General features: G+C 39.6%; 7 protein-coding genes and 1 long non-coding RNA gene across 19 annotated transcripts; 6 read left to right on the forward strand and 2 right to left on the reverse strand.

Annotated features, from left to right (window-relative positions):
- Positions 1-18,929: 18,929 nt before the first annotated feature.
- On the forward strand, positions 18,930-32,055 carry LOC140493358 (galanin peptides-like). 2 transcript variants are annotated; one of them, XM_072591756.1, is made up of 6 exons: positions 18,930-19,055; positions 19,304-19,384; positions 21,963-22,020; positions 25,649-25,735; positions 26,155-26,232; positions 31,788-32,055. In XM_072591756.1, exons 2-6 carry the CDS (start codon positions 19,304-19,306, stop codon positions 31,844-31,846), a joined length of 363 nt encoding a protein of 120 aa, XP_072447857.1. In that variant the 5' UTR covers positions 18,930-19,055; the 3' UTR covers positions 31,847-32,055. The 2 variants fall into 2 exon arrangements, with proteins under 2 accessions (XP_072447857.1, XP_072447858.1); XM_072591757.1 differs by having other exon boundaries at positions 21,966-22,020.
- Positions 32,056-37,237: 5,182 nt separating this feature from the next.
- Positions 37,238-44,920, forward strand: LOC140493359 (cytochrome c oxidase subunit 6A2, mitochondrial-like). The gene is made up of 3 exons (XM_072591758.1): positions 37,238-37,322; positions 41,366-41,499; positions 44,746-44,920. The coding sequence occupies exons 1-3, from the start codon at positions 37,238-37,240 to the stop codon at positions 44,824-44,826; spliced, it is 300 nt and encodes a 99-aa protein (XP_072447859.1). The 3' UTR covers positions 44,827-44,920.
- Positions 44,921-67,439: 22,519 nt separating this feature from the next.
- On the reverse strand, positions 67,440-154,082 carry ddb1 (damage-specific DNA binding protein 1). Of its 3 annotated transcripts, none has more exons than XM_072592096.1 (27): positions 154,064-154,082; positions 144,955-145,103; positions 132,388-132,504; positions 130,932-131,153; positions 126,922-127,036; positions 124,402-124,499; positions 122,052-122,210; positions 121,432-121,515; positions 120,398-120,514; positions 119,282-119,384; positions 118,078-118,153; positions 114,912-115,020; positions 112,388-112,566; positions 109,471-109,634; positions 108,444-108,551; positions 105,166-105,373; positions 104,923-105,018; positions 98,312-98,423; positions 95,188-95,311; positions 91,420-91,584; positions 90,699-90,793; positions 89,398-89,568; positions 85,512-85,621; positions 82,553-82,722; positions 78,427-78,529; positions 74,479-74,602; positions 67,440-69,738 (listed from the first exon to the last, which is right to left on the reverse strand). In XM_072592096.1, the coding sequence occupies exons 2-27, from the start codon at positions 144,994-144,996 to the stop codon at positions 69,655-69,657; spliced, it is 3,255 nt and encodes a 1,084-aa protein (XP_072448197.1). In that variant the 5' UTR covers positions 144,997-145,103; positions 154,064-154,082; the 3' UTR covers positions 67,440-69,654. The 3 variants fall into 3 exon arrangements, with proteins under 3 accessions (XP_072448197.1, XP_072448194.1, XP_072448195.1); XM_072592093.1 differs by lacking the exon at positions 154,064-154,082 and adding an exon at positions 153,886-154,054; XM_072592094.1 differs by lacking the exon at positions 154,064-154,082 and adding an exon at positions 153,722-153,835.
- On the forward strand, positions 153,818-182,648 carry LOC140493548 (uncharacterized). Of its 2 annotated transcripts, none has more exons than XR_011963709.1 (3): positions 153,818-153,887; positions 160,773-160,818; positions 182,516-182,648. It is a non-coding gene; the product is annotated as an uncharacterized lncRNA (long non-coding RNA). The 2 variants fall into 2 exon arrangements; XR_011963708.1 differs by lacking the exon at positions 153,818-153,887 and adding an exon at positions 153,959-154,186.
- On the reverse strand, positions 160,743-182,756 carry cyb561a3a (cytochrome b561 family, member A3a). The gene is made up of 6 exons (XM_072592097.1): positions 182,643-182,756; positions 179,718-179,911; positions 175,568-175,776; positions 170,360-170,514; positions 167,896-168,067; positions 160,743-166,700 (listed from the first exon to the last, which is right to left on the reverse strand). The coding sequence occupies exons 2-6, from the start codon at positions 179,902-179,904 to the stop codon at positions 166,680-166,682; spliced, it is 744 nt and encodes a 247-aa protein (XP_072448198.1). The 5' UTR covers positions 179,905-179,911; positions 182,643-182,756; the 3' UTR covers positions 160,743-166,679.
- Positions 182,757-206,351: 23,595 nt separating this feature from the next.
- Positions 206,352-228,097, forward strand: armc7 (armadillo repeat containing 7). 2 transcript variants are annotated; one of them, XM_072592098.1, is made up of 5 exons: positions 206,352-206,437; positions 211,450-211,559; positions 221,043-221,159; positions 221,546-221,689; positions 223,283-228,097. In XM_072592098.1, the coding sequence occupies exons 3-5, from the start codon at positions 221,063-221,065 to the stop codon at positions 223,618-223,620; spliced, it is 579 nt and encodes a 192-aa protein (XP_072448199.1). In that variant the 5' UTR covers positions 206,352-206,437; positions 211,450-211,559; positions 221,043-221,062; the 3' UTR covers positions 223,621-228,097. The 2 variants fall into 2 exon arrangements, with proteins under 2 accessions (XP_072448199.1, XP_072448200.1); XM_072592099.1 differs by having other exon boundaries at positions 206,380-206,437; positions 211,455-211,559.
- A 5,624-nt stretch (positions 228,098-233,721) lies between these two features.
- On the forward strand, positions 233,722-254,923 carry tmem138 (transmembrane protein 138). 2 transcript variants are annotated; one of them, XM_072592101.1, is made up of 5 exons: positions 233,722-233,895; positions 238,008-238,210; positions 245,923-246,094; positions 248,620-248,695; positions 249,921-254,923. In XM_072592101.1, exons 2-5 carry the CDS (start codon positions 238,083-238,085, stop codon positions 249,923-249,925), a joined length of 381 nt encoding a protein of 126 aa, XP_072448202.1. In that variant the 5' UTR covers positions 233,722-233,895; positions 238,008-238,082; the 3' UTR covers positions 249,926-254,923. The 2 variants fall into 2 exon arrangements, with proteins under 2 accessions (XP_072448202.1, XP_072448201.1); XM_072592100.1 differs by having other exon boundaries at positions 252,356-254,923.
- A 6,904-nt stretch (positions 254,924-261,827) lies between these two features.
- Positions 261,828-280,076, forward strand: LOC140493551 (transmembrane protein 216-like). Of its 6 annotated transcripts, none has more exons than XM_072592103.1 (6): positions 261,828-261,908; positions 263,860-263,876; positions 264,284-264,377; positions 269,281-269,373; positions 276,816-277,017; positions 278,828-280,076. In XM_072592103.1, the coding sequence occupies exons 1-6, from the start codon at positions 261,899-261,901 to the stop codon at positions 278,844-278,846; spliced, it is 435 nt and encodes a 144-aa protein (XP_072448204.1). In that variant the 5' UTR covers positions 261,828-261,898; the 3' UTR covers positions 278,847-280,076. The 6 variants fall into 6 exon arrangements, with proteins under 6 accessions (XP_072448204.1, XP_072448207.1, XP_072448208.1 ...); XM_072592104.1 differs by lacking the exon at positions 261,828-261,908 and adding an exon at positions 266,992-267,173 and having other exon boundaries at positions 263,858-263,876; XM_072592107.1 differs by lacking the exon at positions 263,860-263,876 and having other exon boundaries at positions 261,899-261,908.
- Positions 280,077-286,048: the final 5,972 nt, after the last annotated feature.

Below are 286,048 nucleotides of genomic sequence, written 5' to 3' on the forward strand. Positions count from 1 at the left end.
GAGTGAATCCTTAGAATATAAAGGCAGTAGGAGTACTTAAGAGAATACTTAAGAAACATCAGGAAGGCAAAGAGGCATGAGATAGTTTTAGCAAATAAGGTTAAGGAGAATCCAAAATGGATTTTATAAATACATTAAGAACAAAGAGTAACCAGAGAAAGAATAGGGCCTCTCAAAGATCAGCAAGGCAGCCTGTCTGTGGAGCCACAGAAGATAGGGGAAGATACTAAACAAGTGTTTTGCATCAATATTTACAATGGAGAAGGACATGGAAGATAGAGAATGTGGGGAAATAGGTGGTGACATCTTGGAAAATGTCCATATTACCAAGGAGGTGGTGCTGGATGTCTTAAAATGCATAAAAGTGGATAAGTCTCCAGGACATTACCATGTGTATCCTAGAACTCTGTGGGAAGCTACGGAAGTGTTTGCTGGGCCCTTTGCTGAGATATTTGGATCATCAATAGTCACAGGTGAAGTGTCAGAAGATTAGAGGTTGGCTAACGAGGTGCCACGATTTGAAAAGGTGGTAAGGAAATGCCAGGGAATTATAAACTGGTGAGCCTGACATCAGTGTTGGGCAAATTGTTGGAGGGATTCCTGAGGGACAGGATTTACATATGTTTGGAAAAGCAAAGGCTGATTAGGGATAGTCAGCATGGCGTTTTGCGTGGGAAATCACGCCTCACAAACTTGATTGAGTTTTTAGAAGAATTAACAAAGAGGATTGATGAGCGCAGTACGGAAGACGTGATCTATATGGACTTCAGTTAGGTGTTCGACAAGGTTCCTCATGGGAGACTGGTTAGCAAGGTTAGATCTCATGGAATACAAGGAAAACTCACCATTTGGATACAGAACTGACTCAAAAGGTAGAAGACAGAGGGTAGTGGTGGAGGGTTGCTTTTCAGATTGGAGGCCTGTGACCAGCGGAGTGCCACAAGGATCGGTGCTGGGTCTATTACTTTTCAGCATTTATATAAATAATTTGGACGTAAACATAGGAGGCATAGCTAATAAGTTTGCAGTTGACACCAAAATAGTAGTAGATAGCGAAGAAGGTTACTTCAGATTACAATGGGATCTTGATCAGATGGGCCAGTGGGGTGAGGAGTGGCAGATGGAGTTTAATTTAGATAAATGGGAGGTCCTGCATTTTGGAAAAGCAAATCAGAGCAGGACTTATGTACTTAATGGTAAGGTCCTAGGTAGTGTTGTTGACAAAGAGACTTTGGAGTGCAAGTTCGTAATTCCTTGCAAGTATAGTCGCAGGTAGACAGATAGTGAAGAAAGCATTTGGTATGCTTTCCTTTATTGGTCAGAGTATTGAGGATAGGAGTTCAAAGGTCATTTGTGGCTGTATAGCACATTGGTTCGGCCACTTTTGGAATACTGCGTACAATTCTCATCTCCTTCCTATCGGAAGGATGTTGAGAAACCTCAAAGGGTTCAGAAAAGATTTACAAGGGATGTTGCCAGAGTTGGAGGAATAGGCTGTGGTTGTTTTCCCTGGAGTGTCAGAGGGTTATGGGTGAGTTATAAAGGTTTATAAAATCATAAGGGTCTTGGATAGGGTAAATAGACAAGATCTTTCCTCCTGGTGTGGGCAAGTCCAGAAGTAGAGGGCATAGGTTTAGGGTGAGAGGGGATAGATATAATGGGACCTAAGGGGCAACATTTTCACACAGAGGGTGGTGAGTGTATGGAATGCGCTGCCAATGGAAGTGGTGGAGGCTGGTACAATTACAGCATTTAAAAGGCATCTGGATGGGTACATCAATAAGAAGGGTTTAATATGGACCAAGTGCTGGCAAATGGGACTAGATTAGGTTAGGATATCTGGTCGGCATGGACTAGTTGGACCGAAGGGTCTGTTTCTGTACTGTACATCTCTGACTATGACTTGTAAATTCATGAGTGCAACCTCTAAAACCCATCAGCATTTGAAGGAATAGCTGCAATTAATGGATCATTTCACAGATGTCCTGAAAAATAATTCAGGAAGAATCCTCCTTCAAAATATACTACTTAGAACAAGACCTTGGTCATCTGCCGTAAGGTATAGTGCTGTGTAAAATTGGTAAGACTCCTCTGAAACACCATGGGACATTTCACTACTTTAAGGAGGCTATATAAATACCAGTTGTTGTCATCATAAGATCCTCTTCAACTCTATCCAATTCAGCTGAAAACCTAAAGTGCAGCCCAAGAGTTCAGCAGCCTAAACTTTATGACAGATAGTAAGAAAGGCAAACAAAGCCACTGCAGTTAGAGGCTGCATGGGCAATGGGCTTGAATTTTCCATCTGTTCCAAGAATGTTTACAATGTGGAAGTAGGCCATTTGGCCCATCGAGTCCACATCATCCTTCCAAAGGACAAATCACCCAGATCGCCCCAACCCCTCAACCTCCCTATCCCTGTCACCCTGCATTTTCCATGACTAATCCACCCAACCTGCACAACCCTGGACACTACGGGCAATTTAGCATTATCATTCCATCTAACCTGCACATCTTTGGACTGTGGGAGGAAACCAGAGCACTCGGAGGAAACCCATGCAAACACTGGGAGAATGTACAATTCTCATAGTCAACTTTGGCTAGATCCAAATCCAGGTTCCTGGTGCACTAAGGCAGCAGTGCTAACCACTAACTCACCATCCTGCCCGTTTTTTTTTCTTCCTTGCAAAAGAACTCAAAGTATACAGGGCAATAATTATTTGCATGTTGAGGAAGGTACGACCAGTGAGTGCAACTGTCTATCAGACTGACAGAACATCCTACCTTTGAAAGGATGCTATTAATCTAGTGTACAGCTCTTGCATCACTCCTCCTCTTAGGAGTCTCTTCTCCTTGCTGCTGCAGCTTTTGCTCATCTTCTCATGTTCAGGAAGTCCACCTCTGCGCTCATCCCATACCTGCCACTCATGGGCTTTTTTCAAAATACGATCATAGGATTTAAGCTTCACTGGCAAGGCCAGTATTTATTACTCATCCCGAATACCACTGATGAGGTGACTACGAGCCACTATTTTTTAACTATATCAATTTGGAGCTGCACTGTTAGGAAAGGAGCTCTGGGACTTTAAACTCACCAATAGCAAGGGAGTGATAATATTAGGACAAATCAGGATGTCATATGCTTAGATGCTAACTTGCAGGTAATGGTGTTCCCTTGCATCTACTGGCCTAGTCCTTGTAGGATTCAGATGTCGTAGGTTGGAAGGTGTTGTCACAGGGACATTTGGGAAGTTACTGCAATGCTTGTAGCTGACACTCACTGCTGTCACTGTGCCAGTGGTGGAGGGAGTGATGTTTAAAATGGGAATGGTGTGCCAATCAAGCTGACTACTTTGTCCTGAACAGTATAGAGTTTCTTGATTATTGCTGGAACTGCAGTATTCAGGCAAGCAAAGGGTATTCCAATACATCCCAACGTGACTTGTATAGGTTTTTTGGAACCAGGAGGAATTACTAGCCTTCAAACAACTGTTCTTGAACACTGCCTCAATATTGATATGGCTGGTCCAGTTAAGATTCCAGTCAATGGCATCAGCAAAGATACTTACAACAAAAAATATTCTATGATGATAATGCTGTTGAAAGTAGATTGAGATGGTTAGTGTCTCTAATGTATGAGACGGTCATTGCCTAATGCCTGTGTAATGCAAATTTTACTCACCATATATCAGCCCTGGCATTAATGCTGTTTGAGTCTTGCTACACATGGGCAAGGAGTAGTTCAGTATTTGAGCAGCTACAATAGCATTAAACATGGCAATGGTCAATAAACATCCCAATTTTGACATTCTGGGAGAGGAAAGGCCATTGGACAGCTGAAAATGGTAGGGCCTATGACATTTCCCTGAAGACCTCCTGCAACAATGTCCTCGAGTTGAGATGGCTGTCCACCTTTCCTTGTGTGAGATATGACTAAAATCAATGGAGAGGTTTCTATTTAATTCCCATTGGCTTCAACTATAATCAGGTTCCTTGATGCCATACTCAGGCAAATGCTACCTTTGTATCAAAAGCAAAAACTGATAGTATCGTCAGCTGAGGAATTTGGCATTTTGACCAAGGCTGTATTGAAGTCAAATGTCCCTAGTCAAGACTTACCTGCGATAATGATTTCAAAAATATATGAGATTCAATTTCAAAAGCACTGCTGAATATCAGCACTGGCATGAATGCATGAATAAGCAATAATGGATTGATGTTTGCCAAAGTCTCACTGTATTGGCGAACCTAAAAATATCAGAAAGAAACATTATCTAGTCATCTATTATATATTTAAGTCAAAATAATAGATGTAATACAACAGTGGCAGACTATTCTACAGAACAATCTCAAACTCCAAGTAGAGAGTATCAAATTAGCAAAAATATCATTACAAACAATGTTAATTTGTAAACAGCATATATGACACAACATCTACTTTTTTAATTCACTCAAGGGATGTGGGTGGCTTGCCAGTACTTATTGCCCATCCCTAGTTGCCTTTGAAAACATGATGGGGAGCTGCCTTCTTGAACCACTGCAGTCCATGTCTACGTAGATCCACAATGCCTTTAGGTAGGGAATTCTAGGATTTTAACCCAGTGATAGTGAAGATAGTTCAAATTGGGAAATCTCCTAGCTTGTGCACAGACCTAGGGAGGAAGTACATTGTGCAGAGCAATTGTTGCCCCTGGACAGGGCTCAGGAAGGGATACAATCAGGTCTGCTATCAGTGTGGAGGCATGCTGGTTAAAAGGCCTCCCTCAATCATCAAGGACTTCAGGTCAGTTGTTTAAATTAAATATTAGGCTTTCTAGCCATGACACTACAATCCCTCTGAAGCCCTCATGCATGCCAACTCATGTGAACACAAGACTGTCACCCATCCTACTTCCATTCACAGTTGTCAGAGTAACTCATGACAAATCATGACCCCTCCCCACGCATTACATTTTGTCTTTACTCCCTCCACATCAACTCAACGATTTGTTCACAGGTGGGCCCTCCTGAAACTATGAGAAAATATGTTCTAGACATGGATCACAGAGATCATATTATGAAAACAAATCTATTTAATGAAAGCCCATTCAATTCATTTCAATCTCCACAAATATCTAATGTGTTTCAAAACAAACATTTATACTTATAACCCCATATTGAAGATGACTAATCTTTTAACAGCCTGAGCTGTCAATCAAGTTGTGAACTTTCAGCCTCCCCGCTGTAGTGATAGGTGGAGCAAATCAGTCAAATCATAATTATGCCATATATAGAGCACTTAGGGTTATCAAACTGTTGCAGAAATTCATAAAATAACTTCTTACTTTACAGACAAGGCAGCTGTTTTGTTTTATTTTTGAAAGGGCAAGGGATTTAAAAAGTTTAAGTTTCACAGTTCCACATAACGCACCCAACTTTTATGTACGTCTACATTTCCAACATAAATTTATTAACACACAATGCAGATTGAGGCCTTTCCTGGAGAATCTACTTGTCTTGTGCACTGAGTTTAAATGATGCAGACAATTTGTAATTCATACTTCTGCACTTCCAAATTTGTCCTTTCTCCTTTATCACTGACAACAAGATCGACCAGGAGACAGTGGAGTAAGGCTCCGTAGCTTAGCAAAAATCCAGGCCTTTAACTCTGCTCTTTTCTCCATAGATGATACTTGATCAGTTTAATATTTTCAGCTTTGCCCGATTTGATTTCATTTCATTTAAGTAATTTCAACCAATGCTGAATTTGGGTTCTGCTACGGTTACTCAGGTCCCCACTTTATCTTGGTCCAAACATGGATAAAAGAGCCCAACTCAAGGCATTTGACATCAAATGAACATTTGGCCAAGAATGATATAAAGGAACCCTAACAAATTTAAATTAATAAAAATCTCTCTCCTGGTTGGAATCATATCTAGCAAGTGTTCTGCTTTTTGGAGGTCAACCATTTCTGTATCAGAATATCATCACAGGAGTTTCTCAGTGTAGGTACTTTTAAACAACCTGCTCGGAGATGTTATGACACGTCTCTGGAACAGGTGAGAGTTGAACCGAGCCTCCTGGCTGAGAGTTAGGGATTCTACCATTGTGCCACAACAGTCCTTCAAAACTAATGTTCATATTTTCTAATTAACCTATTCAGAGATATTACATACTCCTAACTGGTGGCTGCTGAATCCTCCATTAGGAAGTTGAACAGTTCATCGACTTCATGAAAACCTTCCATCCTGACCTCAAATTCATCAGACATCTTGATCATCTGGACCATCTCAGACACTTTGCTCCCCTTCCTGGACCTGTCCATCTCTATTTCTGGAGACCGAATCAGAACAAACATCTACTTCAAACCCACAGACTCCCACAGCTACCTGGACAACACCTCCTCCTATCCTCCCTCCTGTAAAAACATTATTCCTTACTACTAATTCCTCTGCCTCTACCACATCTGCTCCCAGGAGGAGCAACTCCACTCCAGAACATCCCAGATGGCCTCCTACTTCAAGGACTGCAATTTCCCCTCCCACATGGTCAACAATGCCCTTCAGTGCATCTCCTACACTTCCCACAATTCCAACTTTGAACCGCACACCTCTAACAGCAACAAAGGTAAACCTTCCACTCCACCAATATCTGGATACAACACATCATCCTCCACCATTTCCATCACCTACAGTCAGAACCAACCACCTCAGACATATTTCCCTCCCCACTCCTATCAGCACTCCGCACAGAACATTCCCTCTGTGACTCCCTCGTTAGGTCCGCACACGCACACCAACCCATCCTCCACCTTCCCCTGCCACCGCAAGAGGTGTAAAACCTGTGCGTACACCTCCCCCCTCACCTCCATTCAAGGCCCCAAAGGATCCTTCCACATCCAGTAAAGATTTTCGTGCATATCCAAACACTTCATCTACTATGTCCATTGCTCTTGAAGTGATCTCCTCTACATTGGGGAGACAGGACACCAACTTGTGGAACATTTCAGAGAACATCTCCAGGTTACGTGCAACAAACAAACCCAAAGCCCTATGGCCAACCACTTCAACTTCCCTTCCCACTCCGCCAAAGACATGCAAGTCCTGTGCATCCTCCGCTGAAAAATCCAAGCCACCCAATACCTGGAGGAAGAACACCTCACCTTCCACCTTGGGAACCTCCAACCACTCAGCATCAATGTCGATTTCACTAGTTTCCTCATCTGCTCTCCCCCCACCTTGTCCCAGATCCAACCCTCCAACTTGGCACCGCCCTCTTGAACTGTCCTACCTGTCCATCTTCCTTCCTACCTATCCGCTCCACCCCTACCACCATCACGACTCGATCTTCATCGACCTGCCTTCAAAGCTATCTTCCCCCCCACTCCTATTTATCTCTCGGCCCCCTTCACATTCCTGATGAAGGGCTTATGCCAGAGGCGTTGACTCTCCTGCCGCTCGAATGCTACCTGACCTGCTGTGCTTTTCCTGCACCACACTTTTTGACTCGGATCTCCAGCATCTGCAGTCCTCACTTACTCCTTGACAGCTGAAACCAAGTCTCCTGTCTCAAGGATAGGGGCCCTATTACTGTGTCACAAATGCCCTTGGTTTCTCAATGTAATATCCCACACCAAAATAATTTTCTCCTGCTCCAATGTCTTTTTCTCCATCATACAGGTTAGATGTAAGGATTTTCAATAATGATTACGCCATGTTCAGTACCATTCAGACCTCTTATAACTGAAGACAACAGTGCCCATATGTTATAAGATCTGAACGAAAGGCACAGGTTGACATAAGCAAGTAACATTGACTCCACCTTAGTGCCATGTAGGACTACATGCCAAAGGACTAAATCATAATCTATTGTTGTTTAACGATATTGCCATTACTGAATCCTCCATTTCCAACATCCAATCTGGCCAATTATCACCTCATCAGTCAACTCTTGATTATCAGTTAATGTTGGAAGGTGTCATTCAACAGTGCTATTAAGCAACACCTGCTTAGCAACAATCTGCTCACTTACACGCAGTACAGGTTCCACCAGGACCACTCAGTTGCTGACCTCATTTCATCCTTTAGTTCAAATATGAATGTAACTGCCAAATTTCAGAAGTGACAGCCTCTGACATCAAGATACATCTGACTGAGTGTGGCATCAAGGATTCTCAGCAAAACTGAAATCAATGGGAATCATTGGCAAAAACTCCCCACCATCTTCAAGGCACAAGTCAGGATTGAGATGGAATACTTGCCACTTGCCTGGAAAAGTGCAATTCTAACAGCACCTCAAGCAGCTTGACACCATCCTAGACAAAGCAGTCAACTTGATTGGCACAACATCAACAAGCATCCACGCCACAAGATGCACTGCAGAAATTTTCCAAAGATTCTTGGATAATACCTTCCAAACCCATGACCACTTCTATCTAGAAGGACAAGGGCAACATATAGGGTGTATTGCTAAACAAAGAGACCATGGAGTGCAGGTTCATAACTCTTTGAAAGTAGAGTCACAGGTAGTTAGGACAGTGAAGAAGGGGTTTGCTATGCTTTCCTTTATTGATCAGAGCATTCAGTAGGTCATTGCAGCTGTACAGGACATTGGTTAGGCCACTCTTGGAATATTGTGTGCAATTCTGGTCTCCTTATCAGAAGGATGTTCTGAAACTTGAAAGGGTTCAGAAAATATCTAAAAGGCATGTTGCCAGGGTTGGAGGATTTGAGTTATAGGCAAAGGCTGAATAGGCTGGGACCATTTTCCCTGGAGCATTGGAGGCTGAGGGGTGACCTTATAGAGGTTATTAAAATCATGAGAGGCATGGATAGAATGAACAGACAAGATCTTTTCCCTGGGGGTGGGGGCATTCAGAGCTAGATGGCATAGGTTTAGGTTGAGAGGGGAAAGATATAAAAGAGACCCAAGTGGCAATGTTTTCACACAGAGGGGGGTGCATGTGTGGAATGGATACCAGCGGAAGTGGTGGAGGCTGGTACAATTGCAATGTTTAAATGACATCTGGATGGGTATATGAATAGGAAGGGTTTAGAGGGATATGGGCTAAGTGCTGGCAAATGGGACTCGATTAGGTTAAGATATCTGGTCAGCATGGACGAGTTGGACCGAAGGGTCTGTTTCCATGCTGTATATCTTTATGATTCTATATACATAGGAACACCATCACCTGTATGTTCCCCTCCAAGGCGCTCACCATCCTCACTGGGAAATATATTGCTGTTCTTTAATTGTTGCTGAGTTAAATTCCTAGAATTTCCTCCCTAACAGTATTGTGGGTCTACTGACAGCACATGAAATACAGCAGTCAAGAAGGCAGCTCATCATCTTCTTCTCAAACGCAACTTGGGACGGCCAATAAATTTGCCCAGCTACTGAAGCCCACTGCAGCATAGTAGGAGCTGCAACAGGCTGATTACTAGCATTGTGAAACTGATGCATCGAACATATATTTATCTCTCAGAAGAAATATAAAGAAACCAAGAAATTCTCAAAAGACTGCAAAATGTCTGGCTAGAAATAATTCAGGTCTCTTAATTGGCTTTTATCTGACCATTTTGATGTTTATTTAACAACAATTAGAATTTGCAGCCTTAAATAGAGAACTAAACATGCTCAACCAAATTGTTCCTCATGTTACAAAAAAGCACAGCTTTGAACTTATTGCAAGCAGCACAATAGGGCATTTGCTAGGTATTAGAGAAATGGCCACACAAAATATTTTCTATAATATGGTTGGTTGTTTTTGAATTTTGTTGTAGGACGCATACTCAGCTTCAAACTCTATATTCTACTCATCAACAAGAGTGAATATTTGCATCTCCATATCATCACTCTCCTATATATAACCATTCAAACCTATTCCACATCACTGCCATAAAGGCACATATTTCTGTAAAGCTCTCAATATTCTCAACCTCTACTATAGCGACACAGTTGTCTGCATCTTATTCTTCACCAAATTCTGTTTTCAACAACAATTCCTATTTGCATAGCACCTTTAAAAGAACAAACATTTCCAAGGTCAACAGACACACTGCTGATATTCTCATCCCAAAGTTGACTGCCTTTCCATATCTTTCACTACCTTAAGGATCCCCAGCCCATTCATCAACTCCTATTACTGCCAGAGCTCTTATTCTTAAGCATGCTTTATGTTCATCAACCATTTATCAAGCAAAGAATTTTCTAAATAAAAATCTCTAAGATAAATGATAAGTATCGTACAATCAACCAGAAGAAAACCTTTTAATTACTCTGGAGATGTAATCGGTTCCCAAGTCCAGAATTTCATTTCTCGAAAAGACCAATGAGCTACTAGCCAAAGATGTGAAAACTGATTTGTTTCCACAATTATCAAAGGAACTTTCAAATATAACAGTATGACACTCACAAGACAAGACTATTTTAAAACTTGAAACAAAATGAACTGACTATCTTTTTTAAAAAGATGGTATTTCAGTAAGCCTAAGATGCATACCTGTGGATACTTAACACTTAATGCTCCAAAAGCAATACCAGCCATGCAAACAATTACAGTGTATGGAAGCTTTATTCTCTTTAGCAAAGTTCTGGTCACAGCTGAAAAATAAAGCCCAAATGGATTTTTAGTTTTCTTAATACAAGAGCTAAGAAAATTAAAACACATTAACTTGATACAAGAAAACAACGTAAATCAGATGCAACTTTTAAAAATTAATTACATAAAACATTTCCTGTCTTGTAGTTATTCTAACCAAATCAATACCAGAACTATAAAAGTTAAATTTTAAAATTTACTATAAAAGTTTCTTAAGGAAGGAACTAAAGCATATTAAATTAAGTAATTTGCACGTTCCACCCCACAATGGCTAAAATGAAGGAGTAGCAGATGGCTGATGAAACTGTATGGCAGCTCATTTCAATTCTCTGATACTACAATTTCAGGATGCATGACCAGATAGCACTGTTTTAAATTTGATTAATCTAAATCTCTAAATCTTCCAAAGAAATTTTAACAGCACTCATATTTTTCTCCATCACCACTATCAGCACCCCTGCACACCTGGCTTTTTGTTCGTGACTCTGAAGGCTCCTCAGCCTCAAGTATTTGCTGAATTTCCCTTCAAAATTATTTTTAGCATTAGTTTCCAATACTTTTTCAGTTAGTGTACTCCTATTCATGATAATTATGCAAAAAGATGATTTCTCTAGTACAACTCCATTTTAATCTTTTGCTACTGATTGGAATTTATGACTCTGCCTGTTGACCCCATCTTTAGATTTTTTCCACATACTCTATCAAAACATCTCATCTTCTTATTAGTTCACCTCCTAATCTTCTCTGTTCCAAGGAAAATAACTTAACATTTTCAACCTCGCTATAACTGAATTTCTCATATTTATTAATAGCTGAAAAACCTTTTCTGTGCGCTTTGTCTTTATATCTTCTCTGAAGTGAAGACTCTGAAGCTTTCCAGTTAAACCCAGCTAAGCCCTAATCTGCTTGAATTGATAGAAAAGATCTCATGATATTAGTTTGAAGTAAGGAGTTACTCCAGTGCTCTAATTCTTACAATGCTCCAGTAACTACACTTCAGGAAGTGCTTAAATTGGCTGTAAAGCACTTTGAGCAATCCAAGGTTCATGAAACTTGCTATAAAAATGCAAGTCTTCTCTTTTAAGATACATTCCTCTATATATGAACCCAAGTGCCCACTTTTTAAACTTACAGCTATTCGGAAAGTTGAAGCTCTTTATGTTTATTTACAAAATCATGCAATTTATTGTATACTGTACCAGAACTACCAAGATGATTAAGTGACACTCTGCAAATAACTCCACCTTCCAGGATTCCAACTACTTTACCAACCTGAAACATATAGTTATCATCACTGTCTAATACATTGCCAAGTTTCACATCCTTTGCAATCTGAGGAACAATGCAATTGACAGACAGGTCGAGGTCAAGAGTCCGCACCCGCAACTCCAAAGCTTTACATGGTGGGCCAAAGTGCCTGTTCCTTTGCTGCACTGTTTTATGTTCTATGACATTCTAGCTCTGACCCTCTTCCAGTCAGACAATCAGACCCCAGGTGAAGTTCCTCAATATACACCCATTCCAGGCAGGATACCTCAAACAGTTAATTTTCCAGAGAAGGTCAAACTCCCCTTCCTTATTCATCCATCCTCACCTTCAGTAAGTTACAACAACGTTCATTTAAAAGGGAATAAAACAGAGAACTGTGGATGCTGGAAACAAAAACACAAATTGCTTGAGTATTTCAGCAGATTAGCACGATTTTCTCTCCAAAGATGCTAAAACCTCACTGAGTTTCTACAGTAATTTTATTTTTGTTAATTTATAAAAGCATTCCTTTCCTATTGGATGCTGCTCACCCAAACCACATGAAACCTATGTTTCAGAAGAAGCTATTTTAAAACAGACTTTCTTGAGTTAACAAGAGAGAGTTTATTACTAAACTTGAGCAGAATTAGTAACACAAAGACAGATCTAAAACAAAGAAGAAATTAATTCTCTTAAATAGTTGTGAATTGTGGAATTCACTAACCCACAATGTAGTGGACAACAGGACACTGAATAAATTTGAAAGGAAAAGATAGACAGATTTTTAGTTAGCAACAGGAGTTGAGGTCAAGATGAGTTGAGCCACAGTCATATTAAATAAGGTATAGATAGACGGCTGAATTGCCTGTTCCTGCACCTAATTTTAATATTTGTACTTCTAGTGTGTGTGCGAGAGGAAGGGATGGAGAGAGAGAGAGAGAGAGAGAGAGAGACACAGACAGACAGACAAAGAAAAAGATAGAGGGAAAGGGGGAGAGAGAGAGAGAGAGAGAGAGAGAGAGAAAGGGAGGGGGGGAAGAGAGAGAGAGAGAAAGGGGGATAAAGAAAGAAAAAAAGAGAGGGAAAAGGAGAGAGAGAGAAAGGGAGAGAGAGGGAGAGCAAGAGAGAGGGGGAGAGAGAGAGAGAGAGAGGAAGAGAAAGAGGGAGAGAAAGGATAGAGACAGGGAGAAAGAGGTGGAGAGAGAGAGAGAGAAAGAGAGGGAGAAAGAGAGATGGGGAGAAAGAGAGGGAGGGTGGAGAGAGGGAGCGAAAGAAAGAGACGGAGAGAAAGAAGGGGGAGGGGGGGAAGAGAGAGAGACAGAGAGAAAAAGAGGGAGAGAGAGAGAGAAAGAGGGAAAGAGAGAGAGAGGAAAAGAAAAAGAAAAAGAAAAAGAGAGAGATAGAGAGAAAGAGGTGGGAGAGAGAAGGGGGAGAGGGAGAGAGGATGAGCGAGAGAAAGGGAGAGGGGGAGAGAGAGAGAGAGGGAGAGAAAGGGTGAGAAAAGGAGAAAAACAGAGCACGAGAAAGGAAAAGAGAAAAAAAAGAGATAGAAAGAGAGAGAAAGAGAAAGACAGAAAGAGAGAGAGAGAAAGAAAGAGTAAAAGAAAGAGAGAGAAAAAGAGAGCAAGTAAGAGAGAAAGAAAGAGGGAAAGAACGAAAGAAAGAATGGAAGAGAAAAAAGAAAGAATTGTAAGAGGCAAGTCCAAAAGGTTAAAAAAACACATCAATCAACCAAGAGTGGATTGTGACTGTTTCAGTGGAGTTTCCTGATAGCACTGACATTTATATTTGAACAGTCAATTTCACAATCCTTAGTTTTGCAGATTGGTTGAAATTCTACCATTCCTATTCCCTTCAAATGTAATTGAATTACAACATTCACGAACATAGAGAGAGTTGGCTTGTAGTCCTATCTCCTTTATAACTAGTTTTCAGCACACCGAGTGAAGTACAGTCTTTATCTGTAACACAAGGATAACTGGGAGTTAATTCTTTAGCTGTGACCTCACAGCACACTAATGTGCAAATTCAGGCTGGCACGTGTACCTACATGAACTTTCAGTCCAATTAGCACGCTATAGTTGAGTTGAAACTGATTTTGTTAATCTCTTGTATTCTTCAAAAGGGAAAAACACAATGTGTCTGCAGTTTGGCATATAATCTATTGGGGAGTCGCCCCCTCATCATCTTTACAGTCACAAGAAATCACCATCCAGACTTTATTTGCTTGTCTCTCCTCTCTCATTTTTTTTGAAATTTAATTTGCATCCATCAGTGTGATCTTCAATGGGTATTCTCTCCAAACAGCCACTTAATTTACATTGCAGTCATTTTTTGGCTGCACCAGCTTTCTTCTAATAAGTACATTTGAGAATCTGAAGTTAAGTAAGTCCACAATAGTTCTCAGCAGTCCAGGGTAATGACTGCTGACAAGGTCTACGCATTATGATGCACTTTACATTTTCAAATTATTTTAAACAAAAAATACCATCATGCTTGAAATAATTCTGTTTGAATTTATATACATACAAATAGCGAGTTTTGAGATGATTTGTAGCTCAGGTTGAGGTTCTGTATGTAGGTTTGCTCACTGAGCTGGAAGGTTCATTCCCAGATGTTTCGTTACCCTACTAGGTAACATCTTCAGTGGGACTCCACGCGAAGCACTGTTGATAATTCCTGCTTTCTATTTATATGTTTGGGTTTCTTTAGATTGGTGATGGCATTTCCCATGGTGATGTCATTTCCTGTTCTTTTTCTCAGGGGGTGGTAGATGGAGTCTAACTCAATGTGTTTGTTGATAGAGTTCCAGTTGAAATGCCATGCTTCTAGGAATTCTCGTGCGTGTCTCTGTTTGGCTTGTCCTAGGATGGATGTGTTGTCCTAGTCGAAGTGGTGTCCTTCCTCATCTATATGTAAGGATACTAGGGAGAGAGGGTCATATTGTTTTGTGGCTAGTTGATGTTCATGTATCCTGGTGGCTAGTTTTCTGCCTGCTTGTCCACTGTAGTGTTTGTTACAGTCCTTGCACGGTATTTTGTAAATGACATTAGTTTTGCTTGTTGTCTGTATAGGGTCTTTCAAGTTCATTAGCTGCTGTTTTAGTGTGTTGGTGGGTTTGTGGGCTACCCTGATGCCAAGGGGTCTGAGTAGTCTGGCAGTCATTTCCACGATGTCTGATGTAGGGGATTTCTCAGCAACAAACCCAAACAAGATGACAAAACGCGTCCAGAAACTCTAGCCACTCCCCCCTACACCAAAGACATCTCGGAAATGACTGCCAGGCTAATCATACCCCTTAACATCAGGTAGTCCACAAACCCAGCTAATGAACTTGAAAGACTCTATACAGACAACATGCAAAACTAATGTTATTTACAAAATACCGTGCAAGGACTGTAACAAACTTAGAAACTGACTTAGAAATGAATCTTAAGAAATACTTATGGAAACCATGTGCCAGTCTCAAAAGCATCAATCTGGTACTCTTCGCAACCTGTCAATGAGCCAACCGCAAATCCATACCGCCAAACTGCCTTTAATTCCAGGAGTTTCAAACTTCTCGGTAAGCCTTTAGCAAATGCCTTCCTGAGGTCCACCTATATCAGCACGATGAAACCCTTCATGACTTTTCTGGATAAATCAACCCAAAACAGATGGGTGTACCCTCTCAGCTCTGATATCATCCTTGTATATGCATGTTTAGAATTTTTTCAAACTTCTTTTCCTTTTGTACAACAGAGATTAAACTTGGCACAGTATTTTAAGTATGATGCTACTAAGGGCCTACATCACAATTTAATGTAACTCGACAATTTCAAGTTCTATTATTCTAGAAATGAAGTCAACAGTTCTTGCATTTTTGATTTGATCTAATAACCTGTAACATTATTTCATGATTTGCTATTGTGTACCCCCAGATCCCTTTACTCTTTTGCACATTTAATTTCTTATTTTCTAAGTAATAGTCAGCGTCCTTATTTTTCCTACCAAAATGCACCCTCATACTTATAAGGATGTTAATTATATAAACTTATAAACCTGTCCTTGGATTTTGTCATAGTACTTCAGATTCTGGAATCCAAATTATTTCTTTTAAAATTATGAATGTCGTTCCAACAATGATCCCTATACAGTACCACATCCCACCTCCCGCCAGTCTCGTCAACCAATCTTTAAACCTACTCCTTTCTGTTTCATAGCCAGGTTTACAGCCATTCTGTGCTCAGCTCTTAACTCAATATACATTAATTTATCTAAAAGTCTACTGGGTACAATATAGAAGATCTAAAAGTACATATATATCAGCCATTTCTTCAAATTCCATTATCGAACTTTTCCAATCAGATTTCCACCCTTGACGCGGCACTGAATCATCCTCTACCAAAATTACCGTGACTATGGTGCACAAACTCGACTCATCCATCTCCATCTCTCGTTGATGTAAATTGTGGCCTACAAAACGATCGTGACTTTACCTCCGAATAGAAAGGTTCCAAAGATGAACAGAATGACATGCGGAAGATTTTCACCCAAGATTTTGGCGACGTCTCTTCTGAAATGCATATTCTTCTTCAAACTGTTTCTTCCAAATTCTTCAAAGTCCCAGCTGGTCATGTTCAACAGGTCGTCGCCTTTACTAACAACGCGCCACGATAAGTCCCACGTTCCGTTGAGCGCCACCCCCATGACTACCGCCGCCCCACCCCCCCGTTAAGGGCTTCCGTGCCGGCAGTTCACTTAAAGCCACGCGCTCCGAATACCAACTACGTTTGAACGAAGTGCGGGACTGCACGTGCGGCTCGGCTGCAGAACGCGCGCTCGCCTCGCTGTCACATGGCCTCGAACATCACATGGGATCTTCTTTAAGGTTTAGACTCATAGAGTTCATCGAGATATACATCACGGAAACACACCCTTCGGTCCAACTCGTCCATGCCAACCGGATATCCCACCCCAATCTAGTTCCCCTGAATATCTGAAATAATTTCAGAAAATATTGGAAGTAAACATTCAGCACTTATGAAGAGAAACGTCGTTATGTTAACTCTTGCGCAGTCCGACCTCCCCCGCCCCGAAACAACTTGTGCAGATATATAATTACACACCTCTCTAGCAGGTGGGACTTGAACTCGGGTCTCATTCTCGGGATACGACACCCGGTGAGAAGGGATGATCTGCTTCTCTGTATTCTTTAAAAAATGTTGTGGCTAACCAAGAAGAGAATAAACTGAGAGAAGCAGATCAGCCCTCCTCACCTGACCATCCTCTTGGATGGTGAGAACACTTTTTTTAAAGAACACAGCCATTATCCTTTAAGCAAAAGGTAATTAATTAGATCAAAATTAGGGAGTCAAATTGCAGGATTTTCTTGAGCGGAAGAATGAGCGAAAGAAAACGATTAAAAAGAGGTGACATCAAACACACAGGCACAGATAATAAGTTTAAAAAGAAGGATTTTGTGCAACCAGGAAACTAAAGATAGTTTAAGTACCGCACAATTTATCTCCAAGAAGTTCCCATGAAGAGCTACAGAGCCACATGCTGTTTCAAGCTGTTTTAAGAATAATGGAGGTCAGGTCACTGGGAGAAATCTTCGGATGCAAAGCTGCATTCTCTGTCTATATTCAGTGTCACGCAATTCTCCCTTTCTGTCCCTTTATTAAAATTGCGCCAGGATATGTATGGTTAAACTGTTGTAGCCGAAGAAGAATATTCCTTCACTCAAGAAAACCTTGCATTTTACTCCTTAATTTTGATCTAATTAATTACACTGTATTCTTTTAAAAATGTTGTGGCTAACCAAGAAGAGAATAAACTGAGAGAAGCAGATCAGCCCTCCTCACCTGACCATAACACAATTGAATTGGATGTAAATGACTTCAAGACATTCTGAGGACATGAACAACTATACCAAAACAAATTCTTACTGTAATATGGATGAATTCTGTACAGCTGTTTTAAGCTTTACATTTTTAATACGACTGGATCCCTAGTGGAAGCTTTGTGGTACAATGGACAGGGTCTCTGCCATTGAGTCAGAGTTCCATTTGATGGTCAAAATCCAGCCAAATAAGTTGTTGTCAACCTCCGAATCTTTCCAATACAAGAGTGGGAGTGATTCCTCCTCAGCCGTGTGGTGGAAAGGAGTTGGAGCTACTGTCATCATTATCTATAACTACAATAAACAACGTGCAGCAAGGTGAACTCCCTGAGTGATCTTCAACACACAAACTCCTACTATGCTGAACTCCAGGATGATTGCACATTCCTTTTTTTCAGAACCTTAAGAGTGAAGTTTCACATCTTCTTCAGTAGTTCCTTTTACCTAAAACTTTCAAAAGTTTTGAGTCCATAAATTTGGTGTCATCTAAATACTACTGCTTTGTAGACCTAATTTACTGTGGACTATGAGCCTGGGTTGTACATGGCCATCATTCAAATTTTAAAATTGCCCAACCCCGCAAACGAATGAAAAGATGTTTCTGAGGCCTGTAAACCTTGATTACAACAGAAATTGTGACCAGTTTAAGATAACGGCCTGTATTTACAACTCTGGAAATAAGTAATGACGTGGAACAACGTGCTTTTATATCCAATTATATCCAAGGGTTAAAAGAATTGAAATCACATATTTTGAGCTGCAATGTCGGTTCACCCGTCATGGGGAAGAGAAAAAAATTTCTGATAATCTAATTCTGAGAAAGGAGAGTTAACATTTTTGTAATATTTAGAAAGTGTACATGTCACGCGCGGCAAATATAAAGTTCTGAAGACGATAGAAAATAATTTTAATACTCGTGGAAACAAAGTGTTTGATTCAAAGTCAGATGTGGTAATTCGTAGCTAACGGATACCAGGCAATTTACGCGTTGGGCAGCCAGCCTTTGGGACAGTGCACTCGTCAAATGTAATTATCTGCTTCGTGTCTATCTGCAGCCAAATTACCTAAAAGTATATTTCATTTAATTGGTGTAATTTTGGATCTAATGGGGGTGACATACAGAGAAAATAGAGCTCGTGACGCTGAAGAAAGATTGATGATCCGATTGGTTTCGTATATAAATACACAGCCCGCTGCAGTCTCTGCAATAACTTCTGCGATGATAGACATTGCTCTCGTCAAGAGACAAAATTGTTATTTCAGCAATACTCGGGGCTTCAACCAATAGAAGCAGTAACATCACATCGTCGAATTTAGAAGAAAACACTCAGAGGAAAAACAGGGTAAGATCACAATAGCTGAAAAATGTGTTGCTGGAAAAGCGCAGCAGGTTAGGCAGCATCCAAGAAGCAGGAGAATCGACGTTTCGGGCATAAGCCCTTTTTCATCTGCAGTCCTCACTTTCTCCTAAGATCACAATAGTCAGACCTATAATTTTCTATTTACGCTGTTGTCTTAAAATGATGTTCTCTTTTTCTCTGGGATATGTCTGTAGAAATTGTGCTGTTTTTTTCTTCCCCCCTGCTTTCAGATGCCGCGATTCGCCAGTGTCCTCTGTCTGTCTCTCGTCTTGTGTGCCGCCGTCTCCCATTCTTTCGGGCTCGTCCTTTCGGTGAGTTCTTTATGAAGTTCCTGCTTTCTTATTTCGGATGCTTCAGGTATCATTTAATTCAACGTTTTTCTGTGTAAGTTCGGACCTAACGCTGCCCATTTAGCGGCATTTCCCTTTTCTACTTAAATGCAGGATTGGCTTTTAAAAATTGTTGAAGAGTGTGCTGCTGGAAAAGCACAGCCTGTCAGGCAACATCCGAGGAGCAGAGAGTCGACTTTTCAGGCATAACGCCCTTCTGCCCCAAAACGTCGCCTCTTCTACTCCTCGGATGCTGCCTGACCGGCTGTGCTTTTCCAGCACCATACTCTTGGACGCTGATCTCCAGTATCTGCAGTCCTCACTCCCTCCTTAAAAATGTAACTGAGTATAATCATACTGACGACAATGTTAATACTGATTGAATACCAGTAAATGCGAAACGAAAGTAGTGTTTTAAACGCATACCAGATGTTATTTTAACACATAAAAAGGGAAAAATACTCAAAATTAGGAAGAACAGGATTACAGTAGGTTGCAGACAGCTGCTTATTAAATAAGAATAAGTTGAAACGTTACTATTCAAAATGTCATACTGCGTATCTATCTATGATTTGGAAACTATACGATAATTATGAAAGTCGGATCTTTGACTTTACCGTGCAATAAGCGTCACTGAAACATGTGCATTTGAGAGAGCGTTCAGGGAATATTCGGAGAAGGTGAAGGCGGAAAGAGAACGAGAGAGGCATGATAGTTCGGTAAGAACTGTTCAGAACAAACCTACCGTGTAGGTTCGATTCTCCTAAAAGGTGATTTTTTTTACTTATCCAAAGGATTTGTGCCGGTGTCAGATAACAATCAAAAGTGTATATCTCAACGCTTTAACTCCACAGACTTTAGCAGCTGCTTGCCCAAAGTGGACAAAAGGTGACAGCGGGCAAATATACGCGGGTGCAGGTAAACAGGAAGACACTATTGGCCTCCGTGAAGAAAAGGTTCTTAAGCAAGATACGTCATAAGCAAGCATTTTTGGGAGGGTCCTGTGAGGGAAGAGATCAACTCCAACCCCAGAACAGAGGTGACCTAAACATTCTCCCAGGCCTGGAAAAGCACCTCTTCTGGCTTGATAAGGAGGATAAAGAAAAGTGGCTTCCTTTAGTCCCAGATCATATTCTCATTGCCTTTTTATATGCCAAGAAAGCTGTGGCAGTTATTCATTCAAGTTAAGGTTAAACAATACAGTTGAGACCTCATTGCAACCAGTTGGCTTTGGACTGGTGTCTTTGCCACCTGCTCAGAAGAGCACATTCAAATCAGAATTTTCACAAAACAGATCAATATATCACCAGGCTATTTTTAACTAACTGTAAGATGTGTGTTTAAAATTGCTCACCAGGTCCTATTGTTTTGGGTCAGTTTTCCCATCAGGACCACTGATGGAATATTGTTATGAGTGCTAGCTATCCTGCAGTTGTTTTGATCATGTTTTTCTTTTATTTTTGCAAATATTATTTTATTCAATGTACATCTACTGCTTTTTATCCAATCAGTCATAAAGTCATAGAGATGTACAGCATGGAAACAGACCCTTCGGTCCAACCAGATATCCCAAACAAACCTGCCAGCACCTGGCCCATATCCCTCCAAACCCTTCCTATTCATATACCCATCCAAATGCCTCTTAAATATTGCAATTGTACCAGCCTCCACCACATCCTCTGGCAGCTCATTCCATACACGTACCACCCTCTGCGTGAAAAAATTGCCCCGCATATCTTTCCCCTCTCACCTTAAACCTATGCCCTCTAGTTCTGGACTCCCCAACCCCAGGGAAAACACTTTGCCTATTTACCCTATCCATGCCCCTCAATTTTGTAAACCTCTATAAGGACACCCCTCAGTCTCTGACACTCCAGGGAAAACAGCCCCAGCCTGTTCAGCCTCTCCCAGTAACTCAAATCCTCCAACCCTGGCAACATCTTTGTAAATCTTTTCTGAACCCTTTCAAGTTTCACAACATCTTTCTGATAGGAAGGAGACCAGAATTGCACGCAATATTCCAACAGTGGCCTAACCAATGTCCTGTACAGCCGCAACATGACCTCCCAACTCCTGTACTCAATACTCTGACCAATAAAGGAAAGCATACCAAACGCCTTCTTCACTATCCTATCTACCTGTGACTCCACTTTCAAGTTGTCAAACCCATGTTTTTACAAATTATGTCAGTTTGAAATTTCCAATGCATCTTGCTGAATATCTCACCAACTATTCTTTTCTTTTATTCAAAGTTGTATTTTGAAATTCTCAGTCCTCAAATTATAAATAAAACATTTTGTATGGCAGTTTTTTTCTTTTATTAGTTGTAAATGAAGACCAGAAAACTATTGATATGTCAATTCACAGAAGATGACATATCATTAAATAAATTGTAGCTTGTTTCTATATTGTTCTATTTTATTCACCATTTTAAATGGGAACTAGTACAATGTAAGCTTTCCTGCTGGTAATAGTTGCTAAATTTTAAAATAACATGGATGTTTTGTTATTCTAGTAGATTGCAGGGTACCGAAAAGGTAATAATAAAATATTTGTGTAGCAGGCAAAGGATAAACGGGGGTGGACATTAAACAGTGCAGGATACCTACTAGGACCACGTGAGTACTCTTTCAGCAAGTGCTAATTAATATTGTACATGTGTAATACATTGAAGATATGTCAATCTTTTATCTCAATTCCGAAGCTGTAATGTTCCCTGTCAATTAAATATCTTAACAGTATTTCAGTTGGTGACATACTGCACTTATCAGCATTGTGGGAATATCTTTTACCATAATGATGGTAGTTCCAGTAAATAGCCCATTATCATCTTTGCCATAAATGTTCGCCTTCCAAGAAATGTCCATATCCTTAATTTTATTTTTTAGGAAACTGTTCTCTGGCTATATCTTAGTGTAATATGTGTGGCATAACAGATTATTGGTGGAATCCTATCTACAGGAAAAAATCTGAACTATCTCAATCATTATCTTTTTTTAAAGACTTTGACCTTTTATGAATTATTTTGTGATAAGTCAGCTCTACAAGTGATCTGCCCTAGTATCTTCCTTAGTTTTATGCACTTTCCATCAGGAAACAGTAATTAATAATCAGTTGTGAATGTGCCAAACATTATTATCTATACGTGACCAAGGTAATTGTTCATACACTTGTCTTAGCTGAAATCAGCTCAGGCTGCATGAAATGTAGGTCTAACTTGGGTGTTTGCTGCACTATAAGATCATACAGTGCAGAAACAGACCCTTCAGCCCAACTTACCCATGTTGATTAGGTTTCCTAAACTGAATTAGTCCCATTTGTCCGCATTTGGCTCGTATCCTTCTAAACCCTCCTATTCATATATCCATTCTCTTAAATGTTGTAATTGTACCAGCCTCCACCACTTCCTCTGGCAGTTCATTCCATACATGCACCACTCTCTGCAGGAAAAAAAATTACTCCTCAGCTCCCTTTAAATCTTTCCCTTTTCATCCTAAACCTATGCCCATGACTTTTGAACTCCCCTACTCTAGGGAAAGGGTCATGGCTATACATCTTATCTTTGCCCCACATGGTTTTATAAAACTCTACAAGGCCTCCTATGCTGTCATTTTTGGCAGTGTATTTACCAATTGAGTTGTTAAAGCAGCTAGATGTTTTTTTACAGGTAAGATACAACAGTGGTTATACTGATGGAATAAGCACTGGCTAAAAAGCCAAGGATAATAAACCACTTTCCTCCAATATAAAAAGATAAAACATTGCAAATGCTGAGCATTCTAAATGAACAGCAGATGTTGGTGGTCATGCAGCATCCATGGAGTGAGAAACAAAGTTAAATATTTGGGTCAAAGCTAGAAAACATTAGAAGTAATGAGCTTCAAACAAGTATTGAGGTGAGGAGGAAGAAAAGAACAGAACCCTAGTTCTTTGGTGGGTGGGAGAGATGAGTAGAGTCATAGCGATGTACAGCACGGAAACCAACCCTTTGGTCCAACTTGTCCATGCTGACCAGATTTCCTCACTTCATCTAATCCCATTTGCCAGCACTTGGCCAATATCCTTTTAAACCCTTCCTATTCATATACCCATTCAGAGTCCTCTTACATGTTGTTGTTGTACTAGCCTCCATCACTTCCTCTGGCAGCTCATTTCATACATGCACCACCCTTTGTGTGAAAAATTTGCCCCTTAGGTCCCTTTTATATCTTTCCCTTCTCACCCTAACCCTATGCCCTCTAGTTCTGAACTCCCCCAAATCAGGGAAAAGACCTTGTCTATTTACCCTATCCATGCCCCTCATGATTTGATAAATCTCTATCAGGTCACCCCTCAGTCTCCAACACTCCAGGAAAAACAGTCCCAGCCTATTCAGCCTTTCCCATTAGCACAAATCATCCAACTCTGGCAACAAGCCTGTAAATCTTTTCTGAACCCTTTCAAGTTTCACAATATCCTTCCAATATGAGGGAGACCAGAAATACACACAATACTCCAAAAAATGGTCTAACCAATGACCTGTACAGCCGCAACATGACCTCCCAACTCTGATACTCAATGCTCTGACCAATACAGAAAAGCATTGTAAACTCCTTCTTCACTATCCTACCTGAGATTCCACTTTCAAGGAACTATGAAGCTGCACTCCAAGGTCTCTTTGTTCAGCAACACTCCCCAGGGCCTTACCATTAAGTGTATAAGTCCTGACCTGATTTGCCTTTCCACCTCACATTTATCTAAACTAAACTCCATCTGCAACTCCTCAGCCCATTGGCCCATCTGATCAAGATCCCATTGTACTCTGTTTTAACCTTCTTCACGTCCACCACACCTCCACTTTTAGTGTCATCTGCAAACTTACAAACTATACATCCTATGTTAACATTCAAACCATTTATATAAAAGATGAAAAGCAGGGGACCCAGCACTGAACCTTGTGGCACACCACTGGTCAATTAAATGACAATATCTCATTGCAGTGCATGTACAAATTCTTTTTGATCTGTTATAGTGATATTTGTTTGACCTAGTAGTTCTCAACAATTCCTGATTTCCTACTGTGAACTTAACACAGCATGTGCAGATATCTCTCATTACAAAATAGTTCCAATTTTTCTATGTTCATAGAATAAATCTAAAATGGATTAAGGAGTGGACAAAATAGCTATGATTCATGTCACTCTTTGGTATCCAGACTACTGCTGGAAATTTTACATTGTTCATTGATGCCAAGGTCAGAAATGTATCGAAGTGTATGACCTATCATTTAAAAAAGCATTTAAATGAGGTTCTGAAATGCTTGAAGAAGTATGTATACTCAAATCCTCTTGGTGAAGGTGGAAATGCCACTTGCCTTCGCCACCTGAAGCACCTGCATGCAAATTTTCAGAGACAAGTGTACAAGGTCATGCAGGTCTCATTGCACCTTGCCCCTTTCCCAACCTATCTCCATTTCAGCTAATAATCTGGCTTTTTTTTTGCTTCCAAAGTGAATGATTTCACATTTATTCCCATTATGCTGCATATGTCATGTATTTGTCCACTCACTTTACTTGTCCAAATCACACTGTAGCATCTTTGTATCTTCCTTATAGTTCACACTCTTACCTGGCTTTGTTGTCTGCGGACATGGAGATGCTGCATTTAATTTCTTCATTTAAATTGTAATGTATGGTATTAATAGCTGCGGTCAAGCACTGATTCCTGCAGTATCTCACTAATCACTGCCTGCCATTTGGAAAAAGACCTGTTTATTATTCCTTTGTTTACTGTCTGCAAACAGTTTTCTATTCATGGCCATACAATACCCTCAAACCCATGCACTTTAACTTTATACAAAGATGCTACAGTGTGATTTGGACAAGTAAAGTGAGTGGACAAATACATGACATATGCAGCATAATGTGAATAAATGTGAAATCATTCACTTTGGAAGCAAACAAAAGCCAGATTATTCGCTGAAATGGTCATAGGTTGGGAAAGGGGCAAGGCGCAATGAGACCTGCATGACCTTGTACACTTGTCTCTATAAAATATGCTAATATGTTGTGTAAGAACCTATCGAAAATGGATAGATATTGAACTATTAAGTTTCATCAAGCAATATGAAATTAAATTTAAACACTAAATTATTCTGAAAAATCATTTGCCATAAACATTACATTTTTGCAATTTAGTTGAACAGTTTTGGTATTGCAGATTAATAAAAGTTCTTAATGTTGTTTTTGGTAACTGTCCTAATCACAGATGCAGTGGACAATCACCGATCCTTAAGTGACAAGAATGGCCTGGCTGGCAAACGTGAACTGCAGCTTGAAGATGAAATTAAGCGTGGTAAGAGAAAGTAGTTAATTAGTTCATCCCTACATTGCAGACCAAAACAAATGCCACAAATTAGTTTTACAATCTGTGAATGTACTTCCTAAATCAGAAGGAACAAATAAACAGATAGATGATCTCTCAATCAAAACAGAATAATATATTCAATTGCAATGAAAAGCATATATGTAGGATGAGTTAGATAGGGCAAAAGTGTCTGACTTTCTGATAATTAAGAATTATAGAAATGGTTGGTGTAACAAATTGATTACATATCAGTTGTCCTTTGTGAACTATTGTTGGGATTTTATTTACACTATCTGATTCATCAATCTAGCTTGGAAATGTTTTATGATAGAATGTTAGCAATCTTTATTGAACAAAAAAAATTTTTCTAGATTAAATATGATAAACCTTAATTTGCAATTTTTCAGGTAACTTGCTACAAAATCTTGCTGATGAAAGTGCTGCTCGCATAGCCATTGAATTTCTTATATACTTGCATCTAAAAGGTAGGACTAATTGATACCGAAAGCAGATTCTATACTAAGTGTAAAAGGAGAATTTGGAACCAAAGGAAGTGAAGTAACATTCTCGTCTGCCATAATCTAATTAAAATGTGAGCGGTATGCTCTCCTCCTTTTATGTTCCTATTTATTTTGCATCAACTGTTCACTGACTCTTTTGGACTCTTCATTTCCAAGCTTGTACTCAATAAACATCATCCATTCATGGAAGTGTGATAAAATAAATGACTGAAAGGTCAGGAAACGTTTCGATTAAATAAAAGATAGTCAAGATTGGCAGATTTGAGATAAATGAATTAATGAATGTTTTAGGTAGCAGTAGCATTAAAGTTTTTTTTGTTAGATTTTGCATATGTAAGATAACTATGGTAATTGTGGATAAAATTAAAATGTGATTTATGTTAAATTAGGAAATTTTGTAATTATCATTGAATTGGACAAAGGCAAGTGAAAGGTATTTGAATAGAAACATGGCCATAGCATAGAATAGTTGGTGACTAAAAAAGGTTAATCTAGTTGATCATGGATATCAGTAGGTGGGATGGGTTTCCAATTGGGTACAAATTGGTTGAAAAAAGTTGAATGTAAAATTTTATATTTGCGATTCGCTACACATAATTAAAATCAAAAACTCCTTTGGGTGATAAACTTTAAACTAGATGCAAAGTAAGTGAAATAAGAACTATAAGATAGTAAGATTGACCAGGTTGGATGTTGATATCTTTAATCAATCTGTTCAGATTTCTTATGATACATATTTAGACCAGGTGGGACAATGAGGCAGGGAGACCAGTTCTGTGCCACAAGAGCCCCAACTTAACCTGGACATAAAATTAGGAATATTTGCATACATGATAACTAATTATACTATAAGGACTTTTCATAACTTCCCTACTGTGTTTGAATTAAACACTGACAACTTTGTCTGGTGAAGTAACTTGACCATTTTGAGCAAAAGTTTTTATTTTAAATTACACTTTCTGTTTTTGAATTATAGTCCTACTAGCCTTCTGTATATATTGAACATTACATGTAATGCGTTTACAAATATCGGATCATTAAATCCAAATGGTCTGAGGCAATCACATCACCTTTGCTTTGACAATTGCAGAAATTACCAAACTTCGGTTTGTTTTTAGACTTTTTTAAAAAATCTGCCAATAAACATGTTACTGTTGATCACACCTGCAGCTAAAATTACACCAAATATCCCACTGTACATTCTTTCTAACTCATTTTTCATGTGACAGCCAATATTCAGGACTTTTTTAAAAAAACAGTTGGTCCACATGATATTTTGGAGGCATGCTGTCAGATCAGCAAAAGAACTGCATTGCAATCATTCACCCACTTTTGATGCATGATGTTGAAATGTGCACTGGATTGGTTTTGAGCTTGTGATTGAATCCATGATAATCCAACAATTTTTTTTTATTCAAAGGTGAATTGTGACTTGATAAGGTTTGCTGAAGTTGAAAGAATATGATGTGCTTCACATTGGAGGTTTGGATAAGAGTGACTTTGAAATGAAAGAATAACATCAAATTAGCATGTAATTCAGATGGATGTGATCGACAATTGAATGCAAGATTTCCAAAATAGCATTGAAACTATTAAATAAATTTACCAAAAGGGTTGGATTCGAGTTGAGTAAAATAAGTAACCGCTGACTCAGAGACTAAAAGATAAGCTTAGTCACACAGAATATACTTCAAAAGCAGATTGATGACAAAGACAAATCTTAAGGGAACAATACCTTGAATGCATGCGTCACTCTCACAGCTGATGATCTGAAGGCACAAATACAGATACCTGGGTATAATCTAATTGCTATTACAGATATATGACTGCATGGTGACCAGAACAAGGAAATGAATGTTGAAGGCTATTTAACATTTTAGGAAGAATGATGAAAAGGAGGTGGAGATGTGCCAGTGATAAGAGATGGGATCACTACGTTAGTAAGGTAGGCTCTCTGATTCGAAGAACAAAGAACTCCTGTTGTTGGGGATCTGAAAGAAAGAAAAAATTGAAAGAAAGAAACAGAGGCTTCCACCAGCGCTTCACCGGAGACTCTCACTGATGATATTACCTAGTATGGTGACGTAAAATCTGAAAACAAGCCTTCAAGCTCAGCTTACATACTTAGAAACAAATTCTCTGTAGAGAGTCCAGGAAGTCAGAAAAGACAGGCAGACAAAGGAATTATCGATAGCAAGCAAGGGAAGAAAACTAGAGAGGTGAAAATGGGTTGGCTTTGCTAAAAAGAACCTGGATGTGGTGTGGGTAACAGGCATGGAAGGAGGTAATCATGCTCTAAAATTGTTAAACTTTTAAGTCCTGAAGGCTCTAAGATTCCCTGTATGAAATCTTTTTGGGTACAGCTAAGACACAGCAGATATTAGTTGAAATTATTTATAGGCATCAAAGGAAATGGTAGTTTGGCGCTTCAATATTTATCATGAGAAGAGAGAAACATGTGGCATGGGCAACATAATTATCAAAGGTGACTTTTGTGTGCACTAAGACTGGGCAAACCAACTGTGCACAAACTACAGAAAATGAATTTCTGGAGTATGAGGAAGGGATTTTCAAAGCAGTATGTTGAGGGCTAGAGGACACACTCTTTTACATCTCAGGTTATGTAAAGGGTTAACTAACAGTGACCACAGCAAAATTTTACATTATGTTTGAAAGTGAATTATTTCACTCTGAAGCAAAGGTATTAAATTTGAATAAAGAAAACTATGAAGGCATGAGGCACAAATTGGCAGAGGTGGATTTGAAAAACACATTAACATGTATGACTGTAATAGCCAATGGTAGTCTTTAAAGAACTATTGTGACTTGTAGCAACTCTGTATCCCTTTGAAGTGCAAAAACTCAAGGTCAGTCATCCGTGGCTAACAAAGGAAATTTGGGATTATATAACATGAAAAGAAAAATAGAGAAAGAGGACTGCAGATGCTAGAGAGTCAGAGTCAATAAGGTGTGGCGCCAGAAAAAGCACAGCAAGTCAGGCAGCATCCGAGGAGCAGAAGAGTTGATGTTTCGGTCAGGACTCTTCATCAGGATTAGGGAGGAGGAAGGGTACTGAGAAATAAATAGGGGTGTGGGGTTGGAGAAACGGTAGGTGGAATGGTGATAGGTGGATGCAGGAAGGTTATTGTGATAGGAGAAAGTGAGGACTGCAGATGCTGGAGATCAGAGCTGAAAATGTGTTGCTGGAAAAGCGCAGCAGGTCAGACAGATTAGATTAGATTACCTACAGTGTGGAAACAGGCCCTTCGGCCCAACAAGTCCACACCGCCCCGCCGAAGCGTAACCCACCCATACCCCTCCATCTACATCTACCCTTTACCTAACACTATGGGCAATTTAGCATGGCCAATTCACCTGACCTGCACATCTTTGGACTGTGGGAGGAAACCGGAGCACCCGGAGGAAACCCACGCAGACACGGGGAGAACGTGCAAACTCCACACAGTCAGTCACCTGAGGCGGGAATTGAACCCGGGTCTCCGGCGCTGTGAGGCAGCAGTGCCACCGTGCCACCCCAATAAATCAATGAAGGTTAATATGGAAAAACAGCAATTATCTGGAAGACTAATGGAATGTTAGCCTGTATTGCAAGAGTATTTGATTATGGGCATAGTGAAGTCTCACTGCAGTTGCATAGGAGCTGGATTCAACTGCACCTGAAGTACTATGCCCAATTTTGGTGTCTTTGTCTCAGGAAAGATAATATTGCTGTGGATTGAGTGTAATAAAGTTTCACCAGACTTGTTCGCAGGATGGCTGGGTTCTTTTGAGGAAAGATTGGCAAACTGTCCTGTATTCCCTAGAGTTTATAAGAATGAGAGGTTATATTTTCGAATCCTACAAAATGTCAAAGGATAGACAGGCTAAATGCAGATAATATGTTTTCCCTTGGTTGAGGTCTAGAAGCAGGGGACACAATTTAAAAATAAGTGGATGCCACTTAAGTCCAGGATGAGAATTTTGTTTTGAACTGTGAACATTTGTAATTCTCCACCAAAGGGCTGTTGAAGCTCAGTCTGAGTATGCCTAAGGAAATGATTGATGTATTTTCTAATTAACAACAGCCTACAGATTTATAGGGATGGGATGGGTAGAAGGCATTGAAGTATTTGATCAGTCATGATCATGGCTGAATGGCAAGGCAGACTCTGTTGAATGCCCTTCTCATGTTGCAGTTCCAATGTTCATTGTACGTTGTACATTGGAGATCTCAGACACTTTTTTTTTCAAAATGCTTGTACTTACAAACACAAACCGTATAAGGATGTAACTTTAAAGACCCAACATTCAAACATTTCCTGTACTTACCAACAACTGCTTTGCATTGTCCGGCATTGTATTACAACTTCTGTACAAAGACTCGCAAAGAGACTCCAGAACAAAATCCATTCGCAACCCAGGGACTAACTATCTCTTGTTTATAAATGATGATGGATTAGACAATTGACTAGTATCAATTATAGTTAATACAATTGGATGTTTTACATCGTGTCCAACATAAATAATTAAGGTACATGATTAGAAATTACGAAATGTAGGAAAGTGAGATGAAAACAATACTGGATGCAAGTTGTGGTGTGATTCAGGCTTGAATTGATTGAGCAAAGTCTAATTAGAAGTGGGGTTGGTAAGTGGCAACCTAAAATTTGTGAAAGACTGAGGATGAATTAATAGGGTTAATACCTTGAAAATATACATTTTTTTCTGGGATTACAGTTATTGTTTTTGCCATCGAATAGTTAGAGTCAATGTTACAAGCTAAATTAGAGATGCTACAATTTTTTTCTTTAGACTTTGTATCATTTAAAAATCTGTTGAATTTTGACAGTAATCTCATCACCACAAGGTGGTCACATGTAAACAGGATGGGTAAGAAGGTGTTTAGCATGCTTGCCCTCATATAGGAGTTGGGACATCATGTTGATATTGTACCAGACATTGGTGAGGCATTTTCTGGATTACCATGACCAGTTCTGGTTGCCCAGCTATGGGAAGGATATAATTAAGCTGGAGAAGGGAGAAGGCTCAGAAAAGGTTTACCAAGATTTTACCAAGGATGAAGGGTTTGAAATGGGATTTAGAATAAGGGGCAACGTTTTTACACAGTGGTTCACGTGTGGAATGAACTTCCAGAGGAAGTGGTGGACGAGGGTACAGTTACAACATTTAAAAGTTTTGATGAGTACATGAATAAGTAATGTTTGGAGGGATATGGACCAAGTGCACATGGGACTAGTTTAATTTAGGATTATGGTTGGTATGGATTGATTGGACCAGAGGGTCTGTTTCTATGCTTATGGCTTAAAATATCTTTTTAAAGATTGGCCTCTGGTCTCTGGCTTTCGTGTGAAATATTTAAAGATAATTATGTTCCCAGAACAATATTACAATTTTACACAATGGAAACTGCAAAAAAGTTTAAGATTGTATTCAACTTTGCTTCACCAATAAATTTTTTCCATGTTATGAATTTGATTGTACTGAACATTTTGTTTCAGAGATTGGGGCCCTTGACAATCTGCCATCACTGTTATCATCTGAAATTCCCCAACCGTAGTTGGAGCAACTCGTCTGGAATGTGAACTATGGAATCAGTGACTGCAGCCCAATCTCTGCAGTGAACAAATCAAATATAACTGATATCAGAAATCTCAATCGACTTCCAGTACCTTTGACTTAGTATTAAGATCAATACTTTGTGAAACTAATTGCATTCCCAAACTGAAAAGGTGAAAACTAATAAAATTAGCAGCTGCAACAACTGTATTTCACAGCTTAGAATTTATTTTCTCAATTAATTTTCCTCTGCAAAACAGCACTAAAGTAACTGAGAGGTCCATAAGTTTCTAACTATTGCTGTTATTCTCTTAGCCCATCAGTATACCTTCAACTACAACAAGAAATGCTAACAGGTCCCTTCATGCCTCAGTAAGAAGGACTTGCTGTAGCAACTAACCTATATTCCCATATTAAATGGGCCTTTCATTACAACAGTTACATAAATTCAAAGGGTTACATGTGGAGTAGCATAATAGAAACATTAGTCAGAGACATGGTACAATCCCTTTATATTGACACATTACCCCTCCAGTGAAAGATTGAATAATCAAATGTCTTTCAGAATAATATTGTGCTTTTAATGTACGGGCAAAATGTACAGTTGATCTCAACACAGTCCTTTTGGTCAATTTTCCCAAGTTTTTGTCTCCTCCCACCTTGTGACCACCCAACAACCAATCACAACAAAATGAACGTTCCTTCAGTTGAGTGAAAAAACATTTCTGAAGACAAGACTAAATTAATGCATTGTTTAATCTTCTAATGTGCTCTTAATTATCTGAAGCTACTAAATCCAATAATTAATAATCTCCATTGCTCTCAGCATAGTGGGTGATTTATGTCTTTTTTTAATTCTTCGCCGCTTCCTAATTTGCCTTACCTATGTAATATTAATATAACATACCCATATAATTGTGGGAAAAGATCTGCTAACCCACAAAAGCAAAATTGGCCAAACTGTACCAAAAAGACCCAGAATTCCCAAGCAGGCTCACAAGCCAAATCAGACAGTCCATGCAGTCAAGAGGACGCATATTAAGCCCGTTAGCAATGACTGAGCACCACAGATATCTCAAAGACCCAAAGGCAGTTTCACAACCCAGCAACACCAATGCCACACAAAGAGCAGGTCAGACAGAGAGGCGCCATGCAAGAACATGCTCTAGAAACAGGACAATGGAATCAGTTCCCCAATTCAGAGGAGACATTATCACCTGTGAAGAGGAATGGAACCATTGATACTGTCAGGATGTTGCATTGTGTGAAGGAACAAGACATTCATCCGATAACTGTTTTCCAATTAGCATCCTCGTAATTAGATTACTCCATTTCCAGATACATTGTTGTTTCCCATTTCTTAATCAGCCTCATTGTGCACATTACTATAAAACTGGTCTCATCCTCAGCTCTGGGAAGAGAAATATGATCTACCTGTACTGACTGTCAGTTCTGCGTCAGCCTAGTCAATTTCTCTTCCAGCCATATGGCTTGCATAAACTGTTTGTCAATTTCACTTCAAGCTATGTTTTGTGATCTCTAACCTATTGGGCAAATTTCCCTCACAGTCCATTACGAGGTCCTCGAGGCACTCTAGATATACTAAAGCATTTTTTAGAGACAAGCTTTAAAGCTTGAACAATCCAACCTGCAACAAGGGAATAACTTGAACATAACTCTTAGTAGTTGAATATTTCAGTGTGCGTCATTAAAGTGTAATGTTCTACTCATTGTATAACAGTACATGTCATGGTAAAGATTTTCTTTCCTTTCTGGCAGACTTAACAAACTATCAAGTGATGTCATACACATAATTAACTCCAAAGTGCTGGCTCATCACAATTGCCTGAGTGCTACCAGATCTGAACCTTGCCCCAAATCTTCCACCAGGTTTCCTTCTATACAACAGTTAAACCCCACATACCCTCCCCACAATGCTCCAATAGTTAATACCCACATCACCATACCAGTGTTGCAAAGCTTCTGGATGCTACTCTAGTGCTAAATGCCTCTCCCATATGTTGCCAAATGCCAAGTGACAAGCAATTCACTCCTTGAAAAAAATGATGAATCTATTAGAATAGTTTCAGAGAATAGTAGTCAGAATAATTTCAACTTTCAGGGAATTCATGGATCTAATTACTTGAGGCTTGCTTAAATACAAACATTTCTAACAAACAGGACAGATCTTTTAACATTATTGTCGGAGAAATTTGCCCAATAGGTTAGAGATCACAAAACACAGCTCAAAGTGAAATTGACAAACAGTTTATTGCAAGCAATTGCTGGAAGAGAAATTGACTAGGCTGACACAGAACTGACAGTCTGTACAGATAGATTAGATTTCTCTTCCCAGAGCTGAGGATGAGACCAGTTTTATAGTAATGCACACAATGAGGCTGATTGAGAAACTACAATGTATCTGGAAATGAAATAATCTAAATTACAAGAATGCTAATTGGAAAACAGTTATCGGATGAATGTCCTTTTCCTTCACACAATGCAACATCCTGACAGTGTCATTGGTTCCATTCCTCTTCACAGGTAGGTGTTAATGTCTCCTCTGAAGTGGTGAGGTGCTTCCAATGTCCTGTTCCTGGATCATGTCCTTGCTGGTGCCTCGCTGTCTGACCTGCTCTTTGTGTGGCTTTGGTATTGCTGGGTTGTGAAACTGCCCTTGGGGCTTTGAGATATCTGTGGTGCTCTGTCATTGTTAACGAGCTTAAAGTGTATCCTCTTATCTGCGTGGGCTGTCTGATTTGGCTTGTGAGCTTCTGGTGTTTTTGGTACAGTTTGGCCAATTTTGCTTTTGTGGGCCTATTGTGGGTGAGCAGATCTTTTCCCACAATGGACATTAGTGTCTCATATATCTCTAGTTGCCAATACTAGTAGATCATGTGATCCAGTTTCTTAATAATTAATGATACTATAAATAAGGTGCCTTACATGTCCAGGCCTACAAAATTCAAACCAAACAAGCTCTTTAAATAAGAATCTATGTATAACTGTGTCTCCATGCTTTGAAGGACCGGTTTTTTAAGAAGATGGGTAATTTTATGAATCTTATTTTAAGTTAAAAATCTAATAGTAAAAGTAAACATTCTGAGTTTAATGGGTATGTGATTAGAAAACCTTATTCATTAGAATAATTGGCTAGTTTTAGGTTGTGGGAGAAAAATCTGCTAGCCTGCCCACCCACGGCATAAAAAACACAGAAGCAGGTCAGCGAAACACAGAAATCAAGCCTGCCAACACACACAGAACACACCCACAATGCCCCAGTCGTGGCCAAATGGGCTAACCAGACATGGCCAAGCTATTCCTAGACCACAGAATACACTTCCCAAATAACCTCCACAGTAGGCTCCTAACCCTGGATAAAAGCAAATTACTGTGGATGCTGGAATCTGAAACCCAAAAGAGAAAATGCTGGGAAATCTCAGCAGACAAAGGGTCAGTTAGACTCTTTTCTCAGCTCTTTTCTCTCCATACAGATGCTGCCAGACCTGCTGAGATTTTCCAGCATTTTCTCTTTTGGTTTCAGGCTTCCAACCCTGATTAGTACTTCAGTCCCAATGCCCTAAAGGCAGGCTCATTTCCCATTGAAACCGATACCACATGAACAAAGAGGCAGACCGAGAGACTCCAAAAGATTTTGCTCGCAGGAGGAACACAATGGATAGACCCAGATGCCAGGAGAAGGAACATTTACGCATATTCATGCGAACGGGAAATACAATTAAGAATTCTCGAGAAGACATTCTCACTACTCATAAAGATGGCAGGAATCTCCTGTGTAAATTACAAATGAATTGCTGCCGCTGGACGCTTGATTAATTTCCATTCAGTTTATTCTTGTTTTAATCAATTTACAATTTTCACCATTGTACTGTAACTGCTTTACAATTATTACCTTTATGTTGTAACCCTATAAAGCATGCCTGCACCTTCTGTTCTGGGAAGAGCAATCTGGCCACCTGTGCAGAGAATCAATTCTGTGTCAGCCTGGCCAATTTCTCTTCCGTGATATCGCCTTGTTTAGTAAGCTGCTTGTCAATTTCACCGCGACCCTCATTTGTGGTCTCTGATTCATTAGGCTGAATTTCTCCAACATAGGTTACAATTCAGAAGAACCCAACATTTAAGATTCTTAATTCTGCAAAAAAAAACATAATTAGGTGTATTTAAATGTGTAATTTATAAATATTAAAAGAGAAATGAATGTGTATATACAGGGATGTTATAATAGATGCTACTATTATAATATCCTGTATCAAATTCAACTAGTAAAATAGAGATATTCTGACTAGATCAATTATATAGTATCATGTCCAGGATCATCTTAAGGTGATTGTAATTTTTACACAAGTTTAAAAATATCAAATGATCTTTTTGACTTTAAGTTGCTAACTCTGGCCAGTAATTTGGGGCCATTGGGAATTAACAAAGCAATCTATACCCACATATCCTCTATTCGTGATGAGGAGAGCAAATTGACATAACACACTGAATAGTTCAGGACCTGGCAATGCATCTTAAAGGTAACCATCAACTCTGGGGCAATAATGAGAATTTTAAAGTATCTTCCTGTTTCATATTCACTACACAGTATTCCATTCATTCCCTACATTCCCTTCTCCAATAACTTTCTCCATCTTCCACTTTGCCCTCTCCTCTTTTCGCTACACATGTTCCATGCTCTTGCTAGGAGAAAGGGAGGACTGCAGATGCTGGAGATCAGAGTCCAGAGTGTGGTGCTGGAAAAGAGGTCAGGCAGCAAGAGGAGCAAGAGAATCGACCATGCTTTTGCTGTCAATAATGGCTCCGTTTGTAACACTTGTCTCTAAATCACAAGATTCTAGATTCAAGACTGCAGGGATTGAACTTGGATACATCTCAGGACAGTATTTTGAAGAACAACACAACCAACTCTACAAAGTCCTGGCCAATGTTCACCCTTCACAACATTACAATAACAGATTATCTAACTATTGCTGTTTGTGAGCGTGTGCTCTGTGCAAAATTGGCCTCCATGTTTCTTACATCACATCAATGTGGACATTTTAAAAGGACAATTGGCTGGAGTGGTTTGTGACGTGATGCAGCCGTAAAAAGTGCGATATAAATGCAAATTTCAACTGAATGGCTCTAACCAAACTTCTGTCTGGTCGCCTGCGCTACTTCATGGCATTCTTCTCGGTGCGGCGTTTCTTATTTTCCTCCACCTCACCTCTATCATCCTTTCAATTGTCATTTCTGTGACTCCAGAGACCATTCCTCACTAGCCGTCTGCCCCATTTTCTTGCACGCTCCAAATGACGTTGTTTGTGACGTCATCGACGGTGCAGCTCGTGGCATTTGTGAAGAGTGTCGAAGTTCACTCAGGTCGAAAATGGCGCAAAGGTTAGCAGCAAGTGCAGTGAAGGTCAGCAGAAGTTTGGCGTCAGCCAGTCAAGCACATGGACACGCAACAGCAAGTAAAACAAAACCCCGTAGTAATATGTGATCAGTAATCACCACATTAAAGCTGAAATGTTCTGGTTCGTTGATATGAAATATGAAAAGCTGACACTGGGTCAGAGAGGTAGTTATGTGCTGTGATAGTATTTGAAAAGCAACCGTTAGCGGTAGCAGCTCGTGCTCCAGTGACGGGCGCCAAGGCGCCAATGAAACAAATGGTGGCTGGGGAAGAAGCAGAGACATACTGATTGAATGAGGAAAGTGTTACGGTGACACCCGAGACTAGGAAATTATGACTTTAAACTTCATTTATGTGCTTCAGAGCTGTATTTGATTGATCCTAATGAAAATTATTTCCATCCCACTAATCACGTACGCCTAAAATTTGCAAGCTCTGGACACTGTCAAGAGGAAAGATCACACATGCAAGAGATGCAGCAAGGGTGCTCAATGAGTGGGAATAGATGGCGAGATTGTAACTAGCATGTAGCAAAATTTTGCTTTTGTTCCTTTCAGATTGAATTTTTAAGATTTCTCGCTTGTACTATAATATAAATGGCGATAAGCGCTCTCTATCCTTCCATTGATCTTGCGTCGAGTCAAAAGGTTGCGTCCCAGGCACAATCCAAATAAAAATTCATCCTGACCAATATTTATATCTCAACGAATATCATTAATTTTTTTTTTTGCTTTAAGGAGTTTGATGTTCCTCAATTTAATCAACTCCAAATCCACAACCACTACAATCTAGAAGAACAAGGGCAGCAGGCAATAAAACACCAGCATCTGAAGTTTCCCTCCAAGCGGAGATGATTTGGAAATATATTGCTGTTCCATCGCTGTCAGTGAAGCAAAGTCCTGTAACACTCTAACGACCTAAGGGTGTAGCACAAGAAATGGACTGTGGAGATTCAAGAAAGCAACAAGAAATGGGCAATAAATGCTGACCTAGCCAGCGAAGCCCATATCCTATGATTTCTTTAAAAAATATACTTGCAACATTTTCTTCCATTTCTTTTCATGTTTACACCTTTCCTCTGCACCTAATATCATTCGATTTATCTTCTACTGTAGTTTTGTCTCCATTTCTCTTTTGTAATCTCCAAGATTTAAAATGTTTTATTCCCGTCTTAAAAATATTTTAAAATCTGCTTCTTTGACCAAGCACCTTATCTAATATGTCCATTTGTGACTTGTCTTACTTCATTTCATAATGCTTTTGTGCACATTTCATTATATTAAAAGTGTTGTGTTAGTTGTTGATAGTGCCTAGTCAACAGAGGGCAGATATGAAATTTGTTTTGCAAAAAACAGCTATCATGTTTTGGAAGAAAGCTTGCTTTATTATTTCTACATGAGTGGGTTAATAAAATAACCATGCAAATTTGTGAAGTTCTGTGTTATTATATGCTATTATGTAGCAAGGTCACTATTTATTATCAGTTGATGATGTACTGCAGTTAGATTTTAGCTAGTATCTGGTTAATAATGCTGTCTAAAGTTGAGGCTGCAACTAAGAAAGTACTTAGATGGCAGTCTACTTTTTTAAGCAAAATATTCTAACAAGTTAAACAATACTACAGAGTACAATATAGAAATTGGAAGTTTTCCCCTCACAGATTAAATAAAAGGGGGAAATGATGGTAAATAAGTTTCAATGTTGGCACTTGTGAGGCTATCTTCTTTGGAAGGATTTGGCTTTTGGTCTCTGGACAAAGACCATTAAAATGTCATAGAGGTATGAAATGATGAAAAAAAAAGCCAGTGCAACAGTGGTGTTTATAGAAGATGAGAATACAAGGTGTTTGAAATTATTCTGCAGCTATCCTCAGACTACTGCATTCAGTTCTAGAAGGTACACTCTAGGATGAATATATTGACTTGGGAGTGCAATGATTTAAATTGCAAAAGAGATTGCACAAACTAGGATTCCCCAAAATTGAGAAGATTAAAGGAATAATTTTAGTTGAAGTTTTCAAGATATCAAAGAGAGGACATTGATTGAAAATTAGAACCAGACCTTTCAATCAGGGTGTAAGTTTGCTCGCTGAGCTGGTGAATTTGTTCTCAAACATTTTGTCACCATCATCAGTGAGTCACCAGTGAAGCGTTGGTGTTCCGTCCTGCTTGCTACCTATCTATCTCAGTTTGTTGTGGTAGCTGGTATCGTTTCTGGTTCTGTTTCTGAGAGGTTAGTAAATGGGGTTCAAATCTATATGTTTGTTAATGGACTTCCACTTTGAATGCCAGGCCTCTAGGAATTGCTGTGCATGTGTTTGCTTGACCGGAGGCTCACTGATGATGTTACCTAGCATGGTGACAAAACATCTGAGAGCAAATCCACCAGCTTGGCGAGCAAACTTACAACCTAAGCTACAAATTTTCACCAAAATCTCAGACTTCTTAATATTGAAGTTAGAACACAATTATATGTTGAGTGTGGTAGAAATATGAAATTTTTCCAACTAAAGCTATTGATAATGAGTCATTTATATTGATTGTAAATAGGTGAGGCATGTGGCATCCCACTTGTCACCCCTACCAACCTGAAAATGATCCATTTTTGCTCAACCTCTGCTTACTATCAGCCAACCAGATTTCTATACGTGCTTATATGCAATTTCCACACCACGAGCCCATATTTTGCATATTAACCTTTGATGCAGCACTTTGTCGAAAGCCTTTTGGAAGTCTAAATAGAGTACATGCATTGGTTCCTTTTATCTCCACTGCTTGCTATTTCATCAAAGAATTTGTCAAACAAAATTTCCCTTTCAGAAAATCATGTTGACTGATTGCATTAAGATTTTCTAAATGTGCTGTTATAACCTCCTCAATTATAGATTTTAGCATTTTGTCTATGACAGATGACTGACTGTATTTTCCGACTTTCTGACTATCTGATTTCTTCAGTGGATGAGTTAAGTTTGATATTTTCCAATCTGATAGAACTTTTCCAGATTACAGGTCTGTGTCAAAGTATCAAGTCCAAACCAAGCTTCAGCTGAGCTAACTTTAGCATTGGAATTTTCTGAAAATATGTTGATATACTAAGTTTTAATGACATATCAATTAGTGTAAGAATTTTAAAATGTTATACATATTAATGGATTTCTTGTTTGTGATAAGGAAGATTTTACTTCGCTTTTTGTAGTGTTTGGAATATACCACAGAATGCATTTGGCTAAAGATAGTGAGGTTCACAGGTTTGAAATACTATGCTTCATATGACGTATAGTCAGTTATTTTATAGCATGGTGGTAGTTCCATTCTCTTGCAATCCCGTGTTATAGGAAAATCATGCACTAGCAGCACCATTTAAGCTAATAGGGCTTAGATCATGTTATAACCAATACATACTTTAAAACTTAGCACTTTAGAAATAGTGGCCCCAATTGTCAATCGTGTTATAGCAAGTTTGTGTTAACAAAATGTGCATTATAGCAGAACAATCTGTATATGTATATTGTTAATAGCAAATAGTCACTGACTTTTAAAAGTTTAGCTTATGCTTCTTTAAAAAAACAAAACTGTTTGTGACCAATTTTATGATGAACACTTCTGTTGGACATGTCAGTTCCAATGTTAGTAACTTTCTGTTCAACTCAATGCTTATCAGATAATATTAGGAGCCCATTCTCACTCAATCCTGCAGTGACTGTGTATTAAAGTTACATGATGCCATACCAACTGCATTTGTGCAGAGATCCAAACATGAAGCATATTAGATGTTTGCATCACTTAGAATGATGGAAATCCAAGCTATGTTTAAATATTAGCAAATTCAGTTGAGCACAACTACTTTAAGATTTTTGGCGATTAAAAAATCTGTTGTAAAACTAATGATTAAGTTGACAACCTGAATATAGCTTGGTTAAAAAATAAGTTCAAAAGCAGGTTGCCAACTACACTGGTCTGTAGTGAATATGTCTTTGTTTTATTTGATTCATACCATGCAGCAGTAAATACAAAATACATTTAGCTAAATGGTCATTATTGTATATTGCTAGTGCTACACATGGATTCTATTTAATCTACATCTGAATTTTCTGTTCTTTAGCTCGTACATGGAAGTTAATGAGTTTTATAGTCGCTTTACCAGCAGTTGCTGTTCTCATGCTGAATGCTTTTCTGAAGCCAAGTCATGAACCTCCTGAATTTGTGCCTTATGAACATCTCCGCATCCGCAACAAGGTACAAGATTAAGTAAATGACCTATAAGAGATATTCTAGTAATTACTAAAACAATAACATAATGATAAACCAATTTTGTCTTCACAAATAATGAAAGTATACCGAGCTTTGAATTTTGCATTGACAAACATTTTAACAATTTTAGAAACATTAAAAATTTAGTCAAGAAGTTTCAAGTACCACACCGTGAACTTTCATAATTTTCAACAGTAGAAATATAACTTTTGACTATTCAACAGAATGCCTCCCCATCCCATTTCATCTTTTGTATTTCCATGCATTCCAACAGCATGTCTATTTTCTTTAAAAGCATATTACTGTCTTCAGTATTTTATGTCATCTGTAAATTTTGAAATTTTACCCTGCACTTTCTCTTCCCAAGTCAAAGTCATTGATGTACATTAAACAGCAGTGAACATTGGAGAATTCAAAGGTATACATCCCTCCATCCTAAAAACAGGCTTTCCTCAATGTAACCTTTTTTTTAATCCAATAACCAACCCTGTATTTGCTTGTATCCCAATTTTGTCAACAAATCTAAAATGTAATACTTTATGGAACAGCTTTTAAAAGTCAGTGTACAAAATATCACTATTCTGCCTTAGTCCACCTTCTGTTACTGAATCACAAACCTGTTTAAAGATAATTAAACACAATTCTCCTGAACAAATTGGTGTTGGCTCTCTTGTATTCGTACATACTTTTGCACAAGCAACTGTTAATATTATTCCATGTCATGGTTTCTAAAATTTGTCACCAATATTAAACTGATTGACTTGTAATTGAGGTTTATGTTTCCCCCCTCAAAAACGTATCATTTTCAATCCTCAATATCTTCAGTTCAAGGGCAAAGTGAAAGCTGTGGCCTGAATTTGGAGTGTCAGAGGCTGAGGGGTGACCTTATAGAAGTTTACAAAATTATGAGGGGCATGGATAGGATAAATAGACAAAGTCTTTTCCCTGGGGTCAGGGAGTCCAGAACTAGAGGGCATAGGTTTAGGGTTTTGAGGGGAAAGATATAAAAGAGACCTAAGGGGCAACATTTTCACGCAGAGGGTGGTACGTGTATGGAATGAGCTGCCAGAGGGTGTGTTGGAGGGTGGTACAATTGCAACATTTAAGAGGCATTTGGATGGGTATATGAATAGGAAGGGTTTGGAGGGATATGGGCTGGGTGCTGGCAGGTGGGACTAGATTGTGTTGGGATATCTGGTCGGCATGGACAGGTTGGACCGAAGGGTCTGTTTCCATGCTGTACATCTCTGACTCTATAATGCCGCAATTTCTTATTTAATTCCTATGCAGAGCTAGGACACAGCGGTGCTCAGTATTCCGGTATAGAGGGCCCTTTGATCTCACAAATTTAATTCTTTTTATTCATTTGTGTGAGTGGGTATTGCTGACTAGACATTTATTTCCTGTCCCTAACTGCCCTGGAGAAGGTGGTGGTGAGCTACCTCCTTGAACCCTGCTGTCCTTGGAATGCAAGGACACTGTCAGTACTGTGAGGTAGGAAATTCCAAGATTTTAACCTTGTGATAGTGAAGGACCAGAGATAAAGTTCCAAGTCAGGATGATGTGGTTTGTAGCGGACCATGCAGATGGTGCCTTTGTCCTTCTAGTCGAGCTTATAGATTTGGAAGCTTTCAGAGGAGCTTTTCTCAATTACTGTAGTGTGTCTTAAATATGGATACACTGCTGCCTCTATATGTCACTCATGAAGGGAATGAATATTGAAGGTAGTCTAGTTGGTCGTGGATGTCAAACTTTGAAATTGTCACCTGTAAACCAAGATCCAGGTCATTTACCTATATCAGGAAAAACAAGGATTACAATATCAACTCCTGCAGAACTACCTTCCAATCTGATAAATATCTATGAACCATTAATGTATAACAAAACAGAGAATGTTGGAGAAACTCTGCACGTCTTGTCAGCATCTGTGGAAAGAGAAATATTTCAAGTCTGGTATAATTTCTTTGGAACCATTAGTCTGTTTCCTATCCCCCAACATCTGCATTTTATTCCATAACTTGTATCTTCCTTTGCAAGTCTGTTATGTAGTGCAGTATTGAATGACATTAAGAAGTTCATGACCTTTCCCTCATTAACCTTTCTCTTACCTTTCCAAAAAATAAGTTAGACAGACAAGATTTTCCTTTCACAGATCCATGCTGACTCATCTGAATCAATCCACATTTTTCTATATGATTATTCATTTTATCCCAAATGAGGCAATACAGTGGCTCAGTGGCTAGCACTGCTGCCTCATAGTGCCAGGAACCCAAGTTTGATTCCAGCCTCTGGTGACTGGCTGTATAAAGTTGGCACATTCTTTGTGTGGGTTTCTTCTTGGTGCTCTGGTTTTCTTCCACAACCCAAAGACGTGCAGGGTAGGTGGATTAGCCATTGGAAATGGAGGGTTACAGGTATAGGGTAGGGGGATGGCTCTGGGTGGGATACTCTGCAGATGGTCAGTGTTGATTCAATGGGCTGAATGGCCTGCTTTCACACTGTAGGGATCCTGTCATTGTTTCTAGAAGATCCTCCACCACTCAGGCTAAAATACTAGACTATAATTGCCAACCACCTTGACTATCTTTTTTTAAAAAAAGGGCATGATTACAATTCTCCAGTCCTTTGGCACTAACCCAAATCCAGAGAACCATTTGAAAGATAATTGCCAATGCTGCTTCAATTTCAACTCTTTTCTTCAGTGGTCTTGGATGCATCTCGTGCATTAGTGGTATCTTATTAATTTTACTTGCTTACAGCTTAATTTAACTGTTCTAGTGATCAAGTTTCCTCCTCATTTACCATGGGCTTGACAGATGCAATGTCTTCATTTAACAACTCAACCATGCTTCTTGCCTCTAAACATAAACATAAAATCGATAAGGCATCAGGACTGAGAAACATGCATCCAAGAATACCAAAAGGAAGTGAGAGTGGAAATTGCAGAGAAGACCTGGGTTCAAATCTCACCTGCTTCAGAGGTATTTCTTAATAGATCTGAACAGGTTAGTTAAAAACAAAATCTAAGTCCCCATTCAATATGATGCATTTTTAACTGGTGTGTATAAATTAAGGAAAATAGATTTGTGTGCTGGTCCTTTACTCATAGATTATGCCATACCTATTCCACACAGGATCCTTGCAGCAAATTGATATATAAAGAATACAATCATTTTGGATTATTTTGCTATGGTACTGCAATTTAAATGCAATTTTCTTTCTCTTCTACAGCCTTTTCCTTGGGGAGATGGAAATCATACCTTATTCCACAACTCACATGTGAACCCATTACCCACTGGCTATGAGAAATAATACATTAATTAGTAGGAATTATATCCTCACAATGGATTCATCATTATGGTGCACATAATTCATATTTACTGTTATAATTTTTATGTTATACTGAAAAAACAATAAAAGACCTTGGATGATGATTAAACACACAATATTGAGCCATTTAATTCTTGAGAAAAGCACTTCTTTGAACACGAAAACAAAACTTCAGTTTAAGATTAGTCAGCTTGCAATTGGTTGTGTAACATTCAAGAATAGGGTGGAATAGAGAAAAAACCCATAACCCTACAGTTACTTTGATTTATGAATTCAAACTATCCAAATAATGTGAACATAGTTTAAGCAGTTACACAGGAAGCAATATAATAAATTACTTTGCACCATGTTTGGATATTGAGCAGTGACATTGTGCCACATATTACTTGCACAATAATGACTTAAAACTTTTATTGAGATAAGTAAACTGGCAACCATAACTTTGCAGCAGGTATTTAATATACAAGAAAGGTCTTATACTACATGAAGGGTTAATAGCAACAGACCTGAACCCAATTTGCACAGACAGATGGAAAGAAAGAGTGTCATAACCACCTCCTACATGTGTATTCAACCTGCTCAACTTCATCATTAAAAGTGTAATTTAACTGTGTGACTGTAACTTTGGTATAATATTAGGACCACTTGAAGGTCAAAGACATATGTGTTTAAAGAATAGTAATCTTTCAATTGGGATTATATGAACCATACATTTTACAGTTAACATTAGGGCGTATCACAATTTATAAGGACACTGATATACAACAGAAAATTAATCCATCTTGTAAACTCACTTGATACTTTTCATACAAAAATAAAGAGCAAATCATCAAAAGAACATGAGATTTGCTGCAAGAATTTTGCTGTACAATGTATTCTTCCACAGGAAAGTTTTTACGACACATGAGGAAATTAGAGCTGCTAAAACTATGGAATACGGATAATGAAAGACTTATTATTCCAGTGTACAGTAGGACAAGAGAGGAAGAAAAGCATGAACAGAGAAGTTTTAAAGAACATGATTTCATTCCAATGAGGAAGGAGACATTAACAGTTATGTTTCTGGGGAATGAGGTGGATTAAATGATGTGAAAATTTAGGGAATGGTGATCCTAGTAAGATTTAAATTTAGCTGTGGAGGAAAATGAGCAGCATGATTTAAAAGTACTTAATGGACCAATTCATTTAGTAGAAAGAGATATGACCACGATAAATTCTAACTAAAAAATTGGGAAACAAAACAATCAAACAATGAACTGCCTTTGAAAAGATATTGTGGGAATAGTCAAATACATTCTTACAATGAAAAAGACTTGACAATCAAAGCCATACCTCTCTGGATGATGGAAAGAGAGTCAGATGCAGGGAAAGACACATGTGACATTTGTGAGGCTACTCAGTGAGAACCACGCTCAAAATAGGAAGTTCAGAGAGAAATTTGAAAAATAAATATGAGCAATTAATAGATTGAGAAGAGATTGGCAGTTAACATAAATAAGAATCCAGGGTTCATCTAGAGGTATAAAAATGGTAAAAGAGTAGCAAGAGGAGGGTTGGGAACTAATTATATACTAAAAAGGGGTCCTACTATGGATAGGTGATAGTGAGTTTTGAGAAGATTTGTAGCTCAGGTTGAGGTTCTGGATGTAGGTTTGCTCGCTGAGCTAGAAGGTTCATTTTCAGACGTTTCATCATCATACTAGGTAACATCATCAGTGAGCCTCTGGATGAAGCACTGCTGATGCTTCCTGCTTTCGATTTATATGTTTGGGTTTCTTTGGGTGGGTGATAGCATGACTAAACGTATGAATGGTGATGTCAAACCCAAACATATAAATAGAAAGCAGGAATCATCAGCAGTGCTTCATCCAGAGGCTCACTGAAGATGTTACCTAGTATGGTGATGAAATGTCTGAAAATGAACCTTCCAGCTCAGCAAGCAAACTTACATCCATGGATAGGGTGAGGATGGCTGAGTTACTAAATGAGGTCTATGGCAGCAACTCCTATCTTGGCAAGGACAGATGCAAAGTCATAGCTAAAGAGGAGATAGTGTGATGTTGGATGAGCTAAAAATTGATAAAGTGTTTGGAGTTGACTAATGCTGAATATCTCAGACCTAAGACTTTCCAGGTTAGTCTCTTAAGTTAAGTCATCTTCAGATTCTTCTGAAATGACCTTCCCTCCATCATCATGTCATGAAGAGGGTATGTTTGTCAATAATTGTAGAGTGTTCGGCCATGTTCATGATTCCTCAGATTCTGAAGCAGTCTGTGTTCACATCCAGGAAGATGTGGACAATGCAAAATACTAGACAATGGCCATTGTTATAAACTGATGCACAGAGAAGCTCACCTCGCACCACAATCTGTTGAATTTCGAGAGGCAAAAGATATCCCAGAGGTCACTATTTAAAGTAAAAATTAACAATTTTATTCTTTAAGTCCAACAGTTTACAACTCCTTTCTCTTACATCTATCTTTTTCCTCACACTCTACAATACTGGTCTGATAAATTCCCTCTTAAATTTACAGCAAAATCAATTTCAAAGCCAGCTATAGTCTTCAGATGTCGAACTTTCTCTGTAGATTCCTCTAGGTTGACTTTGGTGTTCTGCTGCACAAACCTCTTATAGACTGGTCCTTTCAGAGCGCTATTCGACTAGCAGTCTGTTTGTTGGTGCTCATTGCTGTTCTCCCCCAACTGTTCAAAATATCCGGTTTTATACCCCAAACCATGGGATCATTTCATTGGTTTGATGTCATCCCAAGAGTAAAATTCAAATTTGATTGGTTTTGGTGTCTGCGACATAATTTAAACTGATTTGCTAAATTTGAATTTGTTTTTGTACCATGGCAACACATCACCAGCTATTTTTTGTCAACTAAATGTTACATTTTTAAAATCTTTTAGCACCCTCTGTGCCTCTTTAAGTTTGTGCCAACTTCCAGTCTCTCTTAAAGGTACAGTATGCATCTACACCATCTCCAACAAAAGAGAATCTAACCATCTACCTATGGCATTTAATGGTATTGACAGCACTGAATTCTTCACCTTAAATATCCTGGGAGTTATTTAACTGCACCAGCCATATGAATACTTAGCTACAAGAGCAAGTCGAGGTTGGTAATGTGTAGTGAGTAATTCACAAGGCACAAGTCAGGAGTTTTATGTAAGCCTGTCCCAGGTGTATGGATGAGCTCCAACAACACTTAAGAAGTTCAACATTATCCATGACATGCAAACCACTCAATTCATTTATTTATTGTCATGTGTACCTGAGTACAGTGAAAAGCTTTATTTATGAGCAGGACAGGCAGATCAGAGTAAGCAAGGACATAACAGGTGAAAAAAAAATTAAGAGAAATACAGGTTACATTGCACAGGATGTGTGCTAGGCAAGATCAACATTAGCAAGATCAGCATTATTTGAATTCAGAGAGTCCATTCATCGGTCTAATAATGGCCGGGAAGAAGCTATTCCTGAATTTGCTGGTGCGTGAGTTCAAGCTTTTGTATATTCTGCCTGAAAGAAGAGGTTGTAGGAGAGCATTACTGGGGTGTGATTGGTCTTTGATGATGTTGGCAGCCTTTTTCATGGCAATACGCCATGAAATGGAGTCCATGGATGGAAGGTTGGCTTCTGTGATGGTCTGGGCTGTGCACACAAACTTCTGTAGTTTCCTACAGTCCTGGGCAGAGCAATTGCCATACCAGCCCACTATGCACCCAGACAGCAGACTTTCAATGGTGTATCTGTAAAGGCTGGTGAGGGTCCTTACGGATATGCTGAATTTTCTGAGCACCCGAGGAAAAAGGGATGTTGTTGTGCCTTCTGGACGGTTGCATATACAGGAAATCCAGGACAGGTTGTTGGTTATCATCACTCTTAGGAACTTGATGTTCTCTACCTTCTCAACCTCAGTTCTGTTTATGTAGATAAGGGTGTGTTCTCCTTTCTTTCTGAAGTCAATGATCTTTAGGTTTGCTGACATTGAGAGAGCTACTCTATCCACCACCCTAAGTATTGACTTCTTCCACCACTGCGACACAGTGGTGGCAGTACACACCATCTACAAGATTCACTGCTGCAACTCATCAAAGCACTTTCCAAACTCTCAAACTACCACCAAGAACAAGAGCAGAATGAAATTACCCCCTTGGCCACACAATCTTGATATGTCATTATATCATTGATGTTTCACTGTCACTAGGTCAAAAATCTGGAAATCCCTTCCTAACACCACTGCAGGAGTACCTACACCAGAAGGAATGCAAAGTTTCAAAAAGGCAGTTAAATACTAGTTTCTCAAGGGAAATTAAAATGGACAATAAATGCCAACCTTACTGTCAATGCTCATATCCCATTAAATAATTTTAAAATCCAGAAAGGCTAGCTGTGCTTAAAATTGAAAAGTCACCATAATTGGAATGGTTGCATTGAAGTATGCCAAGTGAAATGAGGGTGAAAATTGTGGCTGTACTGAGCATCCTCCTAAGATATGGGGAGCTGATGCCAGAACATTGAAAATTACAGATATTACACCCTTGCTCGGGGTGTGCAAGGATAAAGCAGCAATTACAGGTCAACCTTTTAACTTTAGCAGTGGAAAAACTTTTAGATATTGTTGGTTGGGATGAAATTACAAAATAAAACGTACTGTTAAATGTGATTCTCTGATTGTTCTGCAAGCGCTGCCTAATCTTGTACACAAACAGCTACAATAATAACCAATTTAAGATTATCAGTAAAGCTCCTAACTTAGCTCATTTATACTTGCTAAAAATGATAGGGAATAAAATTATGTCTTGTGCCTTCTTGAAGTACCAAGAAACTTAGGAACCCCATAATTCCTTGTTGTTTTCTTCATGGCAATGTTTTGGCCAATCAGCACCCCTTTCTCCTATTGTAAATCTTGTGACCTTTTTAGGATTTTAAAATTAAGTTACATTTGAATAAATGTGGAAAAGTTAAAGAATGCTAAATTTGACTTGTTAAAAACAAATTGTGCTTAACATCCAATTTAGATTTTTTTGATGAGGTCACAGAGTGCTTTGATGTGTACATGGACTTCAAAGACACTTGATAAAGTTGCACATTGTAGGCTTATGACAAAATTAAATATCCTAGTGACAGTAAACAGTATCGATGAAAGGCCATTTATTCAGATTAGACCAGAGCTAAGTATATATTGGTGACCTTTGGGATATGCTTTTCTTGATGCTTATTAGTGACTAGAACGATTGAAAAATTTGATGGAGACATATATCTGGCAGAATTGTGAACTGGAAGGACAGAGAAAGACTGATAGAAGCCATCAATACATGCCAGGTTAAATAGAACACAGAATTGAGAATTCATAAATAGACCAGAGAGGATACATAAACAAATTATTGGAGAATGGGAGGTTGTGAAAATAGAAGGTATATGGAACTGCAACTTTTATACGAGAAGGCATGGAGTATGTGGCAAAGAAGCTATGGAAGTTGCGATGAACCTTGGTCCTTCCTCAGCAGCAATACTGCTTCCAATTCTGGGCACTATACTTTAGTTTGTAAGTGATTTAGAGAGAAGCAATGAAGATTAATAAAAATTGTTCTAGGTAGGGGATAACTTTAGTTAGATTTAGATTTTATTGTCACGTAGCTGAGTACAGGAATACAAGATACAGTGAAAAGTACACGGTTGCCATTCTCCAGTGCCATCTTAGTATACAAAAGACAGAATTAGAACAGAAGCAGAAATTAAAGAAACAGCCAAAAGAAATGCCCAGATCACTCCCATGCCTCTGCCATGAGTCCTCACCACCAGAAAAACAAAGCCACAAAGTCCATCCCTCAGCCTGCGAATACTCAGGAGCCCCAGGTCCACGCATGCTGCCTCCATGCCACCGCCTTTGCCATCAGATACCTGGGCCCAGCCATGTCCTGGAGCCATGCTGCCGCTACTGGAACCATGTCACCATTCTTCAGCACTATCTTGCCTCCACTGACATTGCCACCATAAGCCTGTGCTGGGCTGACCTCGGTAATGCAACCACTGCTGAAGCTGCTGGGTCCCAGACTGGGCTCAAATTTGACGCTGGGCCCATTCCTGAAGAAGGGCTTATGCCCGAAACGTCTATTCTCCTGTTCCTTGGATGCTGCCTGACCTGCTGCGCTTTCCAGCAACACATTTTCAGCGCTGGGCCCATCACGCCAAAGCAGACTGTGCCTCATTCTGGCTTATGTTGCTCCCACTGCCACCTCCTGGGACTGCCATTTCAGCAAAGGAACCTGCCACTGTAGAACTGTGGTGGTTAACCTCCCTACAAAAGAGAAGATTATGCGAAGATTTGACATGTTTTCAAGCATAATAAATCAAGAGAGTAGGGAAAAACTGCTCCAATTTGTGGAAAGGTCGAAAACCAGAGAATACAGATGTAAGATGATTGAAATGAAAACCACCATGAGGAAAATATTTTACACAACAAGTGTTTAGGGTCTGAATCTACCAAATCCATTTAATCATGTCTTTAAAAAGAGAATTGGACACAAAGAAAGGAACTGGATAAGTACTTGAAGGAAAAATAATTGCATGGCTACACAGAAAAAGGGTTACACTCGAAACGTCAACTCCTCCATCTCCTGATGCTGCCTGGCTTGCTGTGTTTTACACAGAAAAAGCTGCAAGACTGACTAAATTGCTCTTGCATGGAGCCAGCATGGGTTTAAAAGGCTAAGTGATATTCATTATCTAATGCTAACTAAACCAGTAGTACCAATTAATGGGAGTCACTCAGGATATTATGGACTCACTTATTAGTTTTCATGACATGGGAAATTCTCTATTTCTATTCCCTCGATGAAATAATTTCAAGAATGCCTGAGGGAAAAGTTTGACTGCATAATAAAATTATCAGTCAGATTAAATAAAGTATATGTCAGGTCATGATATAACCACTTACCCTTATGATCCAGGCTAAATCGAAGAAAACAATTTTGTATTGAGATTAACAAACTGTTTTACTCCGTTACAGATCTCCTTCATAATATTGTTAGAAGGGCCATGCTGTTGCACTGTCGATATGGAGTTGGTCTGATTCTTCAATTTTCAATTTAAAACTTGATGTCTATCAGAAAAAGTGCATGCCACTCCACAAATACAATATTTTCATAAACCGTACTGGCCATTGCTTATAATGCTGTTCCAGTATATGATAAATTAATCCATCAGCAACCAAAGAAAAAACTGATTAATTTAAATAGCATTAGTTACAGGAACAGCTCATTCTCTCCATCTGTGCTGGATTTAAACTTTAATTTTAGATGCTTGAGATGCACATTAATACATATTCTGTTGTAAGTCTTGGGTATATTAACACCAAATGGAAGTCCAAAACAGAAAGAAAAAGTCACATGAATACCGATTTTAATAGGAGAAAGTTAAAGATGTTTCACATTTCATTAATTAAACTTACTTCAAGAGAAATTTTCAGACCTGCAAATGAGAGTCAGCAATCCACAAATACTTACAAACATCAATCTGGTTCGAAAAACATAAATAATTAATTGTGTGTGTATTTTTATGAACAGGCAAACATATAAATTAGGAAAAAAAGTAGGCCATTCGGCCCTACAAGTTTGCTACGTCCCTTAATAAGATCTCTGCTAATCTGTTTGAGTTTTGAATTCGATATTTGTATCTGCCCAGATAACCTCTGAGTCCCTTGCCTAACACGCATCTGTCTATTTCCATCTTATAAATATTCAATAATCCCGCTTCCGTCAGCTTGAGGCGGAGTTCTAACGTTGCATTAGCAGCGAGGGAAACAATTTCTCTTCATCGCTGCCCTAAAATGTCAACCCCTATTTTCTAAATATCGTCTCATAGTTTTGAATTTAACCACAAGATGGAACATAGTTACCACACATCCACCTTGTCAAGACCACAAAGGATCTGACAAAATTCAATCAAATCACCTTCACTCTTGTAAAGATTAGAGTGGTACTCGAAAAGCACAGTAGGCCAGGCAGCATCTGAGAAGCAGGAAAATCAATGTTTCTGGCAAAAGCCCTTCATCAGAAATTCCTGAAGAGCTTTTGCCTGAAACATCGATTTTCCTGCTCCTCGGATGCTGCCTGACCTGCTGTGCTTTTCCAGCATCTGCAGTACCCACTTTTGCCTAGTTCACTCTTGTAAACTCCAGTGGGAATTAAGACCAGTATATTCAACCTTTCCTTGTAAGACAACCCACTCAATTCAACCAATTTAGTATACCTGAACAAGCTTCAATGCATTTATTCTTTTTTCCTTAAATAAGGAGACCAAAACTCCACGCTGATCTCGATATGGTCTCTCTAATGTCCTATATAATTGAAGAATTAGATCCTTACTTTTATTCTCATCTCTTCTTATAATAAAGGATATCATTCCAGTAGTCTTATTAATTAATTTCTCTACCTGCATACTAATGTCTTAAGTCTCATACCAGAACACCTAGATCTCTCTGTACCTTAAAACTTTGCAGTCATTCTCCATTTAAGTAATATGCCGATTTTTGAATAACTTTACATTATACTTAATCTGCCATGTTTTTGCCCACTCAGTCAACCAATCTGTTTGCAACCCACATATCCTCTTTCACAATGTGCTTTCCTATCTATCTATGTGTCATCTACAAATTTAGCTGCCATGTTTTTGATCCACTCATCTAAGTCATTGATATGAATTGTAGAAAACCATGGCCGCAGAACAGATCCTTGAAGATCCCACTTGTTACAACCTGTCAGTCAGGAAAAGACACATTTAAGCATATTATGTTTTCTGCCAGCTAGCCAATCCTTTATCGTTAATTCCTAATGTTATTTCTTGTCCTGTAATTCCTATAAACTCTGACTTTGAACAATAATGTTTTATTTGGCACCTTGTCAGATGTCTTTTGGAAATCCAAGTACATCTATTGGTCCCAATTTGGCAACAGTATTTGGTAGTCATTCAAAGAACTCAAATAAATTTGTTAAAGATATTGTTCTTCCACATAACCATGCTGACTCTTCCTAATTACCTTGAGTGTTTCTAGATACCCAGCTATATTTCTCAATGACTGATTCAAACACTTTGCCCACACCTGGCATTAGGCGGCTGGTTTCCTGTTTTCTGTCTCTCTCCTTTCTTGATTAAAGCTACTTTTCAGTCTGGTTGAACCTTTCTAGTATCCAGCGAATTTTGGAAAATTAATACCAATGTATCCACCAAATCATTAGCCATCTCTTTTAATACTGAAGGATGAGTCCATCATAATCCAGGGGTTTAATCATTGCACCTCCAACACATAATACCACTTCCTTACTACTGAAATTTTACCAAACATCTCTTCTTTCACCTCTTCATTTTCAGCTATTATTAGAATCTTGCAATCTATATAAAGCCCTGTATAGTTGACATTTAGAAATAAAATTGGGAATTATGCATCTCATGGTAAGTAAAATCATAGTGTTCTAGTTAATTCAAATAATCCAGAACCTTCCCACATTAAGCATATTTTTTCCTGCCTGTGCCACCATTTGTATGATAGATGAAAACTGAGGTAAGGCACTGAAATGTGTTCTACTATATTTACCTTATTGTCTATTATTTTATATCTTTAAAAACAAATCTATGAACAGAAAAATTAACTCTTGATAAAGCACAAAAGGTGCACAATGAAAAAAAGTAAAGGAAATGGCATGAAACAATTACGATTTTCAAATAAACATATTGTACAAAGGGATGGTCAGAAATCAAACTAGTAGCACAATTGTAATTGTGGAGCTGGGGAACAGTGAAGGAAGAAGAAATCTCCTTCTCAAGCTCTTTCCTTGCCTAAGGCATGGTGACCCTCAGGTTAAACCACTAGTAGTCATCTCTCTTTAATGACAGTGAAACCTTATGGCCTTCTGGGTCTGTGGCAACTTTACATGTACGTAAATAAGTATTAAAGGAAATATTCTAGCCATAATTTTACTTTAGATTAGCACCACGAGATAGTGTTCGTTATGACATGGAGATGGAGAGCCAAATCAATTTCGCCTCCCTATCCCTCCATTCGCAACACAATAAAATTAAAATACTCACTGACCCTCAAAGATGCCCCATTGTTCCTGAACAGACTTTTCAAATAACCAAGATCAGACTTTGTGAACAACCTCCACCAGACACTGAGTTTATAGTTTAAACAAAATAATGTATTAATTACACAGCAGCTTTAGAAAGTAAAGTCAAACAACTAGGTAATCTAATGTCTATGATTTAAAGCCAATCTTCTTTGATTCTACACTCCACTCACACAAAAACAGACAAACATAGTTAAGGGATAACTCAAAAATAAATAAATTGGTCAGTTTACTTAAGCAGTCTTCCCAATCCATAGTATCATGGGCACTTAGGATTGTATCTTGCCTGGTTTCTGAAGACATAGTCAATGCAAATAGCTTTCAGTCAGCTCCAAGGAAAGTTCACTTAGTTCATATTACAGATTTGATTCTCCAAACATTCAATAAGTTGACAAAGAGAGGATAATCGGTGAGCACTTAAATCTCCATCTTGTAACTTTGGTAGCCATAATCTTGCCATCTTCTCACAGTTCAAAACCTGTGCTAATTTTGGTTTGTCAATCTTTTTTTTCCCAACATTCTCTTGGCAGTAACCTGCTTGTGAGGGCCTTGCTAACATTCAATCATCTGTCACCTGCCTGAGCATGATGCCTCTCCTGAGTCAAAACTTCAACCAGCAATCAACTTCCTAGCCTCATTAACCAGTATCAGTTTGTTTGTTCTCTCTGTTTGAAAAAAATATAAGCTACTGCTCACAGTCCAAAACACACTTTCAACTCCTAGCTTATCATTCACAGCTTCAAACCAAAATTAATTTTAAGAAGTAATAAAGGGGCAACAGATGCACAACAGAAGTATAGAGATTGTTTAGGAAGCACCTGCTGATAGTGCTGGGCAAGTTTGTCCCACTGAAACAACGAAGGGATGGTAGGTTGAAAGAACCTTGGATGACAAGGAATATGTAACATCTCGTTAAGAGGAAGAAGGAAGCTTACTTAAGATTGATGAGGCAAGGATCAGACAGGGCTTTAGAAGGTTACATGATAGCCTGAAAGGTACTGAAGAATGGACTTATGAGAGCTAGAAGAGGGCATGAGAATGCTTTAGCGTGTAGGATTAAAGAAAATCTTAAGGCATTCTACACATTTGTGAGGAACAAGAGGATAGCCAGAGTGAGGGTAGGGCCAATCAGGGACAGTGAAGGGAACTTGTGCCTGGAATCAGAGGAAGTACGGGAGGTCCTTAATGAATACTTTGCTTTAGTATTCGCTCTTGAGAGGGACCTTGGCATTTCTGAGGACAATGTGAAACAGACTGATATGCTAGAGCAGTTTGATGTTAAGAAGGAGGTTGTGTTGGAAATTTTGAAAAAGATAAGGATAGTTAAATCCCCTGGACCAGATGGGATATATCCTAGATTACCACAGGAAGCAAGGGAAAAGATTGCTGCGCCTTTGCTGATGATATTTGCATCCTCACTATCCACTGGAGAAGTGCCAGATGAATGGAGAGTGGCAAATGTCATTCCCTTATTCAAGAAAGGGAATTACAGACCAGTTAGTCTTACGTCAGTAGTGGACAAAGTATTGGAGAGGATTCTGAGAGACAGGATGTATGATTACTGGAAAACCATAGGTTCTTTAGAGATAGTCAGCATGGCTTTGTGAGGGGCAGGGCATGCCTCACAAACATTACTGAATTCTTTGAGGATATGACAAAACACATTGATGAAGGTAGAGCAGTGGATGTGGTGTACGTGGGTTTTAGCAAGGCGTTTGGTGAGGTTTCCCCATGGAAACCTTATTCAGAAAGTAAGGAGGCATAGGATACAGGGAAACCTGTCTGTCTGGATACAGAATTGGCTGGCCCACAGAAGACAGAGGGTGGTGGTAGATGGAAAGTATTCAACTTGGAGCTCGGTGACTAGTGGTGTTCCACAGGGATTGGTTCTGGGACCTCTGCTGTTTGCAATTTTTTATAAATGACTTGGATGAGGAATGGAAGAGTGGCTTAGTAAGTTTGCTGATGCCATGAAGGTTGGTGGAGTTGCAGATAGTTGGAGGGCTGTTGCAGCTTGCAATGGGACATCGACAGGATGCAGAACTGGGCTGATAAGTGGCAGATAGCGTTCAACCTGGAAAAGTGTAAAGTGATTCATTTTGGAAGGTCGAATTTGAATGCAGAATACAGGGTTAAAGGCAGGATTCTTGGCAGTGTGGAGGAACAGAGGGATGTTGGGGTCCACATCCATAGATCACTCAAAGTTGCCACCCAAGTTGATAGGGTTGTTAAAAAGGCATATGGTGTGTTGGCTTTCATTAGCAGGGTAATTGAGCTTAAGAGCAGTGAGGTTAAGCTGCAGCTCTATAGAGACATGGTCAGATCATATTTGGAATATTGTGTTTAGTTCTGGTCGCCTCATTGTAGGAAAGATACATTTAGAGAGGTACAGAGGAAATTTACCAGTATGCTGCCTGGACTGTTGTTATGAATGTTGAAGGTGTGTACTGTACCTTTAACAGGGAGGGAATATTGTTTTGCACCAAGTTGACAAGCACCTGTCATATGAATAACTAGCAGTCCTAGAGAATGCTGGAAAATTGAAAATATGTAACATTTGGCTGTGAAATTGATACCTGAGTTGGTTGTTGTTTTGACAACAGTTTGAATTTAACCAATTTAAATTATGTCCAAGGATACTAAAACCCAATTGAGTTTGAATTTATTGTGCTGCCAGCATCAAACCAATGAGACGATCCAATGTTGGACGTGTAAAAAAGGTAGGCAGTTTGAAAGTCAGACAGAGCAACTGCCATTTGAAACACTCTATCAAAGGTATCCTTCTATATGAAACATCTTCAAAGTAAAAAGAAAGATGACCCCAGGAGAGCTTCAGCTGGAAGAAGAAAGACACCAGAGACAACAGCCACTGTGTGGGTTTTGAAATTAAGTTGATGTAATCTTAGTAAGGGTTTTATTGGAACAGTATATTGTTATAGAGTTGGGGGCAGGTAATAAGCAGTTAAGAGAAAGAGGGGTCTTAGAGTTGTGAATAGTTGTTGTTTAATGTTCACTTTTAAAGAATAAATTGATATTATTTTCTTTAGATACTGGAATTTGTGACTTCTCTGTCACTCATACATTAGCAGATTACGAGGTGAGGTGAGCTTTTCTGGGTGTTTGGTTTAATTAACTGTGGGGTTCACTGCTATGTCGTAACAGTTTGGGAACTCATCATGACATGGCTGTGAACCCTTCTGTTAATTAAACCAAACACCCAGAAACGTTCACCTCGTCTTATAATCTGTTAAAATGTAAGTGACAGAGAACTCTCAAATTCTGCCATAGTCTGGGCAACTGATTTTTAATACAGCGACTTGACCACTATGTCATCACAGCTTTGATTCCTTTTCTTACCTGTGATGGAGATCATGGTGCTGTAGGTCAAGCTCTTGCCTGAAGGAAGGTCCAAAGCAAATCACTGTTGTATTAAAGGAAACATGGCAGACATAATGCAGACAGCAATGTGACAAATAGCCCAATGATCTATTTCAGTGGTACTGGACCTGAATTCTCTTTGAAATAGCCCTATCACATTTTATACTTTTAAAAAAATGAATTGTAACAATTTAATTTGAGGGCTTTGGTAAAGACAGATAGCAAAAGTTTCTATAAAATATTAAATTAAAGAGTAAACATTGTAACATGTCTAAATAAACATTGATCCTTTACAGGATGAGAAGGGGGATTTACTAATGGGATATGAGGAAATGGCTGAGGCATTGAACAGATATTTTGTGTTGATCTTCACAGTGGAGGACACTAATAACATGCTAGTAATTGACAAAGGTAGGTGAGGACCTGGAAACAATCATTATCACAAAAGAGGTAATGTTGGACAAATTAATGGTAGACAAGTCTCCTGGCCCTGATGGAATGCATCCCAGGTTACTAAAACATATTAAGGGTGTTGGCTTATGAGGAGAGACTGAGTAGATTGGGATTATACTCAATGGAATTTAGAAGAATGAGGGAGGATCTTATAGAAACATCTAAAATGATGAAGGATGACCACATTGAAAGCTGTAGAAAACGTAAGCTCTTGGAATAGTCCACGTCAACTTGGAATTAAAACAAAACAGTACTTAAAGGCAGAAAACAGCAACAGCTTTTCAGAGGAGAGGATAGTAGATAGTCTCAGTACTAGCCCCACTCAATATATAAATAACTTGCTCTTGGAATACAGAGTTATATTTCAAAATGTGCAGATAATACCAAACTTGGAAATGTTACCAATTACCAGTAACAAGACATAGACTATCAGAATAGTGATGGAACTTCATAACAGAGAAATATGGGGTGAAATATTTTGGCATAAGAGATTATGATTAGTGATATATATTTAATGGCATGATCCTAATGAATGAGCGAAGGGATCTGGGAGCTTATGTGCACCACTTTGACAAGCATCCACTCTCCACCACCAACACTCAATAGCAACAGTGTTTGCTATCTACAATATATACTGCAGAAATTCATCACAGATCCTTTGGCAGCATTTTCCAAATCCATGACCACTTATATCTAGAAGGATAAGGGAAGCAGATACATGGGAACACCATCACCTGTAAATTCTCCTCTAAGCCACTCACAATACAGACTTGGAAATGTATCATCATTCCTTCATTGTTGCTAGGTCAAAATCATGGAATTCCCTCTAACTGCATTGTGGGTCTACCTACAACACATGGACTGCAACAGTTCAAGGTAGCTTCTCAACAGCAAGTAAGGATGTACAATAAATGCTGGCCAGCAAGCAATACATGCATCCTGCAAGAGAACAAAAACATTTAAAAGAAGCATCCAAGATATAGGGTTTCATAAAAATATTAAGTACAAAAGCAAGGAATATTTTCTGAAGCTTGATATAGACTTCGGAGCAAAGCACAACCCTCCACCCCCTCCAACTCCAGCATCACTATCAAACCAGCAGAGAATGGGGTCGCTGTGATAGTTTGGCACACCGACCGCTATACTGCTGAAGCCAGGCGCCAACTTGCTGATACCTCCTCCAATTGCACCTCAACCATGACCTCACCTTCCATTACAAAACCGTTATCTCCCAGACCATCCACAACCTCATCACCTCAGGGGATCTCCCAGCCAAAGCCTCCAACCTCATAGTCTAGGAACTTCGCACCCCACATTCCACCTCCCCAAAATTCACAAACCTGACTGCCTCAGTTGACCTAATGTCTCAGCTTGCTCCTGCCCCACCCAAACGTATCTCTCCATACCTTCACATTGTCCTGCCCCCTTTAGTCCAGGTACTCCTCACCTATGTACAGGACACCACTCACACCCTCCACTTCCTTCCATGACTTTTGTTTCCCCAGTCCCAAACGTCTTCACCATGGACATCCAGTCCCCTGTATACATCTATCTGCCATGATGAAGGCCTCCCATCCCTCTGTTTCTTCCTCTCACATTGACCCAACCAGTCACTGACACTGTCATTCGACTGGCTGAACTGGTCCTCACCCTCAACAATTTCTCTTTCCAATCTTCCCACTTCCTCTAGACCAAAGGGGTAGCCATGGGCACCCGCATGGGCCCCAGCTATGCCTGCCTGTTCATTGGGTATGTGGAACAATTTGTCTTCTGCAACTACACTGGAATCATTCCCCACTTTTCCTCTGCTACATGACTGCATTGGCGCAACCTCATGCTCCCGCAAGGAAGTTGAACAGTTCCTCAACCTCACTAACACCTTACAACCTCAAGTTTTCCTGGATCATCTTGGACACTTCCCTCCTCTTACCTGATCCTCTCCATCTCTGTTTCCAGTGATTGACTCAATACAGACATTTACTACAAACCCACCGACTCCCACAGCTATCTGGACTATACCTCCTCTCACTCTGCGTCTTGTAAAAACGCTATCCCTTATTCCCAATTCCTCTGCCCCGGCCGCATCTGCTCCAGGAAGACAAATTCCACCTCCTTCTTCAAAGACCGCAATGTCCCCTCCCCTCAATGATGCTCTCCAGCACATCTCATCCACTTCCCACACCTCCGCCCTTAAACTCTATCCCTCCAAACACAAGAAGGACAGAACCCTCCTGGTCCTTATCTTTCACCCCACCAATATATCACATCTGGATATATCACATCATCCTCTGCCATTTCTGCCGTCTACAAACAGACCCCACCACCAGAGATATATTTCCCTCCAACCCTATCAGCATTCCAGAGAGACAATTCCCTCCGCGACTCCCTTGTCAGGTCCAGCTCCCACTTCAACCCACCCTCCACCTTCCCCTGCCACCGTAAGAAGTGCAAAAACCTGTGCCCAGACCTCCCCCCTCACCTCTGTCCAAAGCCCCAAAGGATTCTTCCATGTCTAACAGATTTACTGTACTTCCATACACATCATCTACTGGTGTAGGATCCGTTGCACCTGATGTGGTCTCCTCTACATTGAGAGACTGGACACCAACTTGCGGATCATTTCAGAGAACATCTCTGGAACACCCGCACTAAACAACCCCACCACCCAGTGGTTGAACACTTTAACTCCCCCTCCCATTCCACCAAGGACATGCACCTACTAGGTTTTCTCCACCACCAAACCCTAACCCCCCGATACCTGGAGGATGAAAGCTTCATCTTCCACCTTGGGACCCTCCAACCACATGGGATCAATGTGGATTTCCTTATTTCCCCTCCCCCCCATCTTATCCAAGTTCCAACCTTTCAACTCTGCACCACCCCCTTGAACTGTCCTAACTGCCCATCTTCCTTCCTGCCTATCTGCTCCACCCTCCTCTCTGACCTATTACTTTCACCCCACCTTCATCCACCTCCGCATAACAGCTACCTTCACCCCACCCCCTCCCATTTATCTCTCAGCTCCCTTGGCCCACAAGCCTCATTCCTGATGAAGGGCTTCTGCCCGAAATGTTGATTCATCTGGTCCTCTAATACTTCCTGACCAGCTATGCTTTTCCAACACCACACTCTTCGACTCTGATCTCCAGCATCTACAGTCCTCACTTTCTCCTATAGACTTCAGAATCTTTGTAAAGGCTACAACTAGGGTACTGTATCCAGTTCTGATCACTATACTTCCCTAAGAACATATGAGTTCTTGAGAGGATACAAAAAAAATTACCAGAATCATTCCTGGGATGAGAGATTTCATACAGAAGATTAGTTTGGAGGAATGGGTTTTCTTCTTGAGCACAGGAAGTTGACATATGGATGTATATTATTGACAGGTTTAAACATGTTAGGCAAAGAAAATATGTTGTTCTTAGCTTGTGATATAAACCAAGGACACAGATTTAAGGTTTGGGTAAGAGATGCAAGGAAAGAATGTGAGAAAGAATCTTCTTCATAGTGAATCTTAAATAATTTGGAATGCTCATTCCACCACTCTTGTAGGCAAAGACAACAATGACTTCAAAGGGAACATGAATGGATGCTTGTGCAAAAATAAATCTGCAGACTGTGGGGAGAGAATCGGACTACTCTACAGAGTCCACATGGACTCCACCAGCTATATAGACTTTGTTTGTCTTCTAATGGGTCTATGAATAGACAGACAATCATTATCAACTGGGCTTTCTCAATTTTATCATATAACACAATCACAGTAGGTATGGGGCGGCATTGGCATAGTGCTAATATAAAAGCTGGTAATATAGAAGCCCAGATTAATGCTCTGATTCAGATCTCACCATAGCAGATGCTGAAATGGAACTCAAAAACAAAACCCCATCGATTGTTTTAAAAACTTATCTAGTTACTGATGTCCTTCAGGGAAACAGATATGTCATACGGATCTCATCTAGATTTGGCTCCACAACCACAACAACATGGTTGACCCAACTGCCTCAGATACTGCCTAACAAACCACACAGTGGTATACAGCTGGTATAAAGTCTAAGAAAACAAATCAAACCAAATGAACTACCCAGCATTAACCCAGGCATCAGACACAATGGCAGATCCAGGCCCTCTGATTCTACAAAGACTTTCTGACTGATATCTGGGGAGCTGTGGTCATACCTTACACATATACAGTCCCAAACAACATCATTAGCATCACTGGTATGTCCTGTTCCACCAGAAGGACTCACCCACTTGAAGTAGTGACAGAGTGGTATACAGAAGGGATGAAGTTACTCTGGGAATGTTCAACATTAACTCAATACCCCAAGGAGACATCATGTTGCAGCTGTACAGGACATTGGTGAGGCCATTTTTAGAATACTGCATTCAATTTGGTTCAATGGTAGAATTCTCGGCTGCCACATGGGAGGCCCAGGTTCAATTCCTGTATAGCGTGGGCAGCGTGGTGGCACAGTGGTTAGCACTACTGCATCACAGCGCCAGAGACCCGGATTCAATTCCCGCCTCAGGCGACTGGCTATGTGGAGTTTGCACATTCTCCCTGTGTCTACGTGGGTTTCCTCCCACAGTCCAAGAACATGCAGGTTAGGTGAATTGGTCATGCTAAATTGCCCGTAATGTTAGGCGAAGGGATAAATGTAGGGGAATGGGTCTGGGTGGGTTGCACGTCGGTGTGGACTTGTTGGGCCGAAGGGCCTGTTTCCACACTGTAAGTAATCTAAAATTCTGGTCTCTCTACGCTGAGAAAGATGTGCTTAAACTTGAAAGGATGCAGAAAAGATTTAGCTAGTTTTGAGAAGATTTGTAGCTCAGGTTAGGTTCTAGATGTAGGTTTGCTTACTGAATTGGAAGGTTCATTTTCAGACATTTTTTCACTATATTAGGTAACATCATCAGTGAGCCACTGATGGCATGGCCCACTTTTTATTTGTGTGTTTAGATTTCCTTGGGTTGGTGATGTAATTTTCTGTTCTTTTTCTCAGGAAAGGCTTGAGTAGGGCTTAGTAGAAGACTCACGCCACTCCATTCAAGAATTCCTGAAGACCAAAGGACACCAAGCTAGAATGGGACAACACATCCTTCCTGGGACAAGCCAAACAGAGACATGCATGACACTTCCTAGAAGCATGGCATTCCAACCGGAACTCTATCAACAAACATATTGACTTGGATCCCATTTACCACCCCTGAGAAAAAGAACAGGAAATGACATCACCAACCCAAGGAAACTTAAACACAAATAGAAAGCAGGCTATGCCACCTGTCCTCATTGATGATGTTACCTAGTATGGTGATGAAAGGTCTGAAAACAAACCTTCCAGCTCAGTGAGCAAAAATACATCCATATTTATAAGGATGTTGCTGAGATTGCAGAGTTTGAGCAATAGAAAGAGGTTGATTAGGATGTGATTTATTTTCCCTTGGAGCATTGGAAACAGAGGGGTGACTTTAGAGGTTTATACAATCATGACTGGCATGGATAGGGTGAATAGCCAAGGTATTTTCCCCCAGGGTAGGAGTGTCCAAAACTAGACAGCATATGTCTAAAGTAGGGGAAAAGATCTAAAAGGAACTTGAAGGGCAACATTTTCTTGCAGAATGCCTATCTGGAATGAGCTGCCAGAGGGTGTGGTAGGGGTGGGTACAATTACACCATTTAAAAGGCATCTGCTTGGGTACATGAATAGGAAGGGTTTGGAGGGATATGGGCCAGGTGTTGACAAATGGGACTAGGTAAGTTTAGGATAGATGGTTGGCATGGGTGAGTGGGACCATATTATATGACTATGAGTCTTGTGGATAGAGACTTGAGCAAAGCTTCCTGTTGATGACCATTTCCCATCTATTCCTGATGGATGAATCAGCTCTCCATGATTGAAGGAAGCATTGAGTATATATTAGATTTGGGACTTCAAATATCTATCACCAAGATTGGCTCAGTGGCACGAGTACTGACCATGCTGCCAGATCCAAAAGAATACAACTGCTAGACTCATCGGCAGGTGACGAGGGAACAAACAAGGAAAGATGCACTTGACCTCATCATCACCGATCTACATTTTGCAGTTGCATCGGTTTACAATAATTTTGATATGTCTGACCAGCACAGTCCTTGTGCTGTCTTCACTTTGAGGATACCCTCCACTTCTGCTACAGCATTATTCCACTGTGCAAAGTGGAAGAGGTTTCAAAATAGTCTCGCAGCTCAAGAAACAATATGCTAATGACACTCTGGCCCTGGCAGAACCTGTACTCTCAGCTCCCATTAAAGCCTTCTATGAAAATGGGCAGAAGAGCTGATAGGAAGTGATAGTGACAACCCTCGACATTAAGGCAGCATTTGAGTGAATATGGTATTAAGGAGTCAGAGCAAAACTGGAGCCAATGGGAATCAGGAGAAAGCTCTGGCTGGAGTCAAAACTAGCAAAAAGGAAGATAGTTAAGGTCGAGGAAGGTCAATCATTCACGGATGTAAATGTTTTTCTGGTATGGCCTATGCATAACTCTCCTCAGCTGCTTCAGTAACAACTTTTCCTCCAAATTTTCTGAAATCAAATTCCAGCATTTGCTATAAGAGATTTGAATCTAAGACCCCAGAGTATTGATGGGATCACTGGATTACTCACCCAGAAAATACCACTACATACTGTCTCCCCTCACAAGGTCAGAAGTGTGGATGTTCACTGATGATCACATTGTTCAGTTCCATTTACAACTCTTCAAACACTAAAGTATCCCACATCCAAATGCAGCAAACCCTCGACAACACTCAGGCTTGGTCTGATAAGTCGTAGATAAACTTGTGCCACACAAGTTTTATCCAATAACCATCTCAAACAGAAGAGAATCTAATCAACTCCCCTTAATATTAAGTGGCATCATCTTCACTGCAGCCCCTGTATCAACATTCTGGGAGTTAGCAAACATGGACCACCCACGTAAATACTTTGATTGCAAGAACAAGTCATAGGATTGGAATTTTGTGGCAAGCAACTCATACCCTGACTCCTCAAACTCTGCCTATCTCCTACGAGGCACAAGTCAGGAGTATGATGGGATACTGTCCACATGCCAAGAGAAGTGCAGTTGTCACAATACTCATCAACATTCAGATAAAGCAGTCTCTTTGATGATCATTCCATCTAGTAACGTCAATATTCACTTTCCCCAATGCACAGTTGCAGAAGTGTACGATCTAAAAGATGCATTGTAGCAATGTAGACAGGTTTGTATGAATATTACCTTCTAAATCTGTAACCTCTATCACCTGGAAAGTCAAGCGTGTCAGATGAATGGGCACACCATCACCTGCAGGTTCTCCTCTTAAGCACATCCTGATTTGTAACTATATCATATAATTGGCCACATGGTGGCACAGTGGTTGGCACAGTGGTTGGCACTGCTGCCTCACAGCGCCAGAGACCTGGGTTCAATTCCCACCTCAGGCAACTGTGTGTGGAGTTTGCACATTCTCCCAGTGTCTGCATGGGTTTCCTCCCACAGTCCAAAAATGTGCAGGTTAGGTGAATTGGCTATGCTAAATTGCCTGTACTGTTAGGTGAAGGGGTAAATGTAGGGGAATGGGTCTGGGTGGGTTGCTCTTCGGAGGGTCGGTGTGGACTAGTTGAGCCAAAGGGCCTGTTTCCACACTAGTAGTCTAAATCTAAAGAAATTGTCACGCATCCAAAATTCTGGAACTTTTGTAGCAACACGGAGTGCTCCTCAGCTACTGTATTTCAAGGCTACAGCTCATGAGCACCGTCTAAAGGGAAATTCAGAATGGGCAATAAATAATGGCCTAACCAGTGATACCCACATCTCCCAAATGACTAGAAAAAGACAACAATGAGAATATTGCTGCGATAAATGTGAATTTCCTCAAGGAGAGCAGTCTAAGGAGTGCAAACAAAATAAAAGAATAGCAGCTCTTTCATTCCAGTTAGTGTACAACTACTGTGTGTTTTCAAAACTAAAACTGGAGGCAGTTTTAAGATTGGAAGTTTTCAAGATTTGGGACATTCGCAAGCTTGAAAACTTCCTATCAAACTGTTAGGAATCTCTCCCCCGGGCATCAAAAACAATGCCCATTTAGGAAAACTCTCCCAATTATCCCCTAGCATACATGCAGAATGTGCTGAAATGTGATATACTAATTAATCAAATCTGAGTAATAGTGTTTTAGCTCCATTATCGTATTCAATGGCAATTTAGAAACAAATTCTGTGCCTATAAAGATAGCAAGCATAAAGTTTTAGGGTATTGAACAAATTCCATTCTGGGCACCTAGGTTCATTTGACATGGTTAGAAGTTACAGTTTCCTCAATTCAATCTCAAAGTGTTCTTCATGCATCAGTGACATCTTTTCATCTCCCACAGTACTGAACCCAGTGCTACTCTGGTGTCAATTTAGTGCTATTAAGAGCAGTTTGTGATGCACATCCATTCCTATTAACATGATTAAGATCAACGCTGCTGCACAGGATCTTCGATGCGAGATCCTTTCGATCCTTTCATCCCATTTGAGTCAGCATTGAACCCATAACTCTCGCATCTACCAATTCAGATGTATCAAGTCCCCCTTGGAGACAAAATAAAAATGCACTTTATACACTTTTAAACTGAAATTTATTGAAGAAAATAACAAATATTCATTAAAACATTCGAGCACTTTGCACATCTGTTCATTATTTATAAAGCAGTTTTATTTTCAGCCTACAAAACGACACGTTTCTTTTTCAACAGCCACAATGGAAAGAATTAAAATTTTCTTCCAAGTAATAAGGGGACTCTTCCTATAAACCAAAGTAAATAGGTACCTAACACTATACCACTGCCCACATTCTATCTTCACAGTGATTCCCTTTCAAGAGATGAAGCCCAGTTCACGTTAAGCCTGAGAAACAGCTGCAAATAAGAGCAACCATTAGATCATCTCCCAGTTGAATGTACCACAGTTCTTTTCATATTAACCAAAATATTAACCCACATGAAATGATATGCCCTTGTCAGTGCTGTCATATTAAACAGTGTTTTTATTCAATGGGGAAGAGAGTATATTTCAACTTAACATTCTACAATGTTTGGAAACCAATTAAATCCTAAAACATACTCTGTTAAATACAACCTCTTGGATGAAGGGAGATCAAAATTAAAAGTACCAGAATATGGCCTAAAAGAGAATTCAATTTGTGTTTATTAACTTTTGTTTCCCAAGATATTGAAATACCTGTGTATATCTCCAGCATTAATATTTTCCTCAGGTTTGGAGTACGAAGTTGGGGTTTTTTTGACCATAAAGGAAATACATGCAGAATAGTTGATACTAGTCAACCGTATAAATCTAAATTCTGAAATTCAACTGTAGCAACAAATCTCTGAATGCCAATACTGTCAAAGACTAATACAGCAATGCAAAAGGTATCCCTCACAATGCAGAATTCATTTATATAAATGTAGAAAATTGACCAAGCCTATTTTCAGATATTCAATGGAGACTGCACATCACCAGTGACTAAGCTTAGTCCACCAGATCTTTTTGGGGGAGGGGGGGGGGGGAGAATCGTTATTGAGGCCTATAATTACACTGTCATATTAAGGCATATGTGATAGCTCTTGCATTCACCACAATTCTTTACGAAATACTTTCACACTATCTAGTGCTCAGAAATATCATAAATAGGTCTTTGATAACCCCAGGAGTGCTAACATTTTGTTTTCCAACAGCTGTCTTGGATCTCCACATGCTCAGCATTAAAGCACCAAAAGTGACCTGCCAATGTCCAGTGCTGGGCACGTGTAGCAAAATAGGCCAACTAGAGCACTGCGTGCAAATAACTTATTTATATTTTTATCTATTATGTTGGTTAATGCACAGGAACTATTTTCCATTTTTAGCAGTGTCCACATCAGATACACTTTGACTAGGTATAGCACAGGTTAAATTCAAAGAAAATATATTCTATACTTTCCCAAACATGTGTCAGAACAATACCTCCCATTGCACTGTACTTTAATTTCCCATTTCAGTTATCTCAATGAGACTGCCATCTTAATGAATTCACAGTATTAAGCAGCCCACGGTTTAACAAGAACAGCACTAAGCATTGACTGCAGACCTGCTCAAATCGATATCTAGTCTGAAATTTACAGCCAACAGCAAGAACCACCTTCAGTGTAAAATGAATTCAAACTCAAGTACAAGAAGTGAAAACTCAGCGAGTGCTAAACTTAATATCCCATTTCTTTCTACATTAAACTGCAAGATTTCCCCACAGAAACTTTTTTTTTACATTTTTTTCATCACAAAGTTTAAGAGAACAGTCACTGGGAGCACAGCAGACTCTTAACATAAATTTATTTGCACTGTGAGCACTTAGCTAAGGGTTAAAGTTGAAAAGCCTTTGACTGAATGCCCAACAGCCCCACATCATTACTTGTCATTTCTGCCTACTCCATCACTCCAAAAAGTAGAATGCATTACACTCATCCTGTTAAATAGGACAACAGTCAGTGAATTATTATTATATTTTCAGTAGGCAATTTTACATTTAATATTTGGCCATTTTAAAAAAACCAGACTAGGGAGAAAATGTCATTTTTGTCAGTCTTCCCTGGAATTCCCTTCCACATAAACGAAGTATCCTAACTCAACAGCTCAGAATATAGTGATGAAACAGCTGAAAGTGAAAAGACTTCCAGGCATCATTGGTTCATTTCATGGATGCTCTGTAGTTGTTTTACTGTTTATAAAGGATTCAGTGCAACCCTCTGATAATACCAGCAATCCCACTGTTGAATTCATAGTACTGCCCCAGTACTCAATGTATTCTGGTCAATTCTTCAACAATTTTTATCAGATCATCTACAGTTGCTTCTCTCTTCATTCCACTGCCATCATCAATCTGAAAATAAAACAAAATCACGTGAGTGTCTGCAACAAACAATCCAAGCAGCATTCAAGGTTCTTCCCTGATAAGATGCAACTGTAGGATAATTAAGAAAGTAGTGCCGACTGCAAGGCAAGGGATACTACAGAGCAAGAGATCCTAATCAAACAGAGCAAATCCTCAGTAAACTGTAATGTCATCTTGCTGAAACTTCTTCAAAAGGGATTAGCTAACTATTTGGCTGCAGATGAGATCATATTGCAATTGTGTAACTGCAGGCTGCAAATGCATCCAAATAAAACAAAGTGAATGCATAATCTTATATTGAAATGATAGATGTGTCATTTTTCATTTTTAATTTTCATTTTATATTTACATTGGGAGTTTGACAAATGTGAACTTATGTTGCAATTTCACTCTCCCCCTAGTGATTGCACTACAGTACTTTTTCCAATAAAAGTGTTATATCATGAGATTATATAATAATTTTGCATTATAAATGTGCACTAAGAGCATTTTGCTGTTCTGGGAAACTGCAAGATAAACACACCATTTCAGAGGTGGCCAGAATAAGTCTATTATCCTCAGAAACCTGGTGTCTAATAAATGTGTTCCTTTATGTACCAGAAGTGATGGGAAACACAAGGTTTAGTGAGGGGAAGGAACTGAAGTAAATCTGTACAAATTGAGAAAAGGTGTGGGGAAAAAATTGATGGATTTAAAGACTGGTAAATCCGCAGGGCTTGATAATCTAATACCTAAAATACTTATGGAAGTGCCTCCAGAAATAGTGGCTGCATTAGTGGTCACCTTCCAAGATTCGAGAACAGTTCCTGTAGCTTGGAGGTTAGCTAATGTAATCCCATTACTTAAAAAGAGAGGGTGGACAGAAAACAAGGAATTGTAGACCAATGAGTGACATTTGTACTGGGCAAGATGCTAAAGTCCATTCTCAACAATTTTATAACACAGCACTTAAAATGGTAGAATGAGAGACAGTCAGTAGGGAGTTACAAAAGGGAGATCATGCTCGATAAATCTACTGGAATTTGAGGATGTAACTGGTAGAGTTGATTGGGGAGCCAGTAGATGTGGACTTGCAACAAATGTAAGAGATTAATGTGTAAAATTAAAGCATGTGGGATTGGGAGTAGTTTATACAGATGAATAGAAACAAAGTGGGAATAAATGGGTCTTTTTCTGAGTGGCAAGCAATGATTAGTAGGGTACATAACAGGGATTGGTACTCAGACCCCAGCTATCCACAATAGATGTTAATGATTTAGATGAGGAAGCTGGAGAAGGGTGAGCTGTAAGGATGCAGCAGACAGGTTTGGATGTGTGACTTGGATAGGCTGAGTGAGAAGGGAAATGTGTGGCAGATGCAGTATATTGTGAAAAAATGTGAGGTCATCCACTTTAATAGCAAAAATAGGGGGCAGATTATTGTTTGGATGGATGTAAATTGAGAGGAGGAAATATTCAATGATACCTGGGTGTTCTTGTGCACGAGTTGCTGAAAGTAATATAGATGCAGCAAGCAATGAAGACAAACCGTACGTTAGCCTTCATAGTGAAAAAATTTGAGTACAGGAGCAAGGATGTTTTGCTGCAATTATACTGGGCACTGGTAACGCCAAACCTTGAATCTTGTGTCAGTTTTGGTCTCCTTATTTAAGGAAGAATACAGAAGGAATGTAGCAAAAGTTTACCAAATGGATTCATGGGATGCCAGAACTGATGTATCAGGAGAGATTGAATTGGTTTGGATAATATTCACTCGAGTTTAAAGTATGAGGGATGGAATCGCATAAAAAAAGCATAAAATTCTAACAAGACCAGACAGGGTAAATGCAAGGAGAATGTTCTTCATGGTGGGAGTGTCCAGAACCAGGGGTCATAGTTTAATGATAAGCGTAAGCCTTGTAGAACTGAATGAATAAATGAACTGAATGAAAAGAATTCTCATCTAGGAATGGTGAAGTTCACCACCACAAAAGGTGGTTAAGGCCAAATCATTACATTTCCAGGGAGGCAGATATAGCTCTTGGGGCTAAAAGGATTTGGTGGTATTGGGGATTAGGATAATGAGTTGAATCATCAGCCATGATCATACATAATGGCAGAGCAGATTCAATCGGTTGAATGGCCTACTCCTGCTCCTATGTTTTGGTTCTTGCTTTCTATGTGGCACTAGTGTTTATGCTATCATATAGAAAAGGCATTCACAGTAATATTCTGCACAGACCCAGTAATTTTTCTTGTATGTTCGTATACTGTGGACTAATCGTGCAATAGCTGAAAAGTGAAATATAATGAAAATCTAAACCAAATTGCTGGAAATTAAAAATAAAAGCAAAATGTTGTAAACGCTCAACAGGTCAGACAGCATCTGCAGGGAGAATCTGTTCTTAACGAAAGGACATGAACCAGCAACATTTTGTTGCCCGATATATCCTCCCCAGGATAGTGCCTTAAGCTCAACCATCTTCAGCTGCTTCAATAACCTTCCCTTTAAAGGTCAGAAGTAGGGATGTTTGGCAATGACAGACAATGTTTAGCACCATTTGCAACTTTTCAGATACTGAAGCAGTATTTGCAAATGCAGCTACACCTGGACAATATCCAGGCCTGGGCTGAAAAGTGACAAGTAACATTCACACCACAACCATCTCCAATAAGAGATCATCTAACCACCATCCTTTGTCATTCACTGGCTTTACCATCAGTGAATCCCCAACTAATAGCATCCCGGGGCTTACCATTAACCAGAAACTTAACCAATTCTCAAGGACAATGAATGGCAAACAATAAACTATGATCCAGACAGCGATGCCCAGGTACTATGAGTGAATTTTTAAAAATGTACAAACAGTCATTGCAATAATGGCAGCAAATAACACCACCTGACTCCCCAACTTGTCCACCATTCACATAGCACGAGTCAGGTGTGTAATGGAATACTCCCCACGTACAGCCACAGAGTCAGAGAGATGTTCAGCGTGAAACAGACCCTATGGTCCAATTGGTCCAACTTGTCCAGGCTTACCAAATATCCTATTTGCCAGCATTTGATCCATACCCCTCTGAACCTTTCCAATTCATGAACCCATCAAGATGACTGTTAAGTGTTGTAATTTTACCAGCCTTCACCACTTCCTCTGGTAGCTCATTACATACACACACCACACTCTGCTTGAAAAAGGTGCCCCTTAGGTCCCTTTTAAATCTTTCCTCTTTCCCTGTAGATTTAGACTCCCCTACCCCAGGAAAAACACCTTGGATATTTACCATATCCACACCCCTTATGATTTTGTAAACCTCGATAAGATTACCCCTCAGTTTTTGACACTCCAGGAAAAACAGACCCAACCTATTCAATCTCTCCCTGTAGCTCAAACCCTCCACCATGGCCATGATTTAGAGCTGCCAGTGTTGGACTGTGGTGGGCAAAGTTAAAAATCACAACACCAGGTTACAGTCCACCAAATTTATTTGGAACACTAGCTTTCGGAGCACTGCTCCCCAATCACCTGATGGAGCAGCACTCTGAATGCCAGTGCTTCCAAATGAACCTGTTGGACTATAACCTGCTGTTGAGAGATTTTTTAAAAACTTTGTCCAATCCTGGCAACATCCTTGTAAATGGATATTGGTTTGCTCACCAAGCTGGAAGTTTTGGTTTTGGTTCCAGCTCAGCGAGCAGACCTACATCCAGAACCTCAACCTGAGCTAAAAATCTTGTCAAAACTTGCTTATCCTTGTAAATCCTTTCTGAATCCTTTCAAGTTTCACAACATTTTCTGACAGCAGGAAGACCAGAATTGAAAGCAGTATTCTAGAAGTAGCCGAACTAACATTTTGTACAGCTACAACATGACCTCCTAACTCCTATACTTAATGACTTGCCTGGATAAGGGCAGTTCCAGTAACACATGCTTGACACCATCCAATACAAAGCAGCCCATATGACTGGAACCACATCCGCAAAAATCCACCATCAACACTCAGTAGCAACAATGTATATTACATACAAGTTGCATTGTAGAAAGTCAAAGACTTTTAGACAGCACCTTCCAAGCCAATACCATTTCCATCTAGAAGGACAGGCAGCAGGTATATGGAAATACCACCACTTGCAAGTTCAACTCCAAGCCATTTATCACCCTGATTTGGCAAGGTATCACCATTCCTTCACTTCTGTTGAGTCAATACCCTGGAATTACCTCATGAGTGACATCTTGGGTCGACCCACAGTACATGGACTGCAGTGGTTCAAAGAGGTCATCATCACCACTTCTCAAAAGCAATTAACTAGTGGTGAGCAACAAATACTGGCCAAGACAGCAATGCCCACATCCCATGAGTGAATTAAAAAGAAACAATCCTACCCAACCTGTTGAGCATTTCCCATTCTGAATAGTGATACTTCCTTTGTGCATGTGTGGGGAACTTCACGTTACATGCAGGCACTTTTGAAGACTGGATTGTTGAGAAGTTTCTATTTGATATTTTCTAATCACCCTCTTTAGAGATGCTATTCATACCTGTAGAGCAGATGGGACTTGCATCCAGGTCTCCTTGCTCAGAGGTGTACTTCTATTGTAACACTAAAGCCATTAAGTTTCTATTTGATGACTGGCTTTTCGAGCAGATTAAATTGTTACGATGACATTATATTTAGGCTGAAAAGCTTTTTAATCATTTGTTGTTCACAAAGTGATATTTACAATTAATTACAAAGTCATTCATTACCTGTAAGCCTGCAGCCACTTCCTGCATTTTAGGTCGACTGAGATCTAAGAAGCTCTCGATAAGGTCTCCATCTATGAAACCTGCAGCAGGTTCAGTTTTTCTCTCTGAGTGAAATGATCTCCAGGTACAGAGAAGTTATGGAAGAGTTCTTTAAAACAGCAGTTTGTTAACGTAAAACAGCAAAGGCACTCCATATTAGAACTGCTTTACACAAACAACATAGATTGGATTAGAGTCAGAGTCAATGAGGTGTACAGTGTGGAAACAGACCCTTCGGTCCAACTTGCCCATGCCGACCAGACATCCCCACCCAATCTAGTCCCACCTGCCAGCACCTGGCCCATATCCCTCCAAACCCTTCCTATTTATACACCCATTCAGATGCCTTTTAAATGTTACAATTGTACCAGCCTCCACCACTTCCTCTGGTAGCTCATTCCACACACGTACCACCCTCTGCGTGAAGTTGCTGCTCCTTAAGGTTTCTTTTACATCTTTCCCCTCTCACCCTAAACCTATGCCCTCGAGTTCTGGACTCCCCCCACACCATGGAAAAGACTATTTATCCTATCCATGCCCCTCTTGATTTTGTAAACCTCTGTAAGGTCACCCCTCAGCCTCCTACACTCCAGGGAAAACCAGCCCCAGCCTATTCAACCTTCCCCCATAGCTCAAATCCTCCAACTGTGGCAACATCCTTGTAAATCTTTTCTGAACCCTTTCAAGTTTCACAACATCTTTTTGATAGGAAGGAGACCAGAATTGCACGCAATATTCCAACAGTGGCCTAACCAATGTCCTGTACAGCCGCAACATGACCTTCCAACTCCTGTATTCAATACTCTGATCAACAAAGGAAAGCATACCAAATGCCTTCTTCACTATCCTTCCTCTTCCATCTCACACGCTGCCAGATTCCTCAATCCTGATAGCCCCTAGTGCACAATTTGATACAGGCTCTTAAAGAGCAATAAAAGTGCAAAAACTGTTTGAGTTTGCAAACACCACAGAATAATTTAATGGGAAATTAACAGGTTAGGTGAATTAGCCATGCTAAATTGCCTGTAGTGTTAGGTGGATTAGTCAGGGGTAAATCTAGGGGGGTGGGTTTCTCTTCGGAGGGTCAGTGTGGACTTGTTGGGCCGAAGGGCCTGTTTCCACAATATAGGTAATCTAATCTAATCTAACATTTATGAGATGCTCACAAGGGGTGTTGGTAGAGGTACAACATTATGTTCAGACTGTTTTGTTGGACAGGCTGTGGAATTTCTCTATCAAATCTGTCTAAAGCTTTGGTGGAATTGAAAAATCCTTAGTAAAAGCACATGCCAGCCACTGTAAATTAGATTTGTAATTAATGGACTTTTTAAAAACATTTTGTAATTAATATCCAACTCTATGATTTCACAAATAATTAGATAAAAATCTCTCTCTCAGTCTTAAATACATTTAATGAGCCAGCCTCAATAGCCCGTTCTGGTAAAGAATTCCACAGAATCACAACCCTCAAAAAAAAAACTCACCCCTGTCTTAAGTGGGTGGTGCCCTTTTGGAGATTTTGCCACTGATATTAGACTCAAGGGACAAACCACTTGTCCACACCTATCCTCTCAAGTCCCCTAAAAACCTAACTTGCAATATGGCTGCTCCTCATTCTTCTAAATTCTAATCGTCACAGGCCTAACTTCCTCAACCTCTCCTCATACTCAATATCAACCTAGTGAACCTTCTCTGGACTGCCTCCAATGCCAATATATCTTTTCTTACTTAAAGGGCCCAAAACTGTACATAATATTCCAACTGTTGCCTAACTAGTGCCATGTACAGTTTTAGCAAGTTCTCCCTATTTTTATACTCCATTTCCTTTAAAATAAAGGCCAACATTCCACTTCTCATCCTTATTACCTGCTGAATTTGGATGCTCGCCTGGTGATTTCTGCATTCCTCCACGCTGTAGTTATTTTTTGGAATCTTTCTCCATTTAAAGATTATGCAGCTCCTCTATTCTTCTTGCCAAAATGCACAATCTTAAACTAATTTTCCCCACACTATATTCCATTTGCCAATTTTTGCCCCATTCCCTTTATCAGCAGACTAAATCATCCGCACCAGTTACCTTCTCACCTAGTTGCGTTATCAGCATACTTGCATATAGTCATTCACCTTCCTCATCCAAATCAGTAAGGCACATGATAAATAAATTGTGCCCTCAGCTCTGATCCTTGTGGTACTCCACAAGTTAAAATATTTCCTTACCTCAACTCTGTCTATCAGTTAGCCAATCCTCCAACCATTTTTAATATACTACCTCCAACACCATGCATTCTTATCTTAAATGGCCCAACCTGTGGTATCTTACCAAACGCCAACCTTATGAAATCCAAATTATATCATACCCATTGCTTGCCTGTCTTCAATTCTACTTATCACAGTACTTTCAGGAAGTAGCAAGTTTGTCAGGCATGACTTCCTCTTTGTGAAGCAATGCTGACTCTGCTTGATCATTACCTATTTCTAAATGTTCCATTATGTAATCCTTTATAATAGATTCTAACATTTTCTCAATAACAAGACACGTGAGGCATTATTAGGACAAAATGTTTGCACTAGAGGTTGGTAGGTATTGGGAAGTTGCTGCCTACAGGATAGTAGATTCAGGAACGACTATAATATTTTAGAAGTATGTACAGAAATACTAGAAGCACCACAGCATAAAAGGCTACAGACCAAATGCTGGAAAATGGAACCTGAGTAGATAAGTACTTGATGACTCGGAATGGACATGATGGGCTGAAGGCAAAAGTGAGCACTGCAGATGCTGGAGATCAGAGTCAAGATTAGTGGGGGTGCTGGAAAAGCAAAGCAGGTGAGGCAGCATCTGAGGAGCAGGAAAATCAATGTTTCGCCTCAAGGATGGAAAGATAAATGGGAGTAGGAGGGGTAGGTAGCTGAAGGTGCAATTGGTAGATGGAGGTAGGGGTGAAGGTGATAGATCAGAGAGAAGGGTGGATCGGATAGACGAGAAGGACGATTGACCGATGGGACAGATCACGAGGACGGTGCTGAGCTGGAAGACTGGAACTGGGGTAAGGTGGGGGAGGGGAAAATGAGGAAAGTGGTGAAGTCCACCTTGATGCCATGGGGTTGGAGGGGCCCAAGGTGGAAGATGAGGCGTTCTTCCTCCAGGTGTCAGGTGGTAATGGAGGCAGCCCAGGACCTGCATGTCCTCAGCAAAGTGGGAGGAGTTGAAATGTTCAGCTACGGGGCGGTGGGGTTGATTGGTGCGGGTGATCCAGAGATGTTCTCGGAAGCACTCTTCGAGTAGGGCTAAAGTACAACTCTATCATAAAGTCTAGAAAAAGTGCCTTTGATGGGTGTCAGGCAATGTACCTGCTCCATGGTTCCATGTATGGCAACTTCCCCTGAGCTTTGGGTGGTGTCAGAGGACTGCAGAATTGCAGGTGTAACACTCATGTTCAAAAGAAGGGCTGCATGGATAAACCCAGAAATTAGTCAAATTCAGTGGTGGGGAAACCTTTAGGATAGAATTAAACAGTCATATGGAAATATGTGGGTTAACAAGTAACAGCTAACAGTGAGAGCTGATGAGGGTAATGTTGTTTATGTGGTAGATGTGGACTTCCAAATTGAATACCATGCAACAGACAGCCTAGGGGTACTTAGACAGAACAATCTGCAATTGTTCAAGAAAGCTCAACGGCAATGAATGATGCAGAATAAATACTGACCTTGTTAACAATATCAACATCCTGAGAAAGAATAAATTCAAGCACCCTGGGAATCCTGAATCGCTGAGTTGGAACAGTTTCCACTACAGTGAATGCGTGAAACAGATTCTGGAGACAAATGGGGAGCTGAGTATCCATTCTTGACCATTTGATAACATCAACAATCTAAAATGACCAACTGACTTCATGGAAAGGATATAATGAATGTTCGATCTTGCCCACACTTTTGATAACTTTATTCAGTCGATTTTGAACTTCCAAAAGGAAGTTGTACCAGCTCTCAGACAAGGAGGTAACCAGGCCTGTAAAACAATTAAGAAGATAACCAAACTTGTGAAATAACATTGCATACATTTGAAGTTTGGTTTTAAAAAATGAGATTGTTATATTGAACTTACTCAAACAAAGTGGGATTATTTTTCACTGTTTCTGACTCTTCTGTCCGTTTCCACTTAGATTTTTAAAAATACTTTCTCAGTTTATATACTTTTGGCCCCCTGATCTTGAGTCTGGCAGAGTGACTTTCCATTTTGGAAATGACTTATATCCAGCTATTACTAAGCACGTCAGGCAATTTTAAATTCTTTTGTAGAAAAGGACTGCTGACATATCCTTGGTTGTCAATAGTACTGTAACCATAGGAATCATTGATGATATTCTAAAGTTACATATCCAGACAGTGCCTCTTCTCTCCATAAAAAAAGCACTAGATTGCTTCAAGACCCTGCTTGTGGGCATATTAATTACATATTATAAGTGAATACCTGTACACTAAACTTTCTTTTTATATGCGCAGGATTTGTCACTGAGTTTGTACTGCAGATAGAAACTTTGATAAATCCTATTTCAGAACTAGCCAACTTGTTACACCAGATGGAGGGCCATTTTTAAACAAATTGTTCTGCATTTAATTAAGACTTCCAATAGTGATTTGGAAAGAAGAGAAAATATTTTCTAGGTTATGGGAAAAAACAGAAGAGGTTCAAACTGAGTTGCTCTCAAAATGAGCCCTGCCAAACACTACGTGGCTTCCTTCTCTGCTCTAACTTTACCATTCTGTAGCCATCCCAAGAACAGGAGAAGGGACTCACTTAGCTAGAAACTGAGTGGTTAGGTTTGTCACATCAGCACTGATGCTGCCTGTTGCGATCTAATCAGTATCCACACAAAACAAAATTATAGAAGTAAAAGATCTGTACAAATATTACAAGTTATATCCCACAAAATATTACAACTCATATCCCACAATGCACTATTATCAACATATCACTGACCTGGGAACTCTTTGCTAACAAGGATAGCTGGAACAGAAATGATCAATGATTTCAAAAAGAAATTAAGAGAAACAAACTTCAAGAGTACAAGGATAAAGCAATGAGATGAATGCTATTGGACTGTTCAACAGAAAACCATGCGAACTCAGATCAAATGGCCTACTTCTCTGACAATGAGTCTATGACCCTATAGCATTCAATTGCATACTATCTTCAGTACTTCTATTAGAATATAGAATCCCTTATCCAATGTGTCCAAACAACCATGTTTCAGAAGCAAAAGTAGTATTAATCCTTTTTAGTTTCCTTAGCTGCCCAAGATAAAGAACATATACCTTCCATCATTATCCATAGGAAGTATTATTAAACTAACTGCACATCAATATCCACCAGGAACGTAAGCAGGTAAATCATTGCTAAAAATGAACTAGCTTTCATGTTCTTTGGGAAACTTAAAAATAAGAGTTTAAGTAAGCATTTCTGCACTTTTCATTCATTCAACGTTTCATATGCACTTAAATTGGCTACTTCAGTGGATAACATTTACTATCAATTGCTACAAGACAAAGGAAACAAGACTTGTTTGACAAGAATGGCCACATCATCCATGACTTAATTGGAAATAAGGCAAAAGCTCTTTGCACCTGGCATCACCAATGAGGCAAAGAGGACAACTCAAACAGAAGTGGAGTTGCAAAGAACAACAAGGTAAATAAAGAACCAATGGCGAATTGAGAAAACTAAGGAGCTGAAATTCCTTGCTGATGAGCACAACATCCAGGATTTCTTCGGTGCCACAGAGGCAATGTACAAGCCCAACACTTTTGGTCTTAGACTGCAGAGTAAAGTTGTCACCCTTGTGAGTGATAGATAATACATCTATTTCTGATGGAGACAATATTTCAAAAACTAAGTGATAACACAATTATCAACAAGGATGTGTATGTGTATGTGTATGATGCAATTCTCTAACCCCAAAGATGATCTTTGGCAGATGTTGAAACCTCATCCATTAGGAACAGGAAGAATAAAAAGGCTGCAAAAGTAGATTGGGTTCCAGCAGATATTTTCAAACAGAGCAGCAGAAATTATCTGACATCCACATCAATTGTGCCTTAAAATCTAGGATGAAGAAATTCCTGTCGATCTCAGGAATGCTAAAAGTGCCTTCACAAAAGACGACAAGGTGGGAACTACTGAAATCTTCCTACAGTTCCAACACTGGGAAGACCATCAACCAAATCCTCACTAGGCACCTTCTTCCAGTCTTGGAGGAAATCGTCCTAAAAGCCAGTATGGCTTCTGAACAAACCATGGAATTATGGACATGATTTTCATTGCTCAGCAACGCTAAGAGAAATGCAGGGAGACATCAACCACTACATGGCCTTCATCAACCTGACCAAGGCTTTTGACCGAGTCAATTGGGAAATAGTCAAAGGTCAGCTGACCGGTGAAATTCAAGGATTGCAGCACGGTTGAAAGCAAGTAATTTAATGCTCATTGTTTGCAGAGCTGTGGGTTACAGCTTTTGTGCAGAATAACTGCAGCCTGTTATGTCCAAATGGAACTTTAGTTAGTAACAAGAAACAGACTGCCATTGGTTATTGACTATTAGTCTATAAATCAAAGATGTGACTCTTAAGTAATAAGTCAGAGACCTTTTATAAGTGTACTAGCTACTATACCTCATGCAAGCTAGAATTGTCCAGAGTCATGACAATATAATACAAATATACATCACCTAACCAAACAACCACAGTTTCAGTCTGTATCTAATTATAGGGAATCAAGTGAATTGCAAGTTAACGTCCATTATTTGCATGCAATTGATTTAACTAAGAGTCAACATTTCTCTGCATTTCAATAAAATTGCAACTTTCCAATCACATTGCTAGTTACTTCTTTGCAAATATTCAAATCAGTATTCGAAGCAGTGAATGACTATGCAAAACATTTCCTCCAAGAAAATGGAAACAGCACCGACTCTTCTTCATTTTCTACATCAACTCTTAACCATTCAGAATTAAATTATGACACGAGGTGACATCAATTGTAAAAGGTTCATACTGTAAAGTTCATCCTGTGTCATCCCTCAAAATCTAAGTAAAAGGCACTATTCTATCAGACTTTCACTTTGTTAGGAAGTAAAAGTTATTTTCTACTCGAATACTCCAAGTCTGATTTCCTGTGTATTTTGTTTTACCATTGTTACGACATGGTTAAACCCTTCTGCTAATTTAAACCCAACACACAGAGAAGCTCACCTCGCGCCACAATCTATTAAATTTTGCGAGGCCAAGAACTATCCCAAAGGTCACTATTTAAAGTAAAATTTAACTATTTTATTCTTTAAGTCCAACAGAGAACATTAGAACCACTATTTACAACTCCTTTCTCTCAAACCTATCTTTTACCTCCCACTTGACAATATTAGTCCAATAGTATTACAGATAAGTACCTTTCAGAGGGCTATTTGTTGAGCAGTCTATACTTAAGTGTTTTTGGCAGTCTTCCCCGAACTGTTCAAAATGTTTGGTCTTATACCCCAAAAGATCTGATATTTAATTGGTTTGATGTCATCAAAACACTAAATTCAAATTAGATTGGATTTTGGTAATTTGGGGCATAATTTAAACTGATTGGCCAAATTTGAATTTGTCGTGTACCATGGCATCTCGGCTGCACTATTGGTTTTAGTCAAATGTTACATTTTAAATTCTTTCAGCATACTGTGCCTCTCTACATCCATGCCAGCTTCCAGTCTCTCAAAAGGTACAGTCCACACCTACACCTTCACAACAACCAATGGTCATACGTCAAATACCTTGGCCTAAACTCTTGATGCTGCTTTAACAAGCCTCTATTTGTTCTATTAACTTCATATTTTGCTCAAATGATTTGCTAAATCATTTGTGAAGCACTTTGGAATATTTAATTCCCTGAAACAAGTTACATAAGTGCAAGCTTTTGTTGCTGTTGCTGGATTAAGCACTCTGTGCCAGAGTTTGATCTTTTCAAGCAGCCTTCAATATTCCTGTGTAAACTCACCAATCATGCCGTTGACTGTACCAAACAATACCGAACCCAGTGTAGGTGTGGAAGTCTCACCAAGATTCTGCATTACCAGAGATCCATGACAGAACACATTAACAAACTCGCCAAGATGGAACAACCCCACTTCTTGGAGGTGTTGCCTTTCTTCATCTGTTGTAGCCGCACTGAAAACAGAAACAAAGAACTATTTCTGCATGTACAATTGTATTAGCTCTCGCTTTGTGGTTGAAGGTGGCAGAACTCACTGCAGATTCAGTATTCAATTGGTATTTCTGCTCTGCCCCTCAGAGAAAACATTCTCTCAGAACACTCTACATGGCGAGGAAAACATTCAACATTCATCTGGAAGAAAAATAGGAAAGGGAAGTGACTGATGAGTACTTGTAGGTTAGAAGCAAAACAGGCAATCGAATAAAGGAATTTTATTGAAGGCTAGGATATAGTGGCAAGTGGAATAGTTATTAATATGTAATTGAGGCAGAAGGGAATATAACCTGGCTGAAACACTTAACTCAGGTGAACCAGAAAAAGTAACTGAGCTAAATCATCCAACTATGAGAAGCCAGTGGAAAATACTGTGACAGAGGCAAGGGGAAGCAAGAATATGGGAGATGGTATAAATGTTCTTAATTTGAGGAAGGTAAAAGTTAGGATGACTGGCTAGAAAAAGCAGATTGAAAGGTTTAATCCCATAATGGTACAGTACAAGCTCACATTAGAGTATTATGCAGAAATAGTACAAACTGTTAAATTTCTGACAGCCAATTGGAGAACGCCATAATTCAACCTTGACTTAGTTTTAGATTTCTTCCACAAAATAAAACCGAACACATATGTAACTAACTTGACAAGCCAAGTGTCAATAAGTGGCCTGTCATTATATTTCCATCCTGAATCAAATGGGAGGCGGGGTGGGGAGGGTGTCCCTCATTCTTAATTTGATAGGAAGGCGGATGTTTCTATTATAATTGATCTCAGTTCCCCAAAGCATGTAAGATAGAAACATGTTTTTCAGGTTTATTGTCAGCTTGAGGTCAGCTGAGTACAAAGAAGCATACAAGAACGTACACTATTTTGTGGAAAGAACCTATGTGAAACTATGTTTATAATTCTCAAATTAAAATTTCATTCTGTTCCTATGTGGCAATGTAAAAATACAAAAATGTAACAAACTTATGCAAAATAGATAATTTAGAATAAAACTAAAAAGTATAATCAAGAAATTAACACACAAAATAGATGAATGCTTTCAAGAACTGAAAAAAATTTATAGTCTTAATGAATGACAGTCTCTTGATTAGTCTTTGGTCCCAAAGCTAAATATCAGATGTAGGTTCTACTACCAACTGCTAACCCTTTCAAATTCCAATCAAACAGTTGAAGTTGAATGAGGGTCGAGTTGGAAATTCTGCCAGGTATTGGTGGAATTTCAGTGCTGGTTATAATTGCAATAAAGTGAGGACTGGAGAAGCTGGAGATCAGAGTTGAGAGTGTGGTGCTGGAAAACACAGGTCAGGCAGCATCCGAGGAGCAGGAGAATCGGCGTTTCGAGCATAAGCCCTTCACCATGAATAATGCCTGATGAAGGGCTTATGCCCGAAATGTCGATTCTCCTGTTCCTTGGCTACTGCCTGACCTGCTGTGCTTTTCCAGCACTACACTCTTTACTCTGGTTATAATTGTGCACATGTCCAAGCAGCCAGCTCTTGCACCTGAACATGAAACAAGCCTGAATAACCTTTCTAAATGGAGCGGCCAAAACTACATGTTTAAACTTAACTTCCAAATTTGCCAAAAACACATCTTCAAATGGGTCTGAACGTTTTAAAGCTGGTTGGGGATTCATCCTGCAATTGTTTACAATCTATCATAATGATTTAGATGAGGAAAATGAATGTACTACAGCCAGGTTTGTGGATGACAAAAATAGGTGGGAAGGCAAATGGTGAGGATTAGTCTCCAGGAGGATAAAACAGGTTAAGTGAGCGGGCAAAAAACTTGACAAATTGGAAAACATGAGGAATACGTTTTGACAGCAAGAGGAGGATCAAACTATTTAAATGGTTAAAAGACTGTATAGGGGTTTAGGTGTTCTTGTTACATGAATCACAAAACGCTAGCATCCAAGTTCAGCAGTTAATTGAGAAAGTGAATGGAATTTGGCCTTTATTGAAAAGGGAATGGAATATAAAAGTAGGGAGGGTTTGCTAAAATTGTACAAGGCACTAGGTCAGATTACATCTGGAATACCAAGAACAGTTCTGGGTCCCTTCTTGAAGATAAACTGACCCTGGAGGCAGTCCAAAGAAGGTTCGTTAGACCAATACCAAGATTTGAAGGAGTGTCTTATGAGGAAAGGTGGAGTGAATTGGGCATGTACTCATTGAAAGAACAGAGGATGAGGGGTGACCTACTTGACAATTCTAACAGGACTTGACAGGGTAGATGTGGAAAAGTCATATCCCCTTTGTGGGATAGTCTAAGACCAGAGAGTATAATCTCAGAATAATGGTTTGCATATTTAAGACAGAGAAGAGGGGGAATTTAATCTCCTCAAAGGTTGTGAATCTGTGGAATACTTTACCACAGAGGGTTGTTGAGGCTGGATTAGTGTATACAAGGCTGAGACAAAGTTTTTAAAACCAGTGAGGGAATTAATGGTTATGGGGAAAGGCAGGAAAGTGGAGGAGGATTATCAGGTCAGGTATGATCTCATTGAATCTGCCAAGTATTGTTGGAATTTCAGTGCTGATTATAATTGAGAGAAAGTGAGAACTGCAGATGCTGACTTAAGTGGGCTGAATGGCCTATTTCTATCAGTGTCTTCTCATCTTAAGGGTACTCATACTTGCTGTGATCATACACCCCTTGCCTGAGATTTGATCATACTCAGCATACAACAGGCTGAATACATGCAACGATATATGGACGGTCTCTCTCAGAACCTGCTCACCTGTCTTTCTGACACACAAATAAGTTGAAAGAGTTTTCAGCACCCAGGAAGTTGTCATCATCCAGTATTTCAACAGCACTCATCCAGTTAGGGTTGAAATCTCGGGCAATCTTATATAGAAAAAGCAAAATACATTTTAACATGTCTTTTATTAATATACTAATACCAAAAGGCAGACAGATACTTGTGCTGTACAATGAGATGCTAAACTCAGCCAATGCTTATTTGATGCAATCCACTATTTAATCTACTTCCAATACCACGGACAAGATTTTAGATTAAAACAAACAATTTCACCAACTAAGACATATATACTGGTGGTTTAACTTCCTGCTACTTCTGGAAATTCCTTATGTACAAACTGGTCATCATATTTCCATAGAAACCACAAAGTGCTTTAAGTTCGCAGAAGTATGTTTGAATATCTTAGAAACACGCTATAAAAATCCTTTGCAATGGTGAAGGCATGTTTTGGACATTTTTTTTGTTGAAAGAGAAAAAGACATTCAGAACAATATCAGTTCAATATCTATGATCCTCTTGTATAGGAGTCACATTTTTCAAAACAATATTTTGTTTTACACTTGGGAGGACGAAAGGGAAAGGGTACAAATGATAAATATCTACGCAGATACAAAACGCTTATTTGGGTCAAGTCAAAACTTCATGAACATGAAGGTTCAGTCAGTCATAAATAATGATGGGCAATTATGGGTTCAAAGTTTCAAATATAACACAAGGGAAGGGACCCACTTACAGCTGACCACAAAAAATTTCATTGGAAATGGGACCTTCCTATCCTCTCTGGTGTAGGCACCTCAAATTTTATATTTCAATTATATCTCCCAAACGTCCTTGGTTGCAAATTAAAACAGTCTCAACCTACTTCTTCCTTGAAGCTGAAGTTTCCTACTCCTAGCAATATCCTGAAGAATCTCCTCTGCACTCAATCTAGTGTGATCACATTGTTCCTGTAAATGTGGTAACAGAACTAAACTGCAGCACGTTATAGAGGCACTGTATTGTAACATCCCTATTCTAACCTAGCCTTGATCAATATAGTACACTTATGTTTTTGTAAACATCTCTATCTGTCCTGCTACCTTCAGGAATCTGTAGGCATGCACACCCAGATTCATACTGTTCCCTTGCACTATTATTGCATTCACTCTGTACACTAGACCTTTTTTTTGGCCAAAAAAATCTGGAATTTACCAAATGTCTCATGCAAAAGTTCACCCTAGTTCTTCTCAGATAACAGATCAACATTTGTGTATCAAGGCATCATCCTGTACATAAATATTACACTGAGAAAGTTTTTTTTTTCCATGCTATTGTGTTCTGATGTACAATTCACACCAAATGTTTAAGATGATTCAGGTCAGAGTCAGGTAATAACCTCTGTGTGCAGCTCAGCTGCCCTCGTGCACTCATGGAACAGTCATATACCTTGTTAAACAGTGCAATTTTTCAGGATTTTAATGAACTTTTGTATTTAACATGTTTAAGATGTACCATGTAATTTAAAGGAGAAAGTGAGGACTGCAGATGCTGGAGAGTTACAGTCAAAAAGTGTAGTGCTGGAAAAGCACAGCAGGTCAGGCAGCATCAAAGGAGCAAGACAGTCAACATTTCAGACATAAACCCTTCATCAGTGATGTGATGTAAATTGTAATTTAAAGCAATATTATATTTCTACTTCACTTTTTCTATGTATAAATAAAAGCTTATTAATTCATTTTTGTTTCTATTGACTTTGCTTGCTCTCTCTAAATACATTACCTCAGGCTTTGCTTGGCTAGTTGTTATGTTCAGCCTTATTTCTTATCAAGCACATGGCCTATTTTTGTTTCATGTGCAAACTTGCACATCATTCCCCTAGATCTAGGGCAAATTTTGTTACATATAGTATAATGCAAAAAGCAAAGGATCTAATGTTGAATCTCAAAGAAAGAAAGTAACCTTGCCACCAAAACCCTTACCCTTTAGCGACCTGACAACCCAACTTTGGATGTAACCTGCTGCCACTACTACTTATATCCTATGAGTTTGCACCTTAACAGCCTGCCAGTGTGATCTTGCTAGTCAGCAATGGCGGTGTCCCACAAGTGAAAAAGAAAAAGCTAAATCATGTGGGCTACCTCAGCCAGAGAGTGGTGAATCTATGGAATTCAATGCCACAGAAGGCTGTGGAGGCCAAATCACTGAGTACAGGGCGATCCCCGTAACCACGGAATCGTTTTCTGATGTTTCAGTTAACCACGGTTTACCCTGGGCTGAACATATTATAGAGAACCTTCCAGAACCAGGGACCAGCAGGCAGCCGGAAAGATCAATTTACTATTTAAACGAATGGGTTTGTCCCAATTCACTGTATCGGGCTTCCGGGATAGGTCTTAGAACATATCCCATCCAGGTATGGGAGGACTACCGTATATTTAAGACGGAGATAGATAGGTTCTTGAGTATCAAGGGGATCAAGGGTTACAGGGAGAAAGCAGGAGAATGGGGTTAAGAAACATATCAATCATGATTGAATGGGCAGAGCAGACTCGATGGGCTGAACGGCCTCATTTCTGCTCCTATGTCTAATCAAAAGCACTACCTTCACTCAGCAATCTTGACACTTTCTCAGAAATGTCAAACATTATTCAGGCATGATGTTCCCTTAAATTCATGTCAGGTCATCTTAATTATCCTAAATTGATGATATCGTACTGTTGAGTTTTTTTGGCAGTAATTCACCCTGCATTGAAATTAGGCTGATTGCTTAGACTATCCATTAACCAATTAATAAAAAAGGTACAAAATCAGCAGTCATCTTACAACACACCTGTGGTCAAAAAGGACAATCAGAGCTTCTTTTATACCCTAAGGTAATTTAATCTGGGCACGGTAATGTACCAATACTCAAATCAGATGACTGCACATAAGACTTCTGAGGGGCGTCCAGTTAGTTAGTTACAATGAAATCAAATCAAACCTAGAAAGGGTTCAGAAAGATTTATAAGAATGTTGTCAGGGTTGGAGGGTTTGAGCGACAGAGGGGGGCTGGGGCTATTCTCCCTGGAGCATCAGTGTTTTACAAAATCATGAGGGGCATGGATAGGGTGAATAGTCAAAATCTTTTCCCCAGAGTAGGGGAGCCCAAAACTAGACAGGATAGATTTAAAGTGAGGCGAAAGTCTTAAAAGGAATCGAAGGTGCAACTTTTTCCTTGCAGAGCGTGGTGCGTATACAGAATGAGCTGCCAGAGGAAGTGGAGGAAGCTGTTACAATTATATTTAAAAGGCATCTGGATAGGCATATGAATAGGAAAAAGTGAGCACTGCAGATGCTGGAGATCAGAGTCGAAGACTGTAGTGTTGGAAAAGCACAGCCAGTCAGGCAGCATCCGAGGAGCAGGAGAATCGACGTCGACTCTCCTGCTCCTCAGATGCTGCTGGACCGGATGTACCTTTCCAGCACCACACTCTTCAACTGGGTATGTGAATAGGAAGGGTTGAGGGGGATATGGGCCAAATGGTGGGAAGTGGGGCTTAGATAAGTCAGCATAGATGAGTTGGACAGGAGGATTTGTTTCCATGCCGTACATCTCTATAGATCTATAACAGCTAGGGAATCAAAAGTGGTTTTAGCATCCTTGGATTAGGGAAGGTGGGCAAAAATAATTTTCGCAAATCATCCCACCTTTTATCAATGACCTTTCATTCAAAAGTGTGAATACAGACTTTAAGTGAGGATAAGTCCATTTGCTAATAGAGGAGTGTACACCACAATATTTCTGCACCTGTACATTATTGACCAACATGTGCTAGCTCTTTCTGAGCAGAAAACTGGGAAAAAAAAAACAAAAAATGTAATATAAACTCAAGCTGCACTATACCTCTTCAAAATTCCCTTCCATTGGTTTATAGGCAAGCAGCAGCACTGAACGCATTAAGTCTCCTACTAAGATAAAGTCTCCCTTTGTTTTCAGATAGAGGGCCATGATATTATTGTAGTGATTGCACTCTGTGCGTAGCTCTTTTTCAGCTGTCCATTCATATAATCGCACCTATAGTGAAAATAATCTTGTTACTTTTTCATATCTTGCATACAACTCAGTGTGAATACATCAAGATTTGGTCCCATCTACCTGATACAAAAAAAGCATTGAGACAAATGTTGAGAAAAAGCAGTTACTAGGATTTTAGTACGTGATAACGAATGTGAATTTTTAACTCAACATCTACTTGTATTAAAAACATCCATCTAATCTGTGAAGAACATTAATTACATGAAGTACATAAAGTTACTATCAGCACTGACCTTTCTCATTATATTGGTACTGTCAAAAAGTTACGGTTCAATACTTTCAGTTTTCATGCAGGATTTAAAAATTTTTGCCACCACTTCGAGGTAAAAAATTCTGTCAAGGTCCTGCACTACATTTTTCAGTCAGCCAATTGCAACAACAGGTCATTCATCCACTGCTGTTTGGTAAGTGCTATTGGTGCAGATACTTGTCGCATTTACCTAGTCATTGCACTCAATTGTACAGAAGGAACTACGGAACAATGCCCCTGCCAATGACTAGAGTTGTTTCAGCATACAGCAAGTGATAAATGCAAGAACGTATTTTTATTTACTCAGGTGCACTGAGCTGCATAATTCCAACCTATATATGTGCAAGTGTTATGAACTTTGAGAGATACATATCAATTTTAGAAAACCAATTTCGAATAGTTGCACACTTAGACTCAATAGGTTAAATTATTGACTCCATTCTCATATTGTGAAATGTAAGTGGGGTGGCAGAATTGGCTGTGACTGGTTAGTATGCAGTCAGAAACCAAGTGGAACTGAGGTTTTAAATCTTCCTCCAGCCCAAGGAGAGAGATTTTTAAAAATATTTAAAAATACAGACAAGCAACGCAAAGTTGTAGACCTTCCTGCATCAAAGAAAAATGGTTACTGAGAGATTACGTGAAGCTCCAGAAGCTCCATTTGAAGCTGAAGAACAAAGAAAGAAATTTTGAACCAATTTACATGCCAATTTTTAACAGGGAAAAAAGTCTGTTTTTCCACTAGAACAACAGCCTGCATCACTGACCAATTCACATTCAACGAGAGACCATTTTGAACAGTCAGACTTCATGCTACCCCAGCAAAGAAATATTCTGAAAATCTTATGGACTCAAGTACCGTGCTATTGATGCTTGCTAGCAACTTGCCATTGAACTCCACCATAGAATACACGGCACCTTTTACTTCTTTCTCTGCTATTGTCTGAAGTTTGCCTGTTGAATGAAACAATATGTTAGCTAAAATATCATCTCTGGTCTTTTAAAATGAAGTGCATTCATAAGGGTGTAGGGTATCCTGGAAATGTCGTGATTGGTAAATACCCTGAACTAATCGGCTGAACAAATAATCTTCTAATTGCTCCAGCTGTATCACATCTATTCTAATTGTATTTGAGAAAGGATGGAAGAGACAGGCAATAATATAAAATCTACTGCTACGTCAAAAATAGGGATTAAAAAAATACAGTTCCACAAAAACCTGGAAACAGATCCAGATTAGTTCTGCATTATTCCTAAATTTGCATAGTTGAAAGCATGGGGAGGTAATTATGGGCCATTATTTCTCAGGAACAGGTCAGGAAGGAGAATAAGTCAGTATTAATTAATAATATTACTACAGGAACTCTACGGATTTCATTGCCATAGAATTTGATAGTTCAGGAAGACTTAGTCATGATGTAGGAAGAATACTTAGGTCAGAAGCAATCACATTGCTTCTCACAGACTAATGCCATAATCTTCATGTTTCGGAGATAAGGGGCTTGGAAACCTGAAGAAAAATACAAGTAGTTGGACTTGTCAGAAACAACACAAGAGAAAGAAATCAATACTTGACTTACCATCAGAGTACTGGAATACTATAATACGTCCTTGTTTTGGTTCTGCTTCTTCAGGATATACCATCGCTGTACCTACAATGAAGTAAGTATTGGGATCTTTGCCCAACTTGCAGGACACAATACTTAGTGCATATTCATTCTGCAGGAACTGATGAGCATGAAGAACTGGAAAGGGGAACAAAGTAAGTGTCATAATCTCAACGGCAATCTGAACACAACCTGGCTAAACAAAAGTCTATGCAGATTAAAACACCTGAGATTTTTTTAAAAAGCTTGTGCAAGACAGGATAAGGAGTCTTGGTACTATAATTGGCATAAATTGCTGGTGTACAGAGAAAATAAAATTCATGTTTCCAATGACTATGCACTGATGCCTGCTGAAAAGTCTAAATGTAGCTCAGTGGCAACTGGAGCAACATTTGCTACCAACAGTCTTCCACAGTGCCGTTTAACTAACATGTCTAGAATAAAAATAGCAGGACAATGTGCACAATTCTTTTATTTTGTCTTTGTCTCCCCATGCTACGTTTTCAGAGTAAAGCATGACTTTGACGTTGTAGACTCTCAGTCACAGAAGTCTACTGCACAGAAAAGTCATTCAGCCCATTGAGTCTGTGGCAATCAAAACACCTACTGAACTATTCTAATTCCACTTTGTACTTGGCCCTTGGACTTGAATGCGCATCTAAATAAACAAACATTGAGGGTTTCTGCCTCAACCACTCTTACTATCCATCAGTTCCAGATTCCTGCTTCCCTCAGTGAAAACAACAATGTTTCCTTGTAACCCCTCTAACCTTCTGTCACACACTGAAACCTATGCTCCCTGGTCACCATGGAGAGAAGTTCTTTCCTGTTTACAATATCTATGTCGTTAAATTTTGTATACATCTCAATCGTGTCCCACCTCAGTCTTCTCTGTTCGAAGGAAACAACCCTATCCAATCTCTCTTCATAATTAAAACTCTCCAGCCAACCAGTTGTCACTGTGCAATAAATTCACCTGACCACAATATCTCCATGAGACATACTTGTATAAAATTCCAAGCAAACAAACCGTACATTAACAAGTCAATGTGCGAAAATAAATTCTACATGAAACATTAAGACCGAATGAGTTTCACCTTGACACACCTGTACACCATTATTATTAGAGGTTAGGCAAGTAAGGTGTTCGACAAGGTTCCCCATGGGACACTGGTAAGCAAGGTTAGATCTCATGGAATACAGGGAGAACTAGCTATTTGGATACAGAACAAGTTCAAAGATAGAAGACAGAGGGTGGTGGTGGAGGGTTGTTTTTCAGACTAGAGGCCTGTGACCAGTGGAGTGCCACAAGGATCAGCGCTGGGTCCTCTACGTTTCGTCATTTATATAAGTGATTTGGATGTGAGCATAAAAAGGTACAGTTAGCAAGTTTGCAGATGAAACCAAAATTGGAGGTGTAGTGGACCGCAAAGAAGGCTACCTCAGATTATAACAGGATCTTGATCAGATGGGCCAATGGGCTGAGAAGTGGCAGATGGAGTATAATTCAGATAAATGCGAGGTGCTGCATTTTGGGAAAGCAAATCTCAGGACTTATTTACTTAATGGTAAGGTCCTCGGGAGTGTTGCTGAACAAAGAGACCTTGGAGTGCAGGTTCATAGCTCCTTGAAAGTGGACTCACAGGTAGATAGGATAATGAAGGCGGTGTGCTTTCCTTTATTGGTCAGAGTATTGAGTACAGGAGTTGGGAGGTCATGTTGCAGCTGTACAGAAAATTGGTTAGGCAACTGTTGGAATATTGCGCGCAATTCTGGTCTCCTTCCTATCAGAAAGATGTTGTGAAACTTGAAAGGGTTCAGAAAAGATTTACAAGGATGTTGCCAGTGTTGGAGGATTTCAGCTATAGAGAGAGACTGAACAGGCTGGGGCTGTTTTCCCTAGAGCGTCTGAGGCTGAGGGGTGACCTTATAGAGGTTTACAAAATTATGAGTGGCATGGATAGGATAAATAGACAAAGTCTCTTTCCTGGGGTGGGGAGTCCAGAACTAGAAGGCATAGGTTTAGGGTGAGAGGGAAAAGATATAAAAGGGACCTAAGGGGCAACTTTTTCACGCAGAAGGTGATAAGGTGTATGGAATGAGCTGCCGGAGGAAGTGCTGGAGGCTGGTATGGTACAATTGCAACATTTAAAAGGCATTTGGATGGGTATATGATAGGAAGGGTTTGGAGGGATATGGGCCGGGTAATTCTCGATTGGGTTGGGATATCTGGTTGGCATGGACCGAAGGATCTGTTTCCATGCTGTACATCTCTATGACTCGAAGTAATTTTCTATCTATTGCGTTATCTATGGCAAAGTAGGATTTTCTCAGGTTTTCTGCCATCCTGCAAGAAAGCAGCAATTCTTTACTGTGGTTCCCAAATAGCTGTAGAAAGATAGTTTTCAAAAAACATGACCAAAACAATTTTCCAAACTTGAACATTCTAGAATTAATGGACTAAACTAAATGGAATATTGGCCAGCAGGCTAATAAGTCATAGACTTAGCCGTACAAATGCAAAATGTATTTCTCTGATCAATGGCACTCCAGAATGCCTAGCAAGTATCAACTCCCTGAAATAAATCTACCAAAGTTTCATTACTAAGGTTCTAGACAAAGAAATATAGAAAAAAACCAGCAAAACAAAGACCTTTGGTGGGTAACAGATAAGTTCTAGACACATTCAAAATTAATAAAGAGAAGCAATATGTCATAATAAAATTCAATGAAGTTATGTTACAGTTGGATAGATACCTACACCCAAGCAATCATTTGCCATTTTTGGGAAAGGGGTAACCTAGGTTGTTAGTGTCCTTTAGCATTAAATGTTACTGCATTACAACAGTGATAACACTGAAAATAAGCTAACCGGTTATGAACTGACAATATCAGGTCATCTGAAAGTAAGACTGCTATAGAAATTTTCTTTTGGTGACCACATTAACAGAGCAGCAAGACAAGGTTAATTCAACTATCTTGGCTGATATCTGAGCAGTGGTTAGCACAGCTGCCTTACAGCCACTAGGGTTCAATTCCACCGTCGTGCGACTGTGGGGAGCTTGCACATTCTCATGCTTGCTCCAGGTGCTCCAGTTCAAAAATGCGCAGGTTAGCTGGATTGGCTATGCTAAATTGCCACAGTGCCCAGGGACTTGTAGGTTTAGTGGATTAGCCATAGTAAACGTAGGATTACATGGGTCTGGGTGGGATGCTCTTTGAAAGGCCAATGTAGACTTGATGGTTCAAATGGCCTGCTTCCACATTATGATCCATTCATTAACACTAACATTTTTTTTTGATCAGCTAGTTCATATTTAAACTGAGTGCAAATACAAAATAAATACTCTGCTAGAAATCTAAAACAAAAAAAAACTAGAAATACTTGATAAGTTACTCAACATGTGAAAAGTAGTAAAGTTAAGAAATTTTACAGTTGAAACAGCAAATCAGTTTTCCTCACATTTTATTTCAAATCCAATTTCTTAAAAATACTTTTTATTCCTAACAACTGCCAAATCATGAAACACAATAAATAACTGGCTCTATAAGATGTTACAGTAAACTTAATGAAGAAATAGTCCATTGGAATTGCCAGTAATTTATGCTTGTATCAGCAGCTTGAAATGAAGCTAAAGACAACAGGAGTGGTAAAGCATTTGCTGGCTGGTGGAAAGATGCTTGGTGAAACCTGGTGAATCTCTTGATAATTGCTAACACTATTTGAGAACTAATTTTTACCTTCAAATGTATGTTGATCTATGATTAGTAGATTGTGGACCTCCACTTCATCCCCAAATGAGCTCTCATGCTGTGAAGTACTACTTGGGAAAAGCTTACTGGAGCTAACACTGGTAGAAAGAGCCTAAGAGAACAAGGAAGAGTTCAATAAAACAATGAAGCAGCAACACAGGGCATAGCAGCATAGAGATCTTTGCTATCTGTAACATAATCATTACACATTTATATGAGTGCTTTTTAATGGTGGCATTCATTATACCCCTATGACGACTATGGCTTACGACTCACTTGGCATCTTTGAGTATTAAACATGCCTTCATATTACTCTTTTCCTTGCTCTACAGTTAATGGAAGTAAGAAAAGTTAATTAACAGGTGATGGCTACCTCAGTTTCTATTAAGTAAGGCTACTTAAACATGAACATGTAATGCATCCATTGGTCCAACATTTTTATTTTTCACATTCCTCCAGGGATATCACCTGACAGTGGTTCAATGATATACAATAGGTGTTCTTCTTTGGAGAGCCATGGGATTACACCTGTTTCAGGTTTGATCTCCTTGCAACTATGTTTTCATAACGGCTATGAGATTACTAATTTACCTTGACTTGCACTGTCCGTTGTCTACCTTATTCCGAATGCTTCATGCATTAAGATGCAAAAGTTTGTTCTATCATCAAATTCCCCTACATTTTTAATAGATTCTTGGTACAATATGGCATAGATACATTCTATCTCTTTCTATTTTATGATAACAATCAACCCATCACGAACCTACAACAGTACCTTATCCTTTAGCTTAATTTTCTAAGGGTACATTGAATCCAGCACCCTACAATTTAGTTTGAAGCATAATGTACAGCCCTAGTTAGGCAATTTGCCTGGACCCTGGTCCAACTATGATTCAAATGGGGCCTGTCTCATTAGAATAGTTCTCTCTTTTACTGAGAACTGGTGCCAACATCCTATCAATTTGTACTAGTTTCTCCCATCAATCTTTTACCAAATTTCTTTTAATTTTTGTTGACAATTAACTCATGGCTCACTAAAATAGAGATCATCTTTTGGGTTTTGCTTTATAATTCAACCCCCATATGCTCATATTTCCTCAGCAGAACCTCCTTCCTTGTTCTTTCGATATCACTGATAGCTATGTGAGCACAACAAATGGATTTTTCCCTTCCTATTCCTTTGCAATCCAGATGAAATATCCTGAAACTATGCACCAAACAGGAAACAGGAAACTCACACTCCAGCTCAACAAATCTGAGCCAAACTTCTACAAGTAACTAACACTTGATACAGATGTAGTCACTGTGAGCTGCAATGGGATCCACCAGCACCCACATAATGCAGCGACAACAGATTTCCTAGCCTGCACCTCTACTTAGTCCTTCATTTTTTAAAAAGAATTTCTTACTGCTCTTTAAGTTTGTAACCTGTAATATTTCTATTTACATTCAATCTGAAAGTTTGCCTATAATTGACGATCATATTCACAGCGATTACCAATGAACTTACGGTTTTCCTGTGACATCACTCTTGGCTTTGTGTTGGGCCCCTGATACTGGCCTTCAAATTATCCTGTTCAAAAGACCTTACAAACTATGAACCAAAAAAAACCCAAAGCATCTGTTCCTCTCTGCACTGAATTCCCACATTGCTCCAAAATCTCCGAATGGTTTAGAATGGTGAAAAATGTTTAGGTTCAGCTTCTAGCTGTCACAACACAGCTAACATATTCCCAGAAATGTTGTCGTCTTGCAATATTTGAGTCCTTTCTCTTCCTCAAATACATAATTTCATGCATATACAATTCAATATAAATATGCAGATACAAAACTCAAAGATCAGTGGCACAGACAGAGATTGCAAGTAAATTACATCGCTCCCTTAAACCATTTCCATGCTCTTTGATTGCCACTTCGACACCAACTTGTGGATGGGACATAATGTTCACAGTTCGAACACTGGGAAGATCACAGCCTTTGTCAGAAAGCATCTTACTTCTGCAGTTAGAATCATAGAAACCCGACAGTGTAGAATCGAATATACACCAACCCTCCAAAGAGCATCCCACCCAGACCCATTGTCCTCCCACCCCCACTTCATCCTTATTCCCTGTTATTCTGCATTTCCCAAGACTAATCTATGCAATCTACACATCTCTGAACACTATAGACAATTTAGCATGGCCATTCCGCCTAATCTACACATCTTTGGACTGTGGGAGAAACCACAGCACCCAAAGGAAACCTATGCAGACACGGGGAGAACGTGCAAACTCCATGTAGACAGTCACCCAAGAGTGGAATCAAACCCATGTCACTGGTGCTTTCAGGCTAACCACTGAGCCACCGTGCTGCCCATCATTGTTGCCTCCATCATTTTTCCTGGGTGTTCATCTGGCTAAACCAAATGCACACAAATTGTAGCATTCACTTTGTTCCAGTGTCTTGTGTCAAAGCCTGTGCCATTTCAAATACTTAGAATCCTTATTTCCAGCTCCGCAACATTCTATTGCCCCATAACCCCCATGTTACTTCCTTTAAACATAGAAACTTTTACCAATATTGTTCAAATTCATGCCTTTATCCCTCCAGTGTTCTGTCAATCTTTATACAAATTGCTAATCAAATTTGTGTTGCCCACATCATACCCTATACTAAACACGAATCAACCATCTTCTGGTAAGGTTGCGCTTCGGTGGGTCAGTGTGGACATGCTGGGCCGAAGGGCCTGTTTCCACACTGTAAAGTAATGTAATCTAATCTTCCTAACCTTAATTGATTGAGAATACACCTTGGTCTTGTCCAATAGAAACCTCTGAGCACAAGTGCATAAATTTGTACATATTTCATTTTCTAGCAATGCAACTCTAACTGCTTGCATGTCTTCCACTCCTGCTTTAGTGAATAACCTTCATGTTTTGATTCTCTTCTTTGGGATCCCATCTGCAGTTTTAATTTAGTAGAACTTAACCTTGATTTTGCCAGACCCTTTTCTAAAAGCATGATATCTCTTTGCTCCTTGACTCGTTTCCATCTCTGAACAACAGATTCATTTCTTTGCATTAAATATTTCAATGCATATCTGTTTTGCAAAGGATGAACATGATATTACCTGAGTGCTAGCACTTGGTCTCAGGACAGTGGTACCTCCACTGGGGTCCAACACTTCTATTCTGCTGCTAACCAGACCAAAGCACTGAGAGGCCTCTTGGTAACAAATTCTTCTGCAGAACAAGAAAATAAAATATAAAGACAAAGCACCAAATAAACATCAAAGAAAATTTCAGTGCAAACCTTATTTAAATGCCTCTTTCCACCTCTGCTCATGACATCCCTTAAATACACTTAATACATAACAGCAATATAATGCTATTTCCATCTTTTTGGTCAATTTTATTTTTACAATATTTTCTTTGACAACACCTTCACCACCATGCTCAATATAAGCAAAGCAGAACAAAATTATAACCAATTCTTTTTCTTTTAAAATTAAAGTAACCATAATCATAGACCAGACATGGGTAAGCAAAACAAAGTTGCCAGTGTCAAAGTTCCCCTTATTTGGCGTAAGCAGGTTACAAGAGGCCACAGCTTGGACAACCAGACTGTTTGAGCACAGTACAGAAAGCTAAATGCCTCTTACCCAGGCATGACAGTCAGACTTGAACTAAAAATATTCCACTTCACAGCACAAAAGACCCCACCACTACTCAGTAATGAGCACAAAAATTCACACTCAAATCACAAAAATAGTAAATGAATTCCAGTAATTAGTTAATGACTATGATAAGACCATAAGACATAGGAGTGGAAGTAAGGCCATTTGGCCCATTGAGTCCACTCCATCATTCAATCATGGCTGATGGACGTTTCAACTCCACTTACCCGCATTCTCCCCGTAGCCCTTAATTCCTTGTGACATCAAGAATTTATCAATCTCTGCTTTGAAGACATTTAGCGTCCCGACATCCACTGCACTCTACGGTAATGAATTCCACAGGCCCACCACACTCTGGCTGAAGAAATGTCTCCGCATTTCTGTTCTGAATTTAGCCCCTCTAATTCTAAGGCTGTGTCCACAGGTCCTAGTCTCCTCGCCTAACGGAAACAACTTCCTAGCGTCCACCCTTTCCAAGCCATGTATTATCTTGTAAGTTTCTATTAGATCTCCCCTTAATCTTCTAAACTCCAATGAATACAATCCCAGGATCCTCAGCCGTTCCTTGTATGTTAGACCTACCATTCCAGGGATCATCCGTGTGAATCTCCGCTGGACACGCTCCAGTGCCAGTATGTCCTTCCTGAGATGTGGGGACCAAAACTGGACACAGTACTCCAAATGGGGCCTAACCAGAGCTTTATAAAGTCTTAGTAGTACATCTCTGCTTTTATATTCCAACCCTCTTGAGATAAATGACAACATTGCATTCGCTTTCTTAATCATGGACTCAACCTGCATGTTACCTTTAGAGAATCCTCGACTAGCACTCCCATATCCCTTTGTACTTTGATATCTGGTACTGCATCATAAATACTCAATTTTTGTTCTGATAAATTAAATTACATTACATTACAGGTGTTTAACTGAATTGCTTTGTAACTTATCAGTTGTGATCCTGCATCAACAAGTTACAAACTTGATTATTCTTTTAGTACACAGGCTATTCTCAAGTACATAAAATAAAATACTGTGGATGCTGGAAATCTGAAATGATGGCAAAAAATGCTGGAGAAATTCAGCTGGGCTGGTTGTGGTGTCAAGAGAAACAGAGTTTACATTTCAAGTCCATGATCTCTCTTCTTCCGAACTATCCACAATCATAGCCTACTAGGCTGGCACTTGTGCTGCAGTGGTGGTGGCCCTACTCTGGGTGAGAGGGTCAGCATCAAGTTTCATCTTGTTCAGAAATTTATAACAACATTTCTGAACAGGTTAATTACAAAAATTTCCACTAGATAAAAAAAATATGAAATGAGACTGAGAAAAAAATCTGAAAACATCAGAAGTATTTAGCAGAAGTGTAAACCTCCTTTTTTCTGAAGTGCTGGTGCATTTTTAATCTTTTGTCTTTATTCTGCAAATGTGCACTGTGCATCAAAATGGTTTGAATACATATTGCTAGAGTAAAGATCTTCCTATTCCCATTAATCCGGAAAACGTTCTATTGAATCTGTAGATTTTGTTTCTACTTGCCAAGGGTATGAATCCAGACAGTATGTTGCCTGGATTTGACTTGTTAGGATCATTTTATTTAACTGAAACCTAAGTATATATTTGCTGCAAATTTGGCCTTAACAACAAAACAAAAGCTGATTACGCAACAGAAACAAAGATAAAATAGAATAAATCAAACTATTTACATATAATATAATGATTATAAATTTTAAATCACATGGTAAAATGCAAAATTGCATCTGTTCCATCAGTAGCACGGTGGCACAGTGGTTAGCACTGCTGCCTCACAGTGCCAGAGACCCGGGTTCAATTCCCGCCTCAGGCGACTGACTGTGTGGAGTTTGCACATTCTCCCCGTGTCTGCGTGGGTTTCCTCCGGGTGCTCCGGTTTCCTCCCACACTCCAAAGATGTGCAGGTCAGGTGAATTGGCTATGCTAAATTGCCCGTAGTGTTAGGTAAGGGGTAGATGTAGGGGTATGGGTGGGTTGCGCTTCGGCGGGGCGGTGTGGACTTGTTGGGCCGAAGGGCCTGTTTCCACACTGTAAGTAATCTAATCTAATCTAATCTAATCTAATCTAATCTAAGTACCCTTCACAGCACTCAACTCCAGAGAGAATTCTCTTCTCAATCACTTCGACAGATCAGTTTAACTGTTGCTTAACAGCACAAATCAAACCTGTCCCACTTTTTCACAGAAGCCACTAAATAGCAAAAACAAAATCAGATTCTGGGTGAATTTTATCTCCCTAGCCGGAGATGTTGAAATCAACTGTCACAGACTGCGCCTAAATGCAATACTCCAAGTACTGTTCAAGTACAGTGAGGTAAAGGCAAAGAAATTGGGCAAGCAAACAGAAAAAAAAATTAGCTGCAAAGATGAAGGCAAATGCCAAATACCAAAACATTAAGAACATGAGGATGACGTGTAGATACAGATGATGTAGCCAGTGTTCTGAATGAATATCTTATCTCTGACTTTACAAAGGAGAATTTAAACATTCCAGTTCAAGACGAATGTGGAATATTGGATAAAACAAGCACAATGACAATGAATTTACTTGGGGAATGAACTTTCAGGAATGAGGCTGTTAAAACAAATCCAGGAAGAAATAAAGGGTGCTTTATTAATAAAGGCAAGGTACCAGAGGACTAAAGGTTTATGACTGTTGTACCACTACTCAGAAGGATGCAAGGAATCATCGAACTAACTATACCTTAGTCAGTTTGACCTCAGTAGTCAGAAAATTACAAGAATCAAAGTTAACTGCTAATTGGAAAGACGTGGATTAATGGAAGTATGGTTTTACCAAAGGGCGATCACATATTACTAACTTAAATGAATTTTTTGAGACAGTAATGAGCATTGATCAGAGTAGAACAGTGATGTTTTCTATTTTCATCTTTCTAGGACATTTCACAAGGTCCTGCATGACTGAATTTACATTTCAAATCCGGTGCCTCTTCATCAGAACTGGACTCAAAATGTGAAAAGAACGCAGATGCTGCCAGACCTAAACTTCACAGAAATTTCTGTTTTTGTTTCAGATCTTGTTTTTAAAAATCCTATACGACAGATTGTTCAAAAAAAAGTAAAACCCATGGGTTACAGAGCCATGTGGCAAGTTGGCTTCAAAATTGGCTCAGGTGACAGGAGACAAAGGACCCTGGTAGAACAATGTTTTTGCAAAAACAACAGTTTTCAACAGTATCACACAGAGATGAGAGTCTTCTTTTGTTGTTTGAGGCATACATTACTGATTGATACTTAAAAATAGGAAGCAGGATTGGGGAATATATTGACAATACAAAACTTGGTCTTATCACTGATGGTGAAGAGGATGGCTGTCAACTGCATGATAATATCAATGGTTTGGTGTTCTTGCTGGAAAAATAGCAAAAGAGAATTCAACTTAAGAGTAGTGCAAGTAGTGGACTTGGGGACGGCAAACAACGCAAGGAAATATATAACAGGAAAATATTGAGAGAAAAAGGGAGCAAATGAGAGACATTAGAATGCATGATCGAAGTTCCCTACAACTGGCAAGACAAATAGATAAAGAAAAGAAGAAACTTGGTTCATTGAATGACACATTTTTTAAAAAAAGCATGCAATCCTGGAATTAAACAAGAAACTGGCTACACCACAGCTGGTGTTGCATACAAATTTGTGATCCCTACATAACATAAAAAGCACATAATTGTACAAAGATGTGAGGAAAGATTGCATAGCCACTGAATTGGCATTAAAAATCGGTGGCTAGTTTATTCAGCCATTGCACATGGTTTGAATGCCTTCTGTGTTTAACATTTATCGCGTCTTTTGTTTACAATGAGTAAAAATGAATCTGGCTTACTGAACTGCTGCCAAGAGCAGTCCTGGACATAGATGGGAGCCCTGGTACCATCTCCAAATGACTGATCACCCACCCTCCCACTCTTGCTCCTCACACTTTCCCTGGAGTTCTACACAGGGGTGTATCCTAAATACCCCCTTCCTCAGATAGTCACTCCAATGTTGTCCTGTACAGGGCAAGGGGAAAACTGGTCAAAAAGTTGCAGTAAAAAGTTGTGTGCACGCTGCATGCGTTATTTGGAGACTCACCCCACAAAGACAGCAGCAGTCTTACGGTTGGTGTCCAGTTTGGCTGCCAGAGGGGGGGTGGGGGCAGATGGGGACTCACGGGGGCTGGGGGACTGGCCGGTTTGAACAGGGAGCAGGTGCAGGGTTGGTGGGATGGACGGGAGGACGGGGTTGGAGGGCAGACAGGGGAGGGGGAAAAAAAAAAAATCGGGGGCTCACACGCAGTGTGCTGCTGCCTCGTCTCCTGAATGGGGACCAGACTTAACAGAAAACTCCAAGCACCAGGGGAGGGGCATTGAATCAATTGACCAAATAATCAATTATCCGAAATAAATAGTACCCACCCATCTCATTCAGATAATCGAGGTTCCTCTGTATATAGTGTTTGCATGTATATAATGATTAGAGAAAACATTTTAGCTACTATATTCTTCGAAAAACTTTGTCAAAACTGAGGTCAGGTGAAGGAATTAACCTTACCTGTAGGCATTGGTTGAGATTTCCATTCTAAATACAGCTGTACACAGCACTATGCAGTTTATTTCTCCAAAAGAGAAAATATCAACCTCAATGCTTCTACACTTTACTACTTTATGAAAGCCTTTTTATCTCTTCAAATCTAGGTCAACATCTTTATGTAGATCATTCAAAGCAAAGGTCTTCCCATGAATTGTGTAGATAAAACAATGGTCACTTTCAAATACACTTTGTAACTGACTTGTTCATTGAAACAATACAGATACATAATTACTGTTAAAAAGGATATATAAAAAACAAACTGAGTGACATACAGATTTATAACACTTAAGACTACAACTAACTAAACAATTTATAACAATGTTGAGAGTGGATAGTAGCCGATAACACAAATAGGAGCCATTTCTTGTGAACGGTTTGATTATGAGTAATAGAATGACATACTCACATTCAGTTGGAAACCAACATAGCCATAGGTATTAATCATACCATGGCTTGATTAGTGGCTTCTGACTTTTTACTCCAGCCACACCAGTACAATTTATAAAAGGTGTTACAAACAGCACCTGGATTAGATACTTCAGACAAATCTTCTGAACAACAGAGACTGGTAGAATTCCCTGTAACATTCGGACTTTGGACCAAAAAATGTAGTTTGGGATCCTGTTGAGCCGAGTTGGGAGTTACAACATAACTGAAGCAAAGATCAGAGATCTCCAAGTATATATGCCAAAGGCCCTCAACAAAATGAATAGTTGGCCCTTTTGTGCAACAGCCTAAATTGGTTTGAGTGCCATTAGTAACTATGACCAGAGGAAACCAGGTGATGTAACTGCCATTTGCCAACCAAAATGCTTTAACTGAAACAATCTGCAACCATCCAATTTGTACATCACTTGACAATTTGCACCAATATTTTGAGTATCAAAAACAAATAGCTAAAACAAAGGATAAATCACAAACAATTTGAAATTTTTGCATAATATTCCACTAATGTGCACAGATGTCAAAGAAAAGGGAAACCAAAGTTATGTGCACAAAGATGCGCCACAGTTACGATTGAACTCCTGACACATAACCCAAAGTTTAATTTAAAAAAAGGTATAAATGCTGGAAATCCAAGCATTAAAGAATCAAGCTCTCAAACTGACTCCATGGTATAAAAATTGTATGAGTTGGGAGAATGTGTTTTATCCACTCACCCCAAATTAAATTGAGGGATTTTCAAGACTTAATTTAACATCAATTAAGACAGAGAATCTATTCATGCAGTTGAGTACTCAGCATGGTCTTAGTGGATCCACTCCACTAAGAGACACAACTGGTTTGTAAGTTAGCTTAGTGCTAAAACAGGATTTTTCAGTTATGCCCTGCAGCGCAAACTGCACAATTGCATACACATAATATTTGATACAAGACACAGGCAACATCTTGGAACGCTTTCATATATGACTCCAATGACAAAAATTGTAAATGAGGAACACTTACTTTGGAGATTCATTAAGGGGAACTGTTCGGATGTGTAGTTTCTGAATTTCATCAATAGTTCCTATGGTTAAAGTGCTGTTGTTGGCCAAGGCCAAGCTGTTAGATAGAGCAACAAAACAAAAACCGACAGCAGTTAGTGTTTGAATGAAAATGAAAAAGATCATAATTTGTAAAGTGATGCAAGGAAAGGAATCAATCTTTTTAGTGTCTCTAACCTCTGGAGACTGTAAAGTCACCACCAACCTGTCAGGGTATCCCTCAGAGTTAAGAGGACACATGTAGTTCACTTCCTTGAGGTTAACATTTGAGAACACAAGCTTGTGATTGCTGCTATAAATGACAGTTGGGCGGTCTGAACAAGCAAAAACATTCGTGGTAGACAAAGATCTGAAGGTTCGTAAGACTGTTGGCTGAGTCCCCAGTGTAACTTTCTTACGGTCACTCAGCAAACCTAATTTAAAAATACAAGGGAAAACAATTAGGTTATTGCCATCAGTTATAGATATATAATTAAAATAAATTGTACTCTTAGTTCTCCCTCTTCCAATTTTCTTCCTCTGCTGAATTCAGTTTATGATTGAGTAAAGTTGCTGAGGCTTATGATGCTCTTTGGCATTATTCAAATAATCATTCTTAAGTGCTATGTTATGAAGATGCGGGTGTACTTTGAGAGTTAAAAGCAGCAGAACTACCGGACACTACCAAGTGTTCTCAATAAGGCAACAATGTAACACTTGGTTGGACAACTCGATTAGCTTGTTGCTCGGAGACAAAAACAAATTTGAATTCAGCCAATCAGTTTAAATTATACTCAAAAATATCAAACTCCAAAATCAGTTTGAATTGAGTATATTGACATCTCAAAAGCCAATGACATAATCCAATGCTTTGGGGGGTAAGACTGAGGAAAATTGAACCGTTGAGAGGGGATCTGTCAAGCCCAGCATGTAAACAGACTTCCTGAAAAATGGCTCTCTTAAAAGGTACCTTTTCGACCAGTAACCCGTGAGAAAGAAATTCCTAAGATGATGAAAAGGTGACACAGGAAGATCAGAATAGAAGAACGAAAGCTGCCTGGCTTTGAGATAAGTGTGGCTTTGTAAACCTGAATTGGGAGTTTTATCAGACTACTATAATAGAAGGGAAGGTAACAGATACGTTAGAGTAAGGAATGGTAAACAGTTGTTAATTATTCTCGATTGTACTTTAAGAAATAAAGTTGTTAATTTTTACTTTGAATACACCTTGGCCATTCTAATTTTTACAGATTACTGCACGGAATAAATCTGTTCTGTGTTGCTGGTTTTAAATTAAGCAGTAGGGTTTACCCTGTGTCAGAACAGCTAGCAGACTACTCGGTCGTGGAATGGTTGCTATCAAATCTGATCACATCTGTGCTTTTTAGCAGAGATCCGAACAGTGTGATCAGAAATCACTCTGAGGAAGGGTCACTGGATCCAAAACCATTTCTCTCCTTAGATGCTGCCAGGCCTGCCGAGCTTACACAGCAATTTGTTTTTTCATCAAAAACCAGACTTTTTTCCTCAGTTGTCCATTCTGAGTAACTTAATTTAGCATACCTATTTTGCTATGGAGCTCAGTTCAGCCAAGTCAGAGATCAGAAGTAAAACCAGAGACTTTCCAAATGTGCATCAGAAGTTCCAACATTTAGTTATGGGTCCAAGCATTGGGTCTGTGGTATTTTGACTAGTTTATGTGACACATACTCAAATGAAGATGATGATCACTGCAGGGAACAGACCACTTAGAAACTTCTTCCATTATAAAAACAGAAATCGCTGAAGAAATTTTGCATATCTGGCAGCATTTGTGCAAAGAGAAACAGCTCTCACTGATTGCAACATGGTTCCTGTATTTTGTTTGGCAGCTGTCAAGGAGGAGAAAGGCACAAGAGAGGAGAAGGTGCAAGAGGAATAAAGATAATTGCATCTCAATATGTTAGCAAAATAGGATTTTAAATGTGCACATGAACAGAAACTCACCTACATTGTTTAATTTGGCTGCTACCAGGAAAATGGGATAAATAATATTGTGACTGCTGCATTACAAAAACTGAGGTGATTTGAAAATGCCGCAAATAATGACCATAAATACTAGGTAAGTGCCTAGGCAGAGAACCAGGACAAGCAGCAGGTTGTGACCATGATGTTCCCTGAAAGGTGAAATTAAACATTTGAAGACACAAAGACTTGCTGTGAGAGGCAAGTTAATGAACAAGTGACAAGTCTCAGAGTCATCAGATACCATTCAGGATGGGTAACAAAAGTTGGTGCATCAGTGATAAAATTTAGGTGGGAGTCAGTCATCAGCTCTAGGGTGGATGGGCAAATAAAATTCAAAAACAACTTCAAAACTACAAATATCTGAGACCTACCTAATCCACACAGCTGTTGTCAAAAGCAAAGTGAGGACACTTTGCAATGTTGCTCATGAAATAGAGCCAATATAAAAGAAACAAATAAAAAGGTTGATTTTGAATTATATTGATAACTTACCATTTGTTTGATGTATTAAACAGTAACACAGATGTTAAACAATGGATAAAACAATTGCAACTCTAATTACAGACACAAGTACACTCGAGGCGAACTTTGACACTTTTTTTCTCTGAGGAGCCCAACACCAAAATTTTCAATGCATTTTGAAATGGGTACATGATAGCTGGTGAAATGAAAGTTGAGCATGCATGCATCAATGAGGCAAGTACAACTTAATCTTGGGTTGTTTTTCAATTTTCATTCCTCAGAGTTGCACAGCCCATTTTGCCCATTGTACCCAGGGATACCTTGAACACTGGGGTAGTAATCCAATCAGTCTTGCACTTCTGCTTCTCCCACCACTTCCCCCAAATCCTGAAATCTTTATTTCTACCCTCCTCAAATCTGTTACTTAGGCAGGCCCATAGGATCAAGGATTGCATTCTCTCACTCCATTTCAAAGGCTCTAAGCTGTTTGGCAAGTTCAATAAATGTTTTACTCTGATCCTCCTCACTGTTTAGATACTTAAAAATAACTTGCCAACTTTGAAGTTAAGTCCTATATACCCAAATCCAGGTAATATAAGTTTACCAAAAGTAGTAATGATTCCTCCACTGATGCCTCTTGGCAAGCAGCTTTTTTCCAGTCTGAAAATAAACCATTTTATCATTATTCTCCCTTAGCTAGCCTATTGCCAAACTCGTGTATATGCAGTCACAGCAGACCATATTTAAGACGGAGATAGATAGGTTTTGATTGTAAAGGGGATCAAGGATTTGGAGGCAAAAGCAATGGAGAACAGGGCTGAGGAACTTATCGGCCATTACTGAATGACAGAACAGACTTTATGGGCTGAATGGCCTAATTTCTGTTTCAATGTCTGATGGCCTTCACCCAACTCAGGTCAAGTTTGCTAAAGAATGCTTCAACTCAAGTAGACACTTCACTCTGAACAATACTATCACACCTTGGCAAAACAAGATTAGGATCCCAAGATATAACAAAACCTATTATTACTATACCTGTTTCGATTTCAAGTCCAAAATAAAAGAGAGCACCATCACCGAGAGCGCACAGCAAGTAATGGCTGCCTTCAAATGTTGTCATTAAAATGGAACGTGGAATTATCTCTGCAAAAATGATCATGACAGAAAATTGAGAAGGAGGGTGTGACATTTTAAAAGACAACCAACAGTAGATGACAACCATTTATAAGTAGACCAAGCAGAAAAACATACATTTTAACATTAAACCAAAAATGAAGTTCAACATACAGTTCTCGCACACCACTCTACTCTACTCCCCAAAGTCAGGACTTTGTTTACTACTTCACTTATTTTCAATACTATAACAGCAATGAACAAATGAAATGAAAGGCCGATGAACAATAGAGACATTACTTGTATTCTTGAATGGAAAGACAGGATATTTCTGCATGTACAAAAGCCAAATCAATAATACAAAGTTTTATTTTGACCTTTCTCATAGGCAGAAATCAAAGAATAAAAATGCATTCAAAGATAATATACAAGATTATCCAAGACGTTATAGCTACAATCATATTTTAGAAATAGACTACATAGAGTTCCCTCAAGAAACAATTTCTATTAAGCATGAGACTATTATCACTATCCACTCAGCAAAACTCAATAATGGGCACTTAATTTTCTGAGTAGTTATAAATCTCTTATGGCATTCTTCCCACCCATGGGAGTTAGAAGTTTTGTTGATGTCTCTCTTCCCAAACCTTCTCACAACTAGGCACGTGAATCAGCATGTATGATTAAAATAAACATTTCCACTCAACTAAAGCACTGGTTTCATAAAGATTGACCTTGCCAAATAGTAAGGTAGTCTTAATTTAAAAGACAGCAAAGTTTCAAATATTGCCACTTCCCCTTGATTTCTTCACGAGGTATCAAAATGCAACAATTCATTTCAATGAATTTTGACTTAGAATGAATAACAAATAATTAAGTCTTTAAGACCATAGACTATTAAAAGCTCAACAATCCAGCTGTACTGCAAACTATACTGCCGCTCTCTTACCTCCACCAAGCATTTCTTTATGCAGGGTTTCAAATGATGGTAGCTTGAGGATCCGAGCTGAAATATCTGTCCAAAGCCCAACAGAGCATAGGGGTGACATACTAGTACCCTCAGCCAATGGAGTGATGTCTAGGCAAGCAACCTCATGCTCCATCTCTATAAAGCTAGGTGGGATTTCAAAATGGCAGTTAGTCAATTTCTACTGTCGTCTCTCAAAGAGTGCTCTAAACTTAAGATAAGTCAGAAAAATTATATATTTTTTAAAATGGAGATAAATTGTATTGGTTTAGGTTTTTTGACAAATTGAGCTCTCATTTTAAGAGCCCCTTTGTTCTTCCACACAGATTTACCTTGACACTAACGAGGATCACCAGAACACATGAAACTGCAAATTCCAAAACAAAGCAGACCACCCATCTCACCCAAATGAGCTCCATTAACCACAGAAGAGCAAGGAGTGCCATTCTGTTCATACTTTCCCTTCACAGTTATACCATTAAAGCACGTAATGAAGTTCTACTTTCTTCCTTAAAGTTGGATGCTTCAAGTTAATACAACCCATTCAGTAACATGTTATGGATTGAAAGTGAAGAGGGTTACTGAGTTTGGGGAACTGAAGCAGTGTGAAATTGGGCTACACGATGTGCTTATAACAATTGGGCTTATAACTTGAAATGTTGATCTAAATTAAGATTAGACTTAAAGAATGAAAGTCTTTACTTATTGTCAGTGATTTATAAAAGAAACAAGTTTGCACAATTCCAATTTAACACCAAGTTTACGTCCCTGGCCAGAAAAATCACATGCTGAAGAGACACTCCAAGCCTTGTCTGTTAAACGCTTTATAACGGCCTCAGACTATGAAAAGGGCTCTGTAACGTCAGTAAATTCTTTAATGGGTATGGGATATAGCACAAAACTATCCTATACGATAATCTGCCACTAAGTGGCAACTTTTGAGAAGATTTGTAGCTCAGGTTGAGGTTCAGGTTGTAAGTTTGCTCGCTGAGCTGGAAGGTTTCAGACATTTCATCACCAGGCTAGGTAACATCAGTGAGCCTCCATTGAAGCGCTGGTGTTCTGTCCTGCTTTCTATTTGTGTGGCTTTGTCTATTAAGGTGGGTGATATCATTTCTGGTTCTTTTCCGCAGAGGTTTGTAAATCCAAATTGATGCGTTTATTGATGGACTGAGTTTGAATGCCAGGCCTCTAGAAATTCCCGCTCGCAGATACCAATACTTACCAACAGGTGGCAATAGACCCAACTCCACAGCTAGAAAACTGTGCCACAACCTCATTGAAGAAACTTCATAAATCAGGACAAATTAACAAAACAGATCTCCAAAAAATGAAACTGTATGGAGACAACACACCCCACTTCCACAAACTAGACCCCCTTCCACCATCCCCCCCCCTCCTCCTCCTCCTCCCCTGACCCGTGGTTATGTTACCAGGAACACCGACACACAGACTAGCTAAGGAGCTCCACCGAAAACTGAAATAACTCGCAAAAGATTCATGACACTCCATTCACTTCACCAAGAATTCCTGGACACCAATATAGAAGAGGACGAAACAATGGTCTCCTTTGACCTAACAGCCCTATTCACATCAATTACCAACAGCCCGGCCAAAGAAACTCTGACCACACTATTAGAGGAACCAATGACACAAAACAGCAGACAGCACCAATTTCATCAGCAAGGATAATATCCTCAATCTAGTAGATCTGTGCCTCACCATCCACTTCACCTTCAATGCCAGCATCTACAATCAAATGGAACACCAATATCAGGATTCTTAGCAGAAGCAGCAATGCAGAGACTCAAACCAACAGCCCTCCCCACTAACCAACATAAATTTTGGGTCCGCTATGTGGATGACACCTTTGTCATCACAAAATGGAACAAATTAGAGGAAGCCTATATCATGAAAAATATCCTTACTGGCATAAAATTCACAAAAGAGAACAACAGACTCCCCTTTATCACAGTGGAGCAAACAGCTAATGGAGAACTTCAAATCAATGTTTACAGGGAAGCAACACAGATACTCATCTACAGGAGCAATCATCCCAACACCCACAAATGGAGCAGCATCAGGACATTATTTAAATTGGCAACAACACATTATAGCACCCAGGAACTATGAGCAGTGTATTCAAGAAGAACAGGTACGCAATAAAGATAAATCTGTCGATTCCTAAAGAACAAACCCAAACAAGCAGACAATGTACCAAGAACCTCTAGCCACATTACCGTACAAAGATATCTCTGAAATGACTACCAGACTGCTTCAATACCTTGGCATCATGGTAGCTCACAAACCTACCAACATAGCAACTGATGTACCTAAAGGATCCTATACAAACAACCAACAAAACAAAGGTTATTTACAAAATACCATGCAAGGACTATAACAAACACGACATCGGGCAAGCAGAAAACCAGCCACCAGGATACACGAAACCAACTAGCCATCAAATGACATGACCCACTACCATGATTATCCTTACATACAGACGAAGGAGGGCCACTTTGACTGGGACAACACATCCATCCTAGGACAGGCTAAACAGAGACACGCACAGAAATTCCTAGAAGCCTCATGGAACTCCATCAATAAACACATCGATTTGGACCCCATTTATCAACCTCCAAGAAAAAGAGCCAGAAATAATATCACCCACCTTAAGAGACCAAGACACAAACAGAAAGTAGGACACAACACCAGCACTTCACCGAAGGCTCACTGATGTTACCTAGCATGGTGATGAAACATCTGAAAACAAACCTTCCAGCTCAGCGAGCAAACTTACAACCTCAATTAACTGGCAAATTTAAACTGATGCATTACAAAATAGCTGGTGTGCAAAAGAGAAGAAAGTCGATAGGCACCATTACAACAGGTTGATTACCTGATTTGTCTGAGCTCTTTCGGGTGAATCTCCAGGTAGTACAATACCCGGCCCACTGCTACTACAACTTGGCTGTTATTACAGGATGCAACACTGATATTCTTTCCGTTTGGCTCCTTCCACTCACTAACCAGTGATTTAGGTTCTTGGCTGACCAGTCGCACCGAACCAGATGTTATCTGCATAGTTTTAACAATTATTAGCACGTGAAAGGCACTAAACTTCACTTAAAATGTTAGAACTCAGTTTTGAAAATAACATGTGGACCATACATATGGGATACAAGTCAATAACTCCACCTCAGATACAATAAAACTACCATTCATAATACAAAAGATTTTGGAAGATGAAGAGAAGACCCAAAGGGCAAAGTTTTGTCACAAAGCACTGGATTGGAATAATATTTGCATTCATAAGAGTTTTACATTTCTAAGTCAAAAATCACAACACCCAGGTTATAGTCCAACAGGTTTATTTGGAACCACTAGCTTTTGGAGCGCTACTCCTTCATCAGGTGATTGTGGAGAATAAGAGATTTTAAGACAGAATTTAGAGCAAAAGTTTACAATGTGATGTAACTGAAATTATATATTGAAAAAGACCCAGATTATTTGTTAAATCTCTCATCTTTTAGAATGACCAGGTTTGTTTCAGTTCTTTCATATGTAGATCACAAAACTTTTTTTATAAAAACGTTACATTCTCAAGTGCATTTTAACAGTGGGCTGCACAGTGGTTAACACTGATGCCTCACAGCACAAGAGACCCGGGTTCAATTCCCACCTCAGACGACTGTCTGTGTGGAGTTTGCACATTCTCCCAGTGTGGGTTTCCTCCCACAGTCCAAAAATGTGCAGGTTAGGTGAACAGGCCATGCTAAATTGCCCGTAGTTTTAGGTGAAAGGGTAAATATAGGGGAATGAGTTTGGGTGGGTTGCGCTTCGGCGGGTTGGTGTGGACTTGGTGGGCCGAAGGGCCTGTTTCCACACTAAGTAATCTAATTGGTGTCACATCGACCCAGATAAGGTATTGAAGGTGTTAATTCCCTGTCAGACTGTCTATACCACAATGGTCAGACTGATTCTAATCTAAAAAACAGATTTACAGAATCTTACATGGATTCATGCAGTTTTTCAGCAAAGCAAAAAGCAATTCTGCATGTACAAATTCACCCCACAAACTAATATGTGTATGCGTGCATATATGGGTTTCTAAGCATTTCACTTCCCAATGGTGTTTCAGCATTAATGGCAAACCTATAGATGGAATTTTGGGCATTTATAATTTACTGTTTTCTCATAGAAGAGTTAAAGAAGAGATGTATTAATGTTGATTTAGGTCTTAGTAATGACACTTTGTAGTATCAAACTTTGTAAAATCACACAGCCAACAACAGACTGACAACACTAGATGCAATCAAACTGGCAAAATTTCACATTTTAAAGACAGCCAAAATAATATTATATTCAGGCCAACTGGACAACTTTATTAAGCAGGGCTATCAATTACGCAAAACAAAAATTAAGTACCTTATAAGCTAATTTGATGAAAAGGAAGCCAACTTGTCTAAGTCTTGCTGCATTCAAGTACTGCTTCTTCAGCAGTAATTTCAAATGGAGTCAAAAATTACACAATTATCAAACAGTACACTACTTTTCCTTAATTGCAGGAATTAGCAATTAAGTGTCTGAGGGTAACTGGGCTTAGGTAGCAATCGGCAAATTCTTGTAATGATTGGCTTCAACGAATCACAACCGTTTTATTTGGTGTCGGTGTGATTCCAATCAGATTTCACCTGATCGGAGGAAGGGTCACTGAACCTGAAATATGATCTGATTCCTCTCCAGATGCTGCAAGACCTGCTGAGTCTTTCTAGCAATTTCTGTTTTTCTTTTGCCTGATCACCAATGCCTTTAGCTTTACTAGTGCACCCTCTTGGTACACATTGGTCAAATACTACCTTGACTCGTACTTCTCTAATATAAGACTATGCTCGTATTTGTATTAAGGTTGATGAGGACTATAGTTGAGCAAGTTGGCAAAAATCAAGCTGTGCAGTGAGTATATAATTGGTGGCAAAGGTACATTTGTTAGCATTGTTGAACGTGCCCCCTCATTTTGTTCATAGCAGGGAATAGGCTTATTGGGCAATTATTGGCTGGTTTAAATTTGTCCTGCTCATGGGGCAGCAGAGATCTCTCAAGTTTTCGATATGCTCTTTTTTTTTTAAAAGAAGTTATTCTTAGAAGGCCTCATCCAAATTAGGATTAGGAAAACAAATTAGAATAAGATAGAAAGAAATTCTAATGTATGACAGATTTAATGTTTAATTATATTTATTTACTTGTTAACACAATCTGTTATATGAATAACAGGATTTCAAATGCTGAATGACAACACTTCTTCCTTTAGATGTCTGACAGTGTTCACTGCAAGTTAGAAAATGGGGACACAGATGTACAGGAGCCAAAGATATAATATGTTCCCCTACTTGAGAGAAAGTCACATCAAACATATCTCTCACCTGAATGAGCTGCTGATGAGCCACATTTCCACAATAGAAGGTTTGTTGGTCATCAACGAAGCCTGGCATTTCAGTCTCTTCTACCTCCTCCCCATTGAGCATCAGCACACTACAATAACAATACACAGCAGTTAGTGAAAACTTATGCTGAATCAGCTTCAGCCAAATTTGTTTAGGAGTTTTTCTTTATTCAGTTGGCTTACTACTACTCAGATTCCAGGACAGGCCTGGAGATCATTTTCAGTGGGAACTCTCCATTCAAGTACACCAAATCAGAAAAGATGTTTGGGTTTGCGAAATGCATAATCATCCACTGTCATCCCAAAACAATGAAAGAGAGCATGGACCCACTGATCACACAAATTCAACTCAAATACAGGACATCTTATTTTTACTAAAATATGGTCTAACTCAGCCACCCAGTAGCTACAAACTTCCAGTTACTTTAGCAGACAGTTGTAATCCCATTTATGCTGTTCCAAGAAATTATTTGCACAGTAGGTGTTCGACAAGGTTCCTCATGGGAGAATGGCTAGCAAGGAATACAGGGAGGGCTAGCCAGCTGGGTACAGAACTAGCTCAAAAGTAAACAAAAGACGGTGGTGGTGGTGGTGGAGCATTGCTTTTCAGACTGGAGGCCTGTGACCAGCAGTGTGCCACAAGGATCAGTGCTGGGTCCACTGTTTTTTTGTCATTTATACAAATGATTTGGATGTGAATATAGGAGGTATAGTTAGTAAATTTGCACATGACACCAAAATTGGAGGGGTAGCAGACAGAGTTACCTCAGAGTACAACAGGATCTTGATCAGATGGCCAATGGTCCAAGGAATGGCAGATGGAGTTTAATTGAGATAAATGTGAGGAACTGCATTATGGTAAGGCAAATCAGGGCAGGACCTATACACTCAATGGTAAGGTCCTGGGAAGTGCTGTTGAACAAAGAAACTTTGAAGTGCAGATTCATAGTTCCTTAAAAGTGGAATCTTAGGTACATAGAATAGTGAAAGAGGCATTTGATACGCTTTACATTATTGATCAGAGCATTGGATATAGGATTTGGGAGGTCATGTTGCAGTTGTACAGGACATTGATTAGGTCACTTTTGGAATAGTGTGCGCAATTCTGGTCTCCCTCCAATAGGATGGATGTTGTGAAACTGAAAGGGTTCAGAAATGATTTACAAGGATGTTGCCAGGGTTGGAGGGTTTGAGCTACAGGGTTGAATACGCTGGGGCTGTTTTCCCTGGGGCATTTTGGCCAAGGGGTGACCTTATAGAGGTGTATAAAATCATGAGGGGCATGGATAGGGTAAATAGGTAAGGTGTTTTCCCTGGGGTGAGGGAGTGCAGAACTAGAGAGCATAGGTTCAGGGAGAGAGGGGAAAGATATAAAAGGGACCTAAGGGGCAACTTTTTCCACAAGAGGGTACTGTATATGTGGAATGAACTGCCAGAGGAAGAGATGGAAGCCACTACAAGTACAACATTTGAAAGGCATTGGGTAGGTATATAAATAGTCAAGGTTTAGAGGGCTCTGGGCCAAGTCCTGGCAAATGGGACTAGATTACCTCTGGATATCTGGTCAGCATGGATGAGTTGGACCAAAGGGTCTGTTTCTATGCTGTACATCTCTATGACTTTAAATAGTTAGAAAAGTGGAAGGCAAACGAGGAGCCGTGTGCTTTCAGCAACCGAGAACCAGCTAAAGTGCTTTATCACCACACGAAGTGTGTACTAAGTGCAAAAGAATGTGGACAAAAGGGATAACTAAAAAGGGCAATTATAAAATATATTAACTTATGACAATTGATGCAATTCCCATAAGGATTGATAACTTCTAAAATGACATTTGAATTCTTAATCACAGATTTGAAGGAATTACTTTCAATTTTTGAAGTGCTAAGGCTTTTAACAAAGCAGACTAAAAGCAATGCTAACTCAACATTGAGCAGAAGGCAATTAAGATTGTAAATGCCAAAAAAGATAAGCTTTATTACTATCAAAAAACAATTAGCAATCTAGTGTTGAATACACCATTTCAAAAATGCTCTTCACAGAATTACATTGGTTAAAAGGGCACAGTCCAAATTCACACACTGCTTTCAACTTGCTTACATCTCACCATTGCATTGGTTTGTAAGCAACCATTCAAAGGCATTTCGTTTTTGGCTTCATCTGGCAAGAACATGGATAATTTCTCTACCTTGGCCTTTTGATAAATCTACTTGAGTCTTGAGAAAAATAGGTTCAACTGCTTCAACCAGAAACTGTCCTTGCTTCTGCACTCTGCCTGGTAGTTTAAAGTCAGCAAGCTCCTGTCAGTTGACTACTCAAGCTGAAGTCTTTTGTCCTTCGGAGGAAATCTCTTTTTCTCTCTCCCAAAGAATACATAGAGGCTGAAAGTCTGTCCAGTTAGTTCTGCTGCTCTTCCAGGTGTGCGTTGTGAATTGCTTTTGGACAGTGCCATGCTACTGTCGCCACACTGACAGAACTGCATCAAGCCATCTAAGATTTGTTGTTGGACAGAAATCAAATTAAATCTCCTATTTCACATGACACCTTCTTCCCTTGAATAAAACAAACAGCCTAAAACAATAATCATCTTATAAAACCTTGCACTGGTCACTCAATACAGAGACCAACTATCTGAGGAAAAAGAAACTCAACAGGCCAATAAGTATTTTTTTTCTTTCATATCTTAGTAGAATTACAACCAATTTTTAACCTTTGAAACATCAAATTTGAAAAATAATTTTGTCCACTCTTTAAGAGTGTCATGGAGTACGAGGAATTTTCAAAATGTATGTTTGATTACTGTTTTGCTTTTGTACAAAATGTAAAAAAACATTGAGAAATAAATTGGAGCTTGACTGACATTAAGTTGTTATTCAACCATTTAAGCTTCTTTGGAAATTTGTGCAGCACTGGCGAGTGTCAATTACATTCAATAAATTACCACTAATGAGACAGACTCAAAGTAACGATTCATCTCACTTACAGTATGTAACACTGGATCAAACCTTCCACTCTCAAATTCCCAAAAGACAAACGTCACTTCTGTGACTAACCACTGTCACGTTTTACATTATTTGATAGTGTTAAAAATTTGAAAGCAAAAGTCACTGAGCAAAATAAAGCACAACAGTGAGAAAACAGCTCCTTACCGAGTCTGTCCAACAAATGAGAGAACCAACATATCATCAGTGTCACGAGTAGAATCAGAACGCAATGGCCACAGACCTAAGGACAGAACAACCAGGAAATGAAGAAAACCTTGCACTGTAGAATGCATGTCAAAAATGCCTCCCAAACAATAAATAGAACATTAAGTTTGCACACAGCCTAGTCTGTTTATGTAACAAGTAACCAGCTATAAGAAAGATCATAATCAGTCTTAGGACATCATTTCAATGACCAGAGTTTGAAAATCATGTTGAGTGTTTCAGTACTCAAATTTGAAGTTGCAAAGGTACTTGTTTTTCCATTCTGTAATTAAACTAAGACAAGATGGTGCCAATACCATCCTGAAATAATACCATGAGATCTTTCATGCTTACTGAACAACCAAAACAAGAAGACCAAGCTTCAACTCAACATCTAATATGACAAACAGCACTTCCAAAAAACAACACTTCCTCTGACTCGTCTAAAATCAAGAAAGTACAATTGCCAAAACTTTCTGCAATCTGGAAAATAGGAGGACACAAATCCATTTTTACTAATTTTCACTCAAATAAATTATTACCTGATGATATATGCAAATAAGCTTTGGTACCTTAAACATCCATCTTCATGCGTGAACCTCAGCATGATTTTACAATTGGTAACAGGAATTGTATCATTGAACATTACTTAACTCTGGCAATGCACATTGCAAAATCTTTAAAAATTTGGTTTCAAAACTCCTAAATGATCACTGAAAGCTAAGTGGAGAATGAGATCTTCTCTATTTAATCAGTTAAAGAACTTCCCTGCAAACTGTTTCAAAGGAAAAAGTGCATCAGATGTTGTGGTACTATGCCTGACAGAGCAAAGTACTGCACCCTCAACTGTGAGCCCCACAATCTGCAAAATGAGCAGGTACAATAGTTGAGTGAAAATATTGGCCTGAAATGTACTTCAGAAAGTGATGGAAAGTATCCAAGCCAATCATTCACAATATAAATCTTAAGTAATCAAGGTATGTCAGACCATGTGAAGCCACAATCTAAACTGACTCTGCACCTTCTGAGAAAAAGGAAAAAACAAATTCAAAATTATCAAAACACCTCCAAGCCATGTGTCACCAAGCTGTTCATAAAGCTTGAACAGTCTCAGTTAAAACAAGTGGTGGTTGATGACTTGATAGTTCATAATCTGAGTACATACCTTTAATACCAGGAAGATCAATGCTAGCATGCTCATGGATCCCAATTCCATTCCGAATTATTCTCAGGGAGCCTTCCTTAAATGCTCCTGAACAAGTAACCAGCTATAAGAAAGATCACAATCAGTCTTAGGACATCATTTCAATAGCCAGAGTTTGAAAATCATGTTGAGTGTTTCAGTACTCAAATTTGAAGTTGCAAAGATACTTGTTTTTCCATTTTCTAATTAAAAAGTGATACATTTTAAAATAAAAATGTTTTTCTCCCCCTCCTCACCTGGCTGTGGAGTACTCCCATGGACACTTCCTACATTCTTATCACATTGTGGTCACGCTTCATATTTAAATCTGGGGAATGATCTTTAAGTTATTTAACCATGAACTATATAAACTCTTGCCTTCATCTGATGTCCACATATATCTATGCATGGATCAGAAATTATTTCCTCAAATATTTAAATCACATTTAGCTGACTAACTAGCTGCTTAAAAATAACTTCATTTCCACAGAAGTATGTCTTCTTTTGTTGTTTCCCTGAAGACTTAAACTGTCTCCCTCCCTATCCCAGGGCAGAGATCAATTGTTGTTGCCTGCCTGCCAACCCTGTTCCAGCATGACCTACATGTGCCCGTTATCAGTGAGGTCAGCTGCTTCATTTTGTCTAATAACTTAGTACAATGGATTCCAGCTGCAGGAAAAATAAATTATTGCAGAACTTGGAGCTGCATAGCAAATGATCTTCTCAGGGCTCAGTTTTCAACTCCATTGAATCACAAGGAGCAATTAACTAAAGCCAACACCACATCACTAAAAACACAACAGCTGATACAAGTAGTTTTGGGCCCCATAGCTATAATGACCCAACCAAACAGCAGCCAGGAAAAGGTAGGCCAGCTTTTAGTGTTTTACCATCTCCTCTGCCACATCCTGTGCCTTAAAAGCTTGTAAACTCACTGTACCAACAGAGATAAACAGTGACAAATTCTTACATTAATGTACATTCTTTGTAAATGCCATGCCAAAAAATTATATATTAACAACCTTGCCCTTAAATAAAATACATAAACACAAAATAGTCAAGAGTTGTAAAGAACAGTGGTCAAAATTTCTGCCTTACCTGGCCCTGTCCTTGCCTTTCCAGATCCACTACACACATATCCACAATAGGACCTAAATTGGTGAAGGTTTCCATGCCAGCAACATAGGACCCCTGCTCATTGCTGTCTACATTTAACTGCAAAGACAACATTGAAACTGAATATTTTTCAGCCAAGATATTTTGCACGTTCATTATACTCAAGTTATCCTTAGTAAGCACATCAATGTCTTGAATTTCTACTTCTGAAACACACGAAAGTGAAACAAGTGGACATTTGTACAATTTCAGGAAGAAAATTGGTATGTTTCAGCACTTGAAGGTTCCCACATGTATAGAACAATGGGTCCTAGACAAATCTGAATATATTTCAACCTACTACAAATCAGTGTAGCCCCTGAAGCCACAATGTTTCAGAAAATACGTGTGAAGCATTCTACAGTACCAAAATTAGTGAAAGGAATACTTGGATTCCACACAAGTATATCCCCGACTTCAGTCACCCCCATGGTCAGGTGCCAGTGTCACAGGAACAGCCTATTTATAAGCAAGTTAAAATCAAAAGGTCAATCATCTAGTTTAGTATTTTTATATGTCTCAGTCAACGAGGCCTAGGAGCCAGTGTATTCATCGGGGAAACCAAAGGAAATAACCATCAGGAAAGCAGGATGTTATACATGACAATTTAGATATCGAAAAATAAACTCGAACAAAATCCAATTTATTCGACAGATTTTTATATCCATGAATAATTATATCTATTATGTTATGCTTTCCCATCACTCTATATAAAATTCCCAGATAGTGGGGAGGCAATTTTGCAGTACATCTTTCTCATATTCACTTTGGACTAGATATAGGGAGTATATGAAGGCAGCACATTTAATGTTCTTCTTACACGAGATGAAAAGACCACAAACTCACTACATTGAAACATCCACTAAAGCCATAGTTATTAGTTCAAGGGCACGCTTTGCCAAATTAATAAAATGATACCCATATATCAGATTCAGCTGTGATAGGCTAAGAGAAGCTAATATGGTGAAATGACCTACCTTGACAAGCTGAGAATCCCCAAGACGGGATCCAACGAATACAACTCCATTATCCAAATATGTCAAGCATTCTGCAATGGATGTCTGTGAAGGACAAGTGAGATTTAACATAATACTATGTATAGCACATTATGAAGCTATTCATTCTAACTGCATTCAATGCTCCCAATTAGATTACTAACTAGAAAGATCAAAGATTTTGCAAATAGCAACATGAGTTAGTGTTGGAGCCACCATCAAATCTGGATTGATACTTGTACTATCACAATTTCTGTTGATGCAATATACCACATAATAAAGTGCCAGAACAAAGACCTACCAATTTGCCTTAAAAAGATTAAAATGAAAATTTAGCATCTGCAAATATTGGTAGATGAATGCTCATTATGTTCCTAACAGACTTTTTCATTCACGATTTTAACATATCTATTTTAAATGCACTTTTGTGCTAAAATAGCACATCATTAGACCATATAATGTACACCATTCAGCCAATTGAGTCGACCGCGCTACTCAATGAGATCATGATCTGATAATCCTCAATATACTTGGCTTTAGTATCAAACAAAGTTACACAGCTACAAAAGGATCATTAAAAGGGGTAATGTTACATTACTGACCTCTCCCAACAGTTCTACACGGAGGTCTCTGACAGTGACATTTCCGTCCATTTGTTCTTCCCTCTCCAGTAACAGCATGAACAGACGACCTTCCATATCTCCCAGAAGGTATCGGGAACCATTGGGATCCACACGGTTGTGGCAAACAATTGTGCTTTGCTAGCAAGAGAAAACAGAAAGACAATTAGGTCTAGTTCACATTCAAAGTAACAACTAACAATTGAATGGCGTACTCTAAATCAATAGATTTTTCAGCAGCAATTCATTTCGAAGTGAATTCAACAGGAACCCACCTCCATTAAAGAATAATGGTGAGAAACAATGACACTTTGCCAGTACACGGGTTAATTAAATTTTTTTAATCTGACTTCACTGCTTATTTCTCTATTTTCCTATGCCCACATGACAAATATGTTTTGATATTCCATTTCATAATTACATCAATTAAAAATTCATTATAAAAACAAACTAATAACTCAAAGAAATTATAAATGAGTTGAATGTCTTATGAACAAACTTTTGTTGTCAACAGGATGGGTGTACCTCCTTAACTTTGCCACCTTATGCATTTCTTTCATGCTGCATCAACCAAACAAGTAGCCTCAAAAGATAGTGAATACATTGGTGATGATCTTCCAAAATTCCCTAGATTCTGGGAAGTCCCCAGAAAATTGAGCATGTAATACTACTTTTTAAGAAAGGGATACAGAAAGCAGGCAAGTGTCGGTCAGTTAGTCTACTGTGTATCATAAGGAAAATGAGAGAACCAATTTTTAAGGCCATAACAGCAGGGCATTTAGAAAATCATAACAATCAGGCAGGATGATCATGGTTTTGTGAAAGGGAAATCACATTTGACAGATTTAGAGTTATTTGAAGGGTCAGTTGAATCACAGCTGATCAGTGTCTAAAGGTAATTTATCTACTTGATTTTCATATCTCTTCAAATGTGCATTGCCTAACAAAAGTGTATCAATTCAAGCTTTACGATTTTCAGTTGACTAAGAGTCAGAGATGTACAGCATGGAAACAGAACCTTCGGCCCAACCCATCCATGCCGACCCGTTATCTCAACCCAATCTAGTCCCACCTGCCAGCACTCGGCCCATATCCCTCCAAACCCTTACTATTCATATACCCTTTAGATTTTGTTGAAGGAAGGTTCAAAACTTCAATGTGCCTTTCTGCAAAGAAGTATTTCACAACTCCACCCTCAAAAGCCAAGATATATAATAAATTCACCTTTTTACTTTGACATTAAGAACAGTCAGATGAATAAAAGACTAGCACTTTATTGAAATAACAGAAAGAACCATTGCTTGCTGTCTATATGGATATTTTTAAAATGTGTTTGATAAGATATGACCACATTGAAAGCTGAACAAAACTGAAGCTCATGAAATAGTCAATGTCAACCTGAAATTTTAAAAAATGGCTCCAAGACAGCAAACAACAGTTTTTCCAAAGGGGAGGTTAGTAGATAGTACACCACTTTTTTAACATTGTGTATGATGCACAGAAAAAAAAAACTCCATTTCTAAATTTGCAGATAATGCCAAACTTGGAAGTGTGGCAAGCAGCAGGTATGTTACCAATTAAGTTCAACAAGACAGACAGCTGATGATGGAATGTTTCATAGAGAAATGGAGCAGCAATACACATTTCATTGCATGCTCGAATGAGTGAACAAAAGGTTCTGGGAGCTCACATGCACCACATCCACGCCTTTCACTAGCAGCAGATACCATCGACAAACTGTACTGCTGAAATTGACCAAAAATAGTTAAGAAAGCACCTTCCAATTCCACAACCACTTCATCTCAAAGAACAAAAGCAGCAGATACATGAGAACATCACCACCTGCAAGTTCCTCCCCAAGACACTCACTATCCTGACTTGGAAATACATAAAACAGCATTGTAAGTCGACCTAAAGCACATGGACTGCAGCAGTTCGAGGCAGCAGCTCACCACCACCACCTTTTCAAGGGCAACAGGAAATGGCTAGCCAGTGATGCCCATGTCACATAAGAGAATTTAAAAAAAACAAGACAGATTACAGAAAACTTGAAAAAGGAACTTGTAGATATTGTATACTTACAATTTCTAAAGAGACATTTTCTGTCACAAAGTTTGCAAAACTAAAAAAAAGTCATGGTGTATGGACTAACATTGGCATTGATAAAGAATTACCTGATAGCGAACTAAAGCTCTAAAATACACTTAAGTGGAAACAAAAAGAGTAGATGCAATAACCAAGTGATGTTCCAGTGACATTATTACTGGCTTAAGTTTTAAAGGTTTTCTACTATTTCGCACTGAATTACTGACGGTCATGCTGATTTTCCTACCTTGATAGCTGGTGGTGCAATTGCGAGATACTTGTCGCCATTGTGGTATGTAATGGACTCCTGACCTATGATTAGCGCTCCTCCAAATGGTTCTGGAACTGAAAGCAAAACATATCTGCATCAATTTCGAATACAAAGCGATTATTCTTTGCATTTAAGCTTTTATTCAATAGGGTCCAGTTTTACTTAATCATTTAGGGATTCATGGAAGTTAGGCTAATTCACCTCAGCAGCACATTTCACAAACATAGAAATTAGAAGTAGTCCAACTGATCTCATACACGTTTGATCATTCAGTAACATCACGGCTGATGAGTTTATGTTTCAAATTTCCATTTATTTTAAATTCATTCATGTGGGGTGGGCATCACTAACTGAACCAGCATTTACTGAACATTCCTAGCTGTCGTTGAAGGAAATAAGCTGCCTTCTCGAAACCCTGTAATCCATAGTTTTTGAATTCTTATCTAGCCCTGATAACCTTGAAATCCCTTAAGAACGTTTTCACCTCCACCACCTTCTAGATAGAAAGTTCCAAAATTCCACAAACATAAAGCCTCATCTGTCCTTAAAAAAAACCTGTCCCAACACCCCCTCTACACACACAGCTGATAGTCATTGTGCTGTTGAACAAACTATAAAAGGGAGCATCAGCTTCTAAGTCGTGAAATGTAGGGATCACTGAGGAAGAATAAAACATCAGTACCTTACTTATGCAGATAGCTGAGACAGCTACTGGTGGTTGAGTAGTCAAACTCACTGTCAGATTTGATTCTAAGCACACCAGCTGGGAGATACTTGGCTGAACAGGATGTTGCAAGTAATTCGAAAAGAAAGTGAAAATTAACCAGGATTGCTGTTCCTAATTTCAATTTAGTGGCCTCTGCCAGAAAGTCTATGAGCACCTTCATCAGTTGAGAATACAATTAAGCATTTTTGTTATGCCATTTGTGGGTAACCATGCTTACAATTAATACTTCCTCCAAACTTTTCCTTACTGTGTGCAGTCTATATATTTTAGCAAACAGTAATTTCAAACTTTGCTTAATTGGAGCACCTTATGAGCAGCCAGTTTGGTACCTTCACAAAATGTCGTACAGCCACACTCAGAAGAAACATTTTTCAACAAACTTTGACAAGAATTCAACAAAGAATGATCATTTGCCTTGGGCATCTGCTGAATGCCTGCACCTTGAAACCAAAGAACAGAATTAGAGACTATTTTTGTAAAATGTCTCTAAAAAGGTGGAAACAAACTCTACTGTGGATGTCGGCTTGCTCACCAAACTAGAAGATTCGTTTTCAGATGTTTCGTCACCATACCAGGTAGCACCTTCAGGGAGCCTCCGGATGAAGCACTGGTGGCGTAGCCTGTTTTCTATTTGTGATTGGGTTTCCTTGGATTGGTGATGTCATCTCCTGTGCTGACAGTTTCCTGTTCTTTTTCTCAGGTGATGGTAAATGGGGTCTAACTCAATGTCTTTGTTGATAAAGTTTTAGTTGGAATGCCATGCTTCTAGGAATTCTCGTGTATGTCTTTGTTTGGCTTGTCCTCAGATGGAAGTGTTGACCCAGTCGAAGTAGTGCCCTTCCTCATCCGTATGTAAGAATACTCGTGAGAGTGGGTCATGTCTTTTTGTAGCTAGCTGATGTTCACGTATCCTGGTGGCTAGTTTTCTGCCTGTTTGTCCAATGTCGTGTCTGTTACAGTCCTTGCAAGGTATTTTGTAAATGACGTAAGTTTTGCTTCTCATCTATACAGGGTCTTTCAAGTTCATTAGCTGCTGTTTTACTGTGTCAGTGGGTTTGTGGGCTACCATGATGCCAAGGGGTCTGAGTCGTCTGGCAGGCAGGTCAGAGATGTCTTTGATGTAGGAGAGAGTGGCTAGGGTTTCTGAGCATGTTTTGTCTGCTTGTTTGGGTTTGATGATGAGAAATCAGCAAACTGTGTTCATTGGATAACCGCTCTTTTTCAATGCACTTGGATTCCTCTGCTCTTCGTAGATCCTCTGTGCTGCAGTGCGAGGTAGCTCATTGAAATTAAGTTCTAATGCAGCTTCATGTGTGGATGTTGGGATGATTGTTTCTGTATTCAATATCTGGTCCGTACGTGTTGTTTTTCCCATTTACAAACACGGAAGGGGGAGACCAGGAAATTACATCACTAACCCAAGGAAACACAAACACAAATAGAAAGTGAGCTACGCCACCAGTGTTTCATCCGGGGGCTCACTGAAGGTGTTATCTAGTATGGCGACGAATCCTCTGAAAACGAACCTTCCAGCTTAGCGCACAAACCTATATCCAGAAACTCAATCCAAGCTACAAATCTTGTTAAAACTCACAAACTCAATTGTTTTAGTACATCTGGTGTTAACTTTGTCAGGACATTTTTGTACAGTTATGTACCCTATTTATGAAATAGAGGATGATCACCTGCATTTCCTTCACTTATTAACATGCAAAGCATAAATAACAAACAGAATAGCCCCAAGTGCTACTTTTAATAACAATATTAACCTGCAATAACCATTGATGCTTCAGCCTCAACATTTTCCTGTTTCCAGGGTCCCTTGTTAAATTCTTTTTCTCTTAAGGATACTTCATAGGTCTTCACATGACGGCCCTGCGGATCCTGAAAAACAAAAGTACAAAAGGTTTAAAATAGAATCTTCAAGTATATGAAGAGACAACAAGACAGTAATCACGCTACTATGAGACAAACTCCCAATTTGGTCAGAGTCAGAAAGAAACAAAGTGAAAGCAAAGCAGCTACCCACCTTAAAGAGAGGAAAAAGATAATACAAGGTTGCTCATCTGCATGTTACTGTAGTGAGTTCTGAAAACCCAGATGTCTCAGGATGATATTACTTGCTTGCTTCAATAATGATGCATGGTATCTGCGAAATGTCTCCAAAGGAGAGTTGGAACCTCAGCAAATAAAACTAAACCTGCAAGGCTGGACTTACACTGGAACCAAATGGATGAGACTGTTGTCCATTAATTTATAATAGAATACTGGACAGAAAAAAAAGAGAGTAAATACAAGCTATTGGATTATTTTATGCTTATCAAAATGTCTGGTTCAAGTATCCACCATTTCCAAGAACTCAATGTCATATAGAGCACAGAACAGTAGAAAAGTAAAGTTCTATTCACTCTACTTTGTTAGTACACCTTCAATCTCAGCACCTCCAAAAGTACCAAAGACAACCCCCATGCACCCCCAACCACTTCCTACCTGGTAGGTCTTTCAAAAAGACTGCCAATTAGTCTTAAAATAAAGGGCATTTCTATACATGTATAAAGACATGTACTGAGCACATGGATAAAAGAGCATGACATGGACAACACAAAAGAAACCAAATGAAGAGGGTGAACAGTTACCAGGGAAAATAAAACCGTAATTATATTACACTAACATAATATACATGGGACATAATAACTTAAAAACTAGAATCCTGACCAGAATAAGGCGATAATGATTAAATAACTCCTCTACTTCAGTGTTCATCAGGGAAACGATTCAAGTATTAGATGACAACAAATGAAATCATAGAGTCAGAGATGTACAGCACAGAAACAGACCCTTTGGTCCAACTCATCCATGCCAACTAGATATCCGAGCCTAATCTCTTCCCATTTGCCAGCACTTGGCCCATATTCCCCCTAAAGCCTCCCTATTCATATACTCATCCAGATGCAATTGTACGAGCCTCCACCACTTCCTCTGGCAGCTCATTCCATACATGCACTATTGTAACTGCACTAAATAAACTAATCCAACTTAATAGGATAAAGCCCCCAGTCAAGATGAATCACATTTTAGAGTAATTTATGGAAGAGATATCAAAGGTATTATGACGTACTTATTAATTCATTAGAGAATGTTGTCATTAGACTGGTGGATAGCAAACATTATACCTCTAATTTATAAAGGACGATAGAACACAACAGACCAATCAACTTAACATTCATAATCAAACAAAACCTTGTTCAACTAAACAGGAAAACATCTCGGCCCAAATCTTCATAGTGGCAGTGATGAATGGATTGTCACTACACTCAAGATCCATTGGTTCAAATGGTGCAGTGTATCTATTCTGGAATTCCAGATCCCGGCTGTCAGAGAAATACATGACATTCACTGGGAAACTGTGGAGCAAAGCAGAATCTGGGAAAACAAGTCATGTCCCTGTTTTACAGCATTAGCTGCTGTGTGTTAAGTTTAAAGGTTCGGTCTTTGAAATGATTCGGGTGTTGAGACACTGAGTAGGTAGAAAAAGTAAACAATGGAAGATGGGAGGTTCAAACCAGGCTGACTCAGAGGGGTGGTTTCACCCAGATGTCAGATTAGGCTTCATCCTGGGTATCTATTCAGGCAAGGTATCGCAAAACTGTCAAAAGTCTCCAAATTTAAGTCAAAGTCAGAAGCATTATAGCAGACGGGTCTAAGAGAGCAGGCGAATTGCCCAACAGCAATCTAAATATCCAAGGCATTTCCCATTTAAGTCTGCACGTCAGGATTTTACATAGTCTTTATGCCCATGTACAGTTGTATGTCTAGTGTCAAGCATTCTAAAATATAAATGAACAGACATGAATTCCAAAAGGGGAATGTCTTGCTTGCCTGCCCAACCTTGTTAAATTTTTTTTGAAGATTAAGAGTGTAGATAAGTAAACAGCAACGTATCTAGACTTTCATCAGGTATTAGATAAGGTATCATATGAGAGACGAATGAATAAGGTCCAGAAAGTGTAAGGCAAGAGATTCATACCAAGGAGGACAGCAGCAAATATATACAATAAACTTTAGAAGTGGATATATCAATGGCAAATTAGTTTCAACTAGGATGAAAGTGGCAAGAAAGGTAAGTTTACAGATTACTGAGAAAGAACACAAATGGGGTAGAGGGAGCATTGGTGCATAAATTACTCATATTAGCAGCACAGGTTAACCAGACCTTACAAAACACAAGATCGAGTACAATGGAATTATCCAGAAGAACAAAGTTGAAAAGCTATTTTAAAATTTGCAGCAAATCTTAGACTATTTTGGTGAACTGCATAAAATTCTAGTCATTGCATTATTAAATCAAAAACTTAAGATACCAGAAATGTGATGGTAAATCTAATAATGAATGAATGAATGCTGGATTTTTTGTGTTTTGAAAACAAGGTGGTCAATGGGCAATCAAAATCTTGAAAATTATTGAAGACTTTGGTCTACCAAAAACAGGGAAAGAAAACCAAGAACTAAGTGCCATCAATATGAGATAATCACCGACCAGCAAAAGGAGGAAGAAATCAAGATGTTTTTCTTAACCCAGAGTTAATTTAGGACCTACAGAGGGAGTGACAGAAGCAAATTCTATTGATTAAGAGGCGGCTACAAATACTAAAAAAACAAACTGATTGAAGGTCACACAGATGACAAAATCTGGAAAGAGGATAGAGTGGAAGATAGAAGCTAGCACAAATTAGTTGAATATGATGATGATTTTCTTTTACCTATTCTGTATGTTATTTATGTATTATTAGGAAGTAAGCATCAATATAAGACCAGCATTTGCTGCTCATTCTCAATTGCCCTTGTGCAAGTACTCAACAGCTTCTACTCCCGATTAATGTTTCCTCTTTAGCTGTGCAAGCAACTGCCCCGAAGTTCCATCCTTTGTGAATGGCCTGCCTATGCAGATCACAATATTAACTTCTCGCTCCAGACACTGTGCCTGCACCTTGGGCGTTCACACAAGAAAATTATAGGGAAAGTGACCCCGATAGACTTGCTTGGTCATTTCAGAAGAGTCAACCATATTGACATGGATCTGAAGTCACATGGCAGCCTGACATGTTAAGAATTGTAGATTGCAATCACTAAATAACAATCAATCAATTAGATGGGGATTTATAATAATTCAGCAGTTTTGTTATAATTAATGGCACTAGTACTTTATTCCAGATGTATTAAGTCAGTGAATTTAATCTTTTTCAGCTTCAAATTAAGATTTGAACTCATGACTCTGCAATACTATTCCTGTAACATGCACATTCTGCCCAAATGCTCCTTTTTTAATGAAGCTTTCCTACATCGTGGCGGCACAGAGCCTCAGTGGTTAGCCTCACAGTGCCAGGGTCCTGCGTTCAATACCAGCCTTGGGCGGCTGTCTATGTGGAGTTTGCACATTCTCCCCATGTCTGTGAGAGTTTCCTCCCACAGGATGTGCAGCTTAGGTGAATTGGCCATGCTAAAGTGCCCATAGCGTTTAGGGATATGTAGGTTAGGTCATCAGTGAAGGGTTAATGTAGAGTTATAGAGTAGGGGAATGGGTCTAGGTGGGTTACTCTTCAGAGGGTTAGTGTGGACTTGTTGGGCTGAAGGGCCTGTTTCCACACTGCAGGGATTCTATGACCGTGCATATCTACCTGTGTTTCTATTGTGCTACACTTATTTTTTGGAACAGAAGTAAATGTCTTACATCTGACTCACTGCATGTTTTGGTCCCCTCCTACACACTCTTGACTCTTACCTGATAGACAAAGCAAATGGTTGGGACTTGACAGCCATACAAGAATTTCACATCAATTACATGCAGTTCTTCCAGTCGGATATTGAATGCTTTTAGCTCTTTGTTGTCTCTATCCAATGGAATCACTTTAAAGAGCCCATCATACAGCCTGAGACCGATCATACGGCATTCAGGGTCCACAATACCTATGATTCCAGTCTCAGAGGGGCGGCCTATACGATCCTGAAAAGAACAAAAAAAAGTCACAATTTGTAGAATGACAAGCAGATGTCTGAGGGTAGATAAAACAATTGAAGAGGATGATCAACATTAAAGCTGGAGACACTCAGCAGGTCTAGAATCATTTGTGGAAACAGAGTTCATATTGATTCCAAAGCACAGTAGTGGCCCTCTACTTTGCTTGTTCACTAAAGGATTATAGATTCTAACCAGAATCAGTAGGGTCTACAGATGGTGATTAAAACATGTTCTATTTTGGTCTACATTTTGATATTAAAACTAGGTTCCAGTACCTGAAATCATAAAATGGTCTACAGCAAACTTTGGCTTTCCCAGTATCTAGTTTGTTTGTAGGCACCCAGGGATCAAAGAGAAAACTGTTCTTGCATTTTAGTTTATTGGATATCTAATGTGCACTCATCTGATCCTTCTGTACTTACAACAGCAATGGAATATCTACTTCACTTGATTGTGATAAAGTTCTAAGTGCCAACTAGACCTATTAAATAGTAAAAAAAATGATTAATGACACAACATGGATTTTAAAATTTGCTCAATTTGCCATGAACTTGAAGAAAATTGTGCCCAAAGTACTATACTGTAACACAAATAGTCTTCCTTGCATCAGTCTAGTTTGCTAATTTGCCACCAAGTGTTCCTTGCTCATTTATTAAGCTTCAAAGGCTTCAAACTGACACCTTAATGTAGTAGTAATAATAATACACTGAGAAATACATTAAAATAAAGCACATTTAAACATAGGTTTGTAAAATCAACTCAGGACCAGAATAGATTACCAAGATTGGGTGCCACTGATTCAGCATGAAAAATTGAGCCTGACATGTCTAATTAGTGTCAAGTGGTTTGGGTATCAGAAAATCCAGAAAGACAGGCCTCAGTTTTGTTGGCACATAGCTGAAAAAAATTTTCAATCTCAAACAAGTAATCAGGAAATATAACCACAATTCTGAACTCACTGTTGGCAGTTGAGTGTCACTGTTGTACATGTAGAAGTACTTGCTGATATTACAGAACACAGCAAATGGACAGTGCACTTAGGAGTTAAATACACACTACTTTACAGTCATTAGCATTCATCTAATCAGTCCATGTGAATCCTGCATCAACTTTAATTGCTAAAACAAATCCTAATCCCACTGAGAGATTGAGGTTATTTTATTACTCCAAATAACTAATTCATCAAGCCATTTAAAGTTGCAAAGATAAGACGTTCTACCTGTACATTTCCATGAGCTCGTGTGATGATATCGATGTTTTCCCCATTTTGTTTGTACTCCAGAATGCAGGCATTGTATTTTGCAGTCAGAATGAAAAGCAAGTCCTTGCCTTCTCCCTGTTTGAAAATAGGTACGAAATTCTCAACCATGGATAGAACTCTCATTAAAGATTCTTCAGCCTCGTCACAAAAATACTATCCATTTTTAGTTAATTTGAAGTTATCTAGCAACAAATCTCAGCATACGAAGACATATTTACATTTCTTCCATTAACTGTTGAAAACAGATATTCTTCATGCTGTGATATGAAGGGAGTAGAAAGTTTATTAAAACAAAAGCGAGATGCTATTTAAACTATTATATGGTAGTTAAAAACTTGACTATCCCTGGTATGTTGCTGAAGCTTCAAATTGCAGTCATCAGGACAAACAACAATACCAATACCAAATTTCAAACAATCACAATCATTTAAAATCACAGGAGAAAGAAGTGCTAATTAGTTGGCAAGTTGACTGACTGTTCAAGGCAATGCCTTGAACAAAGTAATGGAGCATTTTAGACTTCCCATGCTCCCAGCTAATTCAAAAAGCAGTCAAACACTTGAACATATTCAATTAGCTTGCAGAGAAGGGGAGTTCAGGTATACATGTTGCTTACAGCAAGCATAAAAAATGATAGAACACCACTTGTAGAACAACTCTGAAGTGTTAATAGTTACACTAACAATGAATTTTTATAATCAAGTTTGTATTCGCTCATGCATGCTTGTTAGAAATGACATCTATTCATTCACAGGGACACGTTCTCCACAAACAGGAATATGTTCAAGGTTTGCACCTTTTATTCCAATTTCAATAGAATTCTGGGAATGCATAATTTTCTTTTGACTTTTCCATGGCAGCGCCTTGGGTAGTCAGATTTAACTTGCCAACCAATCAGCAGTCTTTTCTCCTCAGCATAAATTCCTGAGATTGCTTAAAACTTCGTGTACTTGTATTGGTCCTGCTGAATGCAAGATGCAAAAGCTTCAGCTATGAGTTTCTTTTCAGCATTAAATTGTGCTTGATCAAACAAATAAAAGGAAAAATGTTACAGGAGGATGAAAATAAGTCCAAAGTTATTCATACAGCTTATAAACATGTACATCCACCTATTTAGCAGCTCACCAAGACCTGGGGTGGATAGTCAAAGATTCTTATTTTTTTGAAAGCTTACAATTACTTAGTACTTAATTTTCCTTCCAAGTACAGTTCTACCAAATTGATTTGAGAATATATATTTCTTCGAATTTCTACCCTGGACATCCCCACAGTTTGCTAAGTAGCTCTATGCAGACATGAGCGGAATGGATGTAAAGGCACACCGAGGCAGGCAGTTAAAAACACACAGAACAGCTAGTGAAAGGAGGACCACGTGCCAAGCAGTCAAAAAATCTAGAGGAGCAATGGGAAACGGACCCTAAAACAGAGCTAGATTCATTGTCATTAACTGAATGAATTTTGTTTGCTTGTTACATCTCCAATTTAAAGAATCTAACCTGAAATTAGGGTGTCCAGGTTGAAAAACGAGGTTTTGGAATTCTAGCAATACAGGAAAACTGCGATGCATCCCCAAAGCTATGTGGTTAACACATTTAACCAGAAGTGTTCACGCCACAGATCATTATCAGGCATTCTGTGCACGCACGTGCACCATATACAAGACCAGTCAGGTAGTTCAGGAGTCTCCCAAATCTATCCCAAGTCGATGTAGTGTGGTGACTCTTTACACTCTATCCCCAGCAGATAGTCTCCTTACATCTATTATAATCACTCTTTTAAATCTCAATTCTATGACTCACAATGTTTTCTCAAATCTACTTTCACCCTCCGGAAACAACCAAACCTTTGGCCCAACCAAATCTGGCCAAATAAAGACCCCAGCAATACCAGCCACTTAACTGCTCAGAGGCCCAATCCGAGCAACAACCTGGCTCTGCAGCCCCACTCAACCGCGTAGAGGACTGACATTGTGGCCCGACCAGACTGAGAATAGGACCCTCCAGAACACCGGACGCTGCAATCAGTGTCCAGGACACTACTGGACACCCTTTCGGAATAGCAGACTACCCACACTGACTCCCAGGCCCGACCACAAGCAGTCACTTACTCAGGAAACATGGGAGACACCTTGGCCTGCAGGTGAGATATTGAAACAGCATTGTTTCAAGCCCAGCCTCCCCACCATACTCCTGGCGAATGTACAAGTTATTGAAAACAAGCTGGATGTACTTCAATCTAGATTCACATGCCAACAGGAATGGAGACCTTGCTGTATGGTATGTTTTACAGAGACATGGTTGACTCCAGCTTCACTTGACTGCACCTTACCAGCTGAGTGTTTCTCAATTCACCGATGGACTGCATGGCATCCTTGGGCAAGGCAAGGGGTGTACGCATCTGTTTCTTAATCAAGATTTTCTCATATTCAGACGTGATGAATCCAACGAGTTACTGCTCCCCTGACCGAGATTATCTAACGGTGAAGTGCCATTCCCTACCTGGCGTGGTGTTCACTTCTACTATCCTGATGGCAGATTACATCCCACTCCAAGTAGGTTACATCAAGTGAAAACTGCACTTGATGAAATATACTCAGCTACAAATAGTCTTGAGATGGAATATCTCGGACCTTTCCATCGTAACTGCTGACTTCAACCAGACCAACCCAAGAGTGTGCTACCAAGAGGCCCAAACGACCTTGACCATTGTTACACAACCAAAGATGTTTATTGCTCCAACCCCCATCTGCAATTTGGAAAATCAGGCCATAAGGCTGTGCTCCTGCTCGTGGCTCAGAGCAGAAAATGAAGCATGAGGATCCAGTATTGAAAGTCATACAGTGCTGATCGGAGGTAACAGATGAGCTGCTGTATGACTGCTGGGAGTCAGTGGACTGTCCACATTCATGAATTCAGCAGCAAACCCAAGTTATTATGTCACAACTGTCATGGACTTCATGCAGTGTGTAGGGGATGCCTAAAAAGTTAATGTAAATGTTCCCCAACCCAAAACCATGGATGAACTAGGAAATCCACCCCATACTGAAGTGCAGGTCTGAGGCGTTCAAGGTGGGTGACCTTGACCCATACAATAGAATGGGAAATCTAGGTACGACTTTTGCAAAGTCATCAGGGTCACTAAAAGACAATACCAGACTTGAGTCCCAGACTAACTATACACGTCGATTGTGCCAAGGCTTACACTATATAATGGGCTACAAAGTTGAATAGCAAACTGGCAACAATGCATCCCTCTCTGATGAGCTCAATGATATTTTGAACAGAAGATCAGTGAAAGAGGTCACCTGCCCTGACAGGTTCAGATACATCTGTACCCAGTCCCTGCTGCACATGTCAGATGCCTGGACAATGAACCCACAAGAAAGCAACTGGCCTGGGTGGAGTCCCTAGCTATGCACTCAGATTCTGCCTGGATCAGGTGGTGGGTGTGTTCGCAGACATCTTTAACCTCTCTGTACTCTGATGTGAGGCTCCCACCTGCTTCAAGTTGACCACTACCATCCGGGTGGGGGGAAAAAAAATCACACAGCATGCCATAATGACTACTGTCCAGTGGAGAGATTAGTCGTAGCACACATCAACTCCAGCCTCCCATTCACAACAATTTAGCTATCATTGAAACAGGTCCATGACAGACACTATCTGGCCCTACACTCATCATTGGACCATCTAGATAACAAGGACACCTACATCAGGCTCCTACCTATTGACTTGAGCTTTGCCTTAAACACCATAATTCCAAACAAACTCATCTCTAAACTCACGACATCTAGAACTCTGCTCCTCCGTCTGAAACCAGATCCTCAACTTCCTGACCCAGAGACCACATTAAGAATAGGTGACAACAACTCCTCCATGAGAATCCTTAACACTCAGCCCCTGTAGACTCACGACTGTGTGGTCAAATTCTATTCCAACTCCATTTCACAAGTTTGCTGAAGACACCATTGTAGTTAGTCAGATCTCAGACAATGAGACAGACCAGCAAAGACAGAACTTTGTAGCATCGTGTAAAGACAACAATCTCTCCTTCAATGTCAGTAAAATGAAGGAGCGAGTCATCAACATAAGGAAGCAGAGTGGAGGACACACCCCTATCTTTATCAATGGTGCTGAGATGGAGATGGTCGAGAATGTCAATTCCTAGAGACAATGTTCACCAACAATCTGTCCTGGTCCATTCACATCAATGCTACGATTAAGAAAGCACACCAACTCAGAAAGCAAAGGAAGTTCCACAATGACTTGTACCAATTTTTACAAATGCACCATTGAAAGCATCCTATCCAGATGTATCACAGCTTGCAATAGCAACTGCTCTGCCCAAGACTACAAAAAAAATAGAGTATTGTGAATGCAGCTCAGCCCACCACGCAAATCAGCTTTCCATCCAATAACATCTCTACTTCCTGCTGCCTCAGTGACTGCTCCCACCCCGGTTATACTGTCTTCCACCAGGCAGAAGATATAAAAGTTTGAAACATGAGCCAATAGATTCAAGAACAGCTTCTTCCCCACTTTTATCAGACTTTTGAATGGACCTCTCTTATTAGAGTTCTACATTCTGTCCTATTACCCTGATGTACTTATGTGCAGTTTGATTTGCCTGGACAGCATACAAAACAATGCTCTCAGTACTTGACAAAAATCAAATCACTCAAATGATTTTTAATTTCCAATACTAGTGAAAGCAATGGCTCAGAAGAATGGAGCAAGTGCTAAGCCTGTGGCTTTTTTTCTGAGGTGGGCCAAGTATAATGGATGCCAAGAGTGGTTGGCAAATTGATAGTAAGGGGAACAAACAAGATTTTCTATGCCAGATATGACTCCAGGGTGTTACGTTCCTTCCCTAGTTCCAGGGTCAAGGACATCAGTGAGGCTACAAGACGATCTTCAGGGAGGGCAAAGTCAGACATTGTGGTCCACAATGGCATCAAAAACAGAGGTAGAATGAGGAATAAGGTCCTGCAAGTATGATTTAGGAAACTGAAAACGTTACTGCATTCAAGGTTCTGCTTATGTCTGCTCCCCATGTGCTAGTGCACACTGAAATGAAAGATTAAGAAAATTCGTATGTAGCTGGAAAAATTGTAAGATTAGAGCTTCAGATTTCAAGGGCATTGGGACTGGTTCTGGGCAGGTGCAACATGTACAAAGATGATGAGACCCACTTTCGTCTGACTGGAATCTTACTCTTGTAGAAAGATTTGCCAGTGCAATTGGAGAGTTTAATTACTTTCTCAGGGAATGGGAGCCCAAGAGAGGATTCAGACACAAATCAAAACATAGTTGGGTATCAGAACAATAAAAACTATAAGTAAAAGCAAAAAGTGGCATAGAATCAACCAGGGTCAAATTATAGAATACTGTTTAAAAAGGCACAATTGAAAGCACTCTGAATGCATACAGAATTTGCAACAAGATGGGTGAATACGTAGTGCAGATAAAAATAAAATGTTAGGTCTTAATTACCATCATGCAGACATGGCTGTAGGGTGACCAAGACATGGCTTGGTAATATACTAGATAACATACTAGGTAAATTTAATGACCTCTAATTCTGAGGAGGAAATATTCCTGGGGCAGGCTGGAGACAAGTTTCTGTTACTCCAGAAAACAACTCAGGCACAGGTTAGTTTACACCTAGCAATATGTAATGAGAAAAGACCAATTTATCAGTCTTGGTAAAAGAACATTTAGACCATAGTATGGCAGAATTTTCCATTCACTTCAAAACTAATGCAGGTCAATCTGAAGCTCAGGTCTTAAATCTAAACCAAGACAATTAGGAAGGTATGAAGAGAAAACTGGCTTTGATTATTTGGAAATACATTGAAAGTTTTGATGTAGACAGGCATTGGCTGGTGTCTGAAAAATTAATGCTTAGTTTTCAAAAAACATCAAATTCCTTGACATTTAAAACACCCAACAGGAAAAGCAAGAGGTCCATCCACATGAAGATCTGAAAACATGCTGGAGTAACTAGTTATTGTCACGACCAACCATTTAATACATGCTCATACTAGCATAGGTAGCAATAAAGTGGCTTCTTAATGCAAATAACATGACAAAATGGCTTCCATGCTGCAAATTGACAACTCTGCTTAAAGCTGCATAAAATGGCTTTTATCCCTGCTAAGAGCTGAATTAACCACAGTCTGTCTCAACAAAGGGTGAGCAGTCAATGCTTCCTTTACATCATAGAAATAACTAGACTAGATAAGACATTACTAGCCATCCTAACTAACATCGCAAGTGCAGATGCAAAGACTAGGTTCGCGAGATAAGAGAACTTGGATGTTGGAAAACAAGGTTGGTTCCCAGGAAATATCACTGGGCGAAGTTGCTGTCAATAAACTCATTTCATCGTAATTGTTTGAATGTGTTCTGTGATTATAGCCTATACTTCTCTCAAAAAAGGTATAAAAGTGTCTGTCTTAAGCCATGTCCGCAGTTTCTCCGAGGAACGCCGAAGTGCTTAACCTCTGTTTCTGGACAACCTGTGCCCGGCCGAGATTGAATAAAGTGTGAAATCTTAAAGAACCAGACCAAATTGCCAGTGTTTATTGACTGATCACGGAACAGAGAGGCTCCTGCCACACCCACCCCGCGAGTCCAGATCTTCACAAGGATTATAAGGGAAATTAAGGTAGTATTAGAACAAAGGAGGTGGTCTATGAAGTTACGGAAAAAAAGTTGTAAGTCTCAGGAGATAAAGAGAGAATAGAATATGAATGCAAAATTGCAAGAAACAAAGAGATTATAGAACTCCTTTAAATATGTAAAAATAAAAAGATGAGCAAAGTCAAATAGCAAGATTGGCTGCCAGGCAGAAGGCAAAGTTTGGGGATAAAAGGATCTTCTCAGGATGGAAGCTGGTGACTAGTGGTGTTCCACAAGGGTCAATGGTGGGACCAAAGCTTTTAACTTTATACATCCATGATCTGTATGAAGGAACTGAGGGCATTCTGGTAAAATTTGCAGATGATACAAAAATAGTTGGAGGGGCAAGTAGTATTGAGGCAACAGGGAGACCGCAGAAAGATTTAGACAGGTTAGGAGAGTAGGCAAAGTGGCAGATGAAATACATAGCAAAGTGAGTGGTCATGTATTTTGGTACAAAGAATAGAACATAGAACAATACAGCGCAGAACAGGCCCTTCGGCCCTCAATGTTGCGCCGACCTGTGAACTATTATCAGCCCGTCCCCCTACGCTATGCCTAAATCATCCATGTGCTAATCTAAGGAATGTTTAAATCTCCCTAATGTGGCTAAATTGACTACATTAGCAGGTAGTGCATTCCACGCCCTTACCACTCGCTGTGTAAAGAACCTGCCTCTGACATCTGTCTTAAATCTATCATCCCTCAATTTGTAGTTATGCCCCCTCGTACACGCTGACGTCATCATCCTAGGAAAAAGACTTTCACTGTCTACCCTATCTAATCCTCTGAATAGAGGCAGAAACAATTTTCTAAATGAAGAGAAAATTCAGAAATCTGAAGTGCAAAGGGACTTGGGAATCCTAGTCCAGGATTCTCTCAAGGTAAACTTGCAAGTTGAGTCGGTAGTCAGGAAGGCAAATAAAATTTTAGCATTTATTTTGAGGGGACTAGAATATGAAAGCAAGAATGGACTTGAGGCATTATAAAGTTCTAGTCAGAGCACATTTAGAGTATTGCGGGCAATTTTGGGCTCCATACATCAGGAAGGATGTACTGGCCCTCAGCAGGTCCAGAGGAGGTTCACAAGAATGATCCCAGGAATGAAAGGTTTAACATATGAGGGACTATAACTCAAGGGACTTTCGAAGAAAGAGGGGAGATTTAATTGAAACCTAAAGAATAGAATCATAGAATCCTTAGTGTAGAAACAGGTCATTTGGCCCAACAAGTCCACACTGACTCTCCAAAGAGCATCTCTCACCCAGACCCACGCCCGACTCTATCCCTGTAACCCTGCATTTCCCATGGCCAATCCACCTAACCTGCACATCTTTGGACTGTGGGAGGAAACCGGAACACCCAGAGGAAACCCACGCAGACACAGGGAGAATGTGCAACTCCTCACAACAGTCGCTTGATGCTGGCATTTTTGGGTCCCTGGCACTGTGAGGCAGCAATGCTAATCACTGAGCCATGACACTTTCTGGACAGTGACAGCATTTGTTTACATTAGGTAAGTTTATAGCAGACATAGTGAAATGTGTTGTGTACTGCAGTTAGATGATTACGCAAATCATTATTAGTTTTTGACTAAGAAAAACATCAATTGCTGCAAGGAACTGACACCTTTAAAATAAACCCTTCTGGTTTCAGAAGGTTTTGTAGAAATCTGGTCTGAAACTTGTGTAAAACAGTTGTCCCTGAAGAAGGGAGATTAGAATTGTTAAGAAATAGGTTACCTCAGTGTAAAGAGACTATTTTCAAGTTTCAAAGCAGAAGTAATTGGTTAAAACCTTGAAGAAAATTTTGAAGCTAGAAAAGTTTAAACTCAATTGTATGAATATTTGAGACCAAGACTATCATATTCTCAAGACAGGAAATTAAAGGCTCAATTACACTAACCCTTGTACCAGGATGGAGAATGGCCTTCTACCTGCTGTGAGTACAAAGAAAGAGTATCGTTAGGATTAATACTTTACATTGCGATTTAAATCTTTAAATTGTCAAATGTAAATACTTTGATTTCTGATACTTAAGTTTTTGTTAATTTATTTTACATAGTAAACTTGAGTTTTGTTGTTAAAACGAAATTTGTAATAAAGCATGTTCACGTTTTAGTGGAAGATGATTTGTTTAAAACAACTAAGAAAAAACATTATAATCCATCAAGACAGATTTCATTCTATGACTTAACTTGTCCAATAATAACATTAATTAGAATGATAATAATTCCAACCATTTGAAACCAAAGCCCATATTTTCACTAAGCACAAGTGAAGTATATCAGGGTTGGATAGGGTGGTGGCATCACTGAAAAATGTCCAAACTACTTAAACTCCTGGGTCTTTTACCAGCGTAGAGTTTAGATGTTCAACCCATCATGGCAAGAATGATGAGCAAAAATCACAGAAATAAAAGTCATGGCAAGAGTCTCAGTAACCTTATTCAGCTCAACAATTATTCTTGAATTGCTGTCTGAAGTGGACATTTCTATCACAGGCAAAAACCTACAGCTAAAATAGCAAGAGGTACCGATGTGTCAAGATTGCCTCAGGTGGTGCTTATCTGTCATTTTAACTAATCAACTCTCCTTCCCAGGCAAGAAATGGGAGTTAATTGGAAAACTGCATTAAATTATAGCAGGTCACTTCAGTCTCATTTGAAGGAAAGAATCTGTTTATTCACGCCAACTGATCGTCACCTTGTTGAATCAAAAATAGCACTATTCCCCATGCTTCCACAAAACAAATTCATTGGTGATTTTGAGGCACAGCCTAGGATCTCTCCTAACCCCTACTCCACGTCATTGCCCAGTTATTCCTTCTATCCATTGACCTTTATAAAAAAATCAAAACATTCTCCTCAGGGAAAGAGGCTAGGTACATTGTCAAATGCAGTCTACTACGTAATAGAGTGGATTTATTTGGCATCTTTAAATGGTGCAAAAGATCCAAGATATTTCACATGAGCAATATCCAACAAAATTGGACACAAGGTCAATATTAGAAGAGCTTTTCAAAAACTGTGTAAAAATGATAAAGAGTAAAGCAGGAGAGCGAGATGGCAAATTTGACAGAGGAAATTCTTGAAAACGTGAGTACTAACAGTGAAGTGATTAAAATAGGGGATGAGCCAAGAGGCAGAAAATTTGAGGAGCTCATACATGTTCTGGAAGTGTTGGCGGACCAGTGCAATCTACAGAGATAGGGTGGGCCGAGCTCTTCAACAACACTGATAGCAATGATTAAAATTTTAAAATCCAATCTAAGCACTGCCTCGGCTATAGAGCCGACATGACAGCAAGTACAGGAGAAATACAATTTGGTGAGAGTTATTAAATGGAGTGCAGGGCTTTGGACAAGTTCAAGTTTGTAAGGTGGAACACGTACGACTGTTCAGGAGATCTCTGGAAAAATAAGCTTACAGCTAAAAATATGTTGAAGGCTTCAGCAGCGGTTTTGTCAAACCAGTCATGGAGATGGATAAGGTAAACTTCAAGTTATCCTTGATGACATGGCTCCATGGTATTGCATTATCCAGTCTTACGCCCCGACTACCATGAACTGAGGTTGGCAACAGAGAAGGCTCATAACATGGCCTGGACAAAGTGGACATTGGCAAAAGGTTTCCATTGGCAGGAGAGACGAGGATCCGAGGGCACAGCCTTAGAGTAAAGGGAAGACTTTTAGAACAGAGAGAAGGAGAAACTTCTTTCACCAGAGAGGGGTGAATCTGTGGAATTCATTACCACAGAAGGCTGTGGAGCTAGGTCATTGAGCATATTTAAAACAGAGACATATAGATTCTTGATTGCCAAGGGGATCAAAGGTTACAGTGAGAAAGCGGGAAAACAAGGTTGAAAAGTCTAACAGCCATGATTGAGGAAGCATAGCCAGAGTTCACCAGACTGGTTCCTAGAATGATAGCATTGCTCTAAGCAGACTGGACCTGTGTTCTCTCGAGTTCAGAAGAGAGGTGACTTCACAGAAACTAATAAAACTCAAAAGAGATAGACAAGAGTAAATAAATAATGTTCCCACTAGCTGTGGGGTCTGGCATTAAAGATAGAGCCTCAATAAAAGGCAAACCATGTGAGATTGAGATAAGAAGGAACTTCTTCACTCAAACAGTGACAGACCTTTGGAATCTCCACTCGAGAGGGCTGTCAAACATTCAGTCATTAACAATATGTCTTGAACATAATTGAATTTCTCGTTATAATCGACACCAAGGCATACAGAGATAACTTAGAATACGGCATTGATGTACTGCATAATGCTGAATCATGGAGAAGGCTTGAGTAGCCTTCTCCTACACTTATCAAAGAATTATTCAATACAGAATGGCATATACTTCATTTCAAAGTCAATTTTTTTCACTGAGAGGCAACCTGATAAACATTTATAAAATAATGAGAGATATATAGAGTTGATGATAGCTGTATTTTGCCTAGAATAGGAGATTTAAGATGAGGAGTGACATCTTTAAGGAGCGAGGAGAGAGATTTCAAAAAAAGGCAAATCTTTTTACACAGAGTGGTTTGCAAGTGGAATGAACTTCTTCAGAAAGTGGTTGATGTGTGCACAATTACAATGTTTAAAAGACATTTGGATAAGTACATGCATTGTAAAGGTTTGGAGGAATATGAGCCAGGAGCAGGTAGATAAGACTAGTTTTGTTTGGGATTATGGTCAGCATTGAGAAAATCTCATGTTGCAAAAGCAGAGCAGGTCAGGCAGCTTCCAAGAGGCAGGAGAATCAACAGTTCAGGCATTAGTACTTATGTGCAATGGATTGAATTGAATTTTGGGACTTTATGATGATATTGAGTAGCCATTTCTGGTTATTAAATACAAACTCTGTAAAAAGTAATATTACTGAAGCTTTAAGTTACTTGCTGTTCTTGCAGACCACCACTCTACAGACCTTAGACTGCCCCATTGTCAATTCTAACTATAATCAAATCTTATTGTCTTATTTGAATTTGAATCACAACCCATGATTGTGGTCAGCATGGATTGGTTGGACCAAAGGGTCTGTTTCCATGCTGTATGACTCTATGATAGGAGATGCACTTTGACCCATCTGCATTGACAAAAGCCTCTCTAAATCCACATTAATCTCAATATTAAACACTTGTCATAGATTCTGGGCCATTTCAACTGCTCATCCTAGCACTTGTTAAACAGTTGAGGTTTCCTGCCTCTAAAGCCCACCTCGGCAATGTATTCCAAATTCCAACCATCCTCTGAGTGAAAAGGTTTTTCCTCACATGCTCTCTAAATTTCCTGCCTTTCACCTTAAAAATTATGCACCCTGTATTAACCCTTCATCTCAGGGAGCAGCTGTTTTTCTATCCACCTTGTCCATGCTCATCAACTTATGTACCTTAATTAGATTTCGTTTCAGCCTTCTCTGCTTAAAGGAACCCAAGCTTATCCAGCCTCTCTTAGAGAAGCTGCTCCATCCTAGGCAACATCCTGGTCAATCCTCTGCACCCGCTCCACCTCAATCATATCTTGCTTATAGCGCAATGACCAGAACTACACACAATTCTCCATCTGTGAACAGACCTTTGGAATCTCCACTCGAGAGGGCTGTCAAACGTTCAGTCATTAACAATATGTCTTGAACATAATTGAATTTCTTGTTATAATCGACACCAAGGCATACAGAGATAACTTAGAATACGGCATCTCTAAAAATGCTAATTTATCGAAGTAGAGCGCAACTTCATCAAGGGAGGGACAAAAGGGGAAACAATGGCAGAATATATGGGAATAAAACGTAGTCCCACATATCTGAGTAAATAATTGCCAATGTCGAACACATATCTTACCTTTGGGCGGAAGAGTTCCATTACAGCAATCTTGCCATACATGCCCACTTCCTTGACAGGGCGCAAACCCTCCGGTGTCACTACATAGATCTCCAACCTGGTGTTCTTGGCAATCAGCAGGTTCAAATCATCTGCTGAGGTGAAGTGACCTAGAACAAACAAATGTAAGCCAATGTTTTGAGATATGCGATTACATTCTGTGAATCCAATAAGCAAGCCATGGCAAATATCAAATAACCTTTTTATTTAAATCTTCATTTAATTTTTTAGGATTATAAAATTTGAAGAAAAAAATTAAGTATTACGTCTTCAAATCGCATTAGACAAAGAATAATCCAGACTTGAAGTTTAATCTGAACTCAATACAGTTGAGTCACTGTGAATGGAATCTACACAACTAAACAAACAAGGTAAATAAGATCAGAAATAGGAGTTGGAGTAGCTAGTCAAGATTTCCCTGCTATTTCACAAAGTCATGGCTAATCTGCCGCAAGCCTCAAATTTCTCTCATGCCAGTTCTTGATTGGTTTTTGCTCAGAGTTGACCTGCTCTTTCAACAATTTCAGTAAGTTAGCCTCCACACTTTTTGGGGGAGAGAATTCTAGTTCATTTGCTCACGACATGCCTCCGATAGAGTAACTCATACCCCCCAGTTCAAGACTCCACCACCCTACATTGGAAGCATCTTCTTAACACCTACTCTGCAAAGGCCCCTCAAAATTGCATACGTTTCAGTAAGATCACACCTCGTCCAAACTAATGAGTAAAGGCCTAACCTGTTCAGCTATTAATCTGGTAAGTCGCATCTGAGCTGTCTCCAATGCCAAAGTATCATTTCATAAATATGGGAACCAATGGGTACACTGTGCTCCATGTTCAGCCTCACCCTGCACAGTTGTAACAAGACTCAATAAATGCTAAAAATTCCACTTGCCTTAATTACTTGGTGGACCTGCATAGAAACTAAATTTTCATGCCATCACTTGGGTCCCTCGATTCTGCTCCTTTTTGCAGACTGTCTTTATTTAAATAATTGTCTTCCTTTTGAATCTTCCTACCCAAGTGCATTACATCTTACTTTGCATCGTTTTGAGGGCTCCACAGTGGCTCAGCAGTTAGCATTGCTGCCTCATAGTGCCAGTGACCCAGGTTCAATTCCAGACTCGGGTGATTGTCTGTTTTATATTTGCACATTCTCCTCATGCCTGCATGGATTATCTCCGGGTGCTCTGGTTTCCCCTCAGTCGCAAAAATGTGCAGGTTAGATGGATTGGCCTTGGTAAATTGTTCATAGTCGGGATTAGTGGTGCTGGAAGAGCACAACAGTTCAGGCAGCATCCAAGGAGCTTTTAGCATCCAAGAAGCTTCAAAGCTCCTTGGATGCTGCTTGAACTGCTGTGCTCTTCCAGCATCACTAATCCAGAATCTGGTTTCCAGCATATGCAGTCATTGTTTTTACCAAATTGTTCATAGTGACTAGGGATGGGCAGGTTAAGTAATTAGTCACTGTAAATGCAGAATAGTGAGGATAGGGTAGGGTGCTGGGTTTGGTTGGGATGGAGGCTCTTTGGAGGGTTGGTGCTGACTTGATGGGCTGAATGGCCTCTATCTACACTGCAAGGATTCCATGATTCCCACATTAAACTCCAATGACCAAACATTTGCTCTCACAAATCATACTCCCTTTAAGGTTCCTTACATCCTCATTGCAAAATGCTCTTCCTCTTGTTTTTATATCATCAGCAAATATAGTTACGTAACAATCTGCCCCTCTGCAAAATCATTAATGGCATATAACTGATCCTCTCCACTAGTTATGTCTTTCTAATTTAAAAAGTTAATCTCGACTCTCTGAATTGAACTGAATGATTTGTCATTTGCACTTTACAGTGAGTTACACAGTAAAATACAGTGAAAAGCGTGAACTGTTGCAACAATCTGGCACCATTTTGACTAAAATTAAAAAGGAAAACGATAAAACTAAAAGAAAGTCTATCTTTGCTCCACTGCCTCCACCACGAGCCCAGAGTTTGTTCACCAGCGATACCTGTGTCGCCACCCACACTGCTTGTGCTGGACTCATCACTCTTCAGCCATTATTTTATCTCTACTGGGCCCACCTCCCCCCCACAACCAGGAGTCCCAACTTCTACAACCGCCTTTGCCTCTCCAATAATCAGGAGTCCCCACTCTGGGCCTACTGCAACTGCAATCAGGAGTTTGTGACTCCGCTTCCACTTTGATGGCGCCAGAGTTCCTGCACCAGGCATATGATGCTACCGCTGCTACAACCTTGCCAATGCCAGAAGTCCCCAGCTCTGTCAGGACAGGGTGCTACGCCAACAGCTCCAGCTGCCCTCCTCAGTTGTCACCCTACCAGCGCCACCACCTCCAATCGCTGGAAAAGCTTCGCCAATGCTGTTGAGGCCGTCTTTGCGCTGCTGCCACGTCCAAATGCCAGCAGATGCCATGACTGCCACCGCCTCCAATCACCAGGAGGATGCATCCACTCCACCCACAGCCCTTTCTTGCTGCTTACTGATGCCACCGACTAACCCAAAGAAAAGAAAAATTGTAGAAAAATAGTTAAAAGAAAGCAGGTGGGAAGAGATGAGCCCCAGGCAAGAGCCCACCAGCACTCAGCCCTGCTACTCTGCCACCATCTTGGATGCCATCAGCCTTTTCCGAACAATAAGTTAGGCTAACTAGCCTATAATTTGCTGATTTGTCTCCACCTCTTCTTGAGCAGGGCGAGACATTAACAATTTTTCAATCCAATGGAACCCTCTCGAAATCTAGTTAGTTCAGGAATATATCATCTCTCCAATCACTTCCTTTACAACCCACGGATGCAAGTTATCAGGTCCTGGTGACTTATCTGCCTTTAGTAGTGTTAGTTTGTCAAATACTTTGTCACTCATGATAGGGACTGTTACAAGATTGCTCCTCCCATTAGCATCTTGCATGGCTATTGTCCATGCGATATTTATCATGTTCTTTGTAGTGAAGTCTTATGCAAAAATACTGGTTTAAATTATGCGCCATTTCCCACATCCTTTTTAATTCTCCTCCAAGGATTCCACACTTCAGTTACTTTTTTTAACTTGTTGCAGCTTTTGCTGTTTTAATATTTGTGAATTTACTTTCATAACCAGTTTTCTCACTTATTATCATCTTTTTAGTCATCGGCACCAAGTTCCTAAAATATTTCTAACCCTCTAGCCAAGTGTTTAACTTCCAGAATAGCCTCTTTGCCGAGCATTATGAAACACCTACTTAAAATGTCTGCCATTGCTCATATATTTAAAAAAGTATTTTCTTAGGCCATTGCAATTGCCCTTACATAAGCTGAGGAAACTGGTTTGAGACTGGAGTTGCTCTCCCTCATGCAGAATTTCAAATTACGTCATGTGAAAAGATCGACAAGGATGTTGCCAGGGTTGAAGGATTTGAGCTATAGGGAGAGGCCAAACAGGCTGGGGCTGTTTTCCCTGGAGCATCGGACGCTGAGGGGTGACCTTATAGACGTTTACAAAATTATGAGGGGCAAGGATAGAGTAAATAGACAGGGAGTCCAGAACTAAATGGCATGGGTTTAGGGTGAGAGGAGAAAGATACAAAAGAGACCTAAGGTGCAACTCTTTCACACAGAGGGTGGTACGTGTATGGAATGAGCTGCAAGAGGATGTGGTGAAGGCTGGTACAATTGCAACATTTAAGAGGCATTTGGATGGGTATATGAATAGGAAGGCTTTGGAGGGATATGGGCCGGGTGCTGGCAGGTGAGACTAGATTGGGTTGGATATCTGGTCGGCATGGACAGATTGGACCAAAGTGTCTATTTCCATGCTGTACATCTCTATGACTGTTCAAGATAAAGTTTCTTATTAATCCGAGCTCATTACAAATTTCTAGACCTAAAACAGCCAGCTAGGTTGTATAATGAACTGCCCAAAGAAGCAATCTGTGATGCACTCTACAATTCATCACCATTATCCTGCTCATCTTGATTTGTCTAATTCATATGCTGATTAAAATCACCAATTGTACAGCTCTTCTTGCACATCTCTATTATCTTCAGATTTACACTATCTCAGTGAAGGAACTTTGCAGGGGCCAATAGATGGCTTCCACCTGTGACTTTGTTCCCTTGTTATTCCTTATTTCCATCAACTGATTCCACTTTCACGATCTTTTAAAAACTTCCCTTCAATTGAACCTTGTGCCCACGAAAGAGCAACCAAAAGAAAATCAAGTGAAAATGTCAAAGCCACCAGTAAAACAGTCACAACAAAACAGCTTATTTTCACAAACTTCAGAAGCCCTATCTTAATAAAGAAATGCATTGCCCAATACAAGACAGCAAACTTACTTGCTCCCTTCGTTATCTTACCCAATCAGCATTCTCTTCTCTTTATTTCTGCTTCATATGCTTACCTAGCACATCTACATTTAATTGTACATGCTCAAGTTATCCCTTCTCCTTAATATCCTATTGGATTTATTAGAGATAGCCTTAGATTTTCTCCTTCTTGATCTGATACTGGAAAGGTGTGCCTTTGAAGACAAGAATAAGATTTCAAATCAGCCATGATGCAACTCAGTAAAATAACTTACGAATGACGTTCTAGAATGCTGTGAACTGTAGAAGAGTGTCTTCATATCCTACAGGACTTCCAGAAGAGGAAATAAACATTTCATTCTGATCCCTCTACAAAGGGGGATTATCAATTGGACTCTTCTGTGAATAACAGAGTTAGATGTACAGCACGGAAACAGACCCTCCAGTTCAACTCATCCATGTCACCTAGATATCCCAACCCAATCTAGTTCCATCTGCCAGCACCTGGTACTTATCTCTCCAAACCCATCCTATTCAGGTACCCATCCAGAAGCCTGTTAAATGTTGCTATTGTACTAGCCTCCATCACTTCCTCTAACCAATCATTCCATACACGTGCCACCCTCTGCGTGAAAAAAAGTTGCCCCTTAGGTCCCTTTTATATCTTTCCCCCTTACCTAAATCTATGCCCTCTAGTTCTGGTCTCCCCCACCCCAGGGAAAAGACTTTGTCTATTTATCCTACCCATGCCCCTCATGATTTTGTAAACCTCTAAGGTCACTCCTCAGCCTCTGACACTCACAACATCTTTCCGATAGGAAGGAGACCAGAAATGCACGCAATATTCCAAGTGGCCTAACCAACGTCCTGTGCAGCTGCAACATGACCTCCCAACTCCTGTGCTCAATACTCCGACCAATAAAGGAAAGCATACCAAACGCCTTCTTCATTATCTTATCTACCTGCGACTCCACTTTCAAGGAGCTATGAACCTGCCCTCCAAGGTCTCTTTGTTCAGCAACACTCCCGAGGACCTTACCATTCAGTACGTAAGTCCTGCTAAGATTTGCTTTCCCAAAATGCAGCACCTCACACCTCTAAATTAAACTCCATCGGTCATTTCTCAGCCCATTGGCAAATCTGATCAAGATCCCATTATAATGAGGTAACCTTCTTCACTGTCCACGACACCTCCAATTTTGGTGTCAGCTGCAACTAACTATACCTCTTCTGCTCACATCCAAATCATTTATATAAATGATGGAAAGTAGTGGACCCAGCACCGACCCTTGTGGCACTCCACTGGTCACATAGTTTTCGTCTGAAAGACAACCTTCCACCACCATCCTCTGTCTTCGACCTTTCAGCCAGTTCTGTATCCAAATGGTGAGTACTCCCTGTATTCCATCAGATCTAACCTTACTCACCAGTCTTCCATGGGGAACCTTGTCGAACGTCTTACTGAAGTCCACATAGATCACATCTACCGCTCTGCCCTCATCAATCCTCTTCGTTACTTCTTTAATTGTGCCTGCAGTCTGAATGCCCATTTCCTAATTATGATTTTTTAAAATCATAAGTTAGAAAGTGGGCATTATTAGTAATTATCACATTAATTGGGTTTACACAGCTGAACTCAAGATCTACCATCATCTAGAAGATATGTGGTTATAGCGCCAGTGCTATTAGGTAGTGGGCTCCAGGATTTTGACCCAACAATAATTGTAGATACCATTCATCTCAACTGAAATATGTCTGCTGAAGGCTTTCATGACAGTGCATGAACTTTCCATAACATGCCCTGCTCCGCTTCCACCAAGTGTTATAACTTTCAGTGACTCATGAACAAGGACACCCAAATTGCTTGTTAAGTTGAATCCTTCCCAGTCTCTCACCATTTAAGAAACATTGTTTTGCCCCATGGAAAACCTCATGTTTTTCCAACTGGATTCAATCTGCCAAAATTTTGCCCATTTTCCCCAACCAAATCCTCAAAGTCATAGAGATGTACAGCAAGGAAACAGACCCTTCGGTCCAACTCGCCCATACCAACCAGATATCCCAACCCAATTTAGTCCCACTTGCCCATATTCTTCCAGACTCTTCCTATTCATATGCCTTTTAAATGTTGCAATTATACCAGCTTCCACCACTTCCTCTGGCATACACATACCACTCTCTGCGTGAAAACGTTGCCCCTTAGGTCTCTTTTATATCTTTCCCCTCTCACCCTAAGCCTATGCCCTCTAGTTCTGGACTGGCCCACCCCAGGGAAAAGTCTATTTGTCCTATCCATGCCCCTTATGATTTTATAAACCTATACGGTCACCCTTCAGCCTCGGGCGGTACAGGCAAGGACTGATTCGAGATATATGCCTACCTTGGAGAGGTTCTCATCCTCTCTCGACAAAGATCTCAGTGAGTCGCTATCTCATTGCAACCTTTTGCGATGATTAGCTACCTTCTCCCCAGCCCCACCCCCCTCCCATTTATCTCTCCAGCCCAGAGGCTCCCAGCCTCATTCATGATGAAAGGCTCCTGCCCGAAACGTCAATTTTCCTACTCCTCGGATGCTGCCTGACCTGCTGTGCTTTTCCAGCGTTTCTCTCATCTTAACTACTTGGAAAATCATGTCTCACGATCTTGATTGAGTTTTGTGAAAAAGTAACAAAGAGAATTGATGAGGGCAGAGCAGTAGACGTGATCTATATGGACTTCAGTAAGGCATTCAACAAGGTTCCTCCATGAGAACTTCTTCAAAATACTCAATCAAGTTCGTGAGACATGACTTACCAAAGCCATGTTGACTATCCCTAATCAGTCCCTGCCTTTCCAAATAAGTGTAATTCTGTCCCTCAGGATTCCCTCCAACAACTTGCCCACCACTAATGTCAGACTCACCGGTATCTATTTCCCTAGGTTGTCCTTACGACCTTAAGTAGTAGTACCGCATTAGCATCCCTCCACTCTTCCAGCACCTCATAAATATCTCATCAAGTGGCCCAGCAATCACTTCCCTAGCTTCCTACCAAGTTCTCGGGTGCACTTAATCAGGTCCTGGGGATTTATCCACCTTTATGCATTTCAAGACATCCAGCACTACTTTCTCTGTAATACTGACATTTTTCAAGATGTTACCATCTATTTCCCAACATTCTATTCCTCTTGCAGCATTTTTGCATCTTTCCTACAATTCACACTTCCACTCTGGATAATCTCAAATCTTTACATTTAATCCCTACATCTAAACTTGATACAGATTGTCAACAGATAGGGCAAAAATACTTATCCTTGCCATATCTTACTAATCACAGCTTGTCAACCTGAAAAATGACCCATTAGATCTCCTACTCTGCATGCTGTCTGTTAACCAGTAAACCATTCTAAAGGTAGTATCCTACTTAGAACGGTAACAAGTTATCTTACAATGGGAAATATCACAATTAACATGAAATGTGTACTAGGCTGAATCAAAGGGAAAAAGAAAATCGACAAAACCTTTTAATTTAAAAATAATGGCAAAACACAAAGCCAGAAACGACCTTTTGGATTTAAGTATTATGCAGAAACAACATGACAAAATTCTTCAAGGAATCACTCAGTACATGTATTAATTTAGCATCATAAGAGTCCTACAGCACAGAGACAAGCCCTTCAGTCCATATTGGTCCATACCAATTTGAAGATCATGTTAATGAAACTCAAATAGACCGTCAAGCCCCAGACCACCTGATGGAGGGGAAATTATGCAACACAAGAACATAAGGTTAGCATCCAAAAGCTTAAAGAAAATATCAGTTCTCACTTTCCAGCATTCCCTACTTGAAAGTCTTACATGGGTGGAAAAATCGAATCTAATCGACATGAAACATGATTGTGTGACTGCCTACAGACATCCACAGAATAGATTCAATTCCCACCTGTTTAGAGATGTGCAATAACATATCTGAGTCTGGTTAGAAAATATCTAAGGTCATAAAGTATGGATGTCCACTTTAAACATAAAAGGGTTACTGGCATTCATAGATTAGTGCAGCATGCTGAACACATTCAAGAAAAAAAATTGTGATACATTGTGAGATTTCAGATCCTCCTGCCCTTTTCTTTGTACAATTAACTATTCAAACAGTGCACAGCTTTGAAATGTCGAAACAAAAATTTCGTGTTAAGATAATGAACATTAAAAAGGAACAATATTTTCAAGAAGTAACTTCATTTAGCTTTTATCTGGGGAGAATGTTCCCACAAGCTTCATATACCAAAATTTTAATAGAAGTTATTAATAGACAAAGAGTTGTCACATCTTTTTATACAGCGAATGCTCATTTAATATTAACATCTTGCACCAAATATTAAGCCGCATAAGTACCAAGAGGAATCAACTATGCACTTCCTAACTGCTCCAAAGAGTGCTGCAGCATTTACCTGCTAACACACTACGTTGAATGTTGTGACTAGGCCTTAATTAAGGCCTGACCCTACCAGCCCGATCCCACCGCACTTCCTTCCCCAAAACCCAAACTTTTTTCACGGCGGGAGAAGTGAGCAGAAGAGGAATTGGCGATTCTTTCCCTGTCGAGAATATTTACCGGTAACGCAAGCGTTCACGGCCGTCGGTTTTTGCGCTGTCACTACATAGTTGTAAGACATGGTTGCAACCCGCGCAGTTCAACGACACCAGCTCAGCTCCCTCGCGCTCGCACCGTCTATCGCGTGATCAAGAACGGCGCTACGGCAGCCATCTTTGATCGAGGCAAATGCAGGCACCTGGTTCGTGCAGATGGTAATCCAGTCGAGTGGTTCAGCATTTCTGTAGACATTGCACTGTGAAAAGAAAAGACAAAACTAACAGAAGGTTAAAAACAGAATCTGTATAGCTTGACATAAAAGGTAGGAAAGGACCAATGAAACGAATAGTGCGGATCACCCAGTAGCAGAAAAGAGGTGGATGAACAAATATGTTAATGAATGAATAAAAAAATAAATCATGAGACATTTTAACTGTCTCCAAAAAAATTACGAGGGATACACGGAATAAAAACAAAAATTGTTGGAGAAGCTTCTGAAACAGTTCTTTGGATCTTCTGAAGAAGGGTCACTGGACTTGAAACATTAACTATATTTTCTCCACTGGTACTGCAGATCTGTTTGTTCATCGATTTCAAGCTCTGCAGTTCTTTGTTTTATTTTTGGGATAGAAGGGATGTGCCTTTTAGTTTTATGGAATATAATGATTGAATTTAATGTTCTCACTCAAGACAAGTTTTGAGACAGAGGTATTTAATCAGTAAGGGGCCACATCTAAACAATTACAATCACAACAAAATTATGTAACAATATATATAATAAGCTTTAAGAAAAGGGATTAGTATGAGAGAGAAATAATTTGGCAAGCATAGTATATTGACCCCCAAAACATTGATAATCCTTGATTCACATTACTGTCCCCGCCAACCCCCAGCGAACCCACAGGTACCTTCCCCTGCAACCAGAAAAGATGCAAAACTTATCGGCACAGCACCCTCCTCACCTCCATCCAGGGCCCCAAACAGTCCTTCTAAGTAAGACAGAGATTCATCTGCCTCTCCTCCAACCTAGTTTCCTATATCCAGTGCACCTGATGTGGTCTTCTCTACATTGGGGAGACCAAACGTAACGTTTCATCAAGCAGCTCAGCTGTGCCTGCAGGGGCTGACCTGACCTACCAGTCACCGCCCATTTTAATTCCCTTCCCACTCCCCTTCCATCTTGACCATCCTTGGCCTCCTCCATTGCCACAACGAATCAGACCGCAAATTGGAGGAACGACACCACATCTTCCTCCTGGGCAACTTACATTGAGTTCTCCAATTTCAAATAACCTCTCTTCCCATCATCTGACTCCCTTCTCAGGGCCTGGCCCTCCTTTCCATTCTTCTCATCGACTCTTCCTTCCAACCATCAACCGGATTCATTCCTCTCATCAACCAACCAGGTTGTATCCTCTACCTGTGTTCACCTATACCCACCTCACCACCTGCCCCCCCAGCCCTTTCATCTGCAGCTCTCCTTACGCCCACCCCCAGTCCTGAAGAAGGGTTATTCCCAAAATGTTGACTTCTCCACCTCCCAATGCTGCCTGGCTTACTGTGTTCTTTCAATCTTCTGTTTGTCCACCTTGGATTCCAGCATCTGCAGTTTTTTTGTCTCTAAGTAAGCAGGCAGTGGCAAACATTTAAGGAGATAATTCATAACTTTCAGCAAAAATACATCCCAGTAAGAAGGAAAAATTTTGAGAGAGGTTAAAAAAAACTATGGTTCAAACCTTCCATACCCAGAATCCTTCTAAACCCTCTCCAGCTTGATAATATCCTTCCTATAACTGGGTGACCAGAACTGGACACAGTTTTCTGAAAAAGGCCTCACCAATGTCCTGCACAACCTCAATATGACTTCTCAACTCCTCTACTCAAATGACTGAGCAATGGAGGCAAGTGTGCCAAATGACTTTTTAACCATCCTACCTATATGTGATGCAAACTTCAAAGAATTATGTACCTGTAAACCGGGGTCCTTCTGTTCTCCAACACTGCCCAAGGCCCTACCATTAATTGTATAAGCCCCACCCTTGTTTGTAGTACTAAGATGCAATACCTCACATTTATCCAGATTGAACTCCATCTGCCATTTTTCAGCCCATTGACCTATTTGATTAAGATCCCTTTGCAATGTCAGAAAACCTTCTTCACTGTCTACCAGGCCACCAATTTTGGTGTCTTCCACAAACTTACTAACCATGCCTCCTATATTCTCATCCAAATCATTTATATAAATGGCAAACAAAAGATAATCCAGAACTGATCACTGTGGGAAACCGCTGGTTACAGGCCTCCAATCTGAAAAACAACCCTCCATTATTACTGTCTCCTGCTTTTAAACCGATTATGTATCCAATTTGCAAGCTCACTGTGAATCCCATGTGGCCTAACTTTACTAATTAGTCTACCATGCAGTAGACCATACCATGTCTACCATTATCAAAGGTTTTACTAAAATCCAAATAAACAACGTTTACTGCTCTGCCATCATCAATCTTTTTGATAACTTCCTCACACAAAACCATACTGACTAATCGATTTTTGCCTCTCTAAATGTCCAAAAATCCTATATTTTATAATCACCTCCAACAACATGCCCACAACCAAAGTCAGACACAAAAGTCTTTTGTTCTCCACTTTCTCCTTCCAGCCTTTCTTAAACAAAGTTACGACATTAGCCAACCTCCTGTCATCAGGTACCTCACCCATAGTTATAGATGATGCAAATATTTCTGCAAGGGGTCTCATAATTTCCTCCCTCACTTTCCACAACATTCTGGGATACATTAGATCAGGTCCTGGAGATTTATCCACTTTATTTCTCTGCATTCTGTGCACTCCATTTCGTTTTTCAGCTGCAGAGGGTTCAGAAGAGATTGACCAAGATGTTGTCGGCTATGGAAAATTTGAGTTATAAAGAAAAGCTAGATAGGCTGGGACTTGTTTCGCTGGAGCATAAGAGGTTGAGAGGCAACCTAAGGGAAGTTTATGAAATAATAAGAGGTATAAATAGAGTTAATGGTAGTTGTCTTTCCCTAGAGTGGGGGATTTCAACACCAGGGGGCACATTTGTAAGGGGAGAGAAGGGAGATTCAAAAAAGACATGAGAGGCAAATATTTTTACACAGAGGGTGGTTTGCATGTGGAATGAATTTCCTCGGGAAGTGGTGGATGCAGGTGCAACTACAATGTTTAAAAGACATTTGGATAGATACGTGAATAGGAAAGGTTTGGAAACATATGGGCCAGGAGCAGGCTGATGGAATAAGTTTAGTGTGGACGACGTTTGGCATGGACTGGTTAGACCAAAGGATCTGTTTCCATGATGTATGACTCTATGACTCAGTAAGAAAGGAAAGTATTATGTTGAAAGAAAAGGCATCTAAGGAGCCAAAAGGTAGTGATATCTCCAAAATTCAAAGTCCAGTAAAAGAGGACTAAAAAATCATAGAGAAAAAACAAAATTAGCAATGAATATAAAAACTGACAATAACAGTGTCTTTAAATATATGACAATGAAGAGAGAGGTCAAAGTGAACAAACACCTTTTAGAAAATGAATCTGGGTAGATGGTTATGGAGCAAAAGAGTTTAACAGATACTTTGCATCAGTCTTTATGGTGGAAGATACTTAGAATATCCATTAATCCTAAGAATATAGAGCAGGAATTAAGTATCATGATCATCACTATTCCACAAGATTACTTGCGCTGATGGCTTGCATCTTAGGATCCTAAAAAGAAGTTTCTACACCAATCGTGAATGCATTGGTTATAATTTTCCAAAGGTCCTTGGATTCTAGAGAAATACTGGAGAATTGGAAAATTGCCAATGTGAAACCCCTATTCAAAATGCAAGAGAGGCAATATCAGATAATTCTAGGCATTTGATACAGTACCTTATAAAAGGTTAGTCACAAGAGTCCATTGTGTTGAAGGTGGTATCTTGGCATGGATAGTGAATTGGCTACTGGGCAGGAAACAGCAAGTGGGGATTAAAGGTTCTTCTTTGGTTGGCAACCTGTAACTGGTGGCTTTCCATAGTGATCAAAACTGGGACTGAAACTGTTACAATATGTATGAATGACTTGGTCAAAGAAAGCAAATATACTGTCACCAAATTTGCAGATGGCACAACAGCAGGTGGAAAGGCAAGTTGCAACAGGGGTACAAAGTTTATAGAGAGATAGTGATAGGTTAAGTAAGTGGGAAAAATGGAGTACAGTACAATATAAGAAAATTTGAAGTTCATTTTGGAAGGAGAACAAAAGAATAATGTTATTTAAATGAAGAAAAACTGCACAAAGCTGCAACACAAAAAGAGCTTGGAGGTACTTGTGCACAAAAGACTGAAAGCTAACACACTGGTGCAGTAGGTAATCAAGAAGAATGTTGGTTCTTATTTAAAGAGAGTTCAAATTGGGAAGTCTTACTGCAACTGGTGAGACGAAATCTGGAGTACTGTGAGCAGTTTTGGTCTCTTATTTAAGAAAATATATTATTTCATTGGATGCATTTCAGAAAAAGTTCACAAAGATGATTCCCAGTATGAAAGGATTGTGTTGTGAGCAAAGGTTAAACAGATTGGGACTCCACTCACATGAAATTTATCAAAATGAACGGTGATTTCTTTGAAACATATTGGAGTCTTAAGGGTAAATGATGAGAGGATATTTCCCCTCATTGGAGACTCTAGGACCAGAGGGCATAGTGTCAGAATTAAGGGATGCTAATTTAAGACTTGTATGAGGAGGAATTCCTTCTTTCAGAGGGCTATGAGATGTTGGAACTTCTTGCTATAGAGAGTTGTGCGGGCAGAATCCTTGTGTATATTTAAGGCTGAGAAAGACAGAACCTTGATTGTTAAGGGAATTGAGGCTTACAGGAAAGGGCAGGAAACTGAATGTGAGGAATACCACGTCAGCCAGTGACCCTATTGAATGATGAGAAGGCTTGAGGGGCTAAACAGCCTATTCCTTCGTCTTATAGTATTAGCAGACAGCTAATGTAGCTTTTGGCATTGTAAAAGTGAGATATAAGAAATCGAATCCAGGGGAATCCCTCAATATTCAGGATTAATTAAGTGAACCTTCTCTAGACTTCCTCCAATGCCTGTAGATCGTGTCTTAGATGAGGGGACAAAACTGTTCACAGTATTCTAGGTGTGGTCTAACTGCGCTTGTATAATTCTAGGAGGACTTCCCTATTTTTATATTCCATTCCTTTTGAATAAAGACAAACATTGCATTTGCCCATTACATGCTGAGCAGAATCTAATGAACACATCACTGGCATATCTGTATAGCTAGTTGAGGAAGAAATTCCCCAGATTGCTGGAACTCAGAGGACTGCAAGGCATTATTCAAAAAGGCATCTGCTACGCCTCAGGCAGAATATATCACATCATGTCAGCCATTAATAATTTCATGCTAATGCAAAGATAGACACAAAGCAGCTGACAGATTTGTCATTGACACTCAGTAAATGGAACAGAAGTTTGGAGAAACTCACCATCTTTATCAGTACTATGCTTGTTCTCAGATCCTTCATCATTAAGGAAGTCTTGGAAGCTACCTTTACTTAGCACCATACAATGTTAGAACACGTATGCATGCAGCTGGCTGTCTCCGTGGAATCCTGGAAAGCCATGTTCAGCAGAGTGCTCAAAAGCTTCTGTAAGTGTCCACAGACTTGCATCTCCATTGCTTTTGTTGGAGCTGGAGGTCCATATTAGCTCCCATAAGTTTTCTCTCAGAACATTCCAGAGGTGTCTATCCCTGCCATCGCCATCGTGCCTGCAATCTCCAATTCTATAGAAGTTGCAGGCAAGAAGGACGAGCCTTCATCTGGGCAGGCTACTCTCTTGTGTCTGGGCCTTCCATCTACAAATGTCTGTGGGGTCTTCTACCCAAACTTTCAAGGCCAAGTGGCTTCACTACAGAGTAGGTTCTCTCTTTTGCAGCACACCCCAGGACTGGACTTAAACGTATGGGAGTATAAGAAAAAAATAATCTGAGGGCATATAGGTGGCACAAATGAGACTTTGTAAGTAAATTCAATCCTCACCTCAATGTTGGATTGTCTTTTCTTGTGGGACTGTAACTGTATTATGTCAGATGTAAGCAGCCTCTTCATTCATCCCAAGGAGAAGTTATATTCACAAGGTATTACCTATTTTTTTAAAAGTATCCTAGGTAGCTATAGATTTCACATATCCTTCAACCCTTACATTTATGACTGCAGATAAGATTTTCTGCTTTGTTAAGGCAGTTAGTATTTGCAAAGTACACAGAGGCAACTTGTACTAGGTCCTTGTTTTCACTCATGTTCTACACATATGACTATATTGTGCGAGTAAATGTTCATTTGTGACTGCATAATTCTCTGGAGGCAAAAGTTCATCTATTGATGTGTTTTATAAGCAACTGCACATTCATTTCTGAATGAGCAATGTCCAGTACCCATTAACATCCAAACTGTGACTTGAACGGCATTGTTCTGGTTTGAAGAATTGTTTGACTGCATAAATTTAGATACTGTTGTGAAACTGATTAAAGCATTGCATGTACGTTTCACAGTATATTGCAGACATTGAAAGCTGAATTTTAACAGCTGGCTGAGAAGTCAGGATGCCTGTCAGACTGACAATGACAATGACCATGACCAGAAGTTATGCTCTCAGATACCTGATCATTAAGGGAGTCTTGGAAGCTAACTTTACTTAGCAACATGAATGAATGAATGAATGAATGAATGAATGAATGAATGAATGAATGAATGAATGCTAATCTTTCCCAAACACCCATCACAACAAACAATGTTGTTATCATATTTGAATTTGGAAGCAGCTGGTTACAAAGCATTCAAACAGTTGATAACATTAACTTTTATTATAAAACAGGAATGGGCAACAAAAGGAAATTACAAAAGAACCTGCATTTACTTTGGTAAGTAAACCTTGGTTCTTTGCTTAATAGATCATCCAATTCCTATCTTTTGAAAGTAGTCACAGCATGCCAGAATTATGCAACATAGTGTGTCTGGATATTATTACCCCTCTAGCTCAGACCAAGCATCAGAATCTTATCCTGAGTGGCCTTGTCATCTCTTCCATAGTGGCCCCGTCCAGCAGGAAAATCAGGTCAACTGGTGCAAGAGAGATATTGGTCAGATGTATCTTGTGTATGCCAAAATGGAGGTCTAGTATCACCAGTAATTTCACTTCCAAGTATTCCAAGTGGATTTGTGATATAAACCAGTCATATAATCATTAAGTGTTGTTGTCCCCACAATGGCCATTGGATGCCACTCACTCCTTTAGAGCTCAAAACCTGCTCCAGCGCACCATACAATTCCACTATTGGGGTTCTCAGAATCCTCAGTCTGCAGCTGCTTCAGTAATCTGGTGGAAATGACAGTGAGTCTTGGCTGTCGAAACCTCCTCTCCATTCAATTTCTCCATGCAGAGGTTGTGTCATTATATCAATGTACTATATTGTGTATTTCAGTAGGGATGGGGTGGGGGAGGGGTAGATGATGGTGCAAGTACTTCCACAATAATAAATATCCAATAGTATACAGAGAGATGATGTTTGTGTTGCATACATCTGCATAAAATGTAATAACATTACATAGGAAATTGCACTATTTTTCTTTTGAGACACAATTAAAATTTGAAACCATATGTTAGTTTCTTTTTTCAAAGATCCTTACACACTTGATACAACTGCAAACACCAATTTCTGAACAAGCAAAATTTATTACAAGCTTTGGAGAAACCCTAAACACTCACCATGCTTGCGAGGAGTGTCCAGAGAAGCTCCAGAACAAAGGAAACAGTCCTTCCTTTATACTAAATCTTTACACCTCAAGTCAGTAATGCTCACAAGACAATCCCCAGTCACTTCCTCACAGTTACATGCCAGTCAAGACACAATGCAGTGACTACATCATCTCCAGAACCAATCTAATGCAAAACATTGCTTAATGGCCAGATCTGGTGTGAATTTTTTTTGTAAGTATAGGGAGTAGTCAGAATTCCAATTGTAATGTTTTTATTAATTTCAGAATAGGAGATGAAAAATGTAAGTAGGAGGAAGAGTCAACAATGTAAATTGCTCTGAATGGCCTGGAAATGGTCATGTAAATGGCTTTGAATAATAGGAGATCATAATGTAAATTTTCTTATAAATCTATCTGTAAGCCAGAGACATCCCACCCTAGCCTCAGGAAATCCAATTTCCTGCAGAACAAGTTAACTCTAACTTCACACCATGTACATTTATGGAACAATGTTAGGGAACAAGGGCTCACTGATTAATACTGCTGCCTCACAGCAGCAGAGACCAGGGTTCAATTCCAGCCTCTGGCAACTGTCTGTGTGGGTTTCCTCCCACATTCCAAAGATGTGCAGGTTAGGTGAATTAGCTATGCTAAATTTCCCATAGTGTTCAGGGAGGTGTAGGTTAGGTACATTAAGTCAGGGAATAAACATAGGGTAGGGGAATGGGTCTAAGTGAGTTATGCTTCTGAGAATCTGCACAGATGTGTTAAGCTAAGAGGGCCTGTTTCCATAGTGTAGTGATTCTATTAAAAGATTTATCTCGAAAGGTGGTAAATAAAATCAGCACAAGTAAGAATTCTAATTTCATCAGTGTGGTAGTATTGAAATATTGGATGTTTGGAATCACAATTGTTTCAGAATTTGATGATAGGGGAGAAAACAGAATGTGATTTGTCTTGCCTTTTTATCCAATTACATTGATTGTTGCATGCAGATCATTAACCTGCTGATAACAGCAAGTTAAATTTACTTTTATTAATTTCTTGTATAGTGATGCATGTATAGTCTGTTCCCCAATGCACACGGTTGCCAGACTGTATACCACGAGTTTTAATTATAAACAAATAAAAGTTTGAAGCTACTGCCTTTGTCCCTACCACCAACAATGGTATGGTTGTTAAGTCCAACCAGTTTCACTGAATTATTTTGAAATTGGTATTGTATGGATTAAATACCAATGTCACATATACAACAATCCAACAAAAGATGCCATCCATTTAAATCAGATCATGATTTGCTATTATGAATAGAGTATTCTGTTAAATAAAGTTTAAAAATACCACACAGTAGAGAGAGATGATTCTCTTTCACTAAGTATATCATCATTTGACTGTTTTGGGAAGAAAAACTGATGCATAAAAAAATTCAGATATCTAAAATGCAACCATTTGGAAGTGACAACTTCAGAGAATTTTGATTTTACTTACCACAAGCCTGGTATTTCCTTTATATTTAAGCTTAAATATTATTAAACTTTTTAAGATGTACCCTTTCATGCAGGCTGAAAATGCGAATTGCCTAACTTTCTTAATTTGTTTTTGATTAGGATTACATTAGTAATTGTCACAATTAATCAAGAAAGCTTTAAAAAGTGTAGTTGAGAGTGACTCACTGGTTTGCTTTGTAACATCTACAAACATCCACATTGTCACACATGCAACTGCATCAACAGCACAAAAGAAAATATTTAAACATATATTAAACAGTGAAATTCTGACATGTTTCTGGTCATTTGTTTCAGTAAACATGTTTGACATGATCCCTAGTTATATTCAATTTTAGTACACTTTACAACATACCTGTTCTGTATTCCTGGTGGTTTAGGTGAGAAAATTTAAATATTTAAGAGATGTAAGAGATATGCATCTGGTGGTGAAGTTGAAACAATTGATAGAGGCAGTTTGGGACAGGGATTACGAAACCTCTTGCTATTTTACTAATAGTGTCTCAGCATTTAGAACCAAATCTGAAATCCTGCACTTCAGATTTGACATAGTTTAGTTTAAAGTAGGCACAAATTATGATTGCAATGTTTTCAGTTGAAAAGCTTTAAGTTACTTAACTTTGTGCTGATGAAGTTTATATTCAAGCTTTACATAACCTTTAAAATTTAAAGACTTAGCACAGAATGTATTTATGAGGAACAAATCAAGTCTTCCACTTCCTTGCACAAATGGTTGCCTCTTTTCACCAAATTCAGAAGTTTTCCTACTTCCAAAATCTTTTATCTTCTGTTGGAAGACAGCTGCATTCTTTCGCTCAATAGCACGTACAGTAATGTGACAACAAAGATACCACACACAGTTAAACAGAATTTGTTTTTGAAAAAAAAAAGTGCAACTCCAAAAGAAAAACACAGGAAACAAACAAACACACACTAGGAAAAGCAAATGCTTCACTGGTGTTCATAGTTGGAGTTTATGCATAGTCACATCAGCAACGAGAGGTTTAGAGATGAAGAATAATAATAAGAAGAAATTTGCAGTTCCTAAAAGTTCAGAACAGTTTTTACTTTGGTAAACTTTTAATTCTAACACCCCACTACAGTTTTAAAGGAAAAAAGTTATGCAACCTACTGTTAAAGTACAGATTTGAGATGGCCCAGGAAATCCCTTATAAAAATCAATCTGTAAGCCTCTCTCCTGGTTCGTCCCAGAAGTCATACTCTTTGGTGGTCTGGAATTTTATTTTGAAAAAAAAACCCAAGTCTTACAGACAGAATAGTTCAATTTTAAATCATTCCCTTCATTTACTAATAGTATCACTGTTACAACATAACACTGATACCTATAAGTCAAGCTAACTGGGATTCTATTAATCCCCAGAGTAGAAATCACTTCTTTCAAGGGACCCCGCCAGCTACTCTGTCGTACTATCAAAAACAGACTATTTTTATACACAGGCTTACAAAGGCATTACTGTCACAAACACAAGATAATGAAAGCACTGCATGTTCTGAACTAGACAGATAGTGAAGGACAATAATTCAGGAAAGAATTTAGTTTGACAGTTTTATTCATAGGTCAGAATTAAATGTTGTGAAATTAAGTTTCAGAATAGTTGTGAATGTTGTTATCACTTGGCTTCGTTTATACAGATTCACTGATGTTAAGGCAAAAAAATGTTCTTATCTTCTCTTGCCATACTATTTTTAGTGTGCAGTAAGTGTGTTCTATAATTCAAAATTACATTTTAGTTTAAATTTAAGAGGACAACATTTAAGGCTATTAACTTTCATTATCTCTTCAATTAAGTTGATGTTCATGCTATTACTGGACAGCATTACTAATTAATCTCTGTAGAAGCAGCTAATGCTCCTTTTGGGGAGAGACTTTCATCTTCAATTCTGCACCTGTTATGAGGTGCAGTCTTACAGAAGGCATATTTAACTGAAGTCATCTCTGTAAGACATCCTAGCAGTATTTTTAAAACTAGGGATTTTCCTATGATGTACTGGTCAATAGTTTTCCTGTAACCCACATAGCTTAGATAAAAAGAGTTCTGACTTCATAGTTATTGTTGGACTTGATTGACTGCTGCATAATGTGCACACAAATCACTTAACTGGTAATAAAACTTTTTTTTTTAAAAAAGAAAAGAAAAGTCCTGCACTTGAAGAGTCAGGATGCAAGACCAATTTTCTTGGGAGGAAACAATAGCAATATGGATTAGCCCTTGAAAGTTTCAATTTAAGCCAATTTAAATATCTGCATAGATTCACTTTCCCAGAATGGAAAATGAAATTACAATTTGAAATGCTGAATATTCAAAACAGTACAATTGTACACCTAAATTTGAAACTGGTAACCTTTAAACTAGCTGAATTGTAGTGTCCTAGTCCACTTAAAAATTACACTTCAGGCGAGCAAAAAAAAAAATACCAACCAAATCCAAGTCATATATTAAAAGGTTGACAGTATCTACAAGTGTTAAATACATTTAAGAATTTTTCATATCTTAACAATCTTAGTGATTACATTTAAAAAACAGCAAATAAATTTCTTATCAATTCTCTTTTTCCTTCTGACAAAAAAAAAAGGTTCTACACTTCGGAAAGAGTACATTTTAAAAAAGAAACAGGCCAACGATCAACAAACATGATAAATCTGAAAAAGTGCAAATATACAATAAAGCTTTTGCTGAAAAAAAAAAGTGTTAAAAAACCTTAAATTCTAGCAGAATATCATTCATCATTAAGTCTCAAGTACCAATCTTGTGCCAATGTTTTTTTGAACTGTAATCATATGCCACTTTTGGACATGAGATTCCTCAAATTTCAAATCAAAAGACATAAGCATCATGAGAAGCCTCCAACAATTGAAGCTGGATTCAAGCCTAGTCTCAAAATGAAAGTAAAGTGCTCAGCTTTGTGGTGCAAAAATTTAAAAGCCAAAAAGGTTACATGTGTCCAAGCATGTGACAAAATGCAGTTCTTTTCCACAAGTTAGATTCTACATGATCAGTTCTTTTCCTTAAGAGGGGTTAATCTGGAGTAAGTGCATGTAAGTGTTCCACAAAAGTAAAAACAAAAAAAACCAAAACCATCTCAAATTTGGAAAACAACAAAGGTTTCAAAATGACAACTGGTCAACATTTTAAGCCTATAACTCTTTCTCCCTCTTCCCCCAATGTTAAAAATGGGTCAACAGTTTCCTAATTGCATTAATCTGGCTTCAAATGAAAGTAGTATTATACAATGTTTAATTTAGGTTGTCTACTTACAGTCAGTCCTTGAAACAGACTGGCTAAAATCAGAAATGTAAAGCAGATACAGGAGAAGGTCTATTCCACCCTCTTATTCAATTTCGATACTGTCTATTTTTAGACTTCACAAACTGTAATACTAAAGTTGTTTCAAATAATTGCTGTAGGGAAAGACCATAGTTGAGGAGTCAATTCCATACAGCATAACAGCAACACTATACAAATTTCAACTGCATCCGAAAAGCTTCAGCTATTCATCATTTAGTCTTCAGTCAGAAGTGGCTTAAAAAGAAAAAAAAAGAAACAACCAGTTAGGAAACATATGGTAGCTATATGTAGAGATGCATTTGCCATTGACTGTAGTTATTGCAGGTAAGAAGGTGGTGCTTTATTAACCTGGCTGCCGCATGGGAAGTAATTACGTGTAAAAGATAGTGTTCAACCCAAAAATCAAACGTGTTCATCATCTTCCTAAACCCAAATAATATCCTAACAAAGCAAAAGCAGAACGAGAGATTGGAGTAACTTGACTGTCATAATTGATGTTTCACATTCAGTCTAATACTAGTCTATTCAACAAACCCTTATTGGGTCGGTTGGTCAGTCGCACACCACAGGTGCTGCCAGACATGTTGGATTTCCCCAAAAATCAGAAATCTCCAGCATTCACACAAATTTTGTTTTCATGGTTTTTTTCAGTACTCTTCATCCTCAAGACAGAGAATAGCCAAAATTATTTAAGTCACAATGACAAGAATGTACCCTTCATCGGTGTTTTGGATGTCAGCTTGTACTGGAATATAGTTCCACAGAAGATGACAGCCTCTTAAAATTCACCTGATTAGTCACTTGGGACTACAGATGAATACTGGCTGGATATTCTTATCTAAATACAATCCTTTTGTGAAATACATGTAAACATACCATTTGATGGCAATTACTCAGATTGACAACAAAAGCAAAAATTGATCAAACTTGGCACCTTCTGGTCAAGAGTCCTGCAGGATGGTGGCAGGTATGTTCCCCACTAGACAGACAATCAGGTAGATGATAGTATTACAGAAAAAAAAAAACAGCCAAATAACAGTGTACCAAATTCAAAAAGAACAATGTACAAGTGTTCATTTCCTGTGGCTTAAAAAAAAGGATGGGAAATCATTTATTTCCCATTTAGTTGTATCTGTTGACACATTCTTTGTGAACCTCAAACAAAAAAAGGATGAGACAGCTACAAATTTAGCATCACTGAAAACTGGTTATGTACAAAAGATGGGAGTGGGAAGTGAAATTTCTCAGTAAGTGCAAACAAAGATATAAAAGATAGTACATGGATTTGTCTATAAAACAATTTGTTTACCATGTAAGTTTTATTAAAACATTTCATCTGGTCACTACTGAAAATAATAACTAATAGTCACTGCAAATCAAATGGAGCAAAGACATAACTGGATGTGTAGCATCTGTGTACACAACATACCTCTGTGGCATCACCAAGTACAGATTCACGTGCATTTGGACGCTGCCAATCACGCTTAAGGAGCATCCAGGCGACAGTCATGGAGAAACACAACAGAATCACTCCCAAAACATTGGCCAGACATGCTTCAGGTGGCAGATTCTTGTAGGGACTAGTTGAATTTGGAGCATTACTGAAGGGAAAGACAGTAGCATTACATATTTACTGGTTTTATAGTCTATACTGGTAATTAGTTTTTGAACAGTTCACACAGCAGATCAAATTCTCCCCTATCACAAGATGAAATGGTCCTCAACCCATGTGTAATTTAGAGCAGGGAAGTGAATAAACAAGAGACTGAAATGATAAGAAAAGTTTGAGGCATTTGATATGCCAGTCTGTGGTTCTAGGATTGCACTATTTACAATGAGATTCAGTTAGATTAAAATACTTTGTTATATTCTACAAAACCTTTGCAGACTACTCACTGAGTGTTTATGCTATGAAGTCATGTCAAAACATGTATTTAATTTTTGTGCCTAATGTAATAAGAAGTGCTTTATAATTTGAGCATAAAGCCAGAGCTGAGGATAGCTGACCTTAAATTTGGTCAGAAGTAGATCTTAAAATGTGGGCCTTTAAGAAAGGCTTACAATCAAGGCAACTGAAGCTATAATTACCACTAACAGAGCAATTAAATTCCAATCATATCCAAAACTGTAATTTTATACAGTGTTTTTTTCCCCCAAAATACTATCAGGGAGGTACAAGTTCATAGTCCCTCACATTCCACTTACACATCCTTGATTGGAACCCAGTCTTTTTCCCTAAAAGCCTTCACTTTTCCCCAGGGAATCTTACATTTGCATTTTAATTGTCTGAACAGTAGCCACCTGGATGAAAAGCCTGCTTAGAATTCTGGTGAAGCTTTGACCATGCAGGATATCAAAGCCAGAACGCAGTAAAGTTGCAGATACCGAAAATGGAGATCAAAGTTTGGAAACTTGGAGGACTTCACCTCAATCTTCTGGACAGTCCTAAATTAAAATGTAATTTAGTTTCACTAATCTGTTTTGTGAATCACTAAATTGGAATTTTTTGAAGAGGTAACAAGTAGGTTAGACCAGGGGAACCCAGTGGATGTGGTCTATCTGGACTTTCAAAAGGCCTTTGATAAGGTGCCACACGGGAGACTGCTGAGCAAGGTGAGGGCCCATGGTGTTCGAGGTGAGCTGCTGGGATGGATTGAGGATTGGCTATCTAACAGAAGGCAGAGAGTTGGGATAAAAGGTTCTTTTTCAGAATGGCAGCCGGTGACGAGCGGTGTCCCGCAGGGTTCGGTGCTGGGGCCACAGCTGTTCGCATTATATATTAATGATTTGGATGAGGGAACCGGGGGCATTCTAGCGAAGTTTGCCGATGATACAAAGTTAGGTAGACAGGCAGGTAGTACTGAGGAAGTGGGGAGGCTACAGAAGGATCTAGACAGGTTGGGAGAGTGGTCCAGGAAATGGCTGATGGAATTTAACGTGAGCAAGTGCGAGGTCTTGCACTTTGGCAAAAAGAATATAGGAATGGACTACTTTCTAAATGGTGAGAAACTTAATAAAGCCAAAGCACAAAGGGATCTGGGAGTGCTAGTCGAGGATTCTCTAAAGGTAAACATGCAGGTTGAGTCTGTGATTAAGAAAGCGAATGCAATGTTGTCTCTTATCTCAAGAGGGTTGGAATATAAAAGCAGAGATGTACTACTAAGACTTTATAAAGCTCTGGTTAGGCCCCATTTGGAGTACTGTGTCCAGTTTTGGTCCCCACACCTCAGGAAGGACATACTGGCACTGGAACGTGTCCAGCGGAGATTCACACGGATGATCCCTGGAATGACAGGTCTAGCATATGAGGAACGGCTGAGGATACTGGGATTGTATTCGTTGGAGTTTAGAAGATTAAGGGGAGATCTAATAGAGACGTACAAAATAATACATGGCTTTGAAAAGGTGGATGCTAGAAAATTGTTTCTGTTAGGCGAGGAGACTAGGAACCGTGGACACAGCCTTAGAATTAGAGGGGGTCATTTCAGAACGGAAATGCGGAGACATTTCTTCAGCCAGAGAGTGGTGGGCCTGTGGAATTCATTGCCACAGAGTGCAGTGGAAGCCGGGACGCTAAATGTCTTCAAGGCCGAGATTGATAGGTTCTTGTTGTCTAGAGGAATTAAGGGCTACGGGGAGAACGCTGGCAAGTGGAGCTGAAATGCGCATCAGCCATGATTGAATGGCGGAGTGGACTCGATGGGCCGAATGGCCTTACTTCCACTCCTATGTCTTATGGTAATACTTTTTCATCTCCTTCAGATCCTGAAAAATGTCAGTTTCCAGAAGATGACCATAAAAATAAAAAAAAAAGTTAAAGCAATTATTAATTGAGAGTTTCAAAAAAAAAAAAACTGGAGAAGGACTTTTGTCCTTTCAAACCATAAACTTACAGCACAAATATTAACTTTTCATTAATTCCAGACAGAGAAGCAACAATGGCCATTACTAAGATGCAGAGTCCAAAGAAGGCATGCAGATCTTTGTAAGCAGCTCGAAGCCAGAGGGGTGTGCAGGGCAGTAAGAAGGTCAGGAATCCCAGCAGCCACTGTAGATCAAAGAAGAACAAGTTAGAATGTTACAAAATTAAACTTATATTAGCAGGAACAGTCCTACATATATGGATGTTTGGCAAGCCTCTCAGAGGGTCATGTAGGGCATAAATGAACTTCATGAGGTGATACAGTTGAAGAATCATGCTGGCGAAGAAAAATCATTCTGCAACTACCAACAAAATCTTCCAGTAAAATCTCATTCAAACAATACATAAAAATCAAGACTAAGTCTTGTTATCAGGTTCTACCTGAAGCCTGCATTCCAAGTGGAGGCAACGTTTGTACGGAAGCAGCAAAAATCCAACTGGTCTGCTCATCACATGCTGATCAAAAAAAGCAGCAACACAAGACAATTTAATTTGAAAGTCTTATCCAAAATGCTTCCTTCACTGTTCCCTAGTCAGTTATTACTGAAATGATTTTCAAAAAAAAACTTGACGACAAAGTTCTTTGCCTCTAAAGAGTGCCATCTTCTCTGGAATAGGTTCACCTCATGAGTGATTTCTCACTTAACTGTGTTAATCATTCACATGCACCTTGAGGAAGCCACCAATATAGTGGCATAACACTTTTGAACAGAAGCCTTATTGTGGTTGATGTTCATTATGAAAGCATAAAACTTGTATCAAGGAAGTTGGAAGGGATGTCAAGTTGTTTTTCAGAATCATTGTCAACTAGCTTGGAATTTTACAGTTGTAAAGTTTCAGGCTTTTTGAAGTCCCCCCCAGAAAAAGGGCAGATGGAGATGTATGAAAATTAAGGTTCTCTGCAGTTACATCTTGCAAGCATAGATGGATGAAAAAAAGGTAACATTCAAGGATAAAGAATAGAGAAGCCAAGAGAAATGACAAGATAAGATTCATGACTATTGTGATTATACTACATGAACCATTAGAACAGAACTTGTCCCAATTAAAGAATGCTACACTATATACAAACTGAATACATATAATCCAAACTATTGGTCTTAAATTGTAAAGACAGTGTTTTATTTTCTGAATTGTCAATTAATTGTGGACTGAAATGGGATAAGAACCGTTTAAAAAGAAACTCAAGATTGTGAAAAGGATTGCTACAATTTTCTTAAAAACAATAGTTACCTGATATTCATTGCAAGTGTTACTGGAACAAGCAACAGTGATATGGAAAAGGACTGCTAACAGGCTGTACAACGAGATTTAAGTGTTGAAAAGTAGCCAACTGGTCACCATTCCTCAGCTCAAATGTCAAAGACATTTTGCTTACAAGCAACTATGTGATTGGATTGCGAGTAACCAAACAGCTACTTTTGTCAGAAGCCAAATCTATAGGAAGGTACTGTCCTTCACCCTATAGTTTTAACCAAATTATAACAAAACCAGTTTATTTCCCCCATGGTTGTTGGAGGCTGTAGGTTTGAAATGGAAAGTCAGGCAGAGTCTCCAGACAAAAAATAAAAAAAAGAACTACTGATGCTAGATATCTGAAAAACTTAAATTGCTGGAGAAACTGAATAGATCTGGCAGCATCTGGAGACAAATCAGAGGCAATGTTTCAAGTCCTACAACCCTTATTCAGAACTGGAACATTACTGGACTTTAATATCAACTCTGCTTTCCACTCATGCTGACACCCTACTGAACTTAGTTATTTCTGGTTTTTAATTTTAGAATCAGATGCCTTCCCCAAATCTTTCCATCCACCCATACCCTTACACAGACAAAATAAGTATGTGGGATTAGAGTTTTGAGGAGGTGAGAGTTTTAAAACAAAAGTCATATGTCAAAGATTGACAATCTTTACCTGTACCTCACATCCATTTCTGTAATAGACAAACAAAGTCACTTGTTAAATACAGAAACCTGGTCTGTATGTTTAAAATCAACATGTGCCAGAAAAAAAAGGGACGGTAAACTGGGGAATTGTGTACTTAGAGGCACTCTAACCTTTTTGTAATAACTCCAGAATTGCAGGACCAGATTTCCTGTGTGCTATCTCATTGAGGTGTAACATAATCACTTCCTGTGATTCTGCCTTCTAACTGGTCTAGAGTAAAGGAACTTTTTTTCCATGTCCCACTGGAGATTTATTAGTAACTTATTACACGGCTCAGTTTTAAGACCAATCCACAAGTGAAAAAGATTTTCCATAACCAGTTAACTCAAAAGGTAGAGGAAAAGAGATAACAATTCTAAATTTTACTGTCATGTGAACCTGTGTGCCAAGGTATGGTGGAAAGGGTTGTCATACGTGCTTTACAGGCAGATCGTAAAAGTGCATCAGAGCAGAATGCAGGATCCAATGTTACAGCTGCCAAAAAAAAAAAGTTGCGGAGATAAATATTAGAGGTTCATTCAAAGTCTGATAAGTGGGGAATAAGCTGTTCATGATTCAGTCAAGGTCTAATATTCTGGTGTCAGTCCTTTTTTAGAAGAGGATTATGGAGACCTAAACTGTACAGTATGGTCTGACTAAATTCCTTCACAAAAGGAAGGGTTTAAAGATGGATATGGGCCAAGTGCTGGCAAATGGGACTAGCTTAGGTTAGGATATCTAGTCGGCATGGACAAGTTGGACCAAAAGGTCTGTTGCCGTGCTGTACATACAAATTCCATGTCTAAATTAAAGTCTCATAACTCACCTTGTAGATTTGCTGAAATTGCAACTATTTGGTTGTCTACAGTATATCCATTTCAGTAGACTCCATCTTTTCATATAATCCAGATTGATTCTGTATTTCATTGCTAGTTACATCTTGCTAGCACCTTTTAATCACCACTGTTTTACCATCATTCCTTTCCAAATGTTACATGAAACAATAATTCTCCTTTGGTGGTCGTTTAGGTTATCCCCATTATATCCCATGAAGAGGAGCTATTAGAGGACTGGTTGTCAATTAATTCCAAAATAAAATAAATAAACAAATTTTTAAAAAAGGGCAAGGAGAGCCACAGTAGCAGCATTCCCAAGTCTGATTTCAGTTCTTGTCTGTTCCAGAGGGGTCACATATGTCTGACCAGGTTGATTACAATAACTATGATGGAAGTAAAGTGGCCATGGCATATTAAGGAACTGCGAATAAGAGACAGACAGAAAATAGAACTATGTACAGTTGATATCCAGAGTGGCACTAGCAATATAACTGAATGTGAATGAACAGAATTAAAAAAGACACATGGCTAACATTAGGAGACAATGACAACTGTTAATGTACAGGAGGCCATTCAGCCTATTGGCATGAGGTAATAGAACTTGTGAAGGTACAATATCCTGCCTTTTCTCCATACAAGTGTCATGCAGGAATATCTCTATAGTCATCCAACGACCTCCTGAAATCCAATGTTTCCATCATATTTCCAGACAGTGATAATGAGTCACCCTTCCTACATGAGGATTATTTAATAATGAGAACATTGATTTGATGAGGGGGGGGGGGGGGGCAAAGTTTCTCTTACCTATTCTATCCAACCTGCTCATGACTTTGAAACTTGTGATCAGTCTCCTCTTATCCTCCTTCTCACAAAGAACAGCAGTCCCAACATCTTAAAATGTATCCTCATACTTGAAGCTGCTCATTCTTGGAACTATTCTAAGACTCTTCTGCACTCTCGCCAATGCATTCACACCTTTCCAATAGTGTGATGACCACAGCTAGACATAATATTCCAACTCAGGTTTAACATGTATCATGTACCAGTTCAATATCACCTCCTTGCACCAGATATCCCAATGGTCTCCTCTCTATTCCATTAAATAGGAAGCCAAAAAAAAAAATAATTGGGAACACTCTCTTTCTCAAAGTTCAGAAGTTGTTACACAATTAGAAGTGGTTTCTGTAAAAATCCAGTAACTCGGCAAAATAACCCTTCATGGTTGCCATGGTTTAAGTGTTAGGCTATTTCAATCATGTGGAGTCAGATGTATAGCACGGAAACAGACCCTTCAGTCCAAATCATCCATACTGATCAGATATCCTAACCCAATCTTGTCCCACCCATCAGCACCCGGCCCATATCCTTCCTATTCATATATCCATCCAGATGCCTTTTAAAATGTTGCAAATGTACTAGCAGATCTTTCCCTGCTCACCCTTAACCTATGCCCTCTAGTTCTGGACTTCCCCCCCCCCCCCACCCACCCCCCCAGGGAAAAGACTTGGCCTATTTACACTATCCATGTCCATCATAATTTTGTAAACTTCTATAAAAAAGGTCACCCCTCAGCCATTCCAGGGAAAATAGGCCCAGTCTATTCAGACTCTCTATAGCTCAAAATCCTCCAACTCTGGCAACATCCTTGTAAATCTTTTCTGAACCCTTTCAAGGGTCACAACATCTTTCCGATAGGAAGGAAAGTAGAATTGCACACAATATTCCAACAGTGGCCTAACCAATGTCCTGTACAGCTGCAACATGACCTCCCAACTCCTATACTCCCTGCTCTGACCAATAGAGGAAAGCATACCAAACGCCGCCTTCACTATCCTATCTACCTGCGACTCCACTTTCAAGGAGCTATGAACTTGGACTCCCAGGTCTCTTTGTTCAGCAACACTCCCTAGGACCTTACCATTAAGGTACATAAGTTCTGCTAAGATTGCTTTCCCTAAATGCAGCACCTCACATTTAATCGAAATTAAACTCCACCTGCCACTTGTCAGCCCACTGGCTCATCTCATCAAGATTCCAAGTAGTAAATGTTTGACAAAGTACTCGTACAAGCCTAATTGTGTCAATATATTGATGCATGTAGATTACAGAAACTATTATTAATAATAAAATTGGCAAGATTTTTTTCCCCTTCAAGAGCACCAGACCAAGTGTAGCAGCTTTGTTCGAGCCCAAGTGAGTCAGAACTCTAACACCAATACATTCAATGAAATTCTGGTCTATATAGCCAGTTGTGTCTATTCAGAAATCAAGACAATTAAAAAAACATTATTCAGGCATTACACAAGTTAACTTTGTTGTAGAAGTGGAAGCTTTGTAATTTCTTCCTTTCACAATTATGAGCAGTCAGATTTATATGAAGAAAGGTCTAAAATTAAAGAAAAAAAAAACTTCTTACCTGAAAGCCAAAGAGAATAATGGCTGCAAATCCCACCCAGCTGTGCATGGAATACAAGTTGGGGATGTGCATCTTGTTGTGGAACCCAAATGCTGCCACCAACCCAATAATGGCAAGAGAAAATGCACCAAGGTTCAATGTAGCATGAACTAGCTTTACAAGCAACTTGCTCCTTGACTGGGTGAAGGGCAATCTGTATACAAGAATGGCTGAAATAAAATGCAATTGTTTATATACATGCAAAAATCCATCAGGAAACAAATTTGTAAATTGAAATCATTTAACCAAGTGTCAAAATACAGGCTGGGGTTTTGTACTTGGAGATCACTCACTTGCAATTTACTAAAGAGTTGGTAAACACAGTTGAAAACTTGAACTATTGTGTGCAGTTGGTAGGTGAACCCTTATACTCTTTAGAAGTCTAACCTGAACCTGTCTGGGCAGACAAAATGGTTAAAGGTCACCTCCATGCATCTCAAAATTAGGTGCTGCTTTTTAGGAAGGGAAAAAAAAAGGAGAAAGGAAATAGAAAAAGAAAGAAAGAACTACACCAATTTTGAAATTCATTTATGTTTTTTGATGATAAATTCTACCAGTTGGTAATCTTACCAGTTGACCCCAAGAGTGAAACATTAGACAATATCACTCAAAACCCCTCCTGTTTTAGGATTGCGGCTTCTATCAGCTTGCAACAATCCCTTAATCTGGTTTGTGAATAGACTTAATATCTTCCAAAGTGTTGTGACAGAGGAGCTTCTGGTTCATCAGTACAAAATTTTATGAAGTTCTAGGTTTTATGTTTCACACTTGAAACAGTACGTGCGGACCAGAAGAAGCACAGCCAGTCAGGCAGCCTCTCCAAGAGCAAAGAACCAATGTTTCAAGCTTAACCCTTCAGTCCTGATGAAGGGGGTAGCATCCATGACTAAGCAAGAATAAAAAAAACTTAAAGGTCACATTTAAAAAAAAACAAAAGAAAGGTCAGCGGTAGCCTAAAACAAAAATTGTGAAACTTGCTTTGTTGTTTCCTTTAAAATAAAAGAGGTAACTTATGAAAAGTACTAGCATAATACTGAAGCTCTTGTTAACTATTTTATAACTATAAACTCTGTTCCCTTAAAGTTAAGGTGAATGTTTGTATCTTGGAGGGAGAGACTGGAAATTAATAGTTAGGAGAGTGGTAGAGACATTAAAATTACTTTGCCCTCAGTTCAGTGGAAGATACAAATATCATCCCAATATTGGGATGTAATGCAGAGGTTATCGTAAGAGAAAGAACTTAAACAACTGTCATCATTGGGATGGGGGGGGGGGGGGGGGGGGGGGGAAAGGAAAGGGAAAGAAAGGTGATTGGGGAGAGCAAGAGCCTCAGTTTTCAGATTGAAGGCATATAAAAATTTACCCAGGGTCTCTAGACATTGGATTTGATTATAATATTCTCAACTTCATTTGTTGGAAAGGTTCCATGGATTATTAAGAAAAAAAAAGGTTTAATTAAAAAAAAGGGATTCAGAAGGCAGGAAATTATGGATCAATTAGTTAAATTGGTATCATTATGAAATTAAAATAGCAAAAGCAGGTTATTTGAAAAGTCAAAACATAATTCAGAGTCAGCATGGTTTTATGAAGAAAAAGTTACATTTGACCAATTTGCTACAGTTTTTCAAAAACGAAACTAGCAAAGTGGATAATGGGGAATCATGTCAGTGTACAAGATCTGAATTTCCAGGAGACATTTGATAAGAGGTTACACACAAAAGGTTAATACACAAAGTAATATCAAATAAATTTAGGGATTTCTTTTAAAAGCTTACATCGAAGATTGGCTAACCACCAGAAAGCAGAGTCTGGATAAAATGAGCCTTTTTCTGATTGGGAAGACAACTAATGGGGTGCCACAGGGATCAGTGTTCAGGCACCAACTATTTATATTAGTGACTTGGACACAAGAACAGAATGTACTACAGCCAAATTTGACAAGTAATGCTAAAAATAGCAGAGAAAGCAACACAAACATCTAAAAGCGGATATGAGTAGTTTAGGGGAATAGACCAAAGTTTGTCAGATGGGAGTTTAATGAGGCTAAGTAACATTATCCATTTTTGTCAGAAAAACAAAAACAAAAAAAGTAGAATTATCTGAATGGAGAGAAACCTTAGTGTGTCCAATGCAGAGGGATCTGGGTGTCCTTGTGCATGAATCACAAAATACGATGCAAGCAATAAGAGGTGACAAATGGAATTTAAACTTGAAACTAAAATGACCTCAAAATGTATGAGTGTGTTTTCACAAGTGCCTTTTACAGTTGCAGCAACACTGACTTTATTGCTAAAGGAATAAACAGTGCTGCAATTCCACAAGGCATTCATGAGACCATACCCAGCATATTGCTGACAGATTTGGTCCCCTTGAGTACTTGCACTGGAGGCAAATCAGGATGTTAAGTAGATTAATTCCAGAAATAGGAGAGGTTTCTTTTAAGGAGTGTGTTTGAGAAGTGTAGGCCTACACTCCAGGGTGTTTAAAAAAAAAGGAGCTAATTGAAATGTATAGAGAAATTAAAAAAGATCAACAAAGTCAACATAGAAAGGTTGTTTCTATATGTAGGGTGATCTAGAATGAGAGGTCATGGCTTTTAAAAACAATGACACTTTCTCTTAAAAATGATGTGAAGAGGAATTACGGCTTTCAAAAGGGTTGAGAATCTGTGGAATTCATTACCCCAGGATATTGCGGATGCTGAGACAGTCAGTTTAAGAAAATAGACAGATTTTTAATTTGTAATGGGATGAAGGGTTTTGAAGAGTGGGCAGGGTTATGGAATAGAGGCCAAGGAGGAAATTAGTCATGATTGTCTTGAATGCTGGACCAGGCTCAAGAGCTGTGTTGCTTTCTCCTGCTTATTTTGTCCAGAGAGTTTGACAGTTAAAACAAATAATGTAAATCTCAATAGACAATAGCTTCGGTCATCTCTTCACTGGTACATTAAAGTCACATGTGTCTCATATTTTGTTTCAAGTTTGAAATCTGGAAGCAGAGTTCAGTGCTGTGCAAGGAAATAAAACTTAGGCAATTTGCACAAAATCTTTTCCCCCCACTGTAGTCAACTAAAAAAAGATCAGCTTCCTTCAAGTTGTGTGTTCTTAGTCTCCAAGACTGCCTAATGTCACAGCATACACATTGATAAATTCACTTTTGAAAGAATGCAGGGACAAGTTTAAACAGAGGATTTGTACTTTCTACTGTTTCTGGATAAAATCCAGATGTCAATGTTCACACAAACCACATCGTCCAACTCTGATCAGTCCCTACCAAAGAAAGAATGTGGTGGCCATTATGATCAAATGGCCAAGGAAAAATGCAAATCGACAATTGCTAGATTGGCAAGGATGATGTCAAGTAGTTTTGTAAATTCTAGCAGCTATCTAGGTAGACGCTATGTTAGCAAAGGTGCTAAAGACAGACTGAATAGGGTGTTCAAGGTCCAAAGTACATTGAATGCATTTTCTATCCACTGCTTCTCCCAAGTCGAGCTCAACATAGAACATCTTCAAACCATCAGTTGAGGGACTCTGTTTGGTCTGCTCAGCCAGAGGTTTCCTAGTCTGTGTTTAATCTGACAGACTTCTTTGGGTCCAGAATCAATTGACTCACAGGACTACACCTGCTTGATTGCATATCACTGGGCACCAATACTGGTGAGCTGGAGTAATCTCAGACATTTACTGAAAGGCATAAATATTTCCTATTACTTGACTGATCCACAGGACAGCTCTCCCAATACTGGCACTAGTTTCCACATTGGTGGAGGTGATTTTGCAGGATGACCTGGCAAAGTTTGCCTTGATATCTGCTGCCTCATTAATGGCATTGGATTGATCTCCATTTAGCTTTGCTGCAGAACTTTGGTGTGACAATGTATAGTGAAGCTGCATGGAAAGTGTAGACTAAAGCAATTTTCAGATGCAAAGTAGGATACAAGCATGATCAAAAAAAATTACACTCATTAGAAGTATTGTTTGAAAAAGATTGCTAGATGTCACTAGTGCAGTGCAGCACCTAAATTTTAAAGAGGAAATTGGGGCTTTGGGGCAAATATGATCAACCAGCAAGTCAATTTTTTAAAAACAAAAACACATTCCAAGCTTACCATTCCCATAAAGGACAACAAGTCCAGTCACCATGCAGACAGGATGCCAATTAAACATCTTCGCCGAACCATCCCAGGCAAAGCCTCCCCTGTAGACCTTACTCCAAGTAGTCACAATTATCATACAAATTAGACCCAAGAGGAGAGACAAGGTGTAGATAAGATAGAACACATGGCAGCTCTTCATTTTTGTCCTGCACAGCAAAAAAGATTGAGAGAAGGTGGAAAATTGAACATTATACTTCATGCGAAGGTAATGTCCTGGGTGGGGGCATGAAATTTGCCGACATAATTGAAACCAATTTTACAGAACAATAATAAATCTAAATATTGCTTTCTAGTGTGACTTGATTTTTTTCAATCCCATTCATATTAAAATTTAACATGCAGAAGGTTCTTCCATTTGGCAAGCATACTAACCCTTAATGCAATAAGGATAGCTAAAATATGGGAGCCCCAAATTTCCATCGAGTGAGTGTGTAAACTCAGTCAACAGGTGTTGATATTGAGTACGGGAGTTGATATTGAGTACGGGAGTTGTGGGAGAAGGAAAATGCCTAATATCGATATGCAGACCACCACAAATGAAAAGACTGATGGTAAAATTAATATGCACACATTTACCTTTCTAGTTGGAGGAGTCAAAAACCAGGTGGGAAAGGGTTATTCTCGGATCAGGGCTTCTTAAAGGAGTAGCAAAATCTTAATTTGTAAATACAGAGATTATATCAGAGTATTAAATGCTACAGGACAAGAAAAGCAGGTAAGTAAAATATAGATCAATGGTAAGACAGACTAAATGAGTTGAATGACATTTGTTCATAAATTTTACTTCTAATCTGAAAGATGGGTCAATAATATTTTTAAAAAAAAGAGTAGTACCCAACTATAAGCAACTGAACAATTAGACGTTGTTGCAAATGTGTTTTGTGGTAGATGTGATTTAGTACAAAACTATTCCCAAAACTAACAGTGAAACAAAAAAAGCATAATAGCAACTGAAGTTTAGTGGATTTTTGATTATGAATCATCTTGCTTTCAGAGGTTAATTATATTTGTTTAATTAGGTCAGAATAGAAAAGCCAGTCATGGAAACAGTATATGATTTACATAGTTAGAGACCTGGGAGAGAGTTTGTTTTGGAGAGTTAAAAAAAAACAAATTAATTTAAAAGCATGCTGTGAACGCAAAGGCTATTAAATTCATCAACTCAGTACAATTTGTGATCAAGTTGTGTGGAACTCAGGAATGCTTTTCTACAGAAGGGGTGCTTGCTGAGAGAAATTAGTTGCAGTTTGGAATGAAGATTGTTAAAGCAAAGAAGTGGCTTTTGACAGCACTAGTGTTGCTGTTAATGTCTCTTGCCCTAACTGCAGGGTCTCTGTTTTTGGGAGCCAGAGATAATTCAACACAGCTGAGAACTGGCGAAATAAACCCAATGTAGTATTTGCTTGGTGGAGCTCAGAACACCAAAGGAAGTATCACATTGGGAAAGCGGTTTGTTGGCAAAAGAGCTAAAATGGTGCTTATGTGTACATGCTGGAGTGCAGTCTCTGGAACCTAAACTCCAGGGAGGAGATTGAACTCCTAAAACTTTGAGTAGTTGATAAGTTAGGTCAAGTCAGAGAGACTTGAGGAGAGTGCTGAAACCAGATCTTCCAAAACAAAATGGAATCCTTGAAAAGTGACAAAAAAAAATTAATGTCCTAGACCAGGTGAAACTAATCTTGGAGTGGCATTGCTGAGAAATCCAAGGGGTGTTTTGGTCACATTTACTATTTCATGCATTCTGCAGAATATTCAACAAGCTCATGGGTTTTCCATTTTTAATCCTAGAGTTTAAGAATACAAAATTGTTACAAAAGTAGATTATTTTGCTCTTCAAACTTCATATTATAAAGCTCAGGTTGTTCCTTTTTTTTTTAAAAAAGTGTAAACTTATGGCTTCAATGTTACCACTATGAGTAACATAAATTTTGGTCTCCAAACAAAACGGAAAGTTATTAGTCCCAGACCACAACATAAATCTGGAAAGAAATATAACAACGCTAACTTTTTGATCCAGTAGACCAACTCTATAGCCTTTACAGCAGCCAATCATTTAGGCAGAATCATTTTTGATGAAATTTAAATACGCAAAAATGCTTCACTTGCCCCAAAGACAAAAATTCACAATATTAGATTTGTTTTTTTTTAAAAAACTAAAGTTAGGAAAGAACAAAACACGATTTATAAACCAAAACATTAAAAAGTTAAATAGTTGCCCAGAACTTCGGGGAAAGTTACATCTTTTGATGTAGACTTGAATTTGTCAGACAAGAAAGCCTTGGAGCTAAATGTTAAGTTCTGGTGCTGGAACAACTGTATAGCTCTTAACTCTTGAAAGTTGCAGAGGCAGAAGTATCACCGCTTGTGTCAACCCAAAAGGGAATCATCTGAATTATGAAGTAGAGATAATACTTAGAATTCTAGAAGCGAATCACTAATTGGCATTTTACAGCTTCTCGTGTAACGTAAGTTATAGGCATTAATCATGGGATTTGAATAGTATAACTTTAAAAAGAAACGTATGAATAGCATTCAATTTAATTAACATTTTACAGTTAACATGCATTTATGAATTAATGTTGATGCCAACTATGATGTTGTTACCATTTAAACGTAATTAAATGTTTTGTTGCAGAAATAAATAGTTAAGACGACTCTTGGGACCTTTCCCTAACAGTACATAAAGTAGCACATTTAGCTTCAGTTAAAACAGTGAAATGAATTGTTAAAATATTCAACTTGCTCATCAGATCGATTTGGACCAACGATACTTGCGGAATTTAAACAGAAACCACAATCTTGAAAGATACAGACAGACTTCACCAACGACAAAGACCTGCAAAATTTCCAGATGCAAAAGGATAGAGCCAGCTTTACCTAATAAAATTAATACTCCTCAAAGTTACAATTTCTTATCGTACACCTTCACTGTTTACAACTCCAGGTCACCCTTACAGCCCTTTTAGTTCGGACCTGCCTGCACATCCTCCAATCGGTCTGAGGTTCCGCATTGGAAGCGCGTGCGTACTAAGTATGTTGCAATATGGGTATTGTAGTCTTTGGTAACTAACTGGACTACAACTCGTTCCGTGCAATGTCTTTCTATGGAGGACAGCTCCTGAAAGTGAAAGTTTAGAATTTATGACCTTGTTTCTTGGTATTTCGGTATTTGTGATAATGAGGATGATACAAACAGGTTTTCAGCCTTCGTCAGCCATCAAACGCAGTGATAAAGATCTAACTTACCTTAATGTATTTATATTTCTGTGCAAAAAAAGCTTTGCAGTATTTTGTTGTCATCTTGAAGGAGGAGAAAGTATGTTCTATTCAATTTTCTTATGTTAACCAAAGGTCCCAAACTAAATCATCATCTGATGCTTGCCGTGATTGTAACAAGGTCAGACAGGGGAACCGCATAGAATGTGAGTTCCCAGATTGGAGCCCTGGTTTACCGATTAGGCCAGGAGCATCAGACATTCTGTTTATTCTGAGAAAGATGGATCAGTGTCAAGGACTCTCTACATGGAAATAAAAGGTGATTTTCTGATGGCATACAAGCGTCTGTGGAGTTATTTCACTGGCGACAAGGATAGGATTAATGATGTAATCATGCAAACATGACTGCTAGTTGAAGCCAAACTGGACTTCAAACAGGCACGACAACTGGCTTTATCATTGGAAAATGTGGCAAGTGGAGTATATGAGTTGTAGGGCATTCCAAAGCGGACACCCTCTCCCATCCGACTGAGCTTGGGAACACTACTTGAGTGAAGGCAATTGCACAGCCTCACTCAGAACACATCCTGAACAGAGTGACACTAGGTCAGCCCACAGCAAAACCCCAAAACAAAGCCAAGCCTCGGTCAAATGGTGAAAATTGTCTTCAGGATCCGGACTGGATCCAGTTGTACTTGCTGCTAGTGTGAGGACTCAAGGCAGCAAAAGAGTTCCACCGGACCTAAATTGAGTAAAATAACTCATAGGCCAGTATCCAGGTGAGTGCTCACCCTGGAAAGTTCATCTGTATCTGGTTTTACAAAAAACAAATCTAAATCAATCAAAGTAAATGGTCACCTGGTTATAATGGAGGTTGATACTGAGAGAGACATTTCAGTGATTGCAGACTCAGTCTTTAATGAAATTTGCTCTGGACTTTAATCCTTCAGTTTGCACAAGACCTTGGCGAGACTGAGAACCTAGACCAGGAAATCCTGACAGATTACAGGTGCAACTTTAGTTCTGGTCTCTTATGAGAAGCAGCTGGTTTAGTTACCACTGATTGTAGTAAAAGGCACAAGCTAATGCTCAATGAGATGAAATTGTTTGAGAAAGATTCACCTAGGTTGGTTCAACATTTCTGGATTAGAAAATGGCTGCCTGAGTAAAGTCTTAATTAAATATATGGAATCTTGTTGGAAAGGTCTAGGGATTATCAAAGGAGCCAATCCATCATGCATATTGACCAAGAAGCCATTCCAAAATTCTGTAAGACCGACCCTTACTGGCACAAATAGAGGCAGAAATCAGAAGTCTGGAAAGTGATAGAATCTTCAAACCAGTTCAGTTTGCAGAATGGGCAGCAACTGATTGATTAACCAATGGATCAGGTCATCTTTGTGGGGATTGTAAACAAACAAACTACTTTTCACAGCTCGATAAATACCCACTCCCTTGCATAGAGGATTTATATGCAAAGCTGGCATTGGGGATGTCCTTCATGAAGCAGGACATATTTGCATTCCACAGACCAGTCCCTCTGGAACTCCCTTGTTAGGTCCACACCCACCTTCAACCCAGCCTCCACACTTGGCACCTTCCCTTACCACCACAAGAGGTTTAAAACCACGCACACACCTCCCCCCTCACCTCTGTCCAACGCCCCAAAGGATCTTTTCACATCTGGCAGAGATTTTCCTGCATGTCCAAACACCTTATCTACTGTGTCCATTGCTCTTGATGTGGTCTCCTCCACACTGGGAAGACAGAATAGCAACCTGCGGAAGGTTTCAGGGAAAATCTTTGGGACACACTTACCAAAGAACCCCCTGCCCTGTGGCTGACCACTTCAATTTCCCCTACCCCTCCATCAAGGACATGCAAGTCCTGGGCCTCCTCCACCACCAAATCAAAGCCATCCAATGACTGGAGGAAGATTGCCTCATCTTCTGCCTTGGGAACCTTCAACCACATGGCATCAACATCAACTTCACTAGTTTCCAAATCTCCCTTCCCTCCACCTCATCCCAGATCCAATCCTCCAACTTGGCACTGTCCTCTTGACCTGTCCCATCTGTCCATCTTCCTTGCCACCCATCTGCTCCACCCTCCCCCATTGACCTATCATAATCACCCCCCCGCCTGCATCCACCTATCACCTTCCCAGCTACCTTCCCCCAACCCCACCCCTACTTCCTATTTAACTTTCAGTACCTTTCCCCCCAACATTCCTGATAAAACCCTTATGCCTGAAATTCTCCTGCTCCTTGGATGTTGCCTGACCTGCTGTGCTTTTCCAGCACCACACTTTTCAACTATGAGCCATACATACTTGCATTTGCAGTTAGATGATGATTCCCTGAAGTATTCTACAATTAATAGCCATAAGGATTTGTATCAAAATACAAGACTACTATTTGGGGTACTATCAGCCTGTGCAATTTTTCGGTGGACAATGAAAAACATTTTATAAGGTTTACCTAGGTCACTATTAGATGACATGCTAATAACAAGGAAGATCAAGAAGGAACACTTAGAGAATTTGAACATAGTCCTTAGATGTTTTGCCCATCTGGGTATATGTCTTAGAAGGAAAAAACATGTGTTCCAGACACCCCAGGTGACCTACTTGGGCTACAGAGTTGACAGGACCAGGTCACACCATTGGAAAATAAAGTGAGGGCGATCAAAGATGCCCCAACTTCCACGTTTGTACCAGAGCTTGGGTCTTTCTTTGGGCTGATGAACTATTACAGAAAGTTCATACATAACCTGGCATCCATCCTGGCACCTTTGCATCAACTCTTTTAAAAGGGTCAGCCTTGGAAGTGGTCACATAGCCAAGCCATAGCTTTCTGGAAAGTGAAGAAACAATGAACATCCTCTAAGATGTTGGCATACTGTGATCCTAATTAGATGTGGTATTTACATGTGATGCCTCCCTGTAATAGGTCATACATGGCTCAATGGACAGGATCATCCAATAGTGTATGCATCCAGAACGTTGGCTACTGCAGAGCGTAAATATGCCCAGATAGAAAAGGAAAGTTTGGTGGTTGTATTTGGAGTAGGAAGTTCCACCAATTCCTTTATGGATGTAGATTTGTAATAATAATGAACTACATATTCCTTCTGGGAGTACAGTACTTAAAAAGGACAAGGTGGGTGTCACTCTTAGCTTCATACCAAATTCAGCAGTGGGCTCTAATTTTAAGTGTGTATAATTATAAGGTGGAATACTGTCTGGAAGGCCAAGTAGTAAATTTGAAAGCATTGAGCCATCTCCCACTGGCAGATACACCACTGTTGTACCACCACTGGCAACGTCTGTCATGGTTTTAAATTTTCTGGACACACGTCCAGTCACAGTTGACAATATCAGACTTTGGATGCAGAAAGATCCAGCTCTGGCAAAACTGAAACAGTGGTAATGAAGCTGTTACACACTGAATTGAAAGGCTTTTGGATCCAGAGAGACCAGATTACTGTAGAGGATGGCATGTTATTATGGGGAGCAAAAGTGATTGTCCCAAGCAAAGGTCACCGCCAGATACTGGCTGAACTCCAGGGTTTCAAAAATGAAGATGTTGGCAAGATGTCATGTTTGTTGGCTGGGATTGGATGACGATATAGCCGCACTGGTGTGGCAGTGCCCAGAGTGTCAACAAAGACAAAAATTACCGCCAGCAGGTACCACATTCATGGGAATGCCTGAGTAAATGCTTATCTCAGTTACATGTCAATAATGTAGGTCCTTTCATGGGCTTAATGTTCTTAGTTATTGTGGATGCCCACTCAAAGTGGTTGGATGTGCATAGAGTTCATTTGTCAAACACAGAGACGACAATAGAAAAACAATGCACAGACTCCTGGAAGTGTTAGACACAGATAACAGGCCATCCTTTACCAGCAGAGAATTTGAGTATTTCCTAAAGTCGAATGGTATTCAAAATATAAGGACAGCTCCATATCATCCGATCTGGCAGAGAGAGCAGTCCAAACTTTGAAGGTAGACTTTAAATGATATCTTCACTAGATATCAAACTGTCCCAGTTCCTATTTGATTACAGGACCACCCCTCAAACAACTTCAGAGATAGCTCTAGCAGAGTTGCTAATGGGGAGAAGACTCTGCACCAGATTAAATCAAATCTTCCCAGACCTGGAGACAGAGGTGAAACAGCTTCAGGAATGCCAATGCCAGACCATTATGACACGGGGTAACCCCTCTGCTTAATTAAACCAGCAACACGGAAAATATTTATCCCGTGTAGTAATCTGTTAAAATTCAAGAGGCCAAGAACTAGTTAAAATAAAAAGGAACAACTTTATTTCTTAAAATATAACAGAGAATAATTAACTAATAACTATTTACAATGCCTATCTTTACTTTCCCTTCTATAACACTAGTATGATAAAACCCCCGAATAAAATTTACCAAAATTCAAATTTCAAAACCAGTCAGCTGTCAAATCTTGTCTTGGTATCTTTCTCTGTAAATTTTCTTCTTAGGGATTTCTGTTTCACAGGTCACTGATCGATAAAGGTACCTTTGAAGAAAGCTAATTTTCCAGGCAGTCTGCAGATGTTGGAGGCTTGGCAGTTCCCTCCCAACTGTTCACGTTTTCTCAGTCTTATCTCCTCAAAGAATTGGATTGTGTCATTGGTTTTTAATATTGTCGATATACTAAATTCAAATGATTGGAGGTATAATTCAAACTTGTTTTTATCCCCGGGCAACCAGCTACACTAGCTGCTGGACCAAAAGCTTACATTCCATCTTGTTCAGAACATTTGGTGCTTTCAGATAGATCTGCCAGCTTTTAAATTTCTTGAAGGTACAGTACGCTTCTACACCTTCATTATACCTCCCCCCGCCAAGAAAAAAAAATGATCCATCATAATAAAAAGATGGTTTCATTTTTTTTTCTATTCTTTGAACACAAAACCTATCTCACTCCACAAGGACCTCTTACTTTTTTCATCTATTTTGAGGCACAGCAAAATCCACATCACCTGGATTTGATTCCTCACTCTGTGGGGCAATAATAATACATGTTTCTCCAGTTCTTTCTCTCCAGTATAATGTGGTTTCAACATGTTAGCATGACATACAAAATACCCTTTTTTCTATATCTGGCATTTTTACCAGATAGTTCACTTGACTCAACGTTTTCTCAATTTGATAGGGACCACTAAATCTGGCTTTGAAGGGATCTCCTATCACTGGTTCACTGGTAACAGTGCTAACACATCATCCCCTCAGGAAAATGTCTGAGGCTCAGAGCTTTTATCTGCCACCTGCTTCATTCTATACTGTGCTCTTTTTAGGTGCTGGTTAGCTAACTCACCTTCTTGGTTTAGTCTCTCCCTCACCTCCAATGTATAATCTAAGTGTGAGATCTCAGACCTTGGTCCTGTCAATTTTTGTTTAATTAATTTCAAAGGACCTCTCACTTCATGCCTGAATATTAACTCAAACGGAGTTAACTGAGTAGATTCATTTGGAGTATTTCTACTAGCAAGCAATACAAATGGGATACTTGTATCCCAATCATTTGGGTAATCCTGACAGTACACTCTCAACATGGTCTTTAAGGTCTGATGCCACCTTTCTAAAGCTCCCTAGGATTTAGGATGATACGCACTGGATTTAAAGTGCTGTATACCTAAGCTATCCATAACCTCCTTAAACAGCCTAGCAGTAAAATTAGACTCTTGGTCCAACTGAACCTCTCTGGGTAGCCCAAACCATGTGAAGAAAGCTACTAACTCCCCTATCATCCTTTTTGCCTTGATACTCCATAATGAAATTGCCTCCAGAAATCTGGTAGATGCATTCAATATGGTTAACAAGTACTGGTTCCCACTGTTAGTTCTTGGGAGGGGACCTACATAATCAATTATAACCTGCGTGAAAGGTTCTACACATGCGGGAATTAGCAACAAAGGTGCTGGTTGCCATCAGCGACTAGTTAGATCCTGTATTTCTCAAAATTATAACTTCTTGACCTTCTTCCCCTGTTCTTTTTAAGTAAACTTTACCCACAGAGACAAATTCTTTGTAGAGATGAGGTACTAACTCCATACCCATCCCCTGCCTAGGCTGTGCACTCTCCTGCAGCTCCTCGGCTCTTCTTGGGGTCTCCTTTACTAACTTCACGAATGCCACTGGCTTAGCTTCTTTACCACGTCTTTTCCCACAGTGCCTTTCTTTTACGACCAGCACTGTTACTTTACGTGTCCCACCTTCTGGCGGTGAAAACACCTTTTCCCAGTGCCCTTCTGAAACCACCGGCACTGTAATTTTCTGTGTCCCACTGCATTACAGTGAAAACACCTGAGACCTTTCACCTCCTTTCCACCCTCTTGGACTTCTTTAACATGTGATAAATTCTTACCAGTGTTCTCTACTCTTGGTTTAGTTGTGTAGCATCTCCCCTTCTCCCAATTTCTATCCCTCACAGGACGAAGTTCTGGCCGGAAGCTTGTCTTATGCACCAACATGTACTCATCTGCTAATTCTGCTGCCCTTCTCACTTTCTGAAATTTCTGTTCCTTCACTTGAATTCTTACCATCTCTGGAAATGAGTTTTTGAACTCCTCCAGCAGAATAATTTCTATTAGAGCCTCAAATGTCCTATCTATCTTTAAAGCATGCACCCATCTATTAAAATGATTATATTGAATTCTTTCAACTTCAGCATAAGTCTGACCTGGTTCCTTCTTTGTGTTTCTGAACCACTGTCTATATGTTTCTGGTACCAATTCATAAGCACCTAAAATAGCCTGTTTAACCTTTTCATAATCTCTTGATCCCTCATCTGACAACGTGGCAAATACCTCACTCGCTCTGCCTACCAGTTTCGCGTGAACTAGCATGCCCCATAAATCCTTGGACCACTCCATCTGCCTAGCCAATTTTTCAAATGAAATAAAGAAGACATCAACATCTTTCTCATCAAAATGTAGTAGTTTTGACATATTTGTATATAACACTATCTTCTCTTTTAATCTCCATACTGTTAACTTGACTTTGCTGACTAATTTGCAGCTTCTCAAATTCAAATTCTCTCTCTTTTTGTCTCTCCCTTTCTTCCCTGTCTCTTTCCTTCTCTCCTTCTCTCTCTTTGCTCAGCTAAGAACCTTCTCTCTCTCTCCTCTCCCTTTCTCTCTCCCTCTCTCTCTCTCTCTCTTTCTTTCTCTCTCCCTTTGTTTATCTTCTAACTCCATTTTCTTCAATTGTAATTTAAGTTTTTTTTACCTCTACTGCACTTATCTGTTTCTCTGATACACAAGTGTTTGAGTAATTCTCTTACAATTTCAGCTTTACTTTTGTCCTTGGTTAAACCCAAATCTGACTTATTTGCTAATTCTAAAGTATGGCCTTTTTATTTCCTTCGAAACGTTCTTGGCAAATTTGAGAATCATCTTCAAATCCTAGAGTCTCTTTTGCAATTTTAGGAGCCATTTCTTTCACTTTTAATTTAATCAACCACAAGTCACTGAAATTAAACAAATTGTCTTGCCTACATTTTATTAAAAGATCGAGGACACTAACCTGCAAGTGTTTAGATCTGCTGGGATTTTCGTACCCCCAATTCTATTCAAATCTGTCTAAACCAATTCAAATCACAAATCCAAGACCTAAACTGTTCAAATCGCAGACAAAATCCCTGAAACCTTTCAAATCCTGGAGGAGTCACCAAACTCTTACAACACAGGCTAAACCCCTCTGCTCAATTTAAACCAGCAACACAGAGAAGATTTATCCCATGCAGTAATCTGTGAAAATTTGAGAGGCCAAAAACTAGTCACCAAGTCATGAGATATACAGCATGGAAACAGACCCTTCAGCCCAACAATCCATGGTGACCAGATATCCCAACCTAATCTAGTCCTACTTGCCACCACCCAGCCCATGTCTCTCTAAAAATTTCCTATTCATACACCCATCCAGATGTCTCTTAAATGTTGCAATTATACTAGCCTCCACTACTTCCTCTGACAATTCACTCCATACATGTACCACCCTCTGCGTGAAAACGTTGCCCCTTAGGTCCCTTTTATATCTTTCCCCTCTCACCTTAAACCTATGCCCTCTAGTTCTCGACTCCCCAACCCCAGGGAAAAGACTTTGTCTATTTATCCTATCCATGCTCCTCATGATTTTGTAAACCTCTGTAAAGTCACCCCTCAGACTCTGATGCTCCAGGCAAAACAGCCCCAGCCTATTCAACCTCTCCCTATAGCTCAAATCCTCCAACCCTGGCAACATCCTTGTAAATCTTTACTGAACTCTCTCAAGTTTCATGTATGTCTGATAGGAAGGAAACCAGAATTGCATGCAATATTCCAAAAGTGGCCTAACCAATGTCCTGTATAGCTGCAACATGACCTCCCAACTCCTGTACTCAAAACTCTGACCAATAAAGGAAAGCACACTAAACATCTTCTTGACTCAGTAAAAAGTAACAACTTTATTTGTTAAAGTATAACAAGAGAATAATTTACTAATAGCTATTCACAACTCCTATCTTTACTTTCCCTTCTATATTACTAGTGTGATTAAAAACCCCAATTAAGATTTCCCAAAATTCAAATTTCAAGACCAGCCAGTGTCAAATCTTCTACTGGTATCTTTCTCTGTAGATTTTCTTCTTAGGGATTTCTGTTTCACAAGTCACTGACTGATAAAGGTACTTTTAAGAAAGCTAATTTTCTGCACAGTCTGCAGATGTTGGAGGCTTGGCAGGTCTGTCTGAACTGTTCGCGTTTTCCCGGGCTTATACCCCCAAAGCATCAGATTGTGTCATTGGTTTTTAATATTGTCAATATACTAAATTCAAACTTGATTGAAGTTTGGTATTTTTGGGGGTATAATTTAAACTGATTGGCCTAATTCGAATTTGTTTTTGTCTCCAGGCAACCAGCTACACTAGCTGCTGGACCAAAAGGTTACATTGTATCTTGTTCAGAACACTTGGTGCTGTTAGGTAGTTCTGCTAGCTTTTAACTTTCTTAAAGGTACAGTACACTTCTATACCTTCATAACACAGACACAAGACTCCGTTAAATGAGAGAGACAGTGTACTTCAGGGAATAAAATTTGTTGTCGGAACCACTCACTGGGGAAGACAGTCCTAATAGCTGAGAAGTTTCTGAGAGAAAAAATGTCCTCTTCATATCCATTTTAAATTGGTGATCCTTTATTTTTAAAGTGTATCATCCAGTTATAGCCTCTCCCAATGAGGGAACTCCATTTTTTTGTCAACACATTCGGATCTTATGTTTCAATAGATCATCTCTTACTCATCTAAACTCCAATGGATACATGCCAGGCTTGTTATATAACCTTTCCTCATAACAAATAAATAGAACATAATTTTCCCTTTTCCAAACTATGTTGGTTTTCTTGATTGTACTATTATTTTTATAAAACCTTAATAGTAGGTTCCAGCATTTTCCCTGTGACAAATGTGAGGTTACCTGACTCATAGTTTCCTTTTTCTGTTACCCTCCTTTTCTGAAGATAGGAGTCATATTTGTTGATTTCCAACTGATTGAACTTCTCCAGAATCTAAGAAATTTTGGAAAATTATAACTACTGCATCTACTATCTCAACAGTCCCCTCGTTTAAGAATTTTGGATGAAGTCCAACAGGACTGGAGATTTCTTTGATTTTAGTTGTAATAATTTTTTTCAGTATCCTTTCCCTCACTGTGATTGTTTGAAGTTCCTTGCTCCTTTCACATTCTTATTCACAGTTATTTCTGGGATGTTTCTGATACCTTCCACATTGAAGACAGACACAAAATATCTGTTCAATTCATCCTTATTTTCCATTATTAATTCCACACACACTTTGTCTCGGAGACCAGGACTTGCTTTGTTCCTTTTTTAAATATCGAGGAGAAAGTGAGATTGCAGATGCTGGAGATCGCTTTCATGAGTGTAGTGCTGGAAAAGCACAATTGGTCTGGCAGCATCCGAGGAGCAGGAGAATCGACCTTTCTGGCGTAAGCCTTTCATCAGGAAACTTGAATCATATTATGGGCGGCATGGTACTTAGTGGTTAGCACTGCTGCCGCACAGTGTTAGAGACCCGGGTTTGATTCTAGCCTCAGGCAAACCTATGTGTGGAGTTTGCACATTTTCCCCGTGTCTGTGTGGGTTTCCTCTCGGTGCACCAGTTTCCTCCCATGTGCAGGTTAGGTGAATTGGCCATGCTAAATTGCCCATAGTATACAGGAATGTGTAGGAGAGGAGCATTAGACAAGGGTAAATATAGAGTAATAGGGTAGGGATATGGGTGGGTTACTCTTCAGAGGGTCAGTGTGGACTTGTTGGGCCGAAGGGCCTGTTTCCACACTGTAGAGAATCATTGAATTGAATTATGAATTATCATTGCTGTCTAGGGGTGCCTTAGTATAAGGTCACTAATTAACCATGTTTCATTGCATGTTGTCAGATCTAGTACCATCTGATTGGCTACAGAATATGCTAGTCAAGGAACTGTATGGACTTGTCATCTGATTTTAATTGCTAATCTATTTCATCCAAACTATATATAGATTAAGTCACAAATTTTTAATTCCGTACCTTTTTCACAACCGCCATTATTTCTTCCTTTCCACCCAATCCTACTGTATGGTTAGTCTTTTGGGGGCTTCCAAACTTTTGCTATTTCTCCGCTGTACCCTCATCCTCCATTCTAATCTCCAGGACTAAAGTCATCCCCTTCTATTGCATCAGTGCCATCCTTAATTGTTGAACTTGTTGTTTGAAATTGTTCACTTTTGTACCTTGCTTTTATGCTCTGATCGCCATTCGCAGCACAGACATGGGGCCATTCTTGAGACATTTCATCACTCTGGTAGCATTTACTGCTCCTACATCTTTCTTGCCAGTTATTTCTTTCCAAGGTTGGTGTCTCTCCCAATTCTGACACTGAACTGAAATGACCACTGTTCCACAAAACCTATATAAGGCATTTCTTATGAATTATTTTTAATATGCTTGTTTGGACATATTTCAATAGGATTCCTGATGAAGGGGTCTTGCCCTAAACATTGATTCTCCTGCTCCTTGGATGCGGCCTGACCTGCTGTGCTTTTCTAGCACCACACTCTCAACTCTGATCTCTGGCATCTGCAGTCCTCACTTTCTCCAATATTACAATAGACCTCCATGTAAGTTGAATTTGAAGAGGAGCCTTCTGTCCTAGAGGCTGGAGACCCCTCAAAATACTTTTAAGTCAACCTGTTCAGACTTGTCATGACACAACTTTATGACAGGTGGGACTTGAACCCAGGTCTTTTGGCCAAAAAGAAATCAGGAAACTACCATTATATGGTAAGACCCATTCACCTTATGGATTTTAATTACATGATGTGTCAAATGTCTGGGGCAGCTGGGAATTGAAATTAGAACTTCTGGTCATCCCAGAGGTACATATTTTAAAATAAAAATCAACTTATTTAGGTATGTTGTGACACCTCTAAAGCAGGGGATACTTTAACCTAGCACATTGTTCGAAACATTATTCCTACACCATAAGGACGCTTCAGCCCAAAGATTTCTTTTGGATTTTAGATATTTTCTAATCAAACTGCTGAGTGATGTTATTACACAAATGTGGAGCAGATGGGACTCAGAGACAGGGATACTAACATTGCACACAAGAGTCCCTGACTCTTGGAATTCATATACGTGTTCTAACCCTTCTGTAATTAATCTAAGCTTCTCTTAATCACAGCTCGAGCATGCATGTAGAAATACTAAATTAACATAATATTTGGTATATTAACACAGACCTTCCTTCACGCTGACGAAGATCAAGGTAGCTCAGTGGTGCCAAACTGCCTGTAATCAGAACAAAGCTGAATAGAAGCAAGGTTGGCAGCTGCTAATTATGTTTGCCTCCAGTGGGATGACTGCCCTTGTAGGAATGGAGAAAAACAAGCACCTGAAGTTGTTTGCTACATTTCACGAGGTAGCAATGTGACCCAATTAATGATAGCATGTTGATATATGGAAGACGCTACATTTGCTTGTGTGTTGTAATTTAAATGGAATAATATTGTGATTTGGTTGACTGTTGCATTAACTTGTCTCTTTTAAATATGATTAGAAAGTGATGAGGCTGGTGATGCAGTTTTTCTCTCCACAGGAGAATAATTGTTGCATTTTTGTTGTGAATGCTGCAGGATAGTGAGCAGTTCACATGGTCATCAGACCGAGTTAAAATGACTTACAACCACTGTGCACAATAACTAACTTTAATCATTAGTGTAGGAAATTGTGTCTCTGCCTCAGATGATTGAGCACATGCATCTGTCCCATCTAGATTACCTTCCTCACAGTGTCTCTTGAATTCAAAAATGAAGTTCCACTGAACATTTTTCTATAGATATTTTATGAACCATGCAATCCTGAGTTGATTTTTGGTGTGTGCTTCCTGTTGGTATGGAGCTTCTTTTACTGGACAAGTGGGAAACTGTTCAATCTGTTTCATCTCCAGTCCAGGAGCAAGAATACACAACCTTTTGTTGTCGAACTGCAGTATGCAAATGAGGCTTGCACATCCGTGCCATCAGAGGCCCAGCTGCAAACTCTCATCAATGCATTCTCAGAGGCAAATAAATGAATGCACCTTAGGCTAAACATCGGAAAGACAAATGTGCTTGACCAACCTACTCCCAAGGCACTGCATCCCAATTATCAAGATCCACTGTGAGCTACTGGACAATATAGATCAACCGTCATACTTTGGGAGCCTCCTGTTAGCAAGGGTAGACATCAATGATGAAGTTCAACATTATCTCCAGTGCACTGGTGCAGTCCTTGGCCTTTGGAGGTCAAGAGTTTTAGGTGTTAAAGACCACAAACCTGATGCCAAGCTCATGATCTACAGGGCAGCAATGTTATCAATGTATGCATCTGTGTTGCCTTTCCTTGATTTCTGTATGTTTCCAATGGCATATATATACCAGGCACGTAATTATACTCTACTGACCAAATATAAAATGAAATAAAGGACCCCATCAGTTAATGCAGTAGTTGGAATGGATACCAAGCTAAGTAAACTAAAGAGCTCCTGACATGACATCCCTAACAAATCATGGATAAAGTTGGTAATGGACGTCTTCACTCTTGCAAGAATTGATTGTCTTGGCATCACAGATTATGAGATATTTTTAATCCATCTGTTCGATATGTTATGACCCATGGCTGGGGCAAGTGGTACTTGAACCCAGCCTTCCAATCCAGGGGTAGCAGTACTACCTCAACATCACAATAGCCCTATCATAAACTACTGTATATTTTATAAAAATCCTGTTCAGAAATGTTATTACACACCTCTGCAACTGGTGAAACATTGAATCTGTGCCACAAAAGCCCTTTATCATAGACTACCATTCTAACAATGGTGAGGTGGACCAGTTGATTTCAATATATACCAGTGAGATTGTAGAATGCACACTTCAGCCATAGTGAAATTCCAAATATTATTGGACCCTTATTTCACAAGTGAAGAATTCAGTTGCCTCATAAATGATTGGAAAATTCAACAGCATACATCAGGTCCCTGTTATCTCCAGTTGAATATAAAGGTTGAGATGCCAAAAGCAAGTACCAATGGAAACGTACAGAAATCAAGAAAAGGCAACACAGATGTATACAGACAATCCTCAAGTGGCAAAACACACCTATTGAAGGCATGGAAAGTAGGCAGAATAGTAACCAACATGAGTGACAAGGTCAAGGTAAATGGATAGAAAGACAGATTTTATTTTGCCGAAGTTGAACATTGAAAAGTTATTTGGGGTAAAAACCCTCAACACTCTCAATAAAGGCTAGCTTAAGTGGCAACTTGAAACCTGTGTGGAACCATTGTCACCTTAATCATATGTAGTGGAAATAAGCAACCAAAAATACTGTCACAACTGCAGTCTCATTCACTGGAGAGGCTATTATTCAATTGCAGGGGACTGATCAAGAAGTTGTAAAATTAATAGCTGCACAACTCACACATCAACCATCCATTCCCAAGGTCGACAGCACCCCAAGAATTAAAGTGGAACAGATATCGCCGCAACAAGCAATGAACAGAAAAGACTCTCTCCAGGGAAAGAACATCATGTGAGATGAATAGTCAGTGATAATGTGCATAAATACCATTAACCGAGACCAGCATAATTTATAGACTATGGCTTGGATTTTCCAATGACCAGACAGATGTTATCCAGTGTAAATCGGAGGTGTCCATGGAGACCCTGTAAAATTCCTAACATAGCATACTCTGAAGGAATTCCCTTGGAAAGTAACTTTTTCACTGGGCAATTCCTCTCATGTGGAAATCTCCAACAGTCTCCATTTATTTCTTGGCTCCAAGAAAAGTTAAAATATTAAATACATCCTCAGAGTACTAACTGTTTTTGGCCAAAATGTTTTGTGTTTAAAATTAATCTCTGCAGAGAAAGTTATTTTTATCTTTCTTTTAATTGGTGTTGTGTTGAATTATTTAGAAGGATAAGTATTAGTAATTTTCTGTTTCAGACAATTGTTAATCAGCTTTGCATCTTTACCAATGACCTGTTTTCACAATAAGTCAATAACTTTGATATTTTGTTTGTTTCATTCTAAATCTAATTGGTACATACGTAATTAGCTTTGTCAGTTGTTGAGTAGAGCATACAAATTTATTTATGACCAGTGGAATCGTGGTATTAGAGAATGACAAAGTAAGCTTCAATCTCAGACAAGGAAAATAATGTAGGGAAAGATTTATTCATTGACAATCCCTTGCAGATGAAGATGACTCTCTTCCACACTCGAAGTGAATCCATTGGCTGTACAGACCAATTCGGCTACTGCAGGCTCTGTTACCCTTGGGACAGAAGGTGGTCACAGGCAGTGTTGAGTTGGGTGTTGATGTGGCAATGTGCTCCTTTCGTTGTTTTCACCTGGCTTCTGCTTTTTTCTGATGGGAATTCTCAAACTGCTCAACACCTTCCAGGATGCTCCTCCCCCACTTTAGGTGGTCTTGGGCCAATTATTCCCAGGTATCAGTGGGAATACCACATTCCACCAGTGAGGCCTTGAATGTATCACTGGATCACTTCCTCTGTCCACCTGGGGCTTACTGCTCTTTCAGAGCTGGGAGTAGAGCACCTTCTTGGGGAGTCCTGTGTCAGTCATGCAGTTGATGTGCTCAGCCCATCATAGCCGATCAAGGGACATCAGTGCCTCGATGCTGGGAATGTTAACCTGGTCAAGGGTGCTGGTGTTGATGCATATTTCTTCCCAGAGGATTTACAGGATCTTGTGTAGGCAGTGTAGGTGGTCCTGCTCAGCACCTTGAGTGTCTGCTGCAGACTGTCCACATCTCAGATGCAGATAGGAGGACGGAAATGACCACAGCTCTGTAAACCATAATTTTGGTGACAAATCTAATGTTGTCCTCGAGCACCCTTTTCCTCAGGCTGCTGGTGCTGGATCGCTTCATCAATAGCTGCTTTGACTGACAGGACACTACCAAGGTATTGGAAATGGTCAACACTCTGTAGGGCCTCTCCATGGACCTTGACGATCAAGTGTTTGTTCTATAATGCCAGGCAGGACATTCGTCTTGCGGATGTTCATAGTGAGACCAATGTTCTCTCATATCCCTCCGTAAAGGTGCTGACAATGACCAGTATATCCTCTGAGATTGCACATACGCAAGCATCATCTGCGTATTGCAGCTCAGTGACACTGGTTGGGGTGACTTTGGTTTTGGTTTGAAGGCAACAAAGATTGAATAATTTCTTGCAAATTCTGTAAATTATCTCTACTTCAGCAGGGAGTTTGTCAGCAGTGAAATGAAGCATTGCAGCAAGGTAGATTGAGAACAGTGTTGGGGTGATAATGCAGCCCAGCTTAATACCAGTCCGAATGGGGAATGAGTTGATGATGGAGCCATTTGTCATTACCATGACATAAGTGAGATAAGCTAGATTGCTCTTTGAAAAAGCCAGCATAAATTAAATGAACTGAATGGCTGTACTATCCTTTGATTATCTAATTATAATGACAATTAGATCTCACATAGTGAAATCTCACAATCTGGAATGTACTTCCTACATGTGATGAAAAGTGCTGACTTATGTGTTTAGGTACTGTATTTTTTTTAAGAATTTGCGATTTCAATTTAATAGCATAATGACATTGGTTTATTTTCACAAAGAGCATTCCAACTAACCGGGTCAATCTGTCCAAAACCATGATTTTAAACTAGAGCGTGGGTGATTGCAAGGACCCCTGTCTTAGTAAAAAAAGCTGTTTATATTGTGGGCGTAAACAACAGGAGAGAGAAAACATTAAGCCATTAGCTGTAATAGAATCGAGGATGAGCAGGTTTCTTTAAATCTATTTCAGAAGCTTTTGCGTTCAGTTTGAAGGAGACTTGATTAGGGTCAGAAGCAAGTATCATCCGTCCTAGAAAAGGGGATTGTTCAGAGCAGTCAAGGGAGTAAGTTATCTTGGTGGAAGAGTTTAGTTCATGGAACTTCCACACCAAATATATTTACTTAGAAACCTGGAGTGGTTATTGAAATCTGAGGAAGTCTAAGATGTCAGTTATGTAAGTAATCAAGGCAAAAGGCCCATAGACCCACAAGACAGTCACAGGGAAAAAGTAGTTTTTCCATCCCTACAGACCATGAGGGGAAAATTTCTCTGGGATACAAATAGAAAGAAATGGAGAAACAGAGCAAGTCTGCCAGCACCTATGGAGAGAGAAACAAACTTAATGTTTCAAGTCTGATATGATTCCTTCAGTACTCAGTTCTGAAAAAGAGTCAAATCAGACTCAAAACATAAATGGTTTTTCTGTCTCCATAGATGCTGCCAGACATGCTGAGTTTCTCCAACTCTTCTGTTTTTACTTCAGATCTCCAGCATTAACAATAATTGGCTTTTAAATTTCTTTGGATTGTGATTAACTCAAGTGACGGTATCGGGGAATAGATAGAAGTTTGTTTTGCTGTGTTTTGAAATTTTTAAAACTGTGTTAGACTTAGAAAGCTCGATTTGTTAGCTTTTTATTTATTTTGTGAATTAACTTATGTGGAAGAGAGTCATCTTCATCTGTTAAAACCAAACTTGCAGAGCTCTGTGTGCTATGTTTCAGTGCATGTATGCCACATTAAATAAAAGAAAATCTATCAAGCCAAATTTAATTTCACCATATAACTTGTACAGTAGTAATATCAGCTGGGATCATAATACAGGGAACAGACCTCGCCTAAACAAGGTTACCTTTAAAAAGGAATTGTGCAGTATGAAAAGCAGGTCATGTGCAGTAAATAAATGAGAGGAATCATTGACATCTCATATTGGAGATATGTTAAATATCTTTATGCTACTGAAGTAAAGTTACATGTCTGAACAATTAGACCATGCTGTTTTATTGTTTAAATTAATCTTTAGCTTGTTTACAAGTCACATTGATGAAGTTTTATATTGTTTGTTGGAAACAGCAGACATTTTGGCTCCAGAATTAAATGAGACACATAAATTTGAGTTAGACTGTATGGCGTCTACAATGTGACATCTGGAGTTTTGATGAATTCTTTTAAAAATGTTTTACTGTAAAGTAGAAAATATATATTATCAAACTTTAGTAAAATAAGTAATTGGAGTTCAATTTTTGAATTGCAGTCCATGCTACAGCTGGTGCTGGCACTGTCATAAGATCGTGTGTGGTTGTGACCCTTGATATCTATTGTGCCTTCCTTTTTGCCCTCTTTCTCCTTCAACCACCTCTGATCTGTATCTTTTGGTTCTTTGATTCGGCAAAGCCTCCATTAAGACCTATTGTTAGCCATTTCTCCTTGTTTGCTGTATTGATGTTAAATGTTTTCAAGCCCTTTTTATTCAGTCTGTTTTCAACTTTTGTCAAGATCATCCTCGAAATCTTGAATCATCTGAATAATTCTCTATCCAAGAGACCCTTTAGAATATACTCATTTTAACAAATTAGTTTTCTTGAGTATTTTAGTGTCAGGAAACTTTTTTTCCTCTGAATGCTTAAAGTACACTGAATACATAAGTCTGGAAGAGTTTAATCTTCCATACCAGCCGTAAGTGGTAGCCAGAGGAATGTGATGTTTGCATGTAATAATTATTTGTAATAAATGTCTGTTGAATTCTCCATAATATCCATGCTCAGTTTCTAATGTCACATGAGATAACATAAGCACTGCCCCATCAGGTAAAACACCCTTTTGGAGGTAGTGGTGACAGTCTGAATAGGACTCCAATATTTGCTAATAGATATTTGGAAAACTAATCAAAGACCAACCGGACAATGCAGAATTCAGACAAAAGGGACAGTTCATCATCTTTGAGCAGCATTGGCACCTGTGGGTACAGACAGCTGTACAGATCTGGCATTAAACACCAAGAAATAAAACTAATTTATTTTTGATGAGAATGTGGTTGTTTCAAGGAATTTTCTAAATGACAATAAAAAGGCTGAAGTGCACTCTTGAGTTGGAACACAAAGCCAGTGCAGTGCAGCACAAAAAACTTGACAGCTACAATGCTCTGTGCTTGATAGTTGATACATAAGTAACATTTTATTGTAACCAGGGCTGCTCTCTCGTTGGAGAGAGATGACTGGTGATGCTTTAACCTGAGGATCATCATCCCTCAGGGGACGGGCAAGATCGAGAAGGTGGGAACCAACTGGGCATCCAGTGACACCCTTGCTAAATGAAAACTGTTCAAACAACATTTGAAATTCTATTTTACAGACAAAACAATACATTATCTTAAGAAAAGAGCTCAAGAAATCTTGTTTGCCATTGGCAATTATGGGCTTTGCAGGATTAACACAGTCAATCACTCAGTGGACAGTGAGAAAGACCCAGAAAAAATCTAGAAAATTTCCAAAGACTAACTCAAAGTAAGAACTGACTTAAGAATTATTACAACTCCAATGTATGTCACACAGAAGGCAACCCAAGAGCATATTGACCAGTTGGACAGAAATGCTGCAGCAAAGGGCATGATTGTGACTTTCTGAAGAAAAACTGACAGGCTGAATTTGTCATCACCTCTACACCATTTAAAATCTTTAGAAAGTATCTTTTGGGCAACAAAAAGAGCCATGCATTAATGCATTACTTGAGGATGGATCTAAGAATGTGACATGCCAACAACAATTACATGCAATGGTGCACTTAGCACTATTGCTATAGTCAGTAACTCACACCTAATCATGAAACAGATGGAGGTTTTTGCATATAAATCTAAAAACTGTCCAACTTTTGATATCTGTAAAACATTTGGTTCTGTAGAGATTGTCACAAGGTCAGCCAGACCTTATAGAATATGAGTTCCCTGACTGGGGCTGTTCATCAGGTCCAATCAGGGAGCTCTCAATGATATGGTGGCTCAGTGGTTAGCACTGTTGCCTCACAGCGCCAGGGACCAGGGTTCGATGCCAGCCTCGGTTGACTGTCTGTGTGGAGTTTGCAAATTTTCCCCATGTCTACGTGCTCCACTTTCCTCCCACATTCCAAAGATCTGCAGGAAAGGTGGATTGGCAATGCTAAATTATCCATAGTATTCAGGGATATGCAGACTAGGTGAGTTAGCCATGGAAAATGCAGGGTTTCAGGGGTAGGGGGATGGGTCTTGGTGGGATACTCTTTGGAGGTTTGGTGTGGACTTGTTGGGCTGAATGGCCGGTTTCCACACTGTGGGATTCTATAAATAGCAGGGTTAGACATTCTATTTACTCTGAGAGCTGTCTCTGAGGGAGTTGGATCAATGTCAAGGACTCTCCATGTGTAAATAAAAGGTGATTTGGTGATGGGATGGCAGACTCTGTGGAGGTACCAAAGGTCACTGGATATATACGTGCTGAAAGGACAAGACATATCCCAGAACAAAGTATAGATGACTAACAAGATGATGCAATACCATTACATTGGCAGCAAGGAAAGTGTTAATGTACACAAATGTGAACACATTGATGAGGTTCAGAGTCAACTGCACAAAAGGCAAATTTCAGAAAATGCCTAAGCTTTCCATGTTGTTAACATCATACATCATGTCAATGATCTTAGGTGATCAGAAACTTTTAGAACCATTCATATTATATGGCCTGAAAAAGTAGGACAGCACACAATAAAGACTAAATTGATATGGGAACCAGTGCCAATATACAACCATGATACATCCTGATAAATAAACCACAACATATGTAATTCCATGGTACAGACTACAAGAGACTGACAAACAGCATGAAAGAGATCACCTGTTCCATGCATTAGAGGAATCACAGTGCAGTGCTAATGTGCAAGCTCATCTGGCTTCCCAGAATCTTCTATCTGGTAAATGTCAATGGCAGGACTGTGAGTAAGGACATATCTCTGGATGATACTTTGAGATTCAAACCACATCCATTGTAGCAGACCAAACCACACATGGTGCAATCAAATTAGTCAACTATCTTCAAGGATATGGCATTGAGATATAAGCCAGATATCAAGCTGATTAAAACTGTCACATTGAGAAGATTAGCCAACCCATACAAAGACCAAGATATTCTAACTGATCTATGGATTGATGCTCTAAACAATGAAGTTGATAATCTTCTCAAGATTGATCTGTTACACTTCGTTGAACATTAGTGTGAACAATTGCAGTGGATAACTGGCAAAGTTGATCACCTATGAGTGTTGTAAAAAAATTATCCAGGGATGGTCTAACATTATGAAAGAAATGCCTGAGAAGACTTGTTCATTTTGGCCAAATAGAGGCTGACTTGGTATATCATAAATTATCAAGAGCCAACTTGTTCTAATAGCAAAAGCATTACACCAAAATATGAAGCCTCGTTACACCAAGGACACATGGGCATTGAACACACAAGATTATAAGTATGCAATTCTGTGTACTTGCCGGGGGTTAATCCGAATATTAAATTACTTGTGAATAGATGGGAGGTATGCCAAACAAATCAACTCTAGTAGTGGAAGGACCTCCATAACTACACAATATTCCATCCCAGCTTTGTTCAAAAGTAGCAAGAGACTTATTCATAGTCCATGGGGAAATTTGCATCGTTGTGGTGGATTATCTCTCCAAATCTCCCACTGTTCAATGATTTAGCAACACAATGAGTGTGACCATTGCTGACATGCTGTTATTTTCTGATACTTTCAGTTGATAATATCTTGTATCAGATAGGTCTGACAAATCACTGCAATACACCATTTCAAAATGTGTGCTAAGTGGAGAGTGACCCATTTAATTTCATTACCCCATTTCAGGCACGATTTTTACATTGCATTACTGCATTTTCACACAACATCAGTGAAGAAGGGATTACCATCCCTGACACAATTTATATTTGAAAAGCAAGAATGAATGGTCTTGCCTAAATACCAGTTCAACAGCATTCCTGATCATGGTGGTAGATAACACACTCCAGACCAATACATGGCACATCTATCGTGTACGAAGAAAACGAAGAAGATCACTCCAGTGATGATGATTGTATTGATTTTCAATGTCATCTTCATGACAACTTTGTTTCCTACTTTGCTTGTCAGCAAACTTGGATCGACTACAGGCAGTCCACACACGCTGAATCAATTCTACGGATTACAGATTGTGGAGGTCCAAACATTAATTCTTGTGTTACAGACGAATTAAACAGCCAACCTAAACATTTTATTCTATTTTGATATCTTACTCATGGATTGTGAGAAACAAAGCCCACTCACTTCAATAATTTCAGTCCGAGACAAGACCTGAATCAGCAGTGTCATTTATTTTACACTTGCAAGTGGGTGTGATGTCCAGTGTCTATAAGGCAGAGGACATACACACCAAATTCAATTCATACACATTTATATAATTTGATTTCTTTTGTTTTACACTGCTCCTCCCCTGTTTGCATCTTCCACTTCCCTAAGACCGGCCCCCATTACCCCTGTTTATTTCTTGCCTTATCCAGCCTTGTCTGTGACAAAATGCTTATTTCTGGCCTCACAAGGCTGTTTGACCTCATCCTGCTGTAGGTCATTGTTAGGCATATTCTTTCTTCATCATTATCTACCCCCTTCATCTGTGCCTTTCCTGAGGCAGTTCTGATCCCTATGACCCTTTTAATTGGGGTTTGTTCCTGTGTTTTTGTAAAAGTGGGAAGCAGATGTTTATACCTACTGTTTGTACAGGCGTATCTAGCTTAACTTCATCCCCTCACAACATCTTATCTATTTGCCCGTAATGTCTACCATTGTTTTGCTGTCACATCTCATTCTGACATACAATTTTAGCTAATACAAAAACAATTATATATTTCCTCCACATCGTTTCCATTCTTGTTGACTCAGCTCTTGGCTAAAACAATTACACACTGGTGTGAGCTCATTTACTTTGTAAAATGGAATTGCAGAAGTAACATTATTTCCCCCACATCCCACATGGATGAATTTTGGTCCTCAAACACAAACAATAGTGAACATTTTCAAAGAGAACAGGAAATTAGGAAGTAGCCAGCAAGAGGAAATGCTGAATTTATCTCCTCGTCACCTCTGCGTGAAAAGTACATATTAAAACTTTCCACGCACGTACACTGAAACATTTGACTCAGATTGACTTGCAAAGCACAGAAATAGTGTGTTACATAATACATGTTCCATACATTGGTCTATCCTGGCTTCTGTTACTTTGCAATATACCACCATACTTTTTGGACACAATCACCTGATGAAGGAGCGTCGCTCTGAAAGCTCGTGTGCTTCCAATTAAACCTGTTGGACTATAACCTGGTGTTGTGTGATTTTTAACTTTATACTTTTTTTAAAGTATTGTGCAGTTGTCAGCCGTGGTTTGACTGACACTCACTCTCCTCTGTATCACAGGGACTCCATTCCAGGATTGAGGTCAATACACCGAACCTCCAGTACAGCACTGAGAGTTGCTGTCCTTGTCAGGGGCACCGTTCTGATCTCAAAACCAAGATCCTGTCTGCTCTCTCAGGTGCCTCGAAAAGATCTCACGTCCCCATTTCAAACGGGTGCCCACCAATCCTTAGAGAAACTGATTGTTCATTATCGCGATGTTGTTTTTGGAGAGTGTTGTGCTCAAATTGATCGCGGTGCGAACACTTTAAAATCAGGTCAGAACTCCTGTGTGATGAAAGACACTGAAAAGAACGAAACGATTGAAATGGCCTTTTAAATAGAAACTCATCCTGTCCGCCAGTTGGCGCTGTTTGGGAGACTGAGTGGTGTTCTGGGTCCTACGCGCACGCTCTGTAACGATTCTCGTTTCCCAGGAAATAACGTCAATGTTTTTGTACAACTTCCGACTTGGGGTCAAATGTGGATTCTGTTTTGAGTTAAGCTTCTGTGTCTTGCTGCAGTTCTTTCATTATACTGGATCTGGTCAGTGTATTTTATATAATGGAGCAGCTGGCTTACAATTCTAATGTGATTGTCTAATGTTTTAGAGAAGAAAGTTCCTTCAAGTAATTACTTAGATATCTGGTAACAAGATTTCAATCAAACCGGATTTACTCATGAAATATGTAATATCTGGAAATGTCCTCAATGGTAGTTGCTGTGCCAACGCAGATGTTTCAAATTCAACCTGCCCCAATTTGTCCCACAGGCACCTTGTACAAATGAAAGCAAAGCATTGGCGTATTTTAAATCAGAAACAAACAAGAAAGTGTTGGGGAAACAGCAGCTCTGGAAGCATCTGTCGACCGAGAAACAAAGTTAACGTTTTGACTCCAAGTCCTTTTTGGAACCGATAAGCGCTGGAATATGCGACCTTTGTGCTGTTGATAATGGGGAGGAAGAGCAAGTGGGGCAGGTGGTGGGAGTGCCCAGGCAAAAAAATAAAGGGACTGCTTTGGAAGTAAAACGTGGTAGGTGTTTACAGCAGAAAATAGGTCAGCTCTCCTGAGTTGGAGGAGCCGGTGTTGGCCTGGGGTGTACAAAGTTAAAAATCACACGACACCAGGTTATAATCCAACAGGTTTAATTGGAAGCACTAGCTTTCGGAGCGTTGCTCTTTCATCAGGTGGTTGTGGAGTACACAATTATAAGACACAGAATTGATAGCAAAAAAAGTTCTGTATCTTACAATTGTGTACTTCACAACCACCTGATGAAGGAGCAACGCTCTGAAAGCTAGTGCTTCCAATTTAATCCTGTTGGTATATAACCTGGTGTCGTGATTTTTAGCTCTCCTGAGAGCTTGGTGGGGGTGGGTAATGGTGGCCGGGGTGGGTAATGGTGGCCAGAGTGGAGAATGAGGTGTAATCAAAATGTGGAGGCAGTGTTTGTGGTCTGAAACTGTTTATCTCAATGTTGTGTTCTAAAGGCTGTAAAGTGCCTAAGTGAAAAATGAGGTGCTGTTCCTCTAGTTTGCACTGGACTTGGCTGGACCATTGCAACAGGCCAAAGCCAGAAATGTTAATATGAGAGCAAAATGATGTGTTGAAATAGCAAGCAACTGATAGTAAGAATAACCCCAATCTATCAGAGCAAAGGTGTTCAACAAAGTCTGCATTTGATCTCTATTAATAATGGCAATTATTTTATATTTAATAATGCATATGTGGCTCAGCATAGTATTTTGCTTTCTGGAACTGCTATGAGTTAATGTATGTGTTAGTATGTCAAAGGTCCTTTTTTGTTTCTCTTGAAGTGCAAGTAAAATGTTTTAACCTAGTCCACAATTTGTCATCTTGCCATTGCATTCTACATAGATAGACTTACAGTATAGGATTCTGCTGCACGCCTTTTACGTCCTTGCTCTCATGAATTACTTGACATGCCAGGACACTCTGCCCTAAGAAACAAAAACCTGCAGATGTTGGAATCCAAAATAGACAGGCAGGAGACTGGAATAACACAGCAAGCCAGGCAGCATCAGGAGGTGGAAAAGTTGACATTTCGGGTGTAACTTTTGAGTCCTTAAAGGGCATTCTGTCATGCCGTTCAGAGGTAACAGATCCCTCTGTGGGAGGCTTAGAGTTTTCTGCTTCACCATCAGGGATTTGACATGCAGAGTGTCGCAGGCAGGATTCCCATGCAACTGAGGTTAAAGTGATTCATGGCCTCCCAGAGAGCTTCTGGGTTTTGTTGACTTGAATCTGTTGTAGTGTGCATGTTACAGCCCCAACTGTATTTTTGATGGGGTTGCTTCTTAATTTTTGTCTGCACTTCTGCCCTGTTATTTGGTCAGCTGGTGGGATGAGGTGGGGCAGGGGAGTATTAACAGCCATGTCAGATGACCTTATCTGTGTTCTTGGGCTTGGCGAAGTCTATCAGTTGAATTGAATTTATTATCACATGTACCAAAGCACAGTGAAAAGCTTTGTCTTGCAAGCTGTACAAGCAGATCACATAGATAAGTAAATAATAGGTAAACAGCGGCAAAAACACAAGTACAGGCAAATGCTATGAGTTTGAGAGTCCATTCAGTATTCTAACAACAGTAGAGTAGAAACTGTTTCAAAACTGGCTGGTGCGTGTGTTCAGGTTTCTGTACATTCTCCTCGATGCCAGAGGTTGTAGAAAAGCATTGCCAGGGTGGGATGGATCTGTGAGAATGCTGGCAGCCTTTCCTTGACAGTAGGCCTGGTAGATGGATTCTACAGATGGGAGGTTGGCCTTTGTGATTGTCCAGGCCAAGTTCACCACTTTCTATAGCCGTTTCTGATCTTGAGTGGTACATTTACCATACTAGGTACTGATACATCCAGACAGAGTGCTCTCTATGGCGCACCTATAAAAGTTGGCAAGGGTATTCGCAATGCCAAATTTTCTCAGCTGCCTGAGGAAAAAGAGATGTTGTTGGGCCTTTGTAACCAGTGTATCCAGATGAAGAGAGTAAGAAAGCTTGTTGTTGATGACCATTCCCAGGAGCATGACACTCCACTTGTTCCACCTCTGTGCTGTTAATGTGTAGGGGGCATGAGTAACATCTCACCGAAAGTCAATAATGAGTTCCTTGGTTTTGTCAGCATGAGAGCTAGGTTCTCAGTGCACCATTTTTCCAGGTCTTTCATCTCCCCATTGTAGTCTGTTTTGTCGCCATCTGAGATTCAACCAATTATGGCAGTGTCATCAGCGAACTTGAAAATGGCATTAGTCTGGTATTTGTCAAAGCAGTCATGGGTATACAGTGAGTACAGGAGGGGGCTGAGTACGCATCCCTGGTGGGCTCCAGTGTTGAGTGTTAGTGAGGATGAAATATTGTCCTCAGTCTTCACTGATTTTGGCCTGTGGGTCGGGAAACTGAGGATCCAGTTGCAGAGAGTGGGGCTTAATCTGAGATCGCCAAGTTTAGTAATTGGTCTCAAGGTGATAATACTGTCGAAGGCTGAACTGTAGTCAATGAGTAGGATTCTTACGTAGCTGTTCTTGGTGTTAAGATGTTCTCGGGAGGAGTGAAGAGCAAGTGATATGGCATCTGACATGGATCTGTTGGTCCAATGGGCTAATTGGAGTGGGTCAAGAGTAGTGGGGAGGCTGGAGTTTATTAATGCCATGACCAGCCTTTCAAAGCACTTCATGACCACCGGAGTTAGGGCCACTGGGCGGTAGTCATTGAGACATGCTGCATGAGCCACCTTTGGCACGGGGATGATGTTGGCCCTCTTGAAACAGGCAGGGACAGTGGCCTGCTGCATGGAGAGGCTGAAGATATTCGAGAAGACCTCTGTCTGTTGATCTGCGCATGCTGAGTGCACGGTCTGGTCATTCGTCTGGTCCCATCGCTTTCCTTGGATTCACATGAAGGAAAACTGATCTGACCTCTGATGCAGTGTCTGTTTGGATAGGTTTGTCAGGACTTGTCGGAATAGGTGTAACCTCTCCACCGAAATTCTGCTCAAAGTGAGCCTAGAAGGCATTGAGACAATCTGTCATCATCTGCTATCTTGCACAGTCTCTTTTTAGAACCTGTGATGTCATTCAGACCTTGCCATAGTCTGGGGCTCTAGTCTGGATCGGCATTGGTTCTTGGCTGTCTTTGGCTCTGCGAAGGTCATACTCAGGTTCCTTATATTTGAGTGGGGCTTCTGATCTGAAGGCCTCATGCCTGGTTTTTTTGCAAGTTCTGTATCTCCTGCTTCATCCAGGGTTTTATGTTGGGGAACACCCGGGTTGACTTCCACAGTATGCAGTCCTCCACACACTTGCTGATAAAGCCTGTGACAGTGGTGGTATATTCATCCAAGGTACCTGCGGACGATTTGAACATGGCCCAGTCAGCCAATTCCAGACAGCACCGGAATCGATCCTCTGCCTCCACCAACCAGCAGTGGACCTGTATCTATGAGGGGGTCTCCTGCTTGAGTTATTGCCTGTCAGCCGGGAGAAGAAGCAAGGCATTGTAGTTGGAGTTCCCGAAATGAGGGCGGGGGATGGAGCGGTAGGCATTTTTCACAATGGTGTAGCAGTGGTCCAAAATGTTCGGGTCCCTAGTGGGGCAGGTAATATTCTGGTGGTACTTGGGGCAACACCTTCCTTAGATTGGCCTAATTGAAGTCGTCAGTCACAATAAACAGGGCCTCGGGGTGTTCCATCTCCAGGGTGATTCTATTCCTGATGAAGGGCTTTTGCCCGAAACATCGATTTTCCTGCTCATCGGATGCTGCCTGAACTGCTGTGCTTTTCCAGCACCTCTCTAATCCAGAACCAGGGTGTTAGTGGTGGAGTACAGCATATCCAGAGCTTCCTCAACCTTTGCTTGTGACAGTATGTACACAGCTGCTAGTATAGCAGTGGTAAATTCCCATGGTAGATAGAAGGGGTGGCATTTGACGATGAGGAATTAAAGGTTTGGAGAGCAATGGCTGCCCAAGGTTGCAATGTCCGTGCACCATAAGTTGTTGATTAAAAAGCAAACCCTTTTGTCTTCCCGAGGATGCTGTACATTCCATGCGATCGATAGAAAAACCATCAGCCTGAAGTGTGCAGTTGGGAATGGGATGGGTTAAGCTAGGTTTCTGTGAATTAGAGTGCGCAGCAGTCGCACAGTTCACGCTGGAAGCTGAGCCGTGATCTGATTTCGTCCATCTTGTTCTCCAGAGATTGTACATTTTTGAGGTTGACTGTGAAATGGGTTGTTTGATCTAAATGCCTGCTTATTTGCAGTAGTTACATCCACATTCATGTGCTTCTGGCAAGGGAGCATGTGCTGCTTGCTGGTAGGCTGGAGGACTTAATGGTCATTGTGCACCACTGGGTCTGGTGTCTAACCTATCTCTGCCACCACCACCACCAAGCGCGCACGTGCGCACGCGCACACACACACAAACGGTTGCATTTTAATATAAATATCCTTTCATGAGTTGAGTTTTGTTGCAGTGCCTATGTATGGTTTGGTCCTTTCTTTTTTTAGTTAATTTAATTTATTGATTTTTATTGGTTTTCAGTATAGAATGTACGGCTCATGGCAATAGAAAACCATATGCTGAGGATGATCATATTCAAAGAAGAAAGTCAGTCCAATCATCCACCAAACTTGCTCGTTTGAAATTTGCAGGTAAGGAATGTTACAGTGGAGGTCGGAGGAATGAACTGAAACATTTTTTTCATCCTACTCTGCACTGGCCAATACAAAATTGAATTTTAAGGAGAACAGTGATAATGCTGATTGTATAGGTGTCAGACTGTATTTAGTTCAGTATCAGAAATAAGTCAACCAAGTTTCTTTCACTAACAATTAATTTATTGCCAACAAAACTTTCTCAAGCAATGATTATTAACAATATAAGATTGTGCATATAATATATGTATATAGATTTATTTATTTATATATTTCCTTGAAAAGTCACACACTTCTGAGAAAAATGTAAAACTCTGCAGATTGTTGTCTTAAAGCACTTTGACCAAGTGACAGGTAAACTCGAAAACTGTCTTGCCCCACATATTGATCTATAGTGGAGGACATGTAATACACACAAGCTATTGGCACTGGAGTTGTGGATCAATTTTAGCTGGCTGATTTTTCCATGCTGAAGACAATGCAATAGATTCCAAAATATGAGTGGAGATGACCTAGTAAATGTTTAATTTAAGAGGATTTTCAGAGAATGGGATAGTTACTCCTCATGCAAGTCAGACTACAACCCAATGAAACTGACTGTCCAATCATCCTTGAACTGTTCTGTGTAAACTCTTGAAAGCATTGCAACCACTCTTCCTCTCTTCCTGACCCTATTACTACGCAAAATTTAATGTTATGATGATAATGTAATCGTCAAACACACTATTCCTTGCATTCTAACAATATTCATAGAATGTTGGCTTATTCAATACAAATGGGTTAACTTTTAAAAATGGATTTCATAACTGGAAGTACTGTGATAGGAACATGTAGGCTTGCTGCCTGGTAGACTATTCTACAACTAAATTCATGATATGAATAGTTGTTTAACCGACCGGACCTCCCAGTCACCACCCATTTCAATTCCCCGTTTCTGACATGATCATCCTTGGCCTCCTCTATTGCCAAAACAATACAACTACACCTCATCTTCCACATGGGCAGCCTACAGCCCGGAGAACTCGACGTTAAGTTCTCCAATTTCAAATAACTTCCCTCTCCATCCTCCAAATCCCTTCCCTGCCCCTCTTCTTCCCTTCCGCTGCTCTCTGCCTCCAACCAGATTCATTCCTCCCACTGACTAACCAGGTTGTGCCCTCTGCCTGTCTTCACCTATCCCCACTTCACCACCCTGTCCCCTCCACCCCTTTTATCTGCAGCTCCCCCTGCACCCACCCCTAGTCCTGAAGAAGGGTTACACCCAAAAAGTCGACTTCTCCATCTCCTAATGCTGCCTGGCTTGCTGTGTTCTCCCAGCCTCCTGCCTGTATATTTTTGATAATCTGCTACCTCCCATGTATGAATTCTACACAGAACTCTCACTGTTTGACTTTGAAAAGATCTTTGACTTGCTGGCAGCTAAGAAAGCAAAGAGTACCAACTGAACCATGAAAATGTGGAAAGCCTACTTTCACAACCTCTTTCTCTGCTGGAAAGGAGACTCTGTCCCACAGAAGATGCATGATGCAAATATTATCATGCCATATAAGAACAAAGGCATTGGAGGCAATTTCAATGACTTTTGATACCTCTCACTCATCAGCAATCACGAGGGACTATCTTTCTAAAAGGCACCATTGACTAGCCAATAGAATATATCTGGAGGTTTCAGAATGGATAGTTTAGTGGTAGAAATGATATTCTCTCCACATCAGCTTCAAGAGAAATGCAGAGAGCAGTAAACTGCACACTACCTTCTCATGAAAGGATCTCATCTAAGCATTTGACAGCATGAACAGGCGGGCATCCAGCAGAAATGATGGAAATGCAGCTATCTTGCAGTCTTATGTTCTTTTCATGATATATGTGGCACCGTTCAGTTTGTTAGCTCCACTGCTGGCAGTTTGAAAATCAAGAATGCGGTGAAAAGCGGTGGCTTTTTAGCCTTTTGTTTGGTTTGGTATGATTTTCTCTGTCCTACTGAGTCTGATCTCCAGCATCTGCAGTCCTCACTTTCTCCTGGTCACTGTAACGTTACTGCAAAGCCTCTTCCAAGAATGCCCACCTTGAAGAAGTTCTTCTCCTCCTCCCTCCACAAGGATCTCACTGCTCCCCTCAGGTTATCTCCTCTGCCCCAGCGTCTTCAACCACACCCTGAAGCAGACCCACTACTCCAGCCACGTCTCCTTCCTTCGCATCTGCCAATGCAACTGATGTAGGCTGGAGTCCATGTGGGACACATTCAGACCATCACAATCTGGGCCTGACCAGGACAACCGCTACCTGCAGCAAATCCAAAGCGTCCAGAAATAGTTCTCCTTCCAGATCCTCTGCTCCACGCTTGCAGCCGTGTGCCACCACATGGCTGCAAGTGGGGGCAATCATCGCTGCCCTGCTCAGGGCCACAATCTCCCACATCTGCAAAGGACCTCCACTATTCTTCATCCTGAGAAAGATCCATGCGCTCAACAAACACTTTTTTTTTCCCCCTCCAGCTTCTTGGACACCCAACTCTCATATACATACCTCCAAAGTTGGGATTCCTTGACCGCTTCCAGAACTGATTGAACACCATTATCCATGCAGTCTCGACAGCCACTGCTACTACTGCAAATGATGTCACTTCCGACCCTGCCTCCCCACAGGCTGCAGCCACCGCTGACCATACCACCTTCATGATCTCTGCCAGAACCTCTGTGAACATCGCTGTAACCTCTGCCACTGACACCCCTGAATGCTGTCCTCACCTCATTTCTGTTCCCGTGGTTGCCACCACCTACACCACTTCCACCCCCCTTGATGGAACACCGTTGACGATCACACCACCCCTGCACACACTACTGAAAGCACCACTTTTCTTGAGCTGCCAATGTCCCACTTCTGCTCCCACTGATGTCACTTGCCCCAGCCCCACCGACCATGATGCCTCCCAGCTGCCACTGAGAACGCCGCTGTTGAAGAAATTGCTTCTGCGAAGGCTGCCCAAAACATCACTTGCCCAACCCCCACCCCCAGGTGCCACAGAACACACCGCTTCTGCCCCTCTGACTGCCACTGTTCACATCACTTCCTCTGGTGGCCTCACCAATGATCCTATGACCACACTCTCACTCCAGAAACAGTCTCCATCCAACTGCAGCTATACAACAGGTCCTTGCCCGCAGCCCTGCTGAGTTTTTACTGTCCCACAGCTCTTCCCCCCCCCCCCCCAAACATCCATTGCAACATCAAATTTTTCTTCCACTGCCTCCGTGCTTACCTTTTTCAATTGTGATTCCAAGGACCCGTTCTCCCGCCTCCAGCATCCTCCATCCACTTGGACACACTGACCTGGTCTGTTACCCATCCTCAACCACTTTATCTCTAACCGCCGCCATGACACTGAGCCCCTCAACCTGTCCATCCCTCTCTCCCACTCCAACCTCTCACCCTCGCAAAGAACAGCCCTCCAGTCCAACCCTAACCGCACCAGTGGACAAGGGGGTTTCAGTGGTAGTTTGACGCACAGACCTCTTCATGGCTGAAGCCAGGCGCCAACTCGTGGACACTACCTCCTGCTACCCCCTCGACCATGACCTTGCCTCCTATCTCTAAACTATCTCCCAGACTATCACCTCACAGGATCTCCCAATCACAGCCTCCAATCTCATAGTCCCTGAATTCTGCGTCGCCCGGTTCTACCTCTTACCCAAAATCCACAAACCTGACTGTCCCAGTCTATTGTCTCCTATTATCTACCTGTTGTCTCCACCTGCTCCTGCCCCATTAAACTTATCTCCTCATATTTTGACACTGTACTGTCCCCCTTGGTCCAGGAGCTCCCCACATACATTTGGGCCACCGTACTGTCCCCCTTGGTCCAAGAACTCCCCACGTACATTCGGGCCACCATCTACACCTCCTCCATGACTTTCATTACCCCGGCTCCCAATGCTTTATCTTCACCATGGATATCCAGTCCCTATACATGTCTGTCTGCCATGGTGAAGGCCTCCAAGCCCTCTGTTTCTTCCTCTCCCTCTGACCCAACCAGTACCCCTTCACCGATCCACTCATTCGATTGGCAGAACTGGTCCTCATCCTCAACAACTTATCCTTCAACTTCTCCCACTTCCTTCAGATCAAAGGGGTAATGATGGGAACTCGCATGGGCCCCAGCTATGCCTGTCTCTTCGTAGGATATGTGATACAGTACATCTTCCACAATTAGACTGGCACCATCCCCCACCTTTTCCTCCAATGACTGTATTGGTGCCCCCTTGTGCCCCCACAAGGAGATTGAACAGTTCATCAGCTTCACGAACACCTTCCACCCTGACCTTAAGTTCACCTGGACCATCTTGTATATCTCCCTCCCCTTCCTGGATCTCTCCATCTCCATTTCTAGTGACCAACTCAACACAGGCATCTATTTCAAACCCACCAACTCCCACTGTCACCTGGACTACAACTCCTCCCAAGTACCCCTCCTGTTAAAATGCGATCCCTTACTCCCAATTCCTTTGCCTCTGCTGTATCTGCTCCCAGGAGGAGCAATTTCACTGCAAGACATCCCAGATGGCCTCCTATTTCAAGGATCACAATTTCGTTTCTCACATGATCAACAGTGTCCTCCAGTGTATCTCCTCCACTTCCTGCACCTCTGCCCTGGTACCATACCCCTCCAACTGCATCAAGGACAGAACATCCCTGGTCCTTGCTTTCCACACCAGTAACCTCCAGATATAGTGCATTATCCTCCACGATTTCCGCCACCTACCATCAGATCCCACCACCACAGAGATGTTTACCTCCCCACCCCTATCTGCGTTCCACAGAGACCATTCCCTCCGCCATTCTTGTTTGGTCCACGCCCACCACCAACACAGCCTCCACTCGCAGCACCTTCCCTGCCCCCGCAAAACGTTTAAATCCTGCATCAATACCAGCCCCCCCCACCTCTGTCCAAGGCCCCAAAGGATCCTTTCATATCCAGCAGAGATTTTCCTATATATCTAAGCACCTTATCTACTGTCAGTTGCTCTCAATGTGGTCTCCTCTACATTGGGGAGACAAGATGCCAACTCATGGAGCATTTCGGGGAACATCTCTGGGACACACTTATCCAACAACCCCACCGCCTTGTGGCTGGACACTTCAACTCCCCCTCCCACTCTGCCAAGGATGTGCAAGTCCTGGCCACCTCCACTGCCGAATCCAAACCACATGATGACTGGAGGAAGAATGTCACATCTTCCACCTTTGGACCCTACAACCACACTGCTTCAATGTCAACTTCACCAGTTTACTTATCTCCCCTTCCCCTCCCTCATTCAGATTCAACCCTCCAACTCTTAACTGCCCTCTTGAACTGTCCTACCTGCCCATCTTCCTTCCCACCTAGCTGCTCCACCCTTCCCTCCAACCTATCACTCCCCCACACACATCTGCCTATTGCCTTCCCAGCTACCTTGCCCCCACCCTCCTTATCTCAAACCGCTCCCCGCATCCCCTCTCCCCAAAAAAAACATTCCTGATAAAGGGCATATGCTCAAAATGTTGATTCTCCTGCTTATCGGTGCTGGCTGACCTGCTGTGCTTTTCCAGCACCACACAGTGATCTCCAGCATTTGCAGTCCTCACTTTCTCGTATGCTTTATCTGCTGACATGGAAGGAGTACACTTCCACACATCATTCTCAACCAAACAAGCCTATAAACCTTGACAAGGGTGCAGCATATCCTAATCAGGGAACTTCGATATGTTGATGATACAAAATAGTTCCCAGCCAGAAGACCAGCTCTAAAGGCTCATAGATCTGTCTCACACCAGTATAGTTTTCTCTCTAATCAAAGTGTTCAAGAAATTTATAGTTATATGACAAGGTGTCTCTGGTTGTGATGTGATTCAGCATACCATTGGCAGTAGTCAGCAAATTCTGCTATGGTGAAATTACATTGACATCCTTTGATGAAGAGCTGAGCGCACATATTGGAATGGCTGCCGCCATCTTTGGTTGATTAACAAAATTGGATTAGCAAAACAACAAACTGATCTGAAGCACCAAAACCTACAAAGCTTGTATCCTCAGTACGTTACCAAATGGTGCCTAAATCTGGACAACTTGCACTGAGCAAGAACAAAAACTTCTCATCCTCTATTGTCTACAATACTGTCTTTTCAATGTGAACCCAAGGATATGTCATCAGCGAAGAAGCAATCCTTTAGAGGGCAAGCATTTCAATAAAGAAAAGCTTAATCAGCTTGTCCGTATGGACCAGATGAAAGATGGTAGGCTGCTATCAAATGAAAGATGAAATTATTAACGTTAGTTATGAGAAGCAGAAAGCTCTCGTCGCAATTGATTCTGTGGGCAGTTCTCCAACATAATGAGGCATCTATTCAGAAGGTCCAAATTAGACACCAAGTCTTGCAAACAAAACATCAGCAGAGCTTATCCCACTCCATCAAGGTATAATTTTCCATGTGGCATTTATGATTGAACTTGCCTTTTCTGAATCAGTTTGTTCAACCATCAAAACCTGGGCAGCAAATAATCTCATCTGATCTCACAAAAGCTCTGAGGCTGTGTTCTCATCATATCTTGCACATGGAAGAATGCAAATCACAACCAAACAACTGCTGAGTATTCCTAGCACTTATAACAAAGAAACTAAAGTTGAAACAGATTTATAAAGCTGTTGATGTGAAATAAATGGCTGAATCTTTTCAGCCTCTGAACAATGTGGGCATTGGTAAGAAATTTGGGAGTATCGCACAAGGAGCTTCTTGTCATCAAGAGCAAAAAGATCCATTTTTCAAAGAAGTGTTGTTTGGCAACATGAGATTCTAGGTGGTTCATAGCAAGAGCATATTTGTATGCATTACCTAGCATTAACATTCTCATTATTACATAACCCACCTGATATGCTATGCAGTTTCCCATTATCCCACCTGCCACATTGAAACTGGACAGTGAGAATTCTGGACATGAAAATCAAAGTAGTAAACTGTTTGAGTCCATCTTGCCATTTGCTCCTCCAGATCTTCATCAGTTATCAACATCTCAACATACTCCACAGGTAGCATTCACGTGCAGTCCACATTGACAAAGCAGGATGCTCATTACCCTCTGTCCAACATGTCTGGGGCACATGAAACGAATAGTTTAGGGCAAATGCAGCCTGCCAGTGCTTGACCAGGTGCAAAGCTGGGCTTTAAAGTTGGCACCAATGCCAGGAATCCTGGGATATCCTGGCAATGGAAGCATTTTGGTCTGTGACAAGCAGACCAAAATATGAAGCGTGCGTGGGTAATGTGGCAAGTTTGGGAAAATAACGTGAAAAGGTTCATTAAGGTTCAAGGAGAAAGATCTTCCATGAAACTTGACAATATTAACAGTTAAATGAATTGTGGTAAAATTCAGTCCATAGATGCTGATGACACAGTGGTATTTATCAATGTTTGAAAGAAAATTGATCTCCCAGTGTCACAAAAATGAATTTCCAGGATTTGTGAAAAGATTTGTAGCTCGGGTGCTCGTTGTTGTGGTTCTGTTCACCGAGCTGGGAATTTGTGTTACAGACGTTTCATTCCCTGTCTAGGTGACATCCTCAGTGCTTGGGAGCCTCCTGTGAAGCGCTTCTGTGATCTTTCCTCCGGCATTTGTAGTAGTTTGAATCTGCCGCTTCCGGTTGTCAGTTCCAGCTGTCCGTTGCAGTGGCCGGTATATTGGGTCCAGGTCGATGTGCTTATTGATAGAATCTGTGGATGAGTGCCATGCCTCTAGGAATTCCCTGGCTGTTCTGTTTGGCTTGTCTTATAATCGTAGTGTTGTCCCAGTCGAATTCATGTTGCTTGTCATCTGCGTGCGTGGCTACTAAGGATAGCTGGTCGGGTCGTTTCGTGGCTAGTTGGTGTTCATGGATGCGGATCGTTAGCTGTCTTCCTGTTTGTCCTATGTAGTGTTTTGTGCAGTCCTTGCATGGGATTTTGTACACTACATTGGTTTTGCTCATGCTGGGTATCGGGTCCTTCGTTCTGGTGAGTTGTTGTCTGAGAGTGGCTGTTGGTTTGTGTGCTGTTATGAGTCCTAGTGGTCGCAGTAGTCTGGCTGTCAGTTCAGAAATGCTCTTGATGTATGGTAGTGTGGCTAGTCCTTTGGGTTGCGGCATGTCCTCCTTCAATTGTCTTTCCTTTAGGCATCCGTTGATGAAATTGCGCGGGTATCCGTTTTTGTCGAATACATTGTATAGGTGTTCTTCTTCCTCTTTTTGCAGTTCTGGTGTATGCAGTGTGTTGTGGCCCTTTTGAATAGTGTCTTGATGCAACTTCTTTTGTGTGTGTTTGGGGTGGTTGCTTTCATAGTTCAGGACTTGGTCTGTGTGTGTGGCTTTCCTGTATAGCTTTGCAGTGAATTCTCCGTTCGGTGTTCTCTGTACCATCACGTCTAGGAATGGGAGTTTATTCAGATTAGATTAGATTACATTACAGTGTGGAAACAGGCCCTTCGGCCCAACAAGTCCACACCGCCCCGCCGAAGCGCAACCCACCCATACCCCTACATTTACCCCTTACCTAACACTATGGGCAATTTAGCCTGGCCAATTCACCTGACCTGCACATCTTTGGACCATGGGAGGAAACCGGAGCACCTGGAGGAAACCCACGCAGACACGGGGAGAACATGCAAACTCCACACAGTCAGTCGCCTGAGGTGGGAATTGAACCCAGGTCTCTGGTGCTGTGAGGCAGCAGTGCTAACCACTGTGCCACCGTGCTGCCCATAAGTTGGTTGTTCTTTTCTTCCTCGCAAGTGAATCGGATTCCTGAGAGTGTGGCGTTGATGATCCAGTGTGTGTTCTCTATTTCTGTGGTTTTAATGATTACAAAGGTGTCATCCACATATCTGACCCAGAGTTTAGGTTGAATTTGCGGTAAGACTATTTGTTCTAACCTTTGCATTACTGCTTCTGCTATGAGCCCATGGGTGTGCCGTTGATTTGTTCATATATGGCTACACAAAATGAATCTGAAGTACTCAAAGAATTTCAGTTTTAAAGAGGACTCCAACTTCCAGCCAAGTTTCAGGAAAGGCCAAACTGCATCTTTCGTCAAGTTGGTCCTCTAGTCGAAGTCTATATTTATTGCTGTTTATCTCTGGGAACAGCCTTGATTGAGATATGGAAATATTTAATCAGTGGAATAGTGAACTGTATAGCCATGTTGGACTGTCATTTTCAAGTGGCTGCAGCTGGTCTGACTTCCCCTTTCAGTAGTATAGAGAAACATGATGAATGTGCCAGTTGATCCATTGTACTGTAATTTTGTTAACAGTAGAACATATGAGTAGACTCAAGTTTCTGATGAAGACGGAGTAATTTCTTATTTTTAATGTAATTTTTCTCTCCTTACATCAGCTGATATTAGGTTATGTCAAGCATAATTTCCTTACTGTAGTCATGCCATGTTTCTAATCAGTTTTCTCTTTTTTCTGTGCAGCTAATTGGATTTCGGATGAAATGGCCAGTTCAGGTCAGCTGAGAGAAAGTAAATCCCAAGATCGGTTTGATTACCTACAGGCCCTTGTTACTGAATTTCAGGATACCGATAGTCAAGGTAAGATCATAAAAGTGTAGAATGGTGATCCACGTCTATTTATTGCAGTCTGGAATTGGAGCTATCGTATTCTCACCAATAATTATTCAGAAAGGACAACGACATTTGGAATTGAACCACAGGTGCAAATATTTTTTGTTGTGCTCATGTTTGTTACCACAAAGGATTCCAAGAGTCTTGAATGCTATAGTTAATTTTTAATTAGTTGTATTCTAGGGCATTTATTGTAGCACTTCACAGGGTAGGATTTTCTGCAAATATTACCAAAAAATACTTTGCATTATCTTTGTACTGCCATAAGTGTGATTGTGTCCATTACCCCCAATGACAATGACTGCCAGTGTTGGTCTTCTATGATTAAAATCTAACTTCTATTTACTTCTCAGAGGCAAAGGAACAAGTCCTGGCTAACCTAGCTAATTTTGCATATGACCCCAGTAACTATCAGTATCTTCGACAGCTGCAGGTCATTGACCTATTCCTGGATATGCTTACAGAGGATAATGAACGATTTGTAGAATTTGGAATAGGTAAAATCTCAGTTTTGTATATGTATTTTGTCAGTTTCTTTAGTTGGGTAATATAGATTATCCAAACTTTGCTCAATTCTGACCTTTTTGACATAATCATTAATAATTAAGTATTAAGGAAATATGATCAACTTAAACATTGAACGAGTGCAACTTCAGAAATGTTGGAGGTAAACTTTAAAGGTTTTTTTATATTTAAGTACTTATTTTCTGTGATGGATTCTGGAACATGATTGCTATATTTAATTGCTAACCTGACCTTTCCCTTTAAGATCACGGTTTGGGTAGATCCCTGAGGTGGGGGGTGTGGGGGTGGGGGGGGGGGGGGGAGAGAAATAACTCCAAGAACTGCAGATTAGATTAGATTCCGTACAGTATGGAAACAGGCCATTCAGCTCAACAAGTCCACACCAACCCTCCGAAGAGTAATCCTTCCAGACCTAAACCCTAGCGCTCTCCCTAATTAATGCACATAACACTATGGGCAATTTAGCACAGCCAATTCACCTGACCTGCACGTCTCTAGATTGTGAGAAGAAACCAGAGCACCCAGAGGAAACCCACGCAGACACGGGGAGTGCAAACTCCCTACAGATAGTTGCCCGAAGCTGGAATTGAACCTGGGTCCATGGTGCTGTGAGGCAGCAGTGCTAACCACTGAGCCACCGTGCCGCCCAATACTGGAAATCTGAAACAAAAATAGAAATTGCTGGAAAATCTCAACAGATCTGGCAGCAAAAATCAGAGTTAACATTTCAGGTCCAGTGACCCCTCTTCAAAACAATCCTGATGAAGAGCTGATGCTCAAAACGTAGACTCTCCTGCTCCTCAGATACTGCCTGACCGGCTGTGCTTTTTCAGCACCATACTCTTTGACTCTGATCTCGAGCATCTGCAGTCCTGACTTTCTCTTAGTAATTCAGAACCCCAAGCTAATGTTCTTGGGAGGTGAGTTTGAAACCCACCATGGCAGATGGTCAAATTTGAATTCAGAAAATAAAATTGAAGCTAGTTTTATGTTAACCATGTAACTGCTGTCAATTGTTGTAAAAATCCTGCTGCACTAATATCCTTTCAGGAAGAAAATCCTTACCTTACCCCCATCCTTACCTTGTTTGGCCGACATGAAACTCAGGCCCACAGCAATGTGGTTGACTCTTAACTGCTTTCTGGGCAATTTGGTCAGACCAGTGACATGAATATCTCATGAATGAATTTTTAAATCTGTAATCAACTTGCATGTGAAATGAAGTATTTGCTTTCTGTGGTGCTCTTCACTCTTACTCACATTTAGTCAATTTTCTGACAATCTTTTTCATGAGATGTTGGGAACAAGTTATATATAATGTGCCTTTAGAATAGAATTTTTGTGTTTCAGAATATTATGGGAGTGTTAGTATTCTCAGGTTAAGATGATTTCTTTTGCAGCAATTGTAAATAAATGATCTTGTTTGTCTTAAATGGGAAGAAAATTGTCAGGTCATTAACAATAAAATTAATACTTAATGAGAGTGATCATTGTAATTTGTGTTCATGATTTCCTTCTCTAAGTTTTCATTGACCCAAGTGTTGACAATGCTTTTATTTCCACAGGTGGTCTCTGTAACCTCTGTTTAGACAAAGAGAACAAGGAATACATTTTACAGAACAATGGGGTTCAGGCAGTGCTGAACTGTTTATCCAACCCGAATGAGGACACAGTACTGTCTGCAATTACCACATTAATGTACTTGATGACTCCTTTGTCCCAGAAGGAAATTACAGCAATGCCAGTTATTGAGTGCATGCTCCGGTTCTCCATGTCTAAAAATAAGCGTCTAAGTAATTTAGCAACAGTGTTTCTGGAAGATCTCTGCTCATCTGAAGAGGTAGAAAAAGCTCGTAACTTGCATAATCACACAGCCCTGGGAATACCACTTCCAAAAGAATAGCTCAGAATTCTTAATATTCTGTAGCGTTGGAACAATTTCTGAATAAGCTCCATTAAGTATAACATATGGGTATATAGTAATTATTATCAATTTGTAACACTGTCCAATTGCCAGTTTGGTTGAGTCAATAGTACTCTTGTCTTTCATGTATATTCAGCTGACGCTGAGGAACTCTGCATTGATGGAAGTGTGCTACATGTTACACAAAGCAAAATCTTGTTCAGGAGGATATTAAACATTGCACAATTTTGTTCAAAATTGAGCCTACTTCTAGAGTTTCAGTGAACCTTCCTGCATCAAGAAAGACTCAAAAATTAGTTGGTCATTCATATCTCTTACATTTGTTGTACAGATGGCTGCTGCATTTCCTACATAACTTGTTACATTTCACAGGTATTTCATATATATTTATAATACTATATTTGTCATATTGTAAAACAAAATATTGCAGATGCTGGAGATCTGAAATACACAAAAGCAGAAATTGCTGGAGAAACTCAGCAGGCTTGGCAGCATCAGCTCACCTTTTAAATGGTTCTAAAGAATGGTCACTGGACTCAACTCTCCACAGATGCTGCCAGACCTCCCCTTTTTCTTCAGCAATTTCCATTTTTTAGTGTTACATAATGTTGCGAGTGAATCACCACAAGTTACCTTCAATTCGGCTTCTTAAATCTCATAGACAGTCAAATACTGAAACAATAATTTAAATTTTATTGCATATAGCAAATAAAATAATACCCCTCAAGTTAGCCTCAAAACCCAACTTGGCTTGGTGGAACTTGGCCATGTTTCTTTCAACAGTATCTTGTCTCTGGAAGTGCCCACGGTTCAATCTTGATCCAGTGTTGTTCTGCTAAAGGCGGGGGGGGTTCTGGTGTTTGATTCTTATCCAGATTTTTGTCTTTAAGATCTGTGATGAGATATATTGATGATTCTTTTAAAGCCCTTTTATCTAAATTACTGTAAGTCTGCAGCCTGCTGCCTTCTTAGAAGTAGCTTCTTTGTTACAAGGGGCGGCACGGTGGCTCAGTGGTTTGCACTGCTTCTCAGCGCCAGGGGCCTGGGTTCGAGTCCCACCTTGGGTGACTCTGTGTGGAGTTTGCACATTCTCCCTGTGTCTGCGTGGGTTTTCTCCGGGTGCTCCAAAGATGTGCAGGTTAGGTGAATTGGCCATGCTAAATTGCCCATTGTGTTATTAGGTGCATTAGTCAGGGGTAAATACAGGGTAGGGGAATGGGTCTGAGCGGGTTACTCTTCGGATGGTCGGTGAGGACTTGTTGGGCCGAAGGGCCTGTCTCCATACTGTAGGGAATCTAATCTAAATTTGACCTTAACTGTCTGTTTAAAGAAAACTTTCCTGTGATTAAATTCTTCTGCAGGGCAATCAGACATAAAGCATTCAGTTTATCAAGCAGATGTCAAAACAGTTTTGTTGGTTTTTGACTCCACTCCTCCTTTTGCCAGGCATAGCTAATTGCTTTCAATTCCTGTATATAATTTGTCCTTGTCTTTAATAGTTTTTTTTTCTCCAGATAGAGTTATTGCTGCTTCTTTCCATGTGTAAGTTTATCTTTGGGTGATTAATTCAATCAATCCATGAACAGTTATTCAAGTTCTGAAGTTTATAATACCACAAATTCAATTTTTAAAAATAATTTCTTTTGTTTCACTAAAAATGCTTATTTTGGAACCAATTGCATCTTCAAACTGAGGAATGAGAAGATTGTTTGTTTTCTAGATAGGGAATTAGACAGTGACTTTTTTCCCCATTCAATGAAAACCTAATTGAAGTTGGAACTGTTAATGTCTTTTTATTCACATTGTGTTAATTTACCTAATTTACGCTTTGTAAGTAACACTTGCACATTAAGCCAAATCTCTCTGTTCTCTAATCAGTAGTACCCTTTGATGCTCAAAATCATTAGATTACTTTACAGTGTGGAAACAGGCCCTTCGGCCCAACAAGTCCACACCGCCCCGCCGAAGCGCAACCCACCCATACCCCTACATTTACCCCTTACCTAACACTACGGGCAATTTAGCATGGCCAATTTACCTGACCTGCACATCTTTGGACTGTGGGAGGAAACCCACGCAGACACAGGGAGAACGTGCAAACTCCACACAGTTAGTCGCCTGAGGCGGGAATTGAACCCGGATCTCTGGCGCTGTGAGGCAGCAGTGCTAACCACTGTGCCACCGTGCCGCCCAACCACTGTGCCACCGTGCCACCCAAACCACTGTGCCACCGTGCCGCCCACGGAGTTAAAAATCACACAACACCAGGTTATAGTCCAACAGGTTCAATTGGAAGCACACTAGCTTTTGGAGCACCACTCCTTCATCAGGCTCCAAAAGCTAGTGTGCTTCCAATTAAACCTGTTGGACTATAGCCTGGTATTGTGTGATTTTTAACTTTGAACATCCTAGTCCAACACCGGCATCTCCAAATCAATCTTTAGACTGTGTGGTTTGCTTTGGTTGTCTAATGACATTAACTTTTGCTGAAGTGCAGTTTTATTGGTGCCAGTGTCCCCTCCATTCCTTACAGCATGTGAGTTTGAACCAAATACCTGTATACAGTAATTGTGAATCTGAGCTTGATCCTGTCCTTACCTGAGAATTCTGTGTCCCTCATGATAGGAACGAGCTTAATTAATTTCATAGGCAAAAGTGAGGACTGCAGATGCTGGAAATCAGAGTCTAGATTAGAGTGGTGCTGGAAAAGCACAGCAGTTCAGGCAGCATCCATGGAGCAGGAAAATCGATGTTTCAGGCAAAAGCACTTCATCAAGAATGATACTTTTTCAACTATCAACTGATTACTGGTTGTTTTGTTCAGAAATTTGGTTGTTTAAACTTGGCAAAACTTGATATTGTAACAATTGTTGTCTTTATTCACCACTTAGTGTCCTTAGAATTGAATTCCCAATTAACTTTTTTCCATGTCTTATATATTGAATATATTTGTAAACTTTTCAATAAATGTTATATATTAAAAATTTGAGTTGGAATGCTTGAAAAGAACTTAAATAAACCATCAAGTGCAACATTGTGGAATTGTGCTTTGTGTACATTTGATTCCCCTTGCTTCCCCAAACAGTTTTGATGATGCTGAGATTGCACAACAAGGGTGCAGTGAACTATTAGGAATCTACAAAGTGATTTTAAATAGGATTAATACAAGTGTAAAATGTTTAAGATATCAAATAGAAGTATTCACATGGTACGTGTTCTCCAGCATCACAAGTGGCCTACTTAGGATGTTTAATAGTACGTAAAGCTCATTGTTGAATATACAACAGTTTTGGAATGCTGGTTTTACCAAAGAACACATGATCAAGTTAAAAACATTCAAATAAGCATTGAAATTGATCTTGGGTAACATGTACCAATACTACTCTAAGACAATAAAAGTGTTGAAAGGGATAGGATTAGGCTTAAGATTAGTACATTAAACCTAAATAAGGGCAACTATTTGGGCATAAACTGAGCTAGTTAAAATTAATTGGCATATTGGGCTTGAGGATAGATTAATAAAGACAAAATTATCGACATTTAAGGGATATTTCATGATAAATATATTCCGACTACAAAAGATTCTTAATGAAGGACCGACCATCCGTAATTAACTAAAAGAAAAATGAGGGAAAGCATCAAACTTAAGGAATAGGCACATACTTGCTACATGTCTGCACAGATCAGATGATTGATTAGGAGATAAAGAACAGCAGACATGTCGAGGGTTATTCAGGACTAAGAAGTTAGACAGAGGAAGGAAGCTGAGAATGTACAGAGTTTCTGTCTGTATTTGAAAAGGAAAATAACAAGTACAAGTACATGTTGGTCCTCTAGAGAATGAGAATTGTGGGTTAATAGTAGACAATAAGTTAATGATGAATGAAATAAACAAATATTGTTTCTGTCTTCACAATCAAGGACACATAACCATTCTGGTAAATTAAAAATGGAAGGGAGAAACTTATGAAATTACAGCCACCAGAGAAGCAGTATAGCAGCTGTAGTTTCAAGACTGGGTAAAATGAACTTCATTCTAGTGTGGTATTGTGGGCAACATTTAACATTGCATGATGGGAAAAAAGTTGGGCATTAGAGTTTATAATTCAGTAAGTTAAAAAACTGAAAAAAAGGTCAGAAACATGACTCAGTCTGTATTCTTAACCTTGTAACAGCTCCTAGTAGATCTTAATCTAAACAAAAGGTCCATATAATTGAAACAGTTATGGAATGATGCAAATGATTAATTGTTTTTATACTAAAGGTTGTGTTACAGGTGACACACATTTCATGATAATCTGTGATTGCTCATTATATTTTAAAGTATATAATGTGTTCCTTTTGTGAAGGCGTGAAACTTGGAAGGGAAACAGGGAATATCTTGATCCCTCCTCTTTCCAAGTCTCAGCCAAACTGTTGCAGTATTTACAATAAAGGTTGATTATTATCAGTTCAATTGATTTGAGTATTGTTGATTTATTTTGCTCTCACAGATCCCTGCTAATTAAACTCTGCTTCAACACTAAGATTGCAAAAGATGTAGTTAATATGTTGGTGTTAATTTTTCAAAATTCCTTCAATTCTGGAAAGGTTCCAACAGACTGAAAGTAACAACATAATTTCTTTCCTGAAGAAGGGAGGAAAACAAAACTATAGACCAGTTAGCTTGACGTCAGACCCAGTCATAAAATAAATTATTATTCTTGCTGCATACATAGGAAAAATTCAAGTTTGCCAGAAAGTCACCATGGTTTCAAAGGGAAATTATGTTACAGTGATAGAGGTTTAAGGCATGGAAGCAGGCCCTTTGGCCCAACTTGTCCATGTTGACCAGGTATCCTAAACTAAAATGGTCTTATTTGCCTGTGTTTGACCCATATCCATCTAAACCTATCTTTTGCCATGTACCTATCCAAATGTCTTTTAACTAGTTTAAGTTAGTTATTTGAAGGAGTAACACATACTGTCAGTAAAAGGAATCCTGTGGACAGAAGGCACCTGATAAGGTGCCATGTCAAAAGGTTAATGAAGAAAATCAAAGCCCATAGTATAGTGCTAACACATGGGCATGCATTACAAAATTAGCAGGTTTGGAGAAAATTGAGGCTATGCATAAATGGGTCTTTATCTGATTGGCAGGATTTAAATGAGTGGGCAAAAATCTTTTGTAGTGGCAGGGAGATTTGCTAGAGCTGCTCGGGAGTATTTAAACTAGTAAGATGGTGGTGGAGAGGGGTGGGGATGTGGCGGTGGGACCCAGGGAAATAGTGAGGAAAGAGATCAATCAGACTGGTACAGTTGCAAAAAGGGAGTGAATTAAAAATTCCGGGTAGGAAGGAACAAAGCAAAGAACAAGGTGGGACTGAACCTGCATTTACTTCAATGCAAGAGGCCTAATGGGGAAGGCAGATGAATTCAGGGCTTGGTTAGGAACATGGGACTGGGATATCATAGCAATTACAGAAATGTGGCTCAAGGATGGACAGGACTGGCAGCTTAATGTTCCAGGATACAAATGCAATAGGAAGGATTCAAAGGGAGACGAGAGAAGAGGGGGAGTGGTGTTTTTGATCAGGAATAGTACTACTGCTGTACTTAGGGAGGATAATTCTGGGAATACATCCAGTGAAGTTATTTGGGTGGAACTGAGAAATAAGAAAGGGATGATCACCTTATTGGGATTGCATTACAGACCCCCTAAAAAACAGGAAATTGAGAAACATATTTGAAGGAGATTTCAGTTATTTGTAAGAATACTAGGGTGGTTATGGTCAGGGATTTCAACTTTACAAAAAAAGACTGGGATTGCCATAGTGTTAGGGTTTTAGATGAGAAGAAGGGGACATGAGATAGCTTTGGCAAATAGAGTTAAGGAGAATCCAAAGGGTCTTTACAAATGCATTAAGGACAAAAGGGTAGCGAGGGAGAGAATAGGGCCCCTCAAAGATCAGCAAGGCAGCCGATGTGTGAAGCTGCATGAGATGGGGAGATACTAAATGAGTATTTTGCACCAGTGTTTACTGTGGAGAAGGACATCAAAGATACAGAATGTAGGGAAATAAATAGTGACATCTTGAAAAATGTCCATAATACAAAGGTGGTGGTGCTGGATGTCTTGAAAAGCATAAAAGTGGATAAATCCCCAGAAGCTGATCAGAGATAGACCTCTGTGGGAAGCTAGGGAAGTGATTGCTGGGCCCCTTGCTGAGATAATTGTACCACTGATATTCACAGATGAGGTGCCAGAAGACTGGAGGTTGGTTATGTAGTGCCACTATTTAAGAAAAGGTGGTAAGGACAAGCCAGGGAACTATAGACTGGTGGGCCTGACATTGGTGGTGGGCAAGTTGTTGGAGAGAATCCTGTGGGGCAGGATTTACATATATTGGAAAGGCAAGGACTGATTAGGGATAGTCAGCATAGCTTTGTGCATGGGAAATCATGTCTCACGAACTTGATTGAGTTTTTTGAAGAAGTAAAGAGTATTGATGAGGGCAGAATGGTGGACGTGATCAATATGGTGTTCGAAAAAGTTCCTCATGGGAGACTGGTTAGCAAGGTTAGATCACATGGAACACTGGGAGAACTAGCCATTTGGATACAGAACTGGCTCAAAGGTAGAAGACAGAGGGTGGTGGTGGAGGGTTACTTTTCAGACTGGAGGCCTATCACCAGTGATGTGCCACAAGGATCAGTGCTAGGTCTATGACTTTTCATCATTTATATAAATGATTTGGATGTGAACATAGGAGGTATAGTTAGTAAGTTTTCAGATGACACCAAAATTGGAGGTGTAGTGGACAGCGAAGAAGGTTACCTCAGATTACAATGGGATCTTGATCAGATGGGCCAATGGGCTGAGGAGTGGCAGATGGAGTTTAATTTCAATAAATGTGAGGTGCTGCAATTTGGAAAAGCAAATCACAGCAGGACTTATACACTTAATGGTAAGGTCCTGGGGAGTGTTGCTGAACAAAGAGACCTTGGAGTGCAAGTTCATAGTTCCTTGGAAGTAGAGTCACGGGTAGATAGGATAGTGGAGAAGGCATTTAGTATGCTTTCCTTTATTGGTTAGAGCATTGCGTATCGGAGTTGGGAGATCATGTTGTGGTTGTACAGGAAATTGGTTAGGCCACTGTTGGAATATTGCTTGCAATTCTGGTCTCCTTTGTATTGGAGGGATTTTGTGAAACTTGAAAGGGTTCAGAAAAGATTTACGAGGATGTTGCCAGGGTTGGAGGGTTTGAGCGAAAGGGAGAGGCTGAATAGGCAGGGGCTGTTTTCCCTGGAGCATCAGAGGCTGAGGGATGACCTTACAGTGATTTATAAAATCATCAGGGATATGGATAGGTGAAACAGACAAGGTCTTTTCTATGGGGTGGGGGAGTCCAGAACTAGAGGGCAGAAGTTTCGGGTGAGACGGAAAGATATAAAAGAGACCTAAAGGGCAACCTTTTCATACAGAGGATGATCTGTGTATGGAATGAGCTGCCAGAGGAAGTGGTGGAGGCTGGTACAATTACAGCATTTAAAAGACATCTGGATGGGTACATCAATTGGAAGGGTTTAAGAGAGATATAGGCCAAGTGCTGGCAAACGGGACTAGATTAAGTTAGGATATCTGGTCGACAAAAATGAGTTGGACTGAAGGGTCTGTTTCTGGCTGTACATGTCTATGACTCTGACATTATTTTTCAAACTAGCTTGTGAAAGAGAATCAAAGAACAGCATAGCCTGACCAGCCAAAAGCAACATTTCAATGAACCCTGTGAACAAGGACCATTGAAATGCCTTCCCAGTCTTTCCCTCTGTTTATCACAACATTTTTTTCTGGTTATGTCTGTGTGTGGGACTGGTCAGGTAGTATCTGAGGAGGAGAATCAACGTTTCAGGCATAAGCCCTTCATCAGAAATTAGGCTTGTGGGCCAACAGGGCTGAGAGACAAATGGGAGGGAGTGGGGCTGGGAGAAGATAGCTAGGAATGTGATAGGTACGTGAAGGTAGAGGTGAAAATGATAAGTCAGAGAGGAGGGTAGAGCAGATACGTGGGAAGGAAGATGGACAGGTAGGACTATCCAAGAGGGCGGTGCCGAGTTGGAAGGTTGGGACTGGGATAAGATGGGGAGAGGGGAAATAGAGGAACTGGTGAAATCCACATTGATCCCATGTGGGTGGAGGGTCCAAGGTGGAAGATGAGACGTTCTTCCTCCAGACGTCAGGTGGTTAGGGTTTGGCAATCGAGGACCTGCATGTCCTTGGCAGAGTGGGAAGGGGAGTTAAAGTGTTCAGCCACAGGCAATGGAGTTGGTCAGTGTAGGTGTTCCAGAGATGTTCTATGAAACAATCTGCAAGTTGGCATCCTGTCTCCCCAATGTAGAGGAGACCACATTGTGTGCAACGGATGCAGTAACTTAATATTAAAAATGGCAATTAAAAATCATACATTTGATGCCTGGTGTATAAATGTACACAGTTTAGAGATGTTTCAGTTGTATCCTTTCATAAGTACTTTTCTCTGAAATCTGTTTCTCACTTCAAGATACTGCCAGTCCAACTGAGTATTTCCATCACTTGCTGCTTTTGTTTCATATTTCAAACACTGGACTTTATATTTTTGAATTTGTGCAGACAATTTCTTGATAAGTGTTGGGGAAGTTGTAAAGTAAGCAAACCAACTCTTTAACAGAGTCATTTCAATTTCAAATAATTTTCACAGCATGTAGAAACTGTGAAAGTTAAAATTTAATTAAAATAACATTTGCCTTGATTTGTGTGACAACTTCTGTATGATGGCTGCTTAAGTGCAGAGTTTGCACATTCTCCCTGTGTCTGCTTGAGTTTCCTCCCACAGTCCAAAGATGTGTAGATAAGGTTGACTGGCAATGCCAAATTGCCCAGAGCTTCCAGGGATTTGCAGGCTAAATGGATTAGCTGTGGGGAAGAGAGGGTTACAGAAATAGGGTTGAGGGGGGGTCAGGTCTGGGTGAGATCTACTTTACAGAGTCGGTAAGGAAGCCTGGTACAAACTTGGAGTCTCTCGTGGGAAATTGCATGTTAAATTTATTCAACACAAATACAATTCAACCCACTTTAATAGATCCATACAGAGAGTTGATGGCCTGCTTCCACACGGTGGGGAATCTATGCTCAGTCACTTCTTGGCTTCTTTGTCAGTTGTTCCACTTCCCAAATTAGGTCGAGACTCTTAACTTTCAGGTCTTTCTCACACTCATTACAGTGTTCCGCTGGGCACAATAAGCACTGAATTTCACAAAAACATTCTGGCCTATCTGTAATTAGTTTTTACAATGCTACTTCAGATTCCAATCTATGCATTCAGCACAGAAGGCAAGGCCAGAAATTGAGACAAGTGATGCTTTAAACATCTGGCATAGTTCGTGAGTCTCATGAATTTACCGCTGATTTGGAGATGACGGTGTTGAACTGGGGTGTACAAAGTTAAAAATTACACAACACCAGGTTATCGTCCAACAGGTTTAATTGGAAGCACGAGCTTTCAGAGCACTGCTCCTCCGTCAGGTGGTTGTGGAGTACACAATTTTAAGACACAAATTTATAGCAAAAGTTTACAGTGTGATGTAACTGAAATTATACATTGAAAAATACCTTGATTGTTTGTTGAGTCTCTCTTCTGTTAGAATGACCATGTTAGTTTCACTTCTTTCATATATAAAAATCACAAATTTTTTTTTTAGAAAGGTTACATTCTCAGGTTAACTTTAACAATTGGTGTTAGCCCCTTGTGTACTGTTGTCTGTACCATACTGTTTAGACTAATTCTAATCTAAAAAGTGAGTTAACAGAGTCTTCTTGGATTCATGCAGTTTTTGAGCAAAGTACGATGTAACTCTGCCAGTACAAATTCACCCCACAAACGTATGTGTGTGTTTGGGGTGGGGAGTTGAGTGTCTGTGAGAGAGAGCGAGCGCGTATATGTAAGTGTAAATAGGTGTAAGTCTGAGAGGGTGCATATGAGAGTGTGTGTATATGTACCGCTGCCCTCCGCTGCCCTCAAGAGGAAAACTCTGCTTTTTACCTTCGGCAGGTGACGCTGTTTCACCGGAGATGGGAAGTGACCACTGATACTTCTCCAGTCCGGCAGGTGTCGCTGCGGAAGGCTCGGGCATGCTCGATGATTCCCGTCTCGGTTTCTATGAACGCCGCCATGGCCTTGGGAATTGTCGAGGCTCCAGCCGTTCTGGGGCCTGGGCGGTGTGTCGGTGTTTTAAAGGGTGAGCAGCCTCTTCGCATTCCGTTTTACCCGTGCTCCCCGCTTTTGGAAAATTCTAGTCACTTTAAACACGTTGAGTTACTGCTGGGGTAGTGAGGATCGAATTGGGAATGAAGAATTAGGGCAGCTTGGAGATTTGTGTTCATTGGGGGGAGGAATACCTGCTACAAGTCTGGGGTCTCTTGTGGGAAATTTCATGTTAACTTATCCAACCAACACAATTCAATCCACTTTAATTGATCCATTCAGAGACTTCGATCCCATTATTTCTTAATTTATCCCAGGACAGCGATCATTTGATGAAGAATTTCCTGACATCTGCCTTAAAAATGTTTGTCTGTAATTTAAAATTCTGACCTTTAACTTCATTCTGTAATGTCAAATAATATCACTTCTATTCCCTGAACCATTCATAGATTTTGAATTGCTTTTTGATGGCCTGTATGCCAGTTTGAAAGACCCAGGTAAGTTTGCTGACCAAAAGCCTGTCGCCTCCGTCACTGGCGGTAAACATCCTCTCACCTGCATCAACTTCTTTAATCAAGTTATCGAGGGAACTGAAAATTTTAAATCAAAACAAACCAGTAACTGCTGAAGAAACTTTGCAGGTCTATCTGTGGAGAGAAAACCAAAGTTAACGTTTAAACACTTATGTGACTCTTCACCAGCAATCAAAGGTCTTTTTCCCTCTTGATGATCAACATTTTAGGTGTAGGCTAACTAGAGCATTAATTATTATTGGTTGTGACCTTCTCTGAATTGGAAATAGTTTAATCAATCTGTTAAACACATCTCCAGGGCAAGTGAGATTTGAACCTGAACTTTCAAGCCAAAGGCCTGAAATAAAAGCCAGTTTCTGTCAACTATGTCACAAGGCCCTCTCTGACTGGTATTCTACCTTTAAAAATGTTTCAATGGCCTGGTTGATTTGATCATTGTTTTGCCTTAAGAATATTTAATTTGAGATTATTAAGATTCTTCTGACTTTTTCAACTTCATAATTAACTATTGTTCACAAGTCTTTCCTTGACCGGTGCACATGACAAGCTTTTAGTATGTACTGGATGTGGGTATTGTTCAATGGCATGAAGGTTTATTGCGCATCTTTTGAGAGCATTTAAGAGATAAGCACATTATTGTTAGCCTGGAGTTGCACCTAAATCCCCAGGCCTACATGAAGCTTGATGGAGGGGAAAAAAACAGAGGCACTTACCATAATGTTCCAATTGTAGGTGTGATTCCAGATGATCAGAAAACAGCTAATGCACCATTTTTAGGAGAGGCATAGGGAGGAAGTGAACTGAGTAATTACAGTCAGGTTAACCATACTGGTAGGAAAATTATTGAGGAAATATTCTGAGGGACAAAATTAATCTTCATTTAAAAATACATCTGTTAATCAAAGATAGTTACAGATTTGTTGAAAGCTTGATATTGAATTTTTCTGAAGAGATAACTAGGTTTGATGGAATTATGCAATTAATGTAGTCTTTATGGATTTTGGCAAAGCTTTGAAAAGATCTTGCATGCAGAATGATCACCAGTCAACACCAACTGGATCTAAGGCCAAGTTGCATTCGGAGAGGATGGAAGCAAATGGTAACATTTCTGTGTCTTAATAGCTATAAGGACCTTTCCAGTTGAGTTCCACAGGGCTCAGTACTAGCTCCCTTGATTTTTATGGCATATGGGAATAACTAGAATTTAACTGGGGGGGGGGGGGGGTGTATAGTTAAGTTTGCAAAGATACAAAATTTGGGTGTGTATTTGGTGATGAAGCTGTATACTGTAAGAAGATATCAATGGACTAATTAGGTGGACACACCAATGGAAAATTGAGTTCTCCTTGGTGAAGTATGAGGTAATGTATTCAGGGAAGGCGAACAAGGTAAGGGAATGCACAATAAATGTTAGTGAGAAATGTGGAAGAACATTGGGCCTTGGGAGTGCTTGTCTAAGATTCCTGAAGGTAGTTGGATGGGTAGTTAAGGTGGATAACAAAGCTACTGGGATACTTGCCTTTAATTAGCAGAAGCATCAGAAATAATGGAGGTTATGCTTCTACAATAAAAACTAGTAGTCTGCAATTCATGCGTGAGGACATCCAGATCCCTATGCACTGAAGCATACTGGAATTTCGCTCCATTTAGATAATTTGCCTTTCCATTCTCCTGACCAAAATGACTAACCTCATTTATCCACGTTAAGCTGCACACATCAGATTGGTATTCCTGAGAGTGAACCCATTGAAAGCAACAGGCCCGGACAGAATTCCCAACTGTGCACTTAGATCCTGTGCAGACCAACTGGTGCAGGTAGTCACTGACATCTTCAACCTCTCTTCCTACAAGCCAAAGCCCCCACCTGCTTCAAGAAGACCACAACCATCCTAGTACCTATGAAAGCACATGCAATGTGCTACACTACCCAGTGGCTCTGACCTCCATGGTAATGTAGCGCTTTGAGATGCTGGTCATGGCCCACATCAACTGTAGCTCCCAGGCTGCTTCAATCCCTTGCAATTTGCCTGCCAGCGGATGCCATTTCCCTCGCCCTGCACTCATCCCTGGAACATCTGGACAATAAAGACACCGACGTCAGACTCCTGCTCATTGACTACAGCTCCGACTTCAACACCATTAGCTCCTCCAGACTGATCTGAAATCTCTGAGAACCAGGTCTCGGCTCTACCCTCTGCAACTGGATTCTCAGATTCCTTATCCACTGCAATTAGTGAAGATAGACAACTGCATATCCTCTACAATAACACTCAACACTGGAGCCCCACAAAGATGTGTTTTCTGCTCCCTACAGTACTCCCTGTACACCCACAACTGTATAGCCAAATTCCGAAAGAACGCCATCTACAAGTTCGCTGATGACACCATAGTGGTAGGACGGATAGCGAACAACAATGAGTCAGAATATAGAAAGGAACTTGGTGGCATGATGCAGTGATAACAACTTCTCTCTCAATATCAGCAAAGCAAAAGAACTGATCATTGACTTCAGAAAGAAAAGAGGAGAACATGCCCCTCTATACGTGAGTGGAGCTAATGTTGAAAGGGTTGAGAGCGTCAGGTTCCCCGGAGTGATGATAACTGACAAATAGTCCTGGACTTCCCATGTAGATGCGATGGGCAAGAAGTACAGCAACGCCTGTTCTTCTTCAGACAGCTCAGGAAATTCAGCATGTCGATAAGGATCCTCACTATCCGAAAGCATAATGCCCTGATATGGCAACTGTTTCGCCTGGGGCCGGAAGAAACTACAGAAGGTTGCGTACACAGCCTAGACTATCATGGAAGCCAACCTTCCATCCATGTACTCCATTTACACTTCTCATTGTCATGGAACACCCACTTGATGCATGTCACTCAGATGCGACATGGGGGGTCGTGGCCAAGCAACAGTGCACTGCTTGATCAAAATGTTTCAAGGTTCATCTTCATATATCAAAATTTTTTTTTTAGCCTTCTTTCCTCCAGGGAGGGTAACTTCAGCTTCCACATACTGGGCATGTAACTGCTGTATTCTATATCCCTGGAGCCATTCTAGTGTTACCTTCTGAATTCTCTGTCAAGCCTTAATAGCTGTATAACTTCTGTATACAGCTTTGAAAGAAAGAACCAAAAAGCAACAGCTGCTTTGAGGGTGTGGATTTTATATAGTACTTTGTTAGGATCCAGGAATAGGGATTCTAATTAGATAGGTGATTGATTGATGTAGCAAGGTTAAAATTATAATCATAACCAGTGAACTAAGTTGACCTCTTCTTGAGTTTGACTTGAATACACATCCTTATTAGATATCTTTACAGTTCGATGTGGAATTGGATCATGTAGACTGCATAATGGCTTAGTGGATAAAGACATCACACGATATAAACTAAAGACTTCCATGTATATTAAGTTAGCTGACCTATAATAGGATAACATTTGGGCTGTGATGATTGAGGCACAATATATATATCTTTCCAGATGCAATCCTCAGTAATCTTCCATTATAATGTGTGGAAGAGGATGGGAATCGTTATGATACATAGATTCTCATAGTGCTATTTTATGTGTGCTGTCTTAAATTCCGATGTTGAAATGCATCTTTTTATTCCAGATAATTGAACAGACCATGTCTTCACATTGCTGTAACACTGATTTTCTGTGCTGTTGAAACTGACTTCTGTGGGGAATGCTGCAGACGTCAAACTACAGCCTTGTGCTGACAATACAGTTCACACTCATGCTCTACGACTTGATGTCCAATTCCTTTTCTGAGCTTATATTCACAGAGCCAGTCATCCCACTGATAATGTTCATGTGAGTATGTCTGCATGAGAATATATTTATATTGAGTCTAATAGATTACTAAGATATTTAACAATTATTTTTAAAAATCACACAACACCAGGTTATAGTCCAACAGGTTTAATTGGAAGCACACTAGCTTTCGGAGCGATGCTCCCTCATCAGGTGATAGTGGAGGGCTCAATCCTAACACAGAATTTATAGCAAAAATTTACAGTGTGATGTAACTGAAATTATACATTGAAAAATTGATTGTCTGTTAAGCCTTTCATCTGTTAGAATACAGTGATAGTTTCACTTCTTTCATGTGTAAATCACAAAACCTTTTTTTTAAAAAGTTGCATTCTCGGGTTAGCTGTTAACAATGGTGATTTTGTGGGGTGAATTTGTACTTGCAGGGTTACATTGTACTTTGCTCAAAAACTGCATGCATTCATGTCGAACTCTGAGCTCAAAAACTGCACGAATTTATGTAAAACTCCATTATCTCACTTTTTAGATTAGAATCGATCTAAACATCATGGCATAGACAGAGAACACAGGGGATACTGGATTAGTGGTGCTGGAAGAGCACAGCAGTTCAGGCAGCATCCAACGAGCAGCGAAATCGACGTTTCGGGCAAAAGGGCTTCATCAGAAGGGCTTTTGCCCGAAACGTCGATTTCACTGCTCGTTGGATGCTGCCTGAACTGCTGTGCTCTTCCAGCACCACTAATCCAGTATTTGCTTTCCAGCATCTGCAGTCATTGTTTTTACCTCAGAGAACACAGGGGGCCAACACCTTCAACATATTGTCTAGCTATCACCATTTTAACAGCTAACCCAAGAATACAACTTTTTTAAAAAAAAGGTTTTGTGATTTACACATGAAAGAAATGAAACTATCACTGTATTCTCACAGATGAAAGGCTTAACAGACAATCAATTTTTCAATGTATAATTTCAGTTACATCACACTGTAAATTTTTGCTATAAATTCTGTGTTAGGATAGAGCCCTCCACTATCACCTGATGAAGGAGCGTCGTTCCGAAAGCTATTGTGCTTCCAATTAAACCTGTTGGACTATAACTTGGTGTTGTGTGATTTTTAACTTTGTACACCCCAGTCCAACACCGGCATCTCCAAATCATAACAATTATTGTGAATGTGTAGAATTGAAGGATAAAGTTTAAACGGCTAAAATTGAGACTCTTGTTTCATCTACTGGACCACAAACTTTTCCATTCTTCTTCTTCTCCCCTCCATTATCTACCCTTTCCTCATCCTAAATGCTCCACTTTGAGTTATCCTTCCACCTCAGACTATAGGCTTTTAAAGTTCAAATTTGTCAGCTGCACATTGTTACTTGTTTTGTTTAGGCCTGACTAGACATTGTTGTGCTCAGTGCTAAAAGTCTCTTCCCCTCCAAATCATAATGTGACTTTCTGTGCACACTACTTGCTAATTTTACAAATGCAAAACCAATGGATTGTCCAGAAGTTCAGCAGGGAAGCTTTTCAATTCAGTGAACTAATTGCTCTAAGATGAACATGCTTGTTATCCTAGCTTTTGGATAGCAGAAGGACAAATGAACTGTTGGAAGTACATTCAAGGCTACAAACTATAAGTCACTGCTTTAAATGTAAAAATAGGTAGCAGAAAATCAATACGAGATTACAGAAATGGACAGTATTGTCCTACAGTGGTTAATGTGATCATCTGACAAACCTAGACAACCCACATCGACAAAACCAGCTGCATCAGATTTCTCGTTTTCAAAAGACACGGAAACAGTGAGGCATCGAGAAAGTTCCATTACTTGTTTTACTCATTTGCATGACAACTTCACATATTTGAAATGAAATATTACGAGTAGAGTGTTCAGCTTGAAATGTACAAACAAACCATATTTTAGCTTGCTTTGAGCAATAAAGGAAGGAGAAAGCAACATGGACTGAAAAAAAAAGCAATGCTGAAAACTGTTCTCTCCCTCTCTCAATCTCAAATCAACTCCCCATAAAGAAGCAAATTGAGAACACTACTGTTTACCAAAAATTCAAGGTTATTTGTAGGCTTTGCCTTTGTTAAGGAAACAGGAGAACACTTAAACTGTTGAGACTTAAGTTTCACTTTCATACCTTGGGGACTCTTTCAAAAATTTAAACTGCAGCTGTTTGTACCTTCGAGTCTGCATAGACGTCCTCCTCCCATCCCTTCTCTTAAGTTTATTAAGTTGTGTGTATATGTTAGATTTCGCATTTTATTTATTTTTCTCAGGTTTAATAGTGAATAAAACTCCACTGCATTTCATTCAAGAATATCTCAGAGTTGGCTCTCCTTCATTCTTCATTTGGTGAACTCATTGAATTTAAGTGTGAGAGCCACCTGCTTTAAAGAAAATTGTTGTGACTTACCATCAGAGTTTAAACAAAAGGATCTGATCACACCACCTCAATTGCACATAAAACATTTGGGGGCTCCATCCAGGGTGTTATCCAGTAAGATGAAGTAGTGGAAAAAATGCAAAAAGGTTTGCTTGAGTCTTTAATATTAAAGATGCTAAGGTATCCATGATTGATGTTGAGGCATGCATGGAGTAGGATGAAGTAGATTATGTATGAAAAGCTAAAAGCTTTTTACTTTGAGGAATTATTATTGAATTAGGTATATTGTCACAAGTATACTGAAAAGTTTAAAAGTCACCACTTACAGAACCATCTTTGGTCCAAAGGTACCTCAGTACCATAACTTGGTACAAAGCAGAAAAATAAAGAAAACAAAGCTTAAGATAAATATTACAGTCCTTCTTACTAAAAAGTAGAAAAACAAAGAAACACAACTAACCATTCAATACCACAGTCCATAAACGGCTCGCCATGCTGGGCTCGCATTCCTCACAAGGGTTCGACCTTGCCCCGCTCCAGGCTGCTGTTCTCGCTGCCAGCCACCGTGGGCTGCCTGCTCTCACTCTTGCCACCGGCTGCCTCGATGTAGCTCGGCATCTGTAGGTGGAGTTCTGTCAGAAACGCAGGGAAAAAGAAATTGCAAAATGGGCAGCAAAAATACCTTGAGCTAGAACCTTGAGAACAGTGAATCAGGTAGAATAAAATTGGAGCAGTTAAGATTAGAATTAGAATCAAGGTAGAAAAGAGAAGAAAGAGAGAGACACAGGAATGGAAAAGACAGTGAGTTCAAAGGAGAACTAAAGAGAAAGGGAATTTAAATTGAAACAGCTTAAATTAAGATGGAAGACTGAAAACAGCCCTGGTGAACCTGCAAAAGCCACTTTAAGTGGTTCAAGAACTCTATCTTTTCTCATTTGGACTCGTGTCAGAGAACAGAAGGTAGCAGGATCCAGAAGGCAGCAATTCTGGCTGATGACACAATTAACAAGCAGACCTCTAACTCAGAGAAGCTGGTGTCTCAAAATTGTCACAGACCCGAGAGAGAGAAGGGTGAGGCAGATAATCCTGAGACGAGCCGGAGAGGAAGGAGAAGCCAGGCAGAGAAATGGTTCAAATCATTAAAAGGAATGAATCTGATGAAGGTGGACAGGAAACCTCCAAGTATTTTCATTGCAAGAAACCAAGCATGTTTGAAAAACTCAAGCTGCAAAACCAGTGTCTGTAGCCTTAAAGGTAGTCACTAACTGCTCAGGCATAACCATTGATTCGGCTCGCTGTAGGAGCTTGTGTAAAAAGAAATGGTGATCACTGCTTGAAACAGCAAGGGATAAAGAGATACTGGATTCTTTGAGAAAGTGCAATATTTTCCAGCTGGAAGCAACATAAATTTCAATTTACTGATTTAAAGGGCTCAGGGGAAATTGTATTGAGGTGCCATTAGACGGTGAAAGTATTATGGGTCTGGTAACAATTGGTGTCGTGCCAAGCTTGCTGATGCTAGGAATAGATACTTTATTGGGGAATAATTTGACTGGTCACTAAATTTACTCCCCAAATAATAAAGGACAACAGGAAGGCTGGGGAAGCCAGCAAGAGTCAGCAGCACGTGGGAACCAAGAGAAGTTTGGAAGCCTAAAGAGGACAGCAAAACTCATGAGGGTTGAAGTGACTAAAGAAAGGTTGATCAAATTAAACCAAAAGGAAGCAAAGAGACTGGCAACCAGGAAAGGTTTGAAAGTGCTGCAGAAGGCAGTAAAACCTGAGAGGTTTGATGTAGCCCAGGAAATGTCACCTGATTTTACAGTAGCCACGCCAGGAAAAGGTTAGGGCTTCACCAGATGGAGTTACTGTTAGAGCTAGGCAGTCGTCATGAAGTAAATTAAGAAAGGTCAGGAGAGAAAGAAGGTGAAGCCTTTCTGAGTGAAAGAGTCAGAGGAGGCTATAGCAGCAGCTGAACATCCACCTGGTGGCAGTATCGATCCAGGGAAAGTGAAACTAATTAAGGGAAAACCAAAATAAAGGGAAGGGAATGTATTGCACAACAAACACATTGGTGGAGCAAACAAACCAGGGGCTTACCAATGACTTAAACAAGCGTTTACCTATTGGGAGATCCAATAAACTGACTTCAACTAGTCAAATCCGTTGTTGTGAATGAAGTATTTTGAGAGCAAAGTGCAAGATACAAGTCCACATAACTTACAGGAACTAAACCTTGGATAATTTACTACCTAATCTCTTGGAAGTCAAATTCACATAAAAAAAATCTGAATCCAGTACCTGGATTCTGGAATTGGGCAGTGAAGGGTTAAGAGTTGGGAATGTGGCACAGCTCAGCAAATAAGTCTGACTGTCAGTCTGAAGCAGATTTTGAACCCAGGTTAGGATTAAGAGAGTAAATATGGAATATGTGGGTATTGTCATCCCAATTTTTGTTATGTTCTTCCAAATTGACCTGGTAATTAATGAATGCTCTCCATAAACAAAAAGGAGAAGTATTGCTTGCTTCTGTTATTCATGCTGGGGAGGTGTTAAAACCTTTGTGAAAATAGGCTGTCAATATTAAACTTTCATCATTCTTTAACACATGAGACTTCAATGGACAAAACTAGTTTCTAAAAGGACACAATTGACCAAGAATGGCAGCGATGCTTACCTGACAAGCCCCTATGCAACCCCATTTGGACTGTATAAAACCGACTGCATCAGAACTGCAATTTTAGTCAAGATCTTTTGAAACTCCGTGAGATGTAAAGAATTTTATGTCACTTGTTTTACTCAAACTTGTGTGGTAACCTCACAAATTGGAGATGCAGGATTACTGGCAGAGGGTATTATTTGATAAAAATAATGGAGCTAGACTTCAAATATCAAACAAAACATACTTCAGTCACTTACTTTGAGCAACAAAGGAGAGGAAAGCTCTTCTCTCCCTCTTTCAATATCAGAAGTCAAAGCTGGTGAAAAAGCAACTTTGGAAAATCACCAGTCACTGAGAAATCAGTTACCTTCACATTTCACCACAGCTGACGAAACAGATCCAAATGTTTTGTGATTCTGATTTTATACTTACTCAAGGATTTAAAATTTTAAATTGGAGCAGCCTGGACATAGTTTCTTGCATATTATAGAACCCCTCAACTGACCATGTGCATGTATGAGATTGCTTTCTCCTTAGTAAGTAATAAAACTCTTTTACAGAAGGAAAGCTTGGCATAGGCTCTCCCTTGCTTTTAATCTGTTTACATAAATTAGATTAAATTGTTATAATTGTAACTACTTAACTGGTCTGTTGTGTTCATCTTTCTATCTCTGTCCTTTCTGAATGATTACATTTTTAGTTACAACTGACCAAGAGCGGGTGTTAAAAGAGAGTCATCGAGATGTACAGTATGGAAACAGACCCTTCGGTCCAACCCGTCCATGCCGACCAGATATCCCAACCCAATCTAGTCCCACCTACCAGCCTATATCCCTCCAAACCCTTCCTATTCATATACCCATCCAAATGCTTCTTAAATGTTGCAATTGTACCAGCCTCCACCACTTCCTCTGGCAACTAATTCAATTAAGGAGCCAATCACTCGTCCATCTCATCAGAATAACTTACTATCTTGGTAAATTTAGCTACCAAATGTCCTCATCCAAGTCATTGCTTTCGATTGTAAATGATTGAGGCCCCATTACTGATCCCTGTGGCTATTTGCAACTTGCAGACTCAAAATTGACCTATTTATCCCTACTCTCTGCTTTATGAGTCATCGAGTCATACAACAGAGAAACAAGCCCTTTGTCCCAACTCATTCATGCTGACCAGGTTTCCAAAACTGAACTAGTTCTGTTAGCCTGCGTTTGACTTAAATCCCTCTGATAAGTTGCCAGTCACCTGTCCATGTTAATATATTTACCCCTGAATTGTGAGATCATACATTGTTTAGCAATCTTTGGTGTGGCACCTTATCAGATGCCTTTGTGAAATTCAAGTGCAGCACCCCTTTTCCATCTAATTTATTACTTCCTCAAATAATTCTAATAAATTAGTTAAACACAATTTCCCAGTCTCAAAACCATATTGACTCCAGTTGATTTTCATTATGATTTTTAAAGTTTTGAGCTATCACTTTAATGGATTCTATCAGTTTCCTAATGATAGGTATTAGGTTAACTGGTCTATTGTGTTCCTCTTTCTGTCTCCCTCCTTTTTGAATAATTACATTTACTATTTTTGACTCTACTGGGATCTTTTCAGAATCTAAGAAATTTTGGAAGTGTATAACTAAAGCAGCCACCACTTCCAACTATCTCTGCAGCCACCACTTTTAAAACCTTAAGATGCAGAGCATCCAACCTTCTGGTTAACCTTCTGGTTTAATAGTTTTTCCCCATATTTTTCCAGTTTCTCTGATGATAGTGATTGTTTTAAGTTCCCCTCTTCTTTTCACCTCTTGATTTTCAAATATTGATGGCAAGCCTTCACATCGGCTTTGTTATTTAAAAAAACCCAACAGTGCAAACATGACAGCAAGTAGAAAATGCACCAACTGCCTTAGAAAGTAAAGAGCTAAACTTTACATTTTTCTCCAAGCCAAAAGAACATGGAGGGAAACAAACAGCTAGGTAATGAAAGTGATAATCTTGGATTTTTCAGTTAAAAATACTTTGTCCTCTTAAAGTTCCTTCATTTGCTTGCAGATAGCACTTGTAGTATTAGAGTTCAAACCTTGATTAATTTCAATACAACTGTAGTAGAACCTGCACAGTTTAATACAATACTATTCACAAGCTTAAAATTTACATATTTATAAATCTTTTCTTAAAGAATATATTGTAATCTGTGTTTAAATAATTTTACATTTACTAATTTCTTAAAGATATTAATTAGTTTCATTATTACTTCCTGTTTCTCATCTGAATGGCCATCCATCTTGCGTGAACCTAAGTAATTAATATTATCAGATTATTCTTTCGGAAATTGCATCACAGTTAACCCAATTCTATTATAACTGCATTCTTCTTCCTGGTCTGGTGGAAGTTAGCTGAACTATAAAGCACCTTGGATATAACCCTAGTTGAGATAACCACAGATTAGTAAGCGAACCTGGAATCTGCTCATTATTATATGAGGCACTGTATTTACCCAGTTGATTGCACTCAAATGCAGTGTTTGCTGAAAGAAAACCAAATTGCTGAAGAAACTCCAGCAACATCTGTGAGAAACTGCTGATTTGTTTTCAAATGAATAGTATGCAATCATTGGCTGTGTTATTATGGAACTGCTATAATTAGTCTGGGAACTTTAAACCAAATCTCTCTTGTTTTTTCTCTCTCTCTCCTTTCAGTATTCAGGATATTGGAATCCTCTTCAATATCATCATCATCTTCCTAATGTTTTTTAACACATTCATCTTTCAAGCTGGCTTGGTCAAATTGCTGATTCATAGGTTTACTGGAACCATTGTTGTTACTGGCATTTACTTCGTTTTAAGTGTCAGTTTTCATGTTTGGATTCAGGTATGCAAACCTTAAGTGATGAAGTTGCAGATATTGCATTTAAGTGAATAACAAATTACTGCACTTGAGTAATTAATTGCAAGTGTAATTTGAGATGTAATCAATTATTATTCTGTGCAACATTTAATTGTTTCTTGGAGAGAGTGGGGAGAGAAATTCCATCATATTTCTGTAGTTGAATAGGGTTACCTTTTGTAATACAGTGGGGGTATTAAAATAAAATATTTAATTCAAAAGAAATATTTGAAATTTTTGAGTAAGTCAATGTCTAAAATGAAACAAAAGTATTCAATGAGTTGGCTATTCTGAACCAAGTTGGTGTTACAGTTGCTTTCAGGGTCCTTGACAGGGACATTTGCCAAGGTTCCAGTAATTAATAACAAAAGCTAAAACATCTATATGTGTAGATATCTGGCCAGGCATCACCATCCAATCGTCAGCCAAAATCATATCCAGGTTTTCACAGAGGAAAAATTAATCAATATTTCTGACATTTGAGATATAGAAACAAACAAAAAACCCTCCCTTTTCTGCTGTGGTCACAATAACCCACAATTAAAGGAGCAAAAGGCCAACCTGCTGTCATCCTGATCTGTGCTGACTAGTTGGAAACAATAACTTAATGTTTTGAACTTTCGCCCTGCGAATCATGCTTCTACTTAATTGTTTCCCACACATCATGACTGATATTTTTAGGAAACTTCTGTCAATTTTCGAAACTGTTTTTCCTTGAGCAGGTTAATTCTCTGCTTGGTTACAGATCTATGGATCCTCAAAATGTTTGATCTCAGATGGGATTTGAAGTTGTTAGGCGACTGTATCGTGCAGGGAATCCTGACAGGATTCAGTGGCATCTTCAAGCAACTCCACTTCCAGCTGTTGCTAGATGACAATCACAAAAGAAACATAGATTAGCTATGTGCTCCTGAACAGTGTGCTGAAAATAGTTAATTTAGCATTGATTTTGGGTTCAAAACAGGGACATTCCTGATTTGTCATGGATCAGTTATTCATGAAATAAAGAAAGTATGTATTTTATTGAGAAGCTCTTATGAACTACCAAGGTAGCTAGCGCAGAACGCTACTGAAATTGAAAAAAAAATCTTTGACAGAAGGTGAGATACATCACAAAGAAGTGATTAAATGCTAGCTGGGTTTTAAATCCTTTTAGGTAGTAGGATAAAAGAATGATTAAAGTGTTTCATAATTTTCAAGTCCAGGTAAATTATGAGAAGTAACAATGTGTCTTCATTCCAATATAGTGTAACTATAATAGGAACAATAAAATGGAATAAGAAAGTGCACCCTACAATAGTAATGCAAGGTATATATGCCTCAGTTTTTTTTTTATCTAAAGAATTTTTTTTAAAAACAGTGATTTGGTAGGTTACTGAAATCCATCTTAATCATTTGAATGCTTGAGATTAGGCTGGATTTTTGTTGCCAGTAATTCTGTAGAAACAGTGTCCCTGTTAATTAAGGCATTTTAAAGAAGGTGCTGCATGTTTCAGATGGAATTTATATAATTCTATCATGCATGGCTAAACCTCAGAAGGCATGGTGTGCAAAGAAAAGTAGATAAATTTGGAAAGTGCAACAAAAGAGACTACTCAGTCATTGAATACATCCTAGCTCTTTTGAAGAACAATCCAGTTACTCCCCTGCTCTCTCCCCATATCCTGAAACCATTAAAATTGTATCCACCACTCTAAGGAAATTAGAAGAGGAAATGTGTTTGGAGAAGCAGAGAGCCATGATGATGGGAAACAGAATCAGAGGAGAGGCACTGCTTCCTATATTTAAACTTATTGGCTAAGGTCACGAAAGGGATAATATAAATGGACTTTGTTCTATTCACATTCCTCTTTTTGTGCAATCATTCATGGGGCTGAGGGCATCAAAAAAAGCAAATTTGGGAGTATAGCTGCATCTCATCCATGAACATCCTTTTAATTTCTGATGTTGCATTAGTAAGCCATTGAATCGTGCTGATTCTATTTATTTTAATTGTAAAGAAATCTGACATTTAGTTTTAACCTATTCTCATTGATCTTCTAAGCTTTATGTCTTTGGACAACATAGAAGAACACAGTGTTTCTCTCAATTTCTGTTTGAAAGTATAATCATGAAAAGAATAATTGTTGACCAAGGCCATGCAGTTTCATATTTCAGATGTAGAAGGTGGAGGCTTTGGTTGATAGGAAACTTAATTTGCTAACAAATGAGATGTAGTGTTACAAAAAATTCTGAACAAAAGCAATTTCATTGGACTTTATTTGAGCATCACAGATGTTGGCGATGTTCCTATTTTTGTTACGCATGTGATGAGAAAGAAGGTCAAAGGGATTTGGTTTGCTTATATTGTTAATCTGATTAGGTGATACATGGGTGTCAGGTTGTTTAAAAGCATTACTAAACCTGTTGCAAGTGGTTAAAATTGGTTGTGTGTGTTGCTAGAAACAGTTTCTATGAGCTGTTTAATCTTACTCACCTTTAATATCCACTTCAATTCTTATTCCTATCAGAATCTGCGTTGGTTTAACATGCGTGGGTATGTGTGGACAAATGGACTTCAAGCACTTTTTGTTTTCCATCGGTTAGGTATGTTTCCATTCAAATATTATCAACGAGCACACCCACGCCCACACACACCCAAAGATACCCACATAAACACACACACAGCTGGGGGAAGTTTACAAACAATCCAGAAAATAAAAATAGCAAGTGTTGAAGAAACTCCAGAGGCCTGAGATCACCTGTGGAGAGACAAACAATGTTAATGTTTTGAGTCCAATATGACACCTCATGAAAACTGAAGAGAGGTGGAAATGTGATGGGTTTTATGCTGTTGGAAAAAGGGGGAGCAGTAAGAATGGAAAGTCAGAGCGAGGTAAGAGTGAGTTCAGAAATCAAGCGTGTCCTAGAGGAAAAACACAAAGACAGTGGTATTAATTTTGGAGAAGTGACAAACCTAAGTCCAGAGTAGGTGTTATTAACAGAATAAATGTCAGTTTTGACTGAAAGCAAAACAAAGACAAGCTACAGACACTTGTGTGGGTGGGGGAAATAAAAAAACATTATGAAGGACAGAGTTAATGGACTGAAGTTTAGATAAGTCCAGAAGGCTGCATGTATCTTAGCAAATAATGAGGTGTTGTTCTTGCAGCTTGTGTTGGTCTTCACTGGAAAACTGTAGTATGTCTCGAACAAATGTGAGTATGAGGGCAAGGTGGAGCAAGAAACCTACATCTTTACTTCATTGTTGTCAGGCCAAGTCCAGCTGCTTGAAAACACATAATTTGACATCAACTACTATTTAATTCCAAGGCCTTCTGCAAAATTCACTGCGACATCATGTGCAGAAGACCATTTGAGGAGAGGAAAGAAAAAGAATGTGAACTCATTGTGGATCTAAATAAATAGAGCATTGTGGAAAGTGCTAATTTACTAATGCATGAAGAGCTACGATATAATGGTTAGGCATAACATGGCTGATTTAGCAGTTTTTCAACTTTACTTTTGCTGTCAGGAGAGTGGTGGAATCATAAAATGGAGTAAGATAGACGTATATAGGAATAAAGAAAAGTTTACTTCCTAATGATTAGCAATAAGAAATGTGTTTGGGGAAGTATCTGTAGCAGGCAAGTATATGTAATTTTTAATCAGTCTGTTCAGACATGTTATTGGCAAACCACTGGAGCTGGTGGACATGAGCCAGGTCCTTCTGGCCCAGACCTAGGGACAGCCACAACTGTGCCCTAAGGCCTCTTAACAGTCAGGTACACATTGATTTGGCATTGCTAACACTTCTTAATTTGCATTAAAGATTGAAGATGATGACACCTGCCAGTAGCTGATTTTTGGATTTTGCACCTGTGGAGTACCACACTGAAAACTTCATTTGTTTGAAACTGAAATGGAAGAAATTGCTATATAAAGTAATGCAGAGTATCGACAATTATATACGATATTTGGTTTCCAAAATGTTTCTTACAAAAACTCCTTCAGAAATCTAAATAGTCTGCAGAATTTCTAAGACAGTATTACAGGAATTGATTCATTCTGACAATTCTTTCTTATCTTTTTAAAACCTTCAACTTTATCAATCTTAGTCCCAAATGCATGTTTTAAAACCAGTGTGTGGGCTATATTTTGTTTATGCAAAAACAAAATTGTATATAACAAAATAGACCCTCCACACACCCTTTTGTCCTCCAACTGTTCTGAGCTTTTTTTCCCTATCATCAGCCATTTCTAGTTCTTTCCCTGTTCTCATCCTTTTTCTTCCTTCCCTCATTGTTTGGTCCCCTGTTACTGATTGTATCTCTTTCTCTTTTCTTTGGCCCTGCCTGTTTGTCCCTTTCCTTTTGTTCTCTGTCCACCCACTCCATCCTTTAGACTGTGATACATCCTTCGAAATACTGATGTTTGAAATACTGATTCGAAAAGATGTTTGCTGTGTGAGCAGGGAAGCATGAGAATACTTCACTTCCTCCACCACTTACAATCAGTACCAGCAGTGTGTATCTACAAGATGCAGTGCAGAAATTCACCTTAGACAGCACCTTCCAAACCCATGACCACTTCTATTTAGAAGGACAAGGGCAGCAGATGTATGGGAACATGACTGCCTGCAAGTTCTCCACCAAGCTACTCACCATCCTGATTTGGAAATGTATCACCGTTCCTTTACTGTCACTGTGTCTAAATCCTGGAATTCACTCCCAAACAGTGTTATGGGTCTACCTACAACACATGAACAGCTCCTCATCACCTTCTCAAGAGCAACTAGGAATAGACACTAAATGCAGGCCCAGCCACCAACACCCACAAATAAATTTTAAAAAGCCTGCTGCTGCTTCGTAACAAAGAATAGGAAATTGAATAAGGTGCTGGATAGCACCACAAAGGATTGGAAAATAGAGCAGGGGCTAACTTTATTTTTAGGAATCCTTTCAAGTTATACTTCACTCACTTTCTATGATTTCCTGCTCCCTGGCAGCGAGTAACACATTTACTGATTTGAGGAATAGTTTTTATAAAGTCAATGTGGGTTATTATTTGTCTTTTGAATTCAGAGGTCTTAATAATACCATTTTTAAAAAAATGTCTTTTCTCTTGTTGCATAGAAGATCTAGTCCAGAACATGACATTGTGCTCCTAATACTTCCTCTGCCTGTCCCATAAATGATTAGCTGCAGCAACCCTCTTCTTCTCCTTCACTTCTTCCTTTCTTCCCCAATGCTGCCAGTTGCTAGCCAAAACACATCTTGCCACAATGACAACTCAAATTCATGTTCAAAAGTTTGAAATTATATTATAATTCATTTCTATTAATAACACTTACAACTGTTGTTGCATAAAAGTACATTACTTCCACTCCTGGTCAGCCCTGATACTGATTTCTTTTTTTCATCTCAAAAGTTCTCACTCCTACTTTGGCAGGGTTGCAAAATCACTGATCACCTTTGTAATAGTAGCTTGGAATAATAGTCTTGAATCTAGTCAGTGATTATTTCAAATATTTAATGTTGGAGGACATCATTGTTGAAGACTGATTTAGATTAGATTAGATTCCCTACAGTGTGGAAACAGGCCCTTCAGCCCAACCAGTTTACACCGAACCTCCGAAGAGTAACCCACCCAGACCTATCTCCCTCATGCACCCAGCACTATGGGCAATCTAACATGGCCAATTCACCTAAAATGCACATCTTATGACTGTGGGAGGAAACCCACATAGACACGGGGAGAATGTGCAAACTCCACACAGACAGTTGCCCGAGGCTGGAATGGAACCTGGGACCCTGGTGCTGTGAGGCAGCAGTGCTAACCACTGAGCCACTGTGCTGCCCCTTAAAGATTAAATTCCCTACAGTGTGGAAACAGGCCATTTGGCCCAACAAGTCCACACCGACCACCCAAACTAATTTCTTTACCCTATATTTAGCAGTGCTAACCACTGAGCCATCATGCCACCCTTTAATATTGCCTTTCTTGATACATGCATTGGCATTTTATAATGACAGTAATTAATTTGGCCTCAGCACTCATGGAGTAAATAGAGAGTATTGAGGCTATAATCAGTCGTCTAAACCAACTCTTATCAATTAGTTTAGTGGGGCTTCCTAGTACCAGATATAAAATTTTGTGTTACATGTATATGAGAAAAAACTTTGATCTGTTTCTACAGATGCCATGATCTTGTAGAAAATTTAATATAATTTCATCAAGCACTAACCTGATTTTACCACCCTCCAGCTTCTGTTTTATACTATTATTTCTACAAAAGAACTACTCTCTGCCTTGGTGACCCTCGATTGTATGAGGACTCAGAATGGCTCCGAAATGAATTCTTCCGTGTCCGAAAATAAAATGGCAGAATGACAAATGTCGTGATGCATTGCATTACAAATGGACAGTTACGTGTACAGATTTGCATCTGAGTAAAAAGACATTTTTAATTTACTAAGAATTTTCTAGCGATATTTTTGAAAAAGTACTCTGGGGCTGCACTACACTAAAACTTGCATATTCTTTCTGAACTTGAGCAGTATGAAGTGGAAATTCTTTGAGCACTTTAGTGCTGAATCATTCAGTTGCCATTTAAATCTTTGTGTCAAACAATTATTAATTTTGATCAAATCTCACCAAATGTATATATTTCTTTACAAAAGCTGGAAATCTGAAATAACATCAGGTAATAGTGGATTAGGCAGTATCTGTAGAGAGAAGTGAATTAATGTTTCAGGACACTGACCTTCCATCAAAATTTAATGAGCATTAGAATACTTTGGATATTTTGTCATCTCCTGTTTTATACTACTTCTCCCTGAAAAATCTGCTACTGCAAGGATGAAGTTCTGTGGCATGAGTAGTTCTCCCAGTTGACTTTATTCATGTGTGATCTAGATGAGTAGATGTCATCGCTATTTGATTGTGGAGAGCATGGTAATAGGTGCTATTTGTGATTTCATCTTTAAGAGGTGAATTTATAGTTTGATATTTATGGTTAATAATAAATACTAATGACAGTACATCATGAGATGCCCATTAGTTCTGAATAGTTATCAGAATGGCAGTGCAAACATTTTTCTTTACTTTTCTTTTACTAGACCAAAGATAGTAGCCTATAATTTGATTAATCAGCACAAATAAAGTTTAACCTCCAGTTGGACCAAGCTAGCTCAGTGTTACATTGTGTTGTGAATAGTATATTGATTTTAAATTGAAAATTGAGAAGGTTGTATTTTAATTAGTGTATGGAATGTATTAATAAACAATGAGTATATTTGATCATATAAAGCTTTAATATAACTAGAGATAAATGTCCATGGTTTTGCTAAATTGTGATGTGGAGAAGCTGGTGTTGGACTGGGGTGGACAAAGTTAAAAAATATTTTTTAAGTTACTCAAACAAACAGCTTTTTAATAATATATGTTACTGTGTCCCAATTTGATTTTAATTTTCCCACAAGACTTTGAGGTATCAGGAAGCAGATTTTGAAAGGGTCCAGGAGGAAATAATGTGAAATTTGCAACATACCCCACATGAAAAAACAAGAGATTGATGGGAGGTCTGAACGTCTGTAATGATTCAGGCCTGGTATAAAGAGCTGTACTTTCAGGAGTGAGTTAAGAGTGTTAACAGCAGTTCAGGCATAAGCCCTTTGTAAAGAAGGGCTTATGCCTGAAATATCAATTCTCCTGCTCCTCGGATACTGCCTGAACTGTTGTGCTTTTCTAGCACCACACTCTTGACTCAGATCTCCAGCATCGGCAGTTGTCACTTTCTCCTTTTGGAGTGAGTTTCCAACAGTAGCCCTACAAGAGAGGAGGAGATGGTATCAAAGATTCATTAACACTATATGGCACAAAGGTGTCCACAATTCTCTGAATTAGCAGAAAAATCTGCAGTTGTTTTGACATTTGTTCTATATTTTACTTGTTATATTTACATTTTTAGATGTTTAATTTTTGAAATATTTTTACTTTTATCTTAATTATAAAATAATGTTTGGATGTGCTGTGATGTATGATTCTAACTTTGACTTTGTATTTTATGTCTGAAAGGTATTTTGGAGGAATATTAAATTCTATACATATTTCTTAAAAACTTGATTGCCCTTTATTGAATATCTAGTAATCTGTTTGTTTCTTCACATTTTGCAAACTTTTAAAACCTTTAAAATAGATTCTGTTTCAAGCAAATGTAAAATGTTTTTTATATGGTGTACAGGAAGAAAATATCCAAAAGTTTGACTTGGATTTTTTAGCATTAATTTCCTTCCAGTGAATATTCTGGCTTAATGCTATTCATTACTTTTGTTCAGACTGCCCAACAAATAAAATCTGTATTGTTTGTATTCTGTCTCATTTCAGCAGCAGAGTTAATCATAACAATTTGAGCTTTTTAAAAGAAAAAAACCGAATACACTTCTTCCCTAAGTAGGCTACAGTTTGAGTCAAATTGAACAAAGAGCAGTAAATGCTAGAAATCTGAAACAAACACATGAAGATTTCTGGAGAAACCCAATAGGTTGGTAGCATCTGTGGAAAGAAAACAGAGTTAATATTTCGAGCCCAGTGACCTTCCTAAAGAAAGGTGATTGGATTTGAAACATTAACTCTATTTTCTTTCCATAAATGCTGCCAGACTTGCTGAGTTTCTCCAGCAATTTGTTTTATTTGTTTCAATCTGAATATGTCTCTTTTAGGATACTGAACTGAATGAACTGTTGTGCTATCAGTAGTAACAGTGGAATCTGTAAATCTTATTTAATGTCAAGAAAAAGTCAAATATTAAACATTACTTTGGTTTCAAGTTAATTCAGTGGGATTTAATTGAGTTATTATCAATAAACATTAGAAAGTTTTCCAGTTGAGCTATTGCATGTGAGGTATGCGAGTGCAAATGTTCTCAGTTCGGTGCACCAAAATGTACTTTGACTGCTGTAAAAGTAATTTGTCAAGAATGCGGTCCACATGTAGCTTTTCAGTTTACAAATACACCAATTAACATGGTAGATAGTTGCAACTCGTGAAGAAGCTTTAGAAAAATACTCCATACAGGTATTCTTCAGCTTGTTCAAGAGCTTTCATACAGAAGCCAGGATACAGAGGTAAGGAGGTTAACAAGGAATTATTTGGGTGGGAAACTTGCATTTGAAACTCTTAAAATTAAATAAAAGCAATTAAAAGTTGAAGTTTTCCAAATTGCTTATTTTGGTTGCATGCTAATTTTGTTTGTTGTGTAAGCACAACCAAGTCTTTTGACAATACCTACAAGTTTCACACACTTAAAAAATGTATTCTGCTTTTTTAATTTAAAAAAAATGCTTTTCTCTGGTCATAAAGAACAAGTCAAATGGGATTTCCCTTTGATTAAACCATGTGGGCTTGTTCTAATTATACTATCCTTATCTAAGTGCATTGTAAGGTGACATTAATAATAGATTCTAGCATTTTGTAATGTCTAATATTAGGGGCTTACTGGTCCATAATCATATTTTATACTTCTCTCCTTTTTCTTGAAAACCAATTTAACATTTGTGAGCATGAAATTGATGGGTTCACTTCCAAGTTTATGGAAGATTGGAAAATCCTAGAGACTGCATCCAATATCTCACGGCTATCAATTTTTGAACAGTAGGATCAAGACCATCATGTCTTTGGAATTTGACAGACTTTAGTCCCTTAATTTTCTTCAGTAATTTTTTTCTGCAAATGTTAATTTTCTTAATTTACTCACGTATTTTCTACCCTAAATTGCCATCTACTTTTGGTATGAAACTTGTATCTTGCACAGTGAAGACACGAAAGACAATTAAATGCCTTTGTCATGCTATAATTTCTCATAATTTCTCCTATCTCTTCTTCTAAGAGACCAATATTTAGATACTCTTTCATTTTATATACTTAAAGCTCTTACAATCTGTTTTTAGGTTCCTGACTAGTTTACACTTTAACCTTTTTCCCAACTTGTTGATGATCCTTTGCTGATATCTTAAAACACCTAAATTCTCAGATTTGCTACTGCTCTTTTGCAACATTGTAAGCCTTTCCTTTTAATTTAGTATTGTCCTTAATTCTGTGAGTGAACCGGAATGGAACTTCTTGCTGAACTATTTGTTGTACACTTTTTTTTGAATATTTTGAATTGTTTCTTTAAATGTTTTCTGCTGTTGATATACCACCATACTTTTAGACAATTTATCCATTAACCTCTCATGCCTAGTGATTGTTTAGGTTTAAGATATTTAAATGTGATTGAAATATGAACTTTCAACATTAAGATGAAATTAAATTGTGTTAAATCATTATTTCTTAGTGGATGCTTTACTACTTAAATTTGCAACATTACACAATTTTAAAGCTTGAAATACCATACCAGCAATTCTAGTTAGAATAGCACTGCTGTGGGCTTATGGCCTGACTGAGATTAGCTTTTGCCTTTTGCCCGAAACGTCGATTTCGCTGCTCCTTGGATGCTGCCTGAACTGCTGTGCTCTTCCAGCACCACTAATCCAGTATTTGGTTTTCAGCATCTGCAGTTATTGTTTTTACCTCTGAGATCAGCTCACACAGATTGCACTGAGGAACAAAAGCTGTCACTTTTCATCTTGTACTGGCAAACAATTGCAGTTTCTCTGGTATATTACAGCTGCCTCTCTGCTGCCCTCTGTTTCTTTTGGGGAACTGTAAATAAAGTTATGACAATAATGGCTGTATTTTGAGAGTCCACGTGGTGTGTCTTTGCTGAATGAAGGTCAAAGACTCCCTGTACATGGATGACGTTACTGCTTTCTGCTCGAATCCACTCAGTACACAGACTCATGAGCATCTGTGACCAGTTTGTACTGGCCTCAGGAGCCAAGATAAATTGAGGCACGAGCAAGGCCATATTCTTTAGAAACTGGGGCAACTGATATTCTATCCCCTTCACATTCAGAGCAGATTATCTGAAAGTGCTGGATATATGGTTCAGAGGGGCTGGTGCATGCGCAATAATTTTGGAGGAGTGTATTGCCAAGGTGAGACAAACTGGACTTATGAGAGCATTGCTGTCTCTCCAATGCAGGTAGAAACCTGGTTATCAGGTTTGAGGTATTGTCGTTGGACAATTTCTGGTCCATTCCCCAAACCTGTGCCTGAGTAGTCACCTGAGCCATCTTCCACTTCATCTGGGGATCATCTGCAGGGACACAATGTACAAAGCTCTGGATAAGGGGGTGAAGGTTGTACCCAATTCTGCCCTCATCCTGTTAGCCACATTTGTGTGTACCTGCATCAAGCTATGCATAGACCCTTGGTACGCAAACACCAAGTATCAATTCATTCTGGATTTCTACCTGTCCCTGGTGTTATAAAAGATGAGTCTGGCCTTGTTGCTGCAGAATGCTCCAAGTAGTTGGACAATTCCATATTACCCATTTTTTCATGAAAGGATTTGCAAATGAACACACCTTGAGCAGTCTGTCACAGGTATTTGGTAGAATATCTTATCACCAGTACTTTCCAGCAAGTATCAAGATGTAGCTTGGCTGTTGGTGAGAAGAACACTACCCATCTGATCCTTCAGGTATCTCGGACTCTCTCCACCACTGAATGCTGCCGTCGTTAGTAGCTGAAGTGGGGGCAAGGGTTGGGGAAGAGACTGTTACACATGTCCTTCTGGAATGTACCTGTAAAATGAAGGTCTGGCGAGAGTTTCAGTGGTTTCTGTTGGGGTTTGATGTGGACAACTCCATGATGCAGGACGCAGTACTCTCCAGTCTGTTCCCTAGGATGTGCACCAAGTGTGCTTAAGCTGCTCCTTTAACAAGGTAAAGCTGTTCTTGGCTTTTTTATCCCCAGAAAGGTCATAAATATCACAGACTCCAAAAAGTGTTTTAGGACCAATTTGATAACAGCTAACAGATACTCCCTCAGCCAGAAAGCTTTCAAGTTTAAAAAAAACTTGTATAATGAAAGGGCAGTGGCCAGTTCTCCCAGCTCAGCTTTACTCTGGTTGTTTTGATTTTTAGCAGTAGTGGAAAATGCTGTGGGACTCAAAGAAGCAGGTCCATGCTGGTCTCTCTGTGACTTCTTTCCTGTTTTTGATTTTACCTTTTGTGCCAAGAGGTGTTTTTGGGGATTGTCGCAAGTATTTGGAACAGCATCATTAAGTTGGGATAGTCTGTTGGGTTTTCAGACAAGATAACTTATTTGGTATTCTGTTCTCTTTTGTTTATGTTTAATTTGGTAATCTTGTAAATAAATTCTGTTTTGTTTAAAACTAAGTGGTTTGAACAGCTGCATCATTCCTGTTTAAAACATCTAGCAAAGTTAGAGTCTGGGCCACTTTCGAGAAATGTTTTGAGGGGGTCGGGCCTGGTCCATAACACCAAGGCAAACATCGATTATGCCCGGAAGACCATCAACTCCATGATGCAGGACGCTCAAACCTGTTGGTCTTCCAGCGCAAAGAGACCTTGACTGAGTGTTTCAGATGGGCACATTTCAAGGTTCCAGGACTACATGCTGACAGATTCACTCATGCTTGGCAGCTTTAGTGTAGTGTGGTAAGACTACTGTCTAAGGTCTTTCTGCCAAAGTATAATGGGGAATGTTCAATTGTTAGATGCCCTCATTGCCTGATAATGCAAATGTTTTTTCCTGTATGAGTTAAAAATGCCCTTGTTATTTGCAACTGCATGGTAGGTCTGTGGGATATAAAATTTCAACATATTGTTTAGTGCCTATTTTTCCTCGTTGGAACGGTTGTACACAACAGAATAAGAAGCTTTTTGTATGTACTTATAGATTTTTTTTAAACAAATAAAGTATATTTTTACAAACAAAAAAGGTTCTGAGCACACACACACTGTTCTCAGAGGGAGAAAATGTTTCTCAAAAAAATACATTATAAACAATTGGAAAGAAGCATCGTGACCCAGAACCTGATGGATGACTGCAATATTCTCAACAGTTGATTGTCCAAGACATCAACTAACCACCCACAGGTTTAAACCTTATACCTCAAGGCTCAAAAAGTAGAAGACTGAGGGTGGTGGTGGAGGATTTTTCAGACTGGAGGCCTGTCACAAGTGGAGTGCTAGAAGGAACGATGCTGGGTCCACTATTTTTCATCATTTATATTATTGACTTGGATGTGAGCATAAGAGGTATGGTCAGTAAGTTTGCAGGAGACACCAAAATTGGAGGTGTAGTGGACAACAGAGAAGGTTACCTCAGATTACAACGGGATCTTGATCAGATGGGTCAATGGGCTGAGAAGTGGCAGATGGTGTTTAATTTAGATAAATGTGAAGTGCTGCATTTTGGGAAAGCAAATCTTAGCAGTACCTTTAATGGTAAGGTCCTGGGGAGTGTTGTTGAACAAAGAAACCTTGGAGTGCAGGTTCATAGCTCCTTGAAAGTGGAATTGCAGGTAGACAGGATATTGAAGAAGGCGTTTGGTATTCTTTCCTTTATTGGTCGGAATATTGAGTACTGGTGTTGAGAGGTTATGTTGTAGCTGTACAGCACATTGGATAGGCCACTGTTGGAATATTGCATGCAATTCTGGTCTCCTTCCTGTCTGAAGGATGTTGTGAAACTTGAAAGGGTTCAGAAAAGATTTACAAGGATGTTGCCAGGGTTGGAGGATTTGAGCTATAGGGAGAGGTTGAATAGGCTGGGGCTGTTTTCCCTGGAGTGTAGGAGGCTGAGGGGTGACCTTATAGAGGTTTACAAAATTATGAGGGGCATGGATAGGATAAATAGACAAAGTCTTTTCCCTGGGGTTGGAGAGTCCAGAACTAGAGGGCATAGGTTTAGGGTGAGAGGGGAAAGATATAAAAGAGACCTAAGGGGCAACCTTTTCACACAGAGGGTGGTATGTGTATGGAATGAGTTGCTGGAGGAAGTAGTGGAGGCTGGTACAATTGCAACATTTAAAAGGTATCTGGATGGATATTTGAATAGGAAGGGTTTGGAGGGATATGGGCTGGGTGCTGGCAGGTGGGTCGAGATTGAATTGGGATGTCTGGTCGGCATGGATGAGTTGGACCGTAGGGTCTATTTCCGTGCTGTACATCTCTAAGACTCTATGACAGACAAAAGACTCTGAACTCTGTATTCCTTTATACCATTTCAAAGTTTGTCCGTGTGAAGGGAACATGATTTTACAGAGGTTGTATGCTTCTTATTGCATCTTTATTATTTTTTGTGGGGTTGGCTGTTAGTAAAAATATTCTTTCCTTTAAGAAAACCTTGCATTTTGGTTCCTTGCTGTTTCTGGTGAATACAGCTAGTTATGTTTTAATTGGAGAAAGGTATAGCTGTGTGCTAAAAGTGACTTAAAAATCTATGTTGTGACCAATTGGACAGGTTGAGAATGGAGCTGATTTACCCTTCCTCATCTAGTCATAAAATTGGTATATGTCAATTTCTTTGAAGCAGAAGGGAAAGACTAGTTTGCTTTGGTTGATGGCTATGGCAAGTGAATAAATGTTGAATCTGTGCTTTATACCGCAAGTGTCCAAACAATTGAAGTTTTGAGAAGTTGGTTTGCAATTTATGGGTTTGTCAGACAATAGTCCATGAAATACACATCAGTATTATGGTATCATCCAGCATCAAGTTTTGCTGCAGAAGGTAATGTACATGGGAAGAGGTCTTTACAGAGCTACTAGCTCAGTGCCAAGTTTGGCTGTAATTACCATGTTTCCAGATGACACAAGATAAACAAATTTCTATTCTCTGAAAAAATAACCTCAAAATTTGCAATCAATTGTTTAACTTCCAAATTAGTGTTTAAACTCCTGGACAAGATTTAACTTGCTTAAATCTCATGTCAATCGCAAATGAAGATGAGACACAATAAATCTTGCATAAAATTCAGAGAGCTCAGTGCATGTCAAGGTTGAAAACCACCAAAGGCATAAGGAGAAGTATGTTGTAAAGAGACTATCCGCATTCAGTCAGCGTGGTTTGGAGAAACAGTTTGCTTGAAAGACAAAATTTTATGAAAGGATACCGTGGTGGACTTCCCATAATCCGAATTCCACCTTCAGACCAAAGTAAAAGTCAGGAATAAAATAGCCAGAAGGAAAATGAAAGTTTGTCAGTACAGAATAAACAAATCAGGATTAATAGGAGTCAATCAATGTCAGTCTCAAAATCATTAAGTGAAGTTGGTAATTAAATTCAAAGTTCGGAGTTGGCATAGTCGAATGTGTTAAAACTGAAGCCAAAGGAAATGGAATAAGATACTTCAAAAATTCAGATTGGTTAATTTAACTTATTCAGGAAGGAAGAAGAAAATAATTGTATGACTTGTCAAGTGATGATATGTTTGTGAACGACATAGTGGTTAAGAAAAAGGTTAGTTTGCGTGTAGATTACTTTGGAAATATTGGTCATGTATGTGTTTCAGTTCTGAATGTAGTAAAAGCAAATATTCAACCTACCCGTTATATTTTAGGTACTGTTGATATTGGTCTAGTCATATTATAATACGGCAAATGGTGGTAATATGCCATTTTGTGTTACTCAGTAGGGGGCTGTACATTACAGTTGCCTTGTTTCATTTGGAAAGATCTTACACTGAGACACTCATTGAATATCAAAGTGCAAGAATCAGCAATATGGCTATCTCGCAGGTGGCAGGAAGAGCCAGTATGATTTTTAAAAGACCACCTTCTGGTGTATTCCGCAGGTAAACAAAATACTCCGTCTGGTACGAACGGGTGACCGTTTCGGATTCGTTACCAGGAAGTGACGGAAAGACGCTGGAAGCTGTTGCTGTGGTAACGTAAAATGGCGAGAGGTGGGTGAGCAGATTGATGGCGGCGGAGGAGGTGGAGAATAGAGATTCGGGGGTTTCAGGGAGAGGTGGAGGCAGCTTTGAGGAAAGGGAGAAGAATGAGTAATTAACAAACCCAATCTAACAGTAATGGCGATACGTACTTATACCATGAGCAGACTACCACTGCCTGCATTTTGTTCACGCGGCACTTTTAAAAGTGGTGATTGTTCTGAAGAATTGAAAATTACTTTTCCTAATTACTTACTCCACCTGCGTACTAAACTTTTGCGATTCACATGGAAGGACAACCAGATTCCTCTGCCTCTTCCAGACCCCGAATTTCTTATTCTTTCGATAACTAGCGTATTTATTTTACAAACAAAAACAGAAATTGTTGTAAAAGCTCAGCAGGTCTGGCAGCATCTGTGGAGAGAAATCAGATTTGACGTCTTGGGTCGAGTGACTCTTGATCATTTCATATTTTCCCACTATATATTCCATTGCCATATTTTTCCTACACCTACTTAACCTCACTATGCAATAGGAAATTAGTTAGTTCATTTAGCTGGACAGCGTGTTTGTGAAAAACTCGGTAAAAATAATGACTGCAGATGCTGGAAACCAGATTCTGGATTAGTGGTGCTGGAAGAGCACAGCAGTTCAGGCAGCATCTGAGGATCAGTAAATGCAGAGTGATGCAGTTTGGGTTTAGTTTCTGCACTAGCTGAAATTTCTATGAAGGTCTCTCGTTCTCAATCTCTCCCCTTGCCTGAGGTGTGGTGGCTTTCAGTTTATACCACTACTATGTCTGATAACACTATGGTGACTTTACTTTTAGTGCAATAACATGCTTTGTTTTAATGAGATAACCAGAACCGAACAGTGTGCTCAGGTTGGCTTAACCAATCCGTTCTTGCATAAATTCCCTACTAATGTTAATCTATTTCGACTAATAAAACTATGCTGCCTTAACCACCTTACCGACCTATCCTGCTACCATCAAGGAATTGTCAACTTTCACTTCCAAGATCACTCATTTCCTTTACACCTCTCTGTATTTTCTCATCAATTGTCTATTCCTTTGTGTTGTTACCTCCCCAGATGTATCACCTCATATTTCTGCCTACCTAACCATTCTATTGATATCTTCCTGTAGTTTATAGCTATTCTCCTTACTGTCCGGTGCAATCAATTTTTGTGATGTCTGTACATTTCTTAATGACACTCCCAATGTTTACATCCAACTAATTAATAAATATCACACAAGTGCAGAGCTCTACAAAGTCCCACTTGAGACATCCAGTCTCAAAAATTCCCATCAACACTTACCCTTTGCTACCTGCTACTGTGCCAATCTTGTATCTGGGTTGCTACATTCTCTTTGATTCCATGGACTATAAATATTTTAACCAATTTACCCTTTTTAAACAAAGTTATTAGTAGTCTTTCAATCCTCTGGCACCACACCTGTATCCAAAGAGGACTGGAAAATTATGGTCACATCTTCTGTCACATTTAACTGTCTGGGATATGTTTGAAATGGCCCTGGTCATATTCAGTTTCATTAATTTTATTAACATTTCCTTTTCAAGATTTCTGTCATATTCAAAACTACAATACCAGCATTATCACCCTCTTTTGTGAAGGTGGATGCAAAGCATTTATTAAGAACCATACCAACATCTTTTATCTCTATACCTAAGTTTTCTTTTTGATCTTTTATGGTCTCTAGTTCTTTATTAGTTATCCTTTTACTCTTACTATGTTGATAAAAATTCTTCATTAGGAACAGCTGCTTTCTTCCTCTGCATATATTGATTGGAGCATCCTTAGAGCTGCTTGGCTTGATCAGCTCTGGACCTTTGTGGTCTGTCTGACTCAGTGCTCGGTCAAAAGGTGTATTTTCAAATTAAATGGTTCCAGGAACATATTTGCAACAGTTCCTTTTTAATGATTGTGTCTTTTATTGCAGGAAAGCCTCCTCCAGTTGTATCCTTTTGTAAATTAAAGTTGTGCAAAATTTACTCCTTTGAGAATGCATGTAGAAGACAAAATTGAGGATTTGAATAATGGCTGATAGTTCTTGACTAGGACAGTGTGTGGAGGAGAACAGGAGTTGAGTGAGGGAAAGTTATAAAAAGGCAGGCTTTCCACACAAAAAAAAACCTACCTCTTGATAGATTTTGTTTTGCAAAGCAAAAGCTTTAGTTTCTTTGACCCTGGATGACATAAGACCACACGGCACAAACAACCCATACCTGAATCTTGCAATCAGAAATCTTATCAGCTATAATCTTTGGGTTATTAGATCAATACTGAATATCTTCTGAAATTTTTAAAAATGCTGCAATAATGAAGATTTGTATGCGTATTGATTCCTTAATGTTTTGCATCAGCTCTCCTTAACTCCACTGGAAGTTCTGCTATTCCTGAACACCTGGTACTATGCAGTGTACTTTGTGGCAGAGATCCTTCTTTTCATATACAAAAGTAGGTTTTGAGTTCTGTTTTGAGAATGTGTATGGTTGTGGCGCTGTTGCAATTGACCTGAAACTTTTACAGGAAGTAAAAATTTGATATACAATCAGGATGAGGTATTAGTGCACATTATTCTAGGCCTGTCAAATCAATAGCTTTAGGAAAAAAGGGGATAGAAAATTTACATGGATAAGGTTTTCTCACCCAAGTGGTGTACCAGGTTTTAAGACTAACCTGTCAGGATAGTAAATGATGAGGGCGTCACAATGGCTCAGTGGTTAGCTCTGCTGCTTCACAATACTAGGGACCCAGGTTTGATTCCACCCTTGGATGGCTGTCTGTGTGGAGTTTGCACATTCTCTCCATATCTGTGTGGGTTTGCTGTGGATACTCTTGTTTCCTTCTAAAGTCCAAAGATGTGCAGGGTAGGTGGATTGACTATGCTAAATTGGCCACATTGTGTCCAGGGATGTGTAGATTAGGTGGGTTCACCATGAGAAGTGCAGTGTTACAGGGGTATAGTAGAGGGCAGGGTCTGGGTGGGATGCACTTGTGGGGGATGGTGAGGACTCAATGGGCTGAATGGCCTGCTTTGAAAATCCTGAAAAGAAACTCATTCATGGGAACAGACAGGAATGAGATCTTTATTTGTTTAAACGTTTCATGAACTGGCAGAAAGCCTCTTTTTCTCAACTGACCTCAAAACTGAATTACTAATTAGTTCCATGAGTAACATTTGTAAAACTGTCTGACTGAAACTGATCATCTCCTGAAATGATTTTTACATTTATCCAGAGGTGATTAATTGGAGTGTGGCATGCCCTGGATATGTTTTCCCAGATAGTATTTCAAATCATTTACGTTCCAACATAGCTGGAAAAACATGAACATAGATCTTGCAGTCTCCAGAGAGCTGGGGACTGGATGTATCATAAAAGATACATGTCTGGACTGTTTGGAAATCCTGAGACAGTCTACTGGTTGCACAGAACAGTACAGTACAGACCCTTTGGTCCTTGATGTTGAGATGACCTTTTATCCCATTCTAAGATCAAACTAACTTGCATACCTTTCATTGTACTATCATCCATGTGCCTGTCTAAGATTAGTTAAAGGTCCCTAATGTATCTGTCTCTACTACCACTGCTGGCAGTACATTCCATGTACCCACCGCTTTCTGTGTAAAGAAACTACCTCTGACATCTCAATGATGCATGAATTTGCATTTGTGGAATTGGATTTGTAGATACATTTTGTTTTGTTCAAAAAGCACACCATCTGTAGGCAGTCAATCCATATTACATTTTACACATTCCTATTTTGGAAATAGAACCAGTCTGACTTAAGATTGGGATACATATAGACTCTAACCTCATACCTTAATGCATTGTCTGAGCTGGGATGTCACTTTTTTAAAAATAAAACCTTAAGTTCGCTCAAGAATGTGACTTGAAAGAAGTTCTGGGATTTACATATTAATGAATCGAAACCTACAACTCATTAGATTAGATTACTTACAGTGTGGAAACAGGCCCTTCGGCCCAACAAGTCCACACCAACCCGCCGAAGCACTACCCACTCAGACGCATTCCCCGACATTTACCCCTTCACCTAACACTACGGGCAATTTAGCATGGCAAGCTCACCTAACCTGCACATTTTTGGCCTGTGGGAGGAAACCGGAGCACCCAGAGGAAACCCACGCAGGCACGGGGAGAATGTGCAAACTCCACACAGTCAGTCCCCAGAGGCGGGAAGTGAACCCGGGTCTCTGATGCTGTGAGGCAGCAGTGCTAACCACTGTGCCACCGTGCTGCCCTTCTAAAAGATGGAAGACCTCTCAGCAATCTAGGTTTGTTCAAATATATCACATCAATTGTCTGACACCATGATCTTTTGTTATAAATTTTGCGTCCCATGATCCTGCCCCACCTGATGAAGCAGCAGTGCTCCAAAAGCTAGTACTTTTAAATAAAACTGTTAGCCTATAACCTGGTATTGTGTGATTTTTAACAGCTTATTGCATCAGTGAACCTTCTTCAGTACAGAATGTAGCTAGAAAAAGTAGTTAGAGGGATTAAAACCTATTCTAACGCCTGGATAATTATACGACTGAGACCCATCCCGTCCCCTACCTGCCAACCCTGCACCTTACCTAACTGCCTCACTCATTTGCCACCTGAGGGTCTCTGTTGTCTTTCAAAGAGGTTTTTAACCTCTGAACTATATAGTCCTATCCGCTGTGATTAAGTAAATAAAAAGGAGGCATAGCTTCCAGTAGGATTTCTTGTACTCTCCTCTGAGATGATTTCTGTGCTTGGAGATTTTTGCCCAGGCCTAAGATTGCAGTTTCTTATCTGCAAAATTTCATCTGATTTGATACTGAAATTTAGATTCTGGTCCAGATATAAAGGATAGGGCTCTTATAACAAATGCATTTCCCATTCTCATGGATATTTTCTAAACAATGTGTTCAACAATATTATTGCACACCTCTGGAGCAGGTGGAACTTGAACCCAGGCCTCCTGGCTCAAAGGTGAGGACCATTGCACCGTAGACAGACTGCCTATATTGATAACTGCTGTTCGACATTTAATATCTCTGTACATCATTACTGTGCAACAGAGTTCGTGGTGCAGTGCAAGTATCCCTACTCTGAGCCAGAGAGTCTGGGAGAAAGTGAGGACTGCAGATGCTGGAGATCAGAGTTGAGAGTGTGCTGCTGGAAAAGCACAGCAGGCCAGGCAGCATCCGAGGAGCAGGAGAATCAAAGCCCTTCATGGGTTCAAGTCTCACATGCTTTCAAGGTGTGTAATAATATATTTGAACAGGTATCTGGAGGTTCAAAAGGACATATCCTTTGGTGGAAAAATATCATTAATGTGCTACGGGGCTGTTGTGCAGTGGTAATCTCCCTACCTCCAGGCCAAGAGATCTGGGTTCAAGTACCACCTGTGACAGAGATACATAATCTCTGAACAGGTTCATTAGAAACTTCTTTTTTTAAATAAAGCGCTGGTTAGAAACATAAGAACTGTAGTAGTCATTCTTGAGCCTGTTTGCCATTCAATGAGATAATGGCTGGTCATGGCCTGAATTTATATAGATTAAGATTCCCTACAGTGTGGAAACAGGCCCTTCAGCCCAATAAGTCCACACCGACCCTCCAAAGAGTAACCCACCCCCCTATCCTATATTTACCCCTGACTAATGCACTTAACACTATGGACAATTCGCCTGGCCTACACATCTTTAGACTGTGGGAGGAAACTGGAGCACCCAGAGTAAACCCACGCAGACACAGGGAGAACGTGCAAACTCCGTACAGACAGTCGCCTGAGGCTGGAATTGAACCCGGGTCCCTGGTGCTGTGAGGCAGCAGTGCTAACCACTGAGCCACCATGCCACCCACTTGCCTAACAAAAATAAACTAACTCATTTAAAATTAAAACAGATCTAGCACCCACTATCATTTGTGAAAGAGAGTTCCAAACATCTATCACCCTTCGTGTGTAGACATGAATGGTCTAGCCCTGATTTTTTAGACGCTGAGCCCTAATTCTAGAATCCCCAATCATTGGAAATAGTTCATCTATCCTGTCTTTTCCTGTTAGCATCTTGAAGACGTTGGCCCTGAATCTTCTAAACTCTGGAGAAAACAGGCCTAACTTGTATAAGCTCTCATCATCAGTTAACCCCTGAAGACCAGGAATTATTCTTGTAAATCTAACTCGTACGTCTCCAAGGCCAATATCTCATCCCTAAGGTGTGATGCCTAGATCTGCTTACTGTATTCCAAACAGGGTCTAACCAGGGTTTTGTACAACTGCAGCATAACCTTTACATCTTTATACTGAAGTCCTCCAGATATAAAGGCCAGTATTCTGTTAGCTTTCTTGATTATTTTCTGCACGTGTTTGTGACCTTTTAAAATGTCACAGTGCACTTGAATCCCCATAAACCTTTGATCTTCACTTTATGTAACTTCATATCATCTTGAAAGTATCCTGATCTGTCCTTTTTTGGTCCAAGATGGAAAACCACACACTTTCTTAAACTGAACTCCATCTGCCACGAAGGACACGAAAGACTCTGTGCAGCAAGAGGTTTAGGTTCAAATCTCACCTGCTCTGGAGATCAACATGAAGCTCTTTAACATATTTATCACATACTTGCTATTGGGTTCTGGTGGTACAGTAGTAGTATCTCTGTCTCTTGGGCAAGAGGCCTTGATTAAAGTCCCACCTGCTCAGAAGCGCGTAATAACTTCTCTCAGTGGATTGATTAGAAATTATCTATTGCTAATATGCAAGGGGGCTGGTGGTGCAGCAGTGGTGTCCCTGTCCTGAGCCATGAGGCCTATGGTCAAGCCCAACTTTCCCAGAGGTATGTTACACGTCTGAGGAGGTTGATTAAAATAATGAAGAGCTGAGTTCTTTTTAAATCTGAGGGCGCTTGTGGTGCATTGGTAAAGTCCTACCTCTGGGCTAGAAGGTCTGGGTGTGTGTCCTCCATTCTCTGAAGGTGTGTCATAACATCTGAGCAGGTTATTAAAAAAACTACAAATCTTCCTAATACCCCAGGATTATTATAGAGGGTGAGGACAATTCATGATATCCCCTCCATAAACACCCTTTCTCTGTTCTATCTGTCTTTACCCATAACACCAAAAGTGTATGTCACTAAAATGCTAGGCTGTTTTAGTATAGTGGTAGTGTACCCACCTCTGGAAGCATGGGTTCAACCCTCATCTGCTCCAGAAATGTGCAATAATATGACTGAACAGCTTGTTTGCAAAATATCTATCACTGATATATTTTCACTGTGGCAGTGTTTGGGCTTATCCTATGCAAATAATGTGCATTTGTTATTATTTTCCACTGCCTGTAATATTTTCTGCTCTGTATATTGTAGGTCAGCTCTTACCATATACTTCTGCAAATCTGACTTTGGACCTAGTGATGCTGTTTCTCTACCTTGGAGTTGAAATAATGAGAATATTTTTTGGTAAGTGACTACACAATGGGCACTGTAGTTCTCACCACAAAGACACAGTTTGATCTGTCCACACCTCTTCTGGTACTTTCCGCTTCTTGGAATATCACACCTTTTTTTTAACTCCCTCATCTTTATGATCTGACATTCAAAATTCTCATTCTTTATTGTCCACCTGAATACCACGGTGGCTCGGTGGTTAGCACTGCTGCCTCACAGCACCAGGCACCCAGATTCGATTCCAGCCTCAGGTGACTGTCTGTGTGGAGTTTGTACATTCTCCCCGTGTCTGCGTGGTTTTCTTCTGGGTGCTCCGGTTTCCTCCCACAGTTGAAAGATATGCAGGTCAGGTGAATTGGCCATGCTAAATTGCCCATAGTGTTAGGTGCATTAGTCAGAGGAAATGGGTCTGGGTGGTGACTCTTTGGAGGGTTGGTGTGGACTTGTTGGGTCAAATGGCCTGTTTCCACACTATAGGGAATCTGTCTAATCTAAACCACAGTTCTTTTCCCCGTCTGGATTTCTTCATTGCTGTTCTTCCCAGCCTCTGCACAAAATAATTTCTCATCCTTGATGAATTATTCTTATTTCATCATGTTGTGTGCCCTCCTATCCTTCCTTCGTCTCTCCCTCCATTTGTTCATGGCTATCTCCTTGACCTTAACGTCACATGTGGCCTTGTTATTTGCAGTATGCCAGTCACAGATAAGGCCATTGCTGATCACTATGCTTAATGCAAATGCCCATCCTCCACCCACCCATCCAGCCATACTTCCTTCTGCGGCTGTTCCTGGGAAGATTTACCCTCCCAATTCATTTCCAACAGCATTTGGAAAATCCCACTGCCTAGCGTTTGACTCTCTGTTCTATATAATAATTCTACCATTACCAATCTGCTTAAACAAACACTTGACTACCTTTGATGTCTTAGTTTCCTTAAAATCATTATTGTCTCTCACTGGACAATCCTGGTTAATTTTCTTGACTGCAAATCTTAAACTGTTCTTTCCTGTCTCTTCATCCTCCTTTCCTTCCTATAACAAGCACAACAAAGTCATGGATTTCTTTGCCACTGTGTTTGAGACCATCCAATGGGCTTCTCTGTTAAAACCAAACCCCTCATCCACCCACCAACCACCACCTTTCCCTACCCCATGAGGGCAAACATCCTCAATGGTTCTCTCCACCCTCGCCCTAAGTTTGCATTTCCTATATTTACTCCTACATTCTCCATGTTGCTTTTACTCTTGCATTCTCCAAGTTCACTTTTTGAATGTATCTTGCTCTTGTACCCATCTCTTGTCACTTAGGCCTAATTCCCTGAAACTTCTAAACACCCTAACTTCCTTCTTGATCCTTATAATTACTGATATTGTTACAGTTTTCTCATGTCAAGTTCTGCCCCCCTCCTTCAAATTTGTCATCACTCTACTCACAGAAACAAAAAAATCCTTGATTCCTCTGTTCTTCCATCTCCAACCTTTCTTCCCTCCCCAAAATCCATGAAACTATTGTTGCCTCCTAAATCCTGGTGCATATATATTTGAACCCTTGCTAGATTTCCACTCCCTGCTACAATATAAAGTGGGTTTTTACCAAAGTCTCAAAGGACATCCCATGTGACTAGACAAAGGTTAAACTACCTTATCTCATCTTCTTAAACATGGATCTTTGCCAAGTCTGACTTGATTTCACACATCCTCTTCCAATACTTCTTCAACAAACCATCCTGTTGGATGTGACTATATTAACTCACTGTTTACCCATCCAACTGTAGCCAGTGTATCATTTGCAACGAATGGTTCCATTCCTACTTCTGTACAATTACCTTTGGTGCTTTAGTGTTCTCCCAGGGATCTATTGTTGGACTTCCCTTTCTTATCTACATGCTGCCTCTCAGTAACATCCAGAAACAGAGTGTCAATTTCCTCACTACCACTTGATGTGGATTTTGACTCCAGTAGTATTGTTACCTGGTGCAGTAATGCTAATTTATCCCTTCTAACATAAGAACCTACGCACGGATAATGTAGCATTCAAAGATTCAACAGATGTTTATTCTGGCAGGCTTTTATATATGATCATTATATTCACAGACACATAGGTGGCTGTGCTAGTAATAGGCCACTTACTTCCAGCAGAAGAGCATGCTTCATTCAAGTGATCACAGTTAACATGGAATCTGAGATTGTAATACCATCAGATTGCATGCTCTGATAATATGATTATATCATGAGTGTGTATCTTGATGGTTTGCTGAACATGAGACATAACACATCACCTTTCTCAAACCTTCCACTGTTTCTAAGCTGTCAGACTACTTGCTTGACATTCAGTACCGGATTTCTCTTTACTTAAATATCATGAAGACCATTGTCTTTAGTCATTGCTACTAACTGCATTCCCTTGCTACCAATTCCTCTTCTCCCTGGCAATTTTCTGAGAATAAACCAGGTAGTTTGCAACCTTGCTGAGTTATTGACCCCAAGATGAGCTTCTGTCTTCATAATTCATAATCAATAAGATTTTCTATTTCTGTCTCCATAGTATTGTCCCTCTCAGCTCATTTGTTGAAATCTATCTCCACACATTTTTTTTTACTTTCAGATATGCCTGTCCAAAAGAGCTCCTGGCTGGTCCCACTTATTCTATGTCCAAAAACCAAAAGCCATCCAAAACTCCTCTATGTGTCCAAACACTAATCAATTTCCTTTTACCCAACATTTATGTTCGCTGATCTAAATTGGCTCCTGTTAAGCAACGTTTGCATTTTAATTTCCTCATGTTTTCACAGTACCTCTAATGTTTCACCCTTCCTCTTCATGCAATTTCCTTCATCCCTACAAACCTTCAGTATATCTGTGTCCCCCAATTCTGTCTTCTTGATCATCTCCAATTTTAATTGTTCCAGTGCTGACTGCCATATCTTCACCTGCTAAGACCTTGAGTTCTTTAATTTCTTTCTAAACCTCTCCATTTCTCTGCCTGTCTCATCATTTAAGATGCTTCTTAAGCAAAATATTTCCTAATGACCAAAAGCAAAATATTTCCTAATGGTGATATAGTAGTTTGTTTTATAACGTTCCTGTGAAGCCAGTTTGGACTGTTTTACAATATTAAAGATTCTTTATAAATACAAGTTATTACAAGTGAATTATGAAATTTTGTCTAAAGAACAATTTGCGTTTATATTGGTACTATTAACGTAATAAAATGTCTTAAGGTGCTTCACAAGCATTATAAAGCAAAGTTAGACACTGAGTCACATGAGATAATCATGTCTGGAAGTAACAAAGAAATGTGTGTATACTCAGCAACAGCTGAGACAGGATTGAATTGGATCATGTTATGGAATTGGAATTAGTTGGTCTTATTCGTAATGTGGATGTGTTACAAACAGAAATTTATGTGGGTAAAACATGAACCATGGTTGTGAACAGTCTGGTTTAACCAGACATCCTTCAGGGAGAAAGACGATGTCAGTCATGAGGAAAAGGAGTTTATAAAGAGGAGCGAAAACAATGGTCTCTGAGTTCATAAAATTGAGTTGGAGATAAGTTCTGCATAGGGAGTGTTAGATGTTGGACAAGTAGTGATAGCAAAGTAGAAAGAGGAAATGGTGAGGTTGAGCTGTATATTGTCGACATACATGGAGCCGTTCCATAAAGCAAAAAACAGGAAAATAACTTTTTTTTTCTTATATACAATATTGCTTTTTCATTGTGTGTTCATATCTAATGTAGCAATTTTCTCAGATCTTCCTGCTCTGTGAAAATAAAATTTTAAAGTGAACATGTATGCAATTTTTAATATGCCGAAAGCTCTCATCAGATAGTACCTTCACCTACTAACCTATCTGCAGTAGCAATTTTGCTTCTGTGGTAGAAACATCTTGGAGCAATTTACATAGCAGTAGCAAGAAAAGTGATCACAAAGCATGAAGAGAAGAGCAGGGTTGGGAGCGCAATTGCTGTCAAAAGTTGTGAAGCCTTTTGAAAACTCAAATTAAGGTTTATTAAGGAGGATAAGAGTTCATTAAGGCAAGGACAATAGTGATTGGAAGAGTGGAGATTATTGACATAGAGACAGCATGGCACAAGGAAAAGAAGTAGCAGCTGCACACAAGGATGTTATCTGGAGGAGATAGCTGAGATGTAGCATCTTGAAACTATTTATGAATTTGAGCTTGGCTATCCAGTGAATTTTGAATATAATTGCCCTCCCAACTACCCATTCCCTACCCAGTCAACTTACTTTCATCATTATCTTATTTCCTAATGTTGACCTTTTAACTGTTGTGTGCCCGGGCTTTGGTTTATCCCAAATTGGGCCAAGTTAAGAACAGTTTAATCCTGCGATACTACTCTCTCAGTGCATCTGAGTCATGCCATGATTTTCGTACACATTCTAGCTTTTGGGTAAGAAGGTTAATGGTTCAGTTCCTATACCAGAAACTTGGCCTCGGTAATCCAGTTCAAAACTTCAGTGCAGTGCTTTATGTTAAATTGTGTGTCCTCTTGGGTGAATATAAAAGATGCTGTATCATCTATTGTAAAGATAAGCAGAGGAGTTCCCCTCAATTTTCAACCAGGATCTTTTAAAAATCTGACTGTTCATGTATTGCAATTTGAGGATTCTGGCTGCAAGCTGATTGCTTGCTGTGTTTTCTACATTATAATAATGACTACTCTAAAAGAGCACTTAAATTGGCTATAGGTTACTTTGGATTGTATCAAAATTGTTTAGAATGCTTGAGAAATGCTAATTTTTAACTTCTTTCCATAACAAAGCTAAAAATTGACTTACTTTTGCATCCTCAATGCAGTCTTATGTTTCAGATAATGAAAGTTATTTTGGAACTTTGCGTATTCTTTCATCTCTATACTGGTTGAGATGATGAGCTATGTTTCAGTCATAGAATCATACAATCCCTACAATGCAGAAAGACTCCATTCAACCCATCAATTGTACACCAGCCCTCTGAAGAGCATCCCACTCAGACCTCACCCTATCCCCGTAACCTCACATTTACTACGGCTAACCCATCTAGCCTGCACTTCCCTGGACACTATGGGCAATTTAGAATTGCCAATCCACCTAATCTGCACATCTTTGGACTATTGGAGGAAACTGGAGCCCCCGGAGGAAATCCACACTGACATGAGAGCTTGTGCAGACTCCATGCACAGTCACTCAAGGCTGGAATTGAACTCAGGTCTCTGGCACTGTGAGGCAGCAGTGCTAGTCAGTCAGTAGTGGTTACCAAGATTATCTGGTTGGATTCCATATTCTGGGATCAGAATGAACAAAATCAAGTGATAAATTTATGTTCAGGACTGTCAGATCTAATAAGGGTTATGTCAAAGCAATGATGGAAAATAATTGGATAAGCCTGGTGAGCCCAGATGGTGGTCAGCAGCAGTTGGCAGTGTAGTGTCTAGCGAGCCTGGGCACATCTTCACACAGCACAGGTGAAAGGTTACTCAGTGCAGGGGAAAGCCCAGTGTGAGGCATGTGCAGACCCATGGCTTAAGGAAGGACTGTAATGTTTAATTTTTAACTTTATTTCTTTATTTTTCTACTTACACTCAGAAGAACAGTAGTGTTGAACTTTTTAACTTATATCTTTATTTTTCTGTTTTTGTACTTCGGTATGTTTGTACCTAAGATGGCATTGGGAATGGTGACATCATCCACTTTTTAAAACTGTATTCCTGTGCCTCTGTCCTTGAGTATACATGACAATAAAACCTAAAGATAAAGTAAACAAAAACAGAAAATGCTGGAGAAACTTGGCAGTTCAGGAAGTATCTGTGGAAAGAGACCGGTTAACAGTGCAGGCCAATATCATTTCATTAGAGTTGATTAATTATGGAAATAATTGCTGCCCTTGAACCTGAAAAGGTTTCTGAAGACCATAAATATAGATTTTCTGTTGGCTGAAATCTTCTTGTTGAAGTGCCTTATATCTTGCCTTGGTCTCTGTATCTATGGAAGAATCTGATGAAGGTGCCTGTGAGAAAGAAATGAAAAGTATTTTCAAAGTCGGTGAGGAATTGATATGTAGAGAAGGAGCCAGAAGAATAGGGAAGTTTTGTGTTAGAATAAAACAAGAAGAGCTTTGTTAAGAACCAGACAAACCCTCTCAAAATATGTTAAGAACTTTTTCTTAATTTATAGGTAAGGGACAGATGTTGCATTCCAGATGCAAATAGATTGGTCAAACTCCAAGTCTTGAAGTAAAACACACTTTATTTATACACTATAGGTAAAATACAGTAAAAGAAAGAAGAATAATGAGGGGTATGGATAGGATAAATAGACAAGGTATTTTCCTTCCAGTAGGGGAGTCCAGAACTAGAGGGCATAGGTTTAGGGTGAGAGGGGAAAAATTTAAAAGAGACCCAAGGGGCAGACTTTTCACGGAGAGGGTGGTGTGTGTTTGGAATGAGCTGCCAGAGGAAGTGGTGGAGGCTGGTACAATTACAACATTTAAAAGGCATCTGGATAGGTACATCAATAGGAAAGATTTAAAGGGATATGGGCCAAATGCTGGCAAATGGGACTAGGTTAGGTTAGAATATCTGGTTGGCATGGACGAGTTGGACCAAAGGGTCTGTTTCTGTGCTGTACATCTCTATGACTCTAAATTGGAATAGCTTAACTCCATTGGAAAACTTAACACAAAATTGAATTATTTAACTACTCAACAGTACCTGTTCCAAAACAATAACACCCCATAAAAATATTCTTGGCAAAGGCAAATTCAGTAAAATAGATTGTCTCACATTTAACGTTCAAGTCCAGAGGAGGAAAAAAAAATCAAGACAAAATTCTGTGCTTGAGAGAGAGAGAATAGCATGGAGTGATGTACCACAGCTTCCAAACCTAGCTTCAAGATCCCAGCAACTGCTTTGGAAATATTAAAACCAAAATTCCTGGCTCTGGGGAATTTCACCCCACCTATTCAGGCTGCTTCTATTGTTTCAACTTAAAAAGAAATCCCAATGCCTCTCAAGTTGTTTACTTTTATTGGATTCAAAGGGACAGCTCTTCACATCAGTCTTAAAACCTCTCTTCACAGAGCAAGGACAAAATACACCTCTTAAAACCACAGTGTTGTCACAGTATGAACTAAGTAACTCATTTTGGTGGGAAAGAAGCAGTTTTATCAGCAGAGAGGCGAAAGATAAGATTCTGTTTATGGTCTTATGTGGAACACTTTTTGGATTGGGAAGGTAGCAGCATGGAGAATTAAGGTGGCATGGACTGAAACTGCTGAGAGAGTGCTTATTAGATGAGAACTGATTACTTCTATAGCTCAAAAATCAAGCAGCTTTAACTTTTCAGGATCATGTGATGTACCAGAGATATTATAGCAATATTTTGCAGTTTTAAGAAAATGCGTAACTTTTTTAAAGTTTCAGCTAACATTTTTGTTAATTCCTCCTTAGGTTCCAAGGGGAATCTGTGCCAGCGTAAGGTACCTCTCACCATTAGCCTGGTGCTTCTTGGACCATCTACAATAATGGCTGTTTATTATATGCTGCTCCAGACATATGTTCTGAGATTGGAAGTGATCATCAATGCAATATTATTGGTGTTTTACGTTTTTGAGTTGGTTCTGTACACAGTGGGTTTGATAAGTTTCTCAAGGTGAGGGAGAACAATGTGTCATGGAGTTATAGAGATGAACAGCATGGAAACAGACCCTTCGGTCCTATCCCAACCCAATCTAGTCCCACCTGCCAGCACCCACCCCATATCCCTCCAAACCCTTCCTAGTTGTATACCTATCCAAATGCCTCTCAAAGTTAAATGGTTGTGCACCATTGTTAGTTATTCTTAAATACTTGCATTTAATTTTTTAAATTTCACAAATATATAATTTGATACAGGTTTCAGAGTGACATTTAAGGTTTGAAGTATCTCCTGCCAAATTGAATCTAATCCACCCTTCCTCCATATAAAAGTATTGATTCTTTCAGGTTTCACAATTGTGTCCAGTGCATGCTTCTATCAACTTAGTTAGTAACCAGTCTTCATATGAAAGATCAAAAGTTCATATAAGCAGGCTTTGACAATATTGTCATAGTCTAACATTCATTAGGGAATGCTAGATAGTCATGAGGAATGGGAATCTTAACTCCTTGTTTGTCCTTTTCTTGATTCTACTTACTTTCCTAGTTGTGATAAGCTAACTTGAAATTGACAAAGTGTGAATTGTTATCTTTCAAGTCTATGTTACTCAGATCAAAATAATAACATGAACTGAGTCATCACGAAAATGTCTTTTTTTCCCGTTATGGAGAAACCATCATTAAAGGCAAGACATAGTGCAATACCAAGACTAGTAACAATATGAGGGAAGATTGAATATGTCAAGTGGTTGTTAGGTGACATTGATTTTTGAGAGACCGATATGTTGTGAGGAAAGAATGAATGAAGAAAGCTAGTTTTCCTACAGCTTTGAGGCCCTGAGAAGACATTTGAAATTAGGACACTGAAATAAATTTTGATTTTAAAACTAAGAATGCACGAGGAAAGTTATATTTTTAAAATGGCTATATTTTAATGGAATTTATAAATTATTAAGAGTCTGAATTAATTGAAAAATTCTGAAAAACTACGCCATTATATGATCAGATACAAGGATAAAATTAATTGACTCCACAAATGGATTGGAACAAGCCTATTTAACCCATTAAGATTTGATCTAACAGTGCACTCTAAATATTTCTCCCGTAATGACTGCGTTGTCATCTCGGAGGCAACGCAAAAAAATGGTGGGGGAGAAAAAACCTGAAACTAATTTGTACAGACCTTAGGGATTATTCCATTGCCTTATACAGTCAGGTAAATTCAAGGAGTTCAGAGTTACTCATTATGATTCAACATTTCATTCAACTAAACATTTTACTCCCCGATAGCTGACAACGTTTTATTATCTCAGGAACAGGTGTAGTGTCCTTTAAAAGGATTTTAACGATTCCATGATTCTATCACTCACTAAAAATGTCATGGAAATTTGAAACAGAAACAGAAATTACTGGAGAAACTCAGTAGGGCTGACAGCATCTGTGGAAAGAAAGCAGAGATAACATTTTGAGTCTTCTGCACAGAAACAATTCTGTGATTCCTGTCTTCTGAAGAAGAGTCACTGGACTTGAAGTGTTAACCCTGCTTTCTCTCCACAATGCTGTTAGACCTGCTGAGTTTCTCCAGCAATTTCTGTTTTCAGATCTGTTTCAGATCTTCAGCATCTGCTGTTCTTTGTTTTATTATCATGGAAATTGGGTTAAGGGCAATAACTGATAATCTAATCCAACTCCTTTATCTATATATTTTTATTGATGATTACCTTTCCTTCTGTATGCTATTTAAAATATTAAAACCATTTCCATGAGTAAATATCTACAGTAGCTTAAGGATGATTTCAATTTCTTATTTTATTTTGTTTCTTTAGCGTAATCATCAGCGACTGAGAATCTGAAGAGGTGGAATGTATCCATAACAGATGAGATATTTCTCTACTCTGGCCGCAAAACAATTATAACAGTTCTAACACTGTTTTTGTAAGTGGTTGTAAGTGTTAAGGATAATTTTCCAATATTTTGTACAGCTATATAGTCACTGAGTTTTCCATTTTGCTCAATTTATTTTGTATGCTTTTTTTTCCTCACTTGTCAGCGAAATAGTGGTATAGATGTCAAATATACTGTTGAACCATCCGTTTTTAGGTATATAAGAGCACCGTATAGATGACCTCTCTTGTTCCTTCTTGTACAGCAATATAATATTTACTGAAGTTGTGTCAACTTCAACCCAATTGTGCTTTCATCCTTATTTACTTCCTTTTCTATCATATCTTATGACAACATTGAATTGTTTGACTCACTTGAGAGAATATAACCAGTCTCCACATTCTCATCTCATACATTCAAGTCAATTGACATCATTCATGACAAAGCAGCTTTCATAATTGACACTGTCTTCAGCATTGACACACTGTGACAGATGTGTGTACTATCTATAAGATTCAATGATAACACCTCCCAAACTTGCAATCTGTACCATCTAGACGGACAAGCACAGCATATGTATCAGAATGAATCTCTAAATTCTCCTCCAACCCACAACCATCTTGACTTGTAACAGTATCATTATTAATTCACTGTCACTGGGACAAAATCCTGGAACTCCCTTCCTAATACCTTTGTGGTGCTCTAAGTACACTGTGGACTGCAGTGGTTCAAGAAAGTGGCTTACTGCCAATTTCTGAAGTGCAGTTAGAGATGGGCAGTAATTGATTGGTGTATTTAGTGATGCCCACTTCCCCTGAATGAGTTTAATTTTTAAAAAAAATTAGTTAATATAGTAGTGGATTTTTCTCACCATTGCTCATTGTAAATCATATGTTACAAATGTTTGACGAAGAGTATTATATTAGCTGATATACAATGTAATATCCAACACCTGGGAAATGTGTAATTTGATTTTTCCCTTGAGCAAGCAAATACCAAGTGACTTTATTCTGCTCGTTATGTCTCAGTTGCTTCATGAATTCATTCAATGGCATGTTTTGTCTCTTTAACGAAGAAAGGATATACTTGCCAAAGAGGTAATGTGCTAGGAGAAAGTGAGGACTGCAGATGCTGGAGACCAGAGTTGAAAAATGTGGTGCTGGAAAAACGCAACAGGCCAGGCAGCATCCAAGGAGCAGGAGAATTGACGTTTCGGGCATAAGCCCTTCTTCAGGAATGTTCTTGAAGAAGAGCTTATGCCTGAAACGTCGATTCTCCTGCTCCTCAGATGCTGCCTGGCCTGCTGTGTTTTTCCAGCACAACATTTTTCATCAAAAGAGGTAATGTGTGAAAGGATATCACGTTTATTCAACGAGAATGTGTATATAATCTGTCATGATAAGAAGATAATTTCATCAAAATGTACTAACTTTTCTCAAAGTTTTATCAGTTATTGTAGCCTTCCTTGGTTAAGGTGAAATTTTTTAAATTATTTAGATAAAGTTATGGTTGTATCAACTGAACTCTCATTCACTAGCACACTTAAGTGTGTGCTCCACCAACTTGAGCACACACTGCTATTTATCCCTTTTTCCTGGTTTTGCCTGTACTTTTGCTAAGTTTAAGCCTCATCACATTCTTGTTGCACCAGTGTGATTAATTTTCTTCCTCCTTGTCAGCCCATGCATTTCAAATTTATACCACTATTAGTTTTTCTCGACTGATGAGACTTTTTAAAACTTATTCATGGGATGTGGGCATCATTGACTGGGCCAGCATTTGTTGCCCATCCCTAATTGCCCTTGAAATCATAGAGATGAGTAGCCTTCTTGAACTGTTGTCATCTGTGTGGTCTGCTGTTAAGAAGAGTGTTAAGCTTTTGACCCAATTCTAATTTGGTCAACATCTTTGTGAATTTATGTGTACCTGGTAAATTATGTGTGCTACTGATAACTTGCTCAACATGAAATATACACATCCATTTGGTCTGTGGATGATATTTAATTCTACTTTGGTTTCCACCAGTTGACAGGATTTGGCTTTTTCTCAGTAGTTTAACTTGTTTTCAGAGCAAGTAGCAATAAGGAGAAGAAGGCGTCTATCCTTTGTGGCAGAGTTAGTGGATCTATAAGAATTACTATTTTAATCGTGATATTAGCCAACATGAAGTAAATGATACAGACAGATTTACTCTGTGTGAAAGCATTAAAATTATAATGCAGAAATTCTTATCTCAGACACATTGTGTCTATAGAGAGCATCATTCGTGAATGTTCTAAGATTGTCAAAAGATTTTTTTCTTGTACTGGAAAGTTTCTTTGAAACCAGAAAATATTTTAAAATCTTTTTTAGAAGGTGAGAGAATTTTATTTGTATGTATATGTGTATAATATTTATATGCATATACAACTTTCTAATTGTGCTGATTTTCTTAATCACAGAAACATCCTCATTGTATTTCTGGAAAGAAATGCAATGTTTTTTAATAGATTATCTTGAAACTTAATTTGTACCTATAATGTATTTTTTAAAGTTGTATTACTTTTTGAAAACAATCCACACTTTAAAACAGCTTGCTTTCCAGCAAAATTAAAAGAATTTGTAAAACAAAATGAACATGTTCGTGTATTAAAATACATTATTAAAAATCTTTTAATTTGGATACCAAACTGGACCTCCTCATTCACTGTCCTAGAAACAGAACTAGGCCACTCATTGAGATCATTGCTTTGTAAGGAGGTTTCAATTATCTGTAAGAACAATAGGGTGGTAATGGTAGGGTATTTTAACTTTCCAAACATAGACTGGGACTGCCATAGTGTTAAGGGTTTAAATGGAAAGGAATTTATTAAGTGTGTCCAGGAAAATTTTCTGATTCAGTGTGCTGATGTACCTACTAGAGAAAGTGCAAATCTTGATGGAGTCTTGGGAAATAAGACACGGCAAGTGACTGAGGTGTCAGTGGAGGGAGCATTTCAGGGCCAGAGCCCATTATTGTATTGGTTTTAAAATAGTAATGGAAAAGGTTAGACAGGATCTAAAAGTTAAAGTTCTAAATTGGAGGAGGGCCAATTTTAGATGGTATTAGGCAAGAACTTTCAAAAGCTGATTGGACATGGATGTTTGCAGGTAAAAGGATGGCTGGAAAATGGGAAGCCTTCAAAATTGAGATACAAGAGTCGAGAGTATGTTCCTGTTCCGGTGAAAGGTAAGGCTGGTAGTTGTAGGGATTGATTGATGAGGAGAGAAATTGAGGTTTTGGTCAAGAAAAAGAAGGAAGCATATGTCAGGTATAGACAGCAGAGATCAGGTGAATCCTTAGAAGAGCATAAAGGCAGTAGAATATACTTAAGAGGGAAATCAGGAAAGTAGAAAGGGGATGTGAGATAATTTTATCAAATAGGGTTAAGGAGAATCCAAAGGGATTTTATAAATACATTTAAGTACAAAAACGTAACTAGGGAGACAATAGGAGCTCTCAAAGATCAGCAATGCAGCCTATGTATGCAACTGCAGGAGATTGGAGAGATACGAAACAAGCATTTTGCATCAGTGTTTATTGTGGAGAAGGACATGGAAGATACAGAATGTGGGGAAATAGATGGTGACGTCTTGAAAAATGTCCATATTACAGAGGAAGAGGTTCTGGCTGTCTTAAAATGCATAAAGGTGGATACATCCCCAGGATCTGATCAGGTGTACCCTATAACTCTGTGGGAAGCTAGGGATGTGAGTTCTGGACCCTTTGCTGAGATATTTGGATCATCAATAGTCACAGGTGAGATGCCAGAAGACTAGAGGTTGTCTAATGTGGTGCCACTATTTCGAAAGGTGGTAAGGAAAGTCAGGGAACTATAAACCGGTGAGCTTGATATCGGTGGTGGGAACGGTTTTGGAGGGAATCCTGTGGGACAGAATTTGCATGTATTTGGGCAGGCAAGGACTGATCGGGGATAGTCAGCATGGTTTTGTGCATGGGAAAGCACATCTCATGAACTTGGTTGAGTGTTTTGAAGAAGTAACAAAGAGGATTGACAAGGGAAGAGCAGCGGATGTGATCTATATGGACTTCAGTAAGGCATTTGACAAGGTTTCACATGGAAGACTGTTTAGCAAAGTTAAATCTCATGGAATACAGAGAGAACTAGTCATTTGGATACAGAACTGACAAGAAGGTAAAAGACAGCGGGTGGTGGTGGAGACATGTCACCAGTGGTGTGCCACAAGGATTGGTTCTGGGTCCAATGATTTTCATCATTTATATAAATGATTTGAATGTGAACATAGGAGGTATAGTTAGTAAGTTTGCAGATGACACCAAAATTGGAGGTGTAGTGGACAGCGAAGGTTACCTCAGATTACAACGGGATCTTGATCAGATGGGCCATTGGGCCGAGGAGTGGCAGATGGAGTTTAATTTAGATAAATGTGAAGTGCTGCAGTTTGGAAAGGAAAATCAGGGCAGGACCTATACATTTAATGGTACGATCCTGGGGACTGTTGCTGAACAAAGAGACCTTGGAGTGCAAGTTCGTAGTTCCTTGAAAGTAAGGTCTCTGGATAGTGAAGAAGGCGTTTAGTCTGCTTTGGTCAGAGCATTGAGTATAGGAGTTGGGAGGTCATATTCCTGCTGTACAGGACATTGGTTAAGCCACTTTTGGAATATTGTGTGCAATTCTGGTCTCCCCGTGTAGGAAGAATGTTGTGAAACTTGAAAGGGTTCAGAAAAGATTTACAAGAATGTTGCCAGGCTTGGAGGGTTTGAACTATCGGGAGAGGCTGAATAAGAGGGCTGATTTCCCTGGAGGATGAAGCGTGAAGGCTCAGTTAGGGGGCTTGAGAGTTATAAGTTAGTCAGAAAAGTTCTAAAGAGAGGGCTAAGAAGAGCCAGGAGGAGACATGAGAAGTTGTTGGCGGATAGGATTAAGGAAAACCTAAAGTCTTCTCTAGGTATATTAGGAATAAAAGAATGACTAGAGTAAGGTTAGGGCCAATCAAAGATAGTAGTGGAAAGTTATTTGTGGAATCTTAGGACATGGGGAAGTGCTTAATGAATACTTTTCGTCAGTCTTCACATCAGAAAAGAGCAACGTTAGTGAGAACATGGAGATACAGGCTACAGGATTATATGGGATTGAGGTTGACTAAGACAAGGTTTCAGCAATTTGGAAGGTCTGAAAATAGATAAAACCCTGGGCCAGATGGGATTTATCCTTGGATCCTCTGGGACGGAAGGAGGGGAATTGCAGAGCCTTTGGCTTTGAACTTTATATTATCATTCTCAACAGGAATAGTGCCAAAAGACTGGAAGATAGCAAATGTTGTTCCCTTGTTTAAGAAGGGGAGTCGGGACAACCTTGGTAATTATAGGCCAGTGAGTCTTACTTCGGCTCTGTGTAAGACGTTGGAAAAGGTTATAAGAGATAGGATTTATAATCATCTGGAAAGGAATAATTTGGTTAGGGACAATCAACATGGTTTTGTAAAGGGTAGGTTGTGCCTCACTAACCTTATTGAGTTCTTCTAAAAGGTGACAACAGGTGGATGAACGTAAGGTGGTTGATGTGGTGTATATGGACTTCAGTAAGGCGTTTGATAAGGTTCCACAAGGTAGGCTATTGCACAAATTTCTCACTGCCCACCCACTGAGTTTCGGGATTGAAGATGATTTAGTGGTCTGGATCAGAAATTGGCTAGCTGAAAGAAGACAGAGGTTGGTGGTTGATGGGAAATGTTCATCCTGGAGCTCAGTTACCAGTGGTATGCCACAAGGATCGATTTTGGTTCCATTGCTGTTCGTCATTTTTATAAATGATCTGGAGGTGCGCATAGAAGGATGGGTTAGTAAATTTGCACATGCTACTAAGGTAGGCAGGGTTGTGGATAGTGCCGAAGGATGTTGTGGGTAACAGAGGGACATAGATAAGATGCAGAGCTGGGCTGAGAAGTGGCAAATGGAGCTTAATGTGGAAAAGTGTGAGGTTTTTCACTTCGGAAGAAGTAACAGGAATGCAGAGTTCTGGGCTAGTGGTAAAATTCTTAGCAGTGTAGATGAGAGATCTTAGTATCCAGGTGCATAAATCCCTGAAAGTTGCCAGGGATTGATAGGGTTGTTCAGAAGGCATGTAGTATATTGGCGTTTATTGGGAGGGGTGTTGAGTTTGGAAGCCACGAGGTCATGCTTCAGCTGTACAAGACATTGGTAAGGCTGCACCTGGAGTATTGCGTGCAGTTCTGGTCATTGCATTATAGGAAGGATATGGAAGCTTTGGAAAGGATTCAGAGGAGATTTACTAGGATGTTGCCTGATATGGAAGGGGAAGGTCTTACGAGGAAAGGCTGAGGGAACCGAAGGTATTTTTGTTGGAGAAAAGACTGTTGAGAGGTGACTTAATTGAGACGGCTCGAAGCATACTCCTGCACTTATTGTATTTGTATGAGGCAGGGTTAGATAGGGTGGGCAGTGAGAACCTTTTTCCTCAGATGGTGAAGGCTAACGCGAGGGGACATAGCTTGAAATTGAGGGGTGATAGATTTAGGACAGATATCAGGGATAGTTTCCTTACTCAGAGAGTAGTTGGGTCATGGAACAGCCTGTCTGCAACAGTAGTAGACTCGCTGACATTAAGGGCATTTAAATGGGCATTGGGCATACATATGGATAATAATGGAATGGTGTAGGATTAATTTCACAGGTCAGTGCAATATCAAGGACCAAAGGGCCTATGTTCTATGAATCCCACACAGACACGGGGAGAACATGTAAACTCCACACAAACAGTTGCTCGAGGCTAGAATTGAACCCAGATCTCTGGTGCTGGCTACTTTTTTTCTGTTATGCCAACTGGTCTTTTTTTTTTTTGCTTTTGTTAAAAGTTTACTTTCCCAAGTGATTTGCAAAGTAAATGTGACACAACAGGCAAAGCCAAGTGGCACGTACTGGATACAGCAGAGGGACGAAGGAAACATGTCAGTAGGAAGTTACAGACCGAAGGAGAGGCCAGTCCAAGATATGAATGAAGTATGGGCTATAAGCCCAGGAGAAGAAAAGCATACATGGATGGGGAAGAGTTGGTGTGAGTGAAAGCCATGTTTTTGAGAGAAGGATGCAGGCCCAAATTTTTTAAATTAGTGAATACAATAAGAAAGATATCAGCATGTTT

The sequence above is a fragment of the Chiloscyllium punctatum genome, chromosome 22 (genome assembly GCF_047496795.1).
Source record: "Chiloscyllium punctatum isolate Juve2018m chromosome 22, sChiPun1.3, whole genome shotgun sequence".
NCBI lineage: Eukaryota > Metazoa > Chordata > Chondrichthyes > Orectolobiformes > Hemiscylliidae > Chiloscyllium > Chiloscyllium punctatum.

Bases quoted from the DNA above. Each gene is read 5' to 3' on its own strand.
- LOC140493358 (XM_072591756.1), top strand. From the start codon at position 19,304: ATGCCGCGATTCGCCAGTGTCCTCTGTCTGTCTCTCGTCTTGTGTGCC. The intron at 19,385-21,962 runs GTGAGTTCTTTA...ATATTTGTGTAG, and splicing joins CTTTCGGGCTCGTCCTTTCG to CAGGCAAAGGATAAACGGGG. The intron at 22,021-25,648 runs GTGAGTACTCTT...TCCTAATCACAG, and splicing joins AGGATACCTACTAGGACCAC to ATGCAGTGGACAATCACCGA.
- LOC140493359 (XM_072591758.1), top strand. From the start codon at position 37,238: ATGGCGCAAAGGTTAGCAGCAAGTGCAGTGAAGGTCAGCAGAAGTTTG. The intron at 37,323-41,365 runs GTAAAACAAAAC...TCTGTTCTTTAG, and splicing joins ACATGGACACGCAACAGCAA to CTCGTACATGGAAGTTAATG. The intron at 41,500-44,745 runs GTACAAGATTAA...TCTCTTCTACAG, and splicing joins ATCTCCGCATCCGCAACAAG to CCTTTTCCTTGGGGAGATGG.
- ddb1 (XM_072592093.1), bottom strand. From the start codon at position 153,946: ATGTCTTACAACTATGTAGTGACAGCGCAAAAACCGACGGCCGTGAAC. The intron at 89,569-90,698 runs GTACTTGAGTCC...TTTTCACTATAG, and splicing joins TAGCAAGCATCAATAGCACG to GTGCGATTATATGAATGGAC. The intron at 78,530-82,552 runs GTGAGTTTACAC...ATTGTTTTACAG, and splicing joins TACAGTCAACGGCATGATTG to GCCTGGTTACCTCCTTGTCT.
- cyb561a3a (XM_072592097.1), bottom strand. From the start codon at position 179,904: ATGAAGAGCTGCCATGTGTTCTATCTTATCTACACCTTGTCTCTCCTC. The intron at 170,515-175,567 runs GTAAGAAGTTTT...TTTGATCTACAG, and splicing joins TTATTCTCTTTGGCTTTCAG to TGGCTGCTGGGATTCCTGAC. The intron at 168,068-170,359 runs GTAAGTTTATGG...CTTTCCCTTCAG, and splicing joins GAAAAGTTAATATTTGTGCT to TAATGCTCCAAATTCAACTA.
- armc7 (XM_072592098.1), top strand. From the start codon at position 221,063: ATGGCCAGTTCAGGTCAGCTGAGAGAAAGTAAATCCCAAGATCGGTTT. The intron at 221,160-221,545 runs GTAAGATCATAA...TTTACTTCTCAG, and splicing joins TCAGGATACCGATAGTCAAG to AGGCAAAGGAACAAGTCCTG. The intron at 221,690-223,282 runs GTAAAATCTCAG...TTATTTCCACAG, and splicing joins ATTTGTAGAATTTGGAATAG to GTGGTCTCTGTAACCTCTGT.
- tmem138 (XM_072592100.1), top strand. From the start codon at position 238,083: ATGCTGCAGACGTCAAACTACAGCCTTGTGCTGACAATACAGTTCACA. The intron at 238,211-245,922 runs GTGAGTATGTCT...CTCTCCTTTCAG, and splicing joins ATCCCACTGATAATGTTCAT to TATTCAGGATATTGGAATCC. The intron at 246,095-248,619 runs GTATGCAAACCT...TATTCCTATCAG, and splicing joins GTTTTCATGTTTGGATTCAG to AATCTGCGTTGGTTTAACAT.
- LOC140493551 (XM_072592102.1), top strand. From the start codon at position 263,838: ATGATTGTGTCTTTTATTGCAGGAAAGCCTCCTCCAGTT. The intron at 263,877-264,283 runs GTATCCTTTTGT...GTTTTGCATCAG, and splicing joins CAGGAAAGCCTCCTCCAGTT to CTCTCCTTAACTCCACTGGA. The intron at 269,374-276,815 runs GTAAGTGACTAC...ATTCCTCCTTAG, and splicing joins AATAATGAGAATATTTTTTG to GTTCCAAGGGGAATCTGTGC.